Source organism: Somniosus microcephalus, chromosome 22, assembly GCF_052327205.1.
Source record: "Somniosus microcephalus isolate GS21.2 chromosome 22, FLI_Smic_1.0, whole genome shotgun sequence".
Taxonomy (NCBI): domain Eukaryota; kingdom Metazoa; phylum Chordata; class Chondrichthyes; order Squaliformes; family Somniosidae; genus Somniosus; species Somniosus microcephalus.
The window spans coordinates 40,381,636-40,669,993 of record NC_141008.1 but is presented as its reverse complement, the minus strand read 5'-3'; the positions used below and the strand labels follow the sequence as shown (position 1 = coordinate 40,669,993).

The 288,358-nt window shown below is 46.0% G+C and overlaps 1 protein-coding gene across 1 annotated transcript; it reads right to left on the bottom strand.

The window, feature by feature from the left end:
* Positions 1-59,897: 59,897 nt before the first annotated feature.
* LOC147102193 (cytosolic arginine sensor for mTORC1 subunit 2) lies at positions 59,898-286,695 on the bottom strand. Its single transcript, XM_085964487.1, has 9 exons — positions 286,306-286,695; positions 198,453-198,523; positions 95,371-95,564; positions 94,149-94,281; positions 93,078-93,201; positions 92,589-92,699; positions 85,746-85,828; positions 73,278-73,372; positions 59,898-68,221 (listed from the first exon to the last, which is right to left on the bottom strand). The coding sequence occupies exons 1-9, from the start codon at positions 286,647-286,649 to the stop codon at positions 68,156-68,158; spliced, it is 1,221 nt and encodes a 406-aa protein (XP_085820613.1). The 5' UTR covers positions 286,650-286,695; the 3' UTR covers positions 59,898-68,155.
* Between the last annotated feature and the right edge of the window lie 1,663 nt (positions 286,696-288,358).

Genomic DNA, 288,358 nt, shown 5'->3' with positions numbered 1-288,358 from the left:
TTACAGGAAGCGGGGTGGGAGGAAGTGTAGAATGCAAGCCAGTAAGCAATGAAATGGCATTTTTCCTGCTGCAGTTTATGATTTAGTTAAATAAGTAATAGCCAACTTAGATAGAATTACTTTCAATGTTCATCTGCATGAAAACTCAAACATTGAGGTTCTTTAACTGAGGGATAGCGACTAGAGTTTATCTTGTGTCTGCCAGTGGCTCAGTGGGTAGCACTCTCACCTCTGAGTCAGAAGGTTGTGGGTTCCACTCCAGAGACTTGAGCACAAAAATCTAGGCTGTCACTCCAGTGGAGTGCTGCACTGTCGCAGGTGCCGTCTTTCGGATGTGATGTTAAAACCGAGGCCCCGTCCGCTCCCTCGGGTGGATGTAAAAAATCTAATGGTACTATTTCAAAGAAGAGCAGGGGAGTTATCTCTGGTGCCTGGCCAATATTTCTCCCTCAACCAACATAACAAAAACAGATTATCTGGTCATTATCACATTGCTGTTTGTGCGAGCTTGCTGTGCGCAAATTGGCTGCTGTGTTTCCCACATTACAACAGTGACTACACTTCAAAAGTGCTTCATTGGCTGTAAAGCGCTTTAAGACATCCTGAGGTCGTATATAAATGCAAGTCTTTCTTTTTTCCTTTTTCACTGATGTCGGCAGAGTTCTAAAACAATTGCAGTGGCCAGCACACAATTCCATTACTCCACAGATTAGATTGTGCTTTACTCAAATAAAGGCTCATAGCTGAGGCATAACATGTGTAGCGTGCCTCTAAGAGCAGCTTGGAGGCACTATTAAAGCTTCACCAACAAACAAAATGTTGTACACCTCAGCAGCTGTGACATACAATATGCCACCTCCAACAGGCATACAACTGGTGCCCAGTTATAACCTGTTTACAAAAATGATACTAAACAGCAACTTGGCCTCATTTTAAAAATGTTTTCCAATATAGAAACATAGAAACATAGAAGATAGGAGCAGGAGTAGGCCATTCGGCCCCTCGAGCCTGCTCCACCATTCAATGTGATCATGGCTGATCATCCAAATTCAGTACCCCGTCCCTGCTTTCTCCCCATTCCCCTTGATCCCTTTAGCCTTAAGAAATATATCCAACTCCTTCTTGAATATATTTAATGAATTGGCCTCTACTGCCTTCTGTGGTAGAGAATTCCACAGGTTCACCACTCTCTGGGTGAAGAAATTCCACCTCATTTCTATCCTAAATGGCATACCCTTTATCCTTAGACTGTGACCCCTGGTTCTGGACTCCCCGACCATCGGGAACATCCTTCCTGCATCTAGTCTGTCTAGTCCTGTCAGAATTTTATAAGTTTCAATGAGATCCCCTCTCATTCTTCTAAACTCCAGCGAGTACAAGCCCAATCGACCCAATCTCTCCTCATACGTCATTCCTGCCATCCCAGGTATCAGCCTGGTGAATCTTCGCTGAACTCCTTCCATGGCAAGAACATCCTTCCTCAGATAAGGCGACCAAAACTGCACACAATACTCAAGATGTGGTCTCACCAAGGCCCTGTACAACTGCAGCAAGACATCCTTGCTCCTGTACTCAAACCCTCTCGCTACGAAGGCCAACATACCATTTGCCTTCTTAACCGCCTGCTGCACCTGCATGCTTACCTTCAGCGACTGGTGCACAAGGACACCCAGGTCTCGTTGCACTTCCCCTTCGCCCAATCTATTGCCATTCAGATAATAATCTGCCTTCCTGTTTTTGCCACCAAAGTGGATAACCTCACATTTATCCACGTTATATTGCATCTGCCATGCTTCTGCCCAATCACCCAACCTGTCCAAATCATCCTGGAGTTTCTCGGCATCCTCCTCACAGCACACACACCCACCCAGCTTTGTGTCGTCTGCAAATTTGGAGATATTACATCTAGTTCCCTCGTCTAGATCATTAATATATATTGTGAATAGCTGGGGTCCAAGGACCGATCCCTGCGGTACCCCACTAGTCACTGCCTGCTACTCGGAAAAAGACCCGTTTATTCCAACTCTTTGCTTTCTGTCTGCCAACCAGTTTTCTATCCAAGCCAATACCTTGTCCACAATCCCATGTGCCTTAACTTTACACGCTAACCTCTTATGCGGGACATTATCGAAAGCCTTCTGAAAGTCCAAATATACCACATCCACTGGTTCTCCCTTATCTATTTTACCAGTTACATCCTCAAAAAATTCCAGTAGATTAGTCAAGCACGATTTACCTTTTGTAAATCCATGTTGACTTTGTCCGATCCTGTCACTGTTTTCCAAGTGCTCTGCTATATCATCCTTTATAATGGACTCTAGCATTTTCCCCACTACCGATGTCAGGCTTACCGGTCTGTACAGTAATTCCCCGTTTTCTCCCTACCACCTTTTTTGAATAGTGGGGTAACATTAGCTACCCTCCAATCTATGGGTACTGTTCCAGATTCCATCGAATGTTGGAAGATGATCAGCAATGCATCTACTATTTCTAGGGCCACTTCCTTAAGTACCCTAGGATGTAGATTATCAGGCCCTGGGGATTTATCGGCCTTCAGTCCTATCAATTTCCTTAACACCATTTCCTTACAAATACTGATTTATTTCAGTTCCTCCCCTTCATCAGACCCTATGTTCCCCGACATCTCTGGGAGGTTATTTGTGTCCTCCTTTGTGAAGACAGAACCAAAATATGTATTTAATTGGTCTGCCATTTCTTTGTTACCCATTATAAATTCCCCTGATTCTGACTGCAAGGGACCTACGTTTGACTTCACCAATCTTTTTCTCTTCACATATCTATAAAAGGTTTTACAGTCAGTTTTTATGTTCCCTGCAAGCTTACTCTCATTCTGTTTTCCCCTTCTTAATTAATCCCTTTGTCCTCCTTTGTTGAATCCTAAACTGCTCCCAATCCTCAGGTTTACTGCTTTTTCTGGCCAATTTATATGTCCTCTCCTTGGATCTTATGCTACCCCTAATTTCCCTTGTTAGCCGCGGTTGAGTCACCTTTTATGTTTTATTTTTATGCCAACCTGGGATGAACAATTTCTGTAGTTCATCCATGCAGTCTTTGAATGCTTGCCATTGCCTAGCCACCGTCAACCCTTTGAGTGACATTCCCCAATCAATCCTACCCAACTCACGCCTCAGACCATCATAGTTTCCTTTATTTAAATTCAGGACCCTAGGCTCTGAGTCAACTACTTCATTCTCCATCTTAATGAAGAATTCTATCATATTATGATCGCTCCGACCCAAGGGGCCTCGCACAACAAGATTGCTAATTAATTCTTTCTCATTACATAATACCCAGTCTAAGATGGCCTGATCTCTGGTTGGTTCCTCGATATATTGGTCCAGGAAACCATCCCGTAAACACTCCAGGAATTCCTCCTCCACAGGATTGTTACTAATTTGGTTAGCCCAATCTATATGTAGATTAAAGTCATCCATGATGACTGCTGTGCCCTTATTGCATGCTTCTCCAATTTCCCTTTTAATGCCATCCCCAACCTCTGCATTACTGTTTGGAGGTCTATATACCACTCCCACTAACGTTTTCTGCCCCTTGGTATTTCTCAGTCCTACCCATACAGATTCCACATCATCAGAGCTAATATCCTTCCTTACAATTGTGTTAATCCCTTCTTTAACCAGCAATTCTACCCCACCTCCCTTTCCTTTTTGCCTATCTTTCCTGAATATTGAATACCCCTGGATGTTGAGTTCCCAGCCTTGGCCACCCTGGAGCCATGTTTCCATAATCCCAATCAAATCATATTCTTTTACCTCTATTTGTGCAGCTAATTCATCCACCTTATTCTGAATGCTCCTTGCATTAAGACACAAAGGCCTAGAAATTCAGTTGGGCCCCGTTTGGGGCGCCAAGCTCGCCTGGGTGCCGGAATTACCGATGCGAGCGGAGCCACTTGCGCCATCCCGATATTCAGTTTCAGCGCCCCAAACGGAAGCGGGCCGCTACTCGAGGCTCCCCGCGCCCCACTTGGGGCGTCTCACACTGAATATCGGTGCGCTAAGGGCCACAGCGCCACACGCTGCGGCACGGCACGCTGCGGTACTGCAGGCCTTCCTCCCACTGTTAAGGGGGAGGTGCCTGCAACAGCGCGATCCCCGCTCGCGAGTGCCGGCAAATGAGCCCGGCACCAAGGAGAAGTGCCGGGCTCTCGGGAAACAGCCGGCAATGCCGCGGGGGGGGGGTTTAGGAGGCCGGGGACGGAGGTGCTGGCAGGTGGCCACCGAAAAAACGGCCGCCCCGCACCTCCACCTTAACTTGCGCCACTACCGCCACAGGTAGGCCCTGTGAACCGGTCGCGATTTGCGACTGGCGTTAAAGAGGCGGGCGCGACCAAATATGGTGATCGGGGCGGGAGCGGGGCGCTGCACACACCGATGATGTCATCGGTGGCGGCGCAGCGCTACAGGCTAACGCTGCCATTAGCGCCCCGCTAAATATCGCGGGAGGTGTGGCCAGTGGCGCTAAAGCCACTAAGTGCCCTCTTTCGGCGCTAACTGGTGGTGCAGCCCATTGAATTTCTAGGCCAAAGTCTTCAGGCTTGTTTTTTTAACGCTCTTAGATCTATTAGAATTATTGTTTACTGTGGCCATGTTTGATTTAAACCATTGATTTCTCTGACTGCCACTTTTGTTTTTCTCCTTCCTATCTTTTGCTTTTATCCTTGTTTCCCTTTCCTCTGTCTCCCTGTTCAGGTTCCCAACCCCCTGCCATTTTAGTTTAAACCCTCCCCAACAGCACTAGCAAACACTCCCCCTAGGACATCGGTCCTGGCCCTGCCCAGGTGCAAACCGTCCGGTTTGAACTGGTCCCACCTCCCCCAGAACCGGTTCCAATGTCCCAGGAATTTGAATCCCTCCCCCCTGCACCATTCCTCTAGCCACGTATTCATCTGAAATATCCTTCCTTTCTCTTGAAGCCAATGGCCTAGCTTTGTACCTCCAGCATCAAGACATAGAGCTTCCCCTGGCAGAGCACGTATTGGTAACTGGGGCACGAGGACGAATTTTGATAGATGCTGTCAGCAGGCAAAACTCTAGGTCTGGATGCTGATGACAAAAATCTAGGCCATTATTACATGATGGTGTATAGCTCATTCAATACCTTGCCTATGTTGCCATTCTTCATGTGTGAGATAAGTAACCAATAGGTTATTTGATCCCAAAGGGCATCGCAGCTGAGCTCAATCCTGTCCTCACCTGACTTTCATACATGTGCATGCTCAACATTGACCAGGAGTGGAAGTCCTGGTTGATCTTTTCCTTTTTTTAAAAATTCGATTATGGGATCTGGGCGTCGCTGGCAAGGCCAGCATTTATTGCCCATCCCTAGTTGCCCTTGAGAAGGTGGTGGTGAGCTGCCTTCTTGAACTGCTGCAGTCCGTGTGGTGAAGGTACTCCCACAGTGTTGTTAGGTAGGGAGGTCCAGGATTTTGACCCAGCGACGATGAAGGATCAGCGATATACTTCTAAGTCAGGATGGTGTGTGACTTGGAGGGGAACTTGGAGGTGGTGGTGTTCCCATGCACCCACTGCCCTTGTCCTTCTAGGTGGAAGAGGTCGCGGGTTTGGGAGGTGCTGCCAAAGAAGCCTTGGTGAGTTGCTGCAGTGCATCTTATAGATGGTACACACTGCAGCCACGGTGCGCCGGTGGTGGAGGGAGTGAATGTTTAAGGTGGTGGATGGGGTGCCAATCAAGCGGGCTGCTTTCTCCTGGATGGTGTCGAGCTTCTTGAGTGTTGTTGCAGCTGCACTTATCCAGGCAAGTGGAGAGTATTCCATCACACTCCTTACTTGTGCCTTGTAGGTGGTGGAAAGACTTTGGGGAGTCAGGAGGTGAGACACTCGCCGCAGAATACCTAGCCTCTGACCTGCTCTTGTTGCCACAGTGTTTACGTGGCTGGTCCGGTTACATTTCTGGTGAATGGTGACCCCCAGGATGTTGATGGTGGGGGATTCAGCGATGGTAATGCCATTGAATGTCAAGGGGAGGTGGTTAGATTCTCGCTTGTTGGAGATAGTCATTGCCTAGCACTTCTGTGGCGCGCAGGTTACCAGCCACTTATCAGCCCAAGCCTGAACGTCGTCCAGGTCTTGTTGCATGCGGGCATGGACTGCTTCATTATCTGAGGAGTTGTGAATGGCACTGAACACTGTGCAGTCATCAGCGAACATCCCCATTTCTGACCTTATGTTGGAAGGAAGGTCATTGATGAAGCAGCTGAAGGTGGTTGGGCCTAGGACGTTACTTAGCCTGGGAGGTGCTGAGGCCAAAACTGATGTCACAGCTGAGATCAGTTAATTCAACACAGACCAAATATTGAACCTAAAACGTTCCTAGTCCATATGGCTCTATCCCCATCAAGTAGTGCATTTTCCACTGTGTTATGGTGGAGGGAGAGCTAATGATTTGTTTGCTGTGTTACAAATGTTGCTCCCCTAACCCAGAACCAAGTTTTCATCACTGGCATAAGTGACACAACAACTTGTAAGAAACTTATGCCAGTTACATTCATTTATTAATGTTTATTTGGATCTGTAAAACATAGGCTGGAATTTTGCTGGTGCTCAGCGGATGGGATGGGTGGTGGGTCAGCTGTTAAATTTTAAATGGTCGGGAATCCACTGTCAAAAAGCGCACACTGGACCTTCTCGATGTCGGGTCTGCCAGCACTGAGCAGACCCGACATGCAGTGGTGGGGGAGGCAATTCAAATCATTAGTGGCTTGTTTACAGCCACTAATTAATGGTTTTTTCCCAGCTTTTTGAATTTGACAGGTCACCCACCGGTTTTCCGCTGTGCCTAGACCTCATCTGTGAAGCTGAGGCGGAAGGTCAGTGGCCATTGAATCAGCTGATGAGTTGACAGCTTCAAATGTCAAGTCAAAGCTCCCAGCTGACTGAGATATGTTCCCTTAACCACTAGCTTCTCTAAACTGCATTTCCAGTACAGATTCAGGATGCTGCAAGTCTTTACACAAGTTGCCATCCAGTCTGACCTCATTACCTCTCCCACCATTGACAGATCGCTTCTGTCATCTCTACTTCACCTGCCATCTATTCTATCAGCATGGGTGCCCTTTATACTCTCTCACGTTGGTCCTCAGAATCCCACCATGATCAGCCCCAACTCCAGCAGCACCAGGCACACCAACAACACCACCAACCTTCTCCGCAATCACCTGATGCTGCACAGGACAGAGGGCATCAGCACCCAACCACATTGCTGCCCGGGAAGCCAGGGATGGCCTCACCATGGCCAGATTTACTTCACTTGATGCTGTACACCCTGGCTGCCACATGATGCGTCAGGTTGGCACCAACCCACACCAACACCATAAAACATTCCAACAATGACCAAGCCATTCCTTTCACACTCATCACCATTGTGGGGGGTTCCGATATTTCTCACCATTCACTGCAAATCACTAAGACACTTCCAAAGGTGCACACAAATCTGTCCAAGAACGCAAAGTGTTGAAAATAAAGGTTTCAATGTTTGATACCACATTAACAGAAACTTTACATGAACATTGCATAAAACACCCAAGTGCCTACCCTTGTGTGTTGTTAGTTGGTATGATTGCACTAGGATGAGGGTGAGTGTGAGGAGTGGCTATTGAGATGGGGATGTGATAATATAGATAGAGAGGGATGGGTGGAGGTGCAAGGTAAGCTGGTGTGAGTTTTTCTTAATTCATTGATGGGATGTGGGCGTCGCTGGTTAGGCCTGCATTTAGTGCCCATCCCTAATTGCCCTTGAGAAGATGGTGGTGAGCCGCCTTCTTGAACCGTTGCAGTCCATATGGTGTAGGTACACCCACAATGCTGTTAGGAAGGGAGTTCCAGGATTTTGGCCCAGCGACAGTGAAGGATCGGCGATACAGTTCCAAGTCAGGATGGTGTGTGGCTTGGAGGGGAACTTATAGGTGGTGATGTTCCCATGTGTCTGCTGCCCTTGTCCTTCTAAGTGGTAGAGGTCGCGGGTTTGGAAGGTGCTGTTGAAGGAACTTTGGCGAGTTGCTGCAGTGCATCTTGTAGATGGTACACACTGCAGCCACAGTGCGCCGGTGGTGGAGGGAGTGAATGTTGAAGGTGGTGGATGGAGTGCCAATCAAGCGGGCTGCTTTATCCTGAATGGTGTCGAGCTTCTTGAGTGTTGTTGGAGCTGCACTCATCCAGGCAAGTGGAGAGTATTCCATCACACTCCTGACTTGTGCCTTGTAGATGGTGGAAAGGCTTTGGGGAGTCAGGAGGTGAGACACTCGCCGCAGAATTCCCAGCCTCTGGCCTGCTCTTGTAGCCACAGTATTTATATGGCTGGTCCAGTTCAGTTTCTGATCAATGGTAATCCCCAGGATGTTGATAGTGGGGGATTCAGCGATGGTAATGCCATTGAATGTCAAGGGGAGATAGTTAGAGTCTCGCTTGTTGGAGATGGTCATTGCCTGGCACTTGTGTGGTGCGAATGTTACTTACCACTTGTCAGCCCAAGTCTGAATGTTGTCCAGGTCTTGCTGCATATGGACACGGACTGCGTCAGTATCTGACGAGTCTCGAATGGTGCTGAACAGTGTGCAATCATCAGCGAACATCCCCACTTCTGACCTTATGATGGAGGGAAGGTCATTGATGAAACAGCTGAAGATGGTTGGGCCCAGGACACTGCCCTGAGGAACTCCTGCAGTGATGTCATGTGATTGAGGTGAATGACCTCCAACAACCACAGCCAACTTCCTTTGTGCTAGGTATGAGTAAGGATGCGCAGGAGTAGGGTAGGGAAGGCAGAGTGATGGGGATGTGATGAGAGGCACAGCAGGATAAGGTTGAGTGTGGCTTTGTACTAATGTTTCGTGATCTACTGAGGTCATTGAAACATTTGCGGCTTTGCACCCAGGTCCTCCTGACCATATCCCTGCTTGTGCCCTCCTCTGCAATGTGCAACCAGGCTGTGTTGAGCTCCTGGAGAGATCCCTTCCTTCCATGGGAAGGGAAGAGGACCTCCCTGCGTGCTCTGACTCCCTCCATAAACATATAGAGGGAGTCAGGGGAGAGCCTGGGTGCAGCCCTGCACCTCTGTGCAGTGCTTGTCAGTGTTTGCAGCACCTCAATGCTGTAGAACACTGACAGCACAAATGTCAAAATAAAGTTGGCCATGGTCCCTTTAAGGAAATCAGCTGATGAAGTGTCATCAAATGATGTCACCAGACCCGTTTCCTCTAATTGGTCAGGAAACGCGCGGGGCGGGCTTAACAAGCCCGATCAGGGGAAAGTCATTTCAGAGGCCGGGATGGAGCCAGCAGCGGGGTCGGGACCCGCCACCAACCCGCCTGTCCCGGACCCACCGAGGTTCGTAAAATCGCAGCCCTGGTTTATGTTTTGCGGATTAAAATACCAGTCTGGGCCGCAGTACGTAAAAGTAGGCAATGTGGGTACCTGCGGAAATGTATTTTGCCATGATCACAGAGGACTGTGGTTAGCTCATTCCAGATATAATTCTGAACTTTGTCATCATTTACATTTATTTTAATGCAGTTCAGCAGGTATCGCGCACAGGGTTAACCTCATGCCATCAATCTCCTGATGATGGACTTGAGGTTGCCTTCTAACACGCTGTGAACGTTTACTAATGAATAAAAGCCAATTGGTTTGGGTACTGACCTTGCACATGTTGAACCGCATCTCAGACAAGACAAGAGAGAAAAGGAAAAATAGAGTTAGTGGAGGGGCCGAGAGGGCCTTGTAATATATCTTGTTTCTGGTGGCTCAAATCAAATTTAGAAACAACGTTTGAAATCGCTTAACAGCTGAGAGGAAGAAGCATGCACTGACTAATTATTGATTTCAACAAATTGAGCTGCTTATTTTTAGAAGGAAGGCACATTAAAAAAGTCTGACATTTTAAATCAAAATGATTGAGTCTGACTCTAAACGAGTGACAACTGCTAGGACTGATGTTCCTCCCTGACAGTGCATGGGAGATGTAACATTTCATGTCAACTAAGATCTTGGTGAGTGCTCAGTGAGACCACTGAAAAAATTATATAATTTCTATGCTTATTAGACAGCAGGGATTCAATTCAATGTTGTTTTTCTTTTCTTTTTGACAAAACATCACATGCTGTCTCTCATAGAACAATCAGAGATGGAGTAGGCTGTTCGGCCCTGCATCAATTGGATCTGCTTGATGTGCATCAAGCCATGAGCACTGAGGTTGAATAATAGACTAGTAACAGTTGTAGAGTTTGTAAATGACTGGGCATTGACTCAGAGTTCCAGCGCCCCACCTCTGACCCGCAATAAAATGTCTTAAAATGTACAGCAGGAGCTGAAGAAGTCACCCTGCTAAAATGATTACTTTCTGTCACTATCCATTATGAAGACATTCCTTGTTTTTTTTGCTGTTGCAGGATGCATCTCATGCTGCTGACCTCTGTCTTCCTCCTTTATTTCTGGATCTGTGCTTGGTAGCTTCCCCCTTCTTAGGCAGTCCCTCGGAACCGAGGATGACTTGCTTCCGCATTAAAAATGAGTTCTCAGGTGACTGATGAGTCCAATGCGGGACCTACAGTCTCTGTCACAGGTGGGGCAGATGGTCATAGAGTCATAGAGTCATAGAGTTTTACAGCGCAGAAAGAGGCCCTTCGGCCCATCGTGTCTGCGCCGTCCATCAATCCCTGTCCAGTCTAATCCCATTTTCCAGCATTTGGTCCATAGCCTTGTATGCAATGGCATTTCAAGTGCCCATCCAAATGCTTCTTGAATGTTGTGAGGGTTCCTGCCTCTACCACCCTTTCAGGCAGTGAGTTCCAGCTTCCAACCACCCTCTGGGTGAAAAAGTTCCTCCTCAAATCCCCTCTAAATCTCCTGCCCCTTACCCTGAATCTATGCCCCCTTGTTATTGACCCCCCTACTAAGGGGAAAAGTTCCTCTTTATCTACCCTATCTATGCCCCTCATCATTTTGTACACCTCAATCAGGTCCCCCCTCAGCCTCCTTTGCTCCAAGGAAAACAACCCCAGCCTGTTTAGTCTTTCTTCATAGCTGAGGCGCTCCATCCCAGGTAACATCCTGGTGAATCTTCTCTGCACCCTCTCCAAAGCAATCACAAAACACAAATTTTCAGAACCTCTCTGGCCACAGGGGATGTACCAGAGGACTGGAGAACAGCTAACGTAGTACCATTATTCAAGAAGGGTAGCAGGGATAAACCAGGGAATTACAGGCCAGTGAGCCTAACATCTGTGGTAGGGAAATTATTGGAAAAAATTCTGAGGGACAAAATTAGTCTCCACTTGGAGAGGCAAGGATTAATCGGGGATAGTCAGCATGGCTTTGTCAAGGGTAAATCATGTCTGACAAATCTGATTGAATTTTTCGAGGGGGTGACTAGGTGTGTGGATGAGGGAAATGCTGTGGATGTGGTTTACATGGACTTCAGTAAAGCTTTTGACAAAGTCCCGCATAGGAGACTGGTCAAGAAGGTAAGAGCCCATGGGATCCAGGGGGCCTTGGCACGTTGGATCCTAAACTGGCTGAGTGGCAGGAGGCAGAGGGTGATGGTCGAAGGTTGCTTTTGTGACTGGAAGCCTGTGTCCAGTGGGGTACCTCAGGGATCGGTGCTGGGTCCCTTGCTGTTTGTGATCTACATTAATGATTTGGATGAGAATGTAAAGGGTATGATCAGTAAGTTCGCGGATGACACGAAAATTGGTGGGGTGGTAAATTGCGAGGAGGAAAGCCTCAGGCTACAGGATGATATTAACGGGTTGGCCAGATGGGCGGAAAAGTGGCAAATGGAATTTAACCCTGAAAAGTGCGAGGTGATGCATTTTGGACGGACAAATAAGGCAAGGGAATACACAATGAGTGGTAGGACCCTAGGAAGTACAGAGGGTCAGAGGGACCTTGGTGTACATGTACATGGATCCCTGAAGGCAGCGGAACAGGTAGATAGGGTGGTTAAAAAGGCACATGGGATACTTGCCTTCATTAGCAGAGGCATAGAATATAAGAGCAGGGAGGTTATGATGGAGCTGTACAAAACGCTGGTGAGGCCACAGCTGGAGTACTGTGTGCAGTTCTGGTCGCCTCACTATAGGAAAATTTGTGGTTGAAACGTCTAAGCCCCCGGCCAACGATAGCAGTACGGCGTTCTGGTCTGTCACTGTTGGGGTTGTCCATGACGTTCCAAGTCCTGAACTTCATTTTAAAGGGTGGAAGATGCCTGTGCGTGAATTCTTTTAACGTGGGGTGGCCGTTGCACACCAGCTACCACACGGGCTTGACAGAGCAAGGTCTTGGTCCACTGATATAACCTTGTTTTAGTAATTTAATTAATTAAAGTTTATGTATTTAATTAACTTAGCTTATAGTTTAACTAATTACTAGCTCAAGTTTAAATTATAGGTAGATTAAATTACATATTTACCTGTAACACAAAGCACTACAAGTATTGGAGGCAAAAAGCAGCACCGCCTTCCCCCTCGCTTGGTAACAACCCAAGAATGAATGGCGAAAGTCAACTGTATAAGCATGTAAATTGTGCGACCCTGAATCTGCACCCACCCCCTGCCCAATGGTAAAAATCTTAATATCTTCCAGATAGTATCTTCATATAATATTATGGTATTTCATAGCCATAATTCTTTAATATGTTTTATATTCTTCCCAATCTGTCTAGATCTCCTGGGCAGAGCGTCATTTCCTTGTTAAGCCTCGTTCTGATGCTTGCTCAACAGTGCCAGCCAATGGCAGGAATTGACTATGGGCAAACTCCACATACCGCCACGGTAACACCAATGTTTATGCCACTGGAAGAAAGATCAATCTCTTTAGTTCCTAGCTAAATGTCTGAGAAATCTAATTGCAGGGCAGCTGCAGGCAGACTTCACTTAGGCAAAAAGAATGCACTACACATTATAAACTAACTTTTACAACACTGAGTCTTTTTTTTAAACAGTACGTTTATATATTACCGTATAAATTTTATTTACATATTCTTGGCATTATTTTTAATCTTCACTGTAAACTGAAAGTAAATAGAAGCCCTTTTTTCTAAAAGGAGTTGCAAAATATCGATCCATGAAATGTTCAAGGAGGAGCCTTACTCCAAATATAACCCTGATTGCAGCCTGTTAACACTAGCAATAATCCATCATTAATATAATTACCACTGCTTCACATTTTGCAGGTAAGCCTGTGCTGGGCTTTAATTATTATTTAAAAGACCAATTAAAGCAATTATTAGGTGCCAATCAGTAAGAATGGTATTTTCAGCATAAAATAATCTCAACATTAATATTCAATATTTAGTCATAACTGAAGTCAGAATAAATACCACTAGCCGGGCACACAATGCCCTTAACATTTAATGTTAGTTCGAAGTGTTTGCTTTGGGTGCTGATACTATGCATTGGACAGGATGAAAGGTACCTTTGCTTCTTTGAAGATTGTAGGTCTCTAATGCCTACATTCACTTCCTGTTGATATGACAGAATTCTTTCCCTAAGGGTACATAGGAATATAGGAATGTATATAGGATCGGAAAAGATAATTTCAGTCTATCTAGCCAGCCCACATAGGTAGGACCAAGGAAGTCAGTTTGTGCCATTTTCCCCTCCCTTTTGCTTCCATCTTCTTTAAAGTTGAAAGAAAGGAACCTGAATACTATTCCTTTGCCAGCAATGGGAAGGAAATCTGCTGTCCTTACCCGTCTGGCCTATATGAGACTCCAGACCCACAGCAATGTGGTTGACTCTTACCTGCTCTCTGCGGTTCAAGAAGACGGCTCACCACCACATTCTCAAGGGCAATTAGGGATGGGTAATAAATGCTGGCCTTGCCAGCGGCGCCCACATCCCATGAACAAATTTTTTTTAAATGTCCTTTCCTCTGGCCGTGTGAATGCTCTGTGCTGATGGTGATGGTATAGATTATGCTTGGGCATATTCCCCCGCACTGGTGTCGGTGCTGGTTATTGTTTGCACTGCAGTGAGTGTTGAGACAGTGCTTGTGCTGATAAAACTTTAGGAGGACCTTGGTGCAGGCAGTGCCTTTGGGATCCTTGATGGTCCAGCATAATTATCATGATCAACAACAACAACAACTTTTATTTATATAGCACCTTTAACGTAGTAAAACGTCCCAAGGCGCTTCACAGGAGTGTAATAAGACAAAAAATTTGACACCAAGTCACATAATGAGAAATTAGGGCAGGTGACCAAAAGCTTGGTCAAAGAGGTAAGTGTTAAGAAGCATCTTAAAGGAGGAAAGAGAGGTGGAGAGGTGTGGTAAACCACGGTTATACCTGCCTGTGTGGGTGTTTGTATTCCACTGTGTACATGTCTGTACATGCCTCGGCTGACTCCTCCCACGAGTCCAGGTATAAAGGTGACTGCTCCACAGTCCCTCTGTATTCTGGACTGGTCGACCACTCGAGGCACACCTTCATTCTCTTGTTAATAAAAGCCTGTTAGTTACTCGCTTAACCTCAGTCTTTTGAGTAATTGATAGCGCATCAAGAGGCAGAGAGGTTTAGGCAGGGAATTCCAGAGCTTAGGGCCTAGGCAACAGAAGGCACGGCCACTAATGGTTGAGCGATTATAATCAGGGATGCTCAAGAGGGCAGAATCAGAGGAGCGCAGATATCTCGGCGGGGGGTTGTGGGGCTGGAGGAGATTACAGAGATAGGGAGGGGCGAAGCCATGGAGGGATTTGAAAGCAATTATGAGAATTTTGAAATTGAGGCGTTGCTTAACCGGGAGCCAATGTAGGGGTGATGGGTGAACGGGACTTGGTGTGAGTTAGGACACGGGCATGCGAGTTTTGAATGACCTCAAGTTTACGTAGGGTAGAACGTGGGAGGCCGGCCAGGAGTGCGTTGGAATAGTAAAGTCTAGAGTTAACATGGATGAGGGTTTCAGCAGTGGATGAGCTGAGGCAAGGGTGGAGACAGGCGCTGTTAGAGGTGGAAATAGGTGGTCTTAGTTATGCCGCGGATATGTGGTCGGAAGCTCATTTCAGGGTCAAATATGACAGCAAGGTTGCGAACAACATGGTTCAGCCTCAGACAGATGTTAGGGAGAGGGATGGAATCAGTGGGTAGATAACGGAGTTTGTGGCGGGGACCGAAAACAATGGCTTCGGTCTTCCCAATATTTAATTGGAGAAAATTTCTGCTCATCCAGAAGTGGATGTCAGACAAGCAGTCTGAAAATTTAGAGACCGTGGAGGGGTCGAGAGAAGTGGTGGTGAGGTAGAGCTGGGTGTTGTTAGCGCACATGTGGAAACTGACGCTATGTTTTTGGATGATGTCGCCAAGGGGCAGCATGCAGATGAGAAATAGGAGAGGGCCAAGGATAGATCCTTGGGGGACACTAGAGGTAACGGTGCGGGATTGGGAAGAGAAGCCATTGCAGGTGATTCTCTGGCTACGATTAGATAGATAAGAATGGAACCAGGTGAGTGCAGTCCCACCCAGCTGGATGACGGTGGAGAGGCATTGGAGGAGGATGGAGTGGTCAACTGTGTCAAAATCTGCAGACAAGTCAAGAAGGACAAGGAGGGATAGTTTACGATAGCAAAATACTGCGAATGCTGGAAATCCAAAATAACAACAGAAAACGCTGGAAAAACTCAGCAGGCCAGGCAACATCCGTGGAGAGAGAAACAGAGTCAATGTTTCAGGTTGAAGACCCTTCGTCAGAGCTGAGAAAAAAGCAGGAAATTAAACAGATTAAAAAGCAAGTTTGGGGGCTGGGAAATGGGGGAGGGGATGAAAGAACAAAAGGGAAGGTCTGTGTGAGGTGAAGAGACATTAAGAGATATTCAAGGCGAGACGAGATGGTAATAAGACAGGTGAAGAAACAAAGGATGGCTCTAGATGAAGTGTGAAATGCGCTGGCAGTGTGAAAGACAGCTGCCATGTGGGGGAGAATAAAAAAGAAAAAGGCACAAACCAAAAGTGTGGATAAAAAATATATAAAAATATGATAGGGGCCGAGGTTATGATCTGAAATTGTTGAACTCGATATTGAGTCCGGAAGGCTGTAAAGTGCCTAATCGGAAGATGAGGTGCTGTTCCTCGAGCTTACGCCGAGCTTCCGTGGAACAATGCAAGAGGCCGCGGACGGTGAGGTCTGAGTGGGAATGGAGCGGTGAATTGAAATGACAGGCGACCGGAAGCTTGGGGTCATCCTTATGGACTGAACGGAGGTGTTCCGCAAAGCAGTCACAGTAGGGGGTGGCGTGTGCGCCCAGTCAGCTTCACCTCTGACTGTCCTCTGAGTGGTTCGAATCGCTCCCACACCCCTGGGTTCTAGACACCGGATTTAGGTACAGGCGGCGATACAGAAAATCGAGTAGACAAGTGGTTTGGTGTAAGAAAACCAAAATTTTATTAAAAGCAGAATACAACAATCTTATGAAAAATTACTGGTATGAAAATTACAGGCATAAAACAATTACACTTATGGGAATGGGGAACACACGGCACATCGAGGGAAAACAACTACATTAACAATCCCCTTATCCTATCCCACCCCCTATACCTAACTAGATTAAGCTATGAGGGGCCAGGAATTCATGCTCACCAATCCAAAACCTGTTGCTTTAATGCTTGTGAGTTTTGAGGTCCATTCTCCCTGTCCTTTGGGGTACCCCGTCGCCACGTGGTCTCAGGGCGCAGTGCTGAAGTTGTTGATGCGAAGCACCCTCTTTTTCCTCAGCTACCGTCATCGTCTCGTCGCGATGGGCTTTCTTCTTCTTCTCCCTCGGGCGGTCGTCGGCAGTAATGTTGCGGTTGGGGGTCGGTTGGCGGTTTTCACCGCTTAGATGATTTTACTACCCAGGCTTCGAATGCCAGTTTATTCGTCGCGAGCGCCGCCACCCACGTTTAACACCAGCTTATTCGCAATGTTCAAGTGACGAACGCCAACTTATTCTCACTGTCCATACATGCACTGCCACTTTCTTCACCAAACGCCAGCTTATAACTAGGCGTTTGGTTTTTACCAATGCGTCTTTTGCTGCCCTTCTCTGCTTTTATCGGTTTACCTTCTTCTTCGTCTCGTCTCGTCTCGTCTCATCCACCCCTTTGTGGCCTGTGTGTCCTGTGTGGCTTTGAACTCGGGTCTCGTTCTCCTCCCGCGTAATGGGCGTCCTTGGTTGTTGAGCGGTGCAGGGAGCGAGAAGAGAACCCGCCATGAGGCCAGGGCGCGAGTACGAGAGGCAGCAGACCAAAGCCACAGGCAAGAGGTCAGAGTCAAGAGAGCGATCACCACTGATGGGCCTACAATTATATCCATTCTTCAACTCCTTATCTGCGCGCCAAATCAGGTCAGTCCATTGTTTAACTTTTGGCGGGCTTGTTTAAATGATTACAACCATTTATTTTAACTACTTTTGGGGTGGTTGTCTCTGGGTCTAATGGCCCCGATGTCCTGGTTGTTTCTCATGGATAAAACTTAATTGTCCCCATCCTGACTTGATGGTTACTGTGAGCTGTTACCGATTAAACATACAGAAACCTAATGGCCACGATTATAGGCCCATTCTAGCTTGATTGGATACAAGTTGAATGAATGCATATTCTGTGTTTACTTTGTCTGGCTGGCTCCAGAGAGTCCTTTTTCAGAGATTCCTGCATTTTAAGTTTCATCCCTGAGCCTGCTTGTCTGCAGAGCCTTGCTTTAAAAATCCTGTCAATTTTGGTCACGAGGTTTACAGAAGCCATTTTGGGTACTCTGTTTTTAATAACTTGTCCCAAAACAGAGTCCCTTGATCCATAACTTGGGAAGTGCGGGAATTTTGAGAACCCTGCAACTTACAGTCACCCAATCTGTGTTTGGTCTCCCCAATGTAGAGGAGACCACATCATGTTCAGCGAATACAGTATACTAGATTGCAAGAAGTACAAGTAAATCGCTGTTTCACCTGGAAGGGGTGTTTGGGGCCCTGGACAGTGGGAAGGGGGAGGTATAAGGGCAGGTGTTGCATCTCCTGCGCTTGCACAGGAAGGTGCCGTACGAAGGGGAAGGGGTGCTGGGGGTGATAGAGGAGTGGACTAGGGCGTCTCGGAGGGAGCGGTCCCTACGGAATGCTGAAAGGGGAGGGGAGGGGAAGATGTGTTTGGTGGTGGGATCACGTTGGAGGTGGCGGAAATGGCGGAGGATGATCCGTTGAAGTGGAGGCTGGTGGGATGAAAGGTGAGGACAAGGGGAACTCTGTCGTGGTTCCGGGAGGGAGGGGCAGGGGTGAGGGCAGAAGTGTGGGAGATAGAACGGACACGGTCGAGGGCTGTGTCAACCATGGTAGAGGGGAATCCTCGGTTGAGGAAAAAGGAAGACATGTCGGAAGCACTGGTGTGGAAGATGGCATCGTCGGAGCAGATGCGGCGGAGATGGAGAAACTGGACGAATGGAATAGAGTCCTTACAGGAGGCGGGGTGGGAGGAAGTGTAGTCCAGGTAGCTGTGGGAGTCAGTGGGCTTGTATTGAATGTTGGTCGATAACCTATCCCCAGAGATGGAGATGGAGAAGTCGAGGAAGGGAAGGGAAGAGTCGGAGATGGACCATGTGAAGGTGAGGGAAGAGTGGAAATTGGAGGCAAAGTGAATGAAATTGTCTAGTTCAGGGCGAGAGCAGGAAATGGCACCGATACAGTCATCAATGTACCGGAAAAAGAGGTGAGGGAGGGGACCCGAGTAGGACTGGAACAAAGAGTGTTCCACATATTCCACGAAAAGGCAGGCATAGCTAGGGATAGTTTACCTTTGTCGCAGTCACATTTGTGACTTTGATGAGAGCCGTTTCGGTACTGTGGCAAGGGCTGAAACCTGATTGGAGTGATTCAAACATGGAGTTGTGGGAAAGATAGGCACAGATTTGGGAGGCGACAACACATTCAAGGACTTTGGATAGGAAAGGGCGATTGTAGATAGGGCGGTAGTTTGCAAGGAGGGAGGGATCAAATGGTTGGTGTTTTGAGGAGATGACGGGTGTTGACGGCAGATTTGAGGGAGAGGGGGACAGTGCCTGAGGAGAGCGAACCGTTAACAATATCAGCTAACATGGGAGCCAGAAAAGGAAGTTGCGTCATCAGCAGTTTAGTGGGAATAGGGTCAAGGGAGCAGGAAGTGGATCACATGGACAAGATGAGCTCGGAGAGGTCATGAGGGGAGATCGGAGAGAAACTGGAGAAAGATATGAGTTCAGGGCTAGGGCAGGGGGGAATCTTGGAGGAAGTTTGGCCCGGTGGGCATAGGGAAGGAAGGGAAGTGGTAGAGGCAGCTGAACGGATGGTCTCAATCTTAGAGACAAAGAAGTCCATGAGCTCCTCACACTTGTTGTCGGAGGTGAGGGTGGAGGAGATGGGGAGAGGGGATTAAGAAGACGGTTAGCAGTGGCGAATAGAAGCCGGAGTTTATCTTTGCATTCCAAAATGATTCTGGAATAATGAGCCATTTTGGCAGACGAGAGCATGACCCGATTATGCTTTATGTGGCCTAGACAGATCTGACAGTGAAAGGCTAAACTAGTTGTCCGCCATATCCGTTCAAGTCTGTAGAGTATTCATAGTATCAAACTGTATGGTATTCTGTAAAAATCACAATTTGAATACTGTGTTCAATTCTGGTCACCCAGACACAAAGGAGACATTGGGGGCAGTCAGAGAATAGCTCAGTGCAATGTTAGCAATGAGTCCATTAAAATAAATGGGTTAGTGCCTTCATTAAAAGTAGTGGACAAAGGCATTTTATACAGCGTGTTACTAATAATACACAACATGATTTCTCTTATTACCCATTGTAGGGTTCTCAAAATTCCTACATTCCCCAAAGTTATGGATAAAGAGACCCTGTTTGGACAAGTTATTAAAAAGGGTACCCAAAATGGCTTCTGAAACCTCGTGACCAAAACCGACAGGATTTTAAAAGCAAGGCCCTGCAAAAAGGCAGGCCCTGAAACGAAACCTAACGTGCATGAATCTGTGAAAGACTTTGTAAAGCCAGGCAGCTAGGTAAACACAGAATATGCATTCTTCACCTTGGAACAGATCAAGCCAGGATGGCTCTAATCTGAAAGCTATCAACTCTTCGCATAAATAATCGGTAACAGCTCACAGGTAGCTGCCAAGCCAGGAAACCCAATTAAGTTTCATAAATGACAAACAGCCAGGATATCGAAGCCATTATACCAGGAGACAACCACCCCAGAAGTCGTTAAAGTAAATGGCTGTAATCATTTTAAACGAGCTCGCCAAAAGTTAGACAAAGGACTGACCTGATTTGGCGTGCAGATAAGGGGTGAAGAACCAGGTATAATTGTAGGCCCATCGGTAGTGATCGGTCTCTTATCTCTTGTAGCTCTTATCTCTTAGCTCTTGCCGCTTGCCCCTCGCTCCTGCCTCTCGCTCTCGTGCCTCGTGGCGGGCCCTCTTCTCCCTCCCCGCGCCGCTCAACACCAAGGACGCCCATTACACCGGGGCCAAACGCGGGAGGAGAACAAGAACCCGAATCGAAAACGCACAGGACACACGGGGCCACAAACAGACGAGACGAGACGAGGAAAACGGTAAAACCGGTGAAAGCAGAGACGGGCAGCGGGAAGACGCGTTGGGGGACAAACGGCCTAGTTATAAGCTGGTGTTTGATAAATAAGTTGGCGTGGGATGCATGGACAGTAAAACCGCAGTTTAAAAATAAGTTGGCGTTCGAAGCATGGGTAGCGAAATCAAGACAAACGGCCTAGTTATAAGCTGGTGTTTGATGCATGGACAGTAATAGCCCAGTGACGAATAAGCTGGTGTTCGAAGCTTGGATAGGAAAATCATTAACGGTAAAAACCGCCAACCGAACCCCAACCGCAGTAATACCGTCGGCGACCGCCCGAAGAAGAAGAAGACCCATCGCGACGAAGTACCCAACGAAGACGTTAACAGAGGAAAAGGAGGGTGCTTCGCACAAACAACTCCATCGCCGTGCCCTGTGACCACGTGGCAACAACGGACCCCAAAGGACAAAAAGAGTGAACCTCAAAAAAAAAACCCACAACCAGTTAAATCAAAGGTTTCGAATTGGTGAGCATGAATTCCTGACCCCTCATAGCTTAATCTAGTTAGGTATTGGGGGTGGGATAAGGATAAGGGGATTTTTAATGTATTTGTTTCCCTCGATGTGCCGTGTGTTCCCCATTCCCATATAAGTGTAATTGTTTATGCCTGTAATTATTTCTGTAATTCTCAGTTAAGATTGTACTTTATTGAGCCTTTAATAAAATTTACGGTTTTCTTGCACCAAACCACTTGTCTACTCGATTTTCTGTATCGCCGCCTGTACCTAAGTCCGGTGTCTAGAACCCAGGGGTGTGGGAGCGATTCGAACCGCTCAAAGGAGTCAGAGGTGAAGCTGACACACACGCCATCCCCTACACCCATGGGTGCTGCCATTTGGTGCACCATGTTAAAAGCAATGTATATCTAATATTATGTCTAAATCTGGCTTTTCACAAAACACCCTGACGAGATTAATTTTAGAGCAGTTCAGATCAATACTCTGGATTCAGTCATCTCTAGACTTCAGGGAACCATCCATCCTTCTCATTAGAAGAGATGCACAGTGTCACTTGACTTGGAGTTGGGGTCCAGTGATATGGCTGCAGAAAGACCACCTCAAGATGTACCATTACTCATTCTTTACCTGCCAAACAGGGGCTTAGCAATATCCACCCTTTAAGATTTAGATGACTACTTTGAGGAGAGTATACTGAATGATATGTGGAGTATAAGTAAACAGGAGCAGGTGGTGATGGCAAAGGAGGAAAAGAAACCAGCTGCCTGGAGAGTAAGCTCATGCCCATTGTCTGCTGAACATGGCACAGATGCAGACCTCAGGCACTTCACCTTTTCAAAAAGGATGCTTTCTGAGCACAATTGATCGCTTCTGGCACTGGACAGTGTGCCTAGAAGCTTTCAGCACATAGAGACTAGGGTAGAAAATTCACAGTAGGCCGTCCAGTGGAATGCCCCCAGAAATATGGCAGTGGGTTGGATCCAACAGGCTGTAAATGTAGCACAGCTATTTTAGAGCATGGGCGCTCCACTCAGTAAAGGCTGGCGGGCAAGAGGAAGAAGCCTGAAAATAATTTATCATTTGTGGGGACAGGAGGAGAAGGAGTGCTCCGGGTTCTACAATATTAATATGGAGCTGCTGCTACTCTGGCCTTTCTGCCCCCCTCCATGATTGCACCCCCACCCCCCCACCAACCAACCCCTTCTCCCACCCCAGACCTACCTTTCTACCGGCTGTGTCGGCCTTCAGGCTGTTCGATATTGCACCAGCCTGGAGCCAGTGAACTGCAGTAGGATGCTCGTTCGGGGAATGCAGCTCACCAGATGTATGGTAAAAAGGCCCAGATGTCAAAATGGATTGGGCAGGTGGCCTACCCATTCCACCGGCCGTCTGTCTCACAGTTAAAATTCACCTTAATTACTCCAATGCTTGTTATGTTCATTAATAACTAGACATTCTTATTATGAACACAGCTAGCTTCTAGCTAGTCATTTATTCAGTACACGTTCTCTAGGTACAGTATCTGTAGAGATGCAGCATGTGTGCTCCTGTGTGCAGGCTGCCATCTTGACTGCTGCCTTGTGGGTAGCCTAGTGCCTCATGGGTAATGTAGTCTTAATATATATACAGCTGGGTAGTGTAGTCTTATATACAGCTCTACACAGCTCTACGGCTCCACCTAGTGTCCACTATAGAATGACATGTTATTGATCACTACATCCCCCTTTCTTTGAGGTTTAACAAAATCAATATCAATCAACTTTCAAGAAAACAATAAAGATAATATCAGTAACACTTTTGTTAGTGCTCTATAAACATAAACATTTTCAAAACAGTCAACACATTTTCAAAGCTTTACATTGTACTCAAAGATTAAGTCTATCAGGCTTTTTTACTTCACGTGTGGATCTTCTCAACACAGGTAAGTCTGATGTGTCTTCATGAGATTGTTCTGGCGGTGAATGACAAGATGCAGTTGCGACATTGTCATCAATCTGCTCTTGTATAGATCGAGGTCTCCTTGCGATCTTTGCTTGGAGAGGGTTTCAGTGTTTCCTTCACTCTTCATGCCATAACTCTCAATGTAGTCAATGCACTCTCGAAAAACTGCTGGCAGCTGGATCCCATCATATAGCATAGTCCTCTCAGCAGCCTTGGCTAATGGAACACCAGAGGGGAGAAGGAGTATCCACCGGAACTGCTTCCTGCTCTGGTGCAGGCTTCTTCTTTTTCTTTTTCTCTTTCCACTGCTTAACAACATCTGCTGCGGTTATATCTTTGGACTTTTTCTCCTTGTGTTTTTCCTCTTTGTGCTTTTCTTCCTTTGGCTTCTCTTTGACCTTAAAGTCTTTTCTTTCTCCTTGGAGAAACTAGGCTTTTTGAAGACATGGATACCCTTTGGCCTTTTCATCCTTGATGGGCTCACTGCTTCATCACCTGAGTCATCTGGTCTGCTTATGGCACAGTTTATACGGTAGACTCTCTTGACCAGTTCTAAGTCTTCACAAGCTTTGTCACCTAGTATCAAATCAAGTCTTTCAGCCACAACAGAAAACATGAGATGATGCACTTTGTCTTTGACTGTCACTTTGAGTCTGCATACACCTAAGCTATCTATTTTCTGTCCATTATAGTCCTTCAGTAGTACTGACTTTTTCTGTATTTTGGGCTTTTCTTTCATATTGTTAATGTCACTCATACTGATTAAGTTTGCTTTTGCCCCAGTGTCCAGTTTCAATGTAACCACAGCGTTTACAATTAAAAATTTCATCCTCCGATTGCTTTTCATTTCTGTTCTGCCCACGTTTCTTCCCCTTGTAGGACACAGCACCGACAGCAGCATTATCACTCATTACAATCGCATCATTATTGATTTCACTGAAAGTCTTCGCGTGCTTTCGAGCTAGCTCACTGGCTTGGCATATTTTCACCGCATTTTCCAAATTTAGTTCGGTTTCTCTCAACAGACGTTCCCTGACTTTTTTATCATGAATACCAAACACAATCTGGTCACGAATCATGGATGCTTTGAGCTCAGAGAAATTACATGTCTGTGCTTTCAGTTTCAGATCAGTTATAAAACTATCAAAAGTCTCATTTTGTTGCTGTGTCCGAGAACGGAAGATGTATCTTTCATACGTCTCATTCTTTTTGGGAGAGCAATGTGCATCAAATTTTTTTAGCACATCTTCTAATTTTCCTCTGTTCTCCTCTGGATTAAATACAAATGTATTAAATACCTCTATCGCCTGTGGGCCTGCAACCGTAAGCAGCAACGCTATCTTCCTTGCGTCTGGCTTCGTACCGAATCCGATGGCTGCAATGTAGAGTTTGAATTGTTGTTTAAAAATCCACCAATTGTAGTCGACATTTCCCTCGAGATTCAAATGCTCTGGTGGCTTCAAATTCTCCATGTCGCTTTTCACAATTTTTAGCAGATCTTCACCACCCTGGTACCATCTTATGTTCATTAATAAATAGACATTCTTATTATGAACACAGCTAGCTTCTAGCTAGTCATTTATTCAGTACACGTTCTCTAGGTACAGTATCTGTAGAGGTGCAGCATGTGTGCTCCTGTGTGCAGGCTGCCATCTTGACTGCTGCCTTGTGGGTAGCCTAGTGCCTCATGGGTAATGTAGTCTTAATATATATACAGCTGGGTAGTGTAGTCTTATATACAGCTCTACACAGCTCTACGGCTCCACCTAGTGTCCACTATAGAATTACATGTTATTGATCACTACAATGCTCTCCTGACCTGCCTCTCATTCTCCACTCCCCACTAACTAAGCTCATCTGAAACTCCGCTGCCCGCATCCTATCCAAGCTCCTCTCCCCCAACACTTCAAATTTAAAATTCTCATCTATGGCCTTTCCCTCCCTAACTCTGTAACCTCCTTCAGCCCTGCAACCTCTCCCTTGAACTCTCCGTTCTTCTTATTCTCAGCTCTTGTACAATCAGCCGCCTGGCCCCCATGCTCTGGAATTCCCTCCTTAAACTCCTCTGCCTCTCCTCCTTGACAATGCTGGTGACCAAAGGCTTAGTCAGTGTCGCATGTGTATTCACTCTCAGTAGGCTAACAGCCTTCTGCCCCCACCAGCTCCATGTGTATTCTGTGCTACACAACAAATTTGTACAGCATATAGAAAGCGGCGCAGACGCGTGACACTTTGACTGTATTGAAGGAATCTTCAAGACATATCATCAAAATCATTGTTTCACCAATTCTGTGGTGTGCTTAATGATGGCTCTCATAAATGCATGGACCTCATTAAAACTGTGTTCATCAGGAGTTTGCAGATATTGAACAAGTGTCATAAGCCAAGTGGCAGTGGCTGGTCTTGGAGCCAAACTTGCACTTTTTAAATCTGTGCAAATGCACTTTGTTTTTAAGTGCAACCCTTAAACTTAACTTAATCCTCAAATGTGAAGAAAACAATGATCAAAGATCCTGAAATGTGACAGTAAGGCAGTCTGGATTTGGACCAAGCCCTTCCATTTGTACACCTTGGAGTAACGGCCCTGGTTCCCTGCAGAGCAACACGGCCGTCTGTTTCTCATAAAGCAAGGAACAGCCGATTCTAAAAAAATCCTGTCCTGTTGGTTGCTGGAAAAAGTTTGGCTGTAGCACATGTTCTACAATCTTTAACATTAATTATGTAAATTCATGGCTTTTTTAAATGGCAGACACAATCTGTGATACAATAACATCATAATCCCACCAACCTTGTCACTGTGCTGTCCTCTATTTAAAAATACAAAGAAAGAAGAAAGAAAGACTTGCATTTATATAGCACCTTTCACGACCACCGGACATCTCAAAGCGCTTTACAGTCAATGAAGTACTTTTGAAGTGGAGTCACTGTTGTAATCTGCAAAATTGTCTTGCAAAGACAATGCCTGGATACAATACGATTGCTTCATTGGGATGATATTATGAAATCATGCTGCCAACAGGGAGCTATGCTCACTGTGAGCAAATATTGGGAATTTTTCCATAATTAATTGAAAATCATTGGGAGTGCCAGTCCAGATTTCCATTATGCACTTCCAGCAGGGCAGCTCCCTACCAGAAGTCCGATTCCATAAAGTTGGTGTCTGTCCGCCCCCTTTTGTGCAGCCCATTGTGACATGTTGCTACATTAATAACCCTATGTAAGTGTGGACAGTTGTTGTAACTGTGTGCATTATAATCATGCATCCTGAGCTGGTAGGATGTTCCTGGTGGCTTGCTCAGATGCATACTCGAATGCCTCAGTCCTCCTGAACTGCTATTTATTTCAGACATCTATATTGACAGCCAGAGACAAGGCGTTAGTGACAGCTGGAGTGGAAAAGTACTGAAGGCTGAGCTTCTGCTCTGCATTGCTTTCCAAGGGAATGTGTGTGACAGGTGCTAAAGCTGTGCACTAAGAACGAGTTACAGCCTCTGTGTAATGCATAGTTTTCCAATTAGCCACATTGTGCTGTGAATGTTTGAATGCCTTCGTGTAAAAGTCACTGAAGATTTGGTTCATATACAATCAGACTGCCTAGTAACCTGCTGTAATAATGGAGAAATAAATGAGTAATACTAAAAAAAAGCTTGTCTGCAGACTGTACCAGATATGGGTTCAATCTGTGTGTGTGGGTCAGACTAAGTCTTACAGTTTCTAAAGACATTTAAATTTTTTTGTATGTGTTCTTTTAATAGGGTTAGTTAGGATTATCTTCAAGTATTTGAGTAATACCTGTCTTAGACTATCAGACATAATTCGCATTGCATCCATAGCAAAGAATCTTCAGATTCAATATTAACTTTCAAAAGAGAATTGGATAAATACTTGAAGGGGAGAAATTTGTAAAGCTTTGGTGAAAGGGCAGGGGAGTGCGACTAATTGGAGAGCTCTTTCAAAGAGTTGGCACAGGCAGGATGGGCTGAATGACCTCCTTCTGTGCTGTATCATTCTATGATTCGATGACAAATGCCCTGTTACTGCGTACAGTTGGCTCTTGTATAATCAGCTGTGACTCCACTACATTGCATTTATTCTATGGCTGCATGTAAAATACTCAAACTATATAGACAGGTGCCAGTATGTGCCTTGAAATGAATATTTTAATAGCAGCCATAGTACAGGAACAGTTCAGTACAGAAGAAGCAGAGGAAGAAGATGGGGGAGGGGAATAGGAAAGGGTTAATGTTTGCGGGTATGCTGTGCTCCAACAACAACAACAACTTGTATTTATATAGTGCCTTTAAAGTAGTAAAACGACCCAAGGCTCATCACAGAAGTATTATAAGACAAAAGTTTGACACCGAGCCACATAAAAAGAAATTAGGGCAGATGACCAAAAGCTTGGTCAAAGAGGTAGGTTTTAAGGAGCGTCTTAAAGGAGGGGAGAGAGGTAGAGAGGCGGAGAGGTTTAGGGACTCCATTTGTTCTCTGCATTGTTCCTAGCCCATGATCAGACTGTTCTTGTTGACTTCAGTTTTTCCCTATATTTCCATGATATTTTTCCTGCACTTTTTGTCCTGCGTAGCCATAAGAATAAGCACCATGAAAACAATGAAATTGTTATCCATTTTACAAATAGTAAAGAATTACAATAAAAGCAAAATACCGCAGATGCTGGAAATCTGAAATAAAAAGAGAAAATGCTGGAAATACTCAGCAGGTCAGGCAGCTTCTGTGGAGAGAGAAACTGAGTTCACGGCCGGAATTTTCCCTACCTGGGCGGGTCCGGTGTGGACGGTTGCCATGGCAGATCGTGAGCTCATTGCTGGTTTCATTCCACTCCACAAAGCGACTTTACGTTAATAGGGCCTATTAAGTCCACCCTGCGCGTTACCCGGCCCAATTAAATGGGGCGGGTCTGGTGACGTCATCAATGATGCGTTTTCAGCCAGGATATTTAAAGGAGCCATGGCCACATTGCATTTGAAGGTTGATCTCGGAGTGTGCAGTCAGTGCACTGCACAACTCCACAGCTACCCAGACCAGCAAAGATGACTGCACAGAGGCAGAGGGCTGCACCCTGGTTCTCCGATGACTCCCTCCATATGCTTGTGGAGGGAGTCAGAGCACGCAGGGAGATCCTCTTCCCTGCTGATGGCCGGAAGAGACCTCCCCAGCAGATCAAGACAGCATGGCTCCAAATTGCAGAGGAGGTCAATAGTAGGGAGGTCGTCAGGAGGACCTGGGTGCAGTGCCGCAAACCTTTCAATGAGCTTGTTAGATCAGGAAAGGTGAGTCCAAAGCCACACTCACCTTCATCCTGCTGTGCCTCTCATCACATCCCCATCACACTGCCTTCCCAACCCTACTCCTACACATCCTTACTCACACCAACATACCTTGCACCTCCACCCATCCCTCTCTCTCTATCTACATTATCATAACCCATCTTACTAGCCATCCCTCACACTCACCTTCATCCTAGTGCAATCATACCAACTAACAACACACAAGGAGGAAACTTGGAATTGCCACCCCACTCCATCATAGTCACCCTCTAAAGATGTAACCCATCCATTCGTTACACTCATTCCATCACTCTCACTCAACCTCCTTGCAAGAAAAGAGAGCCCACAATAAGAGGGCAAGGGAGAGAACTGGTGGTGGAACCCCATCAATGGCTACCCTCACAACAGCCGAGGAGGCTGCATTAGAGCTGTCGGGAGTCACCAAGCACCTGGAGGTGGGAGACAGAGAGAGAGGGTCATCTCAGCAACCTGGTGACAGAATTACATATCATACAGCTACATGGCATACATCAGTCACTCATATGGGGACTGATGTCAGCAGCCATTGAATGATCATCATGTGCATAATGGTATCTGTACCAAATCTACATATGACATATCTAACTCATGTCTTTACTCTCCCACAGGTCCATCAAGAGCCCGTCTGCCCCCCCCCACTGTCCAGGAGGAAGAGGAAGACGACTCCTCAGAGGAGCCTCCAGCCTCTGAAGGCGCACTGTCACCAGACAGAAATGCACCCAGCACCAGCGCAGAGACGCATTCCTCGGTGAGTCCCTCAGAGGACAGAGTAGTGTTGTCACTAGTTCCGTCACAAGTCACAAATGAGCAAGAGCAGATGGTGGAGACAGGGACAGCAGTGGAGACTCCTCACCGGAGGGCGCAGAGACACTGAGCCTTGGGGGCCATCCAGAAAGAGGGCGATCCTGGAGGTGCAGGAGGCTCTGACAGGTTTTGCGACCGTGATGTCTACAAATGTTCAGAGAATGGAGGAGTCCATTTCCAACATGAGCACCACCATGTCGCAGGTGCTGGCGACTGTAGGCTCCTCCATGGATAGGATGGCCACCTACATGGAGGAGCTAATGCGCCACTCACAGCAGCACATGGGGGGAAAAATTCAGTTGTTTGCGCCTCCCGTTAGCGCCTTAAGAGGGTGCTAATGGGGCGCAAAGCAACTAGCGCCCGGGCGCGGCGATGTTTGCTCTGCTCGCGAAATTAACTAGACATTTTGCGGCTGCGCTAAACACTACCGCCACAATCTCCTGCGCCGGCAGATTGTGACATCAGTCGAGTGTGCAATGCCCCGGACCAGATATTGAGTGGCGCCCCCTGCCTTACCTCCTGCCGCTAGCAATGACAGGTTGAGGGGAGCGCTATGCTGTCAGAAAGGGACTAGGGGAGCGCTATTTAAAGGCGACCGCTTCCTGCCTTTTTTTGTCGGTGACATTTTTGCACCACACATTCTGAGAGAGAGAGAGAGAGAGAGAGACTTCTGGAGAGATTCAACGCTGTGTGAAGGAGTTTTGAGTACTGAGCAGCACTTTGCAGGTTCATTTTGATTTGCCCTTCCTTGCTTCGCCAGTGCTCTGAGGTAGTGCCTTGCTCCTCGGCCTTTGCGCCTTAAGACAGGTGTGAAGCGCCTGATTTAGCGCTCCAATCACCTCCAGGGGCGATAAAAGCCAAGTTTGCTGTCGGAGGCGATAATTAGCGCCAGGTGCTAAACTTTGCGCACCACCGATAATGGCGCCCCAAACGGGGCGACACCGAATTTTTCCCCCATGGTCTCTATGGAGCATATATGGTAGAGACTCATAGACCTCCTCTCTACGAGAGATGTCAGTGTGGACGTGGGTCCTCATGGCCCCACTGATGTGCAGCGAGGTGCTCTCCAGCTCGTTGCTAGCTGGGAAGTACGGTGGCCCATGAGAGGTTTGATGGTGAGAGGGGAGAGGGAAGTGTGGGCTCCTCTCAAAGCGCTTACACTTCTCCCCCATTGCCACTCCCTCAGTCAGAGCCCCAGACGGCTCCTTGGATCCCAATGGCTGAGTCTGCCCCTGTACTCGCAGGAGGAGCAGACTTTGGCGGGGCCCTCACAGGCTCCAAAACCCAGAGGACGTCCGCCAAAAGTGTCTAAGCAGTCGCAGCAGGGAAGTGAGCAGGCTGTCTCTACCTCTGCTGAAGCCACGGGGGCAGCACCACGTAGAAGCATGTGGAAGAGAAAGATGCCACACAAGTAGATTATAAGGGTAGCCACTTGGATGTTTTATTCAATGTTAATGTGAAGTTTCAGTTAATGTCATGTGAACCATAAATGTATTTATTTTCAAAACTTTCCGGTTTTGGACAAATTTATGTGCAACTTTGGAAGTTATTTGGAGTGAAGGGTCAGACATAATGTTACCTCCAGCAATGGTGGTGACTGAAAGGAATGGATTGGTCATTGCAGGGATGCTTTATGGTGTGGCTGTGGGGTGTTGCCAACCTGGCAAAGCATGTGGCAGTCATATGGGTGTACTGCGTAAAGTTAAGTATATCTGGCCATGATGAGGCCATCCCTGGCCTCCCGAGCAGCAATGTGCTCGAGTGCTGGTGCCATCTGCATGGCAGGTTTCTCTAGCTCCTGCTCCTCCTCCTGCTGCTCCTCCTCTGAAGAGGCTGTGCACTCAGTGCCTTGCTCCTCATGCAGCACTAATCCTCGCTGCTGCGCTATGTTGTGCAGGACGCAGCAGACCACGACGATTCTGGAGACCCTAGCTGGTGCATACTGAAGGGCTCCTCCAGATCTATCAAGGTATCTGAAGCGCTTTTTGAGCTAGCCTATTGTTTGCTCTATGGCACATCTGGTGGAGATGTGACTTTCATTATATCTCTCCTCGGCCTCAGTACTTGGCCTCCTCAAAGGTGTCATGAGCCATGTCTTCAGTGGATAGCCCTTGCCTCCAAGCAGCCAGCCGGAAAGTCTGTTTGGAGGTGCGAAGAGCTGAGGGAGGGTGGACTGGCGCAGGACAAATGAGTCATGGCAGCTGCCAGGGAATTTGGCGCACACATACATGATGATCTTCCTATGGTTGCAGAGGAGCTGTACATTGAGGGAGTGGAAGTCCTTGCGGTTGACAAAGACTCCTGGGTTATGATGGGGTGCCCCGATGGCCACATGTGTGCAGTCGATGACACCCTGCACCCGTGGGAAATCAGCCAGAGCGGCAAAGCTAAGCACCCACTCAGTAACACTGGCTTCATCAGTGGCAAAGTTGATATAATTGGCTGACTTGTCAAAGAGGGCATTGTTGACCTGTGTGATGCATCTGTGGGTAGCCGACTGCGAGATGCCGCAAACGTCTGCTGCAGATCCCTGGAAGGAGCCTGAGGTGAAGAAGTTGAGGGTGCTGGTGACTTTGACAGCTACTGGTGAGGCATGTCCACCCGCTCCTCTGGGCTGCAGGTCTTGCTGCAGCAATGTGTAAATGTCTGTGACGACCCGGTACGACAGCCTGAACCCTGTTTGGTACTGCTGCTCAGTCATGTCTGTAAACCCTGTGTTGCGGTATCACCTCCGGCGCAGTGCAGCTCTGCGCTGCTGCCCTCTGTCCTGTGGAGCATCAGGGCATTGAGGGGAAGGTTGGTGGTGTTGTTGGTGCTGCTGGTGTGCCTGGTGCTGCTGGTGTTGAGGCTCATTGTGGTCAGATTCTAAAGACCAAGGTGAGACAGTATAAACGGCACCCAGGCTGATAGAATAGATGGTAGGTAAAGTAGAGGTGACAGAAGTAATCTGTCACTGGTGAGCGAGGTTCTTCCAATGAGGTGAGACTGGATGGCGACTTTAATGGAAAGACTTACAGCCTGCAGAAAGCTCAATCTGTGCTGGGAATGCAGTCAGCAACAGCTTCTGCCTGAGGAAAGTGATCAGCTGTCAGGTGGGAGCTTTTACTGTACATTTAATGCTGTCAAGTAATCAGCTGGAGCAATGGCCACAGAACTCCCGCCTCAGGTTGACAGACATATAAATTGGCCAGAAAAAGCAGTAAACCTGAGGATTGGGAGCAGTTTAGGATTCAACAAAGGAGGACAAAGGGATTAATTAAGAAGGGGAAAATAGAATATGAGAGTAAGCCTGCAGGGAACATAAAAACTGACTGTAAAAGCTTTTATAGATATGTGAAGAGAAAAAGATTGAAGTCAAGCGTAGGTCCCTTGTAGTCAGAATCAGGGGAATTTATAATGGGGAACAAAGAAATGACAGGCCAATTAAATACATACTTTGGTTCTGTCTTCACAAAGGAGGACACAGTAGCCTGATCCTGCTCCTATTTCATGTGTCTAATTCTGTTAGATTCAGGAGATAGTTCTGTGATAGTGGATTGGCGGTTAGGATCAGATCAGCCATGATCTTATTGAATGGCGGAGCAGGCTCGAGGGGCCGATTGGCCTACTCCTGCTCCTATTTCTTATGTTCTTAAATAACCTCCCAGAGATGTCGGGGAACATAGGGTCTGATGAAACGGAGGAACTGAAAGAAATCAGTATTTGTAGGGAAATGGTGTTAGGGAAATTGACGGGATTGAAGGCCGATAAATCCCCAGGGCCTGATAATCTACATCCTAGGGTGCTTAAGGAAGTGGCCCTAGAAATAGTAGATGCATTGCTGATCATCTTACAACATTCGATGGAATCTGGAACAGTACCCATGGATTGGAGGGTAGTTAATGTTACCCCACTATTCAAAAAAGGTGGTAGAGAGAAAACGGGGAATTACAGACCGATAAGCCTGACATCGGTAGTGGGGAAAATGCTAGAGTCCATTATAAAAGATGTAAAAGCAGAGCACTTGGAAAACAGTGACAGGATCGGACAAAGTCAACATGGATTTACAAAAGGTAAATCGTGCTTGACTAATCTACTGGAATTTTTTGAGGATGTAACATATAAAATAGATAAGGGAGAACCAGTGGATGTGATGTATTTGGACTTTCAAAAGGCTTTCGATAAGGTCCCGCATAAGAGATTAGCGTGTAAAGTTAAGGCACATGGGATTGGGGGCAAGGTATTGACTTGGATAGAGAACTGATTGGCAGGCAGAAAGCAAAGAGTTGGAATAAACGGGTCTTTTTCTGAGTGGCAGGCAGTGACTAGTGGGGTACTGCAGGGATCGGTCCTTGGACCCCAGCTATTCACAATATATATTAATGATCTAGACAAGGGAACTAGATGTAATATCTCCAAGTTTGCAGACAACACAAAGCTGGGTGGGCGTGTGTGCTGTGAGGAGGATGCCGAGAAACTCCAGGATGATTTGGACAGGTTGGATGATTGGGCAGAAGCATGGCAGATGCAATGTAATGTGGACAAATGCGAGGTTATCCACTTTGGTGTCAAAAACAGGAAGGCAGATTATTATCCGAATGGCAATAGATTGGGAGAAGGGGAAGTGCAATGAGACCTGAGTGTCCTTGTGCACCAGTCGCTGAAGGTAAGCATGCAGGTGCAGCAGGCGGTTAAGAAGGCAAATGGTATGTTGGCCTTCGTAGCGAGAGGGATTGAGTACAGGAACAAGGATGTCTTGCTGCAGTTATACAGGGCCTTGGTGAGACCACATCTTGAGTATTGTGTGCAGTTTTGGTCACCTTATCTGAGGAAGGATGTTCTTGCCATGGAAGGAGTTCAGCGAAGATTCACCAGGCTAATACCTGGGATGGCAGGAATGATGTATGAGGAGAGATTGGGTCGATTGGGCTTATACTCACTGGAGTTTAGAAGAATGAGAGGGGATCTCATTGAAACTTATAAAATTCTGACAGGACTAGACAGACTAGATGCAGGAAGGATTTTTCCGATGGTCGGGGAGTCCAGAACCAGGGGTCACAGTCTAAGGATAAGGGGTATGCCATTTAGGACAGAAATGAGGAGGAATTTCTTCACCCAGAGAGTGGTGAACCTGTGGAATTCTCTACCACAGAAGGCAATAGAGGCCAATTCATTAAATATATTCAAGAAGGAGTTGGATATATTTCTTAAGGCTAAAGGGATCAAGGGATATGGGGAGAAAGCAGGGACAGGGTACTGAATTTGGATGATCAGCCATGATCACATTGAATGGCAGAGCAGGCTCGAGGGGCCGAATGGCCTACTCCTGCTCCTATCTTCTATGTTTCTATGTTTCTATGACGTGGTTCCCGAGCAGCGTGAATTCCATGGCCATGCAGGGAAATTTGAAATGTAGGGGGAAAAAGGCTTTTAACTGTCGGAAAACAAGCTTGTAATGATTTCAATTAAGTCGCCCGCCTCTGCCAGTTGGGTCGCTGCCACACCGGCAAAAGTGCCCGAGGGAAAGGTGCGTGGGAGCGGGATGATGGCGGGTTCCTGACCTGCTCCGACTGTTTTCAAACTTCCCACCCAACCTGCCTCCATTCCCGCCCACACGGACCCCAGAAATAGTTTCAGATCGATGACAAAACGACTAGTTTGGTGATGACACATTACATCCCTTGGTGGATGCGTGTAACCCAATGGTCCTGTTTCTACCTGGTAATCTCCTGACTTGAAAACCGTTAAAACCTATCAAGTGGACACCAGGACACACCTGTTATCTTTTTTATTTTCTTTCAGCATATCTGTACACAAATAATTTCACATGCAAAGCACAGGAATGTGGGAATACTATTTCTAAGTCTCCTGCAGGAGCTAAACTTGTAGTTCAATCGCAGTGGGACCCTAGCACACCTTCATATTACCCCAGAATATCAGCATTTACAGAGCGCTGATGTACAGTTATAGCAAACAGAACAGAACTACCAATCTTAAAGTAATGTCTGATTTACAGTGTATCCAGTCCAGTCTTACACTGCTTCTTAGATAGGAAGTGTTTCAGTCTAATCAAGCACTGTTCCTTAGACAGGTATTTGTTCAACACAAAATTAAACTATAAATTTTCTCCCTCAGCCTTTTTTGCTAGTCTTCCTGAGCCATACATCACTCATTGCTGAGAGTTGAGGAGGCTGATTTCAGAACGGCATCAGAAGAGGCCTGCTCACTGATCTCCTCTGATTGGCTTGCTTCCAGATACTGCTCTGAAATCAGCCAGCCTGCAGCCTGTGGGGAAGATCCACTAAGGCTCCTTCACAGTGTCTCTGGTGGGCATAGCCTACAGGCTCCTGAACAGTAGCAATACTGTTGGACAGAGTATAAATCAACAAATAATGGAGGCCTGTAAAAATGGTACAGTAATAATCATGGGTGATTTTAATCTCCATATTGATTGGACAAATCAAATTGGCCATGGTAGCCTTGAGGAGGAGTTCATAGAGTGCATCCAGGATGGTTTCCTAGAACAGTATGTAATGGAACCAACCAGGGAGCAGGCTATCTTGGATCTTGTACTGTGTAATGTACTCATAGTAAAGGATCATCTAGGAAAGAGTGATCATAGAATGGTTGAATTTCAAATTCAGTTGGAGGGTGAGAAAGTTGTATCTCAAACCAGTGTCCTGATCTTAAACAAAGGCAATTACAATGGCATGAGGGCAGAACTGGCTAAAGTGGACTGGAAAATAAATTAAAGGGTAAGACAGTTGAAATGCAGTGGCGGACATTTAAGGAGATATTTCATAACTCTCAACAAAAATATATTCCAGTGAGAAAGAAAGATTTTAAGAGAAGGGAGTACCACCCGTGGATAACTAAGGAAGTAAAGGATGGTATCAAATTAAAAACGAAGGCATACAATGTTGCCAAGATTGGTAGGAGACCAGAGGATTGGGAAATTTTTAAAAACCAGCAAAGGATGACTAAAAAAATAATAGGGAGAAGATGAATTATGAGAGTAAACTGGCAAGAAACATTAATTCAGATAGTAAGAGCTTCTACGGGTATATAAAAAGGAAGAGGGTAGCTAAAGTAAACGGTGGTCCCTTAGAGGATGAGACTGGGGAATTAATAATGGGGAACGGGGAAATGGCAGAGGCTCTGAACAAATATTTTGTATCTGTCTTCATGGTAGAAGACACTAACAACATCCCAATAATGGATAATCAAGGGGTCACAGGGAGGGAGGAACTAAAGACAATCACTATCACTCAGGAAATAGTACTTGGTAAAATAATGGGACTAAAAGATGACAAATCCCCTGGACCAGATGGCCTACATCCCAGGGTCTTAAAAGAAGTGGCTGCAGAGATAGTGGATGCATTGGTTACAATATATCAAAATTCCCTGGACTCTGGAGAGGTCCCTGTGGATTGGAAAACCGCAAATGTAACACCCCTATTTAAGAAAGGAGACAGAAAGCAGGAAACTATAGACCAGTTAGCTTAACATCTGTCATTGGGAAAATGTTGGAGTACTTCATTAAGTAAACAGTAGCAGGGCATTTGGAAAATCATAATGCAGTCAAGCAGAGTCAGCATAGTTTTATGAAAGGGAAATCATGTTTAACAAATTTGCTGGAGTTCTTTGAGAAGGTAACGAGCAGGGTGGACAAAGGTGAACCAGTGGATGTGGTGTATTTGGATTTCCAGAAAGCATTCGATAAGGTGCCACATAAAAGGTTACTGCATAAGATAAGAGCTCACGGAATTGGGGGTAATATATTAGCATGGATAAAGAATTGGCTAACTAACAGAAAGCAGAGAGTCGGGATAAATGGGCCATTTTCCAGTTGGCAAACGGTAACCAGTGGGGTGCCACAGGGATCGGTGCTGGGGCCTCAACTATTTACAATCTACATTAATGACTTGGATGAAGGGACTGAGTGTAGTGTAGCCAAGTTTGCGGATGATACAAAGATGGGTGGAAAAGCAAGTGGTGCAGAGGACTCAAAGAACCTGCAAAGGGATATAGACAGGCTAAGTGAGTGGGCAAACATTTGGCAGATGGAGTATAATGTGGGAAAGTGCGAGGTTATACACTTTGGCAGGAAAAAAAAGGAAATTATTATTTAAATGGAGAGATTACAAAATGCTACAGTTCAGAGGGACCTGGGGGTCCTTGTGCATGAAACACAAAGAGGGAGAAATTCAGTAGGCTGCGCCACCCATTAGCGCCTTAAGAGGGCGTTAAGTGGGTTGCAAGCCAACTGGTGCCGGGCGCGGCACTGTCCACGCCTCCCGCTAAATTCCGCGGGACGCTAGTGGTGGCGCTAGCCGTTAGCGCTGCGCCACTACCGATGACATCATCGGTGTGCGCAGCACCCCATTGACGCCCCGGCCGCGCTATTTGGAAGCACCCCCTGATTTACCGCCGGATGCTATGTCCGACCAGTTCAGGGGGGGCCTACCTGCGGCCGGGGAGGCGCAAATTAAAGGAGAGGTGTGGGGGCAGCCATTTTTGTTGTTGGCCGCCTGCCAGCACCTGCCTGTGCTCCCGTCCCTGGCCTCCTGAACCACCCCCCCCCCCCCCCGCGGAGTGCTGGCTGCGTTCCAAGAGCCCGGCACTTCTCCTCGGTGCCGGGCTCTTTTGCCTGCACTCGCGATCCTCGGGGGCCCAGCTGGGCCCCAGATTGCGCTGCACAAGGCCGCTCCCCTTTAAGAAGGGGAGGAAGGCCTGCAATACCGCAGCGCGACGTGCCGCAGCGTGTGGTGCTGCGGCACGTTGCGCCACAATATTCAGTCGCAACGCCCCAAGAGGGATGCGGGGCGCCTCCAGTAACGCCGCGCTTCCCTTTGGGCGCTACCACTCAATTTCCGGCGGGCGGCCGCGAATGCTTCCGGGGCACTACTTTTAGCGCCCTGGCGAGGCTGGCGCCCCAAACGGGACTATACTCAATTTCTCCCCCAAAAAGTTAGCATGCAGGTACAGCAAGTAATCAAAAAGGCAAATGGAATGTTGGCCTTTATTTCAAAGGGGTTGGAGTATAAAAGCAGGGAAGTCCTGCTACAACTGTACAGGGTATTGGTGAGACCACACCTTGAGTACTGCGTACAATTTTGGTCTCCTTATTTAAGGAAGGATATACTTGCATTGGAGGCAGTTCAGGGACGATTCACTAGGTTAATTCCAGAGATGAGGGGGTTGACTTATGAGGAAAGGTTGAGCAGTCTGGGCCTATACTCATTGGAATTTAGAAGAATGAGAGGTAATCTTATTGAAACATATAGGATACTGAGGGGGCTCGACAAGGTAGATACAGAGGGGATGTTTCCTCTCGTGGGGAAATCTAGAACGCGGGGGCACAGTTTTAGAATAAAGGGTCGACCTTTTAGAACTGAGATGAGGAGGAATTTCTTCTCTCAGAGGGTCGTAAATCTGTGGGATTCTCTGCCCCAGAGAGCTGTGGAGGCTGGGTCATTAAATACATTTAAGGTGGAGATAGACAGATTTTTGTAAGATAAGGGAGTGAAGGGTTATGGGGAGTGGGCGGGGAAGTGGCTTTGAGCCCAAGATCAGCCATGATCTTACTGAATGGTGGAGCAGGCTCGAGGGGCCAAGTGGCCTATTCCTGCTCCTATTTCTTATGTTCTTATGTATCATGGCTGAGGTGGGGTGCTAAGTGAGTAGGATCTCCCAGCAAATCCTTGACCCAACACATTGGTGCTTTGACACACTGTATCGCTACCCTGTCCCACTGTTTCCTTTTATTGATGCAAGGGAATCCATTTGATGTGCAGTATCAATTTGCTGGGGCCCATGCATTGTACCTCATGGGATGGCAAGCAAGCCAAGGTACTGAGGAGGTTGTGACGAAAGCCAGTAGTACTATCACATTGCAGGGCAGAAACACCCAATTTTATAGGATATTTTGTTGCAGTGTGTTACTGGGAAATTGTGTAGGTTGTATAATACAAGGATTTAATAGGTACATGGTTTCATTATTATCAAGGCCTCCATAGGACACTTTGTTCATCTACTAAAAATATGTGCTGACAAGTAGTCTAATTGATAAGGTTTGCAGTTATTCTTGCATACTTCATTATGATGAAAAGTTAACCTACCCAAGAATTATCTGTTCCGCAAAGCCTCTTATACTCGTTAAACGTTTTAAATGAGATTATAGGCGTCAACTGAACAGGATTAAGTACAGTGCATCTGGCAGTCAAAAGCCATTATTACTTGCATTTATCACAGCCATTTGAAGAAAGTTTTTCAATTAATGCTACATTTTTTTGTGTTTGCTCTGCTATTTTAGTACAGATGGATGTCTGGTGATCTGGTTGGTTTGGTGATGGGTCATAGTCCTGGGACTCTTAACTGCAAACCGTCAGTGGGGCGCTGTGTACTAACAGAAACTGGTTGCAAATCTAGGATTCCCCAGAGTGCAGGCTAACCGATAAATCACAGGAAAATTTCCTGTTTAACCACCAGTGGGAAAAAAATGCTTTTATGAAATCTGAAGAGAAAGGTCCTACGTATTTTAGAAGAAGTCTTACATCACTTCCTGTGATAAGACTATTAAGAGCAATGAAAAGCTGCTGTCGATGATTGGGAAGCAGTTACTTTGAAGTCTGTTTGGGCCTGTATCACCTCCCAAACCTGCGACCTCTACCACCTAGAAGGACGAGGGCAGCAGGCGCATGGGAACAGCATCACCTCCAATTTCCCCTCCAAGTCACACATCATCCTGACTTGGAAATATAGGGTCGTTCCTTCATCGTCGCTGGGTCAAAATCCTGGAACTCCCTCCCTAACAGCACTGTGCGAGTACCTTCACCACACGGACTGCGGCAATTCAAGAAGGCGGCTCACCACCACCTTCTCGAGGGCAATTAGGGATGGGCAATAAATGCTGGCCTTGCCAGTGACACCCACATCCCATGAATGAATAAAAAAAAATTAAGTTGTCTGGAGAATGAAGTATGCCCATCACATAGGAAAAGGTTTTAGATGATAAAAAAAGGACTGTGGTACTGAGCTACACAGGGCAAGAAGGCTCCCAGTTTGATCTTTGATTTTTGCTGAGCTAGCCAATCTCAGTCGAGGTAACACTAGGAACTCCATAACTGGTGTCACTGGATTAGGGACCAAATCACCTGGGGCTCCTCACCTAATCATTACCCTCTGCTGAAACGTATGTGTGTGTATGTCAGGTGAGTGCAGGATTGGGCTCAGCTGCAATAAATACATCCCCTGGCCAAGCAGCTTCAGCACTGTCCAACACCACATATAGAATAGCCACTTGGGTGAGATACGGCAGGGCTGCTTTCAGGAGAGAATGGCTAAAGGAAGAAAATCAGATAGAAAATTAGATAGAAAGGGAAATTATTCTATTTATACAGTAAGGACAGTCAAAGTAAAGAAGGCAATATTTGTTCTGAAAATCTTTACTGTCTTACGAAGCTTTCTGCTCAGTGTGTTTAACCTACAAGAACCTGATGGAAAGATTTCCCAGTACAGTAAACAGGTGGAAAAAATTCTCTTTGACTTCAGATTCACTGAAACCGGTTCTGTTTTACTGCTGGTGATTTCACAACCTTGGTGTTGTATTTGACCCCGAGATAAGCTTCTGCCTACATAGCTGCTCTATCACTAAGACCGCCTATTTCCACCTCCGTAAGATCGCCAGACTCTGCCCCTGCCTCCGCTCATCTGCTGCTGACAACTTCATCCATGCTTTTCTTACCTCCAGACTTGAGTATTCCAACCCACTCCAGGCCGGCCTCCCATCTTCTACCCTCCATAAACTTAAGCTCATCCAAAACTCTACTGCCCGTGCCCTAGAAATCTGAAACCCTCCCTTCTACACCATCTGTCAAGCCACATATTGATGTGTCTGATCTTCTTCTCACCAGCTAGCCTAGTGTGTGATAGTGAGAGTAATCTTGAGATTGCTAGCCCTGAGGTTCTGCTTTTTAATCTAATACCTGACTCCATAAATGCCATTTGCAAAATGTGAATCACAACCTCATTGTCCCTTTTCAGAATGTTCTCTGACCATTCGATTAAATCCCTTACTTTGGCACCTGGGAAGCACTAGAGCAGTTGGCGCTATCTATTCCTCTAATAACAGAATTTCTCATAACGAGCACTTGCCTTTTCTCAGCAGTATCATTCCTTCCTCCTGGTGCCACAATGATTTCCCTCCCGTATCACTACTTCCCAGTATCATAGATATTCAAAACTGTATGCCTATCAGACAACTTCACATCCCTGGGGATTCCTGCATTGCTTCTACCCGAGTCCTCCGCGGCTCCCATGGACAATCATCCACTTTCTCTGCTTCCCTATTCCTCTTGAGCTGCAGGTTGTCCACCTCCTGTAATGTGTGTTCAAGGACCCTTCCTCCTCCTGTACAGTGCAGAGCATCTCCAAGTGTTTCTCAATCTCAGTAACTCTTGAGGTTGAGCGAGTTCACCTGGAGACGCTCCTCACCTTTGTGACTTCCTGAATATTCTTAGCTTCAGAAGCTCCCACATCATGCAAGTTCTGCACAATACTGGCCGTGCCTGTCCAATCATACTACCTCTTACTTCACCAGTCTCACTCATTCACCATCTAACTTCTACTTAAAATTAAATCCCCTTTTGGAGCAAAGATCACTTCTGTTACTCTAGTGTTGTTACAGCTCTCTAGTTGTGAAGGAAAATTGGGAAATTTTTCACTGTTGGAGAAGATTGGGGCAGGGAGTCTGAGGTTTCCAAAATTTGATTTTGTTCACAGGTTGTGGGCGAGACTGGCAATGCCATATCTATTGCCCATTTCTAGTGGCCCTGAAAGGGATGGTGGATCTTTTTTAGAACCACTGCAGTCCTTGTAGCGAAAGGTTTTGAGAGGGTAAATCATGAAAGATTGTTGGCATTGGTTGGTAAAAACAGGACATATATTTAGGATTATCATCAAAAGAAATAAAGGGGAACATAGAAGAAATGTTTGCACACAGAGGGTTATTAGAACGTGGAATACTTTGCCCACAAGCGGCTATTGAGACAGATTATAACACCATTTAAAAGGGAATTGGATAAGTATTTGAAAAAGAAAAACTATTTTTAAAAATGAGGAAAGGACAGGGAAATTGAGTTGCAGTGATAGTTCCAGTTGAAGCGCTAGAACCAGCGCAGGCACCATAGGTCGAACGGTCTCCTATGCTGTAATTTCATGTGTAGGTTTATTCTTGCATCAAATCCGAGACAATATTGAGGATAAGCTGGCGCTAGTACACAAAAAGCAGCACACCGCCAGATTGCAGCTCAGTAGGAAAGTGGCGCAGGACCTGTTCGCCCTATTCTTCCATCGCCCTGTGCCTGTGGTGGCAAAGGCTGCAGTATCTATCCCTATAGGTCTCTTCATACCAGAATTCAGTGTGAAACATTTCGCGACCCCGCGCCATCGGTGGGTTTTTGTATGCAGTGGACGGTGTATCACGAAATTGCGGCTGCTTTGCCCACCATTTTCTAACAAGCCACCTGTAGCACGTAAGGCTTCCCTTGGCACTGAAGTGTCTGAGAAAATTTCACTCAAAGTCTAGAAATGACTGGTTGCAATATTAACAGTGAAGGAATAAAAGTAAATTACAGATATCTAAGTCACTGGATATTACATTGAGTAAACATGAGTTATACACATTATGAAGCAAAATATTTTAGGCCTCATTTACATTGCAGCCCATTGTAAATTTGAACATGTATTTCTTCTTTGCACTAGAATTGCCCATAATTGCTGCAGCCACTTATTCCAGTTTGAAGTAAAACCGCTCCCGCCTCCTGACTCACAATGCAAGTTAAATCAGAATGACGTAAACAACCAGACTCGAATCTCCTGTCATTCTCTACCAAGGGAAAAATAACAGCACAAGACTTTCATCTGATAGCATCTGGCTCATAAACTAGGCTCCTTGCAAAGGTCAAAATAGTCCGAGATTAGGATTAACTCTCTTTTACCCCATGATATACAGTGGGTTTAGCACAGTCCGAAAAAATTAACAGGAGAAACAGTTGTCAAATCTAAAACTAGGAGCAATGTTAATATATACAGGAGGGCTATATCCCTGGAGAGGATAGAGGATTATTTATAAAACCCATTCTTCCTGTCAAGCAATCCTATAGTTGTGTAGATTTTGTTTTGAACAATCACTCTTAATAGAATTATATATTGCGCCATCTCAAATCTGTGGTATACAATAAACACTGCCTATTGTTCAAACTCCCTTGTCCATGTCATCCTCCTAATCCATTTTCCTTTCATCTATCCATTTTCCTTTAATCTATCACAATTACAGTGGAGGATGATTATCACAGTATCCGCAAAGGCAACTCAAACAGCCCATCTAACTCACCATTAAAACCTACAGTAACCCCATCACGGCATCTTCCTTCACTGCCCTGCCAGGTGACCATAAAAAGTCTTGCATTTATACAGCGCCTTTCATGACCACCGGACGTCCCAAAGCGCTTTACAGCCACTGAAGTACTTTTTGGAGTGTAGTCACTGTTGTAATGTAGGAAACGCAGCAGCCAATTTGCACACAGCAAATTCCCTCAAACAGCAATGTGATAATGACCAGATAATCTGTTTTTAGTGATGTTGATTCAGGGATAAATATTGGCCAGGACACCGGGGATAACTCCCCTGCTCTCCTTCGAAGTAGTGCCACGGGATCTTTTACATCCACCTGAGATAGCAGACGGGGCCTCGGTTTAACATCTCATCCGAAAAACAGCACCTCCAACAGTGCAGCATTCCCTCAGCACTGGAGTGTCCACCTAGATTTTTGTGCTCATGTCTCTGGAGTGGGACTTGAACCCACAACCTTGTGACTCAGAAGCGAGGGTCAGCCATTGGCTACCACACACATTCCAGGTATTAAATCACTCTCTGCTTGTACCTGTGTCCCCTTGGGGATGGGATCTATGTTGATATACTAGTATGTAATAATGTTGTGATGCCATGAAACATAGAAACATAGAAGATAGGAGCAGGAGTAGGCCATTCGGCCCCTCGAGCCTGCTCCACCATTCAATGCGATCATGGCTGATCATCCACATTCAGTACCCGGTCCCTGCTTTCTCCCCATACCCCTTAATCCCTTTAGCCTTGAGAAATATATCCAACTCCTTCTTGAATATATTTAATGAATTGGCCTCTACTGCCTTCTGTGGTAGAGAATTCCACAGGTTCACCACTCTCTGGGTGAAGAAATTCCTCCTCATTTCTGTCCTAAATGGCCTACCCCTTATCCTTAGACTGTGACCCCTGGTTCTGGACTCCCTGACCATCGGGAACATCCTTCCAGCATCTAGTCTGTCTAGTCCTGTTAGAATTTTATAAGTTTCAATGAGATCCCCTCTCATTCTTCTAAACTCCAGCAAGTACAAGCCCAATCGATCCAATCTCTCGTCATACGTCATTCCTGCCATCCCAGGTATCAGCCTGGTGAATCTTCGCTGAACTCCTTCCATGGCAAGAACATCCTTCCTCAGATAAGGCGACCAAAACTGCACGCAATACTCAAGATGTGGTCTCACTAAGGCCCTGTACAATTGCAGCAAGACATCCTTGTTCCTGTACTCAAACCCTTTCGCTACAAAGGCCAACATACCATTTGCCTTCTTAACCGCCTGCTGCACCTGCATGCTTACCTTCAGCGACTGGTGCACAAGGACACCCAGGTCTCGTTGCACTTCCCCTTCTCCCAATCTATTGCCATTCAAATAATAATCTGCCTTCCTGTTTTTGCTACCAAAGTGGATAACCTCACATTTATCCATGTTATATTGCATCTGCCATGCTTCTGCCCAATCACCCAACCTGTCCAAATCATCCTGGAGTTTCTCGGCATCCTCCTCACAGCACACACGCCCACCCAGCTTTGTGTCATCTGCAAACTTGGAGATATTACATCTAGTTCCCTTGTCTAGATCATTAATATATATTGTGAATAGCTGGGGTCCAAGGACCGATCCCTGCAGTACCCCACTAGTCACTGCCTGCCACTCGGAAAAAGACCCGTTTATTCCAACTCTTTGCTTTCTGCCTGCCAATCAGTTCTCTATCCAAGTCAATACCTTGCCCCCAATCCCATGTGCCTTAACTTTACACGCTAATCTCTTATGCGGGACCTTACCGAAAGCCTTCTGAAAGTCCAAATACACCACATCCACTGGTTCTCCCTTATCTATTTTACATGTTACATCCTCAAAAAATTCCAGTAGATTAGTCAAGCACGATTTACCCTTTGTAAATCCATGTTGACTTTGTCCGATCCTGTCACTGTTTTCCAAGTGCTTTGCTAATACATCTTTTATAATGGACTCTAGCATTTTCCCCACTACCGGTCAGGCTTACTGGTCTATAATTCCCCGTTTTCTCTCTACCACCTTTTTTGAATAGTGGGGTAACATTAACTACCCTCCAATCCATGGGTACTGTTCCAGATTCCATCGAATGTTGGAAGATGATCAGCAATGCATCTACTATTTCTAGGGCCACTTCCTTAAGTACCCTAGGATGTAGATGATCAGGCCCTGGGGATTTATCGGCCTTCAATCCCATCAATTTCCTTAACACCATTTCCCTACAAATACTGATTTCTTTCAGTTCCTCCCTTTCATCAGACCCTATGTTCCCCGACATCTCTGGGAGGTTATTTGTGTCCTCCTTTGTGAAGACAGAACCAAAATATATATTTAAAATTGGTCTGCCATTTCTTTGTTCCCTGATTCTGACTGCAAGGGACCTACGCTTGACTTCACCAATCTTTTTCTCTTCACATATCTATAAAAGCTTTTACAGTTAGTTTTTATGTTCCCTGCAAGCTTACTCTCATATTCTATTTTCCCCTTCTTAATTAATCCCTTTGTCCTCCTTTGTTGAATCCTAAACTGCTCCCAATCCTCAGGTTTACTGCTTTTTCTGGCCAATTTATATGTCCTCTCCTTGGATCTTATGCTATCCCTAATTTCCCTTGTTAGCCACGGTTGAGTCACCTTTTTTGTTTTATTTTTATGCCAAACTGGGATGAACAAATTCTGTAGTTCATCCATGCGGTCTTTGAATGTTTGCTATTGCCTATCCACCGTCAACCCTTTGAGTGACATTCCCCAATCAATCCTACCCAACGCGCGCCTCAGACCATCGTAGTTTCCTTTATTTAAATTCAGGACCCTAGTCTCTGAGTCAACAACTTCATTCTCCATCTTAATGAGAATTCTATCATATTATGATCGCTCCGACCCAAGGGGCCTCGTACAAGATTGTTAATTTATCCTTTCTCATTACATAATACCCAGTCTAAGATGGCCTGATCTCTGGTTGGTTCAACATATTGGTCCAGGAAACCATCCCGTAAACACTCCAGGAATTCCTCCTCCACAATATTGTTACTAATTTGGTTAGCTCAATTTATATGTAGATTAAAGTCACCCATGATGACTACAGTGCCTTTATTGCACGCTTCTCTAATTTCCCTTTTAATGCCATCCCCAACCTCCGCATTACTGTTTGGAGGTCTATATATCACTCCCACTAACGTTTTCTGACTGGGGAGCCTTGGAGTGTTGCCTCTCAGACCCAGGATTATTACTATATGGCCTCGATTTTAAAAGGAGGGCAGGAACGGTGTGCACGAGCCCCAAGGCTGGGGTCACACATGGGAGAGTCTGGAGGTGTAAAGGCCCTGCCGATCATAATGGCCGGACCTCATTTAGATAAATCTTCCCAGCGTCCTGCCCGAACCCAGTCAGATTCACCACCTGGCCGGTGGGTGGGAACGGGGATTTTGGGGCAAGAGGCCATGGCCGACGATCCATGGAAACAGTCCCCGGCCGTCAGTGGGAGGTGACGGGGTGGTGGTGCAGAGGTCATCGGGGATCAGGGGAGGCCCAATGACCCCCTGCGGGACCTGGGGTGCGGGGAAGCCCTCCTATTACTCCTGGCCCACAAAGAGATTTTTAAAAACTTACCGTGGCCTCTTACGACCAGTCGCGCCTCCCGCCGTGGTTCTGCTGCTGGGTTTCAGACAGCGCAGGACTCCCCTGGCTTTTTGTTAACACGCCGCTAACATCGGGCCGTGACACTTGAATTTAAAGTAGGCCCCCGCCTGCCTGTAGCGGCCGACTTGAAAGGTGGTGAAGGTGAAATGTTGGCGGGCGGGAACGGAGCGACCTCAGGCCGCTAAGTGGATTCGGCCTAATTTTAACTCTGCCCACGCACCATTCTCACTGGGTGAGTGGGGGGCGGGGTTTAAAATGGAGGTCTAGATGTCCAACGTTGTCAGAGGAGGGAAAATATTCCACTGTCCGGTCATATCACCCCTCCCCTAATGACTTAAAAGAAAATGATAATTACATAATGAATTGCTGGAAGGGCCTTAGCAGGTGATTTATTTTAGTCTATAGTCACAGAGAACGAGGACAAGAAGACAAACACTACTTTATTTTAACAAGTTGTTCCGAGTACAAAAGCACACACCTTGGCCTTTTTTTTTTAATTTTGCTATTTTTAATTAACACATTACAAAGTACAAAATATACTGTCTTTTGTTTGAAACATGAATTAATTTTACATACAGTACATAAATCTTCAGTTTCAACTTAAGACTAGCAAACAAAAGCGTGTGCACTTTCTCTAACACACAGAAAGAAAACACTAGTTCCAACTGAGCTTTTCTCTTCCATCTTTCCTTCGAAGGCTTTTGCTTGTCATTTTTTTAATGTTCATTATAATTAAGGAAACAAAAGTCTAGTTTTAAACTATACTCTTGGACTAGATCGGTGACCATTTCAAAGCAAACCCTCATTAAGAAGAAAAAAAACTGTGACTACTATTCCCGCCCTACAAGAAATGTGGCATTTACTGCTGAACAGATGTTTCTGTTCCAATTTTTGGTAAAGGTTTACATTTCAGGCTGACTTGATAATGTTGCAAGTTAAGATTTTTTTTTACTTTCCAACCTCGTGGTTGTGGTTTCAAGCCCTGTCAATGTGTGGCCTTCACATCTACCAACTGCAACAGGTTTCGTGAGTATACTATGGAGCTGAATCCGGGCTCCCTGTCCAATCAGTAGGTGCTGGTGCCAAAGTTGTGAAGAAACGTTGAACTCCTACTTCACCTCTGGATTCCAACCCCCTCCCCCATTAGAAAAAAACCCATCCGACGGTGGTTCTTAGTATTTAGTGAGAATTCGGTACTTGTGCGGTGCAAGAATCAATGGGGCCACTGCAATATTTGGATTGTAATGGATTTCCAGGGTACTTGTATGCTGCCACTTGTGTTGTGTAGGTAAAAGATAAATCCAGAATCGCCTATTTCATTTCGCAAAGATGGCCCATTTAGGACCCGAGTCTTTTCATGGCCTTAATTTTTTTTTTAATTCCACAAACTTAATTTTGGGAGCACAGCGCTTTCATTACATCACAAAAAAAAATCTGATTTGAACATTTGTGATGATAATTTTTAAAAAAAAATTAATTCCAAAGCTCTCCACTTCGTGAACTATTCAATTGTAATGTACCTGCTCCTACTTCAGCTGCAAAGTGCTACAATCAAGCGCTGCTGTAATAGAACACATTTAAAATAGAATTCTGTTTAATAAGATGTTGATAAGAAGTGCTAAATCTCACCAGAAGTGTACAAATCCTTCACAGTTAGGTTCCTAATCATTTCCTTTGGGGCAATTAGTGGATAAACTAGAGGACTCTTCCTCAGTCTAAAAAGCACATGTAGTGAAATTTGCAGCTTTAACGACTGTTATTTACGTGGCTGTTTTACCACCTTGAACTCTATAGGGGTGATTCTGTGCTCACAAAAAGTGCATCTTGTAATGTCGCCAATGCTGAGCCCATTATGTCTCGAGATCCGCTCCCTTCACGTGGTGTTCTCCACTCGGAGTGCCAATTAACAGAATCGCCCGTACAGTTGCAAAAAATTTACATCTGTGCAATTTTAACGCCATGTGCCAACAGTAAGTTATACAAAGGCACTTAAAACCAATAGAAAGCAGCAAAAATACATGATATTAAATGAAAATCAAAGTGTTGTACACCATTAAAATATCACATTTCCATTTTGAGGGGCATTTTTTAAAACACTTTTTTTTAAAAAAAACAGCTAATTTCTGTCATCATAACAGTCTCCTTTAATAAGCTCGTAGTTAAAGCTACAGCATCAGCAGAAATCCAGTGATGGAATAGGGGAGGAAAGCACCAATTATAATTATATATTAATCCAAATCCAAGTGCTCCTTATAGGTAATTTCCATAAATCTATAATTGTTACAGCCTTTGTAATTAAAACATTCAATAAACAACACCAGAGAGCAACACACAAAACGTTGCTCAAAGATGTTACACATCATGCTGTCTGATGTTTTGCTTAGGTCAAGAATTGCCAGTATTCTGATAGCTTTCCTCTGCATCTCTAGCCCAAGAGTATATTATATCTTAACAAATAGTGACTGCTTTTTTTAAACTGATAATAATGTTAGACAGTTTCTCTTGGCAAAAGAAGAGAATCTTGTGATGTAAAGTATTATTTTGCACAATTTCTCACTCTGCCTCACCATCACCATGCAATAACACCTGCTTTTTAATCGATTGTTCACAGAAAAAAAATCCTTTTAAATGTTATTTAATGCTGTGTCTCTCAGCATCATCATCACTACTATTAAAGATTAGCAGCTCTTCTAATGTACTGAAGGGGTTATGGGAAAATGATACCCTGCAAAAGCTTAAGCTGACAGCATGAAATCTCTCATTTATATTTGAAATATGTCGGCCGTGTGGAGCAGAAACACCGGCATAGACCAGTTGGGCCGAATGGCCTGTTTCTGTGCTGTAAGTTCTCTCGATGTAATCTACTCAGGCAATAGTTCTGACGATCTGAGTGGATGTGCAAATTTAAAGCACCCAATCAAATGACCAGATTTATACTAAATTTGCTGTCGGGTTAAGTTGCTCCAATTTGTACTTGAGTGTTGTGGTCTTAAAAATGGTTCTTTAAAAAAAATACTACAATACTGAAGTGGTGACATCCTGCATATTATGGCACTAGATTAACAAAGTGCAATAAAAAGAGTACACAGGTGAGATAATGTGCAAATGATATTTGCATGTAAGGAACACAAATAACCCCATTTCCATTCAATCTGGACCGAGTTCATGGTTTATCCCAGCTTGTCTGTGTTCAGATTAGATGGGTGATTTGTGAAAGAATGAAATCTAGAGAGAGAGAGAGAAAAATAAGAACCCGGGTATGTTTATGGTATTTCTGTAATTCCCAACTTTCTGTGGCAATCTCTAGTCGGGAATGAGATCTACACCAGGGTGCTTTTCTTGATACACAGACTGTACCAGAGTGAAACTGGAGGCTGAAGGACTGTAGTGAACTTAGAGCTGATGTTAATTGTGACACTGTAGTAAAAGGCTTGGTTTACACTGCTTCGGTTGCTAATTTGAAATCAACTGAGATTCAATTCAGTCTATGTTCAATAACAACATAATTATAAGTTATGTCAGTTGGACGTCCTTACCTCAGCTTTGATAGTTCGGTCCTAAGACCGTTTGGAAGGTATTAGCAAAACAATGCTGTAGTGCACAGGAAATACTGTTGGAAAGTGTTTGTAAATCATTAACTCACATGGGAGTCAGGTACTTTTCAAGAGGTAGTGGGCTAAGCTATCATATGAAATATTATAAATATGTGACCAGTTGACACATGAATGGTTCCCATTCACCAAGTGGGTTGTTTCAATTGATAATTGTTGGTAGAATGTTCAATGTTAATGGACAGTGCAGGATGCTGGTAACTGCTATCTGTCATAAATCTCATCATCGAGAAACTACCTATGAAATAACACTGGACAGCCAGCTGGTGGCGCCGTCCAAGGAGTATAAATACTCGGGCGTTGGCCTCAGCTTGCCAGGGACATTTTGTAAGACAAGGAGCTAGTGAAGTACAACTAGACCTCCATGTTCTGAAACAAGTTGATTAAAGCCTTGCTTTATGCTCAAACCAAGTGTGTAGTGAGTTTTATTACGTCACCATCTCTCAGGGATTTTAAAATGTCCCCTCAAAGAAGTAAAGGTTGCTCCCTATGAGTGACAATTATTTACAACGGTCCTCTCTGTTCCCACAGGGTGGATGGTCAGAAACTCCTCTGTTTATAATCTAACTAATGCTGCTTAGCAATTTGAAGAAGTAGTCTTCCTCAGACCGAACCTAACAGTCAGCTTTCTGACTCATTCTCTACACACTGGGAAAGGGGCCTGCAGTTCAATTGAAGAATATTAATGCCACTAATGTACAAGCATCTGCAAATCAAATTTATGTTTACAATTTAGTATCAGGGAATTGAACAAAAGCTGGAAACATACTAAAATCCTGCCCCTTAATGTCACCAACCAAACAACAATAATCTCAAAGTATCTGCTTACCAAAGTTATTTTTTACAATGGGTTTTGTGCCTAATATCTGGACTAAGGTCATTCATATTAGCCAGTTTCAAATATTCAAAGTACCACAGGAATTCTTTCCATACTCTCGTGCCAGACGACTCTTGATATTCAATAGATAATGTAAAACATTGACAGTGCAGGAAATATAGCCCCATTTCTTGTCAGCAACCATTAATCAACTTGGATTTTGATGAATTATCCAACAGTAGTTGCTGCTAGCCAGAGAATGCCCAACCAATGGTATTGAAGGGTGAGCAAAACAGAGCCTTAATATGTTGTAATGTCTGGCTGACCTTTTGTATAGGGTACCCAACCCTCCTGTCCACTGATCTTTTCCATTAACACGATAAGGTTCATTTGTGGTCAAAAGCAGTCACTATTTGTGCAATATTGTGCAAACAACGGACAACCTAATCATGACACAGAACAATCTCTGTAAACACACATACACATGAACATCTGTCATTAAGATGTTTTTTGAATACTGATCGAGTGGATTCACCACTGCTCACATTACAGCACCACAGTAAGATTAAAGCATTTTACTGTCAAAACATTCAAAATCTTATTAAATTTTATTACAAGAAACTACTTTTAACCTATACATATTGCTGCAAGTTAACATGTAACTGCAAAGAGTTGCTCTGTACACTTGTTGCTTCTAATGTATCATATATTTAAGTTTCTGATAAAGCACAGAACAACCTCACTAAAATGAACCGAAATTAATGATGTTAACTTGCAAGTTTAAAAAAAAATCTAAATCAGGTACAATCGGAACACTGCCTAATTCCAGTTTATGCTGGTGTGCTTAGATCCTTTCAAATAATTCACAACTATAATTCTGAATTCTTTCAGGAATAAAACTAAAAACACTAACTTCATCCAAAACATCGTGAACTGCGTTGCCACCTTCATCTGCAGAAGGCAATTAGAATAAGATGGGCAAATTTCAATATGCTGGCTCCCCTGGGGGGGCAGCGCAGCCCTGTCACTAAAACAGCCCTTATAAGCTTAACCATTTCCCCCTCACTGAGCTCATTTGTTCACTTAGAAATGTTCGAGTATTCTCAGGATGGGGATGGGATCTGAATCAAAAGATGGCATTCCAAAATCCATCGAGAACTACAAACTTAAAAGTACAGACACAGCTTCCTTCAGCAGTTGTCTGCATCCTGGCTTCAGGTTTCTTGAATTGCTGCATCTGTGCTTGGAAAAAAATATTAAGCTGCAACTTCAGTTACCTCAACTAGTCATGTGTCATCTGAAAAGACAGGGGCAGGACATTGGGAAACACATCGATAGGTGCAATTTGCATCAATCAGGATTCTACAGGGACTTAGTGGGAGATACTTTGTGCGCAATAACAACAGAAAATGCTGGAAAAACTCAGCAGGCCAGGCAACATCCGTGGAGAGAGAAATAGAGTCAACGTTTCGAGTCAAACTCTTTGTCAAGACTAGAAAGGCACAGGAAATGAAATAGATTGAAAGGCCAGGCTGTGGGAGAGAACAAACGAGAAATGAAGAGACATTAAGGGGTATTCAAAACGAGACGAGCCTGGCCTTTCAATCTATTACATTTCCTGTGCCTTTCTAGGCTTGACAAAGAGTTTGACTCGAAACGTTGACTCTATTTCTCTCTCCACGGATGTTGCCTGGCCTGCGGAGTTTTTCCAGCGTTTTCTGTTGTTATTTTGGATTTACAGCATCCGCAGTATTTTGCGATCGTACTTTGTGCGCATTTTGTTTTCATTTCCGAATGACAAGGGAAAGGGCTTAAAGCTGGAGTTTACTCTACTACCTCTTTAAAAAAAAATCCGATATTTGAGAGGTACTTTTCTGAATATATGCTCCTGGCTGGGAGCACATACTGAAAATTTGGGTGCGTGCACACTCCATTTTTAGATCATTTGAATGAAAATCATGCAAAGTGCCCTCCAGAATTTCTGCTATATACTTCCACCAGGTGAGGCTTCCCACCGGGGGGACAGTGTCAGAACATCACCCCATCGGGGTTGGTTTTAGTTTGGCAATTTGTAATGTCTGGATTGAGACACCCGATATGCAATGTTGACTATAGTGGCATTTGGACAGAAAGGTGAGCATTTTCCAAAACGCGGGTTCGAATTTTCATCTTGGCAGGCGATATTGACCTACCATGAGCAATAAATCCAGCTGCAAACTACTGGGTTATTGGAACATGGAATGCTTTATCACAAGTGACTATTCAGACAAAGATATTGGGGGTGAAATTGGTCTTCGCCAATTGTGGGAAACGGGTGATAACAAATCGATAGTCAGTTTTACACTGCATCCAATTTCCTTTTCCTTTGAACTCAATGGAAAAGAAATTCGAGCACAGTGTAAAACGGGCTTTCACCCATCTATTATCACCCATTTCACTTTACTGGAGAAGACCAATTTCACCCCATCATTTAAAAGGGAATCGAATAAATGTTTGAAAGGAAGAATATAAAACGTTTACAGGGAAGGGCAGAGGAATGAGATTAGACAACTCGTGTTGAACAGTTTACTGTTATAATACGGGGCAGTAAGACGACTACGGAAAATCCAACTGCAGAGTAAGAGTTAGCAAAGCTGTAACGAGGCAAATTTCTTTGTTATAACTTCTCTCCATTCCCATCCAAAATGTCACTTAACCTCTGAGATTCTCTCTCACTGAGGACAGGGCTCAGCCATATTCAGAAGCTTGGGCATTATAACAATTAAATGACACAATTGAAGAAATGGTAAATCAGGAGCAGGAATGGTCATTGCCGTGACCAATTCCCATACTTCACCCTCTGCCATTAACAATGGAAAATTGTTTTTAGCTGGTAGCAGATGTTGCCACCAAATGAAACTGCCAAAATATATTGACAAATTTATCACTAAGAGGAAAACCTAAGATTGGTTGTTTATTATTAATAAGCTCTGACAATGACCTCTGCTAACTAGTTAAATTATTAATCCATATTAATAAACTGATCAGGCACTTCAGGGTGAGCAGCCTAGGGCCTAAATGTTCCTTTACATACAATGGATTTCACTCTTTCATTACCTGATTTCACTCAATTCGTTTTTTTTCTAAAATCCCAGTTCTTTTCAATAGGTCCCAAGTTTTTGTGAAATTGTAGTACATATATATCTATATATATAATATATACACTCCATCATCATCATCATTTTCTTGTTACGCTGGTTAGATGCAAAGTGCCCACACCGTCCTCTAAATGGGCAACATAACTGAAATAAAACCTCCACACTACTTCAGTAACAATCACTGCAAAGGGGCTAAGCTATTCTCATCTATATTGATTTTATGCCAAAACTTATTGGCCTTGAACGTTTCTGGGTGTTGAGGCCTAAAATGTTTGAGTGCTGAAAGATCTTTGAAACTGACAAACTGATAATTACAGGAATGTAGTGAATGTATACACATGGTATAAGCCGATTATAATAAGAGGCACGGTTTGAACATGTCCGACAGTCAGGTTCAAACGCTATTTTCAAACTTCTAAATTCAACATTCATATTCCTTAATGCAGTCATTTAGTATGAATTTCAGATTTTATCTGTTGAAACAACTGTCACTGGACTCGGCTGGAAGTCATCCCAATTGAGCAGACTGGCTGGGGGACAAAATCAAATTAGAAGTGATCCAATTTGAATCAGTTCAGATTCAAAACATATGTCAGAGCCAGTCCACAACAGGTACAGATGTGCTGTTGTGAACAGGCCTAAAACCAAGGGCACCAGAGGGACTGCGGAGTCAGAACTCAGGATCCCAAAGATAAGCCACAGGTTTTAAATGTTAATTTTCATGTCGGGACACTTCTGTTTCATACGATTCTTGTTGGAATTTCTTTTAAAGGAAAAGCCAAAGGTTACTGTCTCGCATTTTCCTGCTGTTTTGTCAGCAATCCAACTGCATGCTAAAAATTCCTCTTTAAAGGCATGATATTCACTAAATTAGCTGGTGTACAAGCCACATCCGTATGTAATTTCCAACCATAAATAAATCTAAGCCATTTCAAAAGAGCGACCATTAAATTGCTCCCTCAGAAAGAGACAGTGTGACTTCTCTGTCAGACCTGCATTGTAGTATCAGTGAATACGAGCTGCCAGAAATTTCACAAGGCCCTGCGTGAAACATTGCAGTTAGGCGAGTTTCGAAGTTACACGGTGAGATACTATTGTACGAATGCTCAGTGTGTTAGGCTGAAATTCCTCTCCATGTGGCAGCAGTAGCCTGTTTAGCACGCGTACTAAATAGGGGAGAGAGGAGTTTCAGACAAAGTCATTCGAGGATGGTTTGCCTAATTAATGCGATGGGCTTCGCTCCCTACCCATCCCCAGGCCTCGCCTATTGGGAAATCATGGGCGCGCTGCCCACAATTTTCTATCCATTAAAATTAATAGGTAAATTCATGGCCAGCATGCCCGCGGTTTCCTGATGTGTGAGGCTGGCAGGCCACACACATCGAACTTTTGGACAAGCGTGTCCGGCAGTGTAATTTCACGCTTCCAACGCTTTTCTTCATTTGTATGTCACCCCCCTTTTTCTTAGTGAAGAAAACGGCATAAGTAGTAATTAGATAGTTTCATTCATCAGCAGCTTTAACTTAGATCAAACGTGCAGTTAAATGCTCCAGCAACACTCACTTTATTCTGTAAGGTAATAAAAGGCCTTAACCTCACAAAGATTTCGAGTATAGGGCTATAGTAACCTGTTATAATCAATCGCGATTCATTTGCAATTTAGGTAATGCCTTACATCATCTCAAAATTGATTTTTTTTAAATCACAGGAACGTTAAAAAAGCCTTGCAATATTAGATTTTTTACAAATTATTTGTTGGCTACAATATGGGTAATTTGCCATAACTTCAAATAATGTAACAAGGGGAGTGAGGAGGTGAATAATAATATTCCAAGCATTCTCAGGGCATAGGCAGCCACTCTGGAGCCAATGACATTTACAGTTTGCTCCAGCGGTAATAGCTTAGCTTAGGGCCAGCTCACCGGTTTCACTATATGACTGGAGCTAAAAATGCAATTGATGTATTTGGAGCCAACTCAATCATGGGTCCTCCTGGAGCGAATGCAAATTTCTTCAGTCTGCCACCCTCCAAGAAGCAGCCATTGGCTTCTGGAGCCAACACCCTAAATCTATGAAGGCCAAGAAATTGACCCCGGACCCCAATGTGGTAACAAAATGGCAATCATTTGCTGCCCCAGCCCCAATGTATTTACATGCACATTAGGTAAAAATCACTTTTAAAACAGTCTATCTGCAAGTAGTGTCGCCTCTGAGCCAAACTGGCTCTTACTAATTATAAAATAGGCTTGCTCAGCAGTACATTCATTGTTTTATATAAAACACCTGTTTAAAATAACACTTTAAACAGGTGCCAACTCTATCTACAAACGAGTAAAAACCACCACGCCAACAGCTCTGCATTATTTGACCCATTGGGTGGACCGTACAACTTTGGCGGGGGCGTAAAATGGGCGGTAGCGGATCGGCCGCCATTTATACACCCCCGCCCGATCCACTACTGCCCACTTTACACCCCCACTGAAGTTGAAAGTTGCGCCCATTAACGTTCCTGCTAAGCCAGGGGTCACGAGGTCCCGCACAGGCCGCTCATGGCTTTTAAACGAGCGATACCGTGCATGCGCGAAAATTTGAATGGGCCGCGCACAGCCAATTAAAGGGACCACGCACCCCAAAAAAAAATTACAGGGAACATTGGCGCCCATTGTCTCCTTCAAACCTTCTTACCTTACCTTACTGAATAGCTATCTCCGTATTGGGATTAAGATTAAAGGGAGTGTACATGAAGGGGTGACTACCTACCTCTAAGTACATGCAATAATAATACTAATCATCATCATCTGCTATTTCCCTAGGGGTAAATATTTACTATTTCTAGTATCTACCTCAAAACTATAATTTTTTTTCAAGAATATTACAAACAATTTCATACAAGAACAAGTTCCTTAAAAACAAAGATTTTTTAAAGTTCTTCAACTTGCAGCAAAAAACATCAGATGTACAATCGAAACTAAAAGAGATCACATTGGTTGGCATCATAAATTAAAAAGTACCATATTATTCCTATCCACTTGGTGCATAGGGGAGGGTGAAATCTGATGTGATTGCCTAATGCCGTCCCTGCCCTAACAATGCAATCTGATTAGATGTTCAACACCCATCATGTTTTAAATCCCACTTAAAAGTCTCACTAGTCTTTATATCACGTGCTTGCTCGTTTAAGCCACAGAAAGCAAATTAGCAGTTTGTCATTTTTTAATGTACAATAAACAAAGGAAAATGTTATTGTAGCTATGGGAGGTGCAATGATTAACCGGAAAGAGCTTGGTATTGCTTTATCGACAAAGTATTTTTGCAATGGATGACCCAACCCTTATTCTAACGAGAAGCCCCTTAAGATAACACACAGCTAGCCAAGTTGTCAACTTATTTTTAATCTACTTGCAGAAGGTTTATTGTAATGTGTTCCCGTCCCTCCCCTCCAGGTACAGCCGAATCCTGAGTATAACCAGTTTGCCAAGAACGGTTGTGACTGGATTAGGATTTCTAAACTGCTAATATAATTATATATTTTTAAACAAGTCATGATATTTGGTTCCCAGGCCAATGAGCTACTCATAGTGCAACTGGTCATAAATTAAAATATCTGATTATACATAAAGGTATACCCTCATGTTCATTATCATCACTCATTGAATTAAAAAAAAAAGTACTCTTTACACGGTCAGTAGGTCAGCCAAAGAGACTGAAAATCATTGGCAAGCCTATTATTTAATAGATTTTTTGGTGTGACCTTCCTAATTCTTACTAAATAGTACTGTCCAATAATGTTGGCTGCCATTCTCAGTTCCTTTTACTGCAAGGGGATTGCAGTAAAGAGAGTGAGAAGGTCAAGAAAATCCTATTTCCCATAGGATAGAAAAAAAACTCTCCTTACAAAAAAGTGAGTTACTTCTTTGCTTTTCTAAGTAAGGAGCATACTAAGTAAGGTACAGATGAAGAGAACACCAATAGCATTTTTCAGCCATGGGAAGATCCAGGGAATATCTCGAAGGGAGGAGTGTAGGGGGTATAATATGTGGAGCATCATTTAATTTGAAAAATGATCAATACTTTAGCAACAGGTGCATTCAACCAACACAACCTATTAGGCGCAGTTTACAAATGGAGAAGTCTGTAGCCTGTGAAACTGAAACAAATTGAGAGGATTTAAAAAGATTTAAACGATATTGTTGGACCCAGCTCTTGTTTGCATCATGCTGAATAGAAGTGAAGCAGTCACCACTTCACCAAGATAACGTTCCAAACTACACGGGGCAAGAATTTGGCATTAGAGATAATGACCATCCTATTCTCAGGTCAGAAAACATATAGGGGTTTGACCAGTTAAATACGTGAGGCAATAAAGTACCCTAATCCTTTCGGGAGAAACACGGACCAATAAAAGACTGGTCTTCCACAAAAGTCGTATAAAACCTATGCCAGCCTTAGGATTATGGAAGGCAGCATGAGTTTTTGAAGCACTAGGTTCAAATCCTATGGAAGGATTAAAGGATTAACATCAAGTTTGATTCTCAAAGTCCCTTTCACAGATCAATAGGTGACTACAAAGAATTCCCAGCAACAGATGGGTGATGGGTGAAAGGTCTATATACCTTGTGACTGAATTGGGTTTAAGTCCTTTGTCTGCACTTATAACTTTTGGTCAAGTTCCATAGTCATAGATGGTGTCCTCCTCAAGTGTTACTACTGGAAATTCTAGGAGGTCGATTTTAATTGTAACCAGAAATCGGGTGAATGGGCAGTTAAAAACGAGCTCGGAACGCGTGACCCTTTGCCACCATCTCCGATATTAAACTGCAGGATTCTGCAGGCAGAAGAGGTGCCTGCCTAAAGCAGGTGAGTCTTATGAATTTATACAAATCGGGATCCTATTACATCAATAGGACCCTGATGGCATTTTAAATGGGACCTGAGTGGGGAAGCCACCGCAGCTTTCCTGCCAAGCTGAAGCAGGTTGGCAGCTGGTGGGAAGGATAAAGAGGCCCTCCAGGTAAGTCAGAAAATTTCCTTTGTGGGGCAGGAGGAGCAGGAGTGGTCCTATGGGCCCCACATGGAAAGTCACAACCTCTCCTGCCTTGGAATCCTCCCCCCCGCCATCCCACGAGACTCTCCCTAAACCCCCTCCCTGCCACTAGAAGCCAGCGGGTGACCAAAGGCTGCCCGATCTTTCCCTGCCAGAAGCTGATCTGAGCCATTTGAGTCAAATGTTGTCATCATGTAGGCCTGGGAAGCAGAATCGCTTGCTCTAACCCAGTTCTGTTCCTTTAAGGAGTCTACCGACACATCTTTCGCTTCTCTATCATTACTTCATTGGCTGTAAAAGCGCTTTGGGAAGGGTGTGAAAGGCGCTATATAAAGGAAAGTCTTTCTTTTTTTCTTTATGGAAATCCAAGGCAACCCAAGAGCAAGGAATCAGGTTAGTTATGGGAGAAGCTTTAGAGGGATCGATATTATTCCCATGGAGGAAGGGGTCATAATGTCAAGACTGTAGATGCAGATGGGTACGGTATATTGGGTCATGTGATTGTGTCCCATGAACTAGAGGTGAACCCTGGCATGGAGTGGTGGAGTCTTTTGCTGCAACTAACTGAGGCATCTTACCCAGCCATGCTGAAACAATGATAGAAAGTAGATGTGTGGGAATTAAAGGATTAGCCAATTAATGTAGCAGAAGCACCAGGGAGTGAAGAACGCTGTAATCTATTGGATGTTCCTTTTCTGTCAGATTTGGATGCTTCCTTCCCCAAATGGGAATTTTCCAGTGCACCTTCAATGACTGCACACAAATATTATAGCTTCTGGCACTTTAAGAAAGGAGTAATAGAAAAAACAGGGAACTCCAGGCCAGTTAGCCTGACATCAGTAGTAGGCAAAATGTTAGAATCTATTATTAAAGACGTGGTAACAGGGCACTTAGAAAATCATGATATGATTAGGCAGAGTCAATACGGTTTTATGAAAGGGAAATCGTGTTTGACAAATCTGTTAGAGTTTTTTGAAAATGTAACGAGTAGGATGGATAAGGGGGAACCAGTGGATGTAGTGTATTTAGATTTTCAAAAAGCATTCGATAAGGTGCCACACAAGAGATTATTACACAATATTAGGACTCATGGGATTGGGGTAATATATTAGCATGGATGGATTGAGGATTGGTTAATGGACAGAAAACAGAGAGTAGGAATAAACGGGACTTTTTTGAGTTGGCAGGCTGTAACTAGTGGGGTACCACAAGGATCAGTGCTTGGGCCTCAGCTATTTACAATCTATATTAATGACTTAGATGAAGGGACTGAGTGTAACGGATCCAAGTTTGCTGATGATACAAAATTATGTGGGAAAGTAAGCTGTCAGGAGGATGCAAAGAGGCTGCAGAGAGATCTAGACAGGTTGACTGAGTGGGCAAGAACATGGCAAATGGAATACAATGTGGGGAAGTGTGAAGTTATCCACTTTGGTAGGAAAAACAAAAAAGCAGAATATTTTTTGAATGGTTTGCATTCAGAGGGACCCGAGTGTCCTTGTACATGAATCACAGAAAGTTAACATGCAGGTACAGCAAGCAATTGGGAAAGCAAATGGTATGTTGGCTTTTGTTACAAAGTGATTAGAGTATAAGAGTAAAGAAATCTTACTACAATTATACAGGGCATTGGTGAGGCCACACCTGGAGTACTGTGTACAGTTCTGGTCTCCTTCCCTAAGGAAAGACACACTTGCCTTAGAGGGAGTGCAGCAAAGGTTCACCAGACTGGTTCCTGGGATGAGGGGATTACCCTATGAGTAGAGATTGAGTAGACTAGGCCTATATTCCCTAGAGTTTAGAAGAATGAGTGGTGATCTAATTGAAACACATAAAATTCTTAAGGGGTTTGACAGGGTTAATGCTGAGAAAATGTTTCCCCTGGCTGGGGAATCTAGAACATGGGCTCACTGTCTCAGAATAAGGGGTCGGCCATTTAGGACTGAGATGAGGAGAAATTTCTTCACTCAAAGGGTTGTGAATCTTTGGAATTCTCTACCCCAGAGGGCTGTGGATGCTCAGTTGTTGAGTATATTCAAGACAGAGATCGATACATTTTTGGGAACTAAGGGAATTAAGGGATATGGGGATAGTGCGGGAAGGTGGAGTTGAAGTAGAAGATCAGCCATGATCTTGTTGAATGGCGGAGCAGGCTCGAAGGGCCAAATGGCCTACTCCTGCTCCTATTTCTTATATTATCTGCCACTGGAAATTTTGATGGAACTTGAACAAATCAAGATGATCAATAGGAAGGTACAGATGACTTTGATTTTGGAATACATTGTGTACTGAATTGCAACACTTGATACACAAGAATAAGATTAACTGGGTCAAAGACTGAACGAAAAGGCTTGCTACACCATGGAGAAACAGTTGATGTTGATAATGGGGGAAAAAAACCTAGTCTATAGTACAGGGCGCATTATTAAGACCTATAAATAAATGTCTCAAAAGAATGAGCATTTCAGTGACTTACTAACCTCAGCTATGTGACTATTAACTGAAGAAATTGACCTTTTGTAAGCTTATAGTGTGTGTATGACAACTGACCTGTATTCAGATTACATTATTCAGTGTTGATCAACAAAAATGTGAACAATAGAGAATCAAGTGTTAAGCCTGGATCAAGAATTAATTAACAACTGAAGTGAATAGGATGCTCGTTCACATACTGGGGTTCTCTGCTCGGTTGAGAATTATTTTTGGATCAGGCATCCGTTTATCTGAAGTCAAATTAAAGTAATTAAAATACATTACTAAAAGGCCGCTAAAAACAATCGAAGATACTGATATTAGTTCATCAATGAAATGCAATTCTAAAGCCTGCACGTTTTAAGAAATAGGGTCACAAGAGTGATACAAATGGCTGCAATGCTTACCAGTGCTCAATAAGAGTATACAATTGCTAATCATTTCCAGTGAAGGAGGCTGAAACACAACTTTTCTGCTGGTCAACAGGATACCTTTCACTTCAACTACTAGGGATGCTCGAAGAATACAGGTTCAAACCTCTGAAAGCGTCCCATCCTCTATAGCAAAGTATGACTGAGGTAACCACATGGAGTAGTTAAGGCGACTAGCATAGATGCATTTAAGGGGAAGCTAGATAAACACATGAGGGAGAAAGGAATAGATAGGGTTAGATAAAGAGGGGTGGGAGGAAGCTCGTGTGGAGCATAAACACCAGTATGGACCAGTTGGGACGAATAGCCTGTTTCTGTGTTGTACATTCTAAGTAATAATAATGGATCTCTGGATTTTCCCCCCAGTGGACACTGCAGCTAGATAAAATTATTTAATGGACAATTTAAAATAATGGATGGGTATTTGCAGTGAAATTAATACTTTGATTCTGTTTCTTATCACTTCACAATATCAATTACTGGCGCAATAATCACCAGGTTTACATCTGTGCCCTGCAATTCTGGCATCACTCCAGATACTGACGCTCACTCTAGATACTGATTCAATGCAGTAAGGCTGACATTATGCAATAAAAACCTCTTAAATAAAGCAGAACAAGTGCTGAGCATGGACACCAGTGGGGTGAAGTCAAGCTCCCACAACGATATCTCCTGCTGCTCAGAGGAGTGTAGATCAAAGCTGATTACTCTTACAGCAGAGCTGCAGTTACATTGCATAGATACTATTCTCATACTGGTAACATATCTACAGCTACATGGTGGGTCATTTTCTCTACGTCTGTAGGGGTTTACAAAGGTCGCTTTGGAACTGACTGAATCTGTCATACACCGTGTAGTGGAAATTGGGCTAATAATTAGGCTGGTCAGGTCATGGTAGGAAAGTTGAAGATACTACCGGGCTTTGCATTGTGCATTCGATTAATACGTGTGAAGAAGGCAACATGCATGTAACTTATGCAGGTATATTTATTAAAACTCTATTTTTTTGATGATGCTATCCTCCTCATAATACTCCTTGAGCAATGACTTTAAGAAATAACTTGCCAACTAAAACTGCAAACTTTTTTGTCATGTTGGTTTTACTTCACAGAACCATCGGCTTGAATAATGTGCCTTTTACTAACAGCATATTGCTGACTTTTTTTTCTCAAGAATGATTACCGGCTAAATTCTTAAGACTCAACAAAATGTTCAACCATTTTTGTTACTAGGAGACTGTTCTCTATAACAACACAGACACTGGAATTTGACTTCTGAATTCCTTCAAATTTAAGCTTCAGAAAACGCATAAGAAAGGTTGAATACATAAGGTGTCTGCAGTGGTTGAGAACTTGACTCCAACTAAAAGGTCACAGGTTTCAGTTCCCTGCTTACATTTACCTGCTTCAGTTGGATGAGTTTCATCAGTCTCTTGCTGGTCCACAAGATACTGCACTATGGTTTTCAATCTTGCAGGAGGCCAGTGGGAATACATATCCCATTACGGATACAGTGAAACCTCCATTATCTGCCACAATGGATGGGGCATCCCCATGGATAACTGGAATTGATGGATAAGTGAGAGCCCTCAAATTATGATCGTAATAGTACAGTAATTTCTTGGGAATGAAGGCAGGTACAATACAATTAACAAAAAAAGTGTAATTTTGATGTCTCACACAAGTCTCTGTCCAGCCAAAATTCTGGCAGATAATAAGAATGGCAAATAATTGGGAGCGTGGATAAATGAGGTTGTGCTGTGCTTTGTTTGAATAGCAAACTGGGGAATAGCAGATATATAGAGGTCTGTGGTTTCACTGTTTCATTCCCCCTGGCTGGAGCAAGGTTCATGTTATCAAGGAGACAGCTGGGAAGAAGTTACAAAAAAAAATGCATTTGCAAATTTTACACTGAAGAAGTTGCAAATTGTTAATTCAGCCATGACTTCAACCAGCCAGTTCCACATAACAGCACCATTAGATTAGTGGTCAAAAACACAATGGGCTATTATAACATTAGTAAAGTATTACACATTTATGCAAGTATTTATGATAGAAGAGCACCTGCAAAAGTAAAGAAATAGAAATTTGTGGAAAATATCATGCAGCACTTTGCAAAGCATTTTACAAAATGGCACATCAGTAGTTCGGCTGGTTTTGCTAATGCCTGGAATCAGTCGGAGTGAATCCTAGGTCTGCCGTGTCAGTCAGTGTGGTTCATGATGTGGAGCTTTCTTTATGGTGTCTAGGACTCAGACAATTGGTCAAAAGAACAGTCAAGCATCATCAGCATCTATAAAATCTGCTGGATGTAGCCCTGCAGCATCAATAAAGGAGCGGGATGCCTCCATTGATGTAGCTTATAATCAAGAGGGAGTCAACACCATCTGTAGGAGTATAAATAGCTACCTGTTCATCTGGTGCTTATGGGGAAGGAGGGGGTGCATGGGGTAACTGTAAGGTCAATATAGGAAGAAGGTAAATATAGGAAGAAGGTATTGTCCATTCTAAGGGACTTAGAGGGAGGTTGCTTAGGTTTGTAGATTAGGGTTAGATGCTAGATCAGAAGTAATGACAGTGACATTAATGTTTTGTGGTAATTTTAGGAATTGATACCAGTGGAGTGAGGTGGTTTGAAACAAGGAGGTCCTTGGACTGAGTTCAATTAGTTTTGGTTGGCTCAAGTTGAAAAGTTCATTCAAGCTCCACATCCAAGGGAGCTCACTCATCCCCAAGTGAACATCTTCACCTCACCTTAAAATAAAGTGTTACTGTGCAGTGTTGCACCAATAATAGGTACAAAGAGCACCAGACAAACTAAAAAGGAACTAACTGACTAGTTGATTGGGGAAAAAACACAAGAGCAGTGGTTGTAAATATAATGCAGCATGTGTACAACCATTAATGGCAAGCAAGAAATTACAGTTCAAAAATCACTAGCTTGTAAACCTTTTTTGCTGCTACTAATTCAACAAGCGACTGGATTTAAAAAACACTTTAAAGTTTGTGTTTCAGCAAATGTCATAAATATGAAAACACAGCATCTACTAATAAGGGAAAAAAACTTCACATATGTAAACCAGGCTTGAAATTAATTAAAACATGTAGTTTAAAAAAAAATCAACTGAAAGCAGATTAGGTTTAAACTATTTCTTAATTTCAGCACATACCTTGGGATTTATCTCCTACTACTGTCTTAGCTTTGTTAATATTTCCTTAATAAAGCAATCACAACATCATTAAGCAGGCACTTCAGCACTGTGAGAGGCAGCTTCAGAATCTCGCCATTGCCTCTGGCAACTGAATGATCCAGCAGAGAGTACTGTTGAATCTATAACAGTAAAATCTTTCCTCTGTTTTCCATTACAAGAAAACAGGCATGGATACACCAGTGAAAGTAGCAGTACAAATTAGTTAAGTCCTATTTACTTCATAAAATGTGTATAAATTACATAGAAGATAAGGAAATGATAGAAGATAGATACAGGAGGTCGCCTGTATCAGATAAGGATGATCGAGTTACCAAAGTGTCAGCTGTCAGGGTCATTCAGGCAACTGTGTGCAAATTAGTATATGAAATATAAACAATGCTACATTCTCCCTCCTACAGATCCAGTTGGCACCTGTTAGAATAACAGAACACATAACCAATACATTGGAGATACAAGTGCCACATTTGATGGTACATATTCAAAAGAGAAATTAATCAAATACACCACCAATTACAGAATTATGAAAAGGGGGAATAAAGCAATAAAACTTGCCAGTTCACTTCTCTTGCAGCTGATGTCTTCACAAGCGATAAAAAACTTGAGGTAAGCTACGAACAACTAAAGGACTGCTAAAACAACAGGTGCAATGGATGACAAGTTAACAAAAAAAAACAAGCCATTGTGTAGGTAACTCCAATTAGAGTGTTTTTTTGCCACTTCTGAAGATGTGTGGTCTGCAATAACTAAACAGCTGCATTTAAAAAAAAATTCTATTTCTCCTTTTCAGAATTCTGCAACTGGTGATGTATAACTCATTTCTAATGCCTCTCTTGAACAATAACTCCTGCCAAGAAATCTTGAAGAATTATCTCAATGCTACATTGTTATCGGCATACCTTGTACTATGTTCACCCCAGGAGTGTGGCAACCCTGATGGTACGCAGTTACATTTGAAATGTCAAATTAGATTGCCAGTTGGAATATCTGGCTATTTAGTTGGATAGTTCAAATCTAAACAACTGGGTTGGAATCTTTCTCTCCATACCTTTAAGAATTAGGATAAAAATCCCCTCCTTGGATCCCACGCTGTCCTGTTACTGAGTATAGGGATGTCAAGACATAATTTTATCCAAAGCATCATTGAAATACAGAAGAATTCAGTAATGGGAATAGCTTGTCCAAAGTCACCAAAATAAACCTCTTCTCCCTTCTCTGTAAAGTGGTGGTTAGTATTTATAAGGGAAGTGACCAACGCTTGGTGCAAGCATGGAACGTATGAAGCTTCTCAATCATCAGTATGTCTGCGGAAACCTAGCCCTCTTTCAACAAGGGCAAACCGTGCTGCTAGGACATTTGCCTCAATTATCCCTGTGTCAGTCTTTCGCGCCAACCGTGTTAAATGGTTACCATGACACAGGGGAGCACAAAGAAGCAAAGCAGTAATTACAGGCGTGCTGCACAGTTTATGTTCCCCTGGTATATATCTATTATTATATATATGTATTAGATGTGGGACCCTTCCAGAGCCAACTGCAGATTATTACTTGAGGAAGCAGTAATAATGGCGCTGCTACAGCACGTGTGCCATTGCACATCAACCTGCGATGCACTGACAGGTGGGGACAGCACGGATGCTGCTGGCAGCAAGCAGGCAGCCCAGAAGTGAATTATATTCTCAGACAAAATGAAACAGCATGTTATTAAACAAAGTAACAGCTGCCAGGGAGTGACCTGAAAGAACGTAATTTAAAAAGGATTCCAACTTTATTCTGGCAGTATATGATGCCATCTGAACCTGTCCCAAGATTAGATTACTTCCTTGTAATCACTCCCAATATTCCACAGATCATGACATCCCTATACTTAACCAGACACCTTTCTGCCCCCAAACTTTAGAAGTCAGCTTTACTACATGACACATCTCATAACTAACCCAACTAATTCACAGAACAACAGCCAATCACCACAGCTCCTTCACAGTGGGGGGGGGGGGGGGGGGAATAACAGTAGAAATAGATGGTTTGACTTTACCAGTACAATGTAACACGGTTCACACAGAACACAATGGTAACATTCACTTTGGGAACAGACTTCAAGAAGCCAACAGCTCGCCAAGAAAACAAGCTCTCTGCTGCTTTACGAACACCCGAAGGATTCTTCTTGAAATCTGGGTTTCAGCTTCAAATACTGTGCGAGGAAGAAACTGCCAGGATCTCAGTTTCCCATCTACTGTTTCTTGTTCTGACTCACTTGGAGAGCGTTAATCACACTGTTGATATTTTCTTCAGGTACCTGGAAATAAAGGAAGAAAATAGGTAAGAGGATAGAAAGAAACAGGATAATGAAGCATTTAATGGATTGGTGCCTTGTTTATTTCACTCGAGTAAGCAGCTTTCAAATGTAAGCTGTATTATTAGACTAGTTAATGGGGCCATCTTGTTGGCTCAGAATGAAAAATCTCTGATCCATGTAGACCAGGGAGGTCCTAAGTTTGACTCCTGGTCTGTGCTGAGTTAGCTGGAATGGCACCAATATGATTCAAAGTGGTACAATAGCCTTGGGTTAGAGAAGGAAAACTTAGGCAGGATTTCCACTCACGATGACTATACAGGCACCACTAATGGAAGTGCACATGTGGACAGCAGGTGAGGACAGGAGTGGGCTCAGGAGGGATGTCTGGGTCACCTGGAGGTATTCATTGTCAAGACTTACAGATATTAGCCACCCGGGCAAGGTACCATAGGGTGATTGCCACCTGTGGAACTGTATCCCAATAGAGAGTTAGTGACTTCAGAGAGGAGGGGAATAAAAAAGTGAATTATAGCGTTAGGCAGGCGTTACTTTGTGCTCTCCACACATGGGAGCAGGCTCCTGACTTGTCTTTGTCTGGTGAATGGTGAGACACATTGCGGGGGCCTAAAATGGGAAGTAGAACAGCAAGTGAGGTGCGGCATTACACCATTAGCTAATCCAATACAATTAAACTAATTAACTAGTCAGATAATTAAAGTCACCATGTAATTAAGGGCAGATTGTTCATATTGTGATGTACTGTCTGTGGCTATTTGAACATGGAAATGCTAGCATAATAGCAGCCATGAGAGCTTTAAAATGTATGTTTGTGTTCCGTTGGGTGACGCCATGCACCACTACACAAACAAAAAACCTACTCCAACACTTGCCACCCCACACTCAAAGGGTCTTGCCCATCTTTAACCCTGGTACGGCAAAAGCTTATCCTGTCTCCATTGCGGGCATCATACAAGCAATAACATTTTGCCTTTTGTGTTTGAGGTCACACAGATTCTAGTTTCACCTGAGCACAGAGTTTGACTGGTTCGACCTGATGCGTCAACATCGAGCAGGCCGAGGTAGGAGAGGCTCCCGTGCTATTTTCACACTTCACCTGTGCAGGTTGAATGCCAACCAATATGTCGGATTCCTCTGCTAAAAGTGCTCACTCCAGCCAGGACACTATTCCAAGGCCACCATCAGTCAACCGCCACCTCAGCCAAGCAACCATTCTTCATGCCTGAGCCTACACAGTGAGTGTTGGGAAGCCATCTGTCCAATGGAGGCATACAAGCCGAGCTCAATCCGGTCTTCATCTCATTTTCTATCAAGGGCCAATGCATAGCAAACAGGAGCGTAAATCCTGGTCGATTGTTCCTCTTCTTAGCCTTGCAGCACTGCAGCCAATTAACTGTTGCGCCCCACTGCTTCCCCAGCTGTCAGTGAATTTAGTACAGATTAGGAATCAAACCTAGGTCCTTCTGAGCTGTTAGGCCTTAGTCTTACACCAGCATTGCCTTTACCCACTAAGCCAATAGGGAAGCTTGTTTCACCCTGTTACTAGGGCCACAGCCACAGATCAACACCCCTGTCTGATGTCAATATGAATCTGCATGTCAGTTTACTTACTTCCCAAACTTACTGCAGCCCACTCACTGAGGGAAAGGTGTTTTAGAAACACAGGAGTAGGCCATTGAGCCACTCGGGCCTGTTCCGCCATTCAATGAGATCATGGCTAATCTGCGACATAACTCCATATACCCGCCTTTGGCCCATATCCCTTAAAACCTTTGGTTAACAAAAAGCTATCAATCTCAGATTTAAAATTAACAACTGACCTCGCATCAATTGCCATTTGCAGAAGAGAATTCCAAACTTTTACCACCCTTTGTGTGTAGAAGTGTTTCCTAATTTTACTCCTGAAGGGTCTGGCTCTAATTTTTAGACTATGGCCTAGAAATTCAGTTGCTTGCGCCAGCCGGTAGCGCCTTAGGAGGAGATGTTGGGCGATAGGTGGCTAGCGGCCGGGCACAGCGCGATCTGCGCCTCTCCCCAACTTCACTAGAGATTTAGCGTCGGCGCAAAGTCTTTGCGGCGCAAAGTCTTTGCGCGCGCTCAGCTGCGCGCGCAGATCCTGACGTCATTTCATCGTGCAACGCCGTTTGTGCGCCCCAAACCGGAACTTCAGTGGCGCCGCCCTTCTTTGCGCCTGGCGCCCCCAGCGACTGGTAGAGGGGAACGGTTCCCAGTCGCTGCGGGATGCGGGGGGCGCTATTTAAAGGGGACTCCTCCTGCATTATAAGTGACAGCCATTTTGTGCCAATCCTTCTGTGTGAGAGACAAAGGCAGAGAGCTTTCTGCTTTGACTCAGCGCTCGCACAGGTACTTCTGGCTTCAGGCCAGAGCTTTGCACTTGGATTTCACTTTCAGTGCCATAGCCTTGAGTCGCCACATATACTGTAATGGGGGCTACAATGGGTGGAAACGTTGGCTTTCTGCATTGCATTCAAAGGGATCAGAGACGCCGTGAGAGAGTGCCAGTCATGGCCAGACGGAGAAGGGCCAACAGGTGTCGGCACAGGAGGCCTTACCCACCCAGGGTATACCGCCAGCAGTTCTCATATCTGAACATGTCTGAGGAGCAGTGTGTTCGGAGGCTGCGATTCAGAAGGGAGGTGGTCACTGAGATCTGCCGCCTGCTTCGCAGAGATCTGCAGCCACAGCTGAGGAGCAGGACGTCTCTGTCGGTGGCAGTGAAGGTGACGGTGGCTCTCAACTTCTATGCCACCGGCTCCTTCCAATCCGCTACTGGGGACATTGCCAACATCTCCCAGTTCGCGGTACATTGCTGCATCCGACAGGTGAACAATGCCCTTTTCAGAAGGAGACGTCAGTACATCTCCTTCCCCATGACCCTGGACAAGCAGCAAGAGCATACAATGGGATTTGGAAGAATAGCGGGCTTCCCCATGGTCCAGGGCGTAGAACTGATGAACCAGCATTGGTCAGGCCTTGCTTCAGGGCTGCAGTGCGCAGGGCATGGCAGCCAGACAAGTCCACCCTGCCCCTTTAAGAGCTGACCGGCGCCAGAGTGTCTGCCGTCAATCAGCAACTCACCGCACCTGCGCTGCGCCCGCCTTCGGGGGTATCGCCCCGGACCGCCGGCTTAGCGCCTAATGATAGTCGTGCATCGCCTGTTTTAGCGCAGCAGCAACCTCTTGGGGCGATGCGACTGAATATCGGCGAAGGTGGCGCGAACTTGCGCCAGGCGCAAACTTTAGCGGCCGCCTGACTGTAGCGCCCCGAACGTGGCTATACTGAATTTCTAGGCCTATGCCCCTTAGTCCTAGAATCCCCAACCAGCGGAAATAGTTTCTCTCTATCTACCCTATCTGTTCCCCTTAATATCCTGAAAACTTCGATCAGATCACCTTCTAAATTCTAGGGAATACAACCCTAATTTGTGTAATCTCTCCTCGTAATTTAACACTTGGAGTCCGGGTATCATTCTGGTAAACCTACGCTGCACTCCCTCCAAGGCCAATATATCCTTCCTACAGTGTGATGCCCAGAACTGCTCACAGTACTCCAGGTGTGGTCTAACCAGGGTTTTGTGTAGCTGCAGCATAACTTCGACCCCCTTGTACTCTAGTCCTCTAGATATAAAGGCCAGCATTCCATTAGCCTTTTTGATTATTTTCTGTACCTGTTCGTGACATTTTCATGAAGTGTGTGGGGAACTAAACAGAAATTCTCTATTAGTATAATAAAATGCATTGTCTTTATCTTATGATGCACACAGATTAGTCAGATCATCCACTCCTCCGCCATCGAGATGTTATTGCATGTCATTGCTGCGCTGAGTTAGCTGATCTTAGCCAGGGCGGTGATAGGAAGCTCTACATTCGAGCTCAATGCTCGAGGAGGGGAAATCTACCAGGGTTCCTGCTCCTGATTGCTATTCAGTGACTGCTACTGGGAGGTGTCTATGTGTGGGTGTCAAGCGTGGGTAGGATCTGGCCTGACTGTGATGCCCCTCCATTGTCTAAACTCACGCATGAGGCACAGGCACTTGGCGAGGTGTTGGATGACAGCCAGTTCCATAAAATTGGCCTCCGCATGAGTCAATGCCTTCAGAAAGGGAGAACATTGGGAAAAAATATAAAGGTAACTGCATTCTGAATACACTGAGATCATCCACCCATCCCTCCTCATGGAGATGAATTTTCTGCATTAGATTATTTGTACATTTTACTCAGATATAAAGCCTGTTGTTAGATTGACAGTACAGATACTTTACCAAGAGCAACGATTTAAAAAATAATCTAATATTCATAAAATATTAATGGTTACTTAGAACAGAAAGAGGCTGCTGGAGAAATAATAACAACAAAAAATCGAAATATATGGCCGAGAACGAGGACTCAGCTTTCTCAATATTAAAAAAAATTGAGCTTACTTACACAACTGGAAAACAAATGGCACATCGCTAACCAGCGCCAGCAGAGTAAACAAGGCTTTAATGGGGAAAATCTGCAGTGGCACCATCCACAAGCCTGCACTGTGGAGCAGAGCAGGATATGGACGGGTAACAATTTCTTGGGCTATCTGCAGGGGACACAGTTCAACAGCTTTGCACTTAAAAGGGGAGGGAAAACAGCAAGCGCAGCAAAAATATCAAAATTGTGCAAGCTTAGTTCCTTCAACTTTACGCTTTACCAGACTAAAACAATTAGCAATAATCAATCTGCTGATAAATCACTCTCAATACTAAGGGGCAGTGAAGCAGAGAGCGGGCATGCAAACAGAAAGAAAAACAACATTTTACTCTAATGAACTGGCCATGGTTCAGCAGATTAACCTTGTCAGTAACATCAGCTTCACACAGTTCACATTCAACAAGCAAGCTCTTGAGAGTCCCGCTGGATCCATGCTGGGCTACGGAAGAATAAATAGTTTTAATAAGCAACAGTAACGCAGAGTGACAGGCCTATTTTTCTTGCCGAAAATAACACTGCGGTCTGCCCTTTTGTAGCCAGGCTGTTTAGAAACTTACCAGGGCGTGATCGAACTTAAACGTACTGATGTAGTATGCAGGGATATCAGCGGCAGCCAGGGGCTCTGCAATCTGGGCAACAATTCCACATTCATCTGGTGGAAGAGGTTCAGATCTGTTTAACACTCAGCACTGAATAACACCCAGCAGTTAACAGAACACTTAACAGTCATTCCTTCAAATAACTACTGCTCCTTTATTTTTCTGTTGGGCCAAAGCAAAGATTATTGTATTATGGAGATTTGCTTTGGGCGATTTTGACATTACATAAGCTCTCATTTTAAGTTGGGCAGAACAATATTTTATAAGTTTTGTCCATTTTCTGCCTCACTATTCCACCTCCCCTCCCCCCCCCCACCTGTTTTCTCCCCCCCCCCCTGTGCTGAAGGCACTGACGCTTTCTGGGGTGCGGTTTTATGGGTGGTGGCAGTGCCCACTCTCCTCCATTCCTTGCCCAAGTGACTATTCTCTATGTGTGAGCCTAGACAGTAAGTGCTGTCAGGTTCAACTGGGGGGGGAGGGCATCACAGCTGAGCCCAATGATCTGTTCATCTGACATCCACACAGATGCAACCTCCAGCTGGGATAAGGGGATTGCAATGGGAGCAGGAACACTGGCTGATTAACCCGGGGGGGCATTTAGTACAAAGGTAGTGCCCCAACCGCTGCCCAGACTGAGGTCAGCTGACTCCGTACAGACTGGAGAGTGAACCTGGAAACATCTGGCCTGTATAGCACCTCACCACACGGAGCTTTTACCTGCTCATCCCTCCAGAGAGCTTCTAAATTACATTTCGGCAGTTTACTAATGTCCCCTAAAGTGAGTCAAGATTTTATAATCGCAAGTTGTGAGTCACTTTATGAAATAATAGCATAGGACATCAGGAAAGATGAACAGCTTAGGTGAAGAAAGCAGCTAACACTGGTTCAGGTATTTAAACACATACATAAGCACACACACTATCTGCTAAATGACTGACTAGAAATAGAATTCTGTAGGGCCAGGAATAGAAGGCGGCAAAATGCTTTGGTCGGACCTCTCTTGGAGGATTGTGGTCAAATCCGATTACCAGGCCACAAAAGGCATCCACACACCATGAGGGAAGGTTAGAGAAGCTTAAGCTCTAAAGTCCGGGGAGGAGGTCATCACAGAGGATCTTACTGAAGTGTACAAAAATATTAAAGGTAAACCCCAAATATAACTTCAAAGTAAGAGAGGAAAGCAGGACCAGACTATTAGGTGGAACTTCTTTACTCAAAGAATGGGAAATGTTTGGTGCAATCTGGCAGGCAGGGTGGTGGAGATAGAAACATTACACACGTTTAAAATGAGGCTGATGTTATAATGGGACTGTTGGATAGGAACAGGGTTGCTTCTACCTACACATAGCCCAAGGTACTGTGGTAACTGCACGAGGTACAATGTTAATCCAAACCACCACAACAAAATAACGTAGATTAACTGAAGCAAAACACACATCCAAATGCATCATATATCCGGAATTCCAGTTTATCGTATTATACTTCATTTGATCTTTTCTGACCTGTATTCTTCCATTCTTTTACTATTTACTTTAAAGAGGTATTTTTATTCCTCTTCTTTCACAATCACACCTATCCATCCCCAGGTGGAAGTGAGAGATGAAAATTAAGTAAATAGCTCTATAGAGCTTTGCACCCATTCTTAAAGTTAAGGAAAGGTAAAACCCAAACACTGTAAATATTTTATTGTGAATCGGAGCCAGGATGCTGTCTCTTTAGAACAATATCGTTTCCTCAAATTTTATTTTTAGCAACAGCTTAATTCGACTTATGATACGTTCACTGGATATAAAAAAGCACAATCTACTCAAACTTTGACCAATACTTGCATCTTTATCATGCTCATTGTGAACTTTCTGTATTAGGTGCCCTAGGAACAACTGCATTATCATAAAATCATGGTTACAGCACAGAAGGAGGCCATTCGGCCATTTGACCCGTCGAGCCTGTGCCGGCTCTCTGCAAGGACACTTCAGCAAGTCCCACTCCCCCGCCCTTTCCCCGTAGCCCTGCAAATTTTTTTCCTTCAGGTACTTATCCAATTCCCCTTTGAAAGCCGTGATTGAGTCTGCCTCCACCGCCCTCTCAGGCAGTGCATTCCAGATCCTAACCACTTGCTGCGTTAAAAAGTTTTTCCTTATGTCGCCTTTGGTTCTTCTACCAATCACCTTAAATCTGTATCCTCTGGTTTATTTTAAGATCTATGAAGAAACCCAAATGGCATTGTCCCAAATCTTCAAAAACCCAAATAATCGGCCACCCAGTGACTTTCCTTCAGTTTGAGAGAGGATGAAATTCGGAAAATGAAGCCGATAAAGAAGGTGAACTTTTATATAAGCAATCTGTGGTTTGGACTCGTACCATTAACCCTTCCAAATACTGCAGCATCATAGGAAACAAGACAAAATTATCACGTTCTGCCATTTATTCAGTTAAATACTGTGTTTTCAGATAGCACTCCAAATCCACCTCATGATATTATATCTTGGTTTTATATTTAAAAAAAAGATATATTTAGATTGAAAACCTGGTGCTGAAAGGTTAAAAAGCAACTGCATCAATACTTCACTTTGGAGACGGGGAGAAAGGTTAGTTCTCAACTAAACTAGAATACACACTGGGATGTGAGTCATATTAGCCACATAACTACAAATCAACAAAGGATATAATTAAAAACAACAACAAAAAAGCCTGGGAGCACAGGTTTAAAATGTGTTTTCTCCTAGTAAAGGAACTGCTTCCTCCTCAGAGAACAAGTGATTTAAATACCTTGGTGAGGTCACCTTTTAAAAAAAAAATCCATGGGAGAGTTAGGATTAATCTAACAATCCTTGGAATCTTAAACAGCCTCGAGAATATTATGCCAACTGGCAAGTGATACTTTACATGGGTCTATTGCTTTATTTTTTACTGGCAGTAAAAAGCTGTTCTTTCCCACAGAATGAAAAATGACCTGTTTTGAGGGGCTCTATAATTTTACGGAAGGCTCCCTATGCAGAATAAACAATAGCAAAGAACTCCGGATGCTGTTCCACTCTGGCCAAATCACTCAGGACCGATCATCAGTAGCTCACAGTCACCAGTGATTCATTTCTGTTTATTAAAATGATGATAGGTATGAATATGATTTGAGTTCACTCCCTCCACCTCACTGTCTTCTTCCTTTTAGGTTTCCCTCCTTCTTCCAGTGACATTCACAGGGGTTGGGAACAGGAGGTGATGAGGTATACAGACAGCTATAATCCACATATTTCTGAAGATAATCATAGGATGCCAAGCAATTCATCTCCATAGGAGGGCCTGAGTCAGTCTCTTTGTGATTTACTTTCAAAAATTAAATAACAAAATGTGAATATTTTGGTGCAGTTTTTAAATGTATTTGTTTATACTTGTGAGTGTGTGTGTGTGTGTGTGTGTGGGGCGGTGGGGGGCGGCAGAGGGAGAGCAAGAGGCCTGAATATTGAGCACCATCTAAGTCTGTGTGAGGGGAACAGGGGGCTGAAAGTCTCCTGAGGTTAGTGGGCCAGAAATTCCAGAACGGGGCTTGCAGCGCGTGCAAGCCCCGTATTTGCACTTACCCCGCGCTCCTGCCGATCAGCTCCAGGGACGCCTGCACTTCCAGAAACTGAAACAAGAATCCCGGGCAGCGTATGACGTCACGCCGCCCAGGAGTGCAGCCAGCGCGGACCCAGGAGCGTGCAGTGTAAGTGAGACACGCCCCTTGAGGTCTCAGTTTCACTGGACACGCCCCCAATGTTTCTGTCAAGCTGCTTTGCTTTTTTGCATGCAAAGCAGCAGTTTAAATAGGTTTTTGGAAGTTTTTTCAAGATTTTGGTAACTTTTATAAAATTTGTTAAATGTTTACATTATTTTGAGTAATCTGAAGTAGTTTTAAAGAGAATTAAAGTAATTTAAAGACTTTTAAAAGCCCTAAAAGAATTTTTTTAATTCCATTTATTTATTTAGCAATGTCGTCGTCATACGTGTCTTCACACTGTTCCCTTTGGGGAACTGTATGAAGTGGTGGAAGGATTTATGGCCGTGATTAACGCTCATTCCGTGACCGTAACCATCTTTGAACCAGCCATTAGGGCGGTTAGTCCTATGGCGGGAGGGTTTTACGGGCTCCCACAAGCTATACAAGGAGGGGGGGCCACCCACACCCACGGACGCAAATATCCCACTGGATGTCAACCCAGAATTTAGAGCCGGAGCTCCGACTCCACTTGCCGGGACTGTCTGGAGCGGGGTTCGAAACCCTACCCTGATCTGGCCCAGCGGCGGGGATCCTACCGCTATGACAAACGCCCAATCCGATTAGCAACGTGAAATGGCAGCATAGGGCTCCAGTCACGGGGAGGGAAAAGGCGCAGGAAACGTATGGGTGTCACCTTTTGTGCGGAGTGGGCCTTTTGCGTAGCAGTAAGCATCCCCTCCGCTGGGCCAGAAGGAGTAGGGTTTTGAACCCCACTCCAGACAGTCCCGGCAAGTGGAGTCGGAGCTCCAACTTTAAATTCTGGGTGGACATCCAGCGGGATACTTGCGTCCGTGGGTGTTGGTGGCCCCCCCCCCCTCAGATGGGTTGTGGGAGCCCGTAAAACCCTCCCGCCATAGGACTAACCACCCTAATGGCTGGTTCAAAGATGGTTACGGTCACGGAATGAGCGTTAATCACGGCCATAAATCCTTCCACCACTTCATACAGTTCCCCAAAGGGAACAGTGTGAGGATACGTCCGATGATGACCTCTTGCGCAATGCACCTCCTTGGACCCTCAGTCGCAGATGCGAGGGGGCAAGTCGTGCAAGTGTTAAATTTTTTATTTTATTGACATGTAAAATGTTGGCCCAATAATTCCCTTCCAAATGCGCTAGTACGGTCGGGGTACTTACGCATCTGGCCGGATGAAATGCCGGTTTTCAGCATGCACAGTGCATGTGGGGAAAACCGGCATTTCCTGTCCTCTGAACGAAGGGGTTCAGAGGCAGAACGCGTGCGACTGCACATGCAGCGCGTGCGCAGTATAATTCGCCGCTTTCATTAATGCTTTCAGTGAGGTCCACTCATTACAACTTACACATGAAAAAAGCATGGGTACAGTTGCTACAGAGGCTGCGGAGGAAGATATTTCTTATCGTGGAGCTTCTGAAAGTATGTATGTCTGTATATATTCCTTTGCGTGTTATGTATATATTCCTTTACTTATGTGTATGAATGTATTATTTAATTATGACTTTCAGAGAAAGTAACTTATTGGAAAATCATTATTAAAAACATACATTCATAGTAAAGGAATATAAAACATACATACATATACGTAAAGGAATATATGTGGACATACATACATAACTCATTCTCACATTCCATTCACACAGCCACAATTGCTCCTTCTACCTACCGTTCTGAAAACCCTTTAAAAAAAATAAAAAATTTTAACTTTAAAACTTACTTAAAATTTCTTAAAATAACTTCCCTCCCTTTCCCAAACAAAAATATTGCATTTCAAAAGCTCCACGATAAAATATATCTTCCTCCGCAGCCAATGAACCACTTTACACTTGCTTTTTTTCAGTGTAACTTCTAAGGACTTAACCTCACGGATTTCATGAATGAAATCCACGAAGTTCACTGCGCAAGCGCTGCCTGTGCAGTCGCACGCGCTCGAGGTCTGGAAATGCCGGCGTTCCCCGCATGCGCTGTTCATGCTGAACGCCGGCATTTCCAACGGCCAGAAGCGTGAGTAAGCCGACCGTACTCACGCTTCTGGCCTGGAATTTCTGGCCCAGTATGCAACTCATCCATGGAGAAGAATAAACTACACAAGGGAAAAATTATACCATGGTTAAGACTGCAGAAAGGCAGGAATAAGAAAATAAGTAATAAGAGGAGGAGTAGGCCTATTACATCAAATGCTCCCTTCCAGTTGCAGATTTAGTGTTCATCCAATCATAGGCTAAAGGACAAAATGTTTCAATCAGCATTGGATTGACCAAAGCCAAGGCAGACTCTCCCAAGCACAGACTGATGTCCTTCCATAACACATTGGGGGAGAAATTGAGTCGCGCCTCCTTTGAGGCGCTAACTTCGCCGGGACGCTACTTTTAGTGCCCCGGAAAAATTAGCGCCCCCCCCGCGGCCAAATTTGAGTGGTAGCGCCCCAAGAGGGAAGTGGGGCGCTACTGGAAGCGCTCCGCCTCCCTCTTGGGGCGCTGCGAGGGAATCTCGCGGCGCTATGTGCCACAGCGTCATGCGCTGCGGCACGTCGCGCTGCAGTACTGCAGGCCTTCCTCCCCTTCTTAAAGGGGAGGGGCCTTGTGCAGCGCGACCCGGGGCTCAGCTGGGCCACCGGGGATCGGAGTGCTGGCAAAAGAGCCCGGCACTCGAGAGAAGTGTCGGGCTCATGGAGCGCAGCCGGCACTATGCGGGGGTGGCGAGGGGGGGGGTCAGGAGGCCGGGGACGGGCGCGGAGGCAGGTGCTGGCAGGTGGCTAGCAACAAAAATGGCCGCCTGGCACCTCGCCTTTAAATAGCGCCGCCCCAGCCGCAGGTAGGTCCCCCTGACCCCGTCGGACATAGTGTCCGGCGGTAAGTCAGAGGGCACTACCGAAGATCGCGGCCGGGGTGCGAGCAGGGCGCTGTCCACGGCAATGATGACATCACCGGCGGCGCAGCGCGCTAACGGTTAACACCGCCGCTAACCTCCCGCTGAATTTTGCGTGAGGCGTTGGCGGCGCAGCGCTCGGGTGCTTGTTGCTTTGCGCCCCGTTAGCGCCCTAGGAGGCGCAAAGCAACCACATTTTTCCTCCATTGTCTTCTTCAGTCTGGGACCATAGCCCATGGTGCTGAAGTCCCATATCTCTCAACTTCTTGACCAACAAACATTTGGCACACTTAGATGGGGCAGGACTAGCCACACTGGCCTGTATGTCCACTGGAAACTGAGTGTTCACTGCAGTGCACTGCTCAATCCAGTTGTTCATCTGAGAACACTCTAATGAAGAGAAAATAGATTTGAATGACTGTCAAGGCTGGGATTAAAAACCATAACACTATGGTTGGGAGCCCTTTGTTTCAGTACCCACAGTAAAAGGCTGCTATTGAATGAGGTTTGATAAATGTTGGCCAAACTACCACCACCAAAATTATTGTGCTCTGCAGAAGAAGCCACGATTTAAGCTTATTTTGGCGGAACCCCTTAAACCTGGGTCCGTGCCCATACAAACTCTGTAAAAATGTCTGGAAGGACTTGTGTTTCGTTGTTGAATTGCAAATTCTTCAACATGAAGCAAATATTCCAGTTTAGAAAGTCCTTGGCTGCTGACCCACAAATATAACTCAACCATTTTAAGTTTCTATGTATCAGCACCATATATAAAAACAGAAAACTAGCTCTGTTGAGATTAAGAAATGAGAATCAAAGAACAGTGGCCTAGAAATTGGGTTGTGGGCTCGCCAGGGCTGTAGCGCCAGAAATTTTGCGCCAGTGTTAATGCGGCAGCGCCCGACGAAAATTCGGTTGCGCCGGCCCCAGACGGCGGCGGGCGCTAAAGGAGGGTTTTAGCGCCTGAAAACGGGCGTTGAATTGGGTTTCCCGGCGCTAATCCCCCGCTGCGGCACCCGATGCGGTGCGGCAGGCTGGGGAACTGCAGGCCTCCTCCTTCTGTTAAGGAGGAGCTGCCTGCAGCCGACAACTGTCCGGCGGATTCCCCCGACATCTGAGCCCGGCACCTCGGGGAAGTGCCGGGCTCGCAGCACACACTCATCAGGGCCGCGGGGGGGGTGATGCAGGAGTCCGGGAAGGGAGGTGCGGGCAGGCGGCCGCCGGGAACGCAGCCGGCCGCCGCTCCACCTTTATGCGCCGGCGCAAAGGCGTGTAAGAACACTTTTCACATTCGATAGTTGCGCCTGCCACGGGCGAGGCGGGCGCAACTGAATTTGGGCTTGGGGCCGGGTTACCACGGCAACCGGGACGCTGCGCACACCGATGACGTCATCGGTGCCGGCGCAGCGCTACCGGCTAACGCCGATGGTAAGGCCCAAGTCAATTTGCAAAACGGCTATAAGTCCGGCGCAAGGCCCTCTAGCGCCACTAATTGGGCGCTAAGCCCACTCAATTTCTAGGCCAGTGTCTCAAGCATATCATATCGTATTTCCTTTTGACCGGTTCAGAATACACTTCACAGTGGGGAATGAATAAATGGTAAACTTTCCACTACCATAGGCAGGCAGTTCCTTTCAAATCCAAATTGTTGTTGGTGCCTGTTCCAGGTAACTGGAGGCAGGTGTAGAACTTAGAACATAAGAACATAAGAAATAGGAGCAGGAGTAGGCCAATCGGCCCCTCGAGCCTGCTCCGCCATTCAATAAGATCATGGCTGATCTGATCCTAACCGCCAATCCACTATCACAGAACCATCTCCTGAATCTAACAGAATTAGACACACGAAATAGGAGCAGGATCAGGCTACACGGCCCCTGGGCCCGCTCCGCTACCCACAGGGCCATGACCGATCCGAACCTAGACTCATGTCCAAATTCCTGCCCGCTCCCCGTAACCCTTAATTCCCTTTACTTCTAGGAAACTGTCTATTTCTGTTTTAAATTTATGTAATGATGTAGCTTCTACAGCTTTTTGGGGCAGCATATTCCATGGACCTACCACCCTCTGAGTGAAGTAGTTCCTCCTCATCTCAGTTTTGAAAGAGCAGCCCCTTATTCTAAGACTATGCCCCCTAGTTCTAGTTTCACCCATCATCGGGAACATCTTCCCCGCATCCACCCGATCCAACCCCTTCACAATCTTATATGTTTCAATAAGATCGCCTCTCATTCTTCTGAACTCCAATGAGCAGAGTCCCAATCTACTCAACCTCTCCTCATATGTCCATCCCCTCATCCCCGGGATTAACCGAGTGAACCTTCTTTGTACTGACTCGAGAGCAAGTATATCCTTTCTTAAGTATGGACACCAAAACTGTACGCAGTATTCCAGGTGCGGTCTCACCAATACCTTGTACAACTGAAGCAATACCTCCCTATTTTTATATTCTATCCCCCTAGCAATGAAAGCCAACATTCCATTGGCCTTCTTAATCACTTGCTGCACCTGCATACTAACCTTTGAGTTTCGTGCACCAGGACCCCCAGATCCCTTTGTATTTCAGTACTTTCCAGTTTCTTGCCATTAAGATAATAACTTGCTCTACGATTTTTCCTGCCAAAGTGCATAACCTCACACTTTCCAGTATTGTATTCCATCTGCCAAATCTCTGCCCACTTACTTAGCCTGTCTATGTCCCCTTGCAGGTTTTTTATGTCCTCCTCACTCACTACTTTCCCTCCCATCTTAGTATCATCTGCAAACTTTGATATGTTACACTCGGTCCCCTCCTCCAAATCGTTAATATAGATTGTAAAGAGTTGGGGACCCAGCACTGACCCCTGCGGAACACCACCAGTTACTGATTGCCAGTCTGAGAATGAACCATTTATCCCAACTCTCTGCCTTCTGTTAGAGAGCCAATCCTCTATCCATGCCAGAATATTACCCCCAATCGCGTGATTTTTTATCTTAAGCAATAATCTTTTGTGTGGCACCTTGTCAAATGCCTTTTGGAAGTCTAAATACACTACATCCACTGGTTCCCCTTTATCCACCCTATATGTTACTTCCTCAAAGAACTCCAGCAAATTTGTCAAACATGATTTCCCCTTCATAAAACCATGCTGACTTTGTCCTATTAAATTATGATTATCCAAATGTCCTGTTACTGTCTCCTTAATAATGGACTCCAAAATTTTACCTACCACAGATGTTAGGCTAACCGGTCTATAGTTTCCAGCCTTCTGTCTACTGCCCTTTTTAAATAAGGGTGTTACATTAGCAGTTTTCCAGTCTGCCGGGACCTTTGCCGAGTCCAGGGAGTTTTGGAAAATTATTACCAATGCATCCACAATCCCTACCGCCACTTCCCTCAAGACCCTAGGATGTAAGCCATCAGGTCCAGGTGATTTATCCGCCTTGAGTCCCATTATTTTACCGAGTACCACTTCCTTAGTGATTTTGATCGTGTTTAGCTCCTCCCCCTCTTTAGCCCCCTGTTTGTCCAGTGTTGGGATATTCTTAGTGTCTTCTACTGTAAAGACTGATATAAAATATTCATTCAGTGTTTTTGCCATCTCCATATTTCCCACCATTAATTTCCCGGTCTCATCCTCTAAGGGACCAACATTTACTTTAGCCACCCTTTTTTTTTATATAACTATAAAAACTCTTACTATCTGTTTTTATATTTTTGGCTAATTTACTTTCATAATCTATCTTCCCTTTCTTAATCAATCTTTTTGTTATTTTTTGCTGTCTTTTAAAGTTTCCCCAATCCTCTATCCTCCCACTAGATTTGGCTACCTGATATGCCCTTGTTTTTAGTCGAATACTATCCTTAATTTCTTTACTTAGCCACGGATGGCTGTCTTTTCTTTTACACCCTTTTCTTCTCAGTGGAATATATATTTTTTGGAAGTTGTAAAAGAACTCCTTAAATGTACACCACTGATCATGTATCGTCTTACCCTTTAATCTATTTTCCCAATCCACTCGACTCAATTCCGCTCTCATACCTTCATAGTCTCCTTTATTCAAGCTTAGCACGCTTGTTTGAGATCCAACCTTCTCACCCTCTAATTGAATATGGAATTCAACCATGTTATGGTTGTTTAGCTGTCACAGATCCAGAGATTAGTTGTTTAGAATTATAAACTTGGATTCCCTCAGCCCCCTCAACATTCTCCTTCAATACTGCACTCTTTCCCAGCTCCCAAGAATGTTGCCTCCAACCAGCTCACGATAGTAGAATGCTACAGCCTGCTTTGTCAGCAAGGGAATGGCGAGTGATGCTGGGGGAGGGGCGGGGGGATGGAGCAGAGGGGAGAAGAATGGAAGTCGTAGAAAAATTGGTTCCTATTCCACTTATGTGCTATCCAATGATAAGATGGAAGGGCAGCAACACTGAAATAAAAATCAATCACTGTACCTTAGGTTCACCAAAATTTTTTTTAAGGTACTTATATTTTTTTTAAGGTACTTATATTTTTTCATTTTCTCCCCTTTCACTTTCCAGGGCCTCTCCGCATTGTTGAGAAGGTGGAAAACTCAACCTCCTCCAATGCTGTTCTCAAAACTCTTTCTATATCAGCGCTGCTGACATGGAAGAACATGGAAGGTGGATTGGTCAACCTTTGCCTGGTCACAGAGGAGGACCTCTCCTTCAAGGCAATAAATGAGGCAGGTACACCGTGTCCCATTAGAAGAAGACTGATGTCAGTGCAGTTGCCAATCACCACTGGAAGTGACACAAGAACCTGTGGGTCGTTTATCTACTCTCCAAATGCTTAGGAAGATGGACAGAGTTTACATAGTTGTCGGAAAGATTTGAAGGAAAGTGGAAGGAGAAACCAGTAAGAAAAAAGAAGAAAACAAAAAATCTTCGCTATAATAACAACAGAAAACGCTAGAAAAACTCAGCAGGCCAGGGCAGCATCCGTGGAGAGAGAAACAGAGTCAATGTTTCAGGTCGATGACCTTTCGTCAGAACTGGAAAAAAGCAGGAAAAGGAATAGATTGTGAAGCAAGTTAGGGGCTGGGAAAAGGGGGAGGGGATGAAAGAACAAAAGGAAAGGTCAGTGATGGGATAGAAAGCAGGAGAGATTAAGAGACATTGAGAGGCATTAAGAGATATTCAAGGCAAGCGGAGGTGGTAATGGGACAGGCAAAGGAACAAAGGATGTTGTTCCTTAACCTGTCCTATTACCACCTCCTCTCGCCTTGAATATCTCTTAATGTCTCTCAATGTCTCTTAATCTCTCCTGCTTTCTATCCTATCACTGACCTTCCCTTTTGTTCTTTCATCCCCCCCCCCCTTTTCCCAGCCCCTAACTTGCTTCACAATCTATTCCTTTTCCTGCTTTTTTCCAGTTCTGATGAAGGGTCTTCAACCTGAAACGTTAACTCTGTTTCTCTCTCCACGGATGCTGCCCTGGCCTGCTGAGTTTTTCCAGCGTTTTCTGTTGTTATTTCGGATTTCCAACATCCGCAGTATTTTGCTATCGTAAAAAATCTTCACTGTTGTCCCTCCATTTTTACTTGGAGAAAGACCTAATGCAGATCAGGAACCTTTATGCATGGAACTTTCAACCTTGGTCGAGGCGTATAACTGGCGGTATCAGATCGGCTGCCCGTTATATACACTTTGCCCAATTTTCCTTCTCATTGACTTCAACGAGCAGGAAAGTGAGGTGGGATGTATAACAGGTATTGAAAAGGTTCAAGCCACAGTAAACTTGACCCGCTTTACTGACCATCATAGTGGAGATAAACCCAGACTGACGATAAGAAATCTGTGAGGGAAAGTCCAGATTAGTTACATACCGAATCCTAGGGGCTGCCCACCTATCCGCACCATCTTCCACAGTTCGCCAGATGCACTCGTAAACAACAGATTGTTTGGAAACCTGGGATGAGATTGGGAAATAAATTGGCTTTAATTAGCATAATTTGAAAATAAGCCTTTTATTTTGGCCTTAAACAAAGTCAATTCTAAATGAAATTGTAAATAGGTTACTAAGTAATATTCATATATATACAGGAAACTCTTTGGTATCCGGCACCGATGGGACCGGGATGGTGCCGGTTGATTAAAAATTCCGGATAAGGAAGAAGGGACATGGAGTGACAATGGCCCAAGGAACGAGAGCCCCGTAACACAGCCAGAAGTGCTGCAGCCCCGTAACACCGTTACAAGGGACCCGGTTACACAACCAGAGGTGCAGGAGCCATGGCTACACGGCAAAAGGTACGAGATCCCCGGTTATACAGCCGCAATTATACAGTATACGGAAGCCTCAAAACCTACTCCTGAATTTTGCCGGTTATTAGAGAATTCCGAATAATTAGGTGCCGTTTAAACGAGAGTTTCCTGTATATAAAAAAGATAAGTGAGTGCCAGCTTTCCTTCCTGAGCTGGGTGTGTTCTTCACATGGTTGGAGATGGAGGTACAGTTCCAGTGCCCATGACATTTGGAATCGGAATGCTCCTGATACCAGTCACAATGAGAAACTTGCAGTCAGGTTCTACTGAAGTGCTAGCTTACCTAGAAATGGGCAGACAGGTGCTCAACTGTCTTCACACTGTGGTTAGGAACCCTATTTTTGGAAGCAAACAACATCCTTCTTGGAGATTGAGCACACATTCTTGGTTTTACAAATGAAAACATCGGCCCCAAAATCCCTGGGACTGGAGAGGGCACAAGCTGTGTTTACAACTGGGTGGGGGGGGGGGGGGCGGGGGAGGAGGGCGGTGGATGGGTAGCTGTAATATGGGCCGGATCCCAGCTCTGCCAGGATTCTGCCCTATTTGGATCAGACCTTTAAATTCTGGGGGTTGGGTGTGTCGTAGGAAATTCCTGGGCTTCCCAATACATTCCTCCCTTTGCGCACTGGAAAGGCCTCAGCGGAACTCATGCCAGTTGAGACCTAGCGTGAGCCCCTTCGAGGCCTTCTGAAGGCCCCAAACCTTCACTAGTGTAGGGCAATTAATCCCAGAGGGAATCGATTACCTTCTCTACTTACGAGTGGCTCCAGGTGCAGGTCAGCTTGGACTGGGGTGGCTGCTGCTGATGTGCCCTTGCAGGTGCTGGTTATCCATCCTGGCTATGCAAATGACCCCTCCCCGGAATTTGGAACAGGCGTTAGGTGAGCGCGGGCTGGGGTCCCGCTCTGCCGCACTTACATAAGAACATAACATAAGAAGTAGGAGCAGGAGTAGGCCATACGGCCCCTCAGGCCTGCTCCGCCATTCAATAGGATCATGGCTGATCCGAATCTAGACTCATGTCCACTTCCCTGCCCTCTCCCCGTAACCCCTAATTCCCTTATCTGCTAGGAAACTGTCTATCTCCATTTTAAATTTATTTAATGTTGCAGCTTCCGCAGCTCTCTGGGGTAGCAAATTCCATAGATTTACTACCCTCTGAGTGAAGAAGTTTCTCCTCATCTCAGTTTTGAAAGAGCAGCCCCTTATTCTTAGATTATGCCCCTAGTTCTAGTCTCACCCATCACTGGAAACATCCTCACCGCATCCACCCAATCAAGCCCCCTCACAATCTTATATGTTTCGATAAGATCGCCTCTCATTCTTCTGAACTCCAATGAGTAGAGTCCCAGCCTACTCAACCTTTCCTCATACGTCAACCCCCTCATCTCCGGAATCAACCGAGTGAACCTTCTCTGAACCGCTTCGAGAGCAAGTATATCTTTTCTTAAATATGGAAGCCAAAACTGCACGCAGTATTCCAGGTGTGGCCTCACCAATACCCTGTATAACTGCAGCAAGACTTCCCTGTTTTTATACTCCATCCCCCTCGCAATAAAAGCCAAGATTCCATTGGCCTTCCTGATCACCTGCTGCACCTGCATACTAACTTTTTGTGTTTCATGCACCAGGACCCCCAGATCCCTTTGTACTGTAGCACTTTGCAGTTTCTCTCCATTTAGATAATAACTTGCTCTTTGATTTTTTTCTGCCAAAGTGCATAACCTCACACTTTCCAACATTATATTGCATCTGCCAAATCTCTGCCCACTCACTTAGCCTGTCTATGTCCTTTTGCAGGTTTTTTATGTCCTCCTCACTCACTGCTTTCCCTCCCATCTTTGTATCGTCGGCAAACTTGGATATGTTGCACTCGGTCCCTTCCTCCAAATCGTTAATATAGATTGTAAAGAGTTGGGGTCCCAGCACTGACCCCTGCGGAACACCATTAGTTACTGATTGCCAGCCCGAAAATGAACCATTTATCCCAACTCTTTGTTTTCTGTTAGATAGCCAATCTTCCACCCATGCCAGTATATTACCCCCAATCCCGTGATTTCTTATCTTGATCAGTAATCCTTTGTGTGGAACCTTGTCAAATGCCTTTTGGAAGTCCAAATACACTACATCCACTGGTTCCCCTTTATCCACCCTGTATGTTACATCCTCAAAGAATTCGAGCAAATTTGTCAAACATGACTTCCCCTTCATAAAACCATGCTGACTCTGTCCTATTAAATTATGTTTATCCAAATGCTCTGTTACTGTTTCCTTAATAATGGACTCCAACATTTTGCCAACCACAGATGTTAGGCTAACTGGTCTATAGTTTCCAGCTTTTTGTCTACTTCCCTTCTTAAATAAGGGTGTTACATTAGCAGTTTTCCAGTCTGCCGGGACCTTTCCTGAGTCCAGGGAGTTCTGGAAAATAATCAACAATGCATCCACAATACCTACCGCCACTTCTCTCAAGACCCTAGGATGTAGGCCATCAGGTCCGGGGGATTTATCCGCCTTAAGTCCCATTATTTTACTGAGTACCATCTCCTTAGTGATTTTAATCGTGTTTAGCTCCTCCCCCCCCCATTGCCCCTGTTTGTCCAGTGTTGGGATATTTTTAGTGTCCTCTACTGTAAAGACTGATACAAAATATTTGTTCAGCGTCTTTGCCATCTCCATGTTCCCCACCACTAGTTTCCCGGTCCCATCCTCTAAGGGACCAACGTTCACTTTAGCCACCCTTTTTCTTTTTATATAGCTGTAGAAACTCTTGCTATCTGTTTTTATATTTTTTGCTAGTTTACTTTCATAATCTATCTTCCCTTTCTTAATTAATCTTTTAGTTATTGTTTGCTGGCTTTTAAATGCTTCCCAATCTTCTATCCTCCCACTAGATTTGGCTACTTTATATGCCCTTGTTTTCAGTCAGATACTATCCTTTATTACTTTACTAAGCCACGGATGGCTGTCTTTTCTTTTATTCCCCTTTTTTCCTCAGTGGAATATATTTATCTTGAAAGATGTGAAATATCTCCTTGAATGTAGACCACTGCTCTTGTACCGTCTTACACTTTAATCTGTTTTCCCAGTCCACTTTAGTCAATTCTACTCTCATACCTTCATAGTCTCCTTTATTTAAGCTCAGTACGCTGGTTTGAGATCCAACTCTCTCATCCTCAAACTGAATTTGGAATTCAACCATATTATGGTCACTCATTCCAAGGGGATCCTTTACTAGGCCATTTTTTATTAATCCTGTCTCATTACACAGGACCAGATCTAAGGTTGCCTGCCCCCTGGTTGGTTCATTTACATACTGCTCAAGGAACCCGTCCCTAATACACTCTATGAACTCTTCCTCAAGGCTGCCATGCCCAATTTGATTAGTCCAGTCAATATGAAAGTTAAAATCCCCCATGATTATAGCTGTCCCTTATTACAAGCCCCAACTATTTCCTGATTTATACTCCGACCAATAGAGTTGCAACTGTTAGGAGGCCTATAGACTACGGCCACTAGTGACTTTTTCCCCTTATTATTCCTTATCTCCACCCAAACTATTTCACTATCCTGATCCTTTGACCCAATATCATTTCTGACTATTGCAGTGATTCCATCCTTGATTAACATAGCAACCCCACCTTCCTTTCCTTCCTGTCTGTCCTTCCTAATTGTCAAATACCCTTGTATGTTTAGTTCCCAGTCATGATTATCTTGCAGACATGTTTCCGTAATGGCCACCAGATCATACCCATGTGTAGTTATTTGTACCGTCAACTCGTCAATTTTGTTACGAATGCTGCGTGCATTCAGATAAAGAACTTTCAAATATGTTTTCTGACAATTTATTCCTGCTTTTACCCCTTTTACTACTTTACCTTTATCATTATACATTCTGTCCCTTCCTGACACGCTCTGGTTTTTAATTCCCCCACTGCTACCTTGCTCTATTGCCTTCTCCGCTGTCATTTTTATTTTTCGCTCTCTTAAAACCTCCCCCCCACTAATTAGTTTAAAGCCCTCTCTACAGCCTTAGTTATTCGATTCGCCAGGATTCTAGTCCCAGCACTGGCCAAGTGAAGTCCGTCCCAACGGAACAGCTCTCTCCTGTCCCAGTACTGATGCCAGTGTCCCAGGAAGCAAAACCCATTTCTCCCACACCAGTCTTTGAGCCACGCATTTAACTCTCTAATTTTATTCACCCTAGCCAAATTTGCACGTGGCTCAGGTAGTAATCCAGAGATTATTACCCTTGTGGTTCTGCTTTTTAATTTGGCCCCTAGCTGCTCAAACTCCCTCAGCAGAACCTCCTTCCTTGTCCTATCTATGTCGTTGGTACCAACATGGACCACGACAACTGGATCCTCCCCCTCCCACTCCAAGTTTCTCTCCAGCCCAGAGGAGATGTCCTTAACCCTGGCACCGGGCAGGCAACACAGCCTTCGGGACTCTCGCTCTCGGCTGCAAAGAACTCTATCTATCCCCCTAACGATACTATCCCCTACCACTACAACATTTCTTTTATCTCCCCCCACTTGAATGGCCCCCTGCTCCACGGTGCTGTGGCCGGGTTGCTCATCCTCCCCGCAGTCCCCGTTCCCATCCTCACAGGGAGTAAGAGCCTCAAACCTGTTGGACAAGAGCAAGGGCTGCTGCGCCTCCAACACTAGCTCCTGGATCCCCGTACCTGCCTCACTTCTAGTCACACCATCCTGACCCTGGCCACGGACTACATCTGAATGAATTAATCTAATTGGTGTGACTACCTCGTGATATACAGAGTCCAGGTAACTCTCCCCCTCCCTGATGTGTCTCAGTGTTTGAAGCTCGGACTCCAGCTCTTCAACACGGAGCCAGAATTCCTCGAGCAGCCAACACTTACTGCAAATGTGATCACTGTGAGCATCAATGGTGTCCACCAGCTCCCACATATTGCAGCAGCAACACATCACCTGATCTCCCATTCTATGTAATTAATTAAATTTATTAATATTATTCTTAAATACCCTCTGCCCCGATTCTAGATGATGAATATCGCACCTTAGAAACTATAAACCACAGAGTTTAAGCTTAAAAAAAGAGAGAAATACTCACCAACCAATCACTTACCCGCTTTCTGGTGACGTCACACTTGGATTACTTTTTACCTCTCTCCTTCCCTCTGAGGTCCAAGACTGGAGACTGGTACGCCTTACCTGGTCTCTGGAGCCTTTATACAGCCGCTCAGCCTGCGATTCCGCCGATTCTCGCACTGAGGCCTTACCTGGTCTCTGGAGCCTTTATACAGCCGCTCAGCCCGCGATTCCCGCCGATTCTCGCACTGAGGCCTTACCTGGTCTCTGGAGCCTTTATACAGCCGCTCAGCCCGCGATTCCCGACGATTCTCACACTGAGGCCTTACCTGGTCTCTGGAGCCTTTATACAGCCGCTCAGCCTGCGATTCCCGCTGATTCTCGCACTGAGGCCTTACCTGGTCTCTGGAGCCTTTATACAGCCGCTCAGCCCGCGATTCCCGACGATTCTCACACTGAGGCCTTACCTGGTCTCTGGAGCCTTTATACAGCCGCTCAGCCCGCGATTCCCGCCGATTCTCACACTGAGGCCTTACCTGGGTCTCTGGAGCCTTTATACAGCCGCTCAGCCCGCGATTCCCGCCGATTCTCACACTGAGGCCTTACCTGGGTTTCTGGAGCCTTTATACAGCCGCTCAGCCCGCGATTTCCGCCGATTCTCGCACTGAGGCCTTACCTGGGTCTCGGGAGCCTTTATACAGCTGCTCAGCCCGCGATTCCCACCGATTCTCGCACTGAGGCCTTACCTGGGTCTCGGGAGCCTTTATACAGCCGCTCAGCCCGCGATTCCCGCCGATTCTCGCACTGAGGCCTTACCTGGGTCTCGGGAGCCTTTATACAGCCGCTCAGCCCGCAATTCCCGCCGATTCTCGCACTGAGGCCTTACCTGGGTCTCGGGAGCCTTTATACAGCTGCTCAGCCTGCGATTCCCGTCGATTCTCGCACTGAGGCCTTACCTGGGTCTCGGGAGCCTTTATACAGCCGCTCAGCCCGCGATTCCCACCGATTCTCGCACTGAGGCCTTACCTGGGTCTCGGGAGCCTTTATACAGCCGCTCAGCCCCGCGATTCCCGTCGATTCTCGCACTGAGGCCTTACCTGGGTCTCGGGAGCCTTTATACAGCCGCTCAGCCCGCGATTCCCGCCGATTCTCGCACTGGATGGAGCAGGCCTCAGGAATTTCCAGGCCATCGTTTTAACAAATTAACGACTGTTCCCCATTGAGATGAGTAATTTGGATATTACTTTTAATTATATACACTGCAGAAAATGGTAATGGTGAGGAATGGCCACATATATTTCAGGAAGTTTTTAAAAGAATTTCTAGTACCTTTGTTGTGTCTGCACATCCATCACCAAGGAGATGTATCCCTCAATGAGAGAGAATGAGAAGAAACGAATGTGACCATTTTCATCGCTGCCTATTGCGGAATCTTTCACACTAGAAGCACAATGAATACATATTGAGATCAAATGGTATCAATAATCTTCCCCTTGTTAATGAGCTTTAACACACATCTATAATATTTACATTTTTCCATAATCAAGCATTTTCATTTAATAAGAATTCACCATAAGACATCATTTTTGTATGTAGTTTGCGGGGAATGTTTTGCCATATGATTAAATACAATATACATGTTTATGAATGGAAACTTTTCTAAGCTTAACTTGATTTTAATCTCTATACCCCACTGGTAGCCACGTAGAAACCCTCATAAAGGACTTATGGTTTGGTTGTGATTTTGTTGTCTTTGAAGCTAGTTCCATTTGCCTTTAAAAAAAATATATATATACTTTTCTGATCTTCTGAACTTACCCATTGGAATAAAACATGACATCCATGAGGAGAGTAGCCACAGTCGGTAGGGTATCAGGGTCCAAGCTGGTAACACAGAACTTGTTACTGGGACTGGACAGTGGATGAATGACAGGCCTTTGAACTGTGTGACAGATAAACAACAGTATGCCTTAAAGCCATTCAGCAATGATGATAACTGCAAGCTATAGTGTGATACCACTGACAAATGGAAACAGGTTAGCGGTACTACATGTACATCGAACACTTCATTCTGCTATTCGCATACTTAACAAACCAGAACGCTCTATAAACACCCTGATAACTTTCATATCTAGTGACTTCTGAAGAGGTTTTGAAGATGTTCTCCCTCCCCAACCACATACTACCACTGACATCACTCTATATAAGTCTAACAAGGGGCTATCCATCAAGTGTGTACGCTGGTGGGGGAGGGGGAATGTTGATGAATATACCTTCCTCTCATTCTGCACAAGTAAAAGAACTTGTGTAAAACACACTGGTGAGATACCACTGGCACTCCATCCTGGTAGAACCCAGAATGAATCTGTGGGTCATCAGGTGCTGCTGCTGACTGTTACAGATTGGGCTCTTTTATAGCTGCAATAACCTTTTTGTACTGTGGTGACCAGAACTGTACACAGTATTCTAAGTGCGGTCACACCAATGATTTATAAAGCGGCAGTATTGCCTCGCTATTTCGGCTCACTATTGACCTTTTAATGCATCCCATCATCTGGCTTGCTTTACTCACTGCCACCGAGCAGGAAGGGGATGATTTTTCCCTTCCATCGTTACACATACTAATCAATTCCTTCATACTACCTCTTAATGTCTCTTCACTTCTTTTGTTGTCTCCCACCCCTGCCTTTCGATCTATTTCATTTCCTTTCCAGTGTTGAAAAAGGGTTCGACCCGAAACGTCGACTCTAATTTCTCTCCACGGATGTTACCTGGCCTGTTGAGTTTTTCCAGCATTTTCTGTTGTTATTTCCTTCATACTAAATGCTTGGTCAGGCCAATGGTGACAAGTGTATAAAGTTCCCATTTGTGTAGTGGGTGCAAACTCACCTAGTTTTGGTTTCACAAATCCATTGGTGATTCCTAAGTGGTCAGCCGCAACTGTCTCCCCGTTTACTACCCTGAGGATGGTAAATTCCGCTGAGAGGGTGTGCATAACTAAGGGCAGATCTCTTTCCCGTACCTGAGAGTGAAACAAATAGAAAGTAATTTCAAACCCCTACTGACGCCATGGATTCTTTGGTCCTGACTGGGATGGGAAGATCAGTCTGAAATCAACCGTATCAACAAATCTAGGAGATGATATCTCGCAAGAAAACTCACTGAGGCAGGGGAATTTGAAAGACTGTTGTATCTGAAATTCAACTCCGGGAGAGACCAATGCTCAAACACTGCAGCCCTTTGGCATTTGTAATAAGAAAACTATCTTTTATGGCCCAAATGTAATTTTTCTGTTTTCCCATTCACTAGCATTATCGGAGCAATGGCATTTTGAAATTGTACGTACGGTACATATTGCGTTTTCGATTTCTTTTGTGTTATGATGCAGAGTAACAGTCGTGCTCTAAGTTTTGGTTCTAACAGATGCCAAAGTGGCAGGTTCAAGCCAAGTCGCCAAAACCAGGCAGACTGGATGCTAATAATGCGCTTCCCAGGGACCGGATGACTGTAGGTCCGATCAGAAAGTCTACATTGAAATGTATGCAAGGACTGTAGTACACAATATGCAGCCGGACAGAAAATTACGGGCAGAAGGAATTGGGTGCAAAACCTTTCTATGGCCTTCTTCCCCAATTTTGCAACCCCCTTGCACATACTCCACACCAGCACGTCTACCCCACGGTCTCCCATATTAGTCCTTGTCACCATGTTTATGCTGAACAGCTCCATACACCTAGGAACAGACTTGCTCCTGATGTGACATCTCCAGTCACTTTAAGAATAGGGACATTGTCTGTCAGTGCAACTTCATGATGTCACAGCAGGGAGACTAGCCTGGTGCAGTACATCCACACCCTGAATGCCCCAAGCTACCCGGTTAAGCATAGATCATAACAAGGGGCCAAATTTGAAGCTGTAATTATTTAAAATTGGTCATTTACACTGTTCAGGGCTCCTCTGATAATTCCAGCAGCAACTTTACCTCAAAACAAAGCCTCAATATTGTTACAATCGCTGTCTTTGACTGTAACCAAGGCTCAGCACAAGGAAACAGACTCAGAAGACCTCTGAAAGGAAGCAATGACTCAATCTCAAAGCAGCAGTATCTTACCAAGATGAAGTCTGTTTGATATGTGGAGAGCATGAACACAGAGATATTATGGTCTGCCAGTGGCGCAATCACTGACTTGGCAATCTTGGTGACTCCAATTGGCTGTGAGCTGGAGAAACTCCCACCACCGGACACCACGTTCAAAGCCAGCCACGTCTCATCTGCCACACTCAGGAGATCTGACCCAGGCAGTTCTAGAAAGACAACAAGAACAAAATGAGAAGATTATAACTTTCAAACAATGGAACCATGCAATTTGTGCCGTAGTACTTGAAGCTAACAAGCAAAACCTCTGGTTCACATTCGGTCAAGAGTCGTTCCAAATTAAACTAATGCACAAAACTACAAGAAGAAAGTGTTTCAAACTACAGTGAAATTAGTCTTTGAGACCACCTCAATGACAAGACCATGGGGTAGAACTGCTCTGGTTGGTAACTGTAGTGACATTATTTTTGAATGCATTTACAATGTCTACGCATAGCAACCAGAGCAATTCTCTTCCCCCCCCCCCCCCCCCCCCAACCAAACTATCTGCAGTCCAACATAAGGACACCTTGAGCAGTGTATTAATGATTCAGGCTTGAACCATCATTAGGCCGTCTGTCAAAAATCTGTCCCAAAGGTGCTTGTTATGGCTACATTTCTATACAGAAAGTTAAAGAAAACAGAAGCCTGCCTGGAGTATTTGGAATGTATCCAATGTGTAGTTTAACATGGTAGTGTAGGAATTGCCAAATTCCTATCTAAGAACTGAGGTCGACTCAGGCGATCAAACAAACAAGTTTTAATGCAGAACTAACGAGTTTGAACAGTTTGTCGAGATCGATACAGGAGAACCACAAAAACAGGTCTTTGCTGGTCGGAGGCTCCACGAGGACTGCCAGGGCGGTCCCGTGGATGGAGTCATCATGTTTTTCCCGCGCTTGGGTGGTCACGTGATTCGCGGCATGACATCATCGCGTTTACCCGCACTTTGCCGCAGTCTTAAAGGGACCGCGCCCCGTGCATGCAAACAGTATGTACAAACACAGAAATCACTAACAGACTGGTCCAGGCTTAGGTTGGAGTCAAACCTCGTTAAAGGAAATTGTGTACAGTTGCTCAAAGTCCCTCAGTGGCTCTGCCACAGTAGTGCTGATTAATTAATTACAACCGTGTTAAAACAGTAGAAACTTAAATAATGAATGGATCCTCTTGTTACTGGGCCAGTTAGAATAAAGGTGGAACATTACTGGACACACTGTGACACAACCACTTAGAGTCAAATTAACATTTTAGGACTAACTACACCGCCTGTGGTGTTGCTCATAGATAAACTATGGGGCTTCTATCTTCCAGGATCTTCATGAGGAGGGCTGTACAAGGCAAAGCTGTGCAGCATGCAGCACTCCTCAACAATCCTTGAGGCTCCCGTCAGACTGTACAGGATACCCCAAGTTGATCCAGGCATCTGAAATGCACCTTTAATGGTGTGCTCAATGATGACTCTGATGAACGAATGGTCCTCATTCTACTGCTGCTCGCCTGGGATCCTGGGAAAGTACACCGGTGTCATCAGCCAAGGCTGCAGAGGATACCATTTTATCTTCAAGTTGCCACCCAGATACTGTCTTTCTCGGTTAAAGAGTGCCGGTGGAGTTGCTCAAATTGAAGGCATGGTGGCAGTTGCCAGGGATGCGAGCATTCACTTGCATGATAGTGCGCTGCTGGTCACAGACCAGCTACAGATTGGAGAGTGTTGTCCTTTTCCGTTGAAGGACATCTGGCCATTGACGAAAGGATCCCTTAGGGCCACAAAGGTGCCATTTAGGACTCCTTAATCCCAAGCCACCTTTCCCCCTCCCACCTTCCTCCTTTATATTACATGCATAGATTCATTAATTTATATAACAGTGATAGTTGAAGAGAACAAGCTGCACTATTTATTTCCAGGAACCAATCAAAAATAAAACTATCTTCACCGTCTCGGAAAACTTCTCTCACAAACCATTTTCCAAAATCTTTCAGAAGAAACATGCACCCCACCTCATCTCTCCTTTCAACAGCAAAGCATCTGACTCACTGCGAGTAACGCCACAGAAGATAAAAATGTAAGAAATCTGAGACATAGCTGTCATATTTCCTCACACATGCAAACTTCTGTATCACATTTTTTAAAAGTACATCAAAAAAGAAAGCCACTCTGATATTGAATTGACTTGAGGATCTGCTAAGAGCAATCAGCCTCTGACTGACTTCAGGAAGGCATGGCAATCACGCCTTGTGATCTTAAGGGGAAATGCCATGTTAGACAAATGGCACTTTCGTAGCAGAATAATACGTTAATTGTGCAATGCGTCTGTACAAAACCACCGTTTGCTCCAAACTAGTTAGCACTACCAGGGACACTTGCTACTATTTAATTAAGAACGTTAACGACATTTGTTTGTGACACAGAAAATGAGAAATTTGAACAATGGAATGGGTGATTATTTTAGAGTAAAATGACTTATGGATTAATATCATTCGAACATTCAATAATAGGTCCAATGTGCAAAAAGCAAACACTATCTGCAGGCAGCAATTTGGTCAAAGCAGGTGTGTTGTGCTCCGTCTGCAGCCAGGAATTAATCATGGTTTGTGCTCTTTGTGCAAATACTGTAGTAATGTTCTGGAAAACCAACACTGCACCAGCAGTGGATTGAGTGGCTACCCAGTTTTGTTTACCAGCTTCTATATGGTATTGTGTGCATCAGCAATTAATCCAAGTGAGTGGATGCTTATTAACTGAAAGATTCCATTCGCATGATAAGCAAAAAAGACAAGAAAAGCCAATAGTGTCACATTGCAGGGACAGGTGGCAGGCAAATGGGTTCTGAAGGGCTCTGCACCAGCACTTTGTATTTGCTACTTTTTCCCTTTTTATTGTTCTCATTAAAACATAAGAACTGTTCGAGAAAGATAAAGGTTTGAATGTTTTACACTTGTATCCGCTAGCCACGTGCAGTAATTCCAGGGCAGATGCAGCTCTGCTGGGCTTCCCTACAATTTCTGACAATCCACCGCTGCCCAGAATGAGAGACGAGCATCCTTTCTACATCTACCTGACATTTTCATTCTTCAAATTCTCCTTTGGTTTCTTGGCGAAGAGATAACCGAATCACTTTAAATTCTAAGTTAAGGCTTGGGGTTCTTGGCCCACAGACAGGAATCCTTCCTTACGGTTATTGCAGACTCATAGACACTAGCTACATACTTTTAGCAGGGGTTCACCTGATGAATGCTCGAGTTCCTTTGCTGACTATAAAGAAGCTTCTTCCAGGGTGTCAGCCGCGGCTCACTGGTAGCACTCTTGCCTCCGAGTCAGAAGGTTGTGGGTTCAACTACAGGTCTTCGGGCACATAATCTAGGCTGATTCTTCAGTAAACTACTGAGGAGGTGCTGCACTGTCAACAACAACAACAACTTGTATTTATATAGCGCCTTTAACGCAATAAAATCCCAAGCTGCTTCACAGGAGTATTATAAGACAAAGGGGTCAATTTTCAGTGTGCCGTGAGGTGGGCTTTTAGGCGTGCGGGGGGCTAAAATCCCGAATTCGGGGGTCCCGACACCATCCCGCCCAAAACCCGCCTCCATATAAGTTTCAAAGGAGGCGGGTACCCGCCCCGCACTGGGACCCGCCGACCCGAGGCGGGAAGGGATTAGTGCCAATTAACTGCCTGTTAACAGGTAGTTAACAGGCAGTTTTTAGCCTAATCCCTATTTTGAAGGTTGTCGTGTGGGATTCCCGACGGCTCCAAACCACGCCAGGTTAGAGGAGTCAGGCCGTCGGGTTGAAGGACTTGGAGGTCGAGATGTCGGTGTTCAGGTGAGTGATGGGTGCATGAGTGCAAAGGTAAGTGTGTTTGGTGTGTCTAAAGTGTGTAAAGAAGTTTAAATTACCTGTACTTACCTTTACAGCCTTCCTTCCTCTAGGTTTCGGGAGTCCATCATTCAGCCGGCACAGAAAGCAGAATGGCCGCGAGCTGTCAAAAGTGACAGCCTGCAGCTTTCAGCGCCGCCGAGATTTCTAACTGAGTCTGCATAGAAGGACTCAGGTTAGAAGACTGTCAGTGTTTGACAGCTTCAAACAGCTGTGAAACACTGATATTTCATCTGTCAACACGTCTTGACAGATGAAATTTCAGTCTGTGACGTCACCTGTTGCCGGGTGGCCCTTAATTGGCCTGCTGAGCCCGCTGGGCGGGCTCAACAAGGTCAATCAAGTCAAAATCGCGTGGATTGGCAGCATCTCGATGGAGGCAGGACTACAACCCGAAAGTTGTAGTCCCGCCTCCTTCCCGACTTCTGAATGAAAATCCAGCCCAAAGAATTTGACACCGAGCCATATAAGGAGAAATTAGGGCAGATGACCAAAAGCTTGGTCAAAGAGGTAGGTTTTAAGGAGCATCTTAAAAGGAGGAAAGAGAGGCGGAGAGGTTTAGGCAGGGAATTCCAGAGCTTAGGGCCTAGGCAACAGAAAGCACGACCACCAATGGTTGAGCGATTATAATCAGGGATGCTCAAGAGGGCAGAATTTGAGGAGCGTAGCTATTTCAGGGGGTTGTGGGGATGGAGGAGATTAGAGAGATAGGGAGGGGCGAGGCCATGGAGGGATTTGAAAACAAGGATGAGAATTTTGAAATCGAGGCGTTGCTTAACCAGGAGCCAATGTAGATCAGCGAGCACAGGGGTGATGGATGAACGGGACTTGGTGCGAGTTAGGACACGGGCAGCTGAGTTTTGGATGACCTCAAGTTTACGTAGGGTAAAATGTGGGAGCCCAGTCAGGAGTGCATTGGAATAGTCAAGTCTAGAGGCAACAAAGGCATGGGTGCGGGTTTCAGCAGCAGATGAGCTGAGGCAAGGGCGGAGACGGGCGATGTTACGGAGGTGGAAATAGGTGGTCTTAGTTATGCCGCGGATATGTGGCCAGAAGCTCATTTCAGGGTCAAATATGACACCAAGTTTGCGAACAGTGTGGTTCAGCCTCAGACAAATGTTAGGGAGAGGGATGGAGTCAGTGGCTAGGGAACGGAGTTTGTGGTGGGGACCGAAAACAATGGCTTCGGTCTTCCCAATATTTAATTGGAGAAAATTTTTGCTCATCCAGAACTGGATGTCGGACAAGCAGTCTGACAATTTAGAGACCGTGGAGGGATCGAGAGAAGTGATGGTGGTAGGGTGTCATCAGCGTACATGTGGAAACTGACACTGTTTTCGGATGATGTCGCCGAGGGGCAGCATGTAGATGAGAAATAGGAGGGGGCCAAGGATAGATCCTTGGGGGACACCAGAAGTAACAATATGGGACTGGGAAGAGAAGCCATTGCAGGTGATTCTCTGGCTACGATTAGATAGCTGAGAAGGGAACCAGGTGAGTGCAGTCCCACCCAGCTGGATGACGGCAGAGAGGCTTTGGAGAAGGATGGAGTGGTCAACCGTGTCAAAGGCTGCAGACAAGTCAAGAAGGACGAGGAGGGATAGTTTACCTTTGTCACAGTCACAAAGGATGTCATTTGTGACTTTGATGAGAACTGTTTTGGTACTGTGGCAGAGGCGGAAACCTGATTGGAGGGATTCAAACATGGAGTTGAGGGAAAGATGGGCACAGATTTGGGAGGCGACAACACGTTCAAGGACTTGAGAGGAAAGGGAGGTTGAAGAAGGGCGGTAGTTTGCAAGGACGGAGGGTTCAAGGGTTGTTTTTTAAGGAGGGGGTAATGACGGCAGATTTGAGGGAGAGGGGGACAGTACCTGAGGAAAGAGAACCGTTAACAATGTCAGCTAACATGGGAGCCAGAAAAGGAAGTTGGATGGTCAGCAGTTTGGTGGGAATAGAGTCGAGGGAGCAGGAGGTGGGTCTCATGGACAAGATGAGCACGGAGAGGTCATGAGGGGAGATCGGAGAGAAACTGGAGAAAGATATGAGGTCAGGGCTAGGGCAGGGGGAACCTTAGAGGAAGTTTGGCCCGGTGGGCTAGGGGAAGGAAAGGAAATGGCAGAGGCAGCTGAACGGATGGTCTCAATCTTAGAGACAAAGAAGTCCATGAGCTCCGCGCACTTGTTGTCGGAGGTGAGGGTGGACGAGACAGGGGAGAGGGGTTTAAGAAGACGGGGAGAGGGGTTTAAGAAGACGGTTAGCAGTGGAAAATAGAAGCCGGGGTTTATCTTTGCATTCCCGAATGATTCTGGAATAGTGAGCAATTTTGGCAGACGAGAGCAGGACCCGATAATGCTTTATGTGGTCCAGCCAGATCTGGCGGTCAATGGCTAAACCAGTTGTCCGCCATATCCGTTCAAGTCTGCGTCCCTTGTACTTAAGGGAGCAAAGATGAGGGCCGTACCAGAGAGAGAATAATTTTTTTAATAGGGACTAGGACATCAAAGGTGGTGGTGAGGGTGTGGTTGACAGATGCGGTAGCTGCAGAAATGTCGTGGTGAATGGAGTGCTAAAGGCTGGACAGTTGGGATTTCGTAAGTGCAGTTGTAAGAGATTGAGAGAGTTTTTTCCAGGGGTGGACACAGAAGGAAGTTGGGTTGGGAGGGCGGGGGGCGGGAAAGGGGGATGTGGGTGGAGAGCGATACGAGGAAGTGGTCAGAAATGGCCTTATCTGCGATTGACACAATGGGAGTAGCAAGGCCACAAGAGATGGCAAGGTCGAGGGGGTGGCCGTGAATATGGGTTGGGGAGTTTACATGGAGGGAGAGATTAAGGGAGGATAGGAGGTGTCGGAAGTGTTGTCTCTTGGATGAGATGTTAAACCGAGGTCCCATCTGCCCTCTCAGGTGGACATAAAAGATATCATGGCACTATTCAAAGGGGAGTTCTACCAATGTCCTGGACAATATTTATCCCCCAACCAACATCACTAAAACAGATTATCTGGCCATTTATCTCATTGCAGTTTGTGGAACCTTGCTGTGCACAAATTGCCTGCTGTGTTTCCCACATTACAGCAATGAGTACAATTTGTAAGTACTTCATTGGCTGTGAAGCGCCATCTTGAGGCCATGAATGGTGTGATATAAATACAAGTTCTTTCTTCTCTTTCTTTCTGCCATGGCCTAGGTTTACAGTAACCAGAAGATTTGTAATAACATTCTTCCACCAGCACTTATCAGGAAATCGCGGGTGCGCTGCACGTGATTTTCCATCTGTTGATTTCAGTGGATATGCCCATGATTTTCCAACATACTCTGGCAAGCAGGTGAGTTTTCCCCATAGCGTAAATACAACCTGAATTCAGAGTTAGGGGCCAACCTGATGGTGAAGTGAGATTCTGGGCAGAGCAAGTCTCACTTTGCTTCCATTTGTAATCGGTTTGGGTTTTTCACACCCGTTTGCCCTACATAAGTTTAGCATTGATGGGACATTGAAACTTGCTTGGCACCAGCACTAAAAGCGTAGTGTGAATGCAGTGTGCGTTTGTCTGAAATTTTTCTCCCTGCTATTTAGGAGAGTTATTCATTCACTTGATGAGATCTGCAACCGAGTGCTTCTGGTGGACCTGAACTGAGCATTGATAAGCAGGCTATTGATAAGTAGGCACATTTGTTGACACTAGTGATGGCTCCTACTGATGACTGGGGGGAGGCTGACAGGGCAGTAACTGGCCACTTTAAATTTATCCTGTTTTTTGTAGATAGTACACACCTGGAATGTTGGAACAGCGTGGCTAGTGGAGTGGCTAGCTCTTCAGCACTACCGGTCAGATGTTGTCAGGACCCATAGCCTTTTGCTGTGTCTAGTGCATTCATAAATGATAGCAGGGACCTCAGTAGGAGGCCGGGTATGATCTCTTGGCACTTTTGGCTGAAGACCCTTGCAAACACTTCAGCCTTGCACTCACCTGCTTGGCTCCATCATTGTTGAGGATGGGGGTGTTTCCGGAGCCAAACGGATGAAAAGCAAATTTTGGGCTGATACCAGGAAATTCTTCATACAAAAAAGTGACTTGGCTGAATTTCCAGGTAGGTGAATGGAGCCAAAAACCGTAAATCATTTAAGAGGCAGTTGGATGCCGTAGGTTTTTCTAGATGGATGAGCTTAGTTGGGCCTTCCTCGTCCATATTTATCTTATGATCCTGAGATCACAGGATAAATGTACTTCTACTTGGTGTTTGAAGATGATGGCTAAATCAATAACTAAAGAGTGCCATTATGTGTTCTTCATTGAAAACTGAATCATCTTTTTGTCCAAAGCAACAACTTTCAAGTACATTATATCCAGGTGTCAGCGCGAACAAAGAAAGCCATCACACAAATGCACTTTATTGCAAATTCAGTATCACTAAATACTCGCAACAGCTGGTGCCATTTATAATGGGCAAGCAAATGACAGTAATGCCTTTGAATAGAATGACAGATGCAAATGTGCATTCTGGGATTACTGCAATTGAGCGGAACACAGATCACCCCAGAGACCGACACTTGAAAAGAAGCAACACTGATTTTGAATTTACATCTAAGGTCAAAGCTGACTAAAGTTACTTGCTTTCGTAAATGTGGTTGCTGAACCACACTTTAAATTTATTATTTCCCCTCCCCAGTTGCTGCAGTATTTTGCTTCCTTCTTTTGAACCTTCCCATGCCATCTACTAGTCCTTGACCTATGACGAACCAACCTTAAGCCTTGGCTGATACTCTTCAGATGATCCTAGGGTTAATTAAGATGTGTCGGCATTTAGAACCCCCACATTTCATATCTTTACAATTGCCGGTAGCAAACTTCAGATGTTATAAATGGATACTTGAAGTGATTACCACTGGGATTTTAATGCCGATATTATTAAAGAGTCCTTTTACATTGGCACTTGCTTAATTCGGATCTGGTCCGTCAGCTCGCTGTGTTTACAATACTATAAAATGGCTCCCTTATAACGACAGCAGAGTTGAAATTGTGTGGCCATGATTCCTCCGCCACAATCAGCTATCAGGATTCGGCAACGTAATGCGTGAACCAGAGCAAAAAGCTGGTCTCCCGTGAGCTGAGCTGCACAAGTGCCAAGTGTAAAATACACCTTTGGGTGATAAATGCCTCTTCTCGGGTCCCAAGCTCTTCTTCTCATCCCACTGTTTGAATTGTGGGCAGAGGCGACAGGTAGAAAGGAATTATGGATGGAGGCGGTAAAACAGTGGAGGGATTCAGAAGATAACGTCAACTATGGGGGCGATTTTCGCTGCCTACTGCCCCTTTCACACTGTAAAGCAGTAGGCAGACGAAAATGTTTTTAACAACTTACCCACTCACTGGCCATTCAAACTTGATTTTCAAGCAGGCAACAAAATGAACAGAAGCTGTAGTCAAATATTTAAATTGAGGTCCTACGCTGGTCGCAGGATCCGCAATGATCTGCCCTTTGGTGCTGGTCACAGAGCGGCTTAATCAGTACTCCATAAAGGGACAACTGACCGCTGCTCCTTAAACATGGCTGGTAGGTTTTCTAAATATATTTAGCACTCATGCTCCTCCTCACCCCACAAAAACATCCTGGCCCACAGCTGGTCCTTCCATGACCCCCCCGCCCAACCCCAACCCCACAATTGCCCCCTTAGGTAAAAACTTCCAGGTCAGCTCTGTGGAGGAGCTGCTGGATTTCCCGCCCCCGCCAATCAGTGAGTGCTGGTAGCTCGCCGATCTCATTCAAATGAAGGCCAATCATGCAATGGTTACGGCCCCTCGCTAGAGTTATCGAGCAGGTGGTGCGCTATACAGTATATGAAAATCAGCCCCTATAGTTTATATATACTTAGGCTGATTTTTTGAACACGCACTCGCGATGAAGAGCTTCAAATAAACCCATAAGTGCAGATTTCAGAGGCGTTAAACACAACTTTCCAGTTATTCATTTTAATGGATGAAAAAATCATGGGGGGAGGAGGTGGGGGGGTGCACCTATCATATCCCAATAGACACTCCTAGTGGAGAGGCTCTGCCCGAGGCTACACAGTTGGAAACATGGCCTTAATCTTTAAGCTTGTGTTATTGCCCTCAGCTCCACTCTACACTTTGAATAAAAGATCATTTTTAAATTTATAGCTACGTTTATGTTTTGGTCGTTACAGCAGCCTCCTGTCCCAACAGTGATGGCAATGACCCTAGTTATGTGAACTTGCTGTGTAGCAAATCCTTTATATGTGTCAGCGTGGCTCAGTTGGTAGTGCTCTATGCCTCAGAGTCTGAAGGTGTGGGTTCAAGCTGCGTTCTGGGATCTCAGCATGTAATATAAACTGCTGCTTCAGTGCTGTAATAATAGAGTGCTGCATTGAGAGATGCTGGGCTAGAAATTCCGTATTGACCCGCATGGGGCACTAAATTTTCAAAAGTTGACAAAAGTAGCGCCAAACGCTAATTCCTTCTCTCCTGCAGGAACTTTGGCTTTAACGCTCCAAGAGGGAAGTGGAGCGTTAAATCAAGCGCTACCACTTCTCTTGGGGCACTAAAGTGTGTGAGAGGAGCGGTAGCGGCAGAGCGCTGACGAATGTTCAGTGCAGTGCTGTCGGCATCAGCGGCTCCTTCCCTCGACTAAAGGGAAGGGACAATGATAGGATGCAAGGTTCTTCTTCGTATTTCTGTGCGACTTGCATTACAGCCCCAAGCACTCAGAGAGTGGAGGGCTGAGTAATCGCACATCAATCATAGTCATTGAGTTATACAGCACAGAAAGAGGCCCTTCAGCCCATCGTGTCTGCGCCGGTCATCAAGCCCTATCTATTCTAATCCCATTTTCCAGCACTTGGTCCATAGCCTTGTATGCTATGGCGTTTCAAGTGCTCATCTAAATGCTTCTTGAATGTTCTGAGGGTTCCTGCCTCTACCACCCTTTCAGGCAGTGAGCTCCAGATTCCAACCACCCTCTGGGTGAAAAAGTTTTTCCTCAAATCCACTCTAAACCTCCTGCCCCTTACCTTGAAACTATGCCCCCTGGTTATTGACCCCTCTACTAAGGGGAAAAGTTCTTTTCTATCTATCCTATCTATGCCCCTCATAATTTTGTACACCTCAATCAGGTCCCCCTTCAGCCTTCTCTGCTCTAAGGAAAACAACCCCAGCCTGTCCAGTCTCTCTTCATAGCTGAAGCGCTCCAGCCCAGGTAACATCCTGATGAATCTCCTCTGCACCCTCTCCAATGCAATCACATCCTTCCTATAGTGTGGCGACCAGAACTGCACACAGTATTCCAGCTGTGGCCTAACTAGCGTTTTGTACAGCTCCGTCATAACCTCCTTGCTCTTATATGCTATGCCTCGGCTAATGAAGGCAAGTATCCCGTATGCCTTTTTAGCCACCTTATCTACCTGTCCTGCTGCCTTCAGGGATCTAATTACATGCACACCAAGGTCCCTCTGATCCTCTGTCCTTCCTAGGGTCCTACAATTCATTGTGTATTCCCTTGCCTTGTTACGTGGTCCAACGTGGACCACTTTCCATACCTTGGGAGCCTACTGTCAACAAGGGCAGATGTCGACGACGAAGTCCAACACCGCCTTCAGTGAGCCAGTGCAGCCTTCGGTCACCTGAGGAAGAGAGTGTTTGAAGACCAGGACCTCAAACCCGGCACTAAGCTCATGGTCTACAGAGCAGCAGTGATACCCGCCCTGCTGTATGCCTCAGAGACATGGACCATGTACAGCAGGCACCTCAAAGCACTGGAGAGGTACCACCAACGCTGCCTCCGCAAGATCCTGCAAATCCATTGGCAGGATAGGCGCACCAACGTCAGTGTTCTCGCTCAGGCCAACATCCCCAGCATCGAAGCTTTGACCACGCTCGATCAGCTCCGATGGACGGGTCACATTGTTCGCATGCCCGATACGAGACTCCCAGAACAAGCGCTCTACTCGGAGCTCCGGCACGGCAAGAGAGCCCCAGGTGGGCAGAGGAAACGCTTCAAGGACACCCTCAAAGCCTCCTTGAAAAAGTGTAACATCCCCACCGACACCTGGGAATCCCTGGCCCAAGACCTCACAAAGTGGAGGAGAGGCATCCGGGAAGGCGCCGAACACCTCGAGTCTCTTCGCCGGGAGCATGCGGAAGCCAAGCGCAGGCAGCGCAAGGAGCACATGTCAACCCAAGCACCCCACCCACCCGCTCCTTCAACCACCGTCTGCCCCACCTGTCCCGCATTGGACTCATCAGTCACCTGAGAACTCATTTTTAATGTGGAAGCAAGTCATCCTTGGTTCCGAGGGATTGCCTAGGAGAAGAAGAGTCCTCCCAAAATGCATCACCTCACACTTTCCAGGGTTAAATTCCATTTGCCACTGTTCTGCCCATCTAACCAATCCATCTATATCGTCCTGTAGCCTGAGGCTTCCCTCCTAGCTATTTACCACTCCACCAATTTTCGTGTCATCTGCAAACTTACTGATCATACCTCCTACATTCATATCTAAATCATGAATGTATGCTACAAACAGCAAAGGACCCAGCACCGATCCCTGCGGTACACCACTGGACACAGGCTTCCAGTCACAAAAACAACCTTCGACCATCACCCTCTGCCTCCTGCCACTCAGCCAATTTTGGATCCAATGTGCCAAATTGCCCTGGATCCCATGGGCTCTTACCTTCTTGGCCAGTCTCCCATGTGGGACTTTGTCAAAAGCCTTACTGAAGTCCATGTAGACTACATCAACTGCACTACCCTCATCCACACACCTAGTCACCCCCTCTCAAAATTCAATCAAATTGGTCAGACACGATCTCCCCCTGACAGAGCCATGCTGACTATCCTTGATTAATCCTTGCCTCTCCAAGTGGAGGCTAATTATGTCCCTCAGAATTTTTTCCAATAATTTCCCTACCACTGATGTTAGGCTTACTGGCCTGTAATTCCCTGGTTTATCCCTACTACCCTTCTTGAATAATGGTACTACGTTAGCTGTTCTCCAGTCCTCTGGCACCTCCCCTGTGGCCAGAGAGGTTCTGAAAATTTGTGTCAGAGCCCCTGCAATCTCCTCCCTTGCCTCACACAGACGTGAAAAACATTCAGCAGGCACCAGACTGGTGCGAAGAATAAAGTTTGCCCCACCTGACCACCACTGCCTTTAATTATTGCTCCCCAAGCGGCCAGCCAAGGTGACAACGCCTCCTGCTGCTGCTGTTGTTGACGCCCGGCGATGCAGCAGGGGGCGGGAGTGAATTTCACATCCAGGGCGGTAACGGAGCGCTGCACACCTGATGACGTCACGTCACGACCGCTAGAGACCGAGGCGGTAACTGTTAGCGCCCGCGCAAAACCGCCAGGGAAGTTGGCGGGCGTCGGTGAATTCGCCACGCCCGGTCGGTAACCCCTTAGCGCCCTGTTACCGCCCCCCACAGGTGCTAAAGGGAGGCGCAAAGCAGCTAAATTTCTCCCCCGCGGTGTTTCAGGTGAGATGTTAAACTGAGGCGCTATCTGCCTGTTCAGGTGGATGCAAGAGACCCCATGACACTGTTGGAAGAGAAGGGAGCTTTCCCAGTGACCTAGCCAATACTTCCCAATTCAAACAAAAGCATTGTTCATTCCTCTCATTTGGTGTTGGTGAAACTTTGCTGCGTGCAAATCGGCGACTGTGTTTGCTTACATGACAACAGGACTATACTTAAAAAGGAACACTTTGGCACTTTAGGACGTCCTCAAGGGGGACGGAATAAACGCATTGCTTTCCTTACTGACAAACACTTCATTGATTGGTTTGCTTGCTTTAGTGATCGGTTCTCTGGATAATAATGCAGTAGCAGTGGGCGAATAATTTACTGTTTCAGCAAGACTGGGAAATATGATCACATATTCTGGAAGACTAGCCCATAAATTAATAACTAAGCCTGATTAGTTTTTAAAAAAATGGCTGCTGTGTTCAGTCATGAAAACTGGTCAGTAAACTGGCAGTGGGAGACATTCGTTATGACATTTTCTGGCTTCGTGAATATGCTAGGAAATCCAAGAATTATCCGTTGCTCCAAGGCTTCTTAAGAAAACACCAGCTACCCATGTATGACCGAGAGTATTATTTCAAAAAAAATTCAAACTAGTCGACAAGATTATCATTTTCATGTAAAAGAGCCAAAGAGTACATTCTGCAAATATCAGGATCTTACATAAGAAGTAGGAGCAGGAGTAGGCCATACGGCCCCTCGGGCCTGCTCCGCCATTCAATAGGATCATGGCTGATCCGAACCTAGACTCACGTCCACTTCCCTGCCCGCTCCCCGTAACCCCTAATTCCCTTATCAGCTAGGAAACTGTCTATCTCCGTTTTAAATTTATTTAATGTCGCAGCTTCCACAGCTCTCTGAGGTAGCAAATTCCATAGATTTACTACCCTCTGAGTGAAGAAGTTTCTCCTCATCTCAGTTTTGAAACAGCAGCCCCTTATTCTAGGATTATGCCCCCTAATTCTAGTCTCACCCATCAGTGGAAACATCCTCACCGCATCCACCCGATCAAGCCCCCTCACAATCTTATATGTTTCGATAAGATCGCCTCTCATTCTTCTGAATTCCAATGAGTAGAGGCCCAACCTACTCAACCTTTCCTCATAAGTCAACCCCCTCATCTCCGGAATCAACCGAGTGAACCTTCTCTGAACTGCCTCGAGAGCAAGTATATTTTTCTTAAATATGGAAACCAAAACTGTACGCAGTATTCCAGGTGTGGCCTCACCAGTACCCTGTATAACTGAAGCAAGACTTCCCTGCTTTTATACTCCATCCCCCTTGCAATAAAAGCCAAGATTCCATTGGCCTTCCTGATCACCTGCTGTACCTGCATACTAACCTTCTGTGTTTCATGCACCAGGACCCCCAGATCCCTTTGTACTGTAGCACTTTGCAGTTTCTTTCCATTTAGATAATAACTTGCTCTTTGATTTTTTCTGCCAAAGTGCGTAACCTCACACTTTCCAACATTATATTCCATCTGCCAAATTTCTGCCCACTCACTTAGCCTGTCTATGTCCTTTTGCAGGATTTTATGGCCTCCTCACTCACTGCTTTCCCTCCCATCTTTGTATCGTCGGTAAACTTGGGTACGTTGCACTTGGTCCCCTCCTCCAAATCGTTAATATAGATTGTAAAGAGTTGGGGTCCCAGTACTGACCCCTGCGGAACACCACCAGTTACTGATTGCCAACCCAAGAATGAACCATTTATCCCACTCTTTGTTTTCTGTTAGATAGCCAATCTTCCACCCATGCCAGTATATTACCCCCAATCCTGTGATTTTTTATCTTGTGCAGTAATCTTTTGTGTGGCACCTTGTAGTTTATGACTCTATTCAAACCCTCAGATAAGATCACACTGCCTTGTAACCACCACAGCTGTCCATCATTGTCTGTAGGAACCAACTATGAAGGAAGGGCAGCAACAAAAAAATCTTAGTAACTGCCTGGCTCGCTTACAATGCTAGCCATGCTGAGGGCCGCGATAATCTTAATTGTCACTAGATATCAATCATCACTAGTTTTTACAACTGACGCTGCAATTATTTATTGGGATCTAAAATAATACAAATAGTGATGTGGTGGGAGGTCATATTTCAAGCAGAAAGCTCAAAGTTGTCAAAAGACATAAAGAAACCTCGTCCGTGAATTAAGGAAACAGTTCTGAAACGTGGGTCTGGATCCCAAACGTTAATGATGTTTAATTTTGCTGTCCTCAGCAGTGAGGCAGCTGTTTTAAATCTCAGATGCACAGTTAGCTTGATACTATGTATGTGAACCAGCAAAATGGACTGATAATATTGTTTGACTTCTTTAATCAGGCACCAAGAACAAAAAAAAACAAGCACGATTAAGCGATGGCCTCCCTCGGTGCACAAAATTCAACAATGAGCTGCTTTTAAGGTTTTATCAGCCATTTTCTCGCGTGTTTGTGTTCGCCCGACAAGGTTCCTGATTGCAGCCAGTTGTGAGAAAAATAGTGGAACTAAGTTACCAATCTAGCATAAAGATAAAGGACTGAAAAGGAAGCCTAGTGAGATCAGGAATTGCAGAAGAGCACAATGCGAGGTGTCGGCGTTAAGGAACTCGGAATCAAACAAGGGGCGGATAGTGCTGCAGGTCTGGGGGCCCTTGTATAATTGGGTGCTAAGATCTGTGGCCTACTTCAGGTCCAATGTGATTAACGCTGGGCAATGCGGCAGGAATCATTAGGCCATCGACAGCCTATACTTTGCAAGGCTCATTAAGCCCCTGGTTTTTCTTTAATTAGGTTAAAGCCCCATAATCTGGCTGATGCCCCACCAAGCTGTTAACCTGAAGTCAAAATTGGGAATGCAAAAACCTGCTCTGTAATACAGCTGCAGGAAAGCCCTGGGGTGGGGGGGCTGACATAGTTCTTGTTCTACCTCCATATGTTTGGTCACCAAAGGCCACTTTTACGAAGAGGTTGGAGTGCATGTCCACAGATCCCTGAAGGTAGCAGGCCAGGTCGATAAGGTGGTTAAGAAGGCATACGGAATGCTTGCCTTTATTAGCCGTGGCATAGAATACAAGAGCGGGGGGGGGTTATGCTTCAACTGTATAAAACACTAGTTAGGCCTCAGCTAGAGTACTGCGTGCAGTTCTGGTCACCACATTACAGGAAAGATGTGATTGCACTAGAGAGGGTACAGAGGAGATTTACCAGGATGTTGCCGGGAGTAGAGAATCTTAGCTATGAGGAAAGACTGGATAGGCTGGGTCTGTTTTCCTTGGAACAGAGGAGGCTGAGGGGAGACCTTATTGAGGTGTATAAAATTATGAGGGGCATAGATAAAGTGGATAGAAAGGACCTATTTCCCTTAGCAGAGGGGTCAAAAACCAGGGGGCACAGATTTAAAGTAATTGGTGGAAGGTTTAGAGGGGATTTGAGGGGAAATTTCTTCACCCAGAGGGTTGTGGGGGTCTGGAACTCACTGCTTGAAAGGGTGGTAGAGGCAGAAACCCTAACCACATTTAAAAAGTACTTGGATGTGCACTTGGGATGCTGTAACCTGCAGAGCTACGGACCAAGAGCTGGGAAGTGGGATTAGGCTGGATAGCTCTTTGTTGGCCGGCGCGGACACGATGGGCCGAAATGGCCTCCTTCCGTGCTGTAACTTTCAAAAAAAAAGGTTGCTGTGCCCCAACCCATCTTTAAGCAAAGAATAGTTGGCAGCACTGAATGGGCAGCCAGCAGCCCTGATCCCCGTTGTGGTGTAAGTAACCTGTTCCACCTTAAGAGAACTACCTTAAGAGATGTACTACTTTCTCTTGGCTGCTGTATACTGTAATACTGTAATACCGGTGGTGACCACACCAGTATATAAGTGTTGTGCAAGGATTTGCTGGGCAGTTCAGCCCTGACCTTCGAATAGTAAAGACCTGTTAAAAGTTATTCTTGTTGTCTGTGTCCAGTGATTGATCCTAAACCTAACTGGAACATACAGACTCAACAGTGGCGACGAGTCCGATCTTACCCTGCGGCAAAATTACATCCAAGGCAGCTTCGTCCTCAAAACGGGCGTCAAGAAGAGGCATCCGCCCTCATCATCCTGCTGAGCACCATCGCACGGGAGGCATCGAGAACCCGGGTTAAAAAAAAAGAAAAAGAATTCTGACCACGAAGCCCTCCATCAGCGACAGGCAGTGTTCATCCCTTCTACCACGGTGGTGGGTAAGCCGATCAGCGACACGAGCAGAAAGTCGGCCGCGTTGACTGTGGAGTAGGGGAGGGGAAACGGAGGAATAAGGGCGGAGAGCTCGACCACGGCCGGTAGAAAGGGCCGGGCTGCAATCGAGGCCGAGAGGCACAGCGACTGGGGCAGCTTAAGGCTCGAGAGCCACGGAGAACTCAAACGCAGCCGGTGTACAGGACCGGGCTGCGAGCGGGGCTGCGAGGCAAAACAGCGTCGGGGAGTTGAGAAGCTTAAGGCACGAGAGCCGCGGAGAATTCAAACGCAGCCGGTGTAAAGGACCGGGCTGCAAGCGGGGCTGCAAGGCAAAGCAGCGTCAGGGAGTGAGAACCGCTGGGGAGGCGAGAACGGCAGCAGCAAGGCAATCGCCATTGCAGCCAGCGGGGGAAGGAGGCAAACGCGGGAATCCGCCATTGTAGTCGGCGGGGGAAGAAGACGAGCGCGGGAAAGACCGCCAAGCGCGGGAAGCCGCCATTTTAGTAGGCGGGGGAAGAAGACAAGCGCGGGAAGCCGCCATTTTAAAAAAAAAAAATTTTTTAAACTTGCAAGGATGCCTAAACATGGGAGCATTAATACCTTTGATAGTGATGTCGAAGATTGGACCACGTATGTAGAACGCATGGAAGTTTCTTGTAAAGCAAATAAGGTACCAGATGATGAGAAAGCATTAACCTTATTAAGCTCAATGGGGGCGAAGACATACGGGCTATTGAAGCACCTTCTATCACCAATTAAACCGGCAGATCAGACCTTCGCGAATATTGTTACTGTCCTGAAAAATCATTTAAACCCCACGCCGCTGATGATAGCGGAACGATTTAAATTTTACAGAAGAACGCAGTTGAAAGACGAAAGCAACGCTGAATTTTTAATTGAACTACGTAAGCTATCGAAGTACTGTCAGTTTGGGACAGGGCTAGCAGATGCGCTGAGAGATAAATTTGTGTGTGGATTGTTAAAAGAAGGAACACAAAAGCGACTGCTTGAAGAGAATGATCTTACGCTTGATAAAGCTGTCACTATTGCAGCATCGCAAGAAGCCGCAGCAAGGGGCACTGCGGAAATGCAGCTATGGTCACCGGAACTCTGTACCAATCAAATGGTCTTGAGTACAGTAAAATGTTATCGTTGTGGAAAGACAACACACGATCAGAACCAGTGCTGGTTCAAAAATCAGGAATGCAGAAAATGTGGCAGGCTTGGTCACATAGCTAAAGTATGCCGGTCAGGAAAGAAGACCAGCAACAAAAAGTCACCGCAGGAAAAGTACAAAAAGGTACACAAGGTGACAGAGAACAGTTCGAACGAACAGAAGTCAGATTCAGACGCCAGCAGTAATGAACTGGGTAGTCTAAGAGTACACAATGTTGGTAAGGAAGCAGACCTCCAAACAATTTGGGTCACACTTCAGATAGCAGGAGTCCAAGTGAAGATGGAATTGGACACTGGATCGGCATTGACGGTCATGAATAAGAAAGATTACAAAAGGTTATTCCCACATATTCCCCTACGGGATACGGAGATTGTATTGAAAACATACACGGGGCAAAGAGTATACCCCATCGGGAAGATAGAGGTAAAGGTGGTCCACAAGGGCAAAGAAAGCAGAGGAATGGACTTATATGTGCTACCTGAGGGAGGTCCACCACTACTGGGACGGGAGTGGATTAGGAAAATAAATATGGACTGGCATTCCTTAAAAGCACTAACGGTAGATTCCGGTACAAAAGATGTCAAACCTAAACGATTGTCCAGAATATTGGACGATGCTAAAGAGGTGTTCCAACAAGGACTGGGAACACTGAGAGGAATTACGGCAAACATCAAGATTGAAGAACATGCAAACCCGAAATTTTTCAAAGCCAGGCCGGTACCTTATGCAATACGACCTGCTGTGGAAGCTGAGCTGGAAGGGCTAGAACGTTCAGGAGTACTGTCTAAGGTAGACTGGAGTGAGTGGGCCACGCCCATTGTCCCAGTCATGAAGCGTTCATCGAGCAACAAGCCGGGGGAACCGGGGAAGGTTCGCATCTGTGGTGATTTCAAGATCACTGTTAATCCGGTGCTTCACACGGTGCAGTATCCGCTTCCACGGATTGAGGATATCTTCGCTTCATTGTCTGGCGGGAAACACTTCACCAAGATAGACCTGGCGCAGGCGTACTTACAGATGGAAGTTGAGGAAGAGTCACGCCAGTATCTCATGATCAACACGCATAGAGGCTTGTACCGGTATAATAGACTGGTTTTTGGAGTCGGCTCCAGCAATTTGGCAGAGGGCCATGGAGCAGGTATTACAGGGAATTCCAGGTACACAATGTTACCTGGACGATATTCTGATTACAGGAGATGATGACGAGGAACACCTTGCAAACTTGGAACTGGTGCTCACCAGATTGAAAGAATATGGTCTTCGAGTTAATCGCCAGAAATGTGAATTCTTTCAGAAGCGGATCTCGTACTGTGGTCATGTCATTGACCAGGAGGGGCTTCATAAGTCTCCTGACAAGATCGAAGCTGTTGTGAAGGCTCCCGCTCCGGATAATGTATCCCAATTGAGGTCGTTTCTAGGGTTGATTAACTATTACCATAAGTTTCTGCCAAATTTATCCACGGTGCTGCACCCGCTGAACGCTCTTTTGCAGAAGGGAGTACCATGGAAGTGGAGCGAGGACTGTAAGAGGGCCTTTCGCGAAAGCAAGGCATTGATCACCTCAGAGGAAGTGTTGGCTCACTTCAACCCAACGCTGCCTATTCGTTTGGCTTGTGATGCTTCTCCATATGGTATTGGGGCAGTACTCTCACACAAGTTGCCAAATGGCCAGGGGAGGCCAGTTGCGTTCGCATCCAGATCATTGACCTCCGCTGAGCGCAATTATGCTCAGATAGATAGGGAGGCTCTCAGCCTTGTGTGGGGAGTAAAGAAGTTTAATCATTACCTGCGGGGCCAAAAGTTTACGCTTCTGACAGACCACCAGCCGTTGGTATCCATTTTTAACCCTAAGAAGGGTGTTTCGGTGATGACAGCACAGAGACTCCAGAGATGGTCCCTTTTCCTAGGGGCACATAAATATCAGATAGAATTCAAAGGTAGAAAGCAGCATGGTAATGCTGATGGGCTGTCGCGCCTGCCACTACCTACAGAGGAGGAGGCACTGACGGTTGACCCTGTTGAGTTATTTCACTCGACCATCATCGAATGTTTACCAGTCACCAATGCAAGTATTGAAAGAGAAACCAGGAACGACCCGACACTGTCCCGGGTCTACGAAGTGACAGTGAAGGGATGGCCAGCACATGGTGATCCACTGTTACCGGCATTCTCAGCAAGACGAGAACAGCTGTCCGTCTGTCAAGGAACATTGATGTATGGAACAAGGGTGATTATTCCTCCTAAGTTAAGAGAGAGAGTTCTAAAGGAACTGCATGAAGGTCATCTGGGGGGAGTCAAGATGAAAAGCCTTGCTAGGGCTTATGTGTGGTGGCCGGGTATCGACCAACAGATAGAGGAGCTGACGAAAAGCTGCTCAGGGTGCCAAAAAGTGCAAAATGCACCTCCGATTGCACCGCTGCATCCATGGGAATGGCCTTCAACCCCATGGCAACGTGTACATATTGACTTTGCTGGTCCTTTCATGGACTCCATGTTTTTAATTGCGGTGGACGCACATTCTAAATGGCCAGAAGTGATTAAGATGACTACCACTACCTCGGAAAAGACGATCGCGGTGTTAAGAACGATAGTTGCGAGAAATGGATTGCCAGAACAAATATGTTCAGACAACGGACCGCAGTTCGTGTCAGAAGAATTCCAGGGATTCATGAAGAAGAATGGGGTGAAACATTATACCTCTGCCCCATATCATCCGGCTACAAACGGGTTGGCCGAGAGATTTGTACAAACGTTTAAAAAAGCAATAAAGGCCATGAGCGAAGATCAGATTCCACTACAACACAAGGTGGACAAATTCCTACTGGCATATCGAAACGCCACTCATGCAGTGACAAACCAAAGTCCTGCCATGATGTTCTACAACAGGAGGTTGCGGTCCAGGTTGGACTTGTTAAAACCAAATGTGCGGAGGGAAGTTGAAAACAAACAGTTCCAGCATATAAATAACAAGACCACTCGGAGTTTCAAAATAGGACAACCAGTGTTAGCCCGGGACTATAAAAACGAGAAATGGCAATCTGGAACAATTCGGGCCAGACAAGGATCCCTGATGTACACGGTAGATATTGGTGAAAGTGTAATACGGCGTCATGCTGACCAACTGGTAGAATCGAGAACAAGGGTCGAACCCATGGTTACGGCAGAGACAACTGTGAAAGAAGTTAGTGAACCTGAAGCATCTACCTCAGAAGTGAATGTACCTGATGATGATGTCCAATCCATAAGAGACCAACTAGATGAGTCACCCCAGCAACGAGAATCAGAGACCCCTGAAAGGCGTTATCCAACTCGAATCAGGAGGCCTCCTCAGAGACTGAATCTTTGAACTGTTTTGCATGAATTTGTATATATATATGTTATTATGTTATGTTAAATGGGGATATAACTGTTAAGCTAAAAAGGGAGGATTGTGGTGTATGTAACCTGTTCCACCTTAAGAGAACTACCTTAAGAGATGTACTACTTTCTCTTGGCTGCTGTATACTGTAATACTGTAATACCGGTGGTGACCACACCGGTATATAAGTGTTGTGCAAGGATTTGCTGGGCAGTTCAGCCCTGACCTTCGAATAGTAAAGACCTGTTAAAAGTTATTCTTGTTGTCTGTGTCCCGTGATTGATCCTAAACCTAACTGGAACATACAGACTCAACACCCGTGGTGCCCTCAGTGCGTCATGCGCTACCTGCCCAGAGAGTTGACCGTACGTTATTGGGCAAGATCAGCCCTGTGGGGGGCAGGCTGTTAAAAAGCTAATTTTTAGGACTTATGAGGTGCAGTTGTCCAGTAAAGTCTCTGCGTTTGCGTTGACAGGAAAATGCAACGTCATCAAAAATTAACAATTGTTGCCATCTCCACAAATTGATCTTTTTTTTTGTCCTCCTTCGTTGGGTTTCCCCGCAACACATGTCAACACCAGCTGAATGCACCCGAGTCCAAGCCTCTGTTCGAGTCCAAGCCTCTGTTCATACTACTCTGAATCTGGTCACACATTATCCTGACTTAGAAGTATATTGCCGTTCCTTCATCGTCGCTGGGTCAGAATCCTGGAACTCCCTCCCGAACAGCACTGTGCGAGTACCTTCACCACACGGACTGCAGCGGTTCAAGAAGGCGGCTCACCACCACCTTCTCAAGGGAAATTAGGGATGGGCAATAAATGCTGGCCTTGCCAGCGACGCCCACATCGCATAAACGAATTTTAAAAAACTAGACATGTCTTCCTTTTTCCTCAACCGAGGATTCCCCTCTACTGTGGTTGACACGGCCCTTGACCATGTCCGTTCCATTTCCCGCACTTCTGCTCTCACCCCTTCCCCTCCCTCCCAGAACCATGATAGGGTTCCCCTTGTCCTCACCTTTCACCCCCCCAGCCTCCATTCAACGGATCATCCTCCGCCATTTCCGCCACCTCCAACGTGATCCCACCACCAAATGCATCTACCCCTCACCTCACCTCCCCTTTCAGCATTCCGAAGGGACCGCTCCCTCCGCGATACCCTGGTCCACTCCTCAATCACCCCTAACAGCCCTTCCCCTTCGCCTGGCAAGCGCAGGAGATGCAACACCTGCCCTTTTACTACCTCCTCCCTTCCCACTGTCCAGGGCCCCAAACACCCCTTTCCAGGTGAAACAGCGACTTACTTGTACTTCTTGCAATTTAGTATACTGTATTCGCTGCTCACGATGCGACCTCCTCTACATTGGGGAGACCAAACGCAGATTGGGCGACCGCTTTGTGGAACACCTCCGTTCAGTCCGTAAGGGTGACCCTGAGCTTCCGGTTGCCTGTCACTTTAATTCTCCGCTTCACTCCCACTCTGATCTCTCTGTCCTCGGCCTCTTACATTGTTCCAATGTAGCTCAATGTAAGCTCGAGGAACAGCACCTCATCTTTCGATTAGGCACTTTAAAGCCTTCTGGCCTCAACATTGAGTTCAACAGTTTCAAACTATAACCCCTGCCCCCATTTTTCATGCTGTATGATTTTGCCATTCTCATTTGCAACATTTTATCTTTCCTGCCTCTTTCAAAAGCACAGTATGTTCCTTCAATGCCCTCCTGTCTCTGCACTTGCTTAATATCTGATACATATGCAGCTTTTTCCAGTTCTGATGAAGGGTCCCAGGCCTGAAACGTTAACTGTTTCTCTCTCCACGGATGTTGCCTGGCCTGCTGAGTTTTTCCTGTATTTTCTGTTGTTATTTCAGATTTCCAGCATCCGCAGTATTTTGCTATTATAGATGTGGCTCTTGCTTTGAGTTTCCTTCACCCTCAAACCGCCACCAACACCCCCCACCCCACCCCCAAAACGCTCTCCACAGCTTCCTAGGTCAAATTAGGAGCTCAGAATGTAGATCATTGTAGTGTATGTACTTTGCAGAAGGAACTATATTCTGCAGCCCCTGTATACTGCAGTACCAGTAGTGACCACCCCTGTATATAAGCCTGTGCAGTAACTTTGCATAGTAGTTCCAGTTTTGTCTCCACTCAGTAAAGACCTGTTGTTACCAACTCCTGCAGTCCGTGTCTCAATTACACACGGACATAATACTGGCGACGAGCAGATCCGAACTTACCTACAGTTCTGCACCACCTCATGGGGATCCATCCCTGAAGCGAAGTTGTTAGAGGTCGAGGCCAGAAGGAAGAAAAAAAAACAAACAGAAGAAACGGGCGTCGACCGGGGGCAACCGCCTCTGATTCATCGGAGTTGAAGATTTGCAGGAGAGGCTGTCGAGAGCTGGGCTTGGTTATCCTGTCTATGGTGTTCCAGCTAATCGGGCTGGTGGCAGGTAGTACACTGATCCTTCCTGGGCTGCGGCGGGCTAGAGCTCGATCGGGTGGCTTTTCAACGGGGCCGAGCAGCGTTGTCGGGAAGAGGAGAGAGAGAGAGAGGGTGGAGCACACAGGGCGCGGCCGGTGCTACGAAGCCGGGCAGCGTACAGACCCGAGAAGAGGGAGGAAAGTGTCCCATAGGGTTGCTCTGACGACGGGAAAATAAAAGAAATTAGAAGCGCAGAAAGCCGCGAGGAGCTTCAGTTTGCCACGGGAACCGCGGAGAGCGGCGTTAGCAGCAGCGCGGGGGGGAAGTGCGCGAAGACCATAGGGCGTCGCCATCAAGGCATAAAAACGCCAGCAACAGCGCTAGCAGCAGCGGAGAAGACAGAAAGCGCGGGAGGCGCCATCTTAATCCAGCGGGGAAGAAGGCAAAGCGCGGGAGGTGCCATTTTGTTAAATCGGGGAAGAAGGCAAAGCGCGGGAGGCGCCATCTTAGATTTCCAAGATGCCGAAGACTGGCAATATCACTGCCTTCGATAATGCAATAGAAGACTGGACCACGTATGTGGAAAGTCGAAGTATATTACAAGGCAAACGAAGTAGCCGATGAGAAAAAGGCATCGGTACTACTAACCTTAATGGGCGCAAGAACGTACGGCCTATTGCGGAACCTGATCACTCCAGCCAAACCGATGGCGAAGAGTTTTAATGAAATTGTTGCTATCCTACAGGAACACCTAAATCCTACACCGCTGCTGCTAGCAGAAAGATTTAAATTCCACAGGAGAAATCAGCATAAAGATGAGAGCAATGCTGATTACCTTACGGAACTACGCAAGCTATCAAAGCACTGCCAGTTCGGAGCAGGACTGACAGATACTCTACGGGACAAATTTGTCTGTGGACTCCTGAGTGAAGGAACCCAGAAGAGGTTACTCTCAGAGAAAGAACTGACGCTAGATAAGGCTTTCAGCGTGGCAGTATCGTACGAAGCAGCAGCAAGAGGAGCTGCGGAAATACAGCAAAAGCCACAGGAATACGGCACACACGAAATGACACGGGGATTTGAAAAATGTTATCGCTGCGGCAGAACAACCCATGACCAGAAGGACTGCTGGTCCAAGGACAAAATATGCAGGCAATGCGGAAAGATGGGACACATTGCACGAGTTTGCAGGTCTGGGAAGAAGACTAACGACAACAAAAAGGCTACTAAGGAACAGTACAGGAAAGTACAAAAGATGACGGACAGTAGTTCTGAAGACCAGAAGAACAATAGTGAATCCGGGAACAAGAGACTAAGCTGTCTCAAACTTCACAACGTAATCGCAAAAGAGGATCACAGAACCATTTGGGTCACCCTCACGATAGCAGGGTCCCAAGTCAAAATGGAACTGGATACAGGATCAGCCCTGACCGTCATGAATCGACGAGACTACGAGCGGCTATTCTCACACATACCCTTGAAAGAGACATCCATTGTCTTGAAGACGTATACGGGGCAGAAAGTATACCCCAGAGGGAAAATAAGGGTGCCTGTCGAATACAACGGCAAGGAAATACAGAAATTGTATCTGTACATACTGCAAGATGGTGGACCACCGTTATTGTGACGTGAATGGATCAGAAAGATAAGTTTAGACTGGCACTCCATTCAGGCACTGACGGTGGCTGGTAAAAAGGATGATGACGTCACACCTGGACGATTGTCAAAAATCTTAGCTAACGCCAAAGAGGTATTTCAACAAGAACTGGGAACTCTTAAAGGCGTAACCGCCTCGATAAAAATAGAAGAGAATGCAATTCCCAAGTTTTTCAAAGCAAAACCGGTACCGTATGCAATTCGCCCAGCCGTCGAGGCAGAGCTGGAGAATCTGGAGAATGCAGGCGTGTTATCTAAGGTAGACTGGAGCGAGTGGGTGACACCCATCGTTCCTGTCATGAAGAAAACGTTAAACAATAAGTCTGAGGAGCCAAGGAAGGTTCGCATCTGTGGGGACTTCAAGGTGACGGTGAACCCAGTCCTTCACACAGTACAGTATCCTCTCCCGAGGATAGAAGATATTTTCACCTCACTATCTGGAGGGAAGCGATTTACAAAAATTGACCTAGCACAAGCATATTTGCAGATGGAGGTTGAAGAATCCTCTAGGAAGTATCTCACGATAAACACTCACAAAGGTCTTTACCAGTATAATCGACTGGTATTCGGAGTAGCATCAGCTCCGGCGATATGGCAAAGAGCGATGGAACAAGTCCTGCAAGGGATTCCGGGGACTCAGTGTTACTTGGACGACATCCTAGTGACAGGTGAAGATGACAGTGAACACCTTGCCAACCTAGAGCAGGTGCTCACTAGACTAAGAGAACATGGGCTACGAGCCAATCGCCCCAAGTGCGAGTTTTTTAAGAAACAGATATCGTATTGTGGCCACGTGATTGATGAAGAGGGGTTACATAAGTCCCCTGACAAAATTGAAGCGGTAGTTAAGGCTCCAGCACCTGAAAATGTGTCGCAACTGAGGTCATTCCTCGGATTGGTGAATTACTACCATAAGTTTTTGCCGAATTTGTCCACAATTCTGCACCCACTGAACGCCCTACTACAAACTGGAGTAGCATGGAAATGGAGCGATGAATGTAAGCGGGCCTTTCAGAAGAGTAAAGACCTAATCACTTCAAGAGAAGTATTGGCTCACTACAACCCATCACTACCGATAAGACTGGCATGTGATGCGTCTCCCTACAGCATTGGAGCGGTACTGTCACATAAATTCCTTGATGGTTCAGAGAGGCCGATAGCTTTTGCGTCACGCTCGTTAACTTCAGCCGAGCGTAACTACGCCCAAATTGACAGAGAGGCCCTCAGCCTGGTGTGGGGGGTGAAGAAGTTCAATCACTACCTGCACGGTCAGAAATTTACTCTACCAACTGATCATCAACCTCTTGTCTCCATTTTCAACCCTCAGAAGGGCGTCCCGATAATGACAGCACAACGGCTACAGAGGTGGTCCATTTTCCTAGGGGCACACCAATATGACATCGAGTACAAAGGAACTAAACAGCATGGGAATGCTGATGGATTGTCGCGCCTACCGTTGCCGACGGTGGAAGAAGCACCTGCAGTGGATCCTGTGGAGATATTCCACTCGACCATAGTCGAATGTCTACCTGTGACGAATGCAAACGTAGAAAAGGAAACACGAAATGACCCGACACTCTCCTGGGTCTATGATTTAACGGTGAAGGGATGGCCAGCACATGGCGAACCACTGTTGCCAGCATTCTCGCCGAGAAGAGAACAGCTGTCAGTGTGCAGAGGGACCTTGATGTGTGGATCCAGAGTAGTAATTCCACCCAAATTGAAGGATAGAGTGCTCAATGAGCTTCATGAGGGTCATCTGGGAGGGGTAAAAATGAAGAACTTAGCCAGAGCGTTTGTGTGGTGGCCGGGAATCGATAGAGAAATCGAAGAGATGACCAAGAGCTGTACAGGATGCCAGAAGGTCCAAAACGCCCCACCACAAGCCCCTCTACATCCATGGGAGTGGCCCTCATCTCCATGGCAAAGGGTGCACATTGATTTTGCTGGTCCATTTATGTACTCGATGTTTTTAATTGCGGTGGATGCACATTCAAAGTGGCCAGAGGTAATAAAAATGTCCTCAACCACCACAGAAAAAACTATCACAGTCTTACGAACCATATTCGCCAGAAATGGGCTGCCTGAACAGATTTGCTCCGACAATGGACCACAGTTTGTGTCTGAAGAGTTCCGGAGGTTCTTAAAGAACAATGGTGTTATTGTTAAGCATTACACATCCGCCCCATATCATCCAGCCACCAATGGATTGGCTGAGAGGTTCGTTCAAACATTCAAAAAGGCTATCAAGGCAATGTGTAATGAAGACATACCCCTACAACACAAGGTGGATAACTTCTTGTTTGCCTACCGGAATGCGACACATGCGGTTACCAACCAAACTCCAGCCATGATGTTCTTCAATCGAAGACTACGATGCCGCTTGGATTTGGTTAAGCCAAACATCAGAAGAGATGTGGAGAACAGGCAGTTTCAGAATATGAATGAAAGGCCGACCAGGAGTTTTAAGATAGGTCAACCAGTTTTGGCCCGGGACTACCGCAGAGAGAAATGGCAGCCAGGAACGATCTGTACACGGCAAGGACCTCTAATGTATACCGTGGACGTTGGAGAGAGCATTGTAAGACGCCATGCTGACCAGATTCTAGAGTCACTGGAAAACGTCAATTCCACACCACGATCCGATACACCTGGTGATGAAACCGAAGTACCAATTGCATCTACCTCAGAATCGGGAATATTGGAAGCAGACGAACGCAACAACGACGTTGATTCCGAATCAACTTTGCCAGAAGAACCTGATACCCCAAAGAGGCGTTATCCAGACAGAATCAGGAAGCCTCCTCAAAGACTGAACTTATAATTGCTTAACTTCAGCTAATGTATATAGCAACTGTAACTGTAAATATGTTATTTAATTATTAATCGAATGTTATGTACTGTTTAGCTAAAAGGGGAGGAATTGTAGTGTATGTACTTTGCAGAAGGAACTATATTCTGCAGCCCCTGTATACTGCAGTACCAGTAGTGACCACCCCTGTATATAAGCCTGTGTAGTAACTTTGCATAGTAGTTCCAGTTTTGTCTCCACTCAGTAAAGACCTGTTGTAACCAACTCCTGTAGTCTGTGTCTCAATTACACACGGACATAATGAAGGGTCCCAGACCTGAAACGTTAACTGTTTCTCTCTCCACGGATGTTGCCTGGCCTGCTGAGTTTTTCCTGTATTTTCTGTTGTTATTTCAGATTTCCAGCATCCGCAGTATTTTGCTATTATAGATGTGGCTCTTGCTTTGAGTTTCCTTCACCCTCAAACCGCCACCACCCCCGCACCACCACCCCCCCCCCGCCCCACCCCCAAAACGCTCTCCACAGCTTCCTAGGTCAAATTAGGAGCTCAGAATGTAGATCATTACAGCAACAAATCCATGTGCACCACATCTGGGCTCCAACATGCCGAGCCATGGCACCTCACTCCACTGGTCTATAAGACTGAAGTCAAAAACTAACTGTAGCAAAAACTTGCTGTTGACACGGTTCAATGTCCGTCACATTCTTAGAGCAGACTGTTCTTCGCTCTTCTGGAGATGTGCGCCGTGAATTTCCTCGGGACTTAGCCAGCTTGTTCTGTTACTACAGTGGAACCGTTTACTCGTGGAAGTGGAGTTTACGCCGAATTTCCATCAAAGTTATGGCAGCAAAGTGGGAGAAAGTCCGAGGAAAATCCTGGCCTTAACATTCACTGATACAAAGACAAGGTTCCTTCAAAACATGCGGTGGATAGTTGGAACTTCAAATGTCGTGTGATTTAGATGGTAGTTTTAATCCATTAATTGGGGCTGGATCAGTTACTGTACTTGCCGTGAACCATCCATTATAGGTTAGTAAGAATGCAGATGCGAGCTTCTCGCCAACCTATGTTAGCGGTGAGGATTGTATATACCAACGAAGATTAGCCTCGTGTGGGTGGGTGTCGGTTTATATAATCACTAGCTGAAGTGCCCGGCGGTGCCGAGGGTCTTTTGAGGGCATGTTGTTGTTGGAAGAGAGAGAGAGAGCGCGACTGGGGGGGGAGAGAGAGCGCGACGGGGGTGGGGGGGGAGAGAGAGAGAGAGCGCGACTGGGGGGGGGGGGGGAGAGAGAGCGCGACTGGGGGGGAAAGAGAGAGAGCGACTGTGGGGGGGGGGAAGAGAGAGAGCGACTGTGGCGGGGGGAAGAGAGAGAGCGACTGGTGGGGGGGGGAAAGAGAGAGAGCGACTGTGGGGGGGGGGGGAAGAGAGAGAGCGACTGTGGGGGAGAGAGAGAGCGACTGTGGGGAAGAGAGCGAGCGACTGTGGGGGAAGAGAGCGAGCGACTGGGGGGGAAGAGAGCGAGCGACTGGGGGGGAAGAGAGCGAGCGACTGGGGGGGAAGAGAGCGAGCGACTGGGGGGGAAGAGAGCGAGCGACTGGGGGGGAAGAGAGCGAGCGACTGGGGGGGAAGAGAGCGAGCGACTGGGGGGGAAGAGAGCGAGCGACTGGGGGGGAAGAGAGCGAGCGACTGGGGGGGAAGAGAGCGAGCGACTGGGGGGGAAGAGAGCGAGCGACTGGGGGGGAAGAGAGCGAGCGACTGGGGGGGGAAGAGAGCGAGCGACTGGGGGGGGAAGAGAGCGAGCGACTGGGGGGGGAAGAGAGCGAGCGACTGGGGGGGGAAGAGAGCGAGCGACTGGGGGGGGAAGAGAGCGAGCGACTGGGGGGGGAAGAGAGCGAGCGACTGGGGGGGAAGAGAGCGAGCGACTGGGGGGGAAGAGAGCGAGCGACTGGGGGGGAAGAGAGCGAGCGACTGGGGGGGAAGAGAGCGAGCGACTGGGGGGGGAAGAGAGCGAGCGACTGGGGGGGGAAGAGAGCGAGCGACTGGGGGGAAGAGAGCGAGCGACTGGGGGGGAAGAGAGCGAGCGACTGGGGGGAAGAGAGCGAGCGACTGGGGGGGAAGAGAGCGAGCGACTGGGGGGGAAGAGAGCGAGCGACTGGGGGGGAAGAGAGCGAGCGACTGGGGGGGAAGAGAGCGAGCGACTGGGGGGGGGGAAGAGAGCGAGCGACTGGTGGGGGGAAGAGAGAGAGCGACTGTGGGGGGGAAGAGAGAGAGCGACTGTGGGGGGAAGAGAGAGAGCGACTGGGGGGAAGAGAGAGAGCGACTGGGGGGAAGAGAGAGAGCGACTGGGGGGAAGAGAGAGCGCGACTGGGGGGAAGAGAGAGAGCGACTGGGGGGAAGAGAGAGAGCGACTGGGGGGAAGAGAGAGAGCGACTGGGGGGAAGAGAGAGAGCGACTGGGGGGAAGAGAGAGAGCGACTGGGGGGAAGAGAGAGAGCGACTGGGGGGAAGAGAGAGAGCGACTGGGGGGAAGAGAGAGAGCGACTGGGGGGGAAGAGAGAGAGCGACTGGGGGGAAGAGAGAGAGCGACTGGGGGAAGAGAGAGAGCGACTGGGGGGAAGAGAGAGAGCGACTGGGGGGAAGAGAGAGAGCGACTGGGGGGAAGAGAGAGAGCGACTGGGGGGAAGAGAGAGAGCGACTGGGGGGAAGAGAGAGAGCGACTGGGGGGAAGAGAGAGAGCGACTGGGGGGAAGAGAGAGAGCGACTGGGGGAAGAGAGAGAGCGACTGGGGGGAAGAGAGAGAGCGACTGGGGGGAAGAGAGAGAGCGACTGGGGGGAAGAGAGAGAGCGACTGGGGGGAAGAGAGAGAGCGACTGGGGGGAAGAGAGAGAGCGACTGGGGGGAAGAGAGAGAGCGACTGGGGGGAAGAGAGAGAGCGACTGGGGGGAAGAGAGAGAGCGACTGGGGGGAAGAGAGAGAGCGACTGGGGGGAAGAGAGAGAGCGACTGGGGGGAAGAGAGAGAGCGACTGGGGGGAAGAGAGAGAGCGACTGGGGGGAAGAGAGAGAGCGACTGGGGGGAAGAGAGAGAGCGACTGGGGGGAAGAGAGAGAGCGACTGGGGGGAAGAGAGAGAGCGACTGGGGGGAAGAGAGAGAGCGACTGGGGGGAAGAGAGAGAGCGACTGGGGGGAAGAGAGAGAGCGACTGGGGGGAAGAGAGAGAGCGACTGGGGGGGGGAAGAGAGAGAGCGACTGGGGGGGGGAAGAGAGAGCGACTGGGGGGGGAAGAGAGAGCGCGACTGGGGGGGGAAGAGAGAGAGCGACTGGGGGGGGGAGAAGAGAGAGAGCGACTGTGGGGGGGAAGAGAGAGAGCGACTGGGGGGGAAGAGAGAGAGCGACTGGGGGGGAAGAGAGAGAGCGACTGGGGGGGGAAGAGAGAGAGCGACTGGGGGGGAAGAGAGAGAGCGACTGGGGGGGGAAGAGAGAGAGCGACTGGGGGGGGAAGAGAGAGAGCGACTGGGGGGGGAAGAGAGAGAGCGACTGGGGGGGAAGAGAGAGAGCGACTGGGGGGGGAAGAGAGAGAGCGACTGGGGGGGGAAGAGAGAGAGCGACTGGGGGGGGGAAGAGAGGGAGCGACTGGGGGGGGAAGAGAGAGAGCGACTGGGGGGAGAAGAGAGAGAGCGACTGGGGGGGGAAGAGAGAGAGCGACTGGGGGGGGAAGAGAGAGAGCGACTGGGGGGGGAAGAGAGAGAGCGACTGGGGGGGAAGAGAGAGCGCGACTGGGGGGGAAGAGAGAGAGCGACTGGGGGGGAAGAGAGAGAGCGACTGGGGGGGGGGGGGAAGAGAGAGAGCGACTGGGGGGGGAAGAGAGAGAGCGACTGGGGGGGAAGAGAGAGAGCGACTGGGGGGGAAGAGAGAGAGCGACTGGGGGGGAAGAGAGAGAGCGACTGGGGGGGGAAGAGAGAGAGCGACGGGGGGGGGGAAGAGAGAGAGCGACTGGGGGGGGGGAAGAGAGAGAGCGACTTGGGGGGAAGAGAGAGAGCGACTGGGGGGGAAGGGAGAGAGCGACGGGGGGGAGAGAGAGAGCGACTGGGGGGGGAGAGAGAGAGCGACTGGGGGGGGGGAGAGAGCGAGCGACTGGGGGGGGGAGAGAGCGAGCGACTGGGGGGGGGGAGAGAGCGACTGGGGGGGGGGAGAGAGCGACTGGGGGGGGGAGAGAGAGAGCGACTGGGGGGGGGGGAAGAGAGAGTGCGACTGGGGGGGAACTTGGCCCGATGGACCCCTGCGAAGGTAAGCTCTCCCTCCCTGTCCCACCCCCTCACTCTTTCCCTCCCTGTCCCACCCCCTCACTCTTTCCCTCCCTCACCCTCTCCCTCCCTCCCCCGTCTCTCCCTGCTTTACTCTCCCTCCCCCTCCCTCACCCTCTCTCTCACCTCCTGTCTCTCCCTGCTTTACTCTCCCTCCCCTCCCCCCACCCCCTCTCCTCCCCCCACCCTCTCTCTCTCCCCTCCCCCACCCTCTCTCTCTCCCCTCCCCCCACCCTCTCTCTCTCCCCTCCCCCACCCTCTCTCTCTCCCCTCCCCCCACCCTCTCTCTCCCCTCCCCCCACCCTCTCTCTCTCCCCTCCCCCCACCCTCTCTCTCTTCCCTCTCCCTCCCTGCCCCTCTCCCTCCCTGCCCCTCTCCCTCCCTGCCCCTCTCCCTCTCCTCCCTCCCTATTTCTCCGTCTCTCTGACGTCTGTTCCCCTCTGTCGCTCTCAGTTTTTCTTCTGCCGTGGTGCCCGATTTGCTACTCCAGGCCCCGCCGTCCGCCCGCTCTCCGGGGCAAGTTAAGAGCCGGGCTCCGGCCCCACACCGCCAGGGATCAGCACCCGAGGAACCCGCCCGCCGCCCAACGTGAACGAAGACCCTCCTTACCTGTCACGGAGTTGAAGTCTCCGAATGCGCCGTGCGCCGGGCCTCTTCCCCCGCGCATTCAGGAGGCGCGGGGAAGAGAGAGAGAGAGAGAGAGAGACAGACTGGGGGGTGGGGCCCGAGTTAGACACCGCCGCGCACCTGCTCCGCAGAGCTCCGTGCCGCCAGATTAGATAAGTTAATTACTTTCTAAATCTTTTTTTTAAAAAACAATATGTGTTTTAAAAGCAACGTTTTTTTTAAAGACGCAGAAAGCGGGAAAAAGGAAAAGTTTGGAATCAAGATGGCGGCGACTCACCTCGGTTCAGAACGATAAGGCCCGCCCACACACGCACCGATTGGTCGACCGTCAGGTCACCAAAGCGTAGGATTGGTCAATCGTCCCGTCACTCGACCGTAGGAGGGCCCGGCCGCACGCGCCAGCAACCCGGCGTACGATTGGTCGACCTCGAGGTCACTCTGTCGCTAATGAGCGGATAATGAGATGCTAATGAGCGGAATGTTGAAGGTTTTTCGGATACCGCGGGCGCAATTTTTGTCCGGCCGAAACGTAAATACGCTTACCATCGTTTTGGAACGGTGAGCTTTCTTTCGACGTAACGCACGCGTAGGTACGCTCTGTAACTTTCGAGCGCATAGCCGGACAGACGCACACCCGAGGACAGACAGACAGAAGGACAGACAGATAGACAGACAAACAGAAAGAACGATCCGTTTATATATATAGATAATAATATTTCTGTTAGATCAAATTAAAGAGTTAAATAACTTGGTGTCAGAATTTATGACTTAAATAAGTTACTGGTTCAGAACACGTGTGAGTGGAAAATTACTAGTTTAGATTTCAGAGTCACTGGTCAAGATACTGCAGGCACATGAAAACAGACTGTTCTTCCCCCAGGATATTTATCTGGATTTTATATAATTTCCATCTTCCAATCATTTCCCTTTTTAATTTAATACGAAAGAAGAATGAAAGAACTTGCATTTCTATAGTGCCTTTCACAACTTCAGGATGTCCCAAAGCGCTTTACAGCCAATTAGGTATTTCTGAAGTGTAGTCACTGTAGTAATGTAGGAGATAAATCACTTTGTATTGTTTTTTATCTTCCACATTTTTTTGTAGGCTTTCTTTTATTCGCTATTTGGCTACAACAAAGAACAAACAAACCATTCTGAGCAGATTAATTTTTCCTAACAGTCTGGATCTGGTCTGTCACACCATAAGGGGTACATTCCGACAGCCCGGAACTAAATTTTGAAGCTCCCAGACCAAAGACAAATGGAAGTTTGATCCCGATAATGTAATTGCTGTTTCTCTTGCTAAGCCAGTTATTGGTGCTTGGTTAAGTTAACAAGGTGGCTTTATTTTGCAGTCACAAATCACTGCTGTTGTATATACTTTAAAAATGTGCGTAAGTAGCGGTTTGGCTCAGTTGGTAGCGCGCTTACTTCTTAGTCAGACGGTTGTGGGTTCAAGTCCCGCTACAGCCCTGAGCACATAATCTGTGCTAGCAATCAGTGAAGGAGTTGATGTTGTTATCTTCAGTGCTGTATTTTGGATGAGGCTCTATCTGCCTACTTGGGTGGACATAAAAGAGCCCATGGTACTAACTGAAAAGCAATGGGTTCTCCTGGTGTCTTAGCCAACATCCATCCCTTAAACAACATCACCAAAACAGATTACCTGGTCATTCATTAATTTGCTGTCTGTGGGACCGTGGTTGCTGTGTTTACCCACTAACAACACACAGTGCATTTCAAAAGTAATCCATTGGCAGCAAAGTGCCTTGGGCGTCCTGAGCACGAGGTAAGGTGCTATATGAATGCAAGCTTTTTTACTATAAATTGAAAAATAATCCTTTTTGTCTCATCGGCTTCCTGTTTTCACGCTACACCAGGTTCCCACCCATACTTGACTCCAAATCAAGCAGCATAAAATATAAACAGTGATATATGTGGGTAGAACAAGTGAAGGACAAAGACAGGATGAGTTGCCAGTCAATGTGCTTGCTTTACTAGGCCAGAGCGAACTGAGCATGCTCATAGTAAACCATGTGACAAACCATGTGATAATACATTACATAAACAGAAGGTGTTTTTCAGCTAACCTTTATGCTACAGTCCTATGATTTAGTCCAATATGTGGAAGACGTTGGGTATATTTGGAAGGTATAAAAGTCATCTTTAGGCCAAATGTTCGGATTGTCTGAGTTACTTGAGTCTGCCAGACTTTTTACCGTTCTTTTGGAAATCATTGTGGGTTTTGTGCTACTGGGACCACCGAATTCATCACTAATCACTGGACTCCAGGGATTCTTAAGGAAGGAATCTCTGTAACTGGAAAAAAATGAAAACCAAGCACTTTTATATAATGGTACAGGTAGACTACCCTTTATCCGAACTTCCGAAAACCGAAACCCTCTAAAAACCGAAGGTTTTCTCGTTCAGCGTAAGTCGTGCGCACGACATGACCAGAGTGGCGCATGACTTACGCTGAGCAGGGCAGAGGGTCACTGAGTTCCCTCCTGGGTAGGAGATTGCAGGCCGAGCCAACCCAACAATACAGCGGCCCGTCTGATAGCTGCAGCGGCCTGTCCGATATTCTTTTCTCCCCCCCCGACCCCCCGCCGACCCCCCACCCTTTCGGATAAGGGATAGTGTATCCTTTATCCGCACTTCCGAAAACCGAAATCCTCTGAAAACCGAAAGTGTTTTCGTTCAGCGTAAGTCGTGCGCACGACCCCGACCCCGCCGACCCCCGACCCCCCGCCGACCCCCACCGCCGACCCCCACCCCCCCGCCGACCCCGACCCCCGACCCCCCCGCCGACCCCGACCCCCACCCCTGACAAATTTCCCAGTCTTATAAAATACCTTCCGAAATCCGAAATTTTCCGAAAACCGAAACACGGCTGGTCCCGAGGTTTGCGGATAAAGGATAGTCTACCTGTACTACGAAATGATGAATATGGCAAATCTGAAGAGATGTCTCTTTTGTGACGAAAGGAGGCGGTAAACTAAAGGGCCGGATTTGTGAGGCCCTGCTTGGGGTGCGGAAACTCAGAAAAACTACCCTATAGGTTGCACCCCCAACTTAAACTACTTTTTTTGGCACTTAAAAAGCATTGCTTATACTCAAGTAAATATGGTAAAAGTGAGCCAAGCTCCCAAATGGGTAAAGGCACCAGAACGTCTACCACTAAGCTGTCCATTTACCTCCAGTTGTTAAAAAGAAAACACAGTCAGTAGACGTATAAACTAGGGGTCCTCAGAGAGGCGTGGATTAGAAGGTTGCAGCTTGATTCCTAGTTGATCTCAGCTGATACTGGGGGGTGAACAATCAGCCAGGATTGTAATGCAGTGTCCTCTGTGTTGTGTCTGTGTATAATAAGACACAGACTGCAGGGGAACGGTACAAACAGGTGTTTACTCAACGTGGCTCACACGGGAACTGATCTGTACAGATTACTACTCAGTGCTATAGACAGGTGTGGTCACTGCCGGTACTGTAGTATACATGAGCTGTAAAAGATAGTTCCCCCCTTAAAGGTATATACATTACAATTCCTCCCCTTTTAGATTAACAGTACCATAACACTCATTTAACAATTAAATATCAAACTAATTACAATTAACACTTTTAACATGCAACATTAGCTGAAAATAGTCTATTTATATATTCAGTCTTTGGGGAGGCTTCCTGATCCTTTCTGGATAGCGCCTTTCCCGAGTGTCTTGCTCTTGGTGCGGAGGCGATTCTGGCCCCCTGTCGTCGGTTGGTTCATCAGCTTCCGATGCTACTGTTTCTGGGGTAGATGCGACCTGTACGTCGGGTTCATCACCAGGTACGTATGGGCGAGGCATGGGGTTGACTTGTTCCTGTGACTCTAGGATCTGGTCAGCATGGCGTCTCACGATGCTCTCCCCAACGTCCACTGTGTACATTAGTGGGCCCTGCCGTGTGCATATCGTTCCTGGCTGCCATTTTTCTGTTCGGTAGTCGCGGGCCAAGACTGGTTGCCCTACATTGAAGCTCCTTGTTGGCTTCTCATGGATGTGCTGGAATTGCTTACTCTCAACATCTCTTCATACGTTTGGTCTGAGCAAATCCAGGTGAGATCTTAACCTTCGGTTAAAGAACATCATGGCTGGGGCCTGGTTGGTGACTGCATGTGTCGCATTCCAGTAGGCAAGCAGGAAATTGTCCACCTTGTGCTGCAGCGGAATGTTGTCATTGTACATAGCCTTTATTGCCTTCTTAAAGGTTTGTACGAACCTCTCAGCCAATCCATTTCTGGCTGGATGATACGGGGCGGATGTGTAATGCCTTACCCCATTCTTTTTCAAGAACCTCCGGAACTCTTCGGACACAAACTGTTCTGGCAAGCCATTCCTGGCAAAAATGGTCCGTAGGACTGCAATAGTTTTCTCCGTGGTGGTGGAGGACATTTTGATGACCTCAGGCCATTCAGAGTGCGCATCCACGGCTATTAAGAACATTGAGTCCATGAATGGACCAGCAAAATCAATATGCACCCGTTGCCATGGAGATGAGGGCCACTCCCATGGGTGTAGAGGGAGCTGTGGTGGTGCATTTTGGACTTTCTGGCATCCTGAGCAGCTCTTGGTCAGGTCCTCGATTTGTTTATCGATTCCCGGCCACCACACATAAGCCCTGGCTAGGCTTTTCATTTTTACCCCTCCCAGATGACCCTCATGAAGCTCATTGAGCACTCTATCCCTTAACTTGGGTGGAATTACCACTCGGGATCCACACATCAAGGTCCCCCGGCACACTGACAGCTGTTCTCTCCTTGTCGAGAATGCTGGCAACAGTGAGTCGCCATGTGCTGGCCATCCCTTCACTGTCAAATCATATACCCGAGACAGTGTCGGGTCATTTCGGGTTTCCTTTTCGATACAAGCGTTAGCTACCGGTAGGTATTCAACTATAGTCGAATGGAATATTTCGACAGGATCCACTGCTGGTGCTTCCTCCACAGTAGGCAGTGGCAGGCGTGATAGCCCATCAGCATTTCCATGCTGTTTCGTACCCTTATATTCAATCTCATAGTGGTGCGCCCCTAGAAAAAGTGACCATCTTTGTAGTCGTTGCGCAGTCATCACCGGAACGCCCTTCTTCAGTTTAAAAATGGAGACAAGAGGCTGGTGATCAGTCAGCAAGGTGAATTTCTGCCCGTGCAGATAGTGATTGAACTTTTTCACTCCCCACACTAGGCTGAGGGCCTCCCTGTCAATCTGGGCGTAGTTACGCTCGGCTGAGGTTAGTGATCGTGACGCAAAGGCTATTAACCTCTCTGAGCCGTCTGAGAATTTGTGCGACAGCACCGCTCCAATGCCGTAGGGTGACGCATCACATGCCAACCGAATTGGTAATGCTGGGTTGTAATGGGCCAATACCTCTTTCGATGTGATTAGTGTTTTGCTCTTCTGAAAAGCTCATCTACATTCGTCACTCCACTTCCATGGCACCCCAGTTTGCAGTAGGGTGTTCAGTGGGTGTAGTATTGTAGACAAATTTGGCAAGAACTTATGGTAGTAGTTTACCTGCCTGAGGAACGACCTCAGTTGTGACACATTTTCCGGTGCTGGAGCCTTGACTACTGCCTCAATCTTCTCTGGGGACTTATGTAACCCCTCTTTATCGAGAACGTGGCCACAATACGAGATCTGTTTTCTAAAAAACTCGCATTTGGGGCGGTTAGCTTGGAGCCCATATTCCTGCAATCTAGTGAGCACCTGCTCCAGGTTGGCAAGGTGATCACTGTCATTTTCGCCCGTGACCAGGATGTCGTCCAAATAACACTGGGTCCCTGGGATCCCTTGCAGGACTTGTTCCATTGCCCTCTGCCAAATAGCCGGAGCTGATGCTTCCCTGAATACCAGCCAGTTGTATTGGTAGAGACCTTTATGGGTGTTGATTGTGAGGTATTTTTTTTGATGCTTCTTCTACCTCCATTTGCAGATACGCCTGGGCCAGATCAATCTTAATGAAGCGTTTCCCTCCAGATAGCGAGGCGAAAATATCTTCAATCCGCGGAAGTGGATATTGTACGGTGTGAAGGGCCGGGTTCACTGTTACCTTAAAGTCCCCACAGATGCGAACCTTGCTTGGTTCCCCAGGCGTGCTGCTCAATGACTTTTTCATCACAGGGACGATGGGTGTAGCCCACTCGCTCCAGTCTACCTTGGACAGTACACCTGAACGTTCCAGACTCTCCAGCTCTGCTTCGACGGCTGGGCGGATCGCATAAGGTACCGGTCTGGCCTTAAAACATTTTGGGCTTGCGTTTTCTTCAATTTTAATCGTCCCTGTCATGCCTTTTAGTGTTCCGAGTCCTTGCTGGAACACTTCTTTCGCGTCAGTTAGGATCTTTGACAGTCGCCCAGGTGTGACGTCGTCATCCTTTTTGTCAGCCACAGTCAGTGCCTGTATGGAATGCCAATCCAGTTGTATTTTCCGGATCCATTCACGTCCCAGTAATGGTGGTCCTCCATCTTGCAATACATACAGGTCTAGTTTTGGTGTTTCCTTACCGTTATATATAACGGTCACCCTTATTTTTCCTTTGGGGTAGACTTTTTGCCCCGTGTACGTCTTCAAAATAATTTTTGTGTCTCTCAAGGGTATGTGTGAGAATAGCCGCTCGTAGTCCCATCGGTTTATGACTGTTAGGGCTGATCCTGTGTCCAATTCCATCTTTACCTGGACTCCTGCTATCTTGAGAGTGACCCAAATGGTTCGGTGATCCTCCGTTGTGATCACATTATGTAGTTTCAGACAACTCAGTTCCCTGCTTTTGGAGTCGTTATCACTCTTTTGTTCGTCTGAACTATTCTCCGTCATCTTATGTACCTTCTTGTACTTTTCTTTGGTAGGTATCTTATTGCTGGTTTTCTTTCCCGACCTGCAGACTCGTGCTATGTGTCCTACTTTTCCACACTGTCTGCACACTTTGTCTTTGAACCGGCAATCATCCTGGTCGTGTGTTGTTCTGCCGCAGCGATAGCACTTCTCTGTTCTATATGACATTTCGTTTGTGCCATATTCTTGCGGTCTCTGTTGTATCTCTGCAGCGCCCCGTGCTGCTGCTTCATATGATACCGCAATGCTGAAAGCCTTTTCCAGCGTAAGGTCCTTTTCAGATAAAAGCCATTTCTGGGTTCCTTCACTTTGAAGCCCACACACAAACTTGTCCCTTAAGGTATCTGCTAGTCCCGCTCCAAGCTGGCAGTGTTTCGATAGTTTGCGCAGTTCTGTTAAATAATCAGCATTGCTTTCATCCTTATGCTGGTTCCGTTTGTGAAACTTGAATCTTTCTGCTATCAGCAGCGGTGTGGGGTTTAAATGTTCCTGCAGTATCGTTACTATGTCTTCAAAACTCTTTTCCATTGGCTTCGTTGGGGTTACTAGATTTCGTAATAAACCATACATCTTTGCACCCATTAAAATTTAACAACACCGACGCTTTCTTGTCATCTGGCACCTCATTTGCCTTGCAGCATACCTCTATTCATTTGACATATGTAGTCCAATCTTCGACTTCATTGCCAAATGCGGTGATACTGCCACTCTTCGGCATTTTGGGTGTGGTTTAAAATGGCGTCTCCCAATGGCTTAAAATGGCGTCTCCCGCGCTTTCCTTCCTCCCCCGCTGTTGCCAACGCCGCTCCCGGCGGTTCTCGTGGCAATGGCGGCGCCCTGTAGGTTTCGCGCGCTTCTCCTGCGCTGCTGCCAACGCCGCTCTCGGCGGTCCTCGTGGCAATGGCGGCGCTTCGCGGGTTTCTGTGCGTCTCTCTCTCCCTCTCTTCGACACTGCTCGGCCCCTGAACACCGGCTGCGCCCTGTGCGCTCTGCCCTCTCTCTCTCTCTCTCCCCCGTTGACGCTGCTCGGCCCTTTGCTGTGCCGCTCAGTCGGGCTCCAGCCCGCCGCTGTCCGGGAAGGGTCTGCGCACTACCTGTTGCCAGCCCGTTTCGCTGGACCACCTCGACTGGAAAGCCAAGCCTGGCTCTTGACAGCCTCCTCTGCAATTCTCGAGTCTCTGCTGGATGACTGGGCGGTTGCCCGTGGTCGACGCCCGAGTCTCTGGCCTTGACCTCCAATCCACTGATCTCCAGGAACGAATCCCCGGAAGGTGATGCAGAGTTGCAGGTAGGTTCGAACTTGCCTTGTCGCCAATGTTGTGTCCGTGTATAATAAGACACAGACTGCAGGAGAACGGTACAAATAGGTGTTTACTCAACGTGGCTCACACTGGAACTGATCTGTACAGATTACTACTCAGTGCTATATACAGGTGTGGTCACTGCCGGTACTGCAGTATACATGAGCTGTAAAAGATAGTTCCCCCCTTAAAGGTATATACATTACACTCTGCTGAAAAGTATGCATGCGCGCATGTCAGACGAGGGTAGGATCGGGCTAGGCTGTGATACTACCTCGCGGTCAATAGGCTGCTGACATGCTCTGTCCTAGGGTGACGCCGGTGAGAGACATGGGAGGGTGGCTGCCAGCCCATGGAGTTGTGTCCCAGCAGCAAACACTTCCTTCAGTTTTTTCCGTTCCCTCGCCACGATCCTCAACGAACACGAGAAGAGGGGAAGAGGAGAAAATTGGTGGGGAAAGAACATAAGAAATAGGAGCAGGAGTAGGTCACATGGCCCCTCGAGCCTGCTCCGCCATTCAATAAGATTGTGGCTGATCTTCCACATTAACTCCACTTTCCTGCCCGATCTCCATATCCCTTGATTCCCCTAGAGTCCAAAAATCTATCTATCTCAGCCTTGAATATTCTCAAAGACTCAGCATTCACAGCCCTCTGGGGCAGAGAATTCCAAAGATTCACAACCCTCTGAGTGAAGAAATTCCTCCTCATCTCAGTCTTAAATGGCCTACCCCTTATCCTGAGACTATGCAGCCTAGTTCTAGACACTCCAGCCAGGGGAAACAACCTCTCAGCATCTACCCTGTCAATCCCCTTCAGAATCTTGTATGTTTCAATGAGATCACCTCTCATTCTTGTAATGTATATACCTTTAAGGGGGGAACTATCTTTTACAGCTCATGTATACTGCAGTACCGGCATTGACCACACCTGTATATAGTACTGAGTAGTAATCTGTACAGATCAGTTCCAGTGTGAGCCACGTTGAGTAAACACCTGTTGTACCGTTCTCCTGCAGTCTGTGTCTTATTATACACAGACACAACATTGGCGACAAGGCAAGTTCGAACCTACTTGCAACTCTGCATCACCTCCCGGGGATTCGTTCCTGGAGATCAGTGGATTGGAGGTCAAGGCCAGAGACTCGGGCGTCGACCACGGGCAACCGCCCAGTCATCCAGCAGAGACTCGAGAATTGCGGGGGAGGCTGTCGAGAGTCAGGCTTGGCTTTCCAGTCGAGGTGGTCCAGCGAAACGGGCTGGCAACAGGTAGTGCGCAGACCCTTCCCGGACAGCGGCGGGCTAGAGCCCGACCGAGCGGCACAGCAAAGGGCTGAGCAGCGTCGACGGGGGAGAGGAAGAGCGGGCAGAGCGCACAGGGCGCAGCCGGTGTTCAGGGGTTGAGCAGCGTCGAAGAGAGGGAGAGAGAGACGCGCAGAAACCCGCGAGGCGCCGCCATTGCCACGAGGACCGCCGAGAGCGCCGTTGGCAGCAGCGCAGGAGGAGCGCGCGAAACCTACAGGGCGCCGCCATTGCCACGAGAACCGCCGGGAGCGTCGTTGGCAGCAGCGGGGGAGGAAGGAAAGCGCGGGAGATGCCATTTTAAGCCATTGGGAGACGCCATTTTAAGCCATTGGGAGACGCCATTTTAAGCCATTGGGAGACGCCATTTTAAACCACACCCAAAATGCCGAAGAGTGGCAGTATCACCGCATTTGACAATGAAGTCGAAGATTGGACTACATATGTCGAACGAATAGAGGTATACTGCAAGGCAAATGAGGTGTCAGATGACAAGAAAGCGTCGGTATTGTTAAATTTAATGGGTGCAAAGACGTATGGTTTATTACGAAATCTAGTAACCCCAACGAAGCCAATGGAAAAGAGTTTTGAAGACATAGTAAAGATACTACAGGAACATTTAAGCCCCACACCGCTGCTGATAGCAGAAAGATTCAAGTTTCACAAACGGAACCAGCATAAGGATGAAAGCAATGCTGATTATTTAACAGAACTGCGCAAACTATCAAAACACTGCCAGCTTGGAGCGGGACTGGCAGATACCTTAAGGGACAAGTTTGTGTGTGGGCTTCAAAGTGAAGGAACCCAGGAACGGCTTTATCTGAAAAGGACCTTACGCTGGAAAAGGCTTTCAGCATTGCGGTATCATATGAAGCAGCAGCACGGGGCGCTGCAGAGATACAACAGAGACCGCAAGAATATGGCACAAACGAAATGTCATATAGAACAGAGAAGTGCTATCGCTGCGGCAGAACAACACACGACCAGAATGATTGCCGGTTCAAAGACAAAGTGTGCAGACAGTGTGGAAAAGTAGGACACATAGCACGAGTCTGCAGGTCGGGAAAGAAAACCAGCAATAAGAAACCTACCAAAGAAAAGTACAAGAAGGTACATAAGATGACGGAGAATAGTTCAGACGAACAAAAGAGTGATAACGACTCCAAAAGCAGGGAACTGAGTTGTCTGAAACTACATAATGTGGTCACAACGGAGGATCACCGAACCATTTGGGTCACTCTCAAGATAGCAGGAGTCCAGGTAAAGATGGAATTGGACACAGGATCAGCCCTAACAGTCATAAACCGATGGGACTACGAGCGGCTATTCTCACACATACCCTTGAGAGACACAAAAATTATTTTGAAGACGTACACGGGGCAAAAAGTCTACCCCAAAGGAAAAATAAGGGTGACCGTTATATATAACGGTAAGGAAACACCAAAACTAGACCTGTATGTATTGCAAGATGGAGGACCACCATTACTGGGACGTGAATGGATCCGGAAAATACAACTGGATTGGCATTCCATACAGGCACTGACTGTGGCTGACAAAAAGGATGACGACGTCACACCTGGGCGACTGTCAAAGATCCTAACTGACGCGAAAGAAGTGTTCCAGCAAGGACTCGGAACACTAAAAGGCATGACAGGGACGATTAAAATTGAAGAAAACGCAAGCCCAAAATGTTTTAAGGCCAGACCGGTACCTTATGCGATCCGCCCAGCCGTCGAAGCAGAGCTGGAGAGTCTGGAACGTTCAGGTGTACTGTCCAAGGTAGACTGGAGCGAGTGGGCTACACCCATCGTCCCTGTGATGAAAAAGTCATTGAGCAGCACGCCTGGGGAACCAAGCAAGGTTCGCATCTGTGGGGACTTTAAGGTAACAGTGAACCCGGCCCTTCACACCGTACAATATCCACTTCCGCGGATTGAAGATATTTTCGCCTCGCTATCTGGAGGGAAACGCTTCATTAAGATTGATCTGGCCCAGGCGTATCTGCAAATGGAGGTAGAAGAAGCATCAAAAAAAATACCTCACAATCAACACCCATAAAGGTCTCTACCAATACAACTGGCTGGTATTCGGGGAAGCATCAGCTCCGGCTATTTGGCAGAGGGCAATGGAACAAGTCCTGCAAGGGATCCCAGGGACCCAGTGTTATTTGGACGACATCCTGGTCACGGGCGAAAATGACAGCGATCACTGTGCCAACCTGGAGCAGGTGCTCACTAGATTGCAGGAATATGGGCTCCGAGCTAACCGCCCCAAATGCGAGTTTTTTAGAAAACAGATCTCGTATTGTGGCCACGTTATCGATAAAGAGGCGTTACATAAGTCCCCAGAGAAGATTGAGGCAGTAGTCAAGGCTCCAGCACCGGAAAATGTGTCACAACTGAGGTCGTTCCTCGGGCTGGTAAACTACTACCATAAGTTCTTGCCAAATTTGTCTACAATACTACACCCACTGAACACCCTACTGCAAACTGGGGTGCCATGGAAGTGGAGTGATGAATGTAGACGAGCTTTCCAGAAGAGCAAAACACTAATCACATCGAAAGAGGTATTGGCCCATTACAACCCAGCATTACCAATTCGGTTGGCATGTGATGCATCACCCTACGGCATTGGAGCGGTGCTGTCGCACAAATTCTCGGACGGCACAGAGGCCAATAGCCTTTGCATCACGATCACTAACCTCAGCCGAGCGTAACTACGCCCAGATTGACAGGGAGGCCCTCAGCCTAGTGTGGGGAGTGAAAAAGTTCAATCACTATCTGCACGGGCAAAAATTCACCTTGCTGACTGATCACCAGCCTCTTGTCTCCATTTTTAATCCGAAGAAGGGCGTTCCGGTGATGACTGCGCAACAACTACAAAGATGGTCACTTTTTCTAGGGGCGCACCACTATGAGATTGAATATAAGGGCACGAAACAGCATGGAAATGCTGATGGGCTATCACGCCTGCCACTGCCTACTGCGGAGGAAGCACCAGCAGTGGATCCTGTCGAAATATTCCATTCGACTATAGTTGAATACCTACCGGTAACTAACGCTTGTATCGAAAAGGAAACCCGAAATGACCCAACACTGTCTCGGGTATATGATTTGACGGTGAAGGGATGGCCAGCACATGGCGACTCACTGTTGCCAGCATTCTCGACAAGGAGAGAACAGCTGTCAGTGTGCCGGGGGACCTTGATGTGTGGATCCCGAGTGGTAATTCCACCCAAGTTAAGGGATAGAGTGCTCAATGAGCTTCATGAGGGTCATCTGGGAGGGGTAAAAATGAAAAGCCTAGCCAGGGCTTGTGTGGTGGCCGGGAATCGATAAACAAATCGAGGACCTGACCAAGAGCTGCTCAGGATGCCAGAAAGTCCAAAATGCACCATCACAGGCCCCTCTACACCCATGGGCGTGGCCCTCATCTCCATGGCAAAGGGTGCATATTGATTTTGCTGGTCCATTCATGGACTCAATGTTCTTAATAGCCGTGGATGCGCACTCGAAATGGCCTGAGGTCATCAAAATGTCCTCCACCACCACGGAGAAAACTATTGCAGTCCTACGGACCATTTTTGCCAGGAATGGCTTGCCAGAACAGTTTGTGTCCGAAGAGTTCCGGAGGTTCTTGAAAAAGAATGGGGTAAGGCATTACACATCCGCCCCGTATCATCCAGCCAGAAATGGATTGGCTGAGAGGTTCGTACAAACCTTTAAGAAGGCAATAAAGGCTATGTACAATGACAACATTCCGCTGCAGCACAAGGTGGACAATTTCCTGCTTGCCTACTGGAATGCGACACATGCAGTCACCAACCAGGCCCCAGCCATGATGTTCTTTAACCGAAGGTTAAGATCTCACCTGGATTTGCTCAGACCAAACGTATGAAGAGATGTTGAGAGTAAGCAATTCCAGCACATCCATGAGAAGCCAACAAGGAGCTTCAATGTAGGGCAACCAGTCTTGGCCCGCGACTACCGAACAGAAAAATGGCAGCCAGGAACGATATGCACACGGCAGGGCCCACTAATGTACACAGTGGACGTTGGGGAGAGCATCGTGAGACGCCATGCTGACCAGATTCTAGAGTCACAGGAACAAGTCAACCCCATGCCTCGCCCATACGTACCTGGTGATGAACCCGACGTACAGGTCGCATCTACCCCAGAAACAGTAGCATCGGAAGCTGATGAACCAACCGACGACAGGGGGCCAGAATCGCCTCCGCACCAAGAGCAAGACACTCGGGAAAGGCGCTATCCAGAAAGGATCAGGAAGCCTCCCCAAAGACTGAATATATAAATAGACTATTTTCAGCTAATGTTGCATGTTAAAAGTGTTAATTGTAATTAGTTTGATATTTAATTGTTAAATGAGTGTTATGGTACTGTTAATCTAAAAGGGGAGGAATTGTAATGTATATACCTTTAAGGGGGGAACTATCTTTTACAGCTCATGTATACTGCAGTACCGGCAGTGACCACACCTGTCTATAGTACTGAGTAGTAATCTGTACAGATCAGTTCCAGTGTGAGCCACGTTGAGTAAACACCTGTTGTACCGTTCTCCTGCAGTCTGTGTCTTATTATACACAGACACAACAATTCTTCTAAACTCCAGAGAGTATCGGCCCATTCTACACAATCTCTCATCATAGGGCAGCCCTCTCACCCTAGGAATCAATCTAGTGAACCTTCGTTGCACCGCCTCCAAGGCAAGTATATCCTTCCTTAGATAAGGAGACCAAAACTATGCACAGTACTCCAGGTGTGGTCTCACCAAGACCCTGTACAATTGCACCAAGAAAGGAATTAAATAAAGCCAGGTTTTACACTGAAATCCAAGGGGGTAATTAAGTGAATTGTGTAGCACATTCAGACACTTGCCACTTAGCGCAAGGAGAAAGGCAACTCCTGTTGGTCAACTTCATTAGTGATAGACACCATGAGCAGCCCAATAATCAGTACATTTAACAAACAGCCAAGAAAAGATCAAACAGACCACATGAAAGAATTTGTTCTTTAAAGAGACAAGTCAATTTCTAACACTGTGCTCATTCTGTTAGCTTAGCAGGTGTACAGATTAACATTTTCTAGCAAGACCACCCTCCACCCCCCCACCCCCACCCCGCTGTAAAGCTTACATAGTTTTGCTAAAATACTATTAAGAGCGTTATTACGATTCCTGCCAAGAAACAGCATCAAATGACAATGTGTCGGATTCCAATCGTTCACACGGCCTGAATCACTTCTCGTGGCTTGAACTCTACCGCTTTGGTGGTTTTCAGTGTTTTTTTGAATCCTTTCAAAAGTGCAAATCAGTAAAAAAAAAATGGTTCCAGTCTGAAACAGCTCAACTCCACTGATTCACTGCTCGGAGGTGAAGTTAATTTAATAAACTAGAATAAGAAATGCAACAGTCTCACTGGAGGTAGACTGCATGTTGCAATGTCTGTGCTAATGAGGCCTGCAATAACTGATTACTAAGCTAAACTTGATTTGCAGTAGAGCTTTCAAGTTCACAAGATTAGTTTGAAAAATCGTGCACGTTAAAAGAATTTGTTAGAAACTTATGCAGATACAATGTTAGTTTTGAATTTTACTGATTCTCCATTTCCAACATAGTAAAATGTTCAAACAAATATTTGCTGTCAGAATGTGGGCGTCGCCGACAAGGCCACCATTTATTGTCCATCCCTGGTTGCCTTGAGAAGATGGTGTTGGGCCGCCTTCTTGAACCACTGCAATCCTTGTGGTGATGGTCCCTCTCACACCGACCGGTGTTAGGTAGGGAATTCTAGGATACTGATCCAGTGGTGCTGAAGGAATGATGATACAAGTCCAAGTCAGGGTGGTGTGTGAATTTGAAGAACTTGGAGGTGACGGTGTTCCCATGACAATGCCACTCTTGTCCTTTTCAGCGGTACAAGTCGTAAGTGAGGGAGGTGCTGTTGAAGTAACCTTGATGAGTTGTATGCAGTACATTCTGTAGATGGTGCATACTTGCAGCCACGTGGGGAAGGTGGATATTGACTCCATCGTGCCCCCTAGTTCTATCATCTCTATCTAGCTCAAATAACCCATCCACGCAAACAAAATCCATTCCTTTCATCTTTTTAAAAACCGTAAACATAGACTACGGCCTAAAAATTCGGTTGCTTTGCGCCTCCCGTTAACGCCCTAAGGAGAAAGCGGGGCGCTACTGGAAGCGCCCCGCCTCCCTCTAGGGGCGCTGCGAGGGAATATCGTGGCGCTACATGCAACTAGCGCCCTGGCACGGCGCCCCCAACGCCTCCCGCGATATTCAGCGGGAGGTTAGTGGCAGCAGTAACCGTTAGCGCCCAAGGCGCTGCGCCACCGGCGATGACGTCATCACTGTGCGCAGTGCCCTGGCGGCGATCTTCGTTAGCGCCTCCTGACTTACCGCCGGATGCTATGTCCAACAGGGACAGGGGGGGGCCTACCTGCAGCCGGGGCAACGTTAATTAAAGGCGAGGTGCCGGGCGGCCATTTATGTTGCTGGCCACCTGCCAGCACCTGCCCGCTTTGCTGTCTCCGGCCTCCTAACCAGCCCCCCTGCGGAGTGCCGGCTGTGCTCCGTGAGCCCGGCACTTCTCTCGAGTGCTGGGCTCTTTTGCTGGCACTCCAATCCCTGGTGGCCCAGCTGGGCCCCGGGTCGTGCTGCGTTAGGCTCCTCACCTTTAAGAAGGGGAGGAAGGTCTGCAGTACCGCAGCGCGACATTCCCTTGCAACGCCTCAAGAGGGAGGCGGGGCGCATCCAGTTTTTACAAACTATGGGGGAAAAATTGGCTCGCGCCCCCTTTGGAGCGCTAACTTTGCTGGGGCGCTACTTAGAATGGTAGCGAAATTGTATGGTAGCGCCCCAAGCAGCAGGCGGGGCGCTACTGCAAGCACTCCCCCTCCCTCTTGGTTCGCTCCAGTTCAATATTGCGGCGCTATGTGCTGTTGCGCCACACGCGCCGGCACGTAGCGTAGGTACTGCAGGCCTCCCTCCCCTTATTAAATGGGAGGGGCCTAGTGCAGCGTGCACCGGGGCCCTGCCCAAGAGGAGTACCAGGCTGAGGGATCGCGGCCGGCACTCCACGGGAGGAGGGCAGAGGGGGCAGGTGCTGGCAGGCAGCCCACAGAGAAAATGGACGCCCAGCACCTCCCCTTTAAATATCGCCGCCCTGGCCGCAAGTACGCCCCCATGACCCTGTCGGACATAGTGTCCGGAGGTACGGCGGGGGGCGCGACCCAAGTTGGCGGCTGGGGCGCGAGCGGGGCGCTGCGCACGACGATGTCCTCATCGCTGGAGACGCAGCGCCACAGGGCGCTAACGGCTACCGCCTCCGCTAACCTCCCGCTGAATTTCACAGGAGGCGCTAGAGGCGCCGCACCCGGGCGCTAGTTGCTTTGCACCCAAGGGGGCGCTAACGGGAGGTGCAAAGCAACCAATTTTTGCCCCCGACATGTTTCGCTAATTTCTTGAGTCAATCCTGATAGTTCGGAGCCAAACGACTCGGTATCATTCTATAGCAGAGCTAGGGCCCGAGCTTGCTCTCCGGCAAGCCATGTCCTGGGCTTCCCTTTCCACTGTCTCACATGCAGCACAGCCCCCACATTATCAACCATCAAATGGGGGTTCAAGTGTTCCATCATTTGCCCACAGAATCGGCTTCCTGGTTCCACATTTAATGCACCAGCCATTGCCAGCCACAAAGGACCAGTAACCAACAATGCATCTCTGCTGGAACATGAGATAAAGTGCCCACAGGGATACCTTGTAATTAGCTCCATTTATACCATGGGATCATTTTCCAACTTTGTCCACCTAACTTTCCGACATGCGCTCCCGGTGGAACAGGCTCCCTCCTGGGAGTGCAATTTTGGAAAATTCTCTCTTTCTCATTGAAACTTATAAAATTCTGACAGGACTAGACAGACTAGATGCAGGAAGGATGTTCCCGATGGTCGGGGAGTCCAGAACCAGGGGTCACAGTCTAAGGATAAGGGGTAAGCCATTTAGAACTGAGATGAGGAGGAATTTCTTCACCCAGAGAGTGGTGAACCTGTGGAATTCTCTGCCACACAAGGCAGTAGAGGCCAATTCATTAAATATATTCAAGAAGGAGTTAGATATATTTCTTAAGGCTAAAGGGATCAAGGGATATGGGGAGAAAGCAGGGGCAGGGTACTGAATTTGGATGATCAGCCATGATCACATTGAATGGCAGAGCAGGCTCGAGGGGCCGAATGGCCGACTCCTGCTCCTATCTTCTATGTTTCTCTGCGAGTGCCATTCCTCGCCAGGAGCACCTAATCAGGGAATCTACCATGTCTTGCTTTTGGTAAATACTTGGGCTCCAAACCTGGAGATTTATAGTACAGCAAACTCTTTATTATCCGGCGTGGTGCCGGTTTATCAAAAAGTCCGGATTACAGAGAGTTAAAAGGTACGAGAGCTCCGTACACAGCAACAAATCCAGGCTTCCCTGTTGCTTAGCAACATGTGCAGGAACTCCGGCCACAGACCAAGCATCCCTGTTGCTTAGCAGCAAGTGCACGAACCCCAGTTACACAGCCACAGATCCAGGAACTGCCACTAATATGAAGTAAAACTTACCTGAACCTACTCCTGAATTTTGCCGGTTAACAGAGATTTCCGGTTATTTGGGTGCCGGTTAAAAGAGAGTTTCCTGTAGGTTGATCTAAACAGCTCCGACTAGAATTTAATTAGGAAAACCGGTCAGCACTCACAATTGAATAACTCTCACAATATAGTCTGACTGTGGCGGGGCGGTGTTAGCCTTCATGGATGGTGGCACTCTGTGGTCAGTCAGATACAAGCTGATTGCAACCATGTGGGGGTGAGACTACGCACAGGTTAACAAAAAAAATCAACTGGGTTTTGTAAATATGCTTCAATGACAGACTGTTTGGTGAATTGCAAATAAAATATGTAGCACTCTGGTATCTGGTTTGTGTGTGTTTTACAAATCTGCAGGAAAGGTAAACCTAGGTGCAGCCATCTGCTGCTCGTTCCCTCCAGATGAACCACAAGGCAGCGTTCACGATCCGGCCCATCTTCAGTCATAAAGTCAGATCATTTCTACATTCTGAACGAGGAGAGGGAAAACAGGAAAGGAAACCCACCGCCGCGTCAAGGGGATTGCAACGGTGGAACCAGCGAGTGGGCGGGAGGCAGCTTGGCAATTACTTGGGACCAGGTGAAATTGGGGGGCTGGCTGTTGACGGTCATTCTGAGGAGTAAAATCTGACGTTTGGCAACACAAGCCGGAGACGAGCACTTTGATTTATGTCAGTTCTGACGAAAGGTCAGTGGCCTGGAACGTTAACTCTGTTTCTCTCTCCACAGTAGCTGCCCGACCTGCTGAGGATTTCCAGCGGTTTCTGTTTTTATTTCAGATTTCCAGCAGCTGCAGTATTTTGCTTTTGTGACTTTGATTTATAAACTAGGTTGGGATTTGTGCAGGAGTCATAAATACAATTACTGTACTGTGGTTGTATCCACCACATACAGATAAATACTACAGGTAACGTCGTTTGAAAGCAATTTTGGAAGGCATATTTCCCTCCCTTCCCGCCCAGTCTGTGTTACGTCTGGAATAAAACTGATGGCTCAGTGGTAAATGTACTGCCCAGTGTGCAGCTATGCTGTACAGGTCACAAAGGTCAAGGTTCAATCTGCAGTCTGTGCTATGTGAGCTGACATCAATGGGGTGGTAGTAGGAACAGTACACTCTACCTCAACCTCCCTGAGCTAGCGAGAGAGAGAAAAAATCCCTGAGTGATTCCCAGAAGGTAATGGTGACAAGGTTAGGTGAAGATGGGTGCGAGGAGGTTCATCCAGAGCAAAAACACCAGCATGGACCAGCTGGGCCGAACGGCCTCTTTCTGTGCTGTACATTCTATGTAGTGTTCCCACTGTGTGTGAGCATCAGTTGAGGACATATCGGGATTGGCTATGATGCCAACACTCCCTGTCTAGGGTCACACATGACGAATTCCATGGACAAGTTACCAGAGGAATGCCAGTGCCTCTTCGGGCGCTAACGGGAGGCACAAATTTTCCCCCCAAAGATTTCCCAGTCTTTCAGGCCTGGGAAATTTAAAGCGCTCGAGCCCACACGTCTTTGGTGGAGAGGGAAGATGGGAAGGATGAGGAGGATTGGGGTAAAGGAGGAGATAGCATGAAGGGGAAAGGAGGGGGAAGACAGGGGTTTGCCTTTTTTTGTATATGGACGCTCAGTTTCCTATCATTAATATCTTGCTTTTTGTGTGTATGAGGCTGTTGCATTTTTGTGCACTGCAGTCTTGCCTTGTGTGTAGGGGAGATCTTGCTTCTTTTGTGTAGACATCTCATTCTTGAGCGTGAAGGGTTTGTGCATTTTTGTCTGTAGGGGATTCAATTTTGGGGTTTGGCTTTTTGTGCGTATGGGAGATTGCGTTTTTTTGGTACAGGAGCTCACATGAATGCATAATGACATGCGGCTTTTGACATGCATATCCAGCCCCGGTACCGAAGGTTGGACATCCCCACTCTAATGTAGAAAATGTAGACCAAGATGCGTTCCATCTCCCACCTCCCTCCTAACCCTATCATCTTCATGCTTAATCTTTCTCTAGTTATCTACTGATAAAAAATTATTCCTAGTTTTGCACATCAAGTAGCGCGTTGTATTATGTTACAAAACAGTCAAATTTGATGCAATGTTCACCTACGGTCTTGCTTGATGTACCTAATCTTTAGACTCTATGAGGTCAAAATTGGGTCGCGCCCCCTTTGGGGCGCTAACTTTGCCAGCGCCCCGAAGCAGTTAGCGCCCCCGCGCCCGAAGTTCACTGGAAGCACCCCGCCTCCCTCTTGGGGCACTGCAAGTGAATTTTGCGGCGCTACGTGCAGCAGCGCCACACGCTGCGGCAGGTCGCGCCGCGGTACTGCAGGCCTTCTTTCCCTTATTAAAGGGGCAGGGCCTAGCGCAGCACGACCCGGGGCCCAGCTGGGCCACCAGGGATTGGAGTGCTGGCAAAAGAGCCCGGCACTCAAGAGAAGTGTAGCCGGCACCCCGCAGGGGGGCTGCAGAGGAGACCGGGGACAGCAACGGGGGCAGGTGCTGGCAGGCGGCCTGCAACAAAAATGGCCGCCCGGCAGCTCCCTTTTAATTTGTGCGCCCCGGCCACAGGTAGGCCCCCCTGACCCTGTCAGACATAGCGTCCGGCGGTAAGTCAGGGGGCGCTACCGAAGATCGTGGCCGGGGCGCGAGCGGGCGCTGTGCACAGTGATGACATCATCGCTGGAGGCGCAACGCCGCAGGGCGCTAACGACTACCACCGCTGCTAACCTCCCGCTGAATTTCACGGGAGATATTAGCGGCGCTGCGCCCTGGCTCTAGTTGCTTTGCGCCCCTCTCAGGGCGCTAATGGGAGGCGCAAATCAACTGAATCTTTCCCCCTACAAGTCTTCACCGATCATTGTTTTACAGTTCCCCATCCACTAGGCTTAAAAAACAGTCTGCGTTTTAAAAATAACCCACTGAGCATGAAGCACTTTGGGACATCCTGAGAATGCTACAAGGCTCGACATAAATGCAAGTCCTTTCTTAAAAGAAGTCCTCATGGCATGTTTAGACATGGATCAGATACAGAGTGAAAATCCTTGGACTCTATCTGAACAATACGGGGGAGAATTTCACTGGGGTTCTTCCAATCGCTCTCTTGCTGTAACTTCTGAAAAAATTTGGAGAAACAGCACAAATGGCTGTTTTTAGCAAGGGTTCCGCTGAATTTATGGCAGTAGATTGGGAGAACATAAGAACATAATAACTCTCATGGAAATTCCAGGCCTATGTTTTAACTCCAAACTAATGGTGGCAGGGAGTTGTGAGGTCAGGGGAGACAGTCCTCAGGTTGCTTTGCATTAGCTATATAGAAAAGCAGCAGAAAGATTTCCTCTAGTCACTACGCCTAGTAAAATTGCAAATGTGTTCTTTTCTGGGTTGGATTCATATGGATTCACAACTGCATGCCTGGGGTCAAAGGACAATAGGTTAAGATTCCTAGGCACCTCTTCAATGTTAGTGGTTTTCTATTTGCTTTCCCATGACAGAGGGGCTCTTAATTGTCACTTCTGTAAATGCCAACAATCAACACTATCCCAGCATATCATTCACCCCACCAAGAAATTCATTAAACACAGCATTGTGTCAAGTGACACATAACATTTTCTATTCACTTATTGGCACTCCTTTACACGTGCAGTTAAACTAAATGATTCAACAGTATTACCAAAGAATAGCCCTGGTGTTCGGTGTAAGATCAGTAACATGTATTAGAAATTTTACCGTGGTGATATATTTTCCTCCCACAGAAAGCACGATTGCTCCACCCATCGGGACTAATAATCTGGAGGCCTAGAATCATAATGAATCCAGCTAACTTAACTATAACTGACGTAATTGTAGAGTTAATTTATTAAGCTGATTACAACTTGATCCCAAGTGGGTTTTATGTGTTGTGACTGGATAAATACCTCTTGTTTCGTAATGACTCCCTGATTATTTTTTTAAGGCTTTAGAATCCGACTTACAGCAACAAAGTTATTTTTTGTTACTTATTTCTTCTTTAAATAAAAACACTTCTTAAATTTCCTGTTGAAAATGTAATGAGCTGGTAATTAAGTGAGAAAGACATAAGTCCACCTGCACTGGAGCCAATACAACAGGCCCAGAGGCCTCAGATTCATCAGTACACTGGGGAGGGGAGCTTTTGGCAAATGGCCACTGGACTTCCCAAGTTAGTTACAATCGGACAACAGTTGTTGAAGATGGCAGAAGGTACAGGGAGAAGCAATATACACTTGATGGCACAGTTTTAAAGAGTGTGCAGGGACAGAGGGACCTGGGAGTTAACGTGCATAGGTCCCCAAAGGTGGCAGGACATATTGAGAGAGTGGTTAACAAAGCATACGGGATCTTGGGCTTCATAAATAGAGGTATTGAGTACAAAAGTAGAGAAGTTATGCTGAACCTTTATAAGGCCACAGCTAGAGTATTGTGTCCAGTTCTGGTCACCACACTTTAGGATGTGAAGGCCCTTGAGAGGGTGCAGAGGAGATTTACCAGAATGGTTCCGAGGATGGGGGAATCTTAGCTACAAGGACAGGTTGGAGAAGCTGGATTTGTTTTCATTAGAGCAAAGGAGGTTGAGGGGTGATTTGATAGAGGTGTACAAGATTATGACGGGTTTGGATAGGCTAGACGGGGAAAGGCTGTTCCCACTAGTTGATGGTACAAGGACGAGGGGACACAGATTTAAGGTTTTGGGCAAGAGATACGGGGGGATGTGAGGAAAAACTTTGTTATGCAGCGAGTGGTGATGACCTGGAACTCGCTGCCGACGGAAGTAGTGGAAGCGGAGACACTCAATGTTTTCAAGGGGAAACTGGATAGGCACTGCAAGTTTATCTGCCAAAAAGCAGCCCCTCTAACAATGCGGCGCCCCCTCAATACTGTCCTGGAGTGCCAGTGTCGATTGCATGCTCAGGATCTGGAGTAGGGCTTGAGACCTTCAGATCGGAGGCGCCTGTGTTACCAACTTAGCTAAATGGAGACTTCAGACTCAAAAGAGAGGGAATATGCCGCACTGCCGGCGTGTTTTCCCAGGACCGGGTGACTCAGGATTGTCTTCGATGCCAGCCTGAAGTCACATCCACCACTGCAATCCACGGAGCTGCTCCGGGACACCCCGGGTCCTTTCTATCACTTATGTCCGTGGAGTGCCTGGCACCAAAGAGACCACAAATGGCAGCTCTGCTTCGAGAGAAAACACCTAGTTACTTTTTTTAAAATGCCGAGCTCTATTTTTATCAATTTGTTTGAGTATGAGAAAAGGAATACGTTCCTTCTCCTTTAAGAGAGGTCAGCTGCAGCTTTAGCATTTCTCTAACATACAGTAAAACAATCTTTTGAAAAAAATATACCGACAAAAGTATAAATCCTGTTCAAATCAGTGACTAAATAATTCCCTAATACATCACTGAGTCATCTGGCCGAGAAAGATACGAGAGGCACTTTTATTCTGAAATAAAAGTCCTCACTGGCTCACCAGATTAGTCATCACTTATTTTGAACATTAAAACTTCAGGTTGCCAGGTATTAAAAGGCTTTCACCATGACGACTGAGACGTGAGCAATGATGAGCGCCAATCAAAGGATGATTCACAAAGAGCAGGATCTTCATCTTCAGAAAATGAAAAGGCAGGAAAGGTTATCGCAGGTTCGTTTTAAATTGACAAACGCCTTGGGTACTGTAATTAACTGACAAACACCAGGTACACCCCTGGCTAAATTCAGACCCAGCTGTGGCCAGGCCAAAATCATTCCCTCCTTCAGTTGTTGTTTTGCGAATCTTAACGGTGAAATTAAAATGTTAAAAGTCAGCACATGCTGAGCTTCACTCACCCCCCAGTAAAAGGAGCCCATTCTGTTAGCTTGCACTCATGTCAAGCGCTTGAATACATCACCAACATCTCAATCACAGAATCACAGAAACCCCACAGTGCAGATAGAGGCCATTTCGGCCCATCGAGCCTGCACCGACACATATCCCACCCGATCCCTGTAACCCCTACACCAACACATATCCCACCCTATCCCCGCAACCCCACGTATTTAATCCCCCTAACACTAAGGGTCAATTTATCATAGCCAATCAACCTAACCCGCACATCTTTGGACTGTGGGAGGAAACCGGAGCACCCGGAGGAAACCCACGCAAACACGGGGAGAATGTGCAAACTCCACACAGACAGTCACCCGAGGCCGGATTCGAACCCGGGTCCCTGGCGCTGTGAGGCAACAGTGCTAACCACTATGCCACCGTGCTGGGATGTTCCTTCTAAAAAGTTTTTTAAAAATCTCCCTTGCCTCCCCAGATGCATGCATGCTATACGCCTCAGCGCGAAGAGCTGAGAGGTAGCCAGACCTGAGGTCGAAGATCTCCCCCTTGCCTATCCTCACCACCTTCAGGCAACGTGAACTCCTACCTTGCCCTCTGTTCCCTAACCCATCAGCATAATAACCTGATTAAGCCTTGGCTCAATGTCCCTACCTTCCCTCCAGCACCTTGATGATACAACCTCCCAACCAGCTTTGATTAGTTTGAGCAGTAATCTCACGCTGCCGTGTTCTACCATTCAATGGAAGATGACACAAAAAAACACCGCAATAATATTTAGCATCCCACTCTCCCCATCCATCAATCATAATAACACCTCACAAACAGTTTCCCAAAAAAACTTCTTCTTCCCTCCAGCTTCTGGCACCAGGATGCCAAGAATGGTAATTGTTCTGACCCAAAACAATAGCTGTCGTCGCCATTTCTATAGCAGCATATTTAACGTTAAGGTGCAGCTCACAGGGGCAAACGTAGTATGCAGACAGAAAGAAAAACACTGCCAAGTCTGATCAGCTGGAGCAATCTAGGCCTCAAACAGGCATCAATTCAAGAGGTAAAGGGGATAAAAATCCACGGCCCTTTCAGCACACTCTTGCCCAAGTTCGGCAGAAGGGCCAGAAACTCCCTGCCAGCTTCCGTATCTGGGTCCTGGCCTAACCTCTGTTCTCACAAAACATGGTCCTCCATGTGGTGGGAGGTGTAGCTGGGGAGGCAACTCCCAGGATGAGAGTGTCCTTATCCCTGGCCTGATGGAAGAATGGTGTGTCAGTATGTCCAATGCAAGGAGGCTACTGGCCTGCCAACTGATGGAAGTGGGGCCCAGCTAGAGGTCTGGGTTGATGTTGTGGCCTAGACCCTGAAGATCTAATAGGTTTTTGTAGTGTTTTTCAGCCCCCTTATAAAAGAGGACCATTGGGCCACATAGGACATATTTCTGGAATGGCAGGGGGTGGTGGGAGGGGGTGCAGGGAGGAACAGACACTTGCTGCCATATATTACAACCTTTCCACAAGTAGGGTTAGTGGGCAGGGATAATTGAACGGTGCGCTGTTATAATTCAGTCCCCATTTTAAAGTTGTACATTCTGTCTTTATTTTTATATTTCCGTTATAATTCCCATGTCCACATTTATAATGGAAACTGCCCCAGTAAACCTGTCATGTTGTAATTACACCCTCCCACCAGTGGTGGCGGTTCAGTGCCTGCACTGGCGAGGTGTAGTCATTACAGCATGACAAGTTTACATATGCAGCTTCCATTATAACTGCGTACATCAGAATTTATTACAGGGAAAGTTGATAGGAAGTGTGCGTAGACATAAGATTTTTAATACATTACTAGTTGGTGTCCCGTGGTGTTGCGCATGCTGCATCATAAGAAACACGAGCAGGAGTAGGCAGTATGGCCCCTCAAGCTTGCTCTGCCATTCAATAAGATCATGGCTGATTTTCGACTGCAACTCGCTTTCCTGCCCGATCCCCATATTCTTTGATTCCCTTAAAATCCTATCGATCTCAGCCTTGCATATACTCAACGACCGAGCATCCACAGCCCTCTGGGGTAGATAATTCCAAAGATTCACCACCCTCTGAGTGAAGAAATTTCTCCTCATCTCAGTCCTAAATGGCCGACCCCTTATCCTAAGACTATGCCCTCTAGTTCTAGACTCCCCAGCCAGAGGAAACAGCCTCTCAGCATCTACCCTGTCAAGTCCTGTCAGAGAATGGTCTCTCTCTTGCCCATCTCTGCTGCTTTTGTGTTGCTGTTTCGCCTCCCCCAGTTTTGTGCTTCTCTTTCTCTTCTCTTCTGCTTTTCTCCCCTTAACTCTTTTTGCTTCTCTTTCCATCTTTATCTTTTTTCCTCTCAGGTGCAATGTAGCTGGGTAGCACTGATCACTTCTGAGTCAGAAGGTTGTGGGTTCAAGTCCCACTCCAGAGACATGAGCACAAAAATCTAGGCTGACACTATTGCAATACTGAGGGAGTGATGTGCTGTCAGATGTGCCGTCTTTCGGATGAGATGTTAAACCGAGGCTCCATCTACCCTCTCAGGTGGATGTAAAAGATCCCATGGCACTATTTTAAAGAAGTGCAGGGGAGTTCTCCCCACTGTCTTGGCCAATATTTATCCCTCAGCCAAACCACTGAAACAAATTATCTGCTCATTATCACAGTGCTGTTTGGGGGACTTTGCTGTGCGCAAACTGGCTGCTGCGTTTACTACATACAGTAAATGCTGTAAAGCGCTTTGGGGCGTTCTGCGGTCGTGAAAGGTGCTATATAATTGCAAGTTGTTTCTTTTATTCTTCTTCAGGCACTCGCTCTCATACTATACGCCTGTGTGTGTCATTTTTACACAGGCTTTAACCCACTGAAAATAAAGATTGATGCCTGAATAAAAATAGCACACACAGGAATGTATTCAGAGCACGTTAAGGGGTCGTATGTGAACTTCGCTGATCTGAATTTCAACTCTATCAAGACATGGATGCATGGTTTATCAAGATGACAGCAGTGCAGGAGCTGAACGCATATGGTATCAGAGGGTATATTTTCCTATAATACAGGAAAATATAACACTATAATATATAGTGCATTGTATAGGCCAGACTTGTGGAGATGAAGAAAGAAATCTTCTTTGGAGCAATATAATGTGTTTACCCTCAAGACAACTGGTTAATCCTTATAAACAATTTAAGTCCTTCTTACATAAGCCTTCTTGAATAGTATTCCCCTGTTCTGTAATTAAAGATTTGATAAACAAGGAACAGCAGTTCTTTCATTGCAGCAAGAAGGACCAGTTACTGCAGCATGTTGCGAAAACACAAGTGTCCCAGTGCAATCTCATCACGGAATCAGCAACCTGGCTTGCATTACCAGTTTTATACCGGTATGAAAGCAGTTCCCACTGGGGTATAAAGGTCATTCCGGCATTAATAACTGTAGTGCAAGCTCTGCCAACATAATAAAATGTACTTGCTGTTCTCCAGCTTCCAAGTTTAAAAACATTAGCATTGGGTGTGATGCGGGAAGAGAACCAGATACAAGTCCAAATGAACGGACCGAGAACCGTGCAGGTTAGGAGCTGGACCCACTGAGCTCCATGCCCGGATTCTTGATAGGTGCTCCAGCTGGGTGCGGCGCTGTTAACTTGTGAAATTTACTGCCGTTTATGGATAAGTACAACAACAACTACAAAACCTCTTGCATTGATATGACATCCCAAAATTGGTTTGCAATAAAGGAACCAGACGGCAAGCAGGAGTTGGAGGAGGGTTGGGGAGCGGGGGATGTCCGAAGGTTTTCAGGAGACTTCTGAAAGTGGGGAGAGCTGTCGCAAGGTCTTGGGGGAGGGAGTTCCAGTGCGTTGCGGTGTGACGAGGAGGCTCTGCCACCAAAGAGGGAGGAGGACGATAGAGGAGAAAGAAAGAATTTCCATAGTGCCATTTGGGGTCATTTTGAACTTTTGCCAAAATGGTGGCCTGATGGATTCAGTGGGACCCTGAATCGTTTTCAGGTTCGGTCGTCACTGGAACAACAGTCAGTGAGCTGCCGAGTGCTGAATGAGTGCTAGAGGGCACCTAAACCAACTGGTGCAGGGTGTGTACATGGGTCAGCTAAGCGGAAGTTGACAGTAAAGGGGGGGGGGGGGCGGGGTGGGAGAGACAGGGAGGCATACCCAGAGGCTGGCAACAGGCCGCCGTACTATCTCTCAATAAATCTTCCAAATCGTTTCTGGAATGGCCTCCAACGGCCCCTTTTAAGGACCACTGGTTAGGCCTCTCACCACTTGATACAAAATTGGGTGCAGCGTGTGCGACACCCACTCCAACCATTTGTACTTGAAAATTGCAAATGGGGTCCTACAACTGACGTAGGACCCCAATCTGCATAAGCCAGCAGCCTTCATGCCCGATTTGGGTGAGAGTGCTGGGCACCCATTTACAGGCCCCCCCATCTGCTGTTTCATTGCCATATTCAACTGCAGTAAACAGCTGTTGCACGTCACCCCTTTATGTCCGCGGGACGTTCCAAAGCATTTCACAGCCAATAAAATATTTTAAGGTGTAGTCACTGTTGTAATGTACGCAAACACAGCAGCCAAGTTACACACAGCACAGTCCCAAAAGCAGCACTGAGATAAATGGCCAGTTCTGGTGATGTTGATTGAGGGGGTAAATGTTGGCCAGGATACAGGGGGGGGAGGAACTCCCCTGATCTTCTTCAAAATGGGATCTTTTATGGCCACCTGAGAGAGCAGACGGGGCCTCGGTTTAACGTCTCATCCGAAAGACGGCACATCCGACAGTGTAGCACTCCCTCAGTTTTGCACTAACGTGCCAGCCTAGCTTACGTGCTCGAGTATCTGTAGTAGGGCTTGAACCCAAGGCGTCTGAGTCACAGGTGAGAGCGCCCGCACTAAGCCAAGCTGACACTGAAAATAAGAAGCGGGCCACAAATGGAATTTGGGGAGATTCTGCAGGTGATTGTGGAGGTTTGTGAGGAGAGCTATTGCAGGTGATGTGCTAACACCTTACATAAGTCGGAATGGAACCATGAAAGGGTGGTGCCATCGATCATGAAGAATACAGCCCTCGGCTCTGTTGAAACCATGGAACAACTATCAGTGATGATACAGTGTACGTACCTGTAAAGTTACCTTCTCCTCTGAAGCTATTCTGCTCCATAAGTGCGCCACTTAACAAAGTTTTTAAACAAAGAACAATACTGGCTCAATTCTGGCCTCCAAGTTAGGCCTGTCAACCTTTAAATGGGAAAGTTAAACAGCAATAAAATAATAAAGAAACGCACACAGCAATAAACATTTAGACTGAAGGAAGCTACTGGGAGAAGATGCTGCTCTGCCAGCTTTTTACCGTACTGAATAAATTACTGTGTTTTCGGCAGATAAGTATTGGTTTTGGAGCCGATGGTTTGTTTTCTGTGCAGTGCTCAGATAGCCGAGGGGCAAAAAAAATAAACACGGGGAGCTTAATGTTGCAGGGGTATGTGTGGACACTGGCAAACTCTGAAAAACAACTGAACTACAGCAAAACATATTAAAGAGTGCCTACAGATAGAGAACAACTATTAATAGTCCTCACATTTAGTTAATGATTCAGCCTTGAGCCTGTTCTTGGAGAGCAGTCGAGAAAGACCATTTGAAGTTGGACTATAATATATGCCATTATAGTTAGATGAAGCAAATAAATCAAATCTCTCCAAAAATCTGAGTTATGGAAATACCGCGGATTCTGTCGTGATGATAATATTATGGATTCTGTACTTAGAGTGTAGAAAGAAAATCTATCCATTTACAGCGGAGTGCTTGTTGACAGCATTTGTGCCATTTGTAACTATGAAATCCAACATGTTAAGAGGCTGGTGAATTATTTTGAGCAGGACTATAAAATGCTGTCAAACCATGACAACATGCCTTACAGTGTGGAGAAAGGAACTAAAATAATTGTCAATCTGTGACATCTGGGTTCAGCAATAATTGTTGCAGCAACTCCTGATCTATGGACGTTGCTGGTGAGCAAGAGCCGCACAATCCATGTATGTTTACTGATGTAGTTATATCTCTACATAAATAAGGTGGATTCGGAAGGAAAGGTAATGCAAGTTAGTCAGGTCTGTACATAATAAAGTAGGCAAGTCTGATGAAGCAGCCAAGGAATTATAGAAGGGCTTAGCCAGAATTTACAAGTGGCAGAACCACAGCAAATAAAATTCAATACAGATAAGTGCAAGATATTTTAGGTATTATACCTTAAAATTAATAGGTGGGACACCACAGTCCCTTTCAAATGCCTGCAATACCTGTTATGCCTGTAAAGTTAATGGCCCGTAATTGGCCCCGAAGAAAGCTGCCCACAAAGATCTCGCGACCTTTGTGGCGAGAGGCCCGGCTTTTCCGACGATCAACTGAGATCAGTGTAGTGGGAATTCCATAGCGCGAGCTGCTGAGACGTCAACAAGCTGTCTAAGCAGCCAATCGCAATGCAGAATTCTCACAGTTCAGGAAACCAGGAAGTGAAGAACTGCTTTTATCCTGACTTTTTAAAAATGTTTGAGAGCAAAACAAAATTTGGGGCTCTCACATGGGAAAAAGGTAAACTTGAAATAAATATGAACAAGCTTTTAAAAAATATATATATTTTTTTAAGTTTCTTAAAAATTGTAATTTTCATCATTATGGAGAAATTTGACACTCCACAAAATTAAAATGAATTTTTCAGGGTCATAGTGTTTGTAAAGCAGTCAATACACTGTTAAAACCCCAGTCACACCCAATCCAACACGGCTTAACATTTAATGGGGTATTTAACAGTGATATTACCACGGAAAAGCCTAAGTTTTCGTCAGTTTCACTGAGTTCCCTGACTGCTGGCTATGGGGTGGGGTCCACAGAGCAGCCAGTGTCGGAGCAGTGAATTAACTGACCGCAACCTCAGGATTTCTGCGTTAGGATGCGCATGCGCTACATACTGAAGTAGCGATCAGTTTCAAAGGGATAATGGCAGCGAACCCTGTTTGTTCATTGTTATTACCTACTGCAAATTCCGGGCCATTAGCACCCTGTTAACACAACTGCTATTTTGCATATCGGTGACGGTGCATATATACAGTAATGAAGTACTCTTGCTTGCTGCAACTCACAAGGACTGTTTGAAGGTGTGTGTTGGAGCCAGCATATGACATATGTTCCTGTTTTTCATTTTTTGGCCTGAAAGCACATTCTGGAAGCAATCCCGGTGGCCCTGAACAAGCCAACGCCTTACTCCCCAGCTTTTGCAAGCTCCCCTCCGTGAATGTAGATGGTGAACTTCAGGAGGGGGTGAGTCACTGTGCACAGGCGAGGAGGAACAATGAGCAGCCATCTTGCTTTCTTTCTCAGCTATTAGGGATCCGGACCTCACAAGGCCATGCCTATAAAAGACTGTTGTCTGAGGAGGCTCATCTGCAGAAGTCACTTGTGTCTGTCTAAAAATAGCCTCCAAGGTCTGGCTGGGAGTGCAGGGAAGTCTACAAGCCCCAGCTGTGCAGTCACATGGGGAAAGATTGTCTGCTCTGAAATCTATCATGGAGCGTGCAGCAACTCCTGGGACATCTGCAGCAGCGTTCCCAGTGGCAAAGGTCCTGTGCGCAGTCAGAGTATTTCTCGTGAGTGCCCAAGCTGCCTGTCACAGAGGCCGTGGACTCCACTACACAAGGGGCTCTCCTGTTGAAGGCGGCAGGACAAGTTGAGTAGGCTGTTTAAAATAAACATACGGGATCCTTGGCTTAATAAATAGAGGCACAGAGTATAAAAGCAAGGAAGTTATGCTAAATCTTTAGAAATCATGGCTTCGGCCCCAGCTGGAGTATTGCGTCCAATTCTGGGCACCACACTTTAGGAAGGACGTCAAGGCCTTTGGAGAGGAGATTTACTAAAATGGTTCCAGGGATGAGGGACTTCAGTTGTGTGGAGAGACTGGAGAAGCTTTGGTTGTTTTCCTTAGAGCAGAGAAGATTAAGGGGAGATTTAATAGAGGTGTTCAAAACTATGAAGGGAGAAACTGTTTCCACTGGCAGGAGGGTTGGTAACCAGAGGATACAGATTTAAGGTAATTGGCAAAAGACCCCCAAGAGAAGAGGAGAATTTTTTTTTACACAGCGAGTTGTTGTGATCTGGAATGCACTGCCTAAAGGGGTGGTGGAAGCAGATTCAATAGTAACTTCCAAAAGGGAACTGGATAAATACTTGAAGGGGAAAACATTGAAGGGAAGGAGCAGGGGAGTGGTACTAAATGGATAGCTCTTTCAAAGAAAGAGCCAGCACAGGCAGGATGGGCCAAATGGCCTCCTTATGTGCTGTATGCTTTTATGATTCTTTGTTGAGCTTTGACATGCTGGGGGATCAGATAGAGAGAACCCTGAGGTAGAGCATCATGGCAGTGCTGCTCTCAGGAGATAAGTGGACAGTCTGAGTGAGTGTCCATGGTACAAGTGCATAAGGACATAAGAAATAGGAGCAGGAGTAGGCCATTCGGCCCTTCGAGCCTGCTCCGCCATTCAATGAGATCATGGTTGATCTTCTGCCTCAACTCCATTCACCGGCCCGATCGCCATATCCCTTGATGCCCTTACTAGTCAGAAATCTATCGACTTCTGTTTTAAATATACCCAATGACTGAGCCTCCACAGCCCTCTGGGGTAGAGAATTCCAAAGATTTACCACCCTCTGTGTGAAGAAATTTCTTCTCATCTCAGTCCTGAATGGCCTACCCTTTATCTTGAGGCTGTGGCCCCTGGTTCTAGACTCCCCAGCCAAGGGAAACATTCTCCCAGCATCCATCCTATCAAGCCCTGTAATAATCTTGTATGCTTCAATGAGATTCCCTCTCATTCTTCTGAATTCAAGAGAATACAGGCCCAGTTTACTCAATCTCTTCTCATACGACAGTCCCGCCATCCCAGGAATCAATCTCGTGAACCTTCGTTGCACTCCCTCTATGGCAAGTATGTCCTTCCTTAGGTAAGGAGACCAAAATTGTACCCAGTACTCCAGGTGTGGTCTCACCAAGGCCCTATATAATTGGAGTAAGACTTCTTTACTTCTATATACTCAAATCCTCTTGTAATGAAGGCCAGCATATCATTTGCTTTCCTAATGGCTTGCTGCACCTGCACATTCACTTTCAGTGACTCATGTACAAGGACACCCAGGTCCCTTTGAGCATCTGCATTCCCTAATCTTTCACCATTTAGGAAATACTCCGCCTTTCTGTTTTTTCTACCAAAGTGGATAACTTCACATTTATCCACATTATATTCCATCTGCCATGTTCTCGCCCACTCACTGAGCCTGTCGAGATCCCCTTGAAGCCTCTTCACATCCTCTTCACAACTGACACTGCCACCTAGCTTTGTATCATCAGCAAATTTGAAAATGTTACATTTAGTCCCCTCATCCAAATCATTGATATAGATTGTGAATAGCTGGGGCCCAAGCAACGATCCTTGCGGTACCCCACTAGTCACAGCCTGCCATCCTGATAAAGACCCGTTTATCCCTACTCTTTGTTTTCTGTCTGTTAACCAATTCTCAATCCATGCTAGTATATTACCCCCAATTCCATGTGTCCTAATTTTGTTCACCAACCTCTTGTGTGGGACCTTATATAAGGCCGTCTGAAAATCCAGATACACCACATCTACCGGTTCCCCTTTGTCTACTCCACTAGCTACATCCTCAAAGAACTCCAATAGGTTTGTCAAACAGGATTTCCCTTTCATAAATCCATGTTGACTCTGCCCAATCTTACTATTAGTTTCTAAGTGCCCAGTTATTGCATCCTTTATAATAGATTCCAGCATTTTCCCAACTACTGATGTGAGGCTAACAGGTCTGTAGTTCCCTGTTTTCTCTCTCCCTCCTTTCTTAAATAGTGGGGTTACATTTGCTATCCTCCAATCTGCAGGAACTGTTCCAGAATCTATAGAATTTTGGAAGATGACAACCAATGCATCCACTATCTCAATGGCCACCTCTTTCAAAACCCTAGGATGTAGGTCATCCAGTCCTTGGGATTTATTGACTTTTAGTCCCATTAATTTTGCTAGTACTTTTTTTTACTAATAATAATTTCTTTAAGTTCCTCATTCTCGTCACACCCTTGGTTTTCTCGTATTTCTGGGAGATTTTCTGTGTATTCAGACAGAAATAAAGGCCCCGATTTTCGGGCAGCTGTCGGGCGGCTTTTCATGCGGCCGTGGTCCGAAAATCGCGGAAAAGGCGGGTCGGGGCCCCCCCGCCTGATTCCCCGCCCCATCCGACTTTCGGACTGCCGTTTTCACGCGCCCCGCTTCAGTCCCGCCCGCCGCCGGCGGGACTGCTCGTTGGAGCACTAACAAGCAATTATCTGCTTGTTGAAGTGGATTTTCCCGTGCCGTTGCGACTTTGGGGCTTTCCCCACCTGAAACCCGCCTGCGGAGAACCCCGCCGATGAGAGCGGGCGTGAAAACAGCTGGCTTGCTTGCTTGCAGCAGCAGGTCGCTGAGGGCTGAAGATATTTAAAGAGGCAGCATTTGCAGGCTGCAGGACCTTGTTGATCAAGGCTTGGAGGAACTATTTGAAGCCTTAGGAGCAGCTGCAGAAAGTTGGAGCCTCACACACTTCTTCAGTGTGAGCTCCTGGGAAGCCCCTCTCACCACCCTAACTCAGGACCTCCTCAACCGAGGCATCTGCTAGAAGCATGGGAGACCTTTGGCACCTTCCCTTCCTGACATTAGAGGATCTCCAACAGCAGAGGTGGCAGCAGCAGAACCAGGAACAGCAGGATGATTACCAGGAGCACCAGGCTGCTGCTCACTCACCTGAGGCTGCACAAGCCAGAAGGGGCCAGCACTTGGAAGTGGCTTGAGAGCACCTTGCTGCGCTTTAGGGGGCCAGTGGGACCCGTTTCTGCACTGGCAGTCCTACTCAGAAGGACTTCCATGAAGATCTGGTTTCTCTGTTCAACAGATGGCCAACGCTCCTCAAGAGATGTCATTCTCTTATGAGTACTCACCATGTTTTCCGTATGCTGGCGAGTTATATCCTCCATGGAAGTTGCCAACCTTTCCATGGTGCTGCGTTCATGCACCAATGACTCCACAAAGGCTCTGCTCATGGTCGCTATGGACTCCTCCATTCGCTCCACACTCGCAGCGACCCTGGAGACAAAACCTGCCAGAGACTCCTGCATCTGTGCATGGAGATCCATCACCTCTTCTCTTGTGGATGGACCCAGAGGCAGAGGGTCGAGATGCAGCGCAGCTGAGCTGAGCTGGCAGAGCCCTGCGCCCTCCGACGAGGACTCTCCACTGCTGTCCCTGTCTCCAGAATCTGCTGAGGCTCACTTGTCAGCTGTGAAACACCAGGTGACAACACTACTCTATGTCCCAAAGGTCCCCCCGAGGTGTGAGTGTCTGCGCTGGTGCTGGGTGCGCTTACTTCTGCTGACGCTGCACCCTCAGAGGTTGGAGCTTCCTCTGAGGAGTCTGGCTGCACAGCCTCTTCCTCCTCCACAGTGAGGACGGGGGCTCTGGATGGTACTGTGGGGGAGTAAAGGAAGGAGTTAGAGATGTAATGCCAAGGTTCCTCTGGTGACTCCCAGCAAGTTGGCATCTGCTGACACCTGCATCCATACAGCATTGGTCTCAGTGGGAGGCCTCTTCCTCCCTGACCTAGGGAAGAGGACCTCCCTGTGGGCCCTAACCCCATCCAATAATGCCTGCAGTGAAGCCTCGTCGAATTTGAAGGCAGCTCGGGGTATGGCACTGGCCACAGCTGCTGCAGGCTCCTTATGCCATCCTGTATGGTTCATTTGGAAGCCTTCAGAGGATGCAGTGCTTGCCATGGACCTTGAAAGCACCATGAATGATGACATCATACTGTGGGGATTTCTGACTCGATTTAGACAATTAGCAAGGCTTCCCACATGCTGGGAATTAATTGGCCAATTGAGGGAAAATTGCGTGGGGCTGGCTGACACTTTTTTATGTGTGTCAGAAACCCCACATTCGGGGAAATCCGACCATTTCCCACACAAGCCGAAAATCGGGGCCAAAGTATTTATTTAATTTCTCAGCCATTTCCTCATTCCCCATTATAAATTCTCCCGTCTCTGACTGAGAAGGACCTACATTTACCTTCGCCAGTCTTTTCCTTTTCACATACCTATAAAAGCTTTTACAATCCATTTTTATATTTTTTGCTAGTTTGTGCTCATATTCCATTTTCCCTTTCTTTATCAATTTCTTGGTCCCCCTGTGCTGATTTCTGAAAAGATCCCAATCCTCAGGCTGACCGCTTTTTCTGGCAACTTTATAAGCTTCCTCCTTTGACTTAATACTAGCTTTAATTTCTTTTGTTAGCCGTGGTTGAATCACTTTTCCTTTTGGGTTTTTATGCCCTAGAGGAATATATGTTTGTTGCAAATTATGCATTATTTCCTTGAATGTTAGCCATTGCATGTCCACCTTCATACCTTTTAGTGTAGTCTCCCAATCTACCATGGCCAACTTGTCCCTCATACCCTTTTAGTTTCCTCTGTTTAGATTGAAGACCTTAGTTTCAGATTGGACTACATCACTCTCAAACTTAATGTAAAATTCAATCATATTATGGTCACTTGTCCCTAAAGGTTCCTTTACCACAAGATTATTGATTAGCCCTTTCTCATTACACAGTACCAGATCCAGAATAGCCTGTTCCCTGGTTGGTTCCTCCACATACTGATCCAGGAAACCATCTTGCATGTATTCCAAGAATTCGTCCTCTATACCATTAGTGGTAATTTGATTTGCCCAGTCAATATGTAGATTAAAGTTCCCCATGATTACCGTATTGCCCTTGTTACATGCACTTCTAATCTCTTGATTGATACTGTGCCCTACATTACCATTTGGTGGCCTATACACAACTCCCACCAATGTTTTCTGCCCTTTGCTGTTTCTTAGCTCCACCCAAACTGATTCCAGTTCTACATCACGATCTACCAAGCCAAGATCTTTTATCTCTACCATACCGATCTCATCCCTTATTAACAGTGCTACGCCACCTCCTTTTCCTTTTTGTCTGTCCTTCCTAAATGTTGAGTACCCTGGAACATTCAGTTCCAGGGGTTACCCTGCAACCATGTCTCTGTAATGGCAATTACATCATTCCCATTTACTTCTATTAGTGCCATTAATTCATCCACCTTGTTGCGAATGCTACGTGCATTTAAATAAAGTGCCTTCAACTTTGCCCGTTTAATATTTTTCTGCACTTTGACCCGCTTTACTGTTGGCCTTTGTTTCTGCTCCCTACTAGTTTTGCTGACTACTTTTCTAACTTGCACTTCCAGCTTTGTCTCTCTCCGTTCTGGACCCACACTTAGGTTCCCAGCCCCCTGACAAAATAGTTTAAATCCTTCCCAACAGCACTAGCAAAGTAGACAGAAATTAGGCTGATATCTCTTAAAGCAATTCTCCAACCAGCATCTCTGATTAAGTGGCAGTACCTGTGCCAGAGAGCAGACCGGTGCAGGCAGCCATTGCAGCAAGCAATGTCGCTGAATCAGTTGCAAGGCCATCTCTAACCAACATAAGGAGGTCCACGACCACCTGAATCCCAAACAGCCCCTACTGAAGCCCAGCAGCCAGCCGGCATAAATACCCCTTATGCAGGGGAAGCAATAAGAAGTCACAGTATTGGATTCGGAGTCTCACACAATACACCAGCACTAAAGGTAAGCACTGTGGGGGGAAAAACACCAGCATTACTGAAACAATACAGTTAGTAGGTTTATGAATTGATTGCATTGTATTTGAACTTGGTCCAGAAAGTTTCTTTCTGATTGTGTAGAATAATGGTAGCTGAGGAAGCACAGAGGACATGGCGAGAGAAGGTGCTTTACACAACATCTTATTGGCCAGATGAGCATCTGACTCAGGTGGAAATCCATCAACATATTTAAGCCTCTCTGAAGCTCACTATTGAAGAATCTACACGTCTAAAATTTCTGTTTTTTTTAAATTCATTTATGGGATGTGGGCGTCATTGGCAAGTCCAGCATTTATTGCCCATCCCTAGTTGCCCTCGAGAAGGTGGTGGTGAGCTGCCTTCTTGAACCGCTGCAGTCCGTGTGGTGAAGGTACTCCCACAGTGCTGTTAGGTAGGGAGTTCCAGGATTTTGACCCTGCGACGATGAAGGATCGATGTGTGACTTGGAGGGGAACTTGGAGGTGGTGGTGCTCCCATGTGCCTGCTGCCCTTGTCCTTCTAGGTGGTAGAGGTCGCGGGTTTGGGAGGTGCTGCCGAAGAAGCCTTGGCAAGTTGCTGCGGTGCATCTTGTAGATGGTACATACTGCAGCCACGGTACGCTGGTGGTGGAGGGAGTGAATGTTTAAGGTGGTGGATAGGGTGCCAATCAAGCGGGCTGCTTTCTCCTAGATGGTGTCAAGCTTCTTGAGCGTTGTTGGAGCTGCACTCATCCAGGCAAGTGGAAAGTATTCCATCACGCTCCTTACTTGTACCTTGTAGGTGGTGGAAAGGCTTTGGGGAGTCAGGAGGTGAGACACTCGCCGCAGAATACCTAGCCTCTGACCTGCTCTTGTTGCCACAGTATTTATGTGGCTAGTCCAGTTAAGTTTCTGGTCAATGGTGACCCCCCAGGATGTTGATGGTGGGGGTTTCGGTGGCGGTAATACTGTTGAATGTCATGGGGAGGTGGTTAGACTCTCGCTTGTTGGAGGTAGTCATTGCCTGGCACTTCTGTGGTGCGAATGTTACCTGCCACTTATCAGCCCAAGCCTGAACGTCGTCCAGGTCTTGTTGCATGTGGGCATGGACTGCTTCATTATCTGAGGAGTTGTAAATGGTGCTGAACACTGTGCAGTCATCAGCGAACATCCCCATTTCTGACCTTATGTTGGAGGGAAGGTCATTGATGAAGCAGCTGAAGATGGTTGAGCCTAGGATACTGCCCTGAGGAACTCCTGCTGCGATGTCCTGGGGCTGTGATGATTGACCTTCAACCACCACAACCATCTTCCTTTGTACTAGGTATGACTGCAGCCAGTAGAGCGTTTTCCCCCCCGATTCCCATTAACTTCAGTTTTACTAGGGCTCCTTGATGCCACAAGAATATGATACAGAATACATATTATCTCTCAATAGCAATATACCCACATATCTAAGTCCAGAAAGCTTTGGTGCAGGTTGATAGAGCAAAGCATAGGAATCCCAAAGTGTGTACAGGGGACAGAAAGAGTTAAACCAACTAAAACCATATAGCTTACCAGTACAAAGTTGCCTCTGCTAGTCCAGCCAGGACCACTCTATCTGTTAGGGCATTAGCTTGCAGGGTTATCTGGCGCTGAATAGGAAAAATACCAGCCCTCAGTGACAGGTCTACCCCTCCAGGTTCCATCAGTGAACCAATCATCAACAGCACCCTAAAATACCTGGATCTGCCCGATTCAAGTAGCAGATTATCCAGTCTGCCACAGAGGATTGAACTTCCATTGCCAGGCATGCTACGTTGAGCCACCTCAACCCCAAATGAGACCCCACTTACCCACCTCCCCCACAGAAGGATAGTCACTAGTTGATTGTTAAACAACAGACAAGTTCAGATTTAAGCCCTCGCTAAGTGGACAGAAGATACCGGGAGCTCTTCAAGAGTTGGCATGGCGAGCAGCCACTGTAAGATGTTTGAGTGCATTGTCGTCGTCATCATCGTGACCACAGCATGGACACATGCCATAGCCCATTGAATGGTGATTCCACCAGTTGCTGCTACAGAGCTTGAACAACGACTATTTGCCTCTCTGTAACCTAGTTATGGTTGGTACGAAGCTCATACCTGGCCTCTGTGTATTGCCCTTCCAGTAGCAGTTGTCCCACATCTTTGAGTTTCCTCATCAGCTACGTGGGCAGCAGGGCTAATTAAAGGGACAGCTCAGGCACTTAGTTGAACATATCTTGGATGAGTACCTGGCACAAGGGTGGTTATAGCTGCACTGGTGTTTGTTACTGCCTGCCTCCTGATCTGGCACTGGTTCTGGGTTGGCCGCCTCCTCCTCCATGATTGGGCCTCTTTCTATAGCTTCGTTTTTGAGCATGCAACAGACAATGATCGGCTGCATCTTGACAGGATAGAACCCCTTTCTGTTCATATACTGTGCCTAAGGACTCGATGGGACACATGGGTGACACCAATGGCCCTCTGTATTTGGGCAAATAATGCTGTGAAGTTGGCCCTTTCGTCTTGCTGCTACTGCAGTGTGAAAGGCGATGATGATGCTGTTAGCACCGTTGAACAAGAAGAAAATTTGTACACTTAGAGCGGAGGCATAAAGGGTGCCATCCATACCACTATAGGTTTGCTGCAGGCCTTTTTGAAGTACAGTAGATGACACAGCTCTGTAACTGCCTCCTTGCTGAACCCAAGCCTGAGGAAACATGGTTCCCCAGTCATTTGCGTGCAGCTGCGACGTATATGCATACGTCTCCAATCTGTCTCTGGTACCGCCCGATTTTCATGATTTAACTTCGTCCTCTCTGATTAAAATGAGTGAGAGAGGAATAGAGAGCGAAAGCCTCAAAACTTACAAGTGTCTGGCAGAAAAAAAAGCAAAACTAATGCTGCTGGTGTTAAGTTTCGGCTTCCAACCGGGGAGAACCTAACTGACCTTCAAAATGGGTGAGGTTGGCACACTGTACGTGCAGCGTCTGAAAACAGGAAAACTGCAGGCTGCCCGCTTTAGTAATATTCATAAACATATTTGAATTGATTAGCAGATAAGGTCACAGTCTGAGCCAGAAGGCACACCCTAGCATGGAACCCTTCCAGGGATTCTCAGCGCTGCACTTGTTGGGCGTGAAGCACGTGGGTTCAGGGTCTCACAAAACCGACACAAGCAACTACTCCAACAGCAATTTTCAGGCTAAAGTCAACACCAGCAAGACTGAAGAAAGCAGCATGCATCCCAGCAGTGTCAGGATTCATCTAGCATCAGAAAACCAGCCTTCGAATCCAGTGCCTCCTCGCACTGCCTTAGATCATAGAATAGTTACAGCACAGAAGGAGGCCATTCGGCCCGTCGAGCCCGTGCCGGCAAGAGCACTTCAGCTAGTCCCACTCCGCCCGCCCTTTCCCCACAGCCCTGCAAATTTTTTTCCTTCAGGTATTTATCCAACTCCCTTTTGAAAGCCATGATTGAGTCTGCCTCCACCACCCTCTCAGGCAGTGCACTGCAGATCCCAACCACTCACTGTGTACAGAATCATAGAATGGTTACTGCACGGAAGAAGGTCATTCGTCCTGTCGAGCTTGTGCCAGCTCCTTGCAAGAGCACCTCAGCTAGTTCCACTCGCCCAGAGAGATCTAAGGTACATGTGCACAAATCGTTGAAGGTGACAGGGCAGGTTGAGAAAGCAGTTAAAAAAGCTTATGGGATTCTGGGCTTCATGAATAGAGTTAGAGAGTACAAATCATGGACAGAAGGAGGCCATTTCCCCGCCCTTTCCTCGTAGCCAGCCCTGCAAATGTTTTTCTTTTATCCAACTCTCTTTTGAAAGCCGTGATTGAGTCTGCCTCCACCACCCTTTCAGGCAGTGCATTCCAGATCCTAACCACTCGATGAGTGAAAAAGTATTTTCTTACGTCGCCTTTGGTTCTTTTGCCAATCACCTTAAATCTGTGTCCTCTGGTTCTCCACCCTTCTGCCAATGGGAACAGTTTCTCTCTATCTAGTCTGTCCAGACCCCTCATGATTTTGAACACCTCTATCAAATCTCCTCTCAATCTTCTCTGCTCCAAGGAGAACAACCCCAGCTTCTCCAGTCTATCCACGTAAATGAAGTCCCTCATCTCTGGAATCATTCTCGTAAATCTTTTCTGCACCCTCTCTAAGGCCTTCACATCCTTCCTAAAGTGCGGTGCCCAGAATTGGACACAATACTCCAGTTGAATCCGAACCAGTGTTTTATAAAGGTTCACCATAATTTCCACGCTTTTGTAATCTTGCAGCGCTCAGAGTGCAGGTTTGGAGGCGGGACCGCTGTCAAAGTCGCCTCCAATCAATCTTCCCAAGTGTCGGGTCCCCGAATTGCACATGGACCCGACACCTAGTGGCGGGAAGAGGATTAAAGCCACTTATCTGGCTGTTAACAGGTACTTGATACGTGTTAACAGGCTCTTTTTCAATTTTGCCGCTTCTGCCTCGGGTTTCCCGACGTCCAGACACCACGCCAGGTAAGTGTGGCGTGTTGTGAGTCTGCTGTAATGTTTCTGCATTGATGACAGCTGCAGAAGTGGTGTGAAGGATCCAATGGTGCACTGGTGAGTCTCAGAAGTAAGACAGTATTGGGAAAATCATTTTGAATGTATTTACACTTTTCTGTAGGTAACAAGTTTTGAATTGGATGTCTAGCCCCAGCTCATTGAGAGAACCTCTCTCACCAGTGAAAGACCGCTTCTGTAAGCTCACCTGCAGCTGTCATCTGTTCTAGCCTATGGAGGGAGTCATTGGAGAGCCTGGGTGCAAGAGTTCACCTTTGTACAGTGATTGTCAGTGTTTGCACCACCTCAATGCTGTCAAACACTGAGAAATCAGCTGTCAAAAAAAATTTGTGCGTGGTCCGTTTAAGAAAACCGGCAGATGACGCGTCATCAAATGACATCATCTTACTGGCTTCCTCTTAATTGGCCGGCAAGCCCGCAGGGAAAATCACGTCCGTGGGCTGGATGCAGTTGGGGGCTGGACTGGAACCTGGAAACCAGCTGACCCGCTCCCAAGTCGCATCCATTTACAAAATCGCGGCCTATGTCTCTATTCATGAAGCCCAGGATCCCATATGCTTTTTTAACTGCTTTCTCAACCTGCCCAGCCACCTTCAACGATTTGTGCACATATACCCCTAGATCGCTCTGTTCATGCACCCCCTTTAGGATTGTACCCTTTAGTTTATATTTCCTCTCTTCATACTTTATACCAAAATGTATCATTTTGCACTTTTCTGCATTAAATTTCATCTGCTACGTGTCTGCCCATTTCACCAGTCTGTCTATGTCCTCTTGAAGTCTATCACTATCCTCCTCACTGTTCACTATACTTCCAAGTTTTGTGTCATCTGCAAATTTTGAAATTGTGTCCTGTACACCCACGTCCAAGTCATTAATATATATCAAGAAAAGCAGTGGTCCTAGAACCGACCCCTGGGGAACACCACTGTATACCTTCCTCTAGTCCGAAAAACAACTGTTCACCACCGCTCTCTGTTTCCTGTTACTTAGCCAATTTCATATCCATGTTGCCACTATCCCTTTTATTCCATGGGTTTCAACTTTGCTGGCAGCCTATTATGTGACACTTTGTCGAACGCCTTTTAGAAATCCATGTACACCACGCCAACCGCATTGCCCTCATCAACCCTCTCTGTTACCTCATCAAAAAACTCAATCAAGTTGGTTAAACACGATTTGCCTTTAACAAATCCATGCTGGCTTTCCTTAATTAATCCACACTTGTCCAAGTGACTGTTAATTTTCTCCCTGATTACTGTTTCTAAAAGCTTCCCCACTACCAAGGTTAAACTGACTGGCCTGCAGTTGCTGGGTTTATCCTTACACCCTTTTTTGAATAAGGGTGTAACATTTGCAATTCGCCTTCCTGCACATCAGCTCCTAACACTCCCAGTTACAACTGCCATTGCTTTCGTTGTCAAATGCACCACCTCTGCTGACGTCACGAGTTAACTGGCTTTTCAAACAAAGTACTTCATTTCATCCTCATTACTATTCTTGCTGAGAGAGCTGGCACGGAGGCCTTATCAATTTCGAAAGTAGACTAGGCGTGAAATTCCTCTTTAAACGAAAACAAGGAGAAACAAGGAGCCCATGTCGCTCTGTGGCTAATAACCAGGACAAGCAATCTCAGAAACTGCAGCTTCCAAACCATCTGGTTCTGCAGTTTCATTAGTGGATCATTAATTTCAGCCTCTTCAAGTCCCTTTAATTGTGGCTAAACTGATTTCCTTAGCAACAGATAATAAAACTTTCAGCATTGTGATTTTATACAGTATTAGGCTGGTACTTGAAACATTTCTTCTTTTTGTGCACAACTGCTTATCTAGGTCAGGGCTGCCCGTGCTGGGAGTGGAATACTTTTCCATTCTTCACCCAGCAACAGTGCCAAGGTTAAGGCCCCGCCAACAAAGTACCTAGATAATGCACTTCATTCTCAATCCCAGAAAAGCACTTACAGCTGCACCAATGTGCCACGATCATACAATACTACCAACTATCAAGTATTGGGTGTGACAAGTCATCCACTGGGCAACACTGCCACTTCATCGTGCCCAGCAATAACTGCAGGATCCCTGCCTGATGTGTCTGCATGGTCCTTTCTATCTGATCCATCTCCATGTCCCTTTCCTTTCTAATCTGCCTCTGCACCCACATCTGCTCACTCTTGCTCTCACAACAAGAGCCTCAATGCTGCTGAATTCAGGGTGTTCATGAGGGCTATGGACTGATCGCGATAGGGTAATGGCCTGAGATGAACCCATTTAACTGTCTGAGGATGGTGAGCAGAAGCAGAGACAGTTGGATAAAGCAACAAGTTCTTTTCAGTATTTTTCTAAACTGGGAAAACTAGGAGAAACGATAAGGCTAATTAGTACAAGACTTCACACAGGCTGAAAAAAATGGGAGAGAGGAAAAGGTAAACTCAGAAATAGCAGTTAGATGATGACATCAAGCCTGTGTTGCAGGATGAAAAGAAGATGGAGTTCTATAGTTTGGGGGTCCTGGGGACAAAATCAAGTTAGAAGTCGGAGAGGAGTCTCGATTTCAACACCGAGGATGCAGGGAGGAAGAAGAACATGCAATACAGCAAACTTCGAGATTAAGAACAAAAAAAGGAAGACTTTAGCACAGAAAGTCCATAGTCGTAGCAATACAACAAAGAAAGATAATCAAAGTTACAACAGAGAGAGTAAAATTGGAGATTTGAGGTGCTAGAAGGGTCACCTCATACAATAGGCTTTTTCTGGTCTTTTGTGTAGGTTATTTTCAATCAGGTCAGGTGTTAAAACTTTCTATTGTAATGACAGTAGACGGTATTACATGTCAGTGCCGAGCGCCGAGTTAAGTAACCGGGTCATCTCCAGAAAGTGCCAAAGGCATCAGGCAGATGAGCGTTTGGAGGAGGGGAGTGGGACCGTCGATGGAGGAAATGCTGTCAAAAGGCAGATGAGCTAATCCTTGAATTAGCCAACGACATCCAAAACCTGCAAACCGTGAAAGAGAGACCATGGCCAGTCCGAAACACAACACTGGGGTTCAGGTGTGGAGGACAGGTCACAGGAGCTCAGCCAATAGTCGAGCGATGATGACGATGTGTAGGTTAGTATTTTTCTGTTTCAGTTGAGTGTATAGCGAGGTCCAAGAGTGAAAAAAGCATGTTCGAATGCACTGTAACACTAATGACTCTTTGCACTCAAAGTGACACCACTTTGTTCACTCCAGCTAGTAAAGTAATATGATCAAGGCTTGTTCCAGGTACGTAGCACTTCGTAGCAGGGCAACTTCCTTTAGTGATAAAAGTGCTCACATTTCCAGATCATTCAAAGCTACTTCATGGGGAAAATTAAGCATCCTTCAGTCAGTCTGGGAAAACAGAAACACGATGGCTGCTATGATACTAAACCTGGCTTCATAATGCCTTAATGTAACAGTATCAAAACAGTAAGGAAATAGGGTTGAGCACAGGAGATTTTGTATCAATTGTATACCTGAAGGCTCACAAGTCCTTGGGACACTTTACTATGTTAAAGGCGCTATATAAATGCAAGCTTTTGTTGTTGTTGATAAAGGTTACATTCCCATCTTTATAGAGTAGTTTGGTATCAATAGAACAGTGACAGTATTTCATACAGTGGCAGTGTTTCACCAGTGGAGAATTGTACGTTACCCTTTAAAGATTACAATGCAGGCCTGTGAACCTAAAGGGTTAATGTCATTGACGTCACAGCCATTAGTTTACTGGGAATTGGAAATTTCTTTAAAAGCATCTAAAAAAGCCACTTGACACAATTTGCTACCTTATAGAGTGTCGATGAGCCAGATTCTCCTGAGAATATCCACACTACCGACTCTAAAAATAAATGAGACCTTTCACTGAAGTCGATGGAATTTGCAAGTGATGGTGACTGTGTTTTACAGAGGTGTAAATGACAACAGGAACAGCTCTCATTCTGCAGCCTATATTGCTCAGTGAATCACACACAAGAAGGATTTTTTAATATTCATTCACGGGATGCGGGCGTCGTTGGCAAAGCCAGCATTTATTGCCCATCCCTAATTGCCCTCGAGAAGGTGGTGGTGAGCCGCCTTCTTGAACCGCTGCAGTCTGTGTGGTGAAGGTACTCCCACAGTGCTGTTAGGGAGGGAGTTCCAGGATTTTGACCCTGCGACGATGAAGGAACGGCGATATATTTCCAAGTTAGGATGGTGATGAGGGGAACTTGGAGGTGGTTGTGTTCCCATGCGCCTGCTGCCCTTGTCCTTCTAGGCGGTAAGGGTCGCGGGTTTGGGAAGTGCTGTTGAAAAAGCCTTGGCAAGTTGCTGCAGTGCATCTTGTAGATGGTACACACTGCAGCCACGGTACGCTGGTGGTGGAGGGAGTGAATGTTTAAAGTGGTGGATGGGGTGTCAATCAAGTGGGCTACTTTGTCCTGGAGTGTTGTTGGAGCTGCACTCATCCAGGCAAGTGGAAAGTATTGCATCACACTCTTGACTTGTGCCTTGTAGGTGGTGGAAAGGCTTTGGAGAGTCAGGAGGTGAGACACTCGCTGCAGGATACCCAACCTCTGACCTGCCCTTGCAGCCACAGTATTTATGTAGCTGGTCCAGTTAAGTTTCTGGTCAATGGTGACCCCCAGGATGTTGTTAATGCCGTTGAGTGTCAAGGGGAGGTGGTTAGACTCTCTTTTGAAGATGGCCATTGCCTGGCATTTGTGTGGCACGAATGTTACTTGCAAATTCATCCAAACACAGTCCCCTTTATTGATCTTTGCGCTAGTGTCAGCTGTGGCTCAGTTGGTAGCACTCTTGCCTCTGAGTTAGAAGGGTTGTTGGTTCGAAGTCCCACTCCAGAGACTTAAGCACAAAAATCCAGGCTGACACTCCAGCGCAGTACTGAGGGAGCGCTGCACTGTCGGAGGTGCCATCTTTCAGATGAGACGTTAAATCGAGGCCCCGTCTGCTCTCTCAGGTGGATGTAAAAGATCCCATGGCACTATTTCGAAGAAGAGCAGGGGAGTTATCCCCAGTGTCCTACCAAATATTTATCCCTCAATCAACATCACTGACTTATCTGGTTAGTATGATGTTGCTGTTTGTGGGAGCTTGCTGTGCACAAATTGGCTGCCGTGTTTCCATTACAACAGAGACTACACTTCAAAAAGTGTTTCATTGGCTGTAAAGTGTTTGGGACGTCCTGAGTTTGTAAAGGCGCTATATAAATGTAAGTCTTTCTTTCTTTCTGATGCCCCAGTCTGATGTAAAGTATTTACTAAACAGAGAATAAACAACCTGTGCACCTTTGAATTAGATTATTTTTCACGGAAATTTAAAGGAATGCGGTCACCTTGGTGGGATTGGTGGGCCGGCCCCTTCCTGGAACAGCCAGCAAGATGCCTGCAGCATAACGTGGCCACGGACTCTGCTTGGATACAACAACAACTTGCATTTATATAGCGCCTTTAACGTAGTAAAACATCCCAAGTTCAAACTGCATCTCTGCTAGCCTCATGCATCACAGCACAAACATCCCCCCTCTCCCCCGTCCTCTGGTATATGATGTGTGTGCAGGGAGGGGGGGGCAGAATATTACCTTAGTAAATGCAGTTAAAATAAATAAATAACTATATGCGTTAAAATTGCAGGTAGAGGCTTGTCATACAACTGCGTTAAGTATTCGTCCTTTTATTCTATTCACTGTGTACCCTCACGTAATGTCTACGTAATTATCATGAACAATAATTTCCTGGAACGTACTGACTGTGTGAGTGTGAACGAAGCAGATTCCAGCGTGCTGGGTCACAGATGTGACAAAAGGTACACAGAACAAACGTCACTTCGACATCAACTAGGACAAACACGTCCTGAAACAACAGCACATTACAATCCTGAGAGACGAGCAAGGTGAGAAGAGTTATTTTATGATTTCCTTGCTCTCCATGCTCACTGTGACACTTGCTGTAATCTTATTGTAATGTGATTCCCCCCCCCACAACCCGGTTCCATCCTCCTCTCCTGAACACCCCGGCTCATACTGGGATATGGGTGTCAGCTGCTGTCTATTAACAAGTAACTGTTCTTCACATGTGAGCACAGACCATGAGTGTCAACAGCCTATTGGACTGTAGGGGAATCACAAGTCGTGCCCAATCCTGTCCACACTTGCATACGTTCTTGAAGGAGTTACTGGATAGCAATCAGCACTTAGAATTCTGTGTGTGTGTGTGTGTGGGGGGTGGGGTTACATGTTCAGGATTGTGTCTCTGTATGGTGGGGGAGAGGGGGGTTCACCTGCAGCCCAAGAAAATCGTGATGAAAAAGGAGTTCTTTGCCACGTTTGTGGGTGAAAACCGTAGGGGGAGAAGCGGAAGGTAGATGAACAACGGGTGGAGGGGGTTCATTTTGGGAGATCGAAATCTTCGTTGCCTGACAGAATGGAGTTTGTGGTTGGGGCTAAATTGAATCACGTCAACGATGGTAAGAAAAGGTCAGTTATTTTCTAAAGACTAAAAACTTGTCTTCAAGAAGATGTCTGACAGAGAGGAGTTTGAGACTCCAAATTGGAGCTGAGCCATCCAGTGGCCAGAGCGAGGAACTGCAGGCAGAACCAAAACCAGGCATTTCAAAAGTGAACTGCACAGCGGTGGAGGTGACTACAATTGTAAAGGGTGTGGACTCAATTTAAGTGGCAATCTTCATGAAGAAGACACATGACAGGACATACTGATTCTAACTATTTATAAATTATTACCACGCCAGCTGAAATCAACAAGCTCAACACAGAAGAGGGATTAAACCTTTGATCTGCCTGATCTATATAGAAAACAAAGAAAGACTTACATTTATATAGCGTATTTCACAAACTCAGGACGTCCCAAAGCGCTTTACAGCCAATGAAGTACTTTTGAAGTGTAGTCACTGTTGTAATGTGGGGAAACGCAGCAGCCAATTTGCGCACAGCAAGCTCCCACAAACAATAATGAGATAGAAAAACCAGTTAATATGTTTTAGAGACGTTAATTTAGGAATAAGGGTTGGCCAGAGTACCAGGAGAACTTTCTCTTCTTTAAATAGTGTCAAGAGATCTTTTATGTCCACCTGAACAGGCAGATTGGTTTAACGTTCCATCCGAAAGACAGCACCTCCGACAGTGCAGCTCTCCCTCAGTACTGCACTGGAGTGTCAGCCTGGATTATATGCTCAAGTCTGTGTGTTGGAGCTCGAATTCACAACCATCTGAATAAATGCTAAGAGTGCTACCATCGAGCCAAGGCCGACCAATAAATCTATACAAATGAGATGTCCCAGAAAAAAAAAAGTACAAATTTACCTTTACTATAAACACATAGCAATACGATCACCGAACGGTGATGAAAACTGACCATCGGTGGCGTGAGAAATATTTTTTAATAAACATCGTTCAACTGTGGAGAGATCGTCTTACTTCTGTGTAATGTATACACGGTTGCGGTATCACATTCACGTAAACAAGGTGCATTGGCAAGATTCACTTTGCAAGATTGAACTGTAGTCTTATAGTCGAATGGTGCACCTCACCTTGAGACTCCCATTACTGTGTCACCCTTATTGGTAGCGGTAATTGAGGAATCAGTGGGGACAGGAGTTCCAACATTGCAGATTTCCAATACTGCTGATTCAATCTTAAGTGTCCGTTTCAAAGGGGAAGAGTCCAGATAACAGATAACATTGTCATTTGCTCCAAAGGGAGTCATTTCCTTACATTTGAACGCCAATCAATCCCCGCCGAGATCAGTTTCCCCTTTTCTCGGGGGACCTTCCGGGGCGCTCCCAAAGGCCTCAACAGAACTCACTCAGCTGGTAACAATTCTTTAGAGGTATAACACGAATGCAATAGGTGGGATTTCTGGGACAGTCCGGGAGTTTTCCAGACACACTCCCTTGATGTGGGGGATGGGCGGGGGGAGGGGGAGGGGAGAGAAGAGAAGATGCGGGCAGAAGATTGGCCTCCTCTCTCCCACCAGAATTTAAGGAAAATCAGTGGAATCAGAATCTGCCCAAAATTGCTGCCCACCCCCAGTGGAAATCTCCTTTTCAGTCCTCTCCCCAACTCAGGGATTGCATCCCCGGTGTGATAACCCTTTGAAGAGTGAAAATGTTTTTCCAATGTCCCAGCAACAAATGATCAATATCAGAGGTTTTTTTAAAAATTGATCTTCAGTGAAAATGCATTCTGGAAAATAAGTGCCAAGTACAGAGCAGATCATTGCCGTACACCCAAAATAATATCTGATTCTGATTTTCAATTATTTTTGTTACTGGGCAGAATTTCCACAATAACCTTCAGTACTAATACTGTAGAGAATCCAATCCAATGATAAGAATAAGTTGCCCAGTGTCAGCCAGGAAACTTGAGCATTTGATTAAAGTGGAACCAACGTGAGCATTCTACCTCTACAGGCCTTATCGCCTATGCCTTTTGTACAGTACATAAATTGTCAAGTGTGTCCCCAAGTAAAGAAATGTTTCTAGTAAGTGCTTTTCTTATCTCTGCAATGATCAAGGGAGGATGCAGGCTGAGTGGAAGAAGGAGCCCTTTGAGATATCTATGTTATTAGTTTTGTCCACATATGCATATTTCTAGATAGTCAATCTCAAAGCAATGTTGCTACACCATCACGAGACTAAATACACATATGACTTACAAACCAAAAGGGTTTGTTTTTTCTTGATAATTACATGTTTACAGCAAGAGATAATTTTTTAAGGTCTAATGCATTCATTTTCTGACAATATGCCAAATCTCATAGGGCCAATTTCCCTCCCCAACCCCCGGGGGCTCCATATTACAGGAAACTCTCGGTTAAACGGCACCTAAATCCGGAATTCTCTATTAACCGGCAAAATTCATACGCCGAAAACAACACCTCAATAACCGGCAATGTTGCCGAGTCCGAGTCTGAGTCTCCCGCGGTGGCCGAGTTAGTCAGTGGGGGTAGTTCTCCAAACTGCCACTACTCGGCTTCTTGGCGCTGTCGGAAGTCCGAACACCTCAATAACAGGAGTCTGACTCTCCCGCGCTGCCGATAGTCTCTTCCGATCCGCCATTTTTCTGTTTACTGTATAAGTTTTGTTTTACTGTTAAGTAATTAAAGAGTTATGGATTACCCTCAACTGGCAGTACTGTACTTAATCAAGCATCTTCCATCATCCATTTAACACATTCTGTAGGTGAGTACCCAATTACTGTATACTGCACATTTCTTGATTTTTTTAATTTTTGTTTGTTAAAAATAGCTTCAGTAGATAACCCTCTCCGTCATCAAGAATTTTTAATCAACCGGCACCATCCCGGTCCTGTCGGTTCCGGATACCAAAGAGTTTCCTGTAGTTCAACTGTACGTTCGGTTACCATAGGCTCAACGTTAACCCAGCACAGGCCTACCCAGCAAGGCAATTCCACCAGTTTTAGGGCCTTCTCGCCTCTGTCCTAAAACAGCAACCCGATGGATTCAACCTCCAAAACCCCCTACTGCATTGGCAGGGAAGAACAAACTTACCTGTTTTGGATTTACAAGGCTTTGTACCCAAGTATTTCTCTTACCAGTGGATCCTACATTACAACAGTGACTACACTTCAAAATTACTTCATTGGCTGTGAAGCGCTTTGGGACGTCCTGAGGTTGTGAAAGGCGCTACAGAAATGCAAGTCTTTCTTTCTTTATCTGAGGAGGCTGGGCACGAGGAATACGCCCACTAGGGGAAGGCACAGCTTTGTTTGTCCCTCTGCCGAGTGGAGACCAAGGAAACTGAGGCGGGAACTGTGGTGACGTCACTCCCGCCTCACTACCTTGGGATTACATGGTTATGTCTGCTGTGGGTACGAGTGTTCTCCCGTCCCTCCCGGGGGAACCCCCAGAAATCACATTAATAATAGTACCGAGTCCCCTGGAACAGCTGCGTATTTTGAAGGTCATTAAAAGAAAACGTAATTTAGATATGTAATACGATATTCCAATTATTCCAATTTTACAAGGAGAGATTGTACAAAAGCTTGTTTTTTTCTGATGCAGTTCATGCTCTGATCTGATGGAACAAAACCAGTTTCTTAAACAAAGAAAAAGATGGCGAGGTCATTCATCAGATGCAGTACCAAGACAACCTTGCTGGTTCTACTGCTGCAATTTTTCTGTTATAACTTTTTACAAATCTAGATGGCAGGAAATATCTTGGCAAACCGAAAGAGAAATACAGCAATCCAGGAGTGAAAGAAGATTAAAAATACCAGACAAAAATCCTCCAAATGTCTGCATATTTCTCTAACTGTTAACCAGTAAGAAAGAGCATTAACCACTTGGGTCTCACACAGGCTGAATGTGATAACTAAGGCATTGTGATCCAACTAGCCTGCAGGGATACAATAGCATAGTGGTTATGTTACTGGACTAGTAATCCAGAGATGTGGACTAATGATCTGTGAGGCAAGAGATCAAATCCCACCATGACAACTGGGGAGTTTAAATTCAGATTAAGTTAGAATTAAAAAAGTTAGTATCAGTAATGGTGACCATGAAACTACCGGATTGTCATTAAAAACCCATCTGGTTCACTAATGCCCTTTAGAGAAGGAAACCTACCTACAGCAATGTGGTTGACTCTTAACTGCCCTCTGAAATGGGCAGCAAGCTACCCTGCTGTATTCAAGAAGGTGTCTCACCACCAATTTCTTGAGGGCAATTAGGGATTGGCAATAAATGAGTCTTGCCGGCAATGTCCACAACAAAAAAAAAGAGATTAACACAAACTAGGGTTATATTCCCTACAATTTAGAAGGTTAAGGGGTGATCTGATTGAAGTTTTCAGGATATTGAGAGGAACAGATAGAGAGAAACTACTTCTGCTGGTTGGGGAGTCTAGAACCAGACCTTTTAGGAGTGAAATTAGGAAACACTTCAACATACAAAGGGCGGTAGAAGTTTGGAACTCTCTTCCGCAAACGGCAATTGATGCGAGATCAATTGTTAATTTTGAATTGGAGATTGATAGCTTTTTGTTAACCAAGGGTATTAAGTGATATGGGCCAAAGGCGGGTATATGGAGTTAGACCACAGATCAGCCATGATCTCATTGAGTGGTGGAACAGGCCCGAGGGGCTGAATGGACTACTCCAGTTCCTATGTTCCTTTAGAGGTACCACATGAGTACAGGAATTCCCAGCAAAGTATCCCTTTTGCTGATAATGTCATTAAGTCACCATTTTCTTTTAGGAAACTCAATGTGTTACTTATTTAAAAGAACGGAGCTGATATGATTTGCAAACTTTTTGAGAGATTAATAAACCAAAACATTTTTGTACAGATGTTTACCTGCAAGTTAATTTAACAGAGCGGTTTCCCGCAAAGACACAGAGCTCAGTCAATAATAACTCGACTATTCCAACGCACTCCTGACCGGCCTCCCACTTTCCACCCTACGTAAACTTGAGGTCATCTAAAACTCGGCTGCCCGTGTCCAAACTCGCACCAAGTCCCGTTCACCCATCACTCCTGTGCTCGCTGACCTACATTGGCTCCCGATTAAGCAGCGCCTGGATTTCAAAATTCTCATCCTTGTTTTCAAATCCCTCCATGGCCTCGCCCCTTCCTATCTCTGCAATCTTCTTCAGCCCCACAACCCCTCCTCCCCCTCCGGCCCCCGCCCCCCCGAGATATCTGCGCTCCTCTAATTCTGCCCTCTTGAGCATCCCTGATTATAATCGCTCAACCATCGGTGGCCGTGCCTTCTGTTGCCTAGGCCTAAAGTTCTGGAATTCCCTGCCTAAACCTCTCCGCCTTGCTACCTCTCTTTCCTCCTTTAAGACGCTCCTTAAAACCTACCTCTTTGACCAAGCTTTTGGTCACCTGCCCTAATTTCTCCTTATGTGGATCGGTGTCAAATGTTTTTGTCTTACAGGAAACTTTCGATTTACCGGCACCTAAATAACCGGAAATCTCGGTTAACCGGCAAAATTCAGGAGTAGGTTTTACTTCATATTGTACTTGCCTTCCTCCATCTGGTGCTGTGCAAGGGTGTGGCTGCAGCTGTTGCTAAGCTACAGAGACGCTTGGAACTTGAGGCCATTGTTCTGCACTTGTTGCTAAGCAACAGGGTTTGTTGCTTTATACGGAGCTGTCAGCTCTCCGTATCTTTTACTATAGCGTTCGGTTGTCCGGAATTTTTGATGAACCGGCACCACGTCAGTCCCGTCGGTGCCGGATAAAAAAATGTTTCCTGTATAATACTCCTGTGCAGCATCTTGGGATGTTTTACTACGTTAAAGGCGCTATATAAATACAAGTTGTTGTTGTTTGCAGACCGCCCTGTCCTTGTACATCAGAAAGTACCGGAGGCCTAGCATTCCGCTCCCCCCCCACCAAAGTCTGCGCAGTTCTGATAATACAAGGAGGTCTGCAGGCTGAATGCAACACCTCGCGACTCGAGATGCCCTGTATGTCGGATTGGTTGTTTTTGCTGCTTCCTTGTAGGGTTGCCAACCCTCCAGGATTGTCCTGGAGTCTCCAGGATTAATAAGAACATAAGAAGGAGGAGTAGGAGTAGGCCATACGGCCCCTCGGGCCTGCTCCGCCATTCAATAGGATCATGGCTGATCCAAACCTAGACTCACGTCCACTTCCCTGCCCGCTCCCCTAACCCCTAATTCCCTTATCAGCTAGGAAACTGTCTATCTCCGTTTTAAATTAACCTCCTGCTATGAGCAATCCGGGAAGAAAAACCACAGAGGCTTTAAAAAAAAGTGTTTTTTTTTTCCCATTTTCTTTGAATACTTTTGCCTAGTTAGTTATAAGTTCTAAAAAATATTGGGAGTTGAGGGGGAAAAAAAGACTGTTTGACCGGGCGGGGAGGTTGAAGGCGGAAGGTCACGTGATGAAATCTCCAGGAATATGTCCAACCAGAGTTGGCAACCCGACTTCCTCAGCAGTGTTTTACACAACGTTTATCGGCCCACTTTTCCCGACGTTCAATCGGTGCCACTTCATTTGTGATTTGTCGCTGTTTTACGTGTGCCAAACCCAATCTAATCAGGCGCCGGTTTGTCCCAAAATGTTCACTTTGGAAAATGGGACACGCTATGCGTGATAAGATGAACAAAGTGTATGTGCCACATGCAAGACTTTTACATAGTACAGATCTCCCAAGATGTTGTTGACAGATAGCCTGTGCTTTTAAGGCCTCTGCTGTAAATCGGCCAAATTCAGCAACTGCAGCTACTTTATGAGCTGCTGAGGTCAATTGTCCGCAAGAAAATATGATGTCCGGTACCAAGAATACAAGTAGCTGGTGGAAAATTCTGAACAGGAAAAAAAGAAAAAAATGGAAGAGAAAAAAAAAATCAGTAACGAGGGCAGAATAAATAGAAACAAAAACAGTATAAAAGAGAACTGATAAGAATATGTCAAATTCTAGGCAGAAAACAGCAGCTTCATTTTTTTTATTTTTTAAAAAGATACATTTCCCTGATGAGTAATACAGACCGGGAGGATGGTGGGTTTCAGTTAGCTTACCTCAGCCAGGGCAGTTATAGGGCACAGCACCCTTTGGGTTAGAGAAGGGAATATGGGCCTGGGTAGCTGCTCGTAATCGCGAGCCATCAATTCCGACTGGAAATATGTGCGTGCGAGTGGGTACTGGATGAAGATAAGGGTGTGATGCCTTCCATGCTCAAATATCTGCTGGCCACCGCCATCAGGGCTCACAAGGTGAAGATGGCCACTGTCCGTGGCATCATTCACCAGCAAAGTAGGCAATGCTGTCAGGAGAACAGCGTAGGGGGAACATATTGAAGAGAAAAGAGGTATTGCAAAATTGTCCTTTTTAATATTAGCAGCTGATATGCTGGATCTTCAGAAGGTGCTACGTGGCTTATTTTGATCCACTCCAGCAATGTTTGCTTGAAAATTCAGCATTATCATTCATGTCATCTTGTAATACAATCATCTTCTTTTGAGTAGCCATAACACTAATAATGCCTGCAGGACTTTATATGCATCTTCCTCAATTAACTTTGAAAAATTATGGCACCAATGTTCCTCTCCTTACTGCCGAAGGAACACTTAGTTCTCCAAACACTATCAGAGGTAAATGGGGAAGAGACCCCTTATGTCGAGTCCCCATCCCTTTATGCTGCCCTGGGATTACTGGATCGTGCCTGAAGACATGAACCTAGGCTGCATCTACAACAGGTGGCAGGGAAGGGTAGCCATGGTGGGGGAGGGGGTCGTCCCAGCCCTCCTGTCTCAGTTTCCTCCATTTGCAACAGGAAGGTGCCCAATTTAAGGAGTGCCTGCAGAAACTGGCTTCAGCCTTGCCCCTGCTACCCCTCAGGCTGGAGGCAGGTAGGCAGCAAGGCAAGGGAAGCCCAAGAAGGTAAGAGGCACATTCTTCCAACAGCAGGCAAAAGGCCCAAGGCTGACAGCCAGGGTGAGTGGCGGGCCTGTGCTGAGGATGAATGAAAGCTGGCACAGCAAGTGACCCGTCCCAATAAATTTAGGTGCTCTTGAGGCCTGGACAGGGACAGAGCACTTTGGGGACACGGCAGTAGGGCGGGCGGGGGGGTGGAGGAGAAATATCAGTCTCAATATTTTCTCTCTTCCTGTAGGTTCCAAGTTGATGAGCAAGTGACAGGCACCCAGGACTTTCCCTATCCTATGTGTAAGCAGCTGCTGGAAGCTGCACTGGGTGAGCTGTGGGGTGACTCAGCTTCTGATTTTTCTCAAGTTCTCTCCCTATAGGGGAAGCACCTCATCCCAGTCCAAGACTGGAAACGCAATGACCAGGGACAGTCTAATGCCGGTGTTCTGACAATATACACTGGGTTCCAAGGGAATGTGTCTCATGTTCAACCCTTAATATGCTGCATTTGATGCACAATGCCTTCTATTCTCCCCTCCTATCCTGAATGTACTGGCAAACACTGGGGTAGAGTTTCACCGGAGCTGCCATGCATGTGTATAGACAGTGAATGTCAGCAGACCGTTCAACAATAGTGTCACTGAAGCTGAACCCATTCCAGCTCTCACTGGATGGCCACAACTGCACACAGGAATCACTAATGATTAGGAGTAGGAACAGGAGTTGGGTCAAAATCCTGGCACTCCCTCCCTACCAGCACTGTGGGAGTACCTTCACCACACGGACTGCAGCAGTTCAAGGAGGCGGCTCACCACCACCTTCTCAAGGGCAATTCGGGATGGGCAATAAATGCTGGCCTTGCCAGCGATGCCCACAGCCCAGGAACGAATAAAAAAAAAAGAAACCCAGGCAGATTCCCTCCCGGGGTGCTGGGGCCAACTATAAATCCTCTTCTACTACCGGGAATCGAACCTATAACCTTCCTGGTTTGTACAGCTCTCACTGGTTTTATTAACCATTGCAGGAGTTGATAACTATTTTTACAAGTAATGTAAAATAATGTAGCTTGATGAACATAGTGCCTGATCAGTACCTCGTTACTGGACTCAATGACCATCCCCTCCACCACTGGCTGCAATATGTACTATCACTAGGATTCACTCCAACAATTCCTAAACCCTCACCTTCTACCACTGAGGAGGGAAGGACTGGCAATGTCACGGGAACACCATCACCTCCAGGTTCCCCTCCAAGTCACACACCATCCTAGCCTGGACAGATATCGCTGCTCCTTTATCGCCGCTGGGTAAAATATCCTGGAATTTTCTACCTAACATCATTGTGGGAGCACAATCACTACAAGGACTGCAGGAGTTGAAGAAGGCGGCCCACCACCATCTCTCATGACAACTAGGAATGGACAATAAATGCCACCTTGCCAGCATTGCCCACATCCCACAGCAATTTTTTTTTTAAAGTCAAAATGGAGTCAACTCTCGTGACCCCAACTCTCGTGGGATCTCCACGTTACACAGGGGAGCCCACCAGCGCCACATAAAACACTACCTAATGGGCACACAAAGGCCACTCTTGTGACATTTTCTGAGACCAGAACCATGTGCCATTTAATAAGAATCATTCACAGTCAACGTACAAGTGATATTGTTTATTAAACCAGTTGAGGTAGAAGCACAGGCCATGAGTCACGCGTTCCGGTTACTCAGGTGATGCGAGCAGTCTTTCAGCTACTGTTGAAGTACATTTCATAAAGCTACGTTTCAGATATTTCTGGGAAACATCAACAACACATCCAGAGCCATTTCCAGAAAAACACTGGCTCGCTATCAAAACCTGTTCCATGGTTTAACGAGCTCTAACTGCAGCTTCAATATACATTCCTGAATTACAGCCGAGGCAGAACAATAACATGGAGATTACAGGGCTGTATAATGATGTCTGATAATATATGTGTAATTCTCTTAACTTTTAATGTGTTTGGCAAATCTCTGACAAGAACAGCAACTGCAAAACATTCTATTTGCTCAGCTGTTTTTTGCCACTGGTATTGCCAGCAAACCTCTGCAGTCAGCACAAGCAAAAAAATGGCCATGTGTCTGGCAGGCAGTTTAGATACTTTACTTTAAAAAAAAAAGAAAAAATAATCAAATGTGAAGGAAGGATATCGCAGTTAATTGAAAGGAATTTTTTTCACCCCTTCTGAAGATGCTGACTTTTGCTGAAAATAATTTCCTAGGTGAGGCCAAGTCAAGTACTTCATACAAGTGAATATTCTTTATATGCAAGTGTAGGCGCCGAGGTCGGGCTATTCGAGTAGGAAGGGCATCGCAGCCAAATGTGCTGAGCCTATGATGGCCTACGCCGATTTTATTTTCAATCGACATCCACCCTTCCCAACAAGAGTCGCAAGATGAGATCGAGTGCAGGGACTGATTTGTTCCCCCTGGTCCAGAGCAGCTTTCACAGCCCAAACATGGAGACCCCCACCGACTGATAAACAGGCAGCTCAACAAAGACCAGAAATCAAGCCTGGTCTGTGTGGCTCAGTAACGCACTGGGCAGCGACCCTGTCAACGAAAACATCGGCGACGGCGGAGACGCTGTTGCATTGCTAAATTGTAACCGGGGGCGGATGTGCAGTTCGCCCGCTGCCTGCTTCACTCCCTTGTGCGAACAATGTGACATTTAAGAAACCAACAGCACCATAGACCCACACAAATACAAATCTGTCTTCACTTGAGGCCATGAGTTCCTACTTAGTAAACGTGGGGAGCTGCTTCGCAGCATTTCCACTTTATAGTAAGGTGGTCACCACGTTACACAGGGGAGCCCATGAGCGCCACATAAAACAGTACCCAACGGGCACACAAAGCCCACTCTCCTCAAACAGGAACCATTTGAATTGGGGGTGGAAAAACACTTTAAAATATGGTGAGGTTTGCTTCATTACTTTGCAACATGCTTTCCAGGCCCATTCTATGTTCCCATTGGGTGTTCTGTGATATAGAACAGGCCTCATTCTGGCCACTTGCCAACTCATCATTCACTAAAACACTACTTGGTTTCAGTGATAAGATAGATTTTTTTTTTACTGGCTAATAATCTGGCAAATTGTGTTACAGTACGTCTATATTCAGTCTATTGGCCAATAGATTTCAAATCCTTGTATTAAAGCCGCTTTGCGCTAGAATCATGCTGATTGAAATCAATAACATTCATCAAAATGAGTAGATACTCGGGGCAAAAAGCAGAATTTAAAGCAATGTTCTTTGCGATATCTCCAAAGGTCACGTTTACTGAACTGAATTTTAGGTTTCCTGCTGTTAGCAATCTAGGTTCTCACGCAGAAGGTTGTGATGCTGCAGACCTGAGCATTACGGCAAGATGGATACCCCACTATTTTATACGTTTTTATGTACCATGAACCGTGCCAAAACTGGGAGTGCAACACGGCCTGTACTGTTCTTAAACCAGCCGCTTGAACATGGCAGGTTAGCTGTTCTGTGATTTTTTTTTCCCTTCCCTCTCGGAAAGTGCCTGCGCCCTCTCATTCTCTAGTTGAAATCTAGAAGTCATCGCACTTGTAGAACCTGTGCCTTTCCACCATTCCACTAATGGCTTGTATCATTGGGCCATTTATTATTAAACCTTTTTTTTACAGTTCACAAGTCCTTCTATGTTCATTGTGAGCGGGTCAACAAATAACACAGCAACCACAAACACACAGACCGCAATCTTTCTGAAATGTAACATCTTTTTTCAAATTCTGTGTCTCCATTCTGATTCATAACCAATGTTCACTAAATATTTACCAAAAGCAAATTTATGGGATGACAAAATGGTGCAGTTTTGAAAATATTGCCTAACTTTTTACGACGTGCGATAGAAAACAGGTTTTGCAGAAGCTAAAACATTCCTTCAATCCTCAAGAGGCTTAAAATATTCCCGTTTTTATTTTCCTGTGCCTGAAACCACCTCAAGCGCCTGAACCAGCCTCCCCGCTGCTTGCCAACTGCAGTAGGGACCGACTTTCATCTTGACTTGCCTTCTGCACACCATGCACTGCAGTGCTCCGTTTCAATAGCTGCTTGTATTCGGAACAAAATTTATGGGATCAAAACATAAACCTGATTCCCATGCGCTGCTTCAATGTAATGCTTTTCTCCAGCACTTTCAGATCACCGTCAGAACCTACATTTTTTCATTTTTCTTCACGAGGAAGCTCAATTATTTAAAAAAAATATTTTCACACTCCGCCTCCCTGGAGCGAGTCCACTCAATGATCTCTCCTGTGTACCTCCTGGCAACAAGAGACAGCGAGGAGCTGATTTGAAATAAACACAGCAGCTTCCTTGCTCCGAGATGTGTGATTGCATTTCAAAACAAGGTTAACTGTAATTTGCCGAGATTTGACGAGTGAACTCCAGACCTGAGCCCATTACTTCTGTCCCCCTTGGCCCCGCTCGTGCCCTTCGCTCCCATCTCGATCCTTTCCTGTCACTCAGTTGTGCCACCTTTCATTTCTCCACTTTCGAGTACTTTGCCCTTCCAATCTCGACCCATCATACGCCACTGCTTTCCTATTCTCCCGCCGCTGTCTAGGCCTGACTCCCCCTTGAATAAGCTCACAGCTACCCTCTGTGCCTCAATTGTCCTAGCCAATATTTCTCCTTCAACCAACATCACTGAAACGGATTATCGAGTCACTTATCTCATTGCTGTTTATAGGACCTCGATGTGCGCAAACTGGCTGCCACTTTTCTTTACATTACAGAGACTACAATTCAAAAGTGCTTCATTGGCTGTGAAATACTTTGGGACCTCCTGAGGTCGTCAAAAGCACGATACACCAAGGCAGTTTAAGAATCTGAACTCAGGTTTTTTTTAAATCTGGAAATAAAAAGCTGACATCAGTAAAAGTGACCATGAATATGTCGGATTGTCTTAACATCCCAACTGGTTCACTAATGTCCTTTGGGGAAGTAAACCTGCCGTCCTTATTCGGTCTAGCCGATACGTAACTCCAGTCCCACTCCAGTGTGGTTAAATCTTAACTGCCCTCTAAAATAGCCCAGCAAGCCACTCAGTTGTATAAAACCCCGACAAGGAAGAAGGTCCACCACCACCGTCTCAGGGCAACTAAGGATGGGCAACAAATGCCAGCCTTGCCAGTGATGCCCACATCCAGAGAATTAATAAAAAAATAAATGCATGCAAGTTCTTTCTTTCTACTTTCTATTGACATTCTCCAAAGGGCCCACTGAGACGCCTGTCACTGCCGCCTTATCGGCAGGGGTTCAAAGGCCATCCTCCTCTGTCACCGACCCTCCCACGCAGCAGGCCAGCTGAGGGGCAAATCCCGCTCACCCCACCCTGACCTCTGCCAATGGATCAATCACCGGCCCACTCTGCATTTCAATCTAAAATGTCTGTTTACTCGTGAACAAGGCCCTTGTCATCCCCTATGTTATTGTTGGTGAGTGCAGTGATAGCTTGGTTTTGACTGAAACTTGGCTCAAGGTTGATGATACCTTGCCCCTTATTGAAGTCTCCCCACTTGGCTATACTTTCCACCACCTGCCCTGCCCAGCCTATCACGATGGCTGTGTGGCCCTTATCCCATGTCTCATCTCGGTCGCTCCTCCTACTCCTTCAAGCGCCTGACTTTGTTCCAAGTCTCTCACCTCGCCTTTAAAATCCTCATTGCCTACTGTTCTCTCCCCCTCCCCCAAGCCCGCCCTGAGTTTATCCCCAATATCCTCCCTCCTTTCCTCCCTCAGACTCTGCACTGAGTGACTCCTCATTCTTAGTGAGTTCAATCTTCACCGCAGCTCCCCTTGCCCCTATCCTCAGAATTCACTGACCGCCCTAAACCTCTTCCTCCACATAAACTCTCCTACTGCCTCAGCCTCCCATGGCCCCTCTACTTCTATAGTTTCGATTACTGACAAGGCTGTATCCAATCGCTTCCTTGTATCCTTACCACCCACACCCCCGACTCTCACTATTTCTCAGGATTGGATTACAGCTAGGGTTTTCATTCCGAACAGCAATGTGTTCACCTCACCGACTGCATCACAGATTCTCATTTTTAATGAAGCCAAGTATGAATCCTTTTGTGGTTTTTTTTTCCATCTGTCTATTTACGTATGTGTTGGTAACAAAAGGCAATAACTGGCTGTAAGGGACGTGCAGGGATAAGGTCAGGTAAAGTGTTTCTTGGAAATAAATCGCAGAATTGACTCTGATGATGGTGGGATAATATTGTATTTCAAGACTGTTGCGAACGAAATGAATTAATTCAGTGTCAGGGGCAGAGTAAGGACATGGCAGGGTCATGAGCTGCCGCTATTGCAGCTCCTGAGTAAAAGGACGTGGTTGCTCAATCATTTGATGTGAGCAGGAGACCAAAGTCTGTCCTTCCCTTAACACCCGCAAGGCCAAGTCCAAAGACGTGTGGAAGCGGTTACAATTTCCCCCACGCCTGTACGTACAAATATAAATACGATGCCTAGAACATGCACAATACTATCTGTACATTGATAAAGAGGGAACAACAAGGACGGGAATCGAGGGAAGGATGAAGGAAAGGCTCTCTGGAAACAGCTGAATTCTAAGCAGTTGGCTCGTTTGCTGATGAGACAGTGAAACATCAAAGAAGAATCTCCGGAGGTCTGACACAGTATTTAAAAAAGCAAGTTTCGGACAAGGAGAGGTCATTACAATTTTAAATGGCATTTCAGAGTTTCAGCAGATCTGGTGCATCACGCAGATCTGTGGGACACAGTGATCCCCTACACCCAGGTTAAAAGACCATGGGGAGATGTAAAGTGGATGAGCAGCAAGACGGATGGGCTCTCACAGCATCTCATCTCTCAGCCTTTCAACCAGAGTTAAGAGTTGACACATGCTCCTTATAATGAATAGAACAATTTATAACATTATAGAGGGCATTTATCTTAGCTGGAATGGCAATTTGTGTTTACTATCAGCAATATCATCTTTCATGAGGATTGGGGTTACTGTCAATAATAAATCTATGTAAAATAAATGATGAATTATGAATGGTGGTTAACTGATAAAATGACCAGAGTGAAGCTAAGCTTGTGGGCTGTGTTGCCTGACTTCATTCTGTGGTTTATGTTTCAGTGAACCATCGTATGGAGTTACTTGCTTATATCGCACATCAGTTTTCAAGTTAATATTTTTAGTGAAATTATTTGAAAGTAAATTGTTTCTCTGCAGGAATAACACAGGTCTGAGCTCTAGTAAAGTAGTTATGTGGCCCTTAACATCGGGTCTCACTGTCAGATTGGCAACTAAAGAGAACAGACAGAGGAAAAGGCACAGAGAGGTATGGTTGGAAAGAGGCTTGACAAGGAAGGAAGGATCCACAGGCTGAAACAGAAGGTCTTGCAGGTGATAGGCCCGGAAAATGAACAAGATAATAAACAATAGGGATTAACAGGACACACAAAGAGAGACAGAATGAATGAAAATCAGTCAGGCTTCCCCAATGACTGAGTGTGGTAGAAGCACCATTATCTTGCTGATCTTATTGGTATTAGACCTGCTTTCCCAAAGAGCAATGCCATGTGGAGGCTGTGCCCAATACTAGTGGCGTGGCAGGAAAGGGCTACCATGATGGTGCAGTCTCTCAGAAAGGCACCATGCAGGCTGTCCAACCAGCCCCCTCCAATGGTTGCGCATATGGCCTAAAGGACATGTCCCAGGTTGTCCATTCAGAGGCACAAGAGGTGCGGCCTGCAGCAGGTTCACCTTGGTCCCAAGGGGATCCTAATAGAATGCAGCTGCCAGTCACCTCACTCTCCAGCCAATCAGGAAGCACAAGGCTAGGTTTAAGAGTTCACACTGTCACGCATTGTCACCAAGGGGAAGCATGTGGTAGGCAGCACTATGCACACACAGTTGGGTTTTCATTAAAAGTATGGTTGCACTACAGGTTGTGCAAGCAAAACATAGTTCTTGGCAAGGTTTGGAAGTTGCTCTCATCGGGTGGTATGAATGGGAGCGGTGTGCATTGCTGTGCATGGAGACAGGTCTGTAAATGACATATTAGTGGTGGGAAGGGAGATGTAGACAGGATGGTTAATACAGTGCCCACATGTGGTAATCACTCTCCTCTATCGGTGCGACATGAATGTGTCTTGCAATGGGTTGTCCTCTTTCTCTTCATCTGCTGCTGATTTTCCACTTCCTGATCCCCTTGCTGCCCATGTGGGGCCGTCATCTTACAATGTCTCCATGAGGAGGCCTCCTTGTAAAGCTAAGTTGTCTTATATGCATGTGGCACCCGGCGATGATGCTTTTGACCCTAGCTGGTCTGTACTGCAGCTCGCCCTAGATCAATCCAAGCACCTGGCACACCCCTTCAACCTGCCGGAGGTGTGCTCTGTGATGGCTCTGGTGGATGAGGAGTTTGTTACAGTGGTACCCTGTTGGTATCCTAGGAAAGTGCACAGCTGTCACCTGCCATCACTGCAGAGGATGGCCTTGATCTCCAAGGAACCACCACGAGACTTGCCTTTCAGGGTCAAAGAATGCTGGTAAGGAGGACTGCCTTAAAATGAGGGTATCGAGGCAGCTCCCAGGAAACTGAGTATTCACTTGCATAATGGTGTGCTGGTCACAACTGAACTGCACATTGAGAAAATGGAATCCTTTCCTGTTGACGTACATATAGGCATTCATCAAGGGAGCCCATATGGCTCTGTGGTACAATTAGTGATTCCTTGAACCTGGGACAGGGATTGGAGCCAAGGTCGGGGAATGGGGGTGGGAATCTCGGGCTCGGGGGTGGGAGATCGAGAGTCGTGACCGGGAGCGAGCGCCGGCAATCGTGTCCTTTAATTTAGGTCGGGAGGAGTACAGTGGGCCACGACCGGCATGCACTCGCCCCTCTCCCATTCACCTCCCTCCCCTCTCAGGACCTAGTTGAGGGTCGCTGCCGGCAACGCAACCGTCCCAAATTACTCAGCAGCAAACCACCGATCTGCCTCTGGAGGCCCAATTGGCTTCTGCAGCCTGCTGGAATTATTCAAACGAGGCCCGAGGCCCAATTTCAGACACGCCTCGGGCCTCTGGTGCTTGGTCCGGCTACACAGACTATTTATACCTGAAAATGGGCCTGAACAAATTTCTCCCCCGTTGGTAATCCTTTGCCCTATTGTGTCATGGTTTTGCTGTTGGTTATCCTCCTCTGCCTCCATTCTTGTCCTCAGCATAGGTCTCAAGAATTGCAAACCTAATGGGTATTTCCAGATTCAAGAGGTTTCTTTATACAGGTTCCTCTCGACTCCCCCAACTCTCACTTGCAGCTAGTCACCCACTTTCTCCTATCCGCTTCACTATTCCTCATTATCTCTGGGATGACCACTGTTACAATGCAGGTTCCTCCGGATACTTTCCTCATGCCCAATACAAAAGTCAGCCCCCACAGGATTAGCCTGCACTTCCTATGAACTGAAGCAAGACCTTGTGTGCAATGTAATCCGGGATAGCATGCCCCGGACAAACAATAGCTCCATTCATTTCTTCTACGTGCCCAAGTCACTTCGGAAGACAATTACTATCAATCATCCCAGACAATTTTGTAGCAGACTAAACTACCAAACAGGTTTATTCACAAATCATTTACAGAAAAAAAGCAGTAGCAGCCAAATGTACAAGTCAAAAAAAACCTTTGAACTGGTTCATGAAAGTGTTAAAAAGACAAACCCGTTGACATGAATCAACTGAGCGGCCTGCAGGCGGCGCTGTCCAGGGAGAGTATAAATACTCGGGCACGGGCCAAGCTTGTGCAGGACATTCTTAACAGGAACTAGTGAAGGACACAACTAGACCGCCATGTTGTAAAACAGTTGATTAAAGCTTTGTTTAACGCTTAGACCAAGTGCCTAGTAGTTTTCTTACGTCACCCGTCATTGACATTTTGGGAACCTTTAGAAAAAGCAACAAATATCTTTCAGAAGATAAAAGGTACCAAACTGCATACCGTTTTTCTAGGCTTTACATCGGTGTATTTCTCAAGAAGTTGCATCTTGGCTACAATTAACTGCTATACCCAAAGTGTCCTATACTTATACCCATTAAATCCTTTGAAATACAGTCACACCTTTGAGAAGACAATCTGAGAAATGGAAGCACTGCACTCAAACAATGAATAACAAGTCCTACAAGAGATACACAAAGGCATCCTGTGGTATCTATCAAGTGCTGTCTGTGTCAGGTCTACCCTGAGTGGATTATGATGTTGCTTAGTAGCCCAGTGATTGCTTTTCCAGACATATACGTCTGTTAGTAATCAAATGTATTGGCTTGCCTTCATATAAAAGAGTCAGAAGAAAAGAAACCAATTGCAGCTGTAATAGCCATTTTGAGGGTGGTGCGATTCTTAAAATAAGCCACTTAAGCTAAGAAACACAACACGGAAGCTACGAGCAAAACTACTCAATTTTTGCCTCAGGAAGACTCCTTATCAGTACTGGCACTGGTGAAAACTGTATCCATAGGTCATTTGCACGAGCAATATGCCATCAAGCCTTCCACTTCCAATATTCCATGGGATACATGAAATGCTGTTTGAGTACACAAAGTTTTGGTGCATCATGCTTGTGTATTCCTCCTGGACTCTTTGCAGCTATATTAGAATACTAGCTGGGGGAGCCCGGCTTTGCCAGGGCTGTTTTGGGCCGGGCGGTTTAAATCGAGTCCCAGGCTTTGGGGCCTGTCTGTCTGTCCGTGTGTGAATCTGCTGCCGGGCAACGTTTTAAATCGAGTCCCAGGCTTTGGGGCCTGTCTGTCTGTCCCTGTGTGAATCTGCTGCCGGGCAACATTTCTACCTTTTAATAGCTTCAAAGGTGAAAGTGAAAGCACTTATAAAACATTTTTGGTAAATGTTATGTAATTTTTAAAAGAGATACTAACTTTTTCGAAGCTGGATTAGCAGAGTAGTTTGAGCTGGAAGTAGTGAAGCAATGGCTGCCCGATGCCCGAGTTGAAAAGCATTAGTCCCGCCCACAGATGCAGCGATTGGCCAACCATCAGGCGACTGAACTGTAGGATTGGTCAATCGTGCCGGCACAGGATTGGTCGACCTTGACGTCAGTCAATCAATGCTACTTAGCAGATAATGAGTTTAATTTTGAAGGTTTTTTGCATAACGCGCGAACAATTTTTGTCCGGCCAAAACGTAAATACGCTTAGGACGGTTCTGGAATCGTCAGCTTTCTTTCGACGTAACGCACGTGTAGGTACGCTCTATAACTTTCGAGTTAATTCAAGACAGACAGACAGACGGAATGACAGACAGAAGTATCCTTTTATATATATAGATTCAGCAGTTTCTTTGTATAAAAATGTGCCAACAACCTTTAATCACGGCAGCTCTTGACTACTAGCTAAATATGTAATACTTTTTAAATAGATTGGATTCCTACCTGAGCCCAACCTCTACTGTAAGAGGTTGGAGGATTCAATCTGGGGCAGAGCGGTTTTGGAGCTAGCTCACTTGCTAATGGCTGATCTATCTGAATTTAAATTCCATTTACACTTCCTTCCCAGTCCTTCCGCTTTTTATTTCTCAATCCTTCAATCTGATTGGTTAAGGAGATACACAGTTGCTTGCCCTGTTCACTCAGGTCCCAGGTGCCCTGCTTCCCTCCCCTGCGATGTTATCAGCTCACACTTCGAGCAACCTGCCCCACAAAAAAATGTAAAACCTGAAAGTGCACGAACAAGTCTAACTAACGGCCCTGCTTCAGCAAAATCTGGGCCACTGTAACCCTATCTAGCAAGGCTCCTCACCGGAGTGGAGCTGACTTTCAGAAAGAGGGGAGTAGTCTGATAGGTTCAAGTAACCCAGTACTGCTCAGCTTATTTCAAAAGCCCTGCGAAGTCATCTATCCTGATTTCAAATTAGACCCAGATCCATTTTTAAAAGTTAGTGGGAGCGCAGCATGAGAGATGTGCCAATGGACAGGGAATGGTCAATTATGTAGCGAATACAACTGACCAACACCAGAACATTTGAAAACCTGTCTAAAATCACAAGCTGTTGAACAGGTTACAGGTGCTTCTTAACTCAGTGAAACCTGTCCAGACCACCGCCCATGGGCAGATAGATAGCGTCCTGACAGAGATTACAAGGAGGTTCATTAAAGCACGGCTGGATAGATATTAAGCGATCACTGTAAACAGGTGGAACTTTCTGTACAGATTCAAGTCTGGATTGTTAATTCAGACTTGGGAACTGACATTAGACGGCCATTACAGGCCGAAAGCAACATTTTACAAGGTTCACATACCAATAAATACTTCAACAACCACCCTTATTGGAGAATGCAGCCAATGCGGCAGTAAAGAAGGTACTCACCCTTAAAGCCCTCTTCATCCACGATAATGGTGTAGTCTTCAGGAGTCTCAGTTAGGCTGAAAAACTTGCACCTTGTTAAAAAAAAAAGGGGAAAAAAAGCCATTAGCTTGGGATAGATCGATGAGGGGTGTGGGGAGGGGGGTCTTTACAAGATTAATAGGTTCTAAATCATAAATCTAAACAAGGGCTGAGTATCAAGTTAAAAATAAACACAGAAAATGCTGGAAATACTCAGCCAGTCAGGCAACAGCAGTGGAGAGAGAAACAGAATCAACGTTTCAGGTCGATGACCTTTCATTGGACCTTTCATCTGAGTATCAAGTTGCTGTATAACATATTGAAGGTTTTTTTTTTACAGGTAAAAACCTTCTGAAACTGTACACCAGTTATTTCAATTAAAAGTAATTGTAGCCGGGAGACAGTTTGTATTATAATGTATTATTTATATTGACCAGAATCCTGCACAGTAAAGGCCAATCCACTATTGTGTACTAATGTATGTCTAAGAGCCACCTGGTATTCCTAGAGCAACAGGGAAGCTATAGATTCCAAACAGAAAGGCACAATTTTAACTGCGTCCCCCACACCCGAGAAGAACAAGGCAGGCACTGAGTTAAAATTGGACGGACGGACTCGCTTTGTGTGAGTCGCACTCAAGCCCTGCAAAGTTTTAACAGGTGAGTTTTGGGAAGCACGGAGGAGGTCCTCGCCCAATGGCAGGCGAGGACGAGGCCCTCCTGAATATTCAAAAGTTGGGGTCCGCTGACATAACTCGGGCCCCGACGCTATTTCGACCCCAAGCCGTGCAAGGTGCACACAGCGCTGACCCTGCCGAGGGATTTTGCCGCAACATGGATCCAGGGCCAGTAAGGGGCCCAGGTAAGTAAAAATGTTTCATTGCTTACAGGTTTCCTTGTGGGCCTGGAGGAGCTGGAGTGCTCTTCTGATCCCCACAAGGATTCCCTGGGCATCCCCTGTCCCAGGCTTCCCTTCCCCTTCACATGACCGTGATCTCCTCGGACCTCTCCCATCGTTCAGCTTACGCCGGGGACCGTTTCCTTGGGTCACCGGTGGCTATCTGCCGCCAGGCGATTTCCCACTCCCGCCTGTCAGCCATCTCTTCATCAACACTGGATTTGGTCAGGAGACCAAATTGAAAGATTTTTAAAAAGCGGCCTAGGAATTAAAATGGCTTGATGCTTGCTATGCACCACCTACCCCGCCAGTCCCCGCAACAACAACTTGCATTTATATAGCACCTTTAATGTAGTAAAATTTCCCAAGGTTATCAAACAAAATTCGACACTGAGCCACATAAGAAGATATTAGGACAGGTGACCAAAAGCTTGGTCAAAGAGGTAGGTTTTAAGGAGTGTCTTAAAGGGGGGGAGAGAGAGGTACTCTTGTAAAATCTGGACTTAAAGCTGCAATTCTAATTCGGTGTTGAGCTGAAACATATATACCCCAAGCCTATATATATGTCTATTTTTATAAATAAGTGTGTATGGGTTCTTCACTAGTGATGGGGCCATAAACAGCATGCATGACAACAGAGGCCACGGTATTACAGACAGTGTTGTATGGAGTTTACTGCAGTACATTGATAATTTGCTGGTCAGCATTGGCACAGTGCTATGGTTGGGCAAATAATCATCATTCACCAGCTATTAGTCTTACTCAGCAAAAGGCTTGGAGGTCGCACACTTGATTTTGCCTTCCAAATCCATGAGATTAGCGTGCACTCTTTCACTCAAATTCAACTGCAGACATCCCAGAATGGTTGAATTCAAACTAGCTTAATAGACCACAACCAGAGTATGTAAAATTCAGGTGTTGAAAATGTAGTGTTCTATGTCAATGAATAAGAATAAAGCCCAGGCTTAGAGGCTTATAATACAATGCTCAGTGTCTGTAGCATTTGCTGTACATTGGGTGCCAGAGCTCCATAGTATTAGATGCTATGGCCTGAGGCCTGCTCAGCACCCATTGCACATCCAGCTTTATAACGCAATTTGGAAGTGCCTGTGGTATTGGCAGTCCATGCAATGTTGTGTTCTAGGCTCATCAAGGCTCTGAAAAAAGTGACAATGCAATCAGAGTCCCATAAGGTGTTCAGAGTGCCTGAACAGTGCTTCACATGCTCAGTGCCCACTGTGCGGGGGGGATAGAGTCATCGTGTTGGCCAAGAAGTGCGCTCCAGCTGCCTAGGCCTAGGCGCGCCTGCAATTGGTGGACCTGGCCAGTAACAATATCTGGTCGCACCTCCATTGTGGCCCCAGTCACTGGCAGGACCTTGCACCAGGAAACAGATGTGGAATGTGGAAACCGCAGTTGCTGCCTGGCCCCTGGGCTTAGGGCCTGCAGAACAGGAGGCAGAAAATCTTCAGATCCTAAAATCCAACTATACAGCAGTAGAAAAAGAAGGGCGTTGTGAGCTTGCTGCCTGCACCCTTTGGAACTTCGGATATGAAGGAGGCTAGGAACAAGGCACAGCACCCATTTGTTGGGGTACCAAATAATGGGTGCCCCTTGAATGGTAGTGAGGAAATTGAGAAGGGAAGGCTGGGAATGTGGCCTCATTGCCATGGCAATTCAGGCACCCTCCCCATCTCTCAACTCTGGGGAAGCCCCAGAAATCCCACGGCAACATAGAGTGGGCACAGACCCAATGTAATGAGTCTCAGATCCCTTTATGCCTAGTTCTGGAGGAGGAAGTGCAGAATCAGTGGGCATATGATGTATATATGGTGGCCTAGATATCCAAGATGATTGCAACCTGATGCACCTTACACAACCTTGCCCTGCAAAGGGCCATTGCCATGGAACAGGTGGAGAAGAGAATCTGCCTCAACCAGCTTAACAGAACCCTGGTTATCAAACATCTGATGTGAGTCTATGAACACATAGCAAGCAAGTATCTTGCATTCACTTTGTCTGCTACTCCCATTCAGACTGCTCTTGAGCTACTCTTCAGAACAGGATGCCCCTTCACTCCAGAAAGGAACACCCTTCTCTCCAGCACCTTGTTTGCAGGGCCTCCAGAGCTGCATTCTGGAAAGGGTGTTATTCATAATCATTGCCTTGCTGCATCCATTTCTAGCCCTCCGTATCAGTACAACTTTAAGCTGATCGGCCATTTGAAAGCTAATTATAACTCAAAAGATTTTTTTTTTTTTTTTTTTTAAAAAGACAAATGAGCTGAATCAAATGGTAAGTTGGAACTATCTATTTTCTCTGTCCAGATCCAACCATGTCTGGGCAGTCAGTCACTCAATAATAGTTCTGCGTCATTGTGAAAGACTTAACAGTAATCTGTGCACATTCCAATGAAATACAAGCACAGGTCTAACTCCAATAGGACATCTGAAAATGTGTGTCCATTGTTAAAGGCAGATAGCAAATCCGTCATTTAAGAAACATGATCAAAGCTGGAAAAACTCCACAACAGGCTAGCTCTTTGGGTCTTCACAATTGTCTATTACGGAGACTGGCTGCAGCAGCAAAACATTTCATCAGTCGGTTGGGTCCTCTTGTGGGTAAGAAAATGTCGTAATCATGAAGCTTTTTCTTTTTGACTCAACGTCTTCTGACTTTGCTGGATTACTGGCGTACTACAGTACTGCAAAGTACATAGGTCGCTGCAGAACAAGCATCCTTCACAGCATGGTGGCATAGTGGTTAGCACTGTTGCCTCACAGCGCCAGGGACCCGGGTTCGAATCCGGCCTCGGGTGACTGTCTGTGTGGAGTTTGCACATTCTCCCCGTGTTTGCGTGGGTTTCCTCCGGGTGCTCCGGTTTCCTCCCACAGTCCAAAGATGTGTGGGTTAGGTTGATTGGCTATGATAAATTGACCGTTAGTGTTAGGGGGATTAAATACGTGGGGTTACGGGGATCGGGTGGGATATGTGTTGGTGTAGGGGTTACGGGGATCGGGTGGGATATGTGTTGGTGTAGGGGTTACGGGGATCGGGTGGGATACGTGTCGGTGCAGGCTCGATGGGCCAAAATGGCCTCTATCTGCACTGGGGTTTCTGTGATTCTGTGATTCTGTGTGAATATTTAACCCATTTGTGCCAGGCTTCAGTAGACACAGGGGAATGCTGAACCCCTTTATCAGAGTGGTTTTAGGAAAATGTTCAGAAACATGCGGCAAAAAGCGAGTCGAGTTTGGAGACAAACAGAACATATGCTGATGAACTAGCTGCAATACAGGCAGGGCGAATGGATTTTCCCAGCTATTGGAATGCTCCACAATGAATAGCGCCTGTGGAATTTGCTGAAGAAACAAACATCCGACCCCAGCTACAGGATTCAAAGTTAAGGTTGCAGAATCTCTAAATATAAAGACCAACAGCTGAAGGAATCAATGATGTGCAGCAAAAGCCAAATAGAAATAGAAATTAGGCAAGTACTCACTGTAACACACAGACATTTATTGGGGATAATTTAACAAAAGTCTGCAAGAGAAACTTCCTGTGTATGCATGCCCATTGTAGTAAAAATATTTTGGCAATGAAATGCATTAACTTTATCAGAATTGTTTTTATCAGAACCCATTTGCCTACAAGTCTACTGATCATGCAACTAGTAGCCTAGTATAGTTCCGAGACTTGTCGCTTTAAATATTAAAAATATGCATTCTACAAGAGCAGAAAAATAGCAAGTTCAATACCCAAAGGACTCTATACTACTAATACAACCATTCCTCATTATATTGTTTGACTTGCTAGTTGCTACTTACAAATTGCTATCCTTTCTATCTGCTATACACGAACACATTGGGGAAAAGCCTACACAATTGTTTCACAACTGGAAAAATATATTCCAGTGAGGAAAAAGGGGCGTAAAAGAAAAGACAGCCATCCGTGGCTAAGTAAAGTAATAAAGGATAGTATCCAACTGAAACCAAGGGCATATAAAGTAGCCAAATCTAGTGGGGGGATAGAAGATTGGGAAGCATTTAAAAGCCAGCAAACAATAACCAAAAGATTAATTAAGAAAGGGAAGATAGATTATGAAAGTAAACTAGCAAAAAATATAAAAACAGATAGCAAGAGTTTCTACAGTTATATAAAAAGAAAAAGGGTGGTTAAAGTGAATGTTGGTCCCTTAGAGGACGAGACCGGGAAATTAGTGGTGGGGAACATGGAGATGGCAAAAACACTGAACAAATATTTTGTATCAGTCTTTACAGTAGAGGACACTAAAAATATCCCAACACTGGACAAACAGGGGGCTATAAGTGGGGAGGAGCTAAACATGATTAAAATCACTAAGGAGGTGGTACTCGGTAAAATAATGGGACTAAAGGTGGATAAATCCCCTGGACCTGATGGCTTACATCCTAGGGTCTTGAGAGAAGTAGCGGTAGGGATTGTGGATGCATTGGTGGTAATTTCCAAAACTCCCTGGATTCAGGAAAGGTCCCAGCAGATTGGAAAACTGCTAATGTAACGCCCTTATTTAAAAAGGGAGGCAGACAAAAGGCTGGAAACTATAGACCAGTTAGCCTAACATCTGTGGTTGGTAAAATGTTGGAGTCCATTATTAAGGAAGCAGTAACAGGACATTTGGATAAGCATAATTTAATCGGACAGAGTCAGCATGGTTTTACGAAGGGGAAGTCATGTTTGACAAATTTGCTCGAATTCTTTGAGGACGTAACAAACAGGGTGGATAAAGGGGAACCAGTGGATGTGGTGTATTTGGACTTCCAAAAGGCATTTGACAAGGTGCCACACAAAAGATTACTGCACAAGATAAAAAATCACGGGATTGGGGCAATATACTGGCATGGGTGGAAGATTGGCTATCTAACAGAAAACAGAGAGTTGGGATAAATGGTTCGTTCTCGGGTTGGCAATCGGTAACTAGTGGTGTTCCGCAGGGGTCAGTGCTGGGACCCCAACTCTTTACGATCTATATTAACGATTTGGAGGAAGGGACCGAGTGCAACGTATCCAAGTTTGCCGATGATACAAAGATGGGAGGGAAAGCAGTGAGTGAGGAGGACATAAAAAAAACCTGCAAAAGGACATAGACAGGCTAAATGAGTGGGCAAAAATTTGGCAGATGGAATATAATGTTGGAAAGTGTGAGGTTATGCACTTTGGCAGAAAAAATCAAAGAGCAAGTTATTATCTAAATGGAGAGAAACTGCAAAGTGCTACAGTACAAAGGGATCTGGGGGTCCTGGTGCATGAAACACAGAAGGTTAGTATGCAGGTACAGCAGGTGATCAGGAAGGCCAATGGAATCTTGGCTTTTATTGCAAGGGGGATGGAGTATAAAAGCAGGGAAGTCTTGCTGCAGTTATACAGGGTACTGGTGAGGCCACACCTGGAATACTGCGTACAGTTTTGGTTTCCATATTTAAGAAAAGATATACTTGCTCTCGAGGCAGTTCAGAGAAGGTTCACTCGGTTGATTCCGGAGATGAGGGGGTTGACTTATGAGGAAAGGTTGAGTAGGTTGGGCCTCTACTCATTGGTATTCAGAAGAATGAGAGGCGATCTTATCGAAACATATAAGATTGTGAGGGGGCTTGATCGGGTGGATACAGTGAGGATGTTTCCACTGATGGGTGAGACTAGAACTAGGGGGCATAATCTTAGAATAAGGGGCTGCCCTTTCAAAACTGAGATGAGGAGAAACTTCTTCACTCAGAGGGTAGTAAATCTATGGAATTTGCTACCTGAGAGAGCTGTGGAAGCTGCGATATTAAATAAATTTAAAACGGAGATAGTCAGTTTCCTAGCTGATAAGGGAATTAGGGGTTACGGGGAGAGGGCAGGGAAGTGGACGTGAGTCTAAGTTCAGATCAGCCATGATCCTATTGAATGGCGGAGCAGGCCCGAGGGGCCGTATGGCCTACTCCTGCTCCTACTTCTTATGTTCTTATCCTTCATAACTCCACATGACTAATGAACTTCTAAAGCTACCACCTTTTACAAATGTGCAACTTGCAATAAGCTGCCATGTTTGAAAGTGTGGGAAGTGAGGTACAGGGGCCCTCAGAGGGGGAGTGGTGGGTTGGAACTACTCCCCATTTTATATTACCAATGTGTGAGGCAACCATGTCTGGCAAAGTAACAGGAAGACTTCATTCAGAGGGTGGTGAACCTGTGGAATTCTCTACCACAGAAGGCTGTGGAGGCCAATCACTGAATATATTTAAGAAGGAGTTAGATAGATTTCTAGACGCAAAAGGCATCAAGGGGTATGGGGAGAGAGCGGAATATCGTATTGAGATAGAGGATCAGCCATGATCATATTGAATGGCGGAGCAGGCTCGAAGGGCTGAATGGCCTACTCCTGCTCCTATTTTTCTATGTTCTATGCTTCTAATAGAGGGAATACTACTTTCAACAGTATTTTTATCATTTCACCTAAACAACGCACACATTTTAAAGTGGAGGTTTTCCACGCAGCCGATACCAATAATTACCGGTGTAAAAGAGATCATAAATAAGCTTTTGCCACCAGATGTTTGGAGCCTATCTGCAGCTGGATGAAACGTTAGGAACTAAGAACGCTCTGCCTTACAGGGTAAATTTTGCAAGTCCTTGTGCTGCCCGTGACTTTCTGATGTGCAACGTCTGCAAGACCCTGCCAGTGACACAGGCCTGGTAAAATCTATCCTTGAATGTTTTCACCCACAATGTCTGCATGACAATTATTGAAGCAGAATAAACATCTGTTTCAGTACTAGAATTTTTTTTTAAATGAAACCTTCAAATCAATGATTCTTTCTCGTTTGATATTGCCAGTTCACCCAGAAGTAGGTGCTTCCTGACACCATCATCCGGTGACAATAAACAACTACGAACAATTTTTGGAAGTAATTAAAGGCTGCTACATTATCAGCTAAGTGAAAAATAATCCACTTTGAAACTTGTTATTACTGTGTAGATCAATCAGTGCGCTGGTAAATGAATTTGTGCCAGGTACTAAGCAGAAATTCATTGAACTTTATCATCTTGCTTTAAGGTTTAGATTAACAAAACAATATTTAGCTCGCTTCATTAAATGAATAAAATATTGTCAACAAAATCTCCTTAAATTCCAACATTTTCTGAAAAGTCTGAAATTTTCATGAATTTCCAGTTCAACAAATCGATATATTTTAGTTCCTTATATTGTGAGATTTTTCTTCTTTAAACTAAATTTTTCTGGGTTTTGGAGTCTCAGGTTCTAAAGGGTACTAAATTTAATGCATTTCTACAGCACAAAGTACCAATTCATGGCAGTAAGTAGAGCTGGTTCTTAGAGCCCTGAGCAATCAGCTCTTGCCACAATGCTGAAATTGCCCCAATCAAAATCCCAAATGGCATCATCTATGACTGTGAGCGTTGTGCATTTTCCCTTCTCATCCTCATCAACCTCTCTGCAGACACAATCGACCACACCGACTTCCTTCAATGCCTCTCCTCTGTTGGTCAGCTCCGTGTGTGTGCCCTCACTGGTTTCCACTCTTCCCTATTCAATCGTAACCAACGTATCTCCAGCAATGGCTTCTCTTCCCACATTTGCACCGTTACCTCTGAAGTCCCCTAAGGATTTATCCTCGGCTCCCTCCCTCCCTGCAACCCCTGGGCAACAATATCCAAAGATGTGGGGTCAGCTTCCACATGTACGTTGACCACACCCAGCTCTCCCTCTCCACCACCTCTCCTGACCACTGCACTGCCTTTGTGCTGTCAGACTGCTTCTCTGACATCCAGTCTTGGATGAGCCACAATTTCCTCCAACTAAACATTGGGAAGACCAAAGCCATTTTCTTCGACCCTGCCACAAACTGCACCCTTGCCATCGATTCCATCACCACTGTCTCAAGTTGAACCAGATAGTTCACGATCTCAGCATCTTATTGGACCCTATGCTAAGCTTCCAACCCCATATGCTCTTCAACACAAAGATCACCTACTTCCACCTCCAGAACATGGTTTGTCTCTACCATTGCCTTACCCAGTTTGGCTCCCGATCCCCCAACACCTTCAATTTAAAATTTGCATCATCATCATGTTTAAATTCCTACATGGCCTTCGGCCTCCCTATCTCTGTTACCTTCTACATCCCTACAACCCCTCCAGAACTCTGTTCCTCAGACGCTGGTCTCTCGTGCTTCATCCCCCTCTTCCCTCCCCCCACCATTGGTGGCTATGCTTTCAGCTACCGAGGCCCCACAATCTGGTATTCCATCCCAAAGCCCCTCTGTTGCTTGACTTCCCTCTCCTCTTTTAAGATCTCTTCGACCAAGCCTTTGGTCACTCCTCCTAAAATCTCCTTCTGTGGCTCGGCACCCAATTTATTTCGATTACACATTTGTGAAGCACGTTTCTTTATGTTAGAGACGCTATATAAATGCAAGTTGTTATTGTAGCCTGTGAACTAAGCACTCATTTACAGGGCATTTTGAATGGCACATACCATATCATTTCTAGTGATGCAGCCAACCTGTGCTCCACAGAGGCCTAGAACAGGTGTTGAGCTCCTTACATCTGTAAATTAGGTGGTCACCAAGGATGCCTGAAAAATGGCCTGACCAAATATAAGGTTGGATGTCTTTCATAAGGTTGGATTGTGTTCAATAATTTTAAAGGATTAGAGGGGTCGGGTAAAGTCCATGGTATATATGTTGTGACTGACCTGAGGAGCAAGTACTGAAGTTGGTGGGCTGACTGGCCCTTTGCTAGTCCATCTTTTATAATGTTCTGAAGATGTTTTATCCCTATCCACATACTGGCCGATTACCAAACTATGGCAACACTTTCAGTGACAAGGGGGCAACAGCCGTAGAGTGTCACACTCTCAACTGCAAGCAGTGCCCAAAAGCTGATATTCACATGGTGGGCCTTCTCTAATGCATTTCCCCAGGGTCATGATATGGAAGTAGGGAGAAGTTGATAGCTTTTTTTAAATATTGTTGAGAAATTTGGGTGAATGTCCAACACAAAGAGGAGGCGGAAGGAGGAGGAGCGTGCAGGATGGCATATTTCGAACTTAGGAGGAACAACCATGTGACCACACCTCACGACGGGCTGGCTAAGCAACAGCATTGGTGATGTCACTGGTGGTGAAAAATGAAGGTCTTCCACCAGCGTGAAGCAATAGGTGCTGCCTTGTCTGGCACTTGACTAACACCGCTGTGGGACTGTGCATTAGCAAAGGCATAAATAAATAATGATAGTGCCCGTTCATTTGTATTGACAAAATCCCCAGGGGCACTTGTCTACACTCGGTCCTGTACGAAACAAAAAAAAGCTGCCTGTGTGCAGATTCTGCTTCAGCAACATTGTGCAGCCAGCCAAAAAAACAAACCGGCCGACACAGCAAGCAGCCTATTGTCCTTTCGGTTTGGCAAGGATTATGAACAGGGTTTAAGCACTCTTCTCAATTTACTTTTAGTATTAATTTACTGTGTTCATATAACGTTTCATGTTTTTGCCAAAAGAAATGTTAATATTGATCAAAATGTTCTATTTTGAAGGGGAAAAAAAATACAAAGAAAGAATGTATCTTATTGCTCTCGCTGCTGTCAGGCTTTGCATCATCTCTGCTCCCCGAACAGCAGTTTTCAGCTCATTTGTATTTTTTGCTACAAAGGCAGACTCTCAGTTTGCAAAGGCCTACAATGTAAAGTGAAGTAATTTGAGGTTCAAAAACAATGAGAAGCCTCTAGAAATAAAACTAACAACCCAACTCATTTGTCAGTTGCAGCATACTCGGTCACCCCAGAACATATTGTCAACCAAAACTGTCAACCCTTCTGTTAAGTCACATGATGGCATAAATCTTCAGTGATTACATTACAAAGGGCTGTAATAACTTTCTTGTGCGAGGCAAGGCACTTTAATGTTGATTTATAAACAAAAACTCTTTCTTAAAGAGTGCTAGCGAGATGTGTGCTTTGCGCGGTCCAATTCTGGGGATGTCTTTCACTCCACCATTGGCAACCGTGCCTTCAGCTGCCTAGGCCCCAAGCTCTGGAATTCCCTCCCTAAAGCTCTCCACCTCTCTCACCTCCTTTAAGATGTTCCTTAAAACCTACCTCTTTGACCGAGCATTTGCTCACCTTTCCTAATGTCTCTTTATGTGGCTCGGTGTCAAATTTTGTCTGATAACGCTCCTGTGAAGCTTTGCGGCATTAAAGGCGCTATATAAATGCAAGTTGTTGCTTGTTGTTCTCCTGCTGTTGTAAATCCTCTTTGAAGTAGAAACCAGAGCAGTGATTCCGCAATCCCAGCAGGATTGAAACCTTAATTCTCCGACCCGCGATTCCTGCAACCACGACTCCCTGCTGGGGGTGCAGGATTGCAGAACCACCTGTACCTGTTTGTGCAATGTTACTACTCACAAACTGTGAGGGTCCCTGGAGACCCGGTGGCATTGGAGAACCAAGCTGCTGTCGGTCTTACCTTTTAACGGTAAGTTTTTTTTTTGAAGAGCAGCAGCATCAACCAACCAACCAAAATAGAGAACAGTAAAGAGAGGTCATGGGTCTCCATGTGAGCACCACTCTCCCCAAGACTACTTAGAATCATAGAATGACACAGCGCAGGCCAGTTGGCCCATCGTGCCTGTGCCGGCTCTTTGAAAGACCTATCCAATTAGTCCCAATCACCATCTCTTTCCCCAAGGCCCTGTAAATTTTTACAATTCCCTTTCAGGCAGTGCAGTCCAGATCCTTACTGTGTAAAAATCTTTTCCCTCATGTTGCCTCTGGCTTTTTGCCAATTACCTTCCATCTGTATCAAAATCCTTCATGATTGTGAACACCTCTATCAAATCTCCCCTTAACCTTCTCCACTGCAAGAACAACCCCAGTTTCTCCAGTCACTCCACATAACTGAAGTCTTTCATCCCTGGTACCATTCTAATAAATCTCCTCTGCACCCTCTCCAAGGCTTGGACATCCTTCCCATCTCTGGTGCCCGGAATTGGCCACAATACTCAAGCTGGGGCCCAACCAGTGTTTTAGAAAGGTTTAGCATAAGTTCCTCATTAATGTGAAAAGTCAATGTCAAGTGGGGCTCCAGCACATTCTGTGCAATACCAGCAGGAAACCAGCAGAGAGTGCGGTACGCAAAACAGGCGGGGAGCCGGCCCCTTCAGTAGGACCCAATTTTCCCGTTCCCGCTCGGCCAGTTACCACCAATGGAACCATCTGGGCTGTGTTTCATTTCTACCCTAACATCTCCAAACATGGAGCTGCAAAACAACAGCTTTTTGACTCAGCTGATAGTGCAAGTAAACATTTTGAAGAAACTGAGCGCTGGAGAGGGAGGATGCCCTGGAGAGGTCAAGGACAGAATCTATTTGGTTAGAGTTCAGAAATGACAGAGGTGCCATTACACTACTAGGTGTATTCTATAGGCCACCAACTAGTGGGAAAGATATAGAGGAGCAAATTTGTAGGGAAATTACAGAGTGGTGCAAGAACTATAGAGTAGCGATAACAGGGGACTTCAATTATCCTAATATAGACTGGGATAGTAACAGTGTAAAGGGCAGAGAAGTGTGTTCAGGAGAACTTTCTTGATCAGTACGTTTCCAACCCAATGAGGAAGGAGAAATTGCTGGATCTGGGAATGAGGTGGGTCAAGTGGAGCAAGTGTCAGTAGGGAAACAGTTAAGGAACAGTGATCATAGTATCACAAGGTTTAGATTAGCTATGGAAAAGGACAAGGAGCAATCTAAACAATGGAGGAAGGCCAATTTCAGTGGGTTGAGAATGGATCTGGCCCGGGTAAATTGGAATCAAAGATTGGCAGGCAAAACTGTAATCGAACAATGGGCTGCCTTTAAAGAGGAGATGGTTCGGGTACAGTCGAGGTACATTCCCACTAGGGAGAAAGGTAGGGCAACCAAAACCAGAGCTCCCTCGATGATGAGAGAGAAAGATGAAGCAGAAAAAGGGGGTGTATGACAGATGTCAGGTTGAGAATACAAGTGAGAACCAGGCTGAATATAGAAAGTTCAGAGGGGAAGTGAAAAACAAAATATATGGGGCAAAGAGAGAGTGTGAGAATAGATTGGCAGCTAACATAAAAGGGAATCCAAAAGTCTTCTATAGGCATATAAATAGTAAACGAGTAGTAAGAGGAGGGGTGGGGCCGATTAGGGACCAAAAAGGAAACCTACGCGTGGAGGCAGAGGATGTGGCTGAGGTACTAAATGAGTACTTTGCATCTGTCTTCACCAAGGAAGAAGATGCTACCAAAGTCATAGTGAAAGAGGAGGTAGTGGAGATACTGGATGGGATAAAAATTGATAAAGAGGAGGTACTAGAAAGGCTGGCTGTACTTAAAGTTAATAAGTCACCAGAACCAGATGGGATGCATCCTAGGATGCTGAGGAAGGTAAGGGTGGAAATTGTGAAGGTACTGGCCATAATCTTCCAAGTCTCCTTAGATACAGGGTGGTGCCAGACGACTGGTTCGGCCTCAACTGGAGTATTGTGTCCAATTCTGGGCACTGCACTTTAGGAAGGATGTGAAGGCCTTAGAGAGGGTGCAGAAAAGATTTACAAGAATGGTTCCAAGGATGAGGGACTTCAGTTACGTGGATAGACTGGCAAAGCTGGGGTTGTTCTCCTTAGAGCAGAGAAGGTTGAGAGGAGATTTGATAGAGGTATTCAAAATCATGAGGGGTCTGGACAGAGTAGATAGAGAGAAACTGTTCCCATTGGTGGAAGGGTCAAGATCCAGAGGACACAGATTTAAGGGGATTGGCAGAAGAACCAAAGGTGACATGAGGAAAAACTTTTTTACGCAGCGAGTGGTTAGGATCTGGAATGCACTGCCTGAAAGGGTGATGGAGGCAGACTCAATCATGGCTTTCAAAAGGGAGTTGGATAAGTACCTGAAGGAAAATATTTGCAGGGCTACGGGGAAAGGGCGGGGAAGTGGAACTAGCTGAAGTGCTCTTGCAGTGAGCTGGCATGGGCTCGACGGGCCGAATGGCTTCCTTCTGTCGTGTAACCATTCTTTGATTCTATGAGTAATTTCAGGCTTTGAAAGAGAGCAGCACTACACTTTTTATTTAATCTCTCTAGCTGGAGGTTGAGCTCTGGATAGGAATGAGATCCAACCTACAACAATGCACTTAAAGATTTTGGCATTATTCCAATTAAGAGATCCCGATGGTGTTAAATTGCTAACCATACCATGGCAGGCAATAAACAGGGACTCTAGGCTCTGAACTGTCTAGCAGTTCATTATCAGCTCTTGCTGGATGACCCAGAGGTGCATTTTAAGACTATGAGGTAACGGAGAGCACTGCTGAGCAACCTTTAGTTATCTAATTGCTATCACCATTTATATGATAAACTTAAGAGTTATTCTCACATTTCAGTTCAGTGTTCTCCCTCAACAAGTCAGGCGTCACATCCCTTCCTGTTGTAGCATTGGAAAATGCAATCATAGCTGGCCTTTCAAACTACCCCTGGGTGCAGAAACCCATGACTTGCAATGATCTTACAATAATACAGTGCAAATGTGCTTGCAAGTTTTCTCCAGCTCCAAGATGTCTGTGTCTATGCTGTGCAGGGTTAAATACGGAGTACAATTGAAAGTAAAGAGTACTTTTCGACCTCACACCTTCCCCCCGCCCCGACTAAGTCTTCCATTACTGCACAGGTGATTATGGTCTGTTCCCATGATGTGCAGTGTGTGTTGAGGAGGAGGGGGTGAAGTCAAAGAAATGCCCTTCTTGCCAACAAAACTGTGGAACTAATCCGTTTGGGGGGCACAGCATGGACAGGGGGGCAAGGAGGTCATCTTCGCTTGCCCATTTCTCTTGCTGACTGGAGATCATAGCACAATACAAAGGGAGACACTGAGGTGTGCCCTGGCCACCATTTCTACTGTGACATCTCTAGGTTCAAACCAAAATGCAACTACAACACACATTGCGTCATATTGTCCTTTCATTGAAAAGTAGCAAAATGCTTCTTTATCTTTCTAACGTACGTGGGAACGCATACTTTTGAAACTTTTAGTTGCCAAAAAATCCCAGTTCATTAACAGAAATGAGAAGGGGATGCCAATCACGATGCACCTGTATTAATGATTAAGCTTTAACGAGCCACTTAACCAATATAAACTAGCTGTGGAGAATGGCTGAGGAAAGTTTGAGAAAAGCTTGAAATTCCAACCAGGCCCTACATATACAGTCCTGGTAAAGTCTGTAATGGAGTAATGCAAACATAATGTTGTTCAGGGAGGATCACCCCAAATATGGAGTGAGCCTTTGGGGCAGAGTGGTAGCATTCCTGCCACTGAGTTAGGAGGTGCAGCTTTTGAACCCCACTCCAGACAGTCCCGGCGAGTTCGCGCTCCGGCTCTGAATTCCAGGTGGGCATTCAGCGGGATGCTCGCGTCCAGCGGGTGTGGGTGGCGGGCCCTCATCGCATGGGTTGTGGGAGCCCATAAGCCCCTCCCGCCGGATAGGACTAACGCCGACCTTGTTGGCTGGTACAAGGATGGTTACGGCCATGGAAGGAGCGCCCACGTCGTGGCCTGTCAGACTGTTAGTCAGCCTGTGAATCCTTCCACTATTTTACACTATTCTCCAAGGGATGAGTGTGAAGGCACGAAAACACCAATATGTGCAACAATCGGTCACGGAAAGGGTAAACTCTGTGTCAACTCTTCAAAGGACCTGCTTGGAGGTCTGGAGGAAGTTGCACAACTTAAAAAATTGCACAAAGATAGGCAAAGCTATACTATAAAGTACAAGTGGGCATGTGGAAGGATGTAGGGCATGAAGTAATAGAAGTGAAGATAGCAGGGTTATGCACATTACATTATTCAACCTTCATGGACATTGCGAGGAGATGCTCTCAAGCAGTGGCATGCCTGAAGGAACACTAAAGCAGTCAGTTGCCACTCGTATCAGTGGCAGTTTTGTTCCTTCACATGGCCCTGCACAAGTAACAGTAGAAACTGCCTCTGCCTCTGATAGTAATAACTGCAGCAAAGGAAGTCTCTGGCACTAATGCAGGTCCATCAGGGTTTGTTTCAGACACGGGAGACAGGTCTTTCAAGTCCTCTGAAAACCACCTACCAATGCTGCTTCAACTCGTGAAGCACTTGGTGATAGGCCACACAACCAATGCGGAGATGTCCATGACACAGAAGTGGCAAAGCCACAAAAGCAAAACTAATAAACAGGCGTAACAAAAACTTAAAAAAATTATTTTACTTTGAGTACATCATACGGAAAAAGAAAGTTAGGATGTCCAAAAACCAAATCAAGTGCCTGACTCCTGTGGGTGCCTGGAAAAGCACAGTTCAGAGACAGAAACTTCTAAAATGTAAACTACACACCAAACGTCTTTTTGTTTTTCTTTCTTTTGTTTCCAAGTTTTTTAAAATTTTGGTTGATGATCATGCATTGGTCAGTGAAATACAAATGCACTTTAACCCCACCCACGATTCTGGTTTTCTACAAACTGGCCATAATTTATTTTTAAAAACACTTCCCTGCTGTAAATGCAACTACTGTATATTTGAACAATGACGGAAGGTTAAATTCCACCTAAGAATTTAAGTCCGAGATGCAATAAAGGCCATTTGGCCCATCGAAACTCATCTCTCTAATGCACTACATCTTCCATTATGGTGTCTGACTGTATTTTAAATAGCCTTTGCTTCGCTCAACTTGCTCGTTAAGTTAATCAAAAGACTTATCACTCTGAGTGAAGAAGTCCTTTAATGATATCGGTTCTAAATGTAGTTTTCTTAAATTTACATTTATATCCTCTGGTCCCTACATGTCTGATTATAATAAAATTACTTGTGGACCTCCTGTGTTGGTGCTCATTTTAAGTCAAAGGAAGTGCTGTTTCACATGAAATGGAACATTATACTGTGTAACATACAACGCACAGGTGTGTCCCTTTAAACAGGTAGATGTAATTGCTCTACATTCTTGAAATGAATGGTGGGTTTACTTAGTCAGGTTGCAGACAGGAGCCATGGCTTTGTTTGACTGACAAGTCACTGAAGGACTTTTAAATTTTCTGTGGGCTTGAGGTGAGGGAGCTGCTGCACGCTTTGTTTTAATACGGTTTTCCATTTGTAAGAAAGAGCGCGAGGAATGAAGTGCAATTGATCCTCATTGTAAGCATTATTACTTTGAAAAGTTAAACTTTCCGACAATTATATTTGGATTGGAGATGTTCGGCTGTTTTTAAGTTTGTTTCAAATTAGTTACTTCTCCACAGTCAGCTCTCGAGAAAGTGGAAGGGAGGGCCAGAGGGATCAGGGCTACCCGACAAGTATGTGGTGGAATAAATTGGCCAAGGTTAGAATATGATTTGCCTACTATTTAAGAATGATATGCTTTGGGAGTTGTGGAGCAGGGAATACAGGGTAGAGAGGCGCCTACCTCCTGATCCCTGACCTTAAAAATGCCATTTGGAAGCTTCCCCCCCCACAGCATCAATCTCAGCTGCCCATTCCTCGACTGCCCTGCCACATTTAAATGATGGTGAGGATTGGGCCTAGTAAAACCGGCCAATTTCCCAGCCTTCCCACCACTGCACTGCTGAGCCAGGTATTTCTTTTTATTCGTTCATGGGGTGTGGGCGTCGCTGGCAAGGCCAGCATTTATTGCCCATCCCTAATTGCCCTTGAGAAGGTGGTGGTGAGCCATCTTCTTGGACAGCTGCAGTCCGTGTGGTGAAGGTACTCCCACAGTGCTGTTAGGGAGGGAGTTCCAGGATTTTGACCCAGCGACGATGGGTGTGACTTGGAGGGGAACTTGGAGGTGGTGGTGTTCCCATGCGGCGATGGTAATGCCGTTGAATGTCAAGGGGCGGTGGTTAGACTCTCACTTGTCAGAGATAGTCATTGACTGGCACTTGTGTGGCGCAAATGTTATCTGCCACTTATCAGCCCAAGCCTGAATGCTGTCCAGGTCTTGTTGCATTCGAGCATGGACTGCTTCATTATCTGAGGAGTTGCGAATGGCACTGAACACTGTGCAATCATCAGCGAACATCTCCATTTCTGACCTTATGATAGAGGGAAGGTCATTGATGAAGCAGCTGAAGATGGTTGGGCCTAGGACACTCCCCTGAGGGACTCCTGCAGTGATATCCTGGGGCTGTGATGATCGACCATAAGATGGGGGTGGGGTGGGAGGGGGTGTTGTACTGCTGGAGCAGCAGTGGAAAGATTGCTAAAGGTCCTGAATGAAGGATAGGATCTGTTACTGGTCACCGCTCCCTCTCTTCTGCCCTCGGGACACCAGAAAAGGAGTCAGGATCCAGGAAAATGGGTCAGGGTCAAGCAGTGGGCAGAAATCCCGCCTCATTGTGGCAAACCAGCCCGGAGGAGAATCCACCCCAGAAGCTTTCCAGTTAGTGCTACAGGAACGTTATAGGAAGTGTGAGACAGCATGTCCTATGCACAAAACTTTCAATATATAGATTAACACCACCACCGTGCATGTGCATTCACACAAATTAAGCTTTCACAGCACTGGAAACTTTAACAAGGTAAAAAAAAAAACAATTTATTACAATCTGTGGAGCAATCCATCAGAGATTCAGCATGATGTGTCACCAATGGAGGAACACCAGCTCTCATCAGAACAGCTGGCCATACATATTCCAGCACATTGCCAAGTGAACAAAACATTTTTAAAAATTCCTTTTTGAGGCCGGTTTTGAGAACCTGCTTTACAATGTCAATTTGTCATTGTTAACATCACATACCTGTGGAGATGACTCTCTGATCAGAATGCCAGGAAACCACCACGAAACATTATTAAATTTGATTTATTCTAGGGAAGTTGTGATTTTTAAAAATATCTAACAATATAGTCCCTGTGCATTTTTATTCATGCCATAAAAAGTTCAACAAGCAGATAATAAATGTTCAGAACTGGTAGCCATTAATTACCAGGCTTATTTCACTCATATGAAAGTCCATTATTTTTACTATTATTTCTCCACAGAAGTGTGGTACAAGAATGATTTTATAATTTTCTCTGTCTGAGGAGAGGGGTCATTACATAGAAATTAAGATGTCACATGTATACAAATCATATAATTTACAAGCAACCGGGGCTTGTGTAAATAACAAAGGACTTTCCTACCTGTGAAATAAACCTAGGAACTAATGGCTGCTAATTCTGATAGTGTTAATATCTGTTCATTAAACTTTAAAAATCCAGAGGAGATATATATATTTTTTTCCCGGTACAACTTCTTGCTACCAACAGAAGTAATTAAATTACTAGGAATGTTTTGTGGCTCTTTCTTAGTCTTCTGATCAGAGCACGACGTAATTACTTATTTAAAGCCAGCTAGATTATTAAAAGGCCCAAGGGGTCCTTAAGCCTCAGCCTGGTCTCAGTGTGAAAGAAGATGCACACAAGTAATTGATTCATCCTCCCGTTCCTCGCACTTGGCACAGAAAATGTCTTTGGCTGTGGCTTTTAGTGGTAAGAGGACTGCAAACAAGACTGGAAGTAGCTTCTTCCGTCAGGGGGTTTTAGGCAAGAGTGCCTGGGAGTGTCATCTTCAGGATATTAGGGCGAGGAGAAGGAATGTGAACTGGCGGGGAAAGGTCCTGTACTGTAAAAGTAAAAGAGTAATTGCGCCTTATGCAGCCTCCCTGGCAACAGCAGTGGAGAGGTTCATGGCTCATTCCATGCCTCCTTTGGGTTGAAGCAACATTCGGCAACAGAAGAGATGAGTTGGGCCCACAATTGAGGAAAGATGAGACAAAATGTAAACATGAGGAGTATTTGAGATCAGTGGAACAAAAATCAACACTTTCTATAACGGGCCGCTGAATTACATCACCAGATTTATGCCTGGGCGTCAACTGTTCCAAGGGCACTTCAGTTTGATTCTGTTGTAACATGTTCAAGCTCATGATTTACCAAATCCATTCTCCATGAATATATCTAAACTGCCGAATTCAAGGGAAATAAACTTATACAGAATACTAGCATTTATTTTAAGGATATTTATTTACAAATGCTTCATTAACTGTGTCTGTAATAGGAGCACCACATAGCGGCCTAGAGTTTCAGTGTGCCGTGAGGCGGGCGGGGGGCAAAAATCCCAAATTCGGGGGTCCCAACACCATCCCGCCCAAAACCCACCTCCACGTAAGTTTCAGAGGAGGCGGGTACCCGCCCTGCACTGGGACCCGCCGACCCGAGGCGGGAAGGGATTAGTGCCAATTAACTGCCTGTTAACAGGTAGTTAACAGGCAGTTTTTAGCCTAATCCCTATTTTGAGGGGTGTCGTGTGGGATTCCCAACGGCTCCAAACCACGCCAGGTTAGAGCAGGCGGGCCGTCGGGTTGAAGGACTTGGAGGGGTCGCGATGTCGGTGTTCAGGCGAGTGATGGATGCATGAGTGCAAAGGTAAGTGTGTTTGGTGTGTCTGAAGAAGTTTAAATTACCTGTACTTACCTTAACAGCCTTTCTTCCTCTAGGCGTCGGGAGTCCATCACTCAGCCGGCACTGAAAGCAAAATGGCTGCGAGCTGTCAAAAGTGACAGCCTTTAGCTTTCATTGCCGGTGACAGTTCTAACTGAGTCTGTGGAGAAGGACTCAGGTTAGAAGTCAGACTGTCAGTGTTTGACAACTTCAAACAGCTGTGAAACACTGATATTTCATCTGTCAAGACCTCTTGACAGATGAAATTTCAGTCTGTGACGTCACCTGTTGCCGGGTGGCCCTTAATTGGCCTGCTGAGCCCGCTGGGCGGGCTCAACAAGGTCAATCAAGGGAAAATCACGTGGATTGGCCGGACGTCGATGTAGGCGGGACTAAAACCCGAAAGTTGTAGTCCCGCCTCCTTCCCAACAGCTTAATGAAAATCGACCCCAGTAAGTCAGCTGTGGCTCAGTGGTAGCACTCTCCCCTCTGAGTCACAAGGTCAGGGGTTCAAGTCCCACTCCAGACACTTGAGCACATAATCTAGGCTGACACTCCAGTGCAGTATGGAGGGAATGCTGCACTGTCGGAGGTGCCGTCTTGCAGATGAGACGTCTGCCCTCTCAAGTGGACATAAAAGATTCCAACAACTCTATTCGAAGAACAGGGGAGTTCTCCTGGCTATTGGTGTCCTGTCCAATATTTATCCCTCAACCAATATCACTAAAAATCCAGATTATCTGGTCATGATCTCATTGCTGTTTGTGGGACCATGCTGTGTGTAAATTGGCTGCCATGTCTCCTACTACGTTTAGCTCAAAAACAGGGCATTCGGCCCAATTGGTCTGTGCCGGATTTTATGCTCCACATGAGCCTCCTCACACCCTACTTCATCTAACCCTATCTGCATAACTTTCTATTCCTTTCTCCTTAGTGTTTAACTAGCTTCCCCTTAAATGCATCTATGCTGTTTGCCTCAACTACTCCTTGTGGTAGCGAGTTCCACATTCTCACCACTCTCTGGGCAAAGAAGATTCTGCAAAAAAGTATATAATTGTACTGCATCTTACTATTAAATTAAAACTTCCTAATCCTCGACTCACTTCCTGTATATTGGCAGTAACTTCGTTTGTAATTGTCTAGATTTCAGGATTTGTGCATGGTGACACTGTAGACTAATGGATGTTTAAAGTCGATCCCTGTGAAATCCAAACAGATTGATTGAAGAAAGGCAAAAGATGTTAAATGAAATATTGCCATCTGATCAATTTGTTTCTTGGTATTAACTAGTCAATTTTTTTGGTAGGAAGTTACTGATGGTATTTAAGTGACCTTTATAGCAATGACTGGTGCCAATGTATAGTCCTGAAAATGGAAGAAATACCTACAACTACAGCAACAGGTCTATTTAAATCATATACAGACCAGGGATCAAACATGGGTTCTTCCTGGTCTGTGTTACCCAGGACCACTTCATGTGGTGCGTCCAGCTAATGAACTACAGTATTTGTTGAGCAGAATCAGTGTCATCACTTTGTTCTCAGTCACCACAGTTGCAGTGTAATGGTTCCAGTCCTGAAATGCAGTCCTGGTTCACTGTACGTGCTTTGCAAAAGATCCATTATTGACCTGGGCATTGGTTAATCCTTCCAAGTCTATCATCTCTAAAGAAAATTAATCTCAAAGGGTTTCATGCATAGAAAAGGGATTCAACAGCTTGATAACAAAATACTGCAGATGCTGGAAATCCAAAATAACAACAGAAAATGCTGGAAAAACTCAGCAGGCCAGTATGTCAACAGCTTGACATGTGCTACTATTGTCTATAACAATCCATAAAGCTGGAATAATTTTTAAAATCATGTTCTGATCATCCAAGTTTTAACTCTGAGTGTATTTACTGTTTGTGGCTTTTTGTTCAATCAGGTATTTAAAGGTTGTGTTGTTAACCAGGTAAGACCTGATATGAGCGGTGTTAAAGAAATTCTCCATATTACACAACAAAAGGGTTAGCAAAGAAGAAGAATTGAGATTTCTCAAAGATTCAAATGGAGATTGAAACTAAAACTAGTTAACATAATTGATTACTTCTTGGAAGTGTTCATTAGGGTGGACACTAGCAGCATGTCAGTCATCACCTGCATGGAGGTCCGAGACAGTCTCAAAGGATTTAAAACCAGTAAGTTTCCAGGAATTAATGATTTACTTTAGGGTGCTAAATGAGATTAGGGACAAAAATCTACCAAGTGTTGGCAGGCATCATGAGAGATTCAGTGAATACATGGTAGGTCCCAATCAATTGGAAAAATGCCTCCATGGTTTCAGGTTTCAGAAAAGGCAACAAAACAAACCCATGGAATTGCAGATCCACTAGACTTGCATCAATAACTGGCAAAATAATTCAATGAATTGTTAGAAACAAACCTCTATGAAAATACCCTCGTAAATAGCAGCCAACCTGGTTTCAGAAGGGGTAATCCTGCCTGACCAATTTCCTGGACTGTTTTTGAGGAAGTGACATCCCAAATAGGTGTTGGAAAACCCTGTGGTTCAGTTTTCCAGGAAGCCTTTAAGTCCTACACTACTACAGTGGCTACATTTCAAAAGTACTTAATTGGCTGTAATGAAGGTTGAGACATCCTGAGGTTGTGAAAGGCGCTATATAAATGTGAGTCTTTCTTTGTCAGGAAACGGAGAATGCATGAGATCTGAAGGGAGGGGCGGACAGAAGAAAATCCAAGTGTGCAGTTCACCCTTCTTAAATTACTTACTCCTCAACAATCCAGACACCAGTACAGCTCATCCAACGAGCTAGCAGAAGAAAGCACGAGAGGGAAGGCGGGGGGCGGGAAGAGAGAGAAAGGGTACAACTGCGCCAAAAAAAAAGAAATAATTAGTGGTTTAATTTTGACATGCTCTTTGGTAAACAGCCAGCGCTTTTCACTCAAGCAGCTTGGCAGGGCAGAGTTACTGAATGCCATTCTGTTTATCTTAGTTGTAAACAACATTTTATTTATCACCTCTGTACAAATTAAACTGTTTTTATTCTGTATATATAAAAAAAGCAGCTAACAAGTCACAGGAGAAGATTTCAATATATTTAAGTATGTTGGCTCTTGTTATCTTTTTGTCCTAGCAGCACTAAATCTGACAGTTTTAATAAAGCTAAACCAATTCAGCAGATATTTTATTGCGCCTCAGACTCCATGGGAGAAATATATTATCTGTTTACAGCCAGCCAGGGTTGGAAATTTCCACCAGCACAAACCCTTCCTCTGTCTTCAGTAAGATTGGAGCCTCACACATTCATCAACAGTCTCCTAGGAATCACTGTATGAATTAATCCAGGGCGTGCTACACAAGCATTTGGTATGAAAGCAAGAGAAAGCAGTAAAATGAACAAGAAATTAAGTGTGGATTGTGTTACTTTGAAGATAAATATATAATTTTGAAGTCCTTTCCTTTTAGAAACTGCTCCTGCTCAGGCTGGAAGCAGCGGAATGCAGACTGGGTTACAGAAATCAGCTGGAGAGGTTATTAGTGACAAGCTATGAGCTGATTAAAATTGCATTAAACAATAGACCAGGGAACAACATTTCGTAGATGCCATTTCTACTGGAGCAAAAACACGGCTAATGTTCTGGAGTTGCTGGCTGCTTGCTACAGACGGGAAGTGAATGCCAATTTCTAATGTGAGAAACAGAAGCAGTTTGTGACTGTTATTGTGATCATTAACCTTACAGTAATAGGAAGGATGGTCTAAAGCTCCTCGGTTATTAATATCTATTATGGCAGAGCCCACTTGAAGAATCTGCATGTCCTGACCCACCAATTGCTAATATGGAGAGTCCAGCACCCACCCAGTACAAATGAATAATATTGAATGACATGGATCTTGTCAATTCATGTGGAAATGACTTATGAAATAATACTGGGCGGCCTGCTGGTGGCGCTGTCCAGGGAGAGTATAAATAGTTGGGCATGGGCCCAGCTTGCTCAGGACATTCTTTAACAGGAACCAGTGAAGGACACAACTAGATCTCCATGTTGAAAAACAGTTGATTAAAGTTTTGTTTAACGCTTAGACCAAGTGCCTAGTAGTTTTCTTACGTCATTGAATATGTATATTTATGACATTTTCATTAATATAAAGTACTATTGGAGCCACCAACATTTTGAAGGTGGAGGGGTGAGCTAACTACAGCTGTAGCCCGACTCCGTTTCCCAGTCTACATGACAGTATAGTGACTGATGGAAGGCTTACTATTACTTCCGTCACTCTGATCCAGATGCAGTAGAAGAGGGTCTGAATCAGTTGGATTAAGAATTATTCAAATTATTTTTTTATTTGCTTAAAAACAAAGACAAGAGCATAGTCAAAAAATTAAAAACAGATGCATACAACTCCTTTGAGATCAGTTTCTACTTACCATCTTCAGCAGAATTAGTTCTTAACTGGTCTTCTCAGGATTTTATTATAATTAGGAATCTGTTTTTAAACCATCTTCCACCAATAAATTCCTGGACTTTGAGGGAAAAAAACCTCTGAAAAGTCCAGAGATGTGCCCACATTGCATAAGTGATGTCAGCATGCAGCACTGACGTCACGGATGTATTGCTGTACATCTTTGGCCCCAAATTGACAGGAAAAGAAACGAAGGCTGTGCAACTTGGAGTCTTTTTTTTTTAAGGGGACCTGGAACATCTCTTAGGTTATGCTGTGAGCATTATATTCTTCATAATGTATCAATTTAACTTTTAAGTAAAAGAAAACTAGATAGGGGTGAAGAGAGAGTCTGATGTTTAGTGCCATAAAATCAGTGTCCATAAACAGTGTGAATCATTGTGTCTCGTCATTTAGCTTGATTACACATATCCCTTGCATGTTCTTTGCAATTATTTTCCCTGAATTTACCCAGGGTTTTTCGCCATCCAATTTTCCACCAACAAATTCCAGAATTTTTTTGGGGGTAGCAAATTGGTAAAAAGTTTCCTTCTGAATTTCAGGAAAAAAAACTGTGAAATTTCCAATCATTTTCTTAAAAATATCAAGACCGGAGATGTGCCCACATTGCATCAGTGATGTCAGCATGCACACTGTATGCTACACTCTGCTACCCGTCTCCTGACTCGCACCAAGTCCCGTTCACCCATCACCTCTGTGCTCGCTGACCTACATTGGCTCCCAGTCCAGAAACGCCTCGATTTTAAAAAATCTCATCTTTGCTTTCAAATCCCTCCATGGTCTCACCCCATCTTATCTTTGTAACCTCCTCCATCTCTATAACTGTGGTGTATGTAACCTGTTCCACCTTAAGAGAACTACCTTAAGAGATGTACTACTTTCTCTTGGCTGCTGTATACTGTAATACCGGTGGTGACCACACCGGTATATAAGTGTTGTGTAGGGATTTGCTGGGCAGTTCAGCCCTGACCTCCGAATAGTAAAGACCTGTTAAAAGTTATTCTTGTGGTCTGTGTCCAGTGATTGATCATAAGCATAACTGGGACACACAGACTTAACAGTGGCGACGAGTCCGATCTTACCCTGCGGCAGTTTTACATCCAAGGCAGCTTCGTCCTCAGAACGGGCGTCGAGAAGAGGCATCCGCCCTCATCATCCTGCTGAGCACCATCGCACGGGAGGCATCGAGAACCCGGGTTAAAAAGAAAAATTCTGACCACGAAGCCCTCCATCAGCGACAGGCAATGATCATCCCTTCTACCACGGTGGTGGGTAAGCCGATCAGCGACACGAGCAGAAAGTCGGCCGCGTTGGCTGTGGAGTAGGGGAGGTAAAACGGAGGAATAAGGGCGGAGAACTCGACCACGGCCGGTAAAAAGGGCCAGGCTGCAATCGAGGCCGAGAAGCGCAGCGACTGGGGCAGCTTAAGGCACGAGAGCCGCGGAGAACTCAAACGCAGCCGGTGTAAAGGACCGGGCTGCAAGGCAAAGCAGCGTCGGGGAATTGAGAACCGCTGGGGAGGCGAGAACGGCAGCAGCACGGCAATTGCCATTGCAGCCAGCGGGGGAAGAAGGCAAACGCGGGAATCCGCCATTGTAGTCGGCGGGGGAAGAAGACGAGCGCGGGAAAGACCGCCAAGCGCAGGAAGCCGCCATTTTAGTAGGCGGGGGAAGAAGACAAGCGCGGGAAGCCGCCATTTTGAGAAAAAGAAAAATTTAAAAACTTGCAAGGATGCCTAAACATGGGAACATTAATACCTTTGATAGCGATATCGAAGATTGGACCACATATGTAGAATGCATGGAAGTTTATTGTAAAGCAAATAAGGTACCAGATGATGAGAAAGCACTAACCTTATTAAGCTCAATGGGTGCGAAGACATACGGGCTATTGAAGCACCTTCTATCACCAAATAAACCGGCGGATCAGACTTTCGCGAATATTGTTACTGTCCTGAAAAATCATTTAAACCCCACGCCGCTGATGATAGCGGAACAATTAAAATTTTACAGAAGAACGCAGCTGAAAGACGAAAGCAACGCTGAATTTTTAATTGAACTGTGTAAGCTATCGAAGTACTGTCAGTTTGGAACAGGACTAGCAGATGCGCTGAGAGATAAATTTGTGTGTGGATTGTTAAAAGAAGGAACACAAAAGCGACTGCTTGAGGAGAATGATCTTACGCTTGATAAAGCTGTCACTATTGCAGCATCGCAAGAAGCCGCAGCGAGAGGCACGGCGGAAATGCAGCTACGGTCACCGGAACTCAGCACCAATCAAATGGTCTTGGGTACAGTAAAATGTTATCATTGTGGAAAGACAACGCACGATCAGAACCAGTGCTGGTTCAAAAATCAGGAATGCAGAAAATGTGGCAGGCTTGGTCACATAGCTAAAGTATGCCGGTCAGGAAAGAAGACCAGCAACAAAAAGTCACCGCAGGAAAAGTACAGAAAGGTACACAAGGTGACAGAGAACAGTTCGAACGAACAGAAGTCAGATTCAGACTCCAGCAGTAATGAACTGGGTAGTCTAAGAGTACACAATGTTGGTAAGGAAGCAGACCACCAAACAATTTGGGTCACACTTCAGATAGCAGGAGTCCAAGTGAAGGTGGAATTGGACACTGGATCGGCATTGACGGTCATGAATAAGCAAGATTACAAAAGGTTATTCCCACATATTCCCCTACGGGATACAGAGATTGTATTGAAAACATACACGGGGCAAAGAGTATACCCCATCGGGAAGATAGAGGTAAAGGTGGTCCACAAGGGCAAAGAAAGCCGAGGAATGGACTTATATGTGCTACCTGAGGGAGGTCCACCACTACTGGGACGGGAGTGGATTAGGAAAATAAATATGGACTGGCATTCCTTAAAAGCACTAACGGTAGATTCCGGTAAAAAAGATGTCAAACCTAAGCGATTGTCCAGAATATTGGACGATGCTAAAGAGGTGTTCCAACAGGGACTGGGAACACCGAGAGGAATTACGGCAAACATCAAGGTTGAAGAACATGCAAACCCGAAATTTTTCAAAGCCAGACCGGTACCTTATGTGATACGACCTGCTGTGGAAGCTGAGCTGGAAGGGCTAGAACGTTCAGGAGTACTGTCTAAGGTAGACTGGAGTGAGTGGGCTACGCCCATTGTCCCAGTCATGAAGCGTTCATCGAGCAACAAGCCGGGGGAACCGGGGAAGGTTCGCATCTGTGGAGATTTCAAGATCACTGTTAATCCGGTGCTTCACACGGTGCAGTATCCGCTTCCGCGGATTGAGGATATCTTCGCTTCGTTGTCTGGCGGGAAACACTTCACCAAGATAGACCTGGCGCAGGCGTACTTACATATGGGTTGAGGAAGAGTCACGCCAGTATCTCACGATCAACACGCATAGAGGCTTGTACCGGTATAATAGACTGGTTTTTGGAGTGGCATCGGCTCCAGCAATTTGGCAGAGGGCCATGGAGCAGGTATTACAGGGAATTCCAGGCACACAATGTTACCTGGACGATATTCTGATTACAGGAGATGATGACGAGGAACACCTTGCAAATTTGGAACTGGTGCTCACCAGATTGAAAGAATATGGACTTCGAGTTAATCGCCAGAAATGTGAGTTCTTTCAGAAGCGGATCTCGTACTGTGGTCATGTCATTGACCAGGAGGGGCTTCATAAGTCTCCTGACAAGATCGAAGCTGTTGTGAAGGCTCCCGCTCCGGATAATGTATCCCAGTTGAGGTCGTTCCTAGGGTTGATTAACTATTACCATAAGTTTCTGCCAAATTTAGCCACGGTGCTGCACCCGCTGAACGCTCTTTTGCAGAAGGGAGTACCATGGAAGTGGAGCGAGGACTGTAAGAGGGCCTTTCGCAAAAGCAAGGCATTGATCACCTCAGAGGAAGTGTTGGCTCACTTCAACCCAACGCTGCCTATTCGTTTGGCTTGTGATGCTTCTCCATATGGTATTGGGGCAGTACTCTCACACAAGTTGCCAAATGGCCTGGAGAGGCCAGTCGCGTTCGCATCCAGATCATTGACCTCCGCGGAGCGCAACTATGCTCAGATAGATAGGGAGGCTCTCAGCCTTGTGTGGGGAGTAAAGAAGTTTAATCATTACCTGCAGGGCCAAAAGTTTACGCTTCTGACAGACCACCAGCCATTGGTATCCATTTTTAACCCTAAGAAGGGTGTTTCGGTGATGACAGCACAGAGACTCCAGAGATGGTCCCTTTTCCTAGGGGCACATCAATATCAGATTGAATTCAAAGGTACAAAGCAGCATGGTAATGCTGATGGGCTGTCGCGCCTGCCACTACCTACAGAGGAGGAGGCACCGACGGTTGACCCTGTTGAGTTATTTCACTTGACCATCATCGAATGTTTACCAGTCACCAATGCAAGTATTGAAAGAGAAACCAGGAACGACCCGACACTGTCCCGGGTCTACGAAGTGACAGTGAAGGGATGGCCAGCACATGGTGATCCACTGTTACCGGCATTCTCAGCAAGACGAGAACAGCTGTCCGTCTGTCAAGGAACATTGATGTATGGAACAAGGGTGATTATTCCTCCTAAGTTAAGGGAGAGAGTTCTAAAGGAACTGCATGAAGGTCATCTGGGGGGAGTCAAGATGAAAAGCCTTGCTAGGACTTGTGTGGTGGCCGGGTATCGACCAACAGATAGAGGATCTGACAAAAAGCTGCTCAGGGTGCCAAAAAGTGCAAAATGCACCTCCGATTGCACCGCTGCATCCATGGGAATGGCCTTCAACCCCATGGCAACGTGTACATATTGACTTTGCTGGTCCATTCATGGACTCCATGTTTTTAATTGCGGTGGACGCACATTCTAAATGGCCAGAAGTGATTAAGATGACTACCACTACCTCGGAAAAGACGATCGCGGTGCTAAGAACGATATTTGCAAGAAATGGATTGCCAGAACAAATATGTTCAGACAACGGACCGCAGTTTGTGTCAGAAGAATTCCAGAAATTCATGAAGAAGAATGGGGTGAAACATTATACCTCTGCCCCATATCATCCGGCTACAAACGGGTTGGCCGAGAGATTTGTACAAACGTTCAAAAAAGCAATAAAGGCCATGAGCGAAGATCAGATTCCACTACAACACAAGGTGGACAAATTCCTTCTGGCATATCGAAACGCCACTCATGCAGTGACAAACCAAAGTCCTGCCATGATGTTCTATAACAGGAGGTTGCGGTCCAGGTTGGACTTGTTAAAACCAAATGTGCGGAGGGAAGTTAAAACCAAATGTGCGGAGGGAAGTTGAAAACAAACAGTTCCAGCATATAAATAACAAGACCACTCGGAGTTTCGAAATAGGACAACCAGTGTTAGCCCGGGACTATAAAAACGAGAAATGGCAATCTGGAACAATTCGGGCCAGACAAGGACCCCTGATGTACACGGTAGATATTGGTGAAAATGTAATACGGCGTCATGCTGACCAACTGGTAGAATCGAGAACAAGGGTCGAACCCATGGTTACGGCAGAGACAACCGTGGAAGAAGTTAGTGAACCTGAAGCATCTACCTCAGAAGTGAATGTACCTGATGATGATGTCCAATCCATAAGAGACCAACTAGGTGAGTCACCCCAGCAACGAGAATCAGAGACCCCTGAAAGGCGTTATCCAACTCGAATCAGGAGGCCTCCTCAGAGACTGAATCTTTGAACTGTTTTGCATGAAGTTGTATATATATATGTTATTATGTTATGTTAAATGGGGATATAACTGTTAAGCTAAAAAGGGAGGATTGTGGTGTATGTAACCTGTTCCACCTTAAGAGAACTACCTTAAGAGATGTACTACTTTCTCTTGGCTGCTGTATACTGTAATACCGGTGGTGACCACACCGGTATATAAGTGTTGTGTAGGGATTTGCTGGGCAGTTCAGCCCTGACCTCCGAATAGTAAAGACCTGTTAAAAGTTATTCTTGTTGTCTGTGTCCAGTGATTGATCATAAGCATAACTGGGACACACAGACTCAACAATAACCTACAAACATCTGAGATCTCTGCGCTCCTCCAATTCTGGCCTCTTGCACATCCCTGATTTTCATCGCGCCACCATCGGCAGCCGTTCCTTCAGCTGCCGAGGCCCCAAGCTCTCGAATACCCTCCCTAAACCTGTCCTAATACTCCTTATGTGGCTTGGTGTCAAGTTCTGTTTGATATTGCTCCTGTGAAGCACTTTGGGACATTTTATTACGTTAAAGGCGCTATATAAATACAAGTTGCTGTTGGTGTTGCACGGACCATACGGACATCACTGATATGTTGCTTAGAGAGGGCACAGAGAAGAGCAACATGGATGATTCCAAGAGTAAAGGGGATGAAATGTGAGGAAAGAATAAAGAAGCTTAAGCTTCATAGAGAGAAGATTAAGAAGTAATCTCATTAACATTCATAAAGTATTACAATAGATAATGTGAAGCCAAAATACTACTTTAAGATTAGTCAGATCAGTAGGACATAAATTTAAATCAGTAAAAGAGGACAGTGGCTGGATACTCTGTGATAACTGGCTCACCTCCTGACCACTCAAAACCTCTCCATCATCAAGGTTCAAGTCAGGAATGTGATGGAAAACTCACCGCTCGCTTGGCTGGGCGCAGTGGCAACAACGCTCAAGAAGATCAACACCATTCACAATTGATCGATGTCTCTAACATTGGATTCATTGTCCACCCACCTCCACCACCAGCATTCTGTGGCTGTAATACATACTATCTACAAGATGCACTACAGAAACCCACCAAGCTTACTTCAACAACAACTCCCAGCCCTGTAATCTCTACCACTGGAAAGAACAAGAGCAACAGTGTAATGGGAATGCCATCACCTCCAAGTTCTCCTCCAAGTCGCACACCATTCTGACATGGATATATATCATCGTTCCTTCATTATTGCTGGATCAGTATCCTGGAATTCCCTACCTAACAACATCAAAGAAGGACTTTCACCGCAAGAAGTGCAGTGGCTCAAGGAGAAGCCCACCAACATGTTCTCATAACAAATAGGGATGGGCAATAAATGCAGACTTGCCAGTGTTGCCCACATCCTGAGAACCAAAAGAAATAGTAAAAAGTAAACTTAAAACAGAAAAAAAACCTCAAAGCGGTGATAAGCTTTTAGAATATTCTATTAGATAAGTAATGGAATCAAAGAGCTTGGGAAGTTCCAGATAAGTTGGTTGCTAGGCTAGGTGACTTGAACTCGGTGAGCTGAATGGCCTTTTCTCATCCTTGACTTTTTCTTATGTCATCAGAAATTATTAGTTAAACAAAAATATATTTCAACATATCGAGAAAGAAGTTAAGGAGATACGTAAAATCAAGGTATTCAGAATATTTAAATAGTACAGGTTAGGTAAACCCAGAATACCAAGTAACTCAATGTAGGCAGAGGACATGGATTTAAATTAATAAAGAGTACACTTAAGAACAGATATTAGGAAGAATTTTGTTACTCAAAAGATGGTAAATGTTTGGAATAATCTGCCAGGCAAGATAGTGGAATCAAGAACAGTGGGAACATTCAAAATGCAGCTGGATGCTAAACTGGAAGAGTTAGGATAGCAAAGTGAGATGCTTCAATGGACCTATGGGCCTAGAAATTCAGTTGCGTTCGCCAGCCGTTAGCGCCATAAGAGGAGTAGATTTCGAGCGCTAGGCACTTAGCGCCCGGGCGCAGGCCGATCTGCGCCTACGCCCAACTTCAGTTGACAGTTAGCGCCGGCGCAAAGTGTTTGCGCCCGCTCAGCTGCGCACGCAGCTTATGACGTCATTTCGTCGTGCAACGCTGTTTGTGCGCCCCAAACCAGAACTTCAGTGGCGCCCGCCCAATGTGGGCGTGGCGCTGTTAAGAACTGTGAAGTGGAACGCAGCAGAGGCCCTGCGGGCCTCAGGGAGCGCTAATTAAAGGGCACTCAGACTGGACTATAAAGGCCAGCCATTTTGCTGCAATGACTTTAGTGCTTTGGATTTCTGGACAGAGACCAAGGAACAGACCTTACTGATTTGGGACAACATAGGAGAGGTATTTTTGGCTTCTGGCCAGAGCTTGGAAATTTGACTCATTGCAAACAGTGAAATCACACGTATATTATGGGGGCTGCATGGGGTTCCAACCCTCAGTTCCAGCATTATGTGCGAAGGGCTCGCAGACGCTGTGTGAGAGGGGCAGCCATGCCTAGATGCAGAGGGGCCATCAGGCGTCGGCAACGTAGGCCTTACCCACTCAGGGAATACTGGCAGCAGGTGTCCTATCTCACCATGACTGCCGCGCATTGTGTGAAGAGGCTGCGCTTCAGAAGGGAGGTGGTTGCAGAGATCTGCCAGCTGCTTCACAGAGATCTGCGTCCACAGCTGATGTGCAGGACGTCTCTGTCGGTGGAAGTGAAGGTCACGGTGGCTCTGAACTTTTATGCAAGCGGCTCCTTCCAAGCCGCTGCTGGGGACATAGCGAACATCTCCCAGTTCGCCGTGCATCGCTGCATCCGGCAGGTCACCGATGCCCTTTTCGCAAGGAGACACCAATTCATCTCCTTCCCCATGACCCTAGAGAGGCAGGAGCAGCGTGCAGTCAGATTTGCCAGGATCGCCGACTTCCCCATGGTGCAGGGCGCCATTGACTGCACGCATGTGGCTATGCAGGCACCTATCGACAATGCCGAGGATTACCGCAACCGGAAGGGCTACCATTCCCTCAATGTACAGCTGGTGTGTGACCACAGGCAGCGCATCCTAGCTGTCAATGCCCGCTTTCCAGGAAGCAGCCACGATGCATTTATCCTGCGCCAGACTACTGTGGCTGACATGTTCCAGGCACAGCCTCCCCCAAGGGGATGGCTTATCGGGGACAAGGGCTACCCTTTGTGTACATGGCTCATGACCCCGCTCCGCGCGCCCAGGACCCCTGCTGAGGAGGCATACAACGAAAGCCATCAAGCCACAAGGAACATCATAGAGCAAACGATTGGCGTCCTCAAGCAACGGTTCCGCTGCCTGGATCGTTCCGGCGGATCTCTACAGTATTCGCCGGATAGAGTCTCCCAGTTCGTCGTCGTTTGCTGCATGCTGCACAACCTGGCTATCCGCAGGACTCCGGCACTGCCACCTCACGTTGGACCACCACCTCAGGAGGACGAGCAGGAGGACCATGAGGAGGAGGAGGAGGAGGAGGAGGAGTACCAGCCCAGGAGGGAGCCACAAGGTCCAAGGGCCGTCCGCCGGCGGCTTATTGAACGACACTTCTAGGCCCCCTCTCAGGGAATGGCTTGTGGCAATGAACGCACCTGAATGCAGCCGCTCCGCAAGCCCTCAGCCGGTTAACGCAACAACCACTTGAAACATGACACATGGACAAGCTGAATAAATAAAAAGCTTTATTTAACAAACTCAGGGCCCTTCCCACATGAAACACAAAAACAGACAACACCCCCCAAAAAACAGTCAAAAACATATCTCACTCCCACAACCTGGGGAGGAATAACAAAACTTGTCCATCCAATTGGCCTTCATCCTCGGCCTTACCAAGACAAACCCCCCCATACAGAACACAAACACCCCCATCTAAAAAAACATTTGGCAACACACTCTACTTGGTGTGCCGAGAGGGCGAGTCCTTGTGCAGGCTTCTCCGGCCCCTGCCCGACCTGCTGCTCCGCCTCAACCTGGGCCCTGTGGGTGTTGCAAGGCTGGGGGAAGGCTCCCGAGGGGCACAAAGCGTGACGGCAGATGCCCTTGGGGGTCGGCCTAGACGAGGTCCGGCCCTGGAGGGACCGGCTGCTGACTGCTGCAGCTGTGGCTGGGCAGCATCAGTCTCTCCAGCAGCTCGTCGCAGCTTTGCTGGGGGAGTGGCAGTGGCGGCTGCAGCAATGGGGGCAAGCTGGCTGATGCCAGGCGCTCGCTGGTCGCCAGAGACACTGGCACTCGGCCGGGCTGGCACTGCAGCAAGCGCAGCAATCTGGTGAAGGCCAGTCCGCTGTGCTGCAGCAGCGCGGCGGGTGCCCTGGCGATGCGTCCGTGACACAGCGAGTGTGGCAGAAGTGAGTGCCCGTACTGCCCTGGTCTGTGCCCGCATCAGACCAGCCAGTGTCTGCACGGCACCACTCATGAACTCTCGACTCGCGTCCTGTGCTGCCGCGAGTTGTTCGACACCCCTGGCCTGTGAGTCCCCGAAATCGGCCACACTATGAGCCAGGGACTCAATGGCCTGAGGCAACTGTCCCACAACCCCCATGAACTCGGTGTGGCGCCGCTCCAAATCCGCGGACATTTGATCAAGGAGGCGCACCTCCTGGGCGAGGACCGTCTCCGGACTGGAGGCCGGACTCTCCCTCTGGGGAGAAGGCCGCCGAGCTGGCCGACCCTTCCCGCGTGGCTGGACGCCACCGGACCCAGCAACTGCCCTCCCCTGCAACACTTCCCCCCCCTCTGGGGAGAAGGCAGCCGTGCTGCCCGACCCTTCCCGCGTGGCTGGACGCCACTGGGCACAGGAGCTACACCCCCCTGCAACACTTCCCCCTGGCTCTCCTCCAGGCAAGACGTGTCCCCTCCACTGCCATCCCCTGGCGCGGATGAGGGTTCCCCCGATGTGCCGCCTTCCTCTTGGTCCTCGTCGTCCTCCTCTTCCGAGGGACTGACACTCGCGGCTTCAGGGACCTCCTCCTCACCAGCTGAAAGCAGGAAGGCGCAAGAGTAGCTTTAGAGTGAGGACAGGGTGTCAGCGAGGGAGGCATGAGTGGTGGCATTATGCGCATTGGTGGGACAGTGGCAAAGGATGTAGATCTGAAGCGCAAGGGGAACGAGAGAGGTCCAAACGGTCATGTCCTTACCATTGGGGCCCAGCACAGGGTCGGCATCTCCAATAGCAACGGGGCCAATCACCCGGGCACGCATGAGTCGAGCCACGCGCTCCTCCAGGTCACTGAGCTCCTGGAACTGGACATGGCCTCCCCCGGTGACAGTCCGGCTCTTCAGATTCTGCGCCAGCTTGGCCTGCAAGAGAAAGGACGGCCTCTAAGTACAGTGTGGTGCCCTGTTGTTGTGTTCACTGCCTCCCATGGTCGAATAGCTTGGCCAGTGCAGAAAGTGCTACTGATGATCATGCCAGTGCCATAGCTGCTGGAGGAGGGCTAGCCATTAGGCCTTTGAGGTCCCTTTGCCCATAATGTGAGGTGCACATGCAAGGATGAGGAGGACACTGGAAAAGGTACTCACCCTGACCAACCGAGTGAGGTCGTTGAACTTCTTGCGGCATTGGTCACCAGTCCTGGGGACATCGCTGTTGGCTGTGACCCTCTGGGCGATTTCCCTCCAGGCTCTCCTGTACTGCCTCCTGGGAGCCTTCTTGCCACTGTCCGGGCACAAGATATCTCTTCTCTTCTCCAAACCCCTAAGCAGCACCCTCAAAGCATGCTCTGAGAAGCGCTGCGCTCGTTCACGGGCCTTCTGCATGGCTTCAGGCGCTATTTGGGTCCAGCAGCAGTGTTCAGGCCTAGCTGGAGGGCTGCAGTATCCAGGGCGTGGCAGCAGACCAAGTCGACCCTTCCCCCTTTAAGAGCTGGCCGGCGTCAGGGTGTCTGCTGTCAATCAAAACATGACCGCACCTGCGCTGCGCCCGGCCTCGGCGTTATCACTCTGCACCGCCGGCTTAGCGCCTAAAGATAGGGGTGCAACGCCAGTTTCAGCGCTCGCCCAAACTCCTTGGCCAAAGCTACTGAATATCGGCGAAGTGGCCTCCACTTTCCGGCGGGCGCTAACTTTAGCGCCCGCCCGAATTTACCGCCCCAAAAGTGGCTATACTGAATTTCTAGGCCATGGTCTTTTCTTGTCCTTCACACTGTTTTCACTTATGCAGAATGGTGGTTTTATGTAGAAATGTGGTTGATATTAACCATTACTCAATTCTGGTTTGGTAAGAGCTTTTCTGATGAGGAGACTCTCACCTTATCTCTGCTCAGTTATTCTAGGTCATGAAGATTTAACATCTAGATATATCTCTTGGATGGAAAGCACTAACCTCCACAGGTTGTATAACATTCTGAATGTGCGTGCTGGTGGTGTAGATTGTCTGCTCCAGGGGCAAAATCATCATTGTACCATCCTCTACATATTAATCATGCAAACTTCCAAAATACAGACAAAGGGATTGAAAGGAGTTTTTTTGTTAAAGGGAAAGTGTGGTGTCCTTTATTTACAGATGTGATGAACGCAGAAAAGACAGAGGGAAAAGAAACCAGCTGAAAACAGTTCATAAATAGACTAAAACACAACAGGTAGAATATATTCAATGGTGTGGTACAGGCACAGTGCAAGTGAATCCCCTCACTCTAGGTCATCCGCTCCCCTCGCAGTAAAATTAATGGATATAGATTGTCCTGTGAGGCCCTGGAATTATTTTAATTTTTAAAACAAAATTGAGAGAAAAAAAATTACAGAACTTACGTTGAGGTAAGTACTTAGCCTCAAATGATATAGGGGCTAAGGAGACCGAAGAGGGCTGGGGCAAAAATAAAAGGATTCTACACCCTTGACTGAATAATGTAACAAAACAATTACTTGCTCCTGCAATTGAAAAAAAAACTTAAAAGAAAATTGTGCAACTATAATGTAGCCAATAGCGCACAAAATGATGTACTGCAAGGCCCCAATTTAATAGGGATGGAGTCTATGCATTAACTGCATGCAAGACTCATCAAAACCCCAAATATCAAGATTAGGGGGTCACACCATACTGCACCTTTGCTCCATTATGCACGCTGTGCAGAAGTTTTTGGGCCAAATCCTTTTGTGAATTACAGCAGAATGGGGGGAAAATAGCAACCCATGCATGCTAATGGCCACCACAGGCATCATAAACAGGATCACCAACAGAGCATATCCACCAGGACCCATTACCTGCAGCGTGCAATAGGATCACCGTCTGTGCGGTAGCCATGGTTTTCTCTTTAAACAGTTCCTACTCTTGACAACGAACCAACAGCAAAATGTCAACGTCGCCCGATTTTAAAAACGGGAAAGAGAATCCAATTGCTGGCTTATGTGCACAAAGTTGCATTTAGCCCATTAGTGTTCCACATACTCACAAGGGACTGGACTGAAACCATAATGACAAAATCATCACATGGATAACGAGACAGCAAAAATGTCTGAAACTGTTCCCAGATGTCACTGCACACACAACTGTGAGATACTTGGTGTCAGCAATGAATGGAGGTTATGTGCAGGTCATGGGCTTCCCGATTAGAAAGTAAGGAACCATGATCTGCTACAGAAAAGGAAAAGGGTGGAAAATAAAAATCAAACATAAGTATCATCTGTACTAGGAACAGAGGGCAACTATCACAACATATTGCAACCAAGGGATGAGAGGACTGACCTATGAGGAGAGATTGAGTAGATTGGGCCTATACTCTCTGGAGTTTAGAAGCATGAGAGGTGATCTCATTGGAACATAAGATTCTGAGAGGGCTTGACAGGGTAGAGGCGGAGAGAATGTTTCCCCTGGCTGGAGAGTCTAGGACTAGGGGGGTCACAGTCTCAGGATAAGGGTCGGCCATTTAGGACTGAGAGGAGGAGGAATTTCTTCACGCAGAGGGTTGTGAATCTTTGGAATTCTCTACCCTAGAGGGCTGTGGATGCTCAGTCATTAGTATAATAAAGGGTGAGATGGATAGATTTTTGGACTCTAAGGGAATCAAGGAATATGGGGACCGGGCGGGAAAGTGGAGTGAAGGTCGAAGATCAGCCATGAACTTATTGAATGGTGAGCAGGCTCGAGGGGCCATATGGCCTACTCCTGCTCCTATTTCTGATGTTAAGAACATAAGAATTAGGAGCAGGAGTAGGTCATACAGCCCTTCGAGCCCCCATTCTATAGAGCTGCCATTCACAAAAGAATTGTCAATAGTAAGCAAGAATGTGCCCAAGAACTTCTGCAAAGGGTGCATAGTGGAGCAAAGGTGCAGTATGGTGTGACCCCCCTAATCTTGTGCCACCAAGTCATAATCTACTCAAGACGATTGCATTCAAATAGCACCTTTCACGTCCTCAGGACGTCCCAAAGGGCGCTGCAGCCAATGGATTACTTTTTAAGTGTAGTCACCTCTATTCTGAAGGCAATTTGCACAAAGCAAGATCCCAAAAAATCAATGAGATGAATGACTAGTTAAATATGTTTTGGTGGAGTTGGTTGGTGGTCATTAGTGATCCATTCACACAAAGTGGGATATAGGTTGAGCGCTGAGGTGCCATTCTATATTCTTCAAAATGTGATGGCCACAAAAATCCACTGGCCAACAATCCTAGCACTTATATAGGGATTACCCTGCCAGGAACCTCAGCTGCTGACATGTTGACTTTAAAATGGGGCGGGTGGCGGGTGAAGGCTGCCAATAATTACCTATTGGTAGGGATATTTACCATGGCCAGAAAGTCTGGCCAGAGATTAGCTCCAGGGTGGCTACCAAGTGCCAGACTCCACTTCTCCGTAGAAACAAATTATAGGCATACCTCTGCTAGTGGCAGCCTGGGAATACCCCAATGCACGGAGGCCCTGGCTATGGCTCCACCCCCAACAGTAACTGCACATGTAGATCTCAGGTGAGAATAGGATCAGGCTCAGCTCTGATGCCCTCACAAACAAATAGCTGTCAATGTTTATAGTCAAAGCTCACGTGTATATAACATAAGAACATAAGACACAGGAGGAGGTCATTTGGCCCCTCGAGCCTGCTCCGCCATTCAATAAGATCATGGCTGATCTGATCTTGGCCTCAACTCCACTTCCCTGCCCGCTCCCCATAACCCTTGACTCCCTTATCATTCAAAAATCTGTCTATCTCCACCTTAAATATATTCAATGACCCAGCCTCCACAGCTCTCTGGGGAAGAGAATTCCAAAGATTCACAACCCTCTGAGAAGAAATTCCTCCTCACTTCCGATTTAAATGGGTGTCCCCTTATTCTGAAATTATGCCCCTAGTTCTAAATTCCCCCACGAGGGGAAACATCCTCTCTGCATCTACCCTGTCAAGCCCCTTCAGAATCTTATATGTTTCAATAAGATCCCCTCTCATTCTTCTAAACTCCAATGAGTATAGGCCCAACCTGCTCAACCTTTCTTCACAACAGCATATGGTAGATGTGTTGGAGGGTACCTGGTACCCATGGAATTCAATCCCAGCAAGATGTCAACACTTTCAAGGGAGGGGAGAAGATTGGCAACAAAATCTAGAGAAAAAGTAAAAAAATAAACAACAGGTATTTCCATCTTGAATGAGAAAAAGGGAAATACAGTGGAAGTGTTAATAATCCTCCAAAAAATGGATTCATTGTCAAGTAGGAGTGGCACAATGGACCAAGGCTCCTGGTTCAATGCCTTTCACTTGCCATTTCTGAACAGGATAGACTAACATTAGGCATAAATGAGAACACTTCGGGCCTTGTAGCCTTCCCAGTTTCTTCCAATGGTTCATTGTATGCCATTATCTGCTAAATCCGTGTTTAAATCTTTACAAAGCTTTGCTGCGATGATGAAAGATGGTCCTTTGAGATTTTTTTCAAATTTTCACATGCTGTTTTTCCGACTGACCCAGTTGCAGGACCTGTCAAAAATGAAGAGTTGTATCCTTGTTGAACAATATCTAGCCATTATTTTATAGGAATCTCTAGATTTCACATACTTGAACAGTTGGATGCGTTCTCCTACAGAAAACCACAGTACAGTAAATGGTTTCAAATAATCTCAGGTTAATTTTGTAGTCCACCCTTTTATGGGCCTTTTTATGTGACCAATGTCAGCCCCATTTCCGTGTCAACACTAGCCAATAGATGCCGGCCTTTCCAGCAATGCCCACATTCAGAGAATCAATAAAAAGAAAGATGTGTGGGGAAAAATTTGGTTGGTCAGCGCCTCTCCTTAGCACCTCCGGGGGGCGCCAACAGGGCGCTAGGAATTTAGCGCCCGAGCGCAGCGATTTTAGCGCTGCTCGCAAAATTAACCAGTCGTTTTGTGGCGGAGCTAAACACTACCGCCGCGATCTCCTGCGCCCGCAGATCGTGACGTCAGTCAAGCGTGCAACTCAATAGTGCCCCGGACCGGATATTGAGTCGCGCCCCCTGCCTTAGCGCCTGCTGCTAGGAACGACAGGTAGAGGGGAACGTTTTCAAGCCGGGATGGGGCTGGGGGAGCGCTATTTAAAGGCGGGCGCTTCCTGCCTTTTCTTGTTGGCAAAATTTTTGGTACACACATGTTGAGAGGGAGAGAGATGTCTGGAGAGATTTAACGCTGTCCTAAGGAGTTTTGGCCCTCAGCACCACTTTTGAGGTTCCTAAGCGCCGAGCTCTTTCCCTGGACCTATCCATTAGTGCTTCCAACACAATTGCTTTCGAGGTCTCTCCAGGTCGAGATTCAAGGCTGCTCGGAGCAGGGTGTGGCTGGCCAGCAAGATGACCCCGCCCCTTTAAGAACTGGACGGCGCCAGTCTGTCTGGCTTCCATGGTAATTGGCATCACCTGAGCTTTGGTAGCGTTGAGGTAATCCCTCGCTCCCCAGCGTTAGCGCCATAAGAGAGGTGTGTAGCGCTTGATTTAGCGCTCAAATCACCTCCAAGGGCGAAAGAGGCGAATTTTGCAGTCGGACGCGATAATTAGTGCCGGGCGCTAAGCTTTGTGCCCAGCCGATATTAGCGCCCCCTGCGGCATTTACAAAACTCAGTTTCTATGCATTAAAATATGGATAAAGGAACTAAAATTAGCCTAGGCAAAACAAACTCATTTTGGGTTTTTTTGCATTTTGAAGACCAGTATCTTGGAATTCCCTGGAACACATGGGGGTTAAATTTTTGTCTTCATCACCTGGGCAGGTCCAACAACAGGTGGGTGATCGCTCTACCAGATTATGTCCCAGGTGGTGAAAATGAAAACTGAATCCCCAGTGTGGGGGAAGGTGGAGAGGGGTCAGGGTTACTGACAGTATGGGTGAAGGACTTGTCTGAATCACCATTGGCTGCTGGTCAGGGATTTGACAACTGTTAACCAAGTATATGTTCCAAAATGCTAGTTTAACAGACAGCAGATCCAATCACGCACGTCCCCAGCTCATATCTTTACTGACCAACTATAGGCTCCAGATCTACAGTGCTTGGTGAGGTTTGCCTGGTCGATAGGGCAAGGGGCGACACCCTGTCCTCTCATTTCCGAGACCCAAGTTCACGCCCAACCCAGACTAATCGGATGAAGATTCCCAATCTCTGCCAGCTGTCATGATCCTGCAGGAAATGTGTTTCAGCAGTTTCAATCCAGTGGTTGAGAATCAGCAGAGTAAAACTGTACGTAACGTAAAACTGAATGGGCAATTCCGATCAGAAAGGCCAGAAGGATGGCTTCAGAGGGAAGTGGAAAGAAATGATGCAGGTATCAGTAGGTGGTGCCCTTCTGAAGGTCAGCTTTTTAAATGTGCAAACAGAAAAGCTACTTTATTACTACTTAGTGAATTAGAATGGCACTAATCTAAGAAATCTTGAACCACAAGAGCCATTGAATGAACATTATGCAGCGTATTAGAGCTGGTATTAAATTCATGCAACAAAAAGTTACGGATAACGCAAATCTCCACTTCTACACAGGTCCAGCAGGGAGAACTGAGCCAGCTTGTTCCTGCCCAGGGTAAGCAGTGTGTGCGACACAAATCACTGGTCGAGAGAGAGAAAAAGCAAAAAAAGCACAACGTTTAGTGAGTGCAATGAAATAGCAATTTCAGATGTAAGATTGCAGCATCCAAAAGAAAGTGTTCAAATTAAAAGTCATTCTTATCGAAATGGTGGGTGTTGCACCTGCTGGCTACTGTGCTCCCAAAAAAAGTTACACTGAGAAAGACTTGCATTTATATAGCGCCTTTCACGACCACCGGACGTCCCAAAGCGCTTTACAGCCAATTAAGTACTTTTGAAGTGTGGTCACTGTTGTAATGTGGGAAACGCAGCAGCCAATTTGCGCACAGCAAGCTCCCACAAACAGCAATGCGATAATGACCAGATAATCTGTTTCAGTGATGCTGATTGAGGGATAAACATTGGCCCCAGGACACCGGGGATAACTCCCCCTGCTCTTCTTCGAAATAGTGCCATGGGATCTTTTACGTCCACCTGAGAGAGCAGACGGGGCCACAGTTTATCCGAAAGATGGCACCTCCGAAAGTGCAGCACTCCCTCGGCACTGCACTGGAGTGTCAGCCTAGATTTGTGCTCAAGTTCCTGGAGTGGGACTTTGAACCCACAACCTTCTGACTCAGAGGAGAGAGTGCCACCCACTGAACCACGGCTGACTGCAGCACATTAGGATAGCAGATATTTCTGCACCAAGAACAAAGGCACAATAAGATGCCAATTAGTTTACTTAATTCTCAGAAGACACAATATCAGTTGTAACATTACGAAGACTTTCCCTGGCCACATCTAGGATGAAATGTTTTCATTTGTTTTTGTTTTTTTAATTTTAATAAAGTGCACCGATAGGAGCTTAGGTACCAGTTTAGTTTGGCAGTTTAGTTCCAAGTTATGGGCAGTTTAATGCTGTGGATTCTCAAAGTGCTGTTCAACTTGCTCTCGTTAAGTAATGCTCAAAAATGTTGTCGCTTTTTTTCCATCAAAGAATTCCAGAGGCCAGTCAGGGAGGGAATGGTCTGATGTGCCCCTTTATTCCTTCCCTATTGTCCAAATAAACAGCAAGTTTTTAATTTTTGGATAAAGTTTGACCATAAGTTTGAAGTTTTGTTTAAAAATGTCTTAAACATGCAGCAGCAACACCTGATGGCAGAGGGGCGTGTTACACTGTACGGTAAGGCAGTCATGGCTGATGGCAGAGGGGCGTGTTACACTGTACGGTAAGGCAGTCATGGCTGATGGCAGAGGGACGTGTTACACTGTACGGTAAGGCAGTCGTGGCTGATGGCAGAGGGGCGTGTTACACTGTACAGTAAGGCAGTCGTGGCGTGTTACACTGTACGGTAAGGCAGTCGTGGCTGATGGCAGAGGGGCGTGTTACACTGTACGGTAAGGCAGTCATGGCTGATGCTTCACCTTAACTTCATTTAAATAATGATGCTTTGATTGGCACCACAGCAAAGGGGCTGATGAGTAAAGGAATACATCACATTGTTGCAAAATGGACTTAACTTTCATAATGATGCTCAAGTTCATTTTTTCCACCTGTACCAGAAACAAAATTACATTTAAACTCAAAACGATAACAAGCTAGCCACAGCCAAAAACACACTGTACTCTAGCAGCCATGCCCTTCCAGTTAGCTCCATTACAGGAAACTCTCTGGTATCCGGCACCGACAGGACCGGGATGGTGCCGGTTGATTAAACATTCCAGATGACGGAGAGGGTTAACTACCGAGGCTATTTTTAACAAAAATAAATGTGCAGTATACGGTCATTGGCGGATCAGAAGAGGCTACCGGCAGCGCGGGAGAGTCAGACTCCTGTTATTGAGGTGTTCGGACTTCCGACAGCGCCAAGAAGCCGAGTAGTGGCAGTTTGGAGAACTACCCCCACTGACTAACTCGGCCCCCGCGGGAGACTCGGACTCGGACACATTTCCGGTTACTGAGGTGTTGTTTTCGGAGTATGAATCTTGCCGGTTAATAGAGAATTCCGGATATTTAGGTGCCGTTTAAACGAGAGTTTCCTGTAATTGCAAATAAAATCACTGAAACTGCAACAGCCGATTCATATTCCACAATATCCCTCAATTCCATGGTTTCCTCCAGTCAGAACTTCATCATCAGCATCCTATCCCATAATAAGCTCCATTCACTCATCGCTATTGGATTCACTGATTCCCCAGTCTCCAAATTGTGGATTTCAAAATCTTCATCCTCATTTACAAATCCCCGCCCCGCACCCACCCCCCCCACCACCCCCATCAGCCTTCTCTCTTCACGCTACTTCTGCAGTTTTTCTTCAGCTCGATGTCCCAGCCCACACCTCTGCTTTCTTCCGAGTCCCCATTACTGCACATCACTGCTGGTCATCACTGCTGCGCATCACGGCCTTGCACTCGACTTGCCTCCCAAAACCATGTGGCTTGGTCCAACATTCCTCTCCTAAATGCCTCGTCAAAATGTACCTCTTTGAACACAGCTTTATCCATCACCTCCCCCCAGCCTTCCCTCATCCGCTCCTTTGTGAAGTACCTTGGGGCTTATCACTCTTTTCTTCTTCCCTTCTTAAGCAGTCCCTCGGAACCGAGGATGACTTGCTTCCACATTAAAAATGAGTTCGCAGGTGACTGACGAGTCCAATGCGGGACCTACAGTCTCTGTCACAGGTGGGGCAGACGGTGGTTGAAGGGGCAGGGTGCTTGGGTTGACGTGCGCTCATTCCGCTGTTTGCGCTTGGCTTCCGCTTGCTCCCGGCGAAGAGACTCGAGGTGTTCAGCGCCTTCCCGGATGCTTCTCCTCCACTTTGTGCGGTCTTGGGCCAGGGATTCCCAGGTGTCGGTGGGGATGTTACACCTTTTCAAGGAGGCTTTGAGGGTGTCCTTGAAGCGTTTCCTCTGCCCACCTGGGGCTCTCTTGCCATGCCGGAGCTCCGAGTAGAGCGCTTGTTTTGGGAGTCTCGTATCGGGCATGTGGACAATGTGACCCATCCATCGGAGCTGATTGAGCGTGGTCAAAGCTTCGATGCTGGGGATGTTGGCCTGAGCAAGAACACCGACGTTGGTGCGCCTATCCTGCCAATGGATTTGCAGGATCTTGCGGAGGCAGCATTGGTGGTACCTCTCCAGTGCTTTGAGGTGCCTGCTGTACATGGTCCATGTCTCTGAGGCATACAGCAGGGCGGGTATCACTGCTGCTTATCACTACATTAAATTCACTATACAAGGTGGAATAAAATGCGCTTTAAAAAAATTTAAAACTTGATCCACAAAAATAGAGTAGTGCTGTACTTGCGTTACTAAATGACAAATAACCTTGGTTCTATATGCCAAGCTCTGGAAAAGTCCTGAGTGGCTGACCTTTAGATTACTCATATTATATCACTACAGAAAGCAGATGGCCAAAGTGTGTAGATCGGCCTGCACAATGAGCTCCTGCTCTCAACCAGCCTACGTTGAGATGGAGTTAGGTGGAAGCAGTGTTATTCCACACAATGAGAGACAGGCCATTTTTAAATGAGTCATGCTGGCAAGCACTTTTGGCAGCTGCAAGAGCCATTCAGCCGAGCATTAAATGGACGTTTTCTCCTAAAGTCCTTATGGGCCCCTACTTATTACCGGTCTTTCCTGCATTTTTCCTGCTCCCTGCAATAAATCCGAAGGCACAACATTCCCACTGCCGCCCTACTTAACAATCAGCAAGACCATGGGGGAGAAATTCAGTATCGCCTCCATTTGGGGCGCAATTATCGGCCGAGCGCAAAGTTTAGCGCCTGCCGCTAATTATCGCCTCCGACTGCAAACTTGGCTTCTATCGCCCCGGAGTTGATTGGAGCGCTAAATCAGGCGCTACACACATCTCTTAAGGCGCAAAGGCCGAGGAGCGAGGTGCTAACTCCGAGCGCTGGCGAAGCTCTTGTGATGTCAGTCAGCAATGGAACACAGACACACTGGCGCCGGCCAGTTCCTAAAGGGGAGGATCGATCTTGTTCTCCATCCACAGCCTGCTCATTGCAGCCTTGAATCTCAGCCTGGAGAGACCTGTACATCAAATCTGTTGGAAAGAACATTGGAGACGCCCAGGGAAAGAGCTCAGAGTGCAGCCCCCATATTCTCTTCTAAATCGATGCAAGGAAGATCAAATCAGAAAGAACCTGCAAAGTGCTGCTCAGTACCCAAAACTCCTCAACACAGCTTTGAATCTCTCCAGAAGTCTCTCTCTCTCTCAGAATGCGTGGTACAAAAATTTTGCCGACAAAAAAAGGCAGGAAGCGGTTGCCTTTAAATAGCGCTCCCCCAGTCCCTTCCTGACTGCAAAACGCTCCCCTCAACCGGTCATTGTTAGCGGCAGGCGGTAAGACAGGTGGCGCCACTCAATATCCGGTCCGGGGCGTTACTGGGGCGTTGCACTCTCGACTGACGCCATGATCTGCTGGCGCAGGAGATCGTGGCGGTAGTGTTTAGCGCCGCCGCAAGATGTCTAGATAATTTCGTGAGCGGTGCAAACGTCGCCGCGCATGGGCGCTAGTTGCTTTGCGCCCCATTAGCGCCCTCTTAAGGCGCTAACGGGAGGTGCAAACCAACCGAATTTTCCCCCCCATACCTCTTCAATGCACGTTTTACAAATGAAACACTCCACATTGGCTACAACTCCTGTGCCAACATATCTTATTTGCCAAAACCCAAAGTGTCTCTCATCTAGCCAATGCCTGCTATCATGGTGCAAGTCCATATTACTTCTTGGTGCCACCTTCATGGCTGGGGCCTATAAAGTGATTAGCAGCGGAGTGTCCAGGAGAGGTTCCTGTGATCAAGGTAGCGCTCAACCTCTGAGCAGAGCCTTGTGATAAGGCTGCCACCCTTCTGCACAAGTGGGGACAGCCTGGCCCTGCCCACTTTCTGGCACATGAAGTCATGGGAAGGGTGGAGGACTGGTGTGGAGATGTTGTCACCGTAGAGTTAACACCATAATCATTGGCAGATTCGATTTGCTCCTGTTCTCCGCCTCAGTGTCACCACGTCCATTGAGCAAATTCCATGGTATCAATCACATTGCTGAAGCCCCCGTCAAAGGCTCTCTCCAGTCAGTCATGGTGATCAGCTGTTCTGTCCAAGGAGGAGCTCACATTGCAGCATGGTATGGCAGCAGTCGGCACATTTATAAGAAATGCAAAGAGTAGCATAACGGTTTCTTCATGAGGGGCTGCACTCTCGATGTCCCTGGAGCTGCCACTCGCTCCAAGGCTGACGACATACTTTCCAGGCAGTGCACGAGAACGCTGTACATACGGGTTCAGCACAGGCAGGATGGGCCGGCTGGCCTCCTTCTCTGTTGTATGATCCTAACTAGCCACCATCTGTTGAATGCTCCTAGGTACATCCCCCAGTGGCTCAAACAATCTGTTGTACTCTGAAAGTATCTTTTAAAAGTTGGGCCCTGGAATTCAGGATCCCTGCCCTCAACAGCTATGGATGAATGAGAGATAACCTTCCAGCCAGGTGCTTCTTCCTGGACCACCTCCACCTGCTCATGTGTGGATCATCCAGTGTGCTGCTCTGAAATTAACTATCTAAACCTGCTGGGGTGGATGGATCTGTGCTGTTGCTTTCAAGAGTGAGATTGGGTGCCAGGGTGCTGTACATAGTGGCTTCTTCTGCCATACCTGCAGATAGAGAAAAAGGGAAAAGAGGAAAAAGGCTCAGCACCAAATTCTGATTAAAGCCTTTGCCAAACCTGTTGCTTAATCCCAGCTTTAATGCAAATGATTATGTGACTGAATAAGATGGTGAGTGAAGGAAGTGCAAGTGTTGGACAAGGTCGAAGCTAGGGCCATGCTTCCTACTTCTGCTTCCCATTCCAAGGGATTTGAAGGGCCTGCTCCTCAAAAAGGATCAGAGGATGCATAACTCCTCTCCCTCTTGTTATGTGCAGCCTCCTCCTGCAAAAGCAGAAGCATGCATTGATTAGCTGACGGCATGGACTCTCCCGTAGGAATCTTTAAGACAGAAATACAAGAGTGGTTTTAGGTCCCCTCGGGTCAGGTGGATTCCAGCAGCACACCACCCAACATACACTGGGATGGCGGGGGGGGGGGGGGGGGGAAGAAATTGGCCCCACCACCTCTCTTGCACCCACAGACAACTTTGTCATCTTGTCTGACATCAAGTCATGGATGAATCACATTTTCCTGAACATCAGATAGCCGTCATCAGTCCCCAACATAAACTACGTTCCCTTGTCACTAACTTCAGTCTCCACCACAGCAACTTGCTCAGGCTGAGTCAGACCACGCATAGCCTTGGCATCTTGTTCAATCCAATCTCCACACCCTGTGCATTATTAAAACTGCTTATTTCCACCTCCACAGCATCTCCCACCGCCACCACTTCCTCAGTCCCTCTTACACTGAAACTCTTCGGTCACCTCTAGAATTAATTATTTGAATGCTCTCGTTGCCGGCCTCGCATCCTCCATATTCTATAAACTCCAACTTTTGCAGAATGCAGCAGCCCATTATCTTATCCTGTACTAAGTCCCACTGGCCAATTACTCTTATCCTTGCTAGCTACACTGGTTCCCAGTCCCCCCAACATGTTAAATTAAAAATCCTTACCTTCGTCTTCAAATTTCTCCGCAGCTTTGCTCTACCCCATCTCCGCAACCTCCTCCTCTCGCCCCACCTTTAAAAAACTATTTAATACTCATCTTTGCAACCAAATATTTGGTCACCCCTCTTAGTCTGTCCATCCATGACTCAGCATCCATTCCCCTATACAACTCCATTGTTAAGCGCCTTGGGACACTTTTTTACGTTAAAGAAGCAAGTTGTTATGGTTGGTGGTTGTCTGGTGAGCCTAGAGCTGCTCTGGAAATTGCTACGTGTTTAATTAACTGTTCTCTCTACTGAATTCGTAGAACTCCAGCTATAAACTACACTCAAATGCCTCGATTACAAAATACGAAATCCTAGAAGAAAGTTGCAATTGCCAAATACACGTTGCAAGCTCATCCAAGCTATGTAGCAACTTAAAACATCTCAACTGAAAGTGCCAGCAAAACAGATCACTTCCAAAATAGTTGGGAATCCAAATGAAACGGACAATTATAAGAAGTCAACTGCTTAATTTGTCCAAATAGTCTTGCTGACCAAATAGAAGCTCTCAAGTTTTTGTGCTGTCCAGCCTTGCATCTAGCCTGTATAAAATGTGCCCCAAAAACAGTACAGGGCAGAACTCTGGCTAATGTCGAAGTGTAAACTGTATGATGCAACACCAGAGTTCTGCCCTATAGCAGAGTTCTTTGCCTGCTTTGGTCTGTGTGGAATTCTATTTTCTCCAGAGAAAATATTTCAATGCAGTTAGCTGACCTCAGCTGGGGCAATGCTGATGATGCTACAATTGGTCTCAACACCCCTGAATTGGGCAGTGGCAAACTGGCTAAAGTTCCTGCTTATGATTGCTATACAGTGACCTCTGCTTGAAGTGTGCTTGTACGGACCTTGAAAAAGAGGGCAGACTTGGTAGTGATACCCTCCCACAGTCAAAATGCCTGTAGACACTCATGGTCAAGGGCTATGCATGAATTCGGGTCACTTAGACAATCAGTACTGGAAAGTGATCAGCACCCATGGAACCATACCTTAGCAAGGAGTCAACACCTTTACATGAGGTGTGATAGGAGGGACAAATTAGGAGAAAATATTTTCTTTGAACTGGGCACAAGCATATATGGATGTAAAACTGTGGGTAATCAAGTTGCAACGTGTGTCCCTGTGAAACTCTTAAGTTGGAGGCTAGCAAAGTGATAGAAGGAGTCATCAACAGTGCTATTAACCGGCACTTACACACTATTAACCTGTTCAACGATGCTCAGGTTGGGTTTCGCCAGGACCACTCAGCTCCAGACATCATTACAGCTTTGGACCAAACATGTACACAAGCTTAATTCCAGAGATGAGGTGAGTGACTGCCCTTGACATCAAGGCAGCAGTTGGCTGAGTGTGGCGTCAGGGAGCCCTAGTAAAACTGAAGTCAATGGGAATCAGGGGAAAAACGTTCCAGTGGCTGGAGTCATACTTGGCACAAAGGAAGCTGGTTGTGGTTGTTGGAGGCCGATCATCTCAGCCCCAGGACATCGCTGCAGAAGTTCAAGGCAGCGTCTCGGCCCAACTATCTTCAGTTGCTTCATCAACGATGTTCACTCCATCATAAGGTCAGTTCACTGATGATTGCAGTGTTCTGCTCCATTGTCAATTCCTCAGATAATGAAATCGTCCATGTCTGCATGCAGCAAGACCTGGTCAACATCCAGGCTTGGTCTGATAAGTTGCAAGTAACATTCGTGCCACACGAGTGCCAGGCAATAACCATCTCCAACGAGAGCCTAACCATCCCCCATTGACATTTAATGGCATTATCATCACCATGTTTTCCATCATCAACATTTTGGGGGTCACCAGAAACTCCCTAGAATAGCCAAATAAATGCAGTGGCTACTAGAGCAGGTCATAGGCTGGGTATTCTGCAGCTAGTCGTACTTTCCACTTGTTTGGATGCGTCCAGCTGCAACACTTCTTAAGAAGCTCGACACCAGCCATAACAAAGCAGTCTGTTTAATCAGCACCCCATGCACCAGCGTAAATATCCACTCCCTCCACCATCGGCATACTGTGGCTGCAATGTGTACTATCTACAGGATGCATACAGCCAGCCACCAAGGCTTCTTCGGCAGCACCTTCCAAACCCGCGATCTACACCACCTAGAAGGACAAGGCCATCAGGTGCATGGGAACACAACATCCTGACTTGGACATATACCGTATTGCCATTCCTTCATTGTCACTGGGTCAAAATCCTAGAACTCCCTACCTAAACACATTGTGGGTGTACTGAACATGAACTGAAGCAGTTCAAGAAGAAGGCCCACCAGGGATGGGTATTAAATGCCGGCCTTGCCAGCGAAGCCCACATCCCAAAGAATGATGATTAAAAAAACTGGGTATTGGATGAAATAACAACAGAAAATGCTGGAAAAACTCAGCAGGCCAGGCAACATCCGTGGAGAGAAAATAGAGTCAACGTTTCAGGTGAACCCTTTATCAAGACTAAAGAAGCACAGGAAATGAAATAGATTAAGAGGCCAGGCTGGGAGAGAACAAAAAGAGAGAAGAGACATTAAGAGGTATTCAAAACGAGACGAGATGGTGATAGGACTAGTGGAGACAAAAGATGGCTCTAGATTAAGTGTGAAATGCGCTGGCAGAATGGGAGACAGCTGCCATGTGGGAGAGAGAAAAAAAAAAGTGGGGGGGGGGGGGGGGTGTGAGGGGAAGGCCAAAACAAAAAAGGTGTGGATAAAAAAAAGTAAGTAAAAATGTAATGTATTAAATGAATTTGTTTATGTTTATCAATGTAAAGGATATCAATGCTGGGAATTGGAAATGAGCGTACTGTTTTCACCTGTTGCCAGATCCAGCTTAGCATTGGTTACAACTCCTTCTACTCTGCATCAACGTGTCAAAACTCAAACCCCAGAAGAACAAACACTATCAGCGGGACTTTTTAGTTTCCCTTATCAGCCATCTTTCTGGCTTCTCAGAGTGAGAATGTTAATTTGGGCTGTGGAGCTGTGCCCACTTAAGAAACTTGAACGGGAGCTTCCTAAACACATTTCAATGGGAGGAAAGAAGGGACTTCGGTCTCAGCTACATTTAGATCGAGGTCCCAGAAGTAGGAGGTTAACATTCTGTCCCTCTGTGGAACAGTATTCCTCCCGAGCTTCTTTTTGCATTATGTACTAGAAGCAACGTGGTGGGTGCACAGCACATTGCAAATGTTGGCACCGCGCACTCCTGCACCACAGTACAGGCATTGTGAGTGGGTACCACTGCACTGAACAAAAAATCATGTGCCAGTGCTCAGTAAACAACAAAAAACCTGTTCTTCTAATCCCTCCCCCAAAAGCAGTTTTAAGAGGATTTTCAACAAGTGGAAGCTGTGGCCGCTACCTCCCAATTAAACAGGCAATCGCTTCCCACAAATCTCCCTAGGATTTGGGCTAAAAAAAAATGTAAATCTAATGTAAAGCTCGGTCAGCAAATTGATGGCGTGTCCTTCCTCGGAATGGGACGTACTGGCTCAAGGAGTCGACTGGTTAAGACCCTGTCCATCAGCAACAGATTCTGCAATCCGGTAATTAGACCACAAAGTATTAAATGACATGCTTCATTAAAAATACTGCAGACAAATGAAAGCAAATAAGGTAAACCGAGTACTGTAGCTCTTTCAAGCTGTTTGTCCTCGCCACATTGAATGGCTGCTTTACAAACTAATGAGCTTTATGCCCACAAAAGAATGCTCATGAGCAGAAACAGCTTGTATTCACAGTCCGCGCTTTCAAGAGTTGCCGCTTTACATCCCAAGTTTATACAGAAAACAACACTTAAAATAGGCTTTTGTTGCATCATTCTCAACTTTCAATATTAACCAAAACCTTTTGTTTTGCTGTCGAGCATGCACTGAATGACTCATTTCATATAAATGATCCTTTTAAGATGCAAGCCTCAACAAGGAGGTTTTAGATTTACATGAAAACAAAACAACACAATGGAGGAAACATCTTGAACATACATTTAGTTATAGCTCAGGTACTCGTGTATCAGCAAGAATGGCAGTTCAAATCCCGCCTCATTTCTAAACTGCTGACACACACACACAAGACACAGAACAGCTTTTTAAACCAAGCTACAATCGCTATTTAAAACTATCTGTAGTTTAGGATATATGGCAGGCAGCTGTGGAAGACGGAAATCATTCTGAGATAACCTGACCTCACATTCAAGTTGTTTAGGACATTCTTGAGGCAGCACTGAACATTTCCATTGGCCGGGACCACCTGTCATCTATTCAGTTTATGCTGCTCAAGTACTCTGAAATCAGCACATGCTCCACATTTTAAAAAACAACTTTTTATTTAACTCTTCGGTTTCTCTGCTCATTGACACAAATACCAGGACAATGCGGTCTGACGCACGGCACTGCAAAACTCCTTGAAATCGGCCCAGCTTCAGTGTGTAATGTTGCCACGGCATCTTTATAGACCCCAAGTATTTCTGAAAACCAATATATTCAGTGGATGTCATCCCAAACTTTCTGGCCCATTTTCCGGTCATAATGTGGAAACTGATGTGCTGCACTTCTCGACCATATTAGCTCTTGGTTGTATTGTTACAGCTTACACTGTCTCACTGTTGTGTTACATGTTATTTTCATGAATTCCCCTTCCGTCCTCCCCCCCACCCCCACATTGTAGCCCTCTAACACCCTCTGCCTTGCCAGTTCCATTCCTGCTTTCAAAAGGCCCCCGAAAATCCTTCCCTTTGGCTGGGTCTTCAGACCTTGCCCAATTTTTCTGTTTTCCCGTTTTCCTTTCTGCGGTGTCCACTGTATCTCCTACAACCTGTAAAGCCCTGTGGAGATGTCCGTCTGTACATGAGGAGTGCTATAGAAACATAAGTGTTGTTATGCTTCATAACCTTCCCATCACCATTCACAAGTGACAGTGGGAAAGGATGAACCGTGAACTTCTCCACACTGCCATTGTGCACCAAATTGCTGCATTCCACGACCCCCGCCCAAAAAGGAGCATACGGGAACAATCCAATCAAACTATCTTAATGCAATTGTTGATTTTTAAGTTGGCTTTGTTTTCCTAATCATTTCTTTTGAAGATCCTCCAATACCAAGCACTTTAGAATGAAGACTGGCGATTTGGTCTCAGGCCTCTGCCAATGAGGTACATGGCCGAACGACAGAAGTTTAAAGCACAGAAGGAGGCCATTCAACCATCCTATCTGTGCTAGATCTTTGCTGGAGAAATCCAAAACTAATCCCACGGCCCTGCACTCTTCCAGAGCCCAGCATCTTCCTCTGCTTCAGATATTGATCCAATTTTCCTTTACAAGACGCAGTGGTCGGTGTCAAACATTCCAGGCTCCAACAACCCACACCCAAGTGCTTTCCTCACTCTTTTAGTGACAAATTTTAATTAATGACCACTCGTCACTAACTCCCCAACCAGGGGAAACAGTCTTTCTCTAATTCATTCGATCAGAACCTGCCATAAATTTTTTTTAAATAAGCCTTTATTAAATCTCCTCAACCTTCTCTATTCCTGTGGAAATAGCCCCAGTGTCTCAAGTGTCTCCTCGTAACTAGAATTGCCTAACCCTTGCACCACATTGGTGAATCTATGCGGATGCTCTATTTAATGTCATTTGTTTAATGAAGTACCCAAACTGCGCACTGTTTTGTGCAAATGTATCATCACTGCTTCACTCTTGTACTCTATACCCCTATTTACAAAACCCCAAATTCTGTTGACCTTGTTATGGCTTTATTTACCTGCACTCACGGGTGAAACGGACTCCAGTGGTATGGAAAACCGGGTGGGGTGTACAATGAGCGGCTGATCTGTGACCGCCCGTTTACGCCCCTGAAAGTTTAATTTTCACCCCATTTTCAGGGAATTATTTTGGGAATTGCCTCAAAGCTTCTCCTTCTGCACCACTGTAACTTTGCCAGAAGTTTAGCGGAAACACTGTTTACACACAAACGGGCTTACCAAAGTTATGGGGATGAAGCGAGAGAAACTCCAAGGAAATTCTCAGTTTATGTATTTGAACCCCTAGGTTTCTCCATTCATCCACACCTTTCAGCATCTCACTAAATACTCCTATTCCTTGATTTTCCTCCCAAAATGTATTACCTCACACTTATCCATGTTAAATTGTATCTTCCAACGATCTGTCCATGCCTTCCTGAAGATTTTTTTACAATCTTCACTGTTGGCCAAACTTCCTACTTTGGTGTCATCAATAAATTTCAAGACTATGGTCCCAATGACCAAGTCCAAGTCATCTATACAGAGAACAGAAATGGACCCACCACTGACCCCTGGAGTACACTACTTCCAACCCTTCTCCAATCTGAGCATCGCCCATTTACTCCAACTCCTTGTTTCAACTACAGTATCTATCCAAGCTGCTACATTTTCTCTTACACCATGTGCCTGAGTTTTTCTAACAAGCCTCGTCAGACACCTTATTGAAACTCCTTCTGAAAATCTAGATATACATCTACTGCATTCCATTTATCTACCCAATTAGTCACCTCTTCAAAAAAATCTCAATGTGTCAAACGTAACTTGCCTTTGTCAAAATAGGGCTGGTTTTGCTGATTAACCCATGCATTTCTAAATGGCCATCAATTATATCTTGAATTATGAATGTTACGAGTTTGCCCAGAACCGACGATAGACTAACTGGTTTATAGGTTGCCTAGTTTATTCTTCTCTCCCATCTTCAACAAAGGTTACAATGGCCTTTTCTTGTGTTCATTTACTAAAGGCAAAAAGTTTGGTGTACAGTAAGTTTGTGGCACGTCCGATAAATACCAACAACAGTATTACCATATTAGTAAGCCTCATCACATTGCTGGATGTCCATAGATCCCAACATTCTATGGGTGATTTTTGTGCACGGAATAGATGTAGACCAGCTCCCAGTTATGAAAATTACCTCAGTATCCAAGACATCTGCTCTCCTGACTTTTAAGGATTAATTTCTGTGAATGGTACTAATGCTAAATTTGGAGAGGACAGAATGCAAGAGGTGTTTTCAGTAAATGATACCTCTTGTGTACATTATCCAAGCCATTGCTAGAGTGCATTTGACAAGAACACCATTGCAAAATGTACTTTGCAGTGTTACCCCTCCCCCAGCCCTCGCCAAATGTGGTCTCCTGTGCCTGTGGCTTTCATGCCTTCAAAGTACTGCTATCAGATGGTCTTGTGCCAGAGGGAGTCTCTGATTTTGTTTGTATGTCACCAGGCAACATAGGTAAACAGTGGAGCAATCTGAAGGTATTTCAATGGCATCCTTGCTTTTCACAAGTATAATTGGATTTGGAACATTTGAAATTTATCCCACTTTGAACATTATCCCAGGCAGAATAATATTCGGATTGCACCCCTGGAGTCACTATGGTTACCAACTAAATAATGGTCAACTGGCTCTACTGTACTGTACTGAGGAATTAGAAGATCGACGGGTCAATCTGAAGAACAAGCTTCTTGCCCTCAATTTGACGGTACAAGAAAGTTAAGATTAAAGTTCCAGCAACTGTATTCTTTGAGATTTTCCACTTTTATAAATTATAGTCAGGGCTTGGACAATAGCCATAAACTCTCTAGAGCTGCAACAAGCTGAAGGAATAATTGACAGGCACCCTGTCACATGCTAGGGTATTTTGTAAGGATATCCTCAATCAGATCTGAACAAGATATTTATCCCTCAACCAACACCTAAAAAATAAATTAGCTGGTCATTATCACATTGCTGTTTGTGGGACCTTGCTATGTGCAAATTGGCTATCGTATTTCCTACATTGCAACAGTGATTACCCTTCAAAAAAAGTACTTAATTGGCTGTAAAGTGCTTTGGAACGACCCGAGGTCGTGTAACGTGATATGTAAATGCAAGTCTTTCTTTCTTTGGACACTATTCAACCAATCAGAAAACACTGACCTGGCATAATTCAGAGGGAGCAACCCAACATGATTTGACATTTCTGACTTGGATCTGAAGATAGACTGGCACCGAATTACTTGTGTCGTGCTCCAGCTCACTGGAGAAACATATCTGCACAATTCAACTCACCGCCACTTGAATAAAGCCCTGCTGGTCAATCATGAGCCTGCACTAAAGCCACTTGTGAAGAGAATTGTTGAACTTCTGGACTATTAAAGGATACACGGTGGTGAGTGGTCTATGAAGAGGGAAAATTGCTTTGAAATAAAAAGCATCCTATGGTCTGCATTTTTCTCCAATTACTTTTCTTGTGGGTTCTTTCTAAGCAAAGCTGTAGTAACTCATTAAGCATTCTCTTTATATCCAAGCTGTTGAAAAGAACACGGTCACAGACATTATGGAGGTCTTGCAAGCACACATATTCTTGTGACAGCTTCAGAATTTCAGGGAAGGAGGAACTGTTGTGTCGGTGGAATCAGCAGTACTTGTTTTTTCCCCCCAATGGGTCTGCCTTGTCCCTGCTCAGATCTCCATTACCCATTTGGTGTCCGTGACCGATGACCCATATAGTATATCAGGCCAAAGCAGGCTGGTGGAAATTATCACCCGCTCCTGATTTTCCCTATTAATAAAGCATAGAAAAACAGCACTGACAATATACTAAAGCAAAACGCTGCAGATGGTGGAAAACTGAAATAAAAACAGAAAATGCCAGAAATACGCAGCAGGTCAGGCAGCATCTGTGGAGAGAGAAAGAGTTAACGTTTCAGGTCGATGACCTTTCAGCAAAACAATGATTTCATCGACGAATTTCTAACGAAAGGTCATCGGCCTGAAACATTACCTCTTTTCTCTCTCCACAGATGCTGCCTGACCGGCTGAGTATTTCCAGCATTTTCTGTTTTTATTACTGACATTATACTAACTAGTAAAGCTTTCTTTCATTCAAAACATTTCTGCCTGTATCCTATCCTCCCCAAGTCCTGATTACCTAGCACCACAGTTCTCACTGACCTACATTGACTCATGCTTCCACATCACTTCAAATTTAAAATTCTTATCCTTGGTTTTAAATCCTTTCATGGCCGCACCCCTCCCTAGCTCAGTGACCTCCTCCAACCCCCCCAGTGAAAATAATGCCCATCAAATCTGCCAGATTGTCATCAAACTCCAAATGGTTTACTAATGTCCTTCAGAGACAGGAACCTTCCACCCACACATGGACCGGGATTTTCCCTACCTCGGTGGGCGACATCGGTGGCGGGTCCCGACCCCGCTGCTGTCTCCATCCCAGCCTCCGACATGACTTTCCCCCTGATCGGGCTTGTTAAGCCCGCCCAGCGCGCTTCCCGGCCAGTTGAAGGAAGTGGGTCTGGTGACGTCATTTGATGACGCGTCATTAGCCGATGTCCTTAAAGGGACCATGCTCAAATTTACTTTGACATTTGTGCTGTCAGTGTTCCACAGCATTGAGGTGCTGCAAACAATGACAAGCGCTGCACAGAGGTGCAGTGCTGCACCCTGGCTCTCCCATGACTCAACACGCAGGGAGATTCTCGTCCCTTCCCATGGGCGGAAGAGACCTCCCCAGCAGACCAACGCAGCCTGGTTGCACATTGCAGAGGAGGGCACAAGCAGGGATATTGTCAGGAGTCCCTGGCTGCAGTGGCGCAAACCTTTCAATTATCTCAGTAGATCACAAAGCATTATTGCAAAGCCACACTCAACCTCATCCTGCTGTGCCACTCATTGCATCCCCATCACTCTGCCTTCCCTACCCTACTCCTGCACATTCTTACTCACACCGACTTACCTTGCACCTCCACCCATCCCTCTCTATCTACATTATCACATCTCCATCTCGCTAGCCACCCCTCGCACTCATCCTCATCCTAGTCCAATCAGTGGGACCCATTGGTCTAGGCACAGCAAGAAACCAGTGGGAGACCTGTGAAAGTGAAAAAGCTGGGGGAAAAAAAGCATTGTTAAGTGGCTGTAAACAAGCCACTAACGATTTGAATTGGGTCCCCCGCTGCTGCCTGTTGGGTCTGCTCAGCACTGGCAGACCCGACATCGGGAAAGTCCAGTGTGTGCGTTTTGACAGCGGGTTCCCGACCCGTTGCCAGTCATTTTAAATTTCACAGCTGACCCGCCACCAATCGGGTCCGCTGAGCGCCGGCAAAAAAGCAGCCATGGTATGGCCTACACATCACTTCAGCCCCAGACTTCGTGGTTGATTCTTAATGCCTTCTGAAGTTGCCTAGCAAGCCACTTAGTAGCAAAAGCAAATCACGATAGGAAAAGGCCACCACCAACTTCTCAGGGTACCTTGGGATGAGCAAGCCACATCCCAGGAACAAATGAAAGAAAAATAATAATTACCCAAGATTTCTACAGTGGTATTGTGCAACTTGAAGACCAGAAATCAGGATAGGTAAAACCAAGAACAACCACATAACTCTCAACAAGGAAGCACCCTCACAATAATAGATGGCCCATAGAAACATAGAAGATAGGAGCAGGAGTAGGCCATTCGGCCCCTCGAGCCTGCTCTGCCATTTAATGAGATCATGGCTGATCATCCAAATTCAGTACCCTGTCCCTGCTTTCTCCCCATACCCCTTGATCCCTTTAGCCTTAAGAAATATATCCAACTCCTTCTTGAATATATTTAATGAACTGCCTTCTGTGGTAGGGAATTCCACAGGTTCACCACTCTCTGGGTGAAGAAATTCCTCAATTCTGTCCTAAATGGCTTACCCCTTATCATTAGACTGTGACCCCTGGTTCTGGACTCCCCGACCATCAGGAACATCTTCCTGCATCTAGTCTGTGCAGTCCTGTCAGAATTTTACAAGTTTCAATGAGATCCCCTCTCATTCTTCTAAACTCCAGCGAGTACAAGCCCAATCGACCCAATCTCTCCTCATACGTCATTCCTGCCATCCCAGGTATCAGCCTGGTGAATCTTCGCTGAACTCCTTCCATGGCAAGAACATCCTTCCTCAGATAAGGCGACCAAAACTGCACACAATACTCAAGGTGTGGTCTCACCAAGGCCCTGTACAACTGCAGCAAGACATCCTTGTTCCTGTACTCAAACCCTCTCGCTACGAAGGCCAACATACCATTTGCCTTCTTAACCGCCTGCTGCACCTGCATGATTACCTTCAGCGACTGGTGCACAAGGACACCCAGGTCTCATTGCACTTCCCCTTCGCCCAATCTATTGCCATTCAGATAATAATCTGCCTTCCTGTTTTTGCCACCAAAGTGGATAACCTCGCATTTATCCATGTTATATTGCATCTGCCATGCTTCTGCCCAATCACCCAACCTGTCCAAATCATCCTGGAGTTTCTCGGCATCCTCCTCACAGCACACACGCCCACCCAGCTTTGTGTCGTCTGCAAATTTGGAGATATTACATCTAGTTCCCTTGTCCAGGTCATTAATATATATTGTGAATAGCTGGGGTCCAAGGACCGATCCCTGCGGTACCCCACTAGCCTGCCACCCATCAAAACATCCATCACATAGTTCCCCCGATAAGTTTCTGTCATATTTTTCTCCCTCCTCTACACAAGGTGCTGACTCTTGCTGGGTTGCGCTTCCACAGACGTCAGCATCCCGCTGGTATTCTGTCCAAATGCCCACTCCTCATGTATACACCTACATAGCGAGTGTGGAAGGCATCACACCCGAGCCTGATTCCGGCCTCATTAGATTAGAAACAGGCACCTGGAATTTCCCCGGGGGGGGCGGTGGTGTCTCCTGATGAGACAGTCATTTATGCCATTTATCCTGGGCCTCCGCCTGAGTTACGGCGGGAAATCGGGAGAAACCAGGAACTCTATCTGATTTTCCCTCCCTTAACCAGGCCCACTGCCGTCAGTCGGCTGTCTCAGTTCCACAGGGAATTAACAGAGTCACTGGGCAAGAACGTCTTTTTTTTCTCTCCAAAATATCAGTATTTACCGTGTTATGGAACACAGCATCTCACTCTGGCACTTGCAACTTTTCACATCCATAAATATTCTTGCTACAGATGGATGGTCTACAAATAGCTCAGTTATTTTTACTGCCAACACAGCTTTGCAGCATGAAAATCACAATGTCCCCGATTACCATTAATGTGATGAAGTTTTCTAGAAATGTAACCTTCTTAATCCACGTTTAATATGGCTTTGTGATATTTTAATTTATTTTCAGTATTCTTTAAACTTCCTACATTCCTCAGAACTGGAGTATATCCTTGGAGTGACAATGAAGCAAAGTGCGTTATATATATATATATATATATATATTTCTTCAAGAACATCGTTGTTCCTTTATATTCGCACTTGTAAATCAAATTTTACCAGTTACCTGTAGCCAGGAAACGTAGGGTATTACAGGACACGCTGTCACTCACTGGTAATCTTTATGCACTTCAATCTCAATTTATTTACAAAACTGTGGCCATTATTTTTCTCCCCTTTCATTGGCACAGTCAGTTGTAGGGCCATAAGATTTCTCCATACCTACACTCAATCCTACCTCTGCTGATGGAGTCCTTCATGTCAATCCAGTATTCATCTAACAGGACACACAATAGCCTGGAAAATCCGCAATTCCGTTCCACCACCGTTACCATGGCAGCGTCATTAGCCACTGGCCCCAGATCCCCTTTGAATTCCTGGAGTCAGGGGGGCAGTGGGTGGGTGCCCACGTCAATAGTAGTGCAGCTTGGGTGCCCATGGGGAGAGGAAATTTGCAAAGAAGGCCAGTTGCTGGGAGGAGTGCCAGCAACTATGGATGAAGAGGCCTGCTAAAAAAAAAACTTGGCCCATTTCCAGAAAGGCCAGTAACCTTATGGCAGCCGATCAGTTTGCAACTTGCTGACTTAAGGAAACTGGGCTTTTGTGTGGTGTAGTCAACAAGGCTTATTAAGCAGGCTTAAGTGAACAAAGCCAAGATGATGGGAGGGTAGGATTCAATGCCAGAGGAAGGGTCAACGAAAAGCAAAGAGATAGTGGGCCTCAGTTCCAACAGGGTGTGATCCTGAAACATATAGAACACCTGCTTCATGCACACTGGGGGCAACTGAGGCACAACTGGCAGGAATTCTGTCAGATAATGTCATCTCCTTAGTCTTACTGCTTTCCCTGATGTTACCAACAATGGGGCCAGATACAAAATGCAGCAGACCCCAAAGAAGCCAAAACGGCGGAGATCCAACGTGAACCGGTCTCATCCGAACTTCCACCCACCCCGATAACAATCCCAAATGAACCCAAAACCCTGAGGACATTCTGCTCTAACTTCTAACAAAACTCACCCAATTACCAACGGATGATTTTTGAATGCCTTCTGGTTGGGAGTCACAAGCGGATGCATCTGAACTACTCGGCTGCAGAGCCTGCAATTTATAATTCAGGGGGTAATTTTCCAACCTCATGCCTCGCCTACCAAGGATACATACTGAAAATTCGGGCACACCCTGCCCATCATATTCCAGGACACCCCCACATTTTCTATCGGCATTCTCAGCAAAGAAAAATTACCTTCAAGATTACAAGAAAAAAAAACTGTGAACGTTGGAAATCTGAAATAAAAACAGAAAATGCTAGCAACACATAGCAAGTGAATCGGGGTCTGAGGCCAACATGTTACAGGAAAAGTTCTGATATCCGGCACCGACGGGACCGGCGTGATGCCGATCTATCAAAAGTTCCAGAGTGGTGAGCGGATTATCTACCCAGGCTGTTTTTAACTAAGAAAAATTTAAAAATCAAGAAATGTGCAATATACAGTAATTGGGTACTCACCTACAGAATGTTGTGTTAAATGGATGGTGAAAGATGCTTGATGAAGTACAGTACTGCCAGTTGATGGTAATCCATAACTCTTTAATAACTTAACAGTAAAACAAAACTTATAAATGACTGTACAGTACAGTATAAAGTACTGTACGGTGGTTGACTGTACACTTATTCCAAGCCAACTGGTTCATCAGGATCATGCACTTCAACAGATTCTTCAGGCACTTCCAGTGCTCCGACTCTTTTGGAAGCTTTCTTAAACATGTCCCGGATGTCTGCTTGCTTAGTGGACTCTTGCCTTCTTTGCAGAAAGGTAGACTGCAGAATATGGAGCTGCATAACTTCTTGGGCAGAATAGCAAGAACGGCTTTCAGCAAATTTGATGAATGAAGCAAGGTCTGCTGCAGCTTTAGCCCAAGAAATCTTGTTCACTTCAGAAATCTCATCGTCTTCATTTTCCATCACACTTTCCTTTTCTTTCCTTGGATTCAAAACATTCTCCATTATTTCATCATCACTTAGCAAATGCACAACAGCAACTTCTCTATCGGCATCAACCCACTGCTCAATATCACTTTCACTGAGGTGATGTAGAGGGTTTGCTGGGCCTACATCTTTCACCATGTCAGCCATTTCCATTACTGCAGTCTTCCGCGGACGAACATTGAACCCACGAAATTCCTCCTCTGAAGAAGAACCTTCAGCAAACATTACAGAAGGCCACAATTTGCACCAGGCTTGTCTCAAAGTGTGACCTTTCACCAATTTCCAGGAACATGCAACATTAAAGATGGCATCTTTAAGGTTGTATTCCTTCCGAAATGCCTGAATAGTACCTGTACTGTCATCTTGGCTTATCAGTCTACGTAGGAAGTCTTTCTTGTAACAACACTTGAGATTTTGGATAACGCCCTGGTCCATGGGTTGTATGAGAGAAGTTACATTTGGTGGCAAATAAATGGTGAAAATATTTCCAGAAACCAACTTGGATTCATGCGGATGGGCTCTACAATTATCCAGCAATAAAATGCATTTGTTATCTTCAGGTTTCCTTATTCTACGCAAATGTTCCCTCACAGATGGAGCAAAAGTATGATGGAACCAATTTGAAAAGATTCCCTTATCCATCCAAGCATTTGCTTGAGCTTTGTACTCAACAGGTAAGTGCCTCACATTTTTAAATGCACGGGGATTTTTATACTTCCCAAGGACGAGAAGTTTAACCCGGTGTGATCCAGCAGCGTTCGCATATGTTAGCACGGTTACACGATCTTTATTTTTCTTGTAACCTGAAGCATTAGCCTCACTAGCCCCAGCAAGTGTCGATTCTGGCAAACACCTCCAAAATAAGCCCGTTTCATCGGCATTGTATAGCTGTGCTGGCGACAAATCATGTTGCTGCACAATCCGATTGAAATAATCGCAGTATTCTTCTGCGGCGTTGTGATCAGCTGATTTCTTCTCCCCGCAAACATCGAGTCGTCGTATCCCATGCCGTGCCTTGAAGCACGATAGCCATCCATCAGAGAAAGCACACTTGTCAGTGAGCTCCATCTTTGCATAAAAATCCTTCGCTTTTGATATTAGCATGGGTCCGGAAATCGGAACACCCTCTGAACGCTTCAGAGCAAACCACTCAAAGCACGGTATCCAGCTCTTCAAGCTTAGGCTTACGAAGCGTGCGCCGTTTCTCTACACTCTTAGGTATCTCCGAGCTTGCATAAAACTTGAGCAGCTTATCCTTCTGCGCTTTGATGTCGTACATTGTTGACGAACCGATTTTGAATTCTTTCATAATGTGCATACGCTTCGCTCCCATTTCTAGTCGTTTGCATATATCAATTTTCTGCTTTAAAGTTAACACCACCCTCTTCCTTTTGGTTGGATCAACTTTTGGCATTTCCATAATGCAGTCCAATGAGTTGCAACAGCATTGGAGACACACAGTACTGGACTGGAGCCCTGAAACATGGCGGATCAGAGGAGGCTACCGGCAGCATGGGAGACACACAGTACTGTACTGGAACCCCAAAAAATGGCAGATCAGAAGAGGCTACCGGCAGCATGGGAGACACACAGTACTGGACTGGAACCCCAAAAAATGGCAGATCAGAAGAGGCTACCGGCAGCATGGGAGGGTGAGACTCCTGATGCAGGGTTTCTGAGGTGATCCGAGTTCCGCTGGCGCCAAGAGGCCGAGTAGTGGCAGTTTGTAGAACTACCCCCACTGACGAACTCGGCAACCACAGAATCACAGAAACCCCACAGTGCAGATAGAGGCCATTTCGGCCCATCGAGCCTGCACCGACACATATCCCACCCGATCCCCGTAACCCCTACATCAACACATATCCCACCCCTATCCCCGTAACCCCACGTATTTAATCCCCCTAACACTAAGGGTCAATTTTTATCATAGCCAATCAACCTAACCTGCACATCTTTGGACTGTGGGAGGAAACCGGAGCACCCGGAGAAAACCCACGCAAACACGGGGAGAATGTGCAAACTCCACACAGACAGTCACCCGAGGCCGGATTCGAACCCGGGTCCCTGGCGCTGTGAGGCAACAGTGCTAACCACTATGTCACCGTGCTGCCACCGTTGGAGACTCGGAACCGGCAACATTGCCGGTTACTCAGGCGCTGTTTTCGGGGGGCGAATTCTGCCGGTAGAGCGAGGTTTCCGGACATACAACCTCCGGTTAAACCAAAGTTTCCTGTAGTTTAAGGCCCTTTTGTCAATTCTGATGATGGGTCTCAAACAGAAATTTTGATCAGACTTTCCTCTTTGTAGATCTTTTGTGTATTTGCATAATTTTTCTGAGATTTATCTTTTAATTGGAAACAGGGCCTGTACCACCTGCTCGTATGGCCACTTATAAAATGGAAAGGGTAGAAACCAAAGTCAATGGAGCTTGCCCCTAAATTAAGCAGCAGCTGGTCAGTAATGTGGTCACTTTCCAGACATACCCAGAGTGTAACATTTCAGACTGATCTTCTGCATTGACCAACTGATGCAAGAATAATACTCAGACCAAGTGCCTAGTAGTTAACAAGGCTTTAATCGACTGTTTTCCAACATGGCGATCTAGTTGTGTCCTTCACTAGTTCCTGTTAAAGAATGTCCTGAGCAAGCTGGGCCCATGCCCGAGCATTTATACTCTCCCTGGACAGCGCCACCAGCAGGCCGCCCAGTATTATTTCTTAAGTCATTTCCACATGAATGACAAGATTCACGTCAACAACTACATACCTTCAGCAACTAGGCTAGCTTGGATCTCCAAGAGGGGCAGTTAGGTCCTACATGGCTCACCATGCTGCAGTTCATTCCTATTGAGTGACCATAAAACTAATCTTCCATTGACCAGAAATGTTCCTTTATTTGGGAGCTCACTAGTAAAAAGTGTCAGTTTGCGCAATTTAAAAAAAAAACTACGGTGGAAGATTTTCTGGAATGTACGTGGTTTCATCCCATTCACGCTTTTAACTTGCTGCCACTTGGTAGCTTGTGAAAATAACAGAAGTTGCGCCACACATTGTAAAGGAGTGTGTGAAATGAGGGGTGTAATTGTACACATAGTAAAATATGTAAGCTGAACAAAACTCTATTCATTTCAGCTGGAATTCAGAGAACGTGTAGACAGAAAATGACTATTTGGATTTTCAATTTCAATTCACTTAACTCTTTTGAGTATCAAAAGACCTTTAGATTTCTCAAAAAGCACACATTTTCTTCATAGGTACTGAAAACAATTCTCTGTCAATTTCTACAGTATGCCACACAAGAGAATTAAATAAATATTTAGACCTGCGGGGATGAGATAGATTTGAAAACTAGAATGGCAAATAGCCCACAAGGTCAAGACCACCCAAAGTGCTTCAATGTCTCGTGTTCTGACATGTCACAAACACGCACCAATTTCAGCTCTGACATCTCTCTTTAATATTAACTTTCTTGTCTCTTTTATCTTGATTATTATCTTGGCTCTTAGTTCTTTCCTCCTCTGTAACGCCCCTCCTGCTACATCATCGCTGCTTTCCCCGCATCTCCCACTCTCCTTTCTGCCGCAGCCTCTTTATTCCAGGGCAGGCATCCTGTTGCGAAGTCGGAGGTCATTTTGATGTGGATTAAATAACGCCACCCTCCCCAATAAAGCCACTCCAGCAACTTTATTTCAGAATTCATTCTCTCTGGTTTAGGATTAATTTGAGAGTTGAGTTTGGGATCAGATGGGAACCCGGGTTTAGAATCATATTGAGGCGCGGGTTTAGGGTTCAGGCACAGAGGCAGAAGTTTGAGACATGGGGAGAGAGAGAAATTCAAATACACAGGGAGGAAGTAGTTCATGCAGAGAAAAAAAGGCCTAGAAATTCGGTTGGTTGCGCCAGGGATTAGCGCCTAAAGAGGGCAATAATTGGGGCGATAGCCAAATTCCGGTGGGGCGCAAGGCGTTTAGCGCCTCGCCCCATATTGAGTATGCATTTAGCGCCGGCGCTAACACTTAGCGCCCGCTCATGGGTGCAGGCTAATTATGATGTCATCTGAGTGTGCAACGCCTTTTCGGCGCCCCAGACGGGAAATTCAGTGGCGCCTCCTTCCGTAGCGCCTGGCGCTATTAGTGACAGTTTTCCTGGGCCTTACCAAGTCGCTTTCGGGCTGGAGGAGCGTTATTTAAAGGGGACTGGTGTGGTTTAAAAACGGCAAACATTTCTGGTGCACAACTTCCTCGAGAGCTACAAAAAGAGTTGCTGACCTGCACACTGAGAGCCATTTGACCACTGGGCCCACGCTGGCAGAGGAACAGCAGCCTTCTGACCATCGCCTTGCTGTTGGTGAGCCTTGACAACGGGGAACCTTCCTGTGGGCACTTATTATGGGGCCTGCATTGGAGGGGAACGTCCTGCTGCTGAATCATCTGGAAAGGGCACTGAGACGCTGGGAGAGGGGGGCGGGCATGGCCAGACGGAGGAGGGCCAACAGACGTCGCCACAGCAGACCTTACGCTGGCAGGGTTTTCCGACAGCAGTTTTCGTACATGAACATGCCGGAGGAGCAGTGTGTCAGAAGGCTGCGATTTAGAAAAGGAGGTGGTGACTGAGCTGTACCAGCTGCTTCAGCCAGATCTGCAGCCGGTCTGATACCCCCAAGCCTGTGAAGGGCAAGACGCATGTAAATAGCAGGCATGGCCATTGTAAATGAAGAAAGTGTTTCATTACACAAAATGTGGTTCCTTCAAACATGAGAAAGCTATGGCAACAGAAAGCAAAACTAATACATTGACAAATAACTGGCTCTCACACCCGGGAGACTGTCCAAAACATAAATCACATTCCAACCATCTTCCTTGGCATTGATTCCACTGCGCCAACCAAAGCATCCAATGCCCCATCAGTGAGGCGTTACGCCCTCTGCCTCACCCTTTCCATTGCTTGCTAGGTTGGTGTGCCACAGGTAGGCTCCCACCGCTTTGAAGGCCTACAAGGCAGTGAGTGTGTCTGGTGATGCCAATTGACCTGCCCCTTTAAGAGCTGGCCGGCGCCAGTGTGTCTCAGGGAAAGTGATTATTGAAAGCACCTGCGCTGCGCCCCGCCGCAGCGATATTGGGTAGCGCCTTCGCATTAGCGCCTTAAGAGTCACGTGCAGCGCCTGATTTACCGCCGCAAACACCATCAGGGGCGCAACGACCCAATATCGCGCCAGGTGGCGCTAAGTCGCAGCTGGCGGTACTCTTAGCGCTTCGCCAGATCGCCTGATTTACCGCCGCAAACACCATCAGGGGCGCAACGACCCAATATCGCGCCAGGTGGCGCTAAGTCGCAGCTGGCGGTACTCTTAGCGCTTCGCCAGATCTAACGCCCCAAACGGGGCTATACCGAATTTCTAGGCCAAAGAGTTTGTGCAGTTTTCAGACAGAGTGAGAGAAGTTCAAATGCACCACAACAACAACAGCAACTTGTATTTATATAGCGCCTTTAACGTAGTAAAACGTCCTAAGGTGCTTCACCACAGTATTAAAAGACAAAATATGTTGACACCGAGCCACGTAAGGAGAAATTAGAGCAGGTGACCAAAAGCTTGGTCAAATAGGTAGGTTTTAAGGAGTGTCTTAAAGGAGGAAAGAGAGGTAGAGAGGTGGAGAGGTTTAGGCAGGGAATTCCAGAGCTTAGGGCCTAGGCAACAGAAGGCACGGCCACCAATGGTTGAGCAATTATAATCAGGGGTGCTCAAGAGGGCAGAATTAGAGGAGCGCAGATATCTCGGGGGGGTTGTGGGGCTGAAGGAGATTACAGAAAAGGAATTGACTACCTTGCAAGCAGTCACTAGACTGTGAAATCTTGCCCTGTTCATCAAATGTGCAGGTAACCTGATCATATAATCCTGGGCGCCCTCTAACCTGGGGCATTCAAACAGTCACTCAACACACTGACCAATACTCCACTCCACAGCAGGATAAATACAAAAGCCTCCTGAAATATAATAAAGAATTAGGCCCATTATTTTCCATGCATTACTTTTTACACCAGGGCTGCCATATTCCTTGATTGTTAAGTAAACAAACCACAGATGTAACACCAGTGATACTTATTTCACATTGGCCAGAAAAATGGCATTTAAATCTCAAAATTCAATGTGACATTTTATTTTTAGATCTATAAAAGAAAAGTGCTTATTAATGAAAACAGAAAATGCTGGAAATACTCAGCAGGTCAGGCAGCATCTCTGGGAAGATGTACATCTCTAACTTATTCCAGTTCTGACGAAGGGTCATCGACCTGAAACGTTAACTCTGTTTCTCTCTCCACAGATGCTGCCTGACCTGCTGAGTGTTTCCAGCATTTTCTGTTTTTATTTCAGATTTCCAGCATCCACAGTATTTTGCTTTTGTATATATATTTAATGCAAGCATACAAAGCTGTGTGGAATGAGTTTTCAATGCACGGTAAAACTGGACTTGTGCCAATATTTTGCTTAGCATCCCAAAGTCAACTGCATAAGAACGTTTTCGTGTAAATATCTCGAGACGTGATTTACATTAGACTATACGAAAACTCAATGAACAGATTGGTGTTTTGTTAAAATGCATTGCTTGGTGTCATACAAGAAAGGTCCCAGGTTCAATCCCCAGTCTGTACTTTCAGCTGATCTCAACCAAATTGGCGGCAAGGGCTCTACAATTCGTTTCAGTGCTCTGCCCCTGGATTAGGGTTGGGAAAATCAGCCAAGGATTCTGCTCCACAACTGATAACAGCAACTCCTGCTGGAAGTTTGCACGTCAGCACAAGGGGAGGACGTATCTGCTCGGACTCTGCCACCTTCCATAGTCACTTTAATTCTCCGCTCCACTCCCACTCTGTCCTCTCCATCCTCGGCCTCTTACACTGTTCCAATGAAGCTCAATGTAAGCTCGAGGAACAGCACCTCATCTTTCGATTAGGCACTTTACAGCCTTCTGGACTCAAGATCAAGTTCAACAATTTCAGACCATAACCTCGGCCCCTATCATTTTTCCCCCATTTTTTTCCCTCTCCCTCACATGGCAGCTGTCTTTCATTCTGCCATTGCCTTCATCTAGAGCCATCTTTTGTTTCCTAACGTGTCCCATTACCATCTCCTTTTGCCTTGCACCATCATTCCTTTTGTCTCTTAATCTCTCCTGCCTTCCATCCTATCACAGACCTTCCCTTTTGTTCTTTCCTCCCCTCCCCCTCTCCCTGCCCCTACACTCGCTTAAAAACCTGTTCCATCTCCAGCTTTTTCCAGTTCTGACGAAGGGTCATCGACCTGAAACATTAACTCTGTTTCTCTCTCCACAAATGCTGCCTGACCTGCTGAGTATTTCCAGCATTTACTGTTTTTATTTCAGATTTCCAGCATCCGCAGTATTTTGCTTTTGCATTAGGGGAGGACAGGGTTGGGCTCAGGTGTGATGCCACCCAGTGTCCGTTAGCTTGCTAACTTTCATGGTCCGAGCTCAGACATGTGAGGAGGTACTGGAGGGAGCCCATGGAACTGTAGCCAGCGAGCAGTCAGTATCTTCGGGGGGGGGTGGGGGGTTGGTGGGAGGGGAGGGAGGTGACAATTAGTGGAGAATTAATAAAAACGGTCATCATGCTAACTACAAAACATAGATCTGGAGACCCACATTTGGTGTGTGTACTCCCTGCTTCAGATTATAAATGTGATCATCTCCATGCTCCCTTTTAAGAGCAGATTCTGAACTATATAGCAAATTGTTGATAATGAGTTAAATGGGGAAAGATTAAAAACTAGCAAATCCTGTATCTCAAAAGCAATGGCTAAATTTGCTGCAGACTAGCTGCCTCCGCCCCCTCCCCAATTTCATGAATGTCTTGTCGCTCATTAAAATTGGCAACTAGCGCGGAAATTATTTCACTGTAAAAATAAAATTGCAGAATTATTTGATCTTTATAATCCTTTCCTTAAATCGAAAGAGTCAAGTTAAACTTTAACAGCCCTGACAATATGCACATCAACACATCTGAATCTTGAAGTTACAAATCTTATTTGATAACATGAAATGAGAACCATGTTCGTTTTAGATGGTGTTTTCATTAGTGAGAGGCAGATCCATAAAACAATGCTGTTGCTATCAAATCATTGGTAAAAGACTGGCAATGGCAAATGGATTGATGACTGGTCCTATAAGAAGCGGTGTCCACTCTATTGTTTGTTGAACTTCTGACGGGTCACTGATCTGTGTGTTATGTACACCGTGTTTACGCAAAACCTGGCTTTAATAGGTCTCCCTTTGTTATTTTCAAATCCTTTTTTGAAACCTATTAGCCTTTCAACTGATTTGAATACAATGGTATCTTAGCAAGCAAGCCCAGTGGGAAAGACATTCTCAATAAACAAGTGACTCCGTGCAGGACTCCAGCCAGCTTCATGGAATAGCCAGCCCCTTTTTTCAACTAACAAGATAGAGCCCATTTAAGGTCGGATGAGGTTTATCAATTACAACAGGCTCTCGCACATTCTAATTTCTCATGTTAAAAACAAACTTACTACAGTAGCTCCCTGATAGTTCAGTAGGTAAATTCATCGCCTTGATGTGGTAACTGAGTCAACCAGACCAGGAGGTCCCCAATGTGTTCGGAGTTATCTGACCTCAACCTGGGCAGCAATGGATGTATCACAATTAGTTAAGGAGGGGTCCCCACCCCCCAGTCACTCTCTAGTGACCCCTGCTGGAGAGTGCATGCATGGACAGGGGGCAAGGACGGGATTGAACTCAACTCGCATACCCGCCAAAGTCGAACTGCGTGCTCACGTATGAAAAATGGCCACCGGGGTGAGATATCGGAAAGTGGCCATCAGATCTGGAACAGTAACCCAGCAAGAGTCGGCGCTTTGCAGAGATGGGGAATATAATGCAGAAGCGGGGCGGGGGGGGGGGGGGGGGGGGGGGGGAGGAAATTTTAAAAAAGAAATCTCCTTAAATGTGCTATTCTTCTCGAATCTAAGGGCAGAGAAATTCATCTCGGGCGGCGGGGCAATACGGGCGGTATTGGATCGGCCGCTCGTTATATTGACTGCAATGGAACTGAATACCCGGCGCTGCGTATAACGGGCGGCCAATCCAATAGCGCCCGTTTCACGCCACTGCCCGAGGTGAATTTCTAGCCCATGTCTGTGCCCAAACCACCCAGAGAGATATTAGGGAATTTGGATAGCCCCACAATAGGCATTCTGGGATAGAACCCCGCTATGAGGTTTGAGCTTACTCATTATGGCACAGGATTATCAAAATTCCGTTGAAAACTTTACTAAACTGCATTTGCCTCATCATACGTCCTATATTAGTAGACTACATCAATTTATATTGATTACAAAGACAAGCCAAAAAAACAAACAAATATAAATAAAAAAAGGTAATGTAATTCAAATCTTCTGTTCGGATCTATATACATTTCCAGTTTCTGAACCCCACTAATCTCCAAATATATTCCTTCAAATTGCTCTTGTAATCCTATTTACACTATGTTACACTTTAACAAGGGGCTGTCTTTAACAAGGGGCAACCGCTGACCCTCCAGTGGATGCAATCCTTTGATGCAGTACTGCACAAGTTCACCGAAGGAAAGCCTGTATACTGTCTGTCATCAGTGCAGACTCTTGGCAGTTTCGCTGGAACTCACTCCCGAGAGCGAGGCGCAGGAGTAGTCTTATGTAGTTAGTGCCACCAGACTGTCTGTCTTTTGCAGAGCACCGCACAACAGGGAGAACCCGCACCATCCAGAACAGTGTAGACGGCAGCATTTGAAGTAAATATTGCCGGCCAGAATCACAGCTAATGTTCTGAGTAATAGCAGTTTGAAGTAACCGTAGGTCTTAGACCAGGGAGGTCCCACCTGAAACATGTTAACCCGACACAGTAAATTTGGTGGAGTTTATTGCTGCCCTTTTACCTCAAAATTCCTTAATTGAATTTTAGAAAGTAGTCTGTGGAGACCGGGGTGGGTGGGAAATCAGTACACAACACTGCTTACGCTGCTAATAGAATGACCAGGCTACAGTGACATCACCCAGCACATCCACTAACCACTGTTCGCGTGAAATCTAGGTAATATAGGACTCCTCGAAGACACACAATAATTATTTAGAAAAAAAAAAGTGTTTTTTAAATATGGAGCTGCTCTATGGGCCAGTGCTTGCGACAGTCGATACTTACCCATAGAATTACCATCACCTGTAACAATGTCACGGGCAAAACCTGGTTACCCGACCTCTCAACGTCAAGCGCTTTCCATATGGAGCAGTAACAACAACAGAAAAACACTGCAAATACTGTAAATCTGATATAAAAACAGAAAACGCTGGCAATACGCAGCATTTGGTCTGTCAGCATCTGTTAAGAGAAAAGATAGATTAATGTTTCAGGCACAGACTATCCTGACAAAGTGTCTCCCTGTGAAAAGTTAACCTTTCTTTCCTCGCTTCAGATGTTGGGGTTCCCCTTTGAAGCACTTTATTTTCTGAACTGTTTTGTATGCCTTTAAGTGTTGAAGTGATGGTGTCGGCCCTTCTGACTCATTCATGGACATCTGTCCCTCTCTACCCCAACATCTGCACTGCTTCCTCTGCCGAGGCTCTCAGGAAATTAGTGATGTACTATTATTGTGATCCCCCCACAGTTGGTAAATTTTGAAGTTTGGAAGAAAAAGACTTGCATTTATATAGCACCTTTCATAGAAACATAGAAGATAGGAGCAGGAGTAGGCCATTCGGCCCCTCGAGCCTGCTCCGCCATTCAATGAGATCATGGCTGATAATCCAAATTCAGTACCCTGTCCCTGCCTTCTCCCCATATCCCTTGATCCCTTCAGCCTTAAGAAATATATCCAACTCCTTCTTGAATATATTTAATGAATTGGCCTCAACTGCCTTCTGTGGTAGAGAATTCCACAGGTTCACCACTCTGGGTGAAGAAATTCCTCCTCATCTCTGTCCTAAATGGCTTACCCCTTATTCTGTGACCCCTGGTTCTGGACTCCCCCACCATCGGGAACATCCTTCCTGCATCTAGTCTGTCCAGTCCTGTTAGAATTTTATAAGTTTCAATGAGATCCCCTCTCATTCTTCTAAACTCCAGCAAGTATAAGCCCAATCGACCCAATCTCTCCTCATACATCATTCCTGCCATCCCAGGTGTCAGTCTGGTGAATCTTCACTGCACTCCTTCCATGGCAAGAACATCCTTCCTCAGATAAGGCGACCAAAACTGCACACAATACTCGAGGTGTGGTCTCACCAAGGCCCTGTACAACTGCAGCAAGACATCCTTGTTCCTGTACTCGAACCGAGCTCAGGGCATCCCAAAGCGCCAATGAAGTACTTTCGAAGTGTAGTCACTGTTGTAGCAAGGTCCCACAAACAGCAATGTGATAATGAGCAGATAATCTGTTTATGTGGTGTTGGTTGAACATAAGAACATAAGAAATAGGAGCAGGCGTAGGCCAATCGGCCCCTCGAGCCTGCTCCGCCATTCTATAAGATCATGGCTGATCTGATCCTAACCGCCAATCTACTATCACAGAACCATCTCCTGAATCTAACAGAATTAGACACACGAAATAGGAGCAGGATCAGGCTACACGGCTCCTGGGCCAGCTCCGCTACCCACAGGGCCATGACCGATCCGAACCTAGATTCATGTCCAAATTCCTGCCCGCTCCCCATAACCCTTTACTTCTAGGAAACTGTCTATTTCTGTTTTAAATTTATGTAATGATGTAGCTTCTACAGCTTTTTGGGGCAGCATATTCCATGGACCTATCACCCTCTGAGTGAAGTAGTTCCTCCTCATCTCAGTTTTGAAAGAGCAGCCCCTTATTCTAAGACTATGCCCCCTAGTTCTAGTTTCACCCATCATCGGGAACATCCTCCCCGCATCCACCCGATCCAACCCCTTCACAATCTTATATGTTTCAATAAGATCGCCTCTCATTCTTCTGAACTCCAATGAGTAGAGTCCCAATCTACTCAACCTCTCCTCATATGTCCATCCCCTCATCCCCAGGATTAATCGAGTGAACCTTCTTTGTACTGACTCGAGAGCAAGTATGTCTTTTCTTAAGTATGGACACCAAAACTGTACGCAGTATTCCAGGTGCGGTCTCACCAATACCTTGTACAACTGAAGCAATACCTCCCTATTTTTATATTCTATCCCCCTAGCAATGAAAGCCAACATTCCATTGGCCTTCTTAATCACTTGCTGCACCTGCATACTAACCTTTTGAGTTTCGTGCACCAGGACCCCCAGATCCCTTTGTACTTCAGTACTTTCCAGTTTCTTGCCATTAAGATAATAACTTGCTCTACGATTTTTCCTGCCAAAGTGCATAACCTCACACTTTCCAGTATTGTATTCCATCTGCCAAATCTCTGCCCACTTACTTAGCCTGTCTATGTCCCCTTGCATGTTTTTTATGTCCTCCTCACTCGCTACTTTCCCTCCCATCTTAGTATCATCTGCAAACTTTGATATGTTACACTCGGTCCCCTCCTCCAAATCGTTAATATAGATTGTAAAGAGTTGGGGACCCAGCACTGACCCCTGTGGAACACCACTAGTTACTGATTGCCAGTCTGAGAAGGAACCATTTATCCCAACTCTCTGCCTTCTGTTAGATAGCCAATCCTCTATCCATGCCAGAATATTACCCCCATCCCATGATTTTTTATCTTAAGCAATAATCTTGTGTGGTACCTTGTCAAATGCCTTTTGGAAGTCTAAATACACTACGTCCACTGGTTCCCCTTTATCCACCCTGTACGTTACTTCCTCAAAGAACTCCAACAAATTTGTCAAACATGACTTCCCCTTCATAAAACCATGCTGACTTTGTCCTATTAAATTATGATTATCCAAATGTCCTGTTACTGTCTCCTTAATAATGGACTCCAATATTTTACCTACCACAGATGTTAGGCTAACCAGTCTATAGTTTCCAGCCTTCTGTCTACTGCCCTTTTTAAATAAGGGCGTTACATTAGCAGTTTTCCAGTCTGCCGGGACCTTTGCAGAGTCCAGGGAGTTTTGGAAAATTATTACCAATGCATCCACAATCCCTACCGCCACTTCCCTCAAGACCCTAGGATGTAAGCCATCAGGTCCAGGTGATTTATCCGCCTTGAGTCCCATTATTTTACCGAGTACCACTTCCTTAGTGATTTTGATCGTGTTTAGCTCCTCCCCCCCTATAGCCCCCTGTTTGTCCAGTGTTGGGATATTCTTAGTGTCTTCTACTGTAAAGACTGATACAAAATATTCATTCAGTGTTTTTGCCATCTCCGTATTTCCCACCATTAATTTCCCGGTCTCATCCTCTAAGGGACCAACATTTACTTTAGCCACCCTTTTTCTTTTTATATAACTATAAAAACTCTTACTATCTGTTTTTATATTTTTTGCTAATTTATTTTCATAATCTATCTTCCCTTTCTTAATCAATCTTTTTGTTACTTTTTGCTGTCTTTTAAAGTTTTCCCAATCCTCTATCCTCCCACTAGATTTGGCTACCTTATATGCCCTTGTTTTTAGTCGAATACTATCCTTAATTTCTTTACTTAGCCACGGATGGCTGTCTTTTCTTTTACACCCTTTTCTTCTCAGTGGAATATATATTTTTTGGAAGTTGTAAAATAACTCCTTAAATGTACACCACTGATCATGTATCGTCTTACCCTTTAATCTATTTTCCCAATCCACTCTACTCAATTCCGCTCTCATACCTTCATAGTCTCCTTTATTCAAGCTTAGCACGCTTGTTTGAGATCCAACCTTCTCACCCTCTAATTGAATATGGAATTCAACCATGTTATGGTCACTCATTCCAAGGGGATCCTTTACTAGGACATTTTTAATTAATCCTGTCTCGTTACACAGGACCAGGTCTAAGGTTGCTTGCCCCCTGGTCGGTTCAGTTACATACTGCTCAAGAAACCCATCCCTAATACACTCAATGAACTCATCCTCAAGGCAGCCCTGCCCAATTTGATTTGTCCAATTAATATGATAGTTAAAATCCCCCATAATTATAGATGCTCCCTTATTACAAGCCTCAACTAGTTCCTGATTGATACTCCGTCCAACAGAGTTGCAACTGTTCGGAGGCCTATAGACTACGCCCACTAGTGTTTTTTTCCCCTTATTATTCCTTACCTCCACCCAAACTGTTTCATTATCCCGATCTTTTGACCCAATATCATTTCTCTGTATTAGAATGATTCCTTCCTTTATTAACATAGCCACCCCACCTCCCCTTCCTTCCTGCCTGTCCTTCCTGATCGTTAAATAACCTGGTATGTTTAATTCCCAGGCATTGTCACCCTGCAGCCATGTTTCTGTAATGGCCACAAGATCATACCCATATGTAGTTATTTGTGCCATTAACTCGTCTATTTTGTTACGAATGCTACGTGCATTCAGATGGAGAACTTTCAAATATGTTTTGTGACACTTAGTTCCTGCTTTTGCCCTTTTTATTACTTTACCTTTTACTCCATACCTTCTGCCCCTTCCTGACACACTCTGGTTTTTAATTTCCCCACTGCTACCTAAGTCTATGACCTTCTCTGTTGCCATTTTTATTATTTGCTCTCTAGGAACCTCCCCCCCCCACTGGTTAGTTTAAAGCCCTCTCTACAGCCCTAGTTATATGATCCGCCAGGACTCTAGTCCCAGCACTGGCCAAGTGAAGCCCGTCCCAACGGAACAGCTCCCTCCTGCCCCAGTACTGGTGCCAGTGTCCCAGGAAGCAAAACCCATTTCTCCCACACCAGTCTTTGAGCCGCACATTTAACTCTCTAATTTTATTTGTCCTAGCCAAATTCGCTCGTGGCTCAGGTAATAATCCAGAGATTAATATTGACCAGGACACCGGGGAGAACTCCCCTGCTCTTCTTCGGATAGTGTCATGGGAGCTTTTACATCCATCCGAGAGGGCAGGTGGGGTCTCGGACGAACGCCTCATCTGAAGGACGGCTCCTCTGATCGTGCAGCGTTTCCCTCGGTACTGCACGGGAGTAGTCTAGGTTTTGCATTCAAGCCTCTGAAGTGGGACTGCAACCCACAACCTTCTGACTTAGAGGCGAGAGTGCAACCAACTGAACCATGGCCGACACCAAAAAAATGTTTACGTAGCAATTGCACAAAGTGGAAAAGAAAAACTCCCCCTTCACTCAAGACATGCTCAGCTCCATTTTACAAATTACAAATACAATCTTCACAGAGCACCATTATTGCAGCAGGGCCTTTCAAACACTAAAGCCCTCTAAATTTGCTGTACACTGCATTACTAAACATTTGTCATGGGAGTTAGCTCAGCACATTTTAACAAACAATTAAAAGATTTGACAAGCGAAACCCGGGCCAGGGACGATGGCCCGACAGCTACATACATGCCAACAGTCAGTGTTTTGTTTTTGGGGGCCAGGTCAGCATTTGCTGACACAAATCAGCATAACTAGGCCCCTCTCTCCTACCCGTCCAGTCCTCATTTTGCAATAAGGATTTCCACCTCACCAATCCACTTGCCACCTGGCGCAAAGAGAAAAACCTACTGCAGCATCTCTGTTAAAGGCTGGGGAGTTGAAATGGGATGTAGTCGTGACTGAGAATTAAGTCCAGAGGGATTGCCTTTGTGGGGTGGTGGGATTTGGATGTAGGCGAGTGAGAATCCAATGGTCACTATGTTTTTAAGATCTTAAAAAGTCTATTAATTGTGAAGCATGTGTTTAAAATTAATAAGGTGCATCATGTTTAGTGTAAAAATTCGAAAGTTTCCAACAATTTTGTGCCTTCAACATTTGGATTTCCCCTTCAGGCTTTCATGTGCTTATGTTTTTCCGCCCCCCCTCAATACAAGTGTTGTGTATATCTATCATTTAAGTTACAAAGCCCATGCAACTACTTGTTCTCGCATGTCTGGGTCATTCTTGAGTTGTCAATTTTTTACATGCTGTGCCGGTTTTTTGAAGCTGTTGTTCGGCTTTTGCGATGTTTCTACTTTGGCAAGAGGCTATTTTGAATGGAGTGCCCCAGTTATTCGGCACCAGGCAATGCAGCACTGGGACAAATGTCAAGTTTTCTTGGCATGACAGCGCTTTAAGCTAATCTGCATCAACCGTGGCTCAGTTGGTAGCGCCCTCGCCTGAGTCACAAGGCTGTGGGTTCAAGTCCCACTCCAGAGACTGGAGCACAAAAATCAAGGCTGACACTTTGGTGCAGTAATGAAGGAGCGCTGCACTGTCGGAGTTTCTGGGGGAGAAATTGGGTGGAGCTGCAAACGGGGCGCCAAGCTCGCCTGGGCGCTGGATTTAGCGCAGCGTTTGGAGCAGTAGCGACCGCCAGAAATTCAGCTTGAGCGCCCCAAGAGGGACACAGGGCGAGGCTCGAGGCGCTCCGCGTCCCTCTTAGGGCGCTGAAACTGAATATCGCAGCGCAACGTGCCACAGCGCCACACGCTGCGGCACGGCGCGCTGCGGTACTGCAGGCCTTCCTCCCATTCTTAAGGGGGAGGGGCCTGCACCAGCGCGATCAGAGATCGCAAGCGCCGGCAAAAGAGCCCGGCACCGAGAAGTGCCGGGCTCTCGGAAAACAGCCGGCAATGCTGCGGGGGGCGATCAAGAGGCCGGGGACAGAGGTGCTGGCAGGCGGCCACCGAAAAAAACGGCTGCCCCGCACATCCACCTTAATTTGCGCCACTGCCGCCACAGGAAGGCCCCGTGAACCGGGCGCCATTTGCGAACGGCGCTACAGAGGCGGTCGCTGCCAAATATCGAGATCGGGGCGGTAGCGGGGCGCTGCGCACACCGATGATGTCATCGGAGGTGGCGCAGCGCAACAGGTTAACGCCGCCATTAGCGCCCCAGCTAAATATCGCGGGAGGCGCGGCCAGTGGCGCTAAAACCACCGAGTGCCCTCCTTAGGCGCTAACTGGTGGCGCAGCCCACCGAATTTCTAGGCCTCTGTCTTTCAGATGAGACGTTAAACCGAGGCCCTGTCTGCCCTCTCGTTTGAATGTAAAAAAAAAGTCCTCCTGGCCAATATCTATCCCTCAACCACCAAAAGCAGACTGTCTGGTCATTTATCTGATGATTGATTGTGGGATCTTGCTGTGCGTCAATTGCCTGCCGCAATTCCCTACATTACAACAGTGACTATACTTCAAAAGTACTTCATTGGCTGTGAAGCGTTTGGGACGTCCTGAAGTCGTGAGAGGTGCTTACATAAATGCAAACGCCTTATTTTTTTAATTTCACAATTTTGCACGCTGAGTAAGGAAGCAACAGACAAAAGCATGGGCCAGAGATTGGGCTGCAACACTGAAACCCTGGCCAACATTCCCTGCAAGTCCCATTTCACCCAGGATTAAGGAATTAACCCTGATGTGTGCTACAAAAAGAGGGGAGGAATGAGGGGAGAAAAGTTTTAAAACTTTGCCTGAGGTCAGTTTTAAATCAACAGCACAAGTATATAAGGCCCTTCCAAAGTGCAACCACTATAAACAGCATTGTCACTGACTCAGCACTGAGGTGTTGATCTTTGTATTAGTGGGCCCCCATAGGGGCATACCATGGTGCATCAGGAGCCACATATAGGGGGGAGAAATTCAGTATCGCCCCGTCTGGGGTGCAATTATCAGCCAGGCGCAAAGTTGGCGCTAATTATCGCCTCCGACTGCAAACCTGACTTCTATCGCCCCCGGAGATGATTGGAGCACTAAATCAGGTGCTACACAACTATCTTAAGGCGCTAACGCCGAGGAGCAAGGCACTACCTCAGAGCGCTGGCGAAGCTCAGGTGATGTCAGTCAGCAATGGATCACACACTTGGGCCGGCCAGTTCTTAAAGGGGAGGGTCGATATTGCTCTCCAGCTACATCCTGCTCATTGCAGCTTTGAATCTCAGCCAGGAGAGACCTGTACATCAATTCTGCTGGAAAGAACAATGGAGAGGTCCAGGGAAAGAGCTCAGAGTGCAGCCCCCATAATCTCTTCTAAATCGATACAAGGAAGGGCAAATCAAAATGAACCTGCAAAGTGCTGCTCAGTACCCAAAACTCCTTCACACAGCTTTGAATCTCTCCAGAAGTCTCTCTCTCTCTCTGAATGCGTGGTGCAAAAATGTCGCCAACAAAAAAAGGCAGGGAGCGGTCACCTTTAAATAGCGCTCCCCCAGTCCCTTCCTGACTGCAAAACGTTCCCCTCTACCTGTTGTTGCTAGCGGCAGGCAGTAAGGCAGGGGGGGGTCGCTCAATATCCGGTCTGGGGCACTACCGGGATGTTGCACGCTCGACTGACGTCACGATCTGCAGGTGCAGGAGATCGTGGCGGTAGTGTTTAGCGCCGCCGCAAAATGTCTGGTCAATTTTGCGAGCGGCGCAAACATTGCCGCGCCCGGGTGCTACTTGCTTTGCGCCCCATTGAGGGCGTTAATGGGAGGCGCTAATCAAACGAATTTTTCCCCCAGTAAGTTTAATTCCATTTTCCTGTTAATTTGCAGATATCTAACAAATCTTTGTGTTCTAATTTAGGATTCTCCACCAATGAAGGAACAATAAGAACAGCCCATTCCAAACATCCAAGTCAACAAAATTCAAACAGGCAATAACAACAGGTGTAACTAGGGCCAGAGTTGTTTCAGGCTTTGAGGGGGCAGATAGCGAAGGCTTGGGGAGGTGCACTGCAGCAGACAAACCACAGTTTAGCCCCAATACGATACGTGAAGAGACATGTTCCTTCAAAGGCAGGCCGAAGCAGTATTGCCAGTGTAAACGGGTGCTGGTCACACTAAAGCTAGCTTCAACCAAGGAGCAGTTGTAAAAGTCGGATAGCCAGCTGGTGAAGGATAGAGTACTAGAGCCTAGTCTTCAGTTTCTTACAAGCCCTTATTTACAGAGGCACATATTACATACTCTGCGCGTCCCCCACCCCCACAACCACCCACACCCACCACCACCACTAAAGACAAAACATTACTACTGTAATAAAAGGTTTGAAAAGCAGTTAATCATTTTCCACTCGTTTCCTTCATACCAATGGAACCCTAATAATCTAGACACAAGCAATGCTCACAACGAAGTCTGTTGTAAAAGGCGTTGACACTGAAGGTTATGAAATGATTATTCAATTGTCACGAGAAAAATATGGTTTTCATTAACGTAACACCAGTTACTTCTGGCATTTTTCGTGTTTACATCAATGTTTGATGTGCATTTGGCTTTAGCACAAAGCACGTGGACAGTTTTGCCATAGCGCAAATGGAAGTTTCTCCCATGTTCATTCTGTAGGCTAATCCCCAATCTGATGAGGAAAAGATACATAATAAAAAAAAACACACAAACATGGTATGGTTTCCATGTCATTCCATTATTGAAAGAAGCCATGAGGCTAATAAGAGAAAGTCCCTCATCAATTTTGACAAGAGAATATATTTTACTTACTGAGGTGACAATGCACGAACAAAGAATATTTATGGACACGTGATGCAACGCACTGATAGTTGTCAGTATTTCTAATCATGACCCCAGAGGATGATGGGAGAAAAGTCACCGTCCGAATTTAGCGAAATTCTGAAATGAGTTTTGAGTTATTGAGATACGAAGCTGATTCTTGCAGACAGGTGAATGGGACTCATGAATGATGTATGCATTTTTTTTTAAGACTTACAAAAGTTTGCATGAAAACAGCTGATGCATTAAGTCAGTGAAGTGCTTAGTTAGCATTCAAGGATGGTCAGTGTCACACACCTCTCCCCCGTACTTCTCGTCAGGGGAAACAATAGAAATAGATGATTGAAGAAAAATCCAACTCTTCACATTGTCTTCTTATACTAATTAGCTGGTGGCCTGTGTCTTTTTCTTGAGGTACACTATGAATGTAGTACTGTAACACAATAAGCCAGCTTGTGCTTTATAGCAGACGTGCTATATGGCAACTAGCCAACAGCAATGTCATCCAACTCAATACACTCCAGGAAGAACCAGTACCCCTTCCTTCTCCCCCTGAACATATAGAAAGACTTACATTTATATGGCGCCTTTCACGACTACCAGATGTCTCAAGGCGCTTTACAGTACTTTTGGAGTGTAGTCACTGTTGTAATGTGGGAAACGCGGCAGCCAAATTGCACACAGCAAGCTCCCACAAACAGCAATGTGATAATAACCAGATAAACTGTTTTTGTTATGTTGAGGGATAAATATTGGCCAGGTCACCAGGGATAACTCCCCTGGCTCTTCGAAATAGTGCCACGGAATCTTTTACGTCCACCTGCGAGAGCAGACGGGGCCTCGGTTTAACGTCTCATCGAAAGACAGCACCTCTGACAGTGCAGCACTGCACTGGAGTGTCAGCCTAGATTTTTGTACTCAAGTGCCTGGAGTGGGACTATGAACCCACGACCTTGTGACTCAGAGGCGAGCGTGCTACCCCGAACCACAGCTGACAATATACAATATACTGTACAATGCGTAAACTGGATTTCACCACAATGAATCTACATATGGTTCAGTATTTGGGAGGGACATTTGTTTGTAAATAAAATGTTGAAATTTGCCACTTTAAAAGAATATACGTGTATAGAATTCTATAAATGAGATCAATAAGGCAGCTTATTCAATTACTCAAAACACAATTGCACAATCGATGGACCCGAGTCTGAATCAGGAAATTGGGGCATTGACTATTTTGTTTACAGACCTTGAAAGGTTTCATTAAAGATAGACACACACAAACCTTTGGCTGCCTTAATACACATGACTAAAGACAGAGTAAAGACGTCTTACTGCAATTATACAGGGCCCAGGTGAGACCACACCTGGAGTATTGTGTACAGTTTTGGTCTCTTGCCATAGAGTGAGTGCAACGAAGGTTCACCAGACTGATTCCTGGGGTGGAGGGGGTTGTCCTATGAAGAGAGGTTGAGTAGACTAGGCCTATATTCTCTAGAGTTTAGAAGAATGAGAGGTGATCGCATTGAAACATACAAAATTCTTACAGGGCTTGACAGGGTAGATGCAGGGAGGATATTTCCCCTGGCTGGGGAGTCTAGAACCAAGGGTCACAGTCTCAGAATAAGGGGTCAGCCATTTAGGACTGAGATGAGGAGAAATTTCTTCACTCAGAGGGTGGTGAATCTTTGGAATTCTCTACCCCAGAGGGCTGTGGAGGCTCAGTCGTTGAGTATATTCAAGACAGAGATCGATAGATTTTTGGATATTAAGTGAATCAAGGGATATGGGGATAGTGCAGGAAAGTGGAGTTGAGGTCAAAGATCAGCCATGATCTTAATGAATGGCGGAGCAGACTTGAGGGGCCGAATGACCTACTCCTGCTCCTATTTCTTATATTCTTATGAATAAAAGCACTGGGAAATATTACAAGCTATTCTTAAAAATATATATTTTCATTACTCTCTGAGCACTGGGTTGTATTCTTTAAGGAACGCACTAACACATGCTGTTGCGACGTTGTAAAATGGAATTTGCGGTAGGTTCTCTCTTAGCCAAACGGACCTCACCAAAACATCAGCCATGACTCAGTGGTAGCATTCTCGTCTCTGTTTCAGAAGGTTGTGGGTTCATAGTCCCACTCCAGAGACTTGAGCACAAAAATCTAGGCTGACACTCCAGTGCAGTGCTGAGGGAGTGCTGCACTGTCAGAGGTGCCATCTTTTGGATGAGACATTAAACCGAGGCCCTGTTTGCTCTCTCAGGTGGATGTAAAAGATCCCACGGCACTATTTCGAAGAAGAGCAGGGGAGTTCTCCCCGGTGTCCTGGCTGATATTTATCCCTCAATCAACATCACAAAAACAGATTATCTGGTCATTATCACATTGCTGTTTGTGGGAGCTTGCTGTGTGCAAATTAGCTGCCACAGTTCCTACATTACAACAGTGACTACACTCCAAAAGTACTTAATTGGCTGTAAGTGGCTTTGTGACATCCTGAGGTCATGAAAGGCGCTATATAAATGCAGGTTCTTTCTTTATATAGTACTGTAATCATCTCACCCTATCTGATCCTCCTGCATTTCACTGGACCTCTATCTTCCATCTATTATGTAGGCACTTTACTTTGTTGCCACTGCAAAAAAAAGTGGCTTTAACCAAATGATAAAAGTGTAGTAATCTTTTTTCCAAAAACATTCTATATTTTCAATGCCTCCACTACAGAAATCCATTTCCTACTTTGCTGAAAAGTTTAGAAATGTGTTAATTAGCCAAGAAGAAATTGTTTCATTGTCTGTTTGCCAAGTCCCAAAAAAAGTTAAACTCAAAAATACTCGTCCTTTCAGTCTTCTCCAGCCTCTCCAATTTCTACATTCTGATACAATTATTCCATTTCCCATACTTTCTGCACAGCTGTAGTGCCTCTTCCAGGGATTACAAATCATCCGCAGTCAACTCGCCTTCCAAAATCCTTCCATTATTATTCAGCCCCTCCTCTAGATTTACAACCCCCCTCACCACTACCTATTTATTACAACCCTCCAATCTCTTGCCTGCTGCTCTACATGTTGTACTTTTCCACAACCTTTCAATAGACAGTGTGACTCCTGGTCCTGCTGCAATGCTGGAAGCCCCTTCTGCTCCTGTTCTAGTCTACTTCAGTTTCTGTAATTACAAAAAGTGGGTTTCCGCCTCAAGTTTGCCTCAGCCATACACTTCTCCATAGTTGTGCCCTCGTGGGTTCTTGCCTATTCCTGTGATCTATTTTTCAAACCAACAATAAGCATTTTGTATGCAAGCGTATAGTTAATTAGCTGCATAATGCCGCTTTCAACCGATTAAGTTAACTGCAGCAGATATCAACCCAAGACAGTTACATACAGTACAGTCGGTGCATGTTAATTTATTTTATTCTACACTGCTGTACTGTGCTGCATTACATACTACAAAGTGCGCGCTGTGAGAAAGTATAACAAAAACCAGACTGCCACTTGCAATGAATCAAAGCCCAGCAATGCCGGATTGTCAGCCTGGCCTGTTTTTTTTGCAAAATATCGACTTGATTTCTGCAAACGCAACCGGCCAGGGGGGAGGGGAGAAGCTAGCAACAACTTCTGAAAATGTTGCATACCATAGTTGCAGGATTAGGCAAATGTATACAACACGTCAGGGTATAAACTAAACAAATCTGCTCATTTAAAAAAAAAAAAATCTTTTGCTGTAAGATTGAGTACCGCGGCGCTGAACGGGTTTATTTTTGTAGTCATTTTAACTTTCCGGCTGGGGCCAGGTTGTCATGAAGATGAATTAACTTTCGTTGCATTTCTGCTCTGAAAGTAACATGCAAAGAGCACAATAAATCGTGGGCTGTTCCGCCACACGGAGCCCGGCCGGAGAGCAAGTCAGAAAACACAGTATATAAGAACTGCACCCAGGGTATTTCTCAAAAAGAATCGGAGAGCATGGCTCACAGAAAAGTGCAATTTTTAAAATATCAGATTATGACCGGGGGGGTGGGGGAGGCTTAAATCAGCAGAAAAAAATGCCCCACTCTTAAATCCCAGCTCATATCACATAATGTCTGAAAGTTATTAAAATAAAGACTAGAGATTTCCACAGTATCTGCTGCTGCCGCCGCTGCGCTAAAACAAAGGCGATAAACTCCGAACTGGGATCGTTACACATCCAGCAAACCTGGATAACAAGACCCGGAGATTGGATTGTCTGTTTTGTTTCTTTAAAAAAAGGGGTATATAAATATTCATCGTGATTTTACAGCGGGGGGAGGGGAGGGGGGGGGGTTGGAAACCCTGATTTGTGATTATTTTTTTGTGGGGGGTGGGGGTCGTCCTACATGAACCAGCCGGTGTGTGCGATCAGGTGTCACTGCGAGCGAGCTGCCTTTCTCGGTGAAATCAAGTGCAGATTCTGCTCCTCCGGCTGGCGCTGCCTGGATATTGCTGCCCTCTCGCTCAGTCACCGCTTGCTTCCCTGGAACAGCGGCTACTCCGGGTCCCCCAAATCCAAAGCCCCACATCGCTTTGACCCCCGTTTTCATTTCCAATTTCCCCTTCCTCGCGTGTTCATTTTTAACTCCACTTTCCCCGCTGTGTTTCAATCACACTATCCGTCTGCAGATGCAGCTTTGACAATGACTGTTGCACTAGGCCCGGCTAAGTAGCCGGGTGACTTGTCTTTTAACAGTCCCAGTCAATGCTACCTTCTATCCAGCCCACTGCCCCCCCTCTCCTCCCTCCCTCCCTCCCCCGTGTCCAAGCAATGACATCAACTCTTGTTTTTCTCCTCCGGTGCAGTTTCAGATTTAAAGGCAGGACTGCAAGAGTCTCAGTTTTCTTTTGTGCAACAAAAAAAAGAGGAAATTGTTGCACTTACCTTGTCTTTGACGGCAGAAAAGCAAGTTTTATTAATCCATGAGTAAACAGCTGGATGCCGTCCTTGGCTATACTTGCTACTTTCAGTCTGTGTTCTAAGATATGCAGCTCCATCTTTTCCTCCTCATTTGTGGACCATCTAGTTGGAAAAGCCTGCAAGAAGAAGAAGACCACCACCACTACTACCCCCCACCCAGCCCCCTCCCTTCTTTTATAATGATCACTACTGGATCTGCAAATAATGGTGGGGTTTTTTTTTAAAGTTCCTTGGGAGGAGGAGGAGGAGGCAGGGAGATTAGAGAAAGCGAGGAGGTTGGGTGGTGAAAGGCAGCGCTCTATCAGCATGCAGAATGATGATCCCAGCAGCAATAGCCGCTGTCGCCCGGGTAAGGCAGCTGGTTACAGTGTAACAAACAACATGCCACTCAAGCGGCCGCTCCGGCCCCCACTGCGCATGCCCGGCCCGGGGAGGGGGTGCCGCGGGGCGCGCTGGGAGTTGTAGTCCAGCCGCAGTGCGCATGACCAGGGGGGAGCGGCCGCAGTGCCACCGGAGCTGGGAGGGAGGAGGCAGGGTTGCAATTCTGAAATACAAGGTCGTTCTCGCTGATTGTCCCAAATTTTTGTCTGAAACTGAGGCACGGTGCAAAAAAAAAAAAAATTTTTTTTTTAAATAAAAAAGAACCCACCCAGTTTCAAAGTGCGTCTGCAAATACAATAATTATCGCCTTACCAAATGTTACCGCTTCAAGCACGTTGGTTAATTTAAAGTGGTTATTTTATCCCGCATATGCTTTTAAAACATTCCCAAACCCCTTTGGTGATGCATTTCAGTTTTGAGTTCTACTTGATTGCTTCAAAAACAACACTGCCCCTCCTCCACGTTATACAGACTGCAGAGAGAGCTGTGAATCTCTGTATTTTCAAAGCTTTGTTTTCCCAATCTCTTAAAAACATAAATTGTGGTACTTTTCCCCTTCTTTTAAAGCCTCACTGACAATTATTGAAGCGTATGACTCCTTATCGACCAGAATATATTAGACATTTTAGCATGCTGTACAATACTAAATTATACAAAAGGAATGAGCATTGCTTGTGAGCTTCTGTAACTTTCGATGAAACTTTGTATGTACGATGAACTGAAAATGAAGAATAAAACTGAGGAAATGTTATATTGTTGAGATATTTGTTGTGAAAATGTATGTTTTTACATATGCTTAGTAACATATCCTAATGCCAAACAGTTCAATAAGTTTTAGTAACAATAACACAAATATAAAACACTTACAAAAAATGGAAAATGCTAACAATACACAGCAGGCCAATCAGTATTTGTAAAGAGGAAACAGAAAAATCGTTTAGTGTGTAATCCTTTGTCAGATTTAAAAAAACTAAAGATAAGCAAGCATTTTAGGGTTCAGTTGGAAAAAAGGAAGGGGAAGAAACAACAGATTAAAGATTATGTAGCGCCTTTCACAACCTCAGGACATCCCAAAGCGCTTTACAACCAGGGGGAGGAGAGGTGGGTTGTTGTTTTACATATAGACCCAGTCACTGTTGTAACATAGGAAACACGGCAGCCAATTATCGCACAGCAAGCTCCCACAAACAGCAATGAGATAATGACCATATAATCTGTTTTTAAGTGTTGGTTGAGGGATAAATATTGGCCAGGACACAGATGCTCTAGTCATAAGAACATAAGAACAGGAGTAGGCCAGTCAGCCCCTCGAGCCTGTTCCGCCACTCAATTAGACCATGGCTGATCTGTATCTTAACTCCATCTATCCGCTTTGTCACTGAGAAGAATTTAATGTGTTGAATGACCTGCAAACTACTTAATAGAAAAGCAGGGAAATGTTAGATGATATAAAAGATCTTCTCAGTCAGGCAATGAAGACATTCAAAGAACAAAAGAAAGTGCAAACAGCCACGATGGCGAAAAGCACAGGAAAGGCCCACACAAAGAAAATGGGGGAAACTGAAAGAAAAATAGTGACATTGCAGGAGGTCTGAAATGAAAACAGAAAATGATAGAACTCACAGTAGGTCCACCA

Excerpts from the sequence above, each read along its gene's own strand:
- LOC147102193 (XM_085964487.1), bottom strand. The coding sequence starts at position 286,649 with ATGCTGATAGAGCGCTGCCTTTCACCACCCAACCTCCTCGCTTTCTCT. Across the intron at positions 92,700-93,077 it reads GTCATGTTTTATTCCAATGG|TGTGAAAGATTCCGCAATAG; the intron begins GTAAGTTCAGAA and ends TTGTGCTTCTAG. Across the intron at positions 68,222-73,277 it reads TTAAGTTCGATCACGCCCTG|GTACCTGAAGAAAATATCAA; the intron begins GTAAGTTTCTAA and ends CTTTATTTCCAG.